The sequence below is a fragment of the Monodon monoceros genome, unplaced genomic scaffold, assembly GCF_005190385.1.
Source record: "Monodon monoceros isolate NGI ecotype Baffin Bay Population unplaced genomic scaffold, NGI_Narwhal_1 Super_Scaffold_10, whole genome shotgun sequence".
Lineage (NCBI taxonomy): Eukaryota > Metazoa > Chordata > Mammalia > Artiodactyla > Monodontidae > Monodon > Monodon monoceros.
The window spans coordinates 16786047-17038365 of NW_021703766.1; the positions used below are offsets into that span (position 1 = coordinate 16786047).

General features: G+C 42.9%; 4 protein-coding genes and 1 pseudogene across 7 annotated transcripts; 4 read left to right on the forward strand and 1 right to left on the reverse strand.

Moving 5' to 3' along the window:
* The first annotated feature begins 43322 nt into the window (after positions 1–43322).
* On the forward strand, positions 43323–52310 carry PSMD7 (proteasome 26S subunit, non-ATPase 7). Its single transcript, XM_029202279.1, has 7 exons — positions 43323–43519; positions 45632–45723; positions 46614–46706; positions 47406–47503; positions 48076–48156; positions 50115–50206; positions 51360–52310. Exons 1-7 carry the CDS (start codon positions 43446–43448, stop codon positions 51796–51798), a joined length of 969 nt encoding a protein of 322 aa, XP_029058112.1. The 5' UTR covers positions 43323–43445; the 3' UTR covers positions 51799–52310.
* A 9819-nt stretch (positions 52311–62129) lies between these two features.
* On the reverse strand, positions 62130–220015 carry WWP2 (WW domain containing E3 ubiquitin protein ligase 2). 4 transcript variants are annotated; one of them, XM_029241211.1, is made up of 25 exons: positions 219946–220015; positions 214102–214138; positions 185010–185094; positions 177568–177715; positions 177105–177226; positions 148738–148875; positions 146818–146914; positions 123355–123476; positions 111176–111386; positions 96114–96203; positions 83486–83660; positions 77127–77181; positions 73522–73603; positions 72792–72920; positions 72031–72106; positions 71677–71748; positions 71359–71447; positions 69314–69473; positions 67928–68061; positions 67517–67657; positions 66701–66821; positions 66259–66363; positions 64736–64832; positions 64452–64524; positions 63152–63966 (listed from the first exon to the last, which is right to left on the reverse strand). In XM_029241211.1, exons 3-25 carry the CDS (start codon positions 185077–185079, stop codon positions 63867–63869), a joined length of 2607 nt encoding a protein of 868 aa, XP_029097044.1. In that variant the 5' UTR covers positions 185080–185094; positions 214102–214138; positions 219946–220015; the 3' UTR covers positions 63152–63866. The 4 variants fall into 4 exon arrangements, with proteins under 4 accessions (XP_029097039.1, XP_029097044.1, XP_029097052.1 ...); XM_029241206.1 differs by lacking the exons at positions 214102–214138; positions 219946–220015 and adding an exon at positions 206690–206797 and having other exon boundaries at positions 62130–63966; XM_029241219.1 differs by lacking the exons at positions 214102–214138; positions 219946–220015 and adding an exon at positions 202614–202717.
* Positions 183380–183488, forward strand: LOC114890059 (annotated as a pseudogene).
* Positions 211757–224535, forward strand: NOB1 (NIN1 (RPN12) binding protein 1 homolog). The gene is made up of 9 exons (XM_029241234.1): positions 211757–211923; positions 212045–212177; positions 214029–214159; positions 216572–216643; positions 216856–216984; positions 217079–217279; positions 217885–217982; positions 220151–220295; positions 223029–224535. The coding sequence occupies exons 1-9, from the start codon at positions 211861–211863 to the stop codon at positions 223296–223298; spliced, it is 1242 nt and encodes a 413-aa protein (XP_029097067.1). The 5' UTR covers positions 211757–211860; the 3' UTR covers positions 223299–224535.
* A 17349-nt stretch (positions 224536–241884) lies between these two features.
* NQO1 (NAD(P)H quinone dehydrogenase 1) lies at positions 241885–245549 on the forward strand. Its single transcript, XM_029241254.1, is given in 3 exon segments — positions 241885–242008; positions 242119–242249; positions 245244–245549. Coding segments are annotated over 3 exon segments (546 nt in total). The 5' UTR covers positions 241885–241899.
* The last annotated feature ends 6770 nt before the right edge of the window (positions 245550–252319 follow it).

Sequence of the window (252319 nt, forward strand, 5' to 3'; positions counted from 1 at the left end):
TGTAATCTCTAGGCATGCACTCTTCATGACAAACCCTAATACAACAAAATAACTTGTATTGCTCACATTTACTACAATAGAAATTGATCTTTAATATTATTTGCTTGTCAAATCTGGAGAGACAGGTCACTGTTGAACAAAAACAAGGGTAATAGTTTTATAAATTTTGCCTGTCGCATGACGGGAATCAGCAAAATATTATTCGAAATTGAGTCCTTTTAGAGCTTTAACCTAAAGAGCCCGTCCTAATGATGCCCCTGGTGGCAGGTAACACTTAATTTTCTTCTGTGTCACTGAAAAATTAGATGTAAAACTCAGGTAAGACATTACTATTTCACACCCAGAGGCTAAACAGTTCAAAATGAATATTCATAAAGTCCTAGTCTAAATGAAATCTCATGTGAGTATATATTTTAAATGCTTGAATATTTTACATAGTTCAGTTCAGAGACTGAGCATCTCATAGAGGAAAGAAAGAATTCTGTTAACTCTCAGGCTATTAATTGCAGGCCTGAACACACAACTATGGCAAAGTGCATTTCACACACTCTCTCTCTCTCACACACACACACACACACACACACACACACACACACACACCATAGTGCTACAGCCTCCTTCCAAAAGTCTAAACCTGGCTCTCTTTCTCCTTGGTTGCCTCTTAATGGTGATGAAAGTAAGTGTTAATGATCACTAGGAACAAATATATATATATATATATATATCAGTTCCTCCCTGAGGCTGAAGATGCCTGACTATGTCCGTGTCCTCTGCTAGGCTCCAGAGTGACTTGGGAAGAGGGTGGGAAGGAAAGGTGGAAAGGAAATGTAGGCAGGACAATTCTCGTGTGGTTGGATTCACTTTACTGTACCCCTCACCCCCCATGACTGTACAGGGCTCGCGGTCACTTCCCTAACTTATCCTCCCCTGCAACAGCATTGCTCTTGGTCTCTGGTGGTACGTTTTCTTAAGGAAAAGGTAAACAAAAGGTATTGCTCAAAGAACTCTGAGTTCTTTTAAAAGAGCTTCTGGAACAAAGACTGAAATTATGTAGACATAAGGCAGTTGTGGATATGGAGAGGGGATGTAGAAGTAACAAGGGCAGAACTAAAGAGATAGAGTATAAAAGTAAAAATTAATAATGAACAGTCTGGCTAAACAACCACTGAGCTAGCTAGGGGCCCATGATAATAGCCAATAAATGCCTTAATGGTGTAAACACAAGAGGAAAATTTTTAGTCTGATATCAAGCCATTAAGTAATAGAATGAAACTTAATCAATGTAAAATGTAGGCCTAGGGTAAACTTCCCAACACTTCTAGGATTTTTTAGAATAGTCTTTATGGAATGATCCTGCCTTGAGTCTCATATTCAGACTGTATGACTAGGTAAATAGACATACCATGTGGAGATTCCTCCAACGTCTAATACCTGAGATGCGTGTTTCCTCCATTCTCACATCTGGGAAATAAATAGTCAATGCATACCTGCTCCTCCATTAATGTTCCTACCCCTCAGTTAACTCAACCATATAAAATATTCTGTGTCACCATACATACACATTTCTAGGGAAATAAATTTCAGCAATTTGAGTGTCAAAGCAGAGCAAAAACAGGTCAAAGCAGAGGGGCAGAGCAAACATGCCTCCTCTCAGGAGATCTCCTTGAGTCCTGACTTCTGTCTGTTCCTGACAACTCTGATGTACCTGTGGTACACCACACAAGGAGCAGACAGCCTTGTTCTGTTACCATATAAAGACCTAGACCAAGAAGAATGAGGTAACCTAAAAACAGAGGAAAGCAGATCAAAGCACAGGGCTAAGATATAAGAGCAGACCTTCAATCATTCAATGAACATTTCCTATGTATCTACTACAGGCCAAACTCCAGAGATGCAAAAGTGAGTCTTTACCCATATCAAGTTAACATATAATGTGATTACACTAAAGATCCAGAACACAAGACTAGGAGGAGGGTATGGCAGACAAAAAAGTGCTAAGCAAATATATAAAACTGGTATTTCAGTTTAAATAATTGATTTTAAAATAACAATTTAGAACTAAAATCCAAGATAATCTTAACATAGAAAGCGATGGGTTGGGAAAAAGTGAGCAATCTGTTGATTCTCATTTTATTTATGAGTAATAAATATGGGATAATTTGAGGCAAAGAAAAATATAAATTTAAATGTGATCATTTAAAAACAACTGTAGTACAGCAGAAACTAACAACATTGTAAATCAACTGTGCTCTAATAAAAATTTAATAAAATAAAAATTAAAACCACTATGTAAAGTATACGTAATTCCCAAAACATAAAAAATGGAATAGGAAAAGTAGAGGGAAAAAGTAATAAATTCCACAAAGGAAAAGGGAAAAATGAAATAAGAAAGCATAGTAAACTGGAAAAAAATATAAGATGGCAGGCATAGGACTAAAAGTGTCTATAATTTGATACATATAAGTAAGTTAAATGCCAGTTTTAAAGGACAGAAACTCTCAAGCCAGGTTAAAAAATCCAGCTACATACTATGTAAATGAGACATACCTAAAATAAATTTTCATGGGTAGGGTAGGAACAAAAGAATGAAAAAAAGATATTCCAAGTAACAGTGGCTTAAACATAGAAATGTATTTCTTCCTCACATTATTCTGCCTGCCACAGGGCCTTTTCACCAGTCTTTAGCTCTGCCTTGCCTGGTTTTCCCCCAGATCTTGGTCCAACAGCACCTTCTTGTCATTCATGGCTTAGATAAAATGTGATGCTATGTGCACCCAGATAGGTCTTTTTGACCACTAATCTGAAAGTATACTATCATCTCCATTTTATTTTCTTCATAATTTTAATTTCTTGATTATATTAAATCTTATTCCACTGTAACATAAGCTCCATGTGAGCAGGGATCTTTACTGTTTTCCATTCTCTTTGTGGGGAGGAAGGGAGGTTCTCAATAAGCCAGTTCTTGGTTTCATTGTTTCTGTTTTTCTCTTTTCTATTCAATGACTTCTGCTAGTTCCTTTCCTGTGCTTGCTTTTGGTTTCTCTCTTCTCCTAGCTTCTAAGGTGGAAGGCAGAAGTTTCTTAAGGTAAGGTCATTGGATTGTGACTTTTCCTCTTTCCTAATATAGGCACTTAGTGCCATAAATTTCCTCTAGCACTGCTTCGGCTGTAGTAACAAATTGTGTGATTTTGTGCTTTCATTTTCATTCAGTTAAAAATACTTTCTAAATTCCCTTTGATTTTTTCTTTGACGCATGGCTTACTTAGAACTATCTTGTTTTATGTCCAAACATTTGGGGGTTATCCATATTTTTCTTGGTTATTGATTTCTAAATTCATTACATTGAAGTCAAAGAGCATAGTTTGTATAATTTAAATCCTTTTAACTTTTTATTAAAAGTCTTTGAGTTTGTTACAATACTGCTTCTGTTTTATGTTTTGGTTATTTGGCCCCAGGCATGTGGGATCTTAGCTCCCTACCAGGGATCAAACCCATACCTCCTGCATTGGAAGGCAAAGTCTTAACCACTGGACCACCAGGGAAGTCCCCAATCCTTTTAAATTTATTGTGACTTGTTTTATAGATCATAATATGGTCTATCTTGGCAAATACTTCATATATACCTGACAATAAAGTTTATTTTGCTGTTGTTGGGTGGAATGTTCTACAAATGTAAATTAGGTAAATTTGGTTGATAATGTTACTCAAGTCTTCTATGTCCTTCCTGACTTTTTTGTCTCAGTGTTCTATCAATGATTGAGACAAGTGATGAAATCTCAAACTGTGATTGTCAATTTGTCTATTTCTTTTGCACTTCTATCAGTTTTTGCTTAATGTACCTTGAAGGTCTGTTATTAGGTCCATAAACATCTAGGATTGTTATATCCTCTTGATACACTGACCCCTTTATCACTATTTATAAAATTACTTTTTATCCCTCGTAATCTTTTCTCAAAAGTCTACTTACCAGGCTTCCCTGGTGGCGCAGTGGTTGAGAGTCTGCCTGCCGATGCAGGGGACACCGGTTCGTGCCCCGGTCTGGGAAGATCCCACATGCCGCGGAGCGGCTGGGCCCGTGCGCCACGGCTGCTGAGCCTGCGCGTCCAGAGCCTGTGCTCCGCAACGGGAGAGGCCACAACAGTGAGAGGCCCGCATAACGCAAAAAAAAAAGTCTACTTACCATGCTGACCAGGAGAAAGATAACACACATTATCAATATCAGGAATGAGAGGTGACATCACTACAGACCCCACAGATAGGAAAAGGATAATAAAAAATATCAACAGCTTCATACAAAAAAAATACAAAAATAAAAAACAACACTTTATGCCAATAAATTCAACAACCTAAATGAATGGAAAGATTCCTTGAAAGACACAAACTACCAAAGCTCACTTAGGAAGATGTCTATTAAAGATAATGAAAATTTTTTGATTTTGTAGTTAAACTCTTTCCCACAAAGAACACTCCAGGCCCAGATAGTTTCACTGGTGAATTATACCAAACACTTATGAAAGAATTACTATGAAGGCTACGCAAATTCTAGAAATTTGAAGAGGGTTCCTTCCCAACACATTTTATGAAGCCAGCATTACCGTGATACCAAAAAGATCAAGGACATTATAAGAAAACTGCAAACAAACATCCTTCATAAACATAGTTGCAAAAATTCTAAGGTTTTAACATATAATATCTAACAATACACAAAATGTGTAACACAGCATGACCAAGTGAGTTTTACCTCAAGAATGCAAGGTTGGGTTAATATTCAAATATCAAGCAATGTATTCACCATGTTAACAAACTAAGAAAGACAGACCTGTGATCATTTCAGTATTTGGAGAGAAAGCGTCTGACAAAATTTAACCTCTGTTCCTGATAAAATCTCTCAATGCACTAGGAATAGAATTTTCCCAACCTGACAAAGGATATCTATGTAAACTTATATGGAGAGCACAGTTAACAGTAAAAGACTAATGAATACTTTCTCCTTATGATTAGGAACAAGGCAAAGATATCCACCCTCACCACTTCTATTCAACAGTACACTGTTGGGTTTTAGCCAGTGAATAAATAAAACAAAAGGCATCCAGATTGTAAAATATAAATGAAACTGTATTTAGAGACAACACTGTCATCTAAGTAGGAAATCCTACAGATTCTATTTTTCTAAAAAGCAACTAGAATAAATGTGTTAACATGGTTACAGAATACAAGATCAATATATAAAAATCAGTAGTATTTCTACATACTAGGAAGGGGGAAAAGTGGAAAATAAATTTAAAGAACCATTATCAATTACATCAAAGAGTAAGAAACACATAGGTATAAATTTTAACAAAAATGTCTATACAGCAGTCTGTATACAACAGAACATTGGGAGAAAAATTTAAGAAGGCATAATAAGTGAAATGATATAACAAATGAAATACTCAATATTGTTAAGGTGTTAGTTCTCCCCAAATTGATCTATAGATTCAGCACAATCCCAATCAAAATTCCAGCAGACATTTTGTAGAAATAATACAGTGAAATATAGTAATGAACCTCCCTAGTGCCCAGATCATGGTGATGGAATACCATTTCCTACCAAAAGAAAATAGGGCTTCTTGGTGAAATAACTGACTCTAGGTCTTTGGCAGGAAACGAATAAAATGAGCCTGAATGTTTTGTTATCCCACATAGCAGGAAAGCTAACAAAGTCTACCAGGGTCATGCCAAAAAGATTCAGTTGCCAATTTAAAGAGCCTCCCACTGACGAAACCTGGGGTAACTTAAGCTTCAATAACGTTGGAGCTTATCAAGTATGTTTCAATCCATGAGTCCAAGACAAAATAATTTTTTAAAGAAATTAATTGGCCACCTTTAGAGAATAGTTAGAAACTAATTCATAATCTTAAAAATGGGTAAATAACAGAAATGAGTCAAGCATTTATCCTACCTTTCTTATTTGAACCAAACAAACGAAGGGTAGTGTCTCTTTAAACAGAGGAGGGGCCACTTCCCTGGTGGCGTAGTGGTTAAGAATCCACCCGCCAATGCAGGAGACACAGATTCAAGGCCTGGTACAGAAGGGTCCCACATGCCGCAAAGCAACTAAGCCCGTGCGCCACAACTACTGAGCCTGCGCTCTAGAGCTTGTGAGCCACAATTACTGTGCCCGCATACCACAACTACTGAAGCCCGCACACCTAGAGCCTGTGCTCTGCAACAAAAGAAGCCACCGCAATGAGAAGCCCGCGCGCCGCAACGAAGAGAAGCCACCACTCGCTGTAACTAGAGAAAAGCCCGCAGGCAGCAACAAAGACCCAACGCCGACGAAAATAAATTTTTAAAAAATAAAATAAAATAAAGGAGGGGCAGTATCTCTTTCAAATGTATACCCAATTAATTAACAATCTACTTTGAGAAAACAGAATTGAAAGAGAAATATTAAATGCAAAACCAAGGGCAAATTAAGTTGAAATATGACTAAAACAATGGAAGATTTCAAGGAAGCAGTGCATTTCACTAACAGTGTGGTGGGTTTCCAAAATATAAGAATCAGCTTTAGAGAAAAGAAGCATCTGAGACTGCTAGAAAAATATGAAAGGAAAGTCACAAGGGCTATGAAATAACATGTCAAATATAGGATATGTACTCCTATTGGGTAGTCTAATCTCTCTTAAATTAGAGGTCAAGTCACCCTCTCATAGAAACCTTAAATTATTTGCAGTGAGTATAGAAAAAAAGCAGAGGGAAGAGGCCAGGGCTTATTGTATACTACTGCTGACTCCATGCTATGGAATTAGGAGACAAAGTGTTGGTGTCTGTGTGTTTGCAGAAGGGAGTGGAGAATGGACAGAAGAAAGCCTGAAAAACTGCAAATGGTCAAGTACCTGTAATAGACCAAAGGTACTGGAAAGGGCACTCTTGCCATAGATAATCACAGAATTCTACCAAATAGCCTGGATGAAACCAAGACACTAGGATGGTTGGAGATGCCAGTAAGGGGCAGAGAAGAGCAAGACTGGTACGTAAGATTGGCTGTGAGAGAAATGGTAAGAAAACGGATACCATGTTTTTGTTCAACAACATTCACCAAGAGCCCACAAACTGCTTAATCCGGTAGAGAAGTTTCTTAGAACAAGGAGGGCCAGGTGTCATTGTGATGGTCTGGGACTACAGTGGGGTTAAACTGAAGACCTTGAAAAGGGACCAGGAAGTTACATGACATTAGCAAGGGATTTTGATGTTAAAGGGATGCACAGGGATATAGGAAAATAATTGATATTGGCTTGTTTTTGTATTCTTCATTCCTCAAAGCTCAAAGAGAGATGTGGCCATATTGTCAACTGTATTAAATTTGTATCTGTATTACCGACAATGCAGTAGCTTGCTATTTTGATCTAAAGCTGGGGAAGATGAGGGTTATTAGTGTATAGTTTTACTACTGTTACATTTCAATATTACATTTAAAAAAACACTTAAATAGACATTCCATCTTACGATTCAGATCTTTCATAAAAGAAAAGCCCACTACACCCACAAATGTGCCTACTAGAATACATCATGTCATGAGAAAAACACATTAGACAGTATGTGAGTGTTTTATTAATCATCCGATAAGGGGATTTTTTTGAAAATGCAATGACAGAGGTTGTAGTCACTTTCCTTTGAACGTGTGCTGACTTCTGCTGTCTGTTGTTCTCATTTGTCAAGTTTCTTAATGTTCCTCTTAATACAGTGTCTTTAGTTCTCCCAAAGGAATATCAGCAATTTCTGGGAGCAAGAGGAAAACTTTCTGTCAATTCTGCATAATGACCGAAACAGGGTGACTGAATCACTTAATTGAAGCTCTAAGGCTCGTAATGTGATGCATATTATGCCCTGTTTACCGTGAAAAGAAAACAGTGGATGGGCATTCACATAGGCAGTAAGAACAGAGAACCAAGTCTTGTCTTTGCTTTATTTCTCTGAAGGTCACACAATCCACAAGGAATCCCCGCCTCAACTCTTTAATAGCCAAAGGGTGATAGGTGGGAAAAAAAGGGAGGGAAAAAAGACAAGATGTAAATGAAACAGAAGCACATAAAAGCCTTGCATATAGATTTTTATAATCCCGTAATTTTCATTAGCTCACAAAATTTCCACTAATCCTGTCCTCACCTGTTGGCATCAGAGCAAAGCTGCAGCTGTGGAATGTGCAACTGCCGTTATGGGATGTAACTGCAGTTATGCTGATGCATTAGTCAGATTTTCAAATGTAGCTAACTTTGAGTCTATCCCGAAAGCTTTCAGTTCCCAAATCTATTGGCATGTACTTATTTGATTAACTGGTATAAGAAACATCCCAATGCCATCTAACGGTAGTGGGTGATCACAGCTTCAATCACTTATACACCTAAACAGTCACTTTGCTCTTCGTCTTATGAAGGCATTACTGTGTCACTTGGAAGATGCTGAAGCTAAGTCTGCTGACTCTGGATGCCACAACTCTCAACTGATAAAGCTTCAACTCATTTTTTTAAATTTATTTATTTATACTTTGGCTGCGTTGGGTCTTCGCTGCTGCGCACGGGCTTTCTCTAGTTGCAGTGAGCGGGGGCTACTCTTCGTTGCAGTGCGTGGGCTTCTCATTGCGGTGGCTCCTCTTGTTGCGGAGCACAGGCTCTAGGTGCACGGGCTTCAGTAGTTGTGGTGCACGGGCTCAGTTGCTCCGCGGCATGTGGGATGTTCCTGGACCAGGGCTTGAACCCGCGTCCCCTGCTTTGGCAGGTGGATCCTTAACCACTGTGCCACCAGGGAAGTCCCCTCAACTCATTATTCAATCTAATCTGAGAAGAATCAAGCTAAGAGTGGCAAAAGAAACTCAGAGGGTGTATTTAAGGATACAGTAGAAATCCTATTATCTGATTCAGAGTTGACAGTTGACATGCTAACTTTTAAAATTTTAATGGTTAAAGGAAGAAAAATAATTTTTAAAAGAATTCATATATTAAACATTTTACCTCAAAATGTAAATACATATTCATTCAATAAATCTAGTATTAATTTGTTAGAGGATGGCATACTATTTTCATATCTAGTTCCTCCATATCTAGTCCTCTACCATATTGCTGACTGTTGTCAATTCAAGCTGTGCTTCAGTATACTGTAAAGGGGCATTTTTTTGGTTACAACATGAGTAATGTTTGCCTCTTGATTTGTTTTTATCTTTTTCTTCATATTCAGCTCCATCTTTTCTTCTTTTGGCATGTGTGATTTCTACATCCTTCAGTTTCATTTTCCTATAAATTGTCACCCTCAACCCTGTTATACACCATCCTAAAAGTCACTAGAACCCTTGATTTGAGATCAGCAAACTAATAAACCATGTCCTTTACTTTCTTCTTGTACATTTAGATTTTCTGTAGTGGTTGTCAAGTTCAGGCCAGTTTTCTCCAAGATGCAGTATATGCTGAACTGGAAACTATTCTACTCCAATAATATAAATAGTATCTATCATGTTGATAACTCTCAATAATTCTGCACTACCTACATTTTTATCTATCTTCAACTGTTTCCAAAATAAAAGTCAAAAACTTTCACTTGTATTATTCTATAAACATTTCAGAATTCCTTAACCTATCACTGACTAGATCAAAGAGGTTATATCTGCTGGGGAAAACATGGCATTTACATCCCCTACACAGTCCTTAAAATTGGGATATAAAGGAGAGATAGCTAAAAGAATACAGCCCTTTTAGTATTTCAGTTTTCTTTAGAAAATGTACTATTTCACAAAAAACAAGTTCTTTGTAGAGTTCATCCATGCCATGTTTTGTGAGCTATAGTAAACCAGTAAAGGCAAACAATTCATACATTTAAGTGCTCTAGGATTTTTGGCTTGGTCAATAACCTCAAGTGGCAATTTTTAGGCTCCAGATGGAAGGCTGCAGGCCAGTGCTGTGATGTTTCTTGGGATCTTCATGATGTGCACTCTACTTTTCATGTAATTGTTTTTATAAGCAGTATCTTACACTTTGGGTCTGTTTATATTATAAAAATATTCACCAATAAAATATTTTGATAAATGATTCACTAACCTGTAGACTATATTCAACAGGCTGTTCAATGGATAATTTCTCCCTTCGATTGCCCAATATGCAGCATCTTTATTTTCTTCCACCTATTTGTTGTAAAATATTTGCTACCAAACTTTTGATATAAAACCAAGACTTTTCTTTCAGTATAAATCCACCAACTGGACTATCACACTATTTTTCTTGCATGAGCTGCAACTAAGGTACTGTCTATGATCTCCAGTTCATTTAAAGTACAGCAAGGATGTAAAGCAATCTAAGAACAGAACACTTCTGGATTTGTGATATTTTCCAACACTAAACATCTAATCTGACAGCATTTCTAACAGCATGCCTTTGAGTTTTTCTAAAGTATTTAATGTTATTTTCACAGAAACAACTCTTTACTTAACACTCATTCATCAGTTTACATAACATTTAACCATAGTGCATAGGTATAATATCAAGTAAAATTGGCATAAACATGCTTGAGAACAGACTTGACTCCTTCTAAGTATATAACTCAAATTAATAGCACAAAAGTGCCTAAGAGGGCTTCCCCGGTGGTGCAGTGGTTGAGAGTCCGCCTGCCGATGCAGGGGACACGGGTTCGTGCCCCGGTCCGGGAGGATCCCACATGCCGCAGAGTGGCTGGGCCCGTGAGCCATGGCCGCTGAGCCTGCACGTCCGGAGCCTGTGCTCCGCAACGGGAGAGGCCACAATAGTGAGAGGCCGGCGTACCACAAAAAAAAAAAAAAAAGGTAAAATAAAAAAGATGCCTAAGAAAGAAGCTTATTGGCTGCAAACACTATGTAGCGAGCACTACTCAACATGCCTTATGGAGGAAATAATTACATTGGGACCAATTTTTAATACCTTACTCACTCTTGGTAAAACTGTGTTTCCAAAAATACGATGCTATTCTAGAACAGTCATGTGTTGGCACCCCGATATGACTTTTTGGGGCCTAAGTTCCAATTTGGGAGTCACAGAATTTGGGGCCTGAGGTACAGTATCCAGGAGAACCCTGAAATAAAAACTCCTGGAGCTGAGCCAAGAGCAAATTTTCAAAAGAAATGGAGTAGGTCAAACATGTGATGTTACAGTACTTGGAATACAAGCCCACAAACCAAACCATTTTGGAAATGATGCCAGAGTTGAAATTACAACTTAAGGGAGATCCATGCTTTAGGATGAGATGTTTCAAGAGGAGAAATAAACTATGCAACACTGATAGCTAAATGAGGTAGTCTAAAAAGCTCCCATGTAAAGTTATAAACCACATTTCTTCAGAAATTAGGTACCAGTGAGGAAGTGGGAAAAAGAAATGGGAGACAGTCATCCTGCTCAGATTACTTCAAGGTTTCTGCATTGCAATAAATTCGCATTACACAGCTGCAGTATATGCTAGGCCCTCTTTAGTACTTCACGTGGACCACCCTGTTTAACCCTTATAATTACCTTACTAAGTGGGTTTTCCAGGTGAGAAACTAGCAGTTGCCCAGGTGCACAAAGTTAGCAACAGGCTAGGATGGGTACTTGAGTGCAAAGGTCATGATCTTCCACTCTGCTATCCTGCCCCTCAATGACACTCCAACTTGCTCAAAACTTACTTCCAGCATCACCAAGGAAATCTCAAATCACCACTGACTAACAAAAAAAAAAAAAAATTCAAACCTATTTGCACACGTAATCACTTTCAATTGTTTCCAGCTTTGGAGACTTCTGAAACCTCCTTAATGAGATGTAACTTTGGGTGGCCAATGGTGAGCACCAAAAGAAAAAGCCACAAAAACATGCGAATTAAAACAATTTTGTGTTCCCAAACACTTATATACGAAATTAAACAAAAGAAACACATAACAGATGGAATCCTTACCAACATTAATCATAGCCTCTCTACTATTTTACGGAGGTTTGAATTCATATTTATTCTAACTAATTTTCTCACCTTTTCAGGCAGCAGTAATCACTGTTATCACCTTATGCTACCACTTATGCATCTGTGAAATTTCTAGAAAGATTTATTACTTCTCTTTCTGGGTCAATTAATAGAATAGTTTGTAATACTTATAAAACATTTTAAAAGACAAAAGCTGAATTTAAATATCAGAGAAAAGACAAAGGAAAGGGTAGCTTTACCAACACTTTTCCTACAGCATGCTTTTAAATGAGAATAGACCATGAAAACACCACACTTCACATATCAAACCAAAATTGTTACCAAGCAGTTAACCTTTTTTTCTTTAAGGCTAAATTCAGAGAAGTCATTTCCATGTTATCAAGAAAAGTTGACATGGAGAATTCTTAAGCTTAAAAATCCATGGAGGCTAATTCTACTGTATACAGAGTCAAAAAAAAGTTTATAGCTATGTGATGGCGTCTTAGGGCTCCCCCAAAATCAGATCCTAAGATAAAGTTTTAGGTAGTCAATTTGAGAAGTGGTCCCAGAAAGCACTAGTAAGGAAGTGGGGAAAAGAAAAAAGAAAAGCCATATAAGGGTGCGTCGCTTAGCAGCTTACCTGACAAACACCGGGAGCGCAGTGCCGCTGGGACCATCTGAGACTCTCCGAGACTCTCCGGAACAGGCCTCAGAACCTACACACCTGAGGTCTGGGAGGTGGGGTATTTATCTACCAACTCCCGGCCCTCATTGGCTGAGGGTTGAGCACAGAACCACCTCCACCCTTATAGGCTGCACCTGTGCCCAGCCCAGACACTGCAGAGCCAGAGAAAGCCCTCAGGCAGGAGATATTAAGATGAAAAGCTTGGCATACCGAGGACTGACCTCAGCTGCAGGCAAACATAGGTGGGCTGATAGAATATGTGTGGGAGCATCAACAACGCCTGACACAGCTGGTAATGAGTAGTTTTTCTTGAGCTTCCTCATCTTGAGTGTGGAATTTTACACTGTTCATCACAGACCCAACTGTTCACAAATACTGGCTTACCTAAATCAGAATCTTTGCCGACAGAACAGACTAGAGACTCTGAGTAACTCTCCCACTGCAAATGACTAAAAATGCTGGGTATAATAATTTCAAATAAAACTCAAATGCTGAGCTGGGCTAATAATAAGGACACCCCTGACGACAAAAGAAAAGTGGAAGCTGAAATCCAGAAATATAAGCAAGTGCCAAGGGCAGCTTTGGTCCCACCAAACCCTGGTGACATTGACCACCTGCTCTGACTGCAATACAGTGGTGTGTGAGGGACAGAAGACTAGGACTTGGGCCTTCCCAAGAAGAAGAGACTAATAGAAGACACCCACCTCCGTCCCATAAAATTAGAACACCAAAGAGCCACTCTCCAAGAAAAGGTGCCTAGAAATAAATGCACCATGTAGAAGAAAAATGGAACTGTCTTGATCTTGGTGCTGGGAGTATCTATTCAATATTTTTAAATAAACAGAACCAATTACTTAACTAATTAATTAAACCCTAGGAGGCCACATAACATTTGTTGAGAATATTTAAATAAAATGTTCTACTTTAATTTTAGAAATCTTAATGAGGTCCATTTAGAGTTGTTCACTGTCTAAAATTTATAGGGACAACCAAGAAGTTAAAATATTTTAGAGTGCAATTTTCGGAATGTATGCTTCAGGATATGAAAGTCTCCATTTTCCATCTTAGAAAATGATCACTCAGTCTACCACTAAATGACATAGACCCATGCAGAGCCACTCCCTCAGACTCGATCTTGAGTTCCTCGCTGTTGCACCTACATGTCCCTCACTCACCATGCAGACCTCTTTATAGGACTGCTTGAGCATCCTTGCACATGGTAGCTGATTTTATCCCAAACGAGTGTTCTAAGAGAGCCCTGATAACTTTTACAGTCTAGTCTGAGAAGTTACAAACTATCACTCTGCTTTATTCTATTCATTAAATGAGAGTCACTAAGTCCAGCCCATACTAGAGGAACAGGGACACTAGTTCACCTCCTGAAGAGAGGAATATCAAAGAATCGGTGGGCAATTCTTCAGAGACCAGCGCTTTAGATTCTTGTAGCTCTTTCTTCTAATATCTACATCTGTATTTTAATTAATATGCTTATCATTCATTTACTTTCTATTATGGAAAATGAGGATTTTTACCACTATCCACCCAGCCACTTACCCCACCACACACACACACACACACACACACACAATTCCTCCTACCTCTTCTTCCCAACACAGCTGTATCAGTTTTTAGTCAAATCAATAATCAGTGTTTAAATTAACATGATCACGTAAATATTGTTTACAACTGAGCCGCATGATATAATTGATTTCATTTCTTTTCTAATACAACTTACTGTTTTACCTACAGGTAATTATTTTTTTTAGTTGCTTAATATTCTATGGACCCATCACAAACTTATACCCAGCTTTTTGAAAACACTCTTAATCTCCTCTCAATGTGTTGAAACAAGTCAGGTAATATATCAATTGGATTTGTTTTAATTGGAGCTGGATTTTAGTCCTTTCTCTACCATTAGTTGTACAATCTTTCACAAAAGATGAAGAAACCTTTCGTCCCTCTGTTTCTTCATCCATCAAATAAAGGCAGAGGTTAAAAAAGCAACCCTTCTTGATGCAAAGACTTCATGTAAGAATCAATTGAGAGGCCAATATCATTTAGAAAAGAAAATATATTTGAATTCTAAAATTCTGAACTTTCTTATTCTGAGATATGTCTAAAACAATTGGCTTTTTTTCCCCACTAGGATTCAATACAGACAAGTAGAGCTGACAGAAGGATGAACGATATAATGCCAATCAGATGGTTTTGCCCAAGGTAATTCAGGATGAGCTCAAGGGACTTTCTTGACTAGTGAAGCTCATTAACATTAATAGCAGCTGCAAGTTCACATCCAAATGGGAATGTGCCTCACAGGGCAACAATACACTAATCTACTGTATGGGCTACTCTGTCATACTCTCAATATTCTAGAGGTGAGACAAACTGAAAAAGCATTAAATGTATAAACATCACTTGCTGGTTAACTGAATTTCATTTCCGTATTGCCAACCTCTTTTATATGGGAGGGGCAATTTTTAATGTAAAATCTCCATTAAGTCTTACTCTTTACAGGAGTTTACATGGTACAAGAGGTATTTTAGGTATTTTTATAAAAAATATTTCCTCTGGAAAATAAATCCTAAAAAGTAATTTTGTTTTATCCCAAGAAGAAAACAGTCATTCTACATTTCTGTAAAATATAATTCATCATTATTAAATTACCAGATTACATGCACAATTAAACTTATTTATTAAACAGGACATATGCCAACAACTTTACAATAATCCTCTAAACCATAATAGCAGATTTTCAACTTTAATAACAACATCATGCAGCTAATACCCAAAGGACTAATTTTAAAAGTAAGGGCATTTAGTAATTGAAACTGCAATTATACAATTAAGCACTTGAGTAATTTAAACATGAACATAAGTGTCCTGGCTGTGCTGCTCTTGGCTTTAAGTCAAATTTACTAGTGGGGTTAGACTTTATCACTCTAATTATTTCTGCTTGTATCAGATCTTGGTAAATAGAAATTGAGAATTATTTGAAGTATTTTTTCATTCCTGTCTTTTCTGCTTCAAAAATATATTACCGCAAAAAAAAAAAAAAACATTACTATACTCTTCTTCTAATTAAAGCTTCACAAAGATAATCAAGAATAAGCCCCACGATACTTATCAAGACTCCACAGAAATTCAAAAAGAGATATTTTAGGGCTTCCCTGGTGGCGCAGTGGTTGAGAGTCCGCCTGCCGATGCAGGGGACACGTGTTCGTGCCGGTCCGGGAAGATCCCACATGCCGCGCAGCGGCTGGGCCCGTGAGCCATGGACGCTGAGCCTGCGCGTCTGGAGCCTGTGCTCCGCAACGGGAGAGGCCACAACAGTGAGAGGCCCGGGTATTGCAAAAAAAAAAAAAAAAAAAAAAAAAAAAAAGAGCTATTTTATTTGTATACCTATTCCCAGAAAGAGACTTGAAAGAAGTTTGAATATGAAAAGAAAGTTATCTAGTGAGTATATTTGCCTTGCAAGTGTTTCTAAATCATCACCTCACCATTTCCACCCATTCTTTGCATTTTCTCCACCAAACATGAAACCCCATGTTAGTCTCATTGTCTTACCCTTAGGAAAACTCTAAAATAAAATAGGCTTTCCCTTGACAATGAACATGGCAGAACAGCTTCTAACTTGGTAGAAATCATCTCTTTAATTTTCACTGTATAATTAATACTTCTGACATTATATGATTACAGTAGGATTAAGAAACTTTACTTCTTAAGTGAACCATAAAAATCATCAAATTTTAAAAAATAGAAGAGAAAACAAGAAACAGTGTGAATATCCCAAAACAAGGCATACGCTTTAAAACGGGAAGAGGCAGGCAGACTGCCTCTGATCAACAGAGGGCACAGAGATAATGTAAGTCAGGCACCAAGGAAAGATGGCTCCACCATCAAGACCTCACTAACCATCACCAAGTACAGAGGCATGGAATGGGGGGAAAGGACATTTCAAGTTCAAGGAATTGCACAAGTAAAGGTACAGGGATAAACGAGCTGATAACTTCTAGGATATATGGCTGAGGTCTAGGGCCCAATAGGAGTAGCTATAATAGGTGAAGCTAAACAAGCAGGCATAGTTTAGATCACAAAGAACCTTGGATTCCAGGCTAAGGCACTGGGATTTTACCCTGAAAGCAATGGGGAGTCACTGTGGGTTTTTTTTAAACAGAAAATACACATGATCAGACTTGCATTTTAGAAAGATCCCTCTGGCAGCAGGGTGAACATTCAATTAAGGCAGACTAGAATAAAAGAAAGGACACTTGTTAGAATAGTGCAGACAGCACCTGACCATATTACAACAGTCCAGAACAGCATTTTTGCTGTATTACAGAAGTCCAGTGCAGCACTCTGTTACAGTAGTCTAGGCTGCAAAAAGTGAGAACCTGAACCAATACAGCAGCAGTTGAAAAAGAGAAGGGACCAGACCTCAAGATATTTAGGAACTAGATACTTTGTTCATGGTGTTCAATTGGATGTGGCAGATGAGGGCAGGAAAGAATCTAGTTTCTGATTTATGAGATTCCAGAAGAAGTGTCCCTCCTCTGGCCTTGTGATGCTGACCCCATCACCATATGCCTGCCCAGGGCCTTGCCCATCAATTACCCCATTTCATTCCTATGGCTCTTTTGCCACAACCTGTAAGATACTCAAGCCTCTCCCATGCCAAGAAGCAAAGATGTATTAGATATCTACTCTATGTCAGTCGATCCCCAAGTTAGCTGGAGGAGTTAAGGAAAGATGGTTTTTTTCCTTAACTTTCCCTAATCTTCAAGTAAATAGGTTATCCCAACCCCACCAATCCATCTTCAGTGTTGATCAAATAAATCAGTCTCTTTCAGAAAAAAAAAAAAAAAAAAGCCTTTTTGTTTAGAAGTAGCAATACCAGACACCTGTATAAATATCCTATCTGGCAAAAGATATGGCTAATGGAAGATGACGTGTTAGTGATCTTCTGGGGCCATGACATGATGCTGCAGATCATTGTCAAAGGTGCTTATTCCAGGAAAGCCAAGGAGTCAACTCATCCGAACAGGCTGGATATATCATGCAATAGTCCCATTGTGTGCTCAGGTCTCAGTTCTTCATTTCATTCATTCAGCACATATTTCTTATGGGCTTATCACATGACAGATGCTATCCTAGGCTCTGGGTAAATAATAGTGAGCAAAATATACACAATTCCTGCCACCATGTTTAGTTTCCACACCAACACTTAAAATTCTGGCATCATAAGCAAAGCCTGCTTCCCACAGGGGCCTCTATTTTCCACTGCATCTTCCATCTAATATCTAATCTTCTCCTAAGATCCACTCATTTAAAAAGGGACTTTAATAGTAACATGCATGTTTTTTAAATGGGTTGATGCTGTACATGCTGTTGTATAATCTATTTATCAGCCATAAAGATAAATTTATATTAAGCTTAACATATCAAAGTTCAGAAAGAAGAAGAGACTGATTCTCAGTGGTTCAAAGCTTAGTAACCCTGGGAACTGAGTCTTCCAGTCCAGTCAACTTTGACTATCACCAGGCAGAACAGATGGGAAGATGGACAAGTAGAGCTCAGATTCTGAAATAACACATATTGGCATTAGGAAATCAGGCACAGAGAGCAGAGAACAGAGGAAAATGATATGAGACAGTATGAACTACAAAAGACTGAATTTACACAAAGGATTTGTACCAATGAAAACATGAAACAGCTGCCACTGCTCAAGATCAGAATCATTCTAAGGGTGGAGACAAGTCAGGGCCTTCAAGTAAATAGGAGTCCTTACCGGCAATAAGAAGGGAAAAAAAGAAAGAAAAAGTCCTTTACCAAATTATGTCCTTGGACAGTCATGAGCAATCTTTTTTAGGCTAAGATAATTTAAGAGACATCAAAAGGGTTGAGGTTTGCTTTTTTTTTTAATACAAAATATTTATTGTATTTAGTCCTGTGGAGGAGTAAATCACAAATTCTTAAAATACAGATTACTTACTTTATTGAACAGAAGAACGTCGAGAAAAATGACTGTGCTTTTTAGCCACTAAATTCTAGCATTTGTGCACATTTGAGAGGTAGAGACACAGAGGCAGTTTTCTAATCTTGCATTTTGCAGTGAGATCGAGGGCCATATGGTAGAGCCAAGGAGGCCTCCAGCAGCCCTGAGGCTGTGGGTTGCCTCATCATCGCCCCAGCTAATATACTAGGCAGTTTACACACAATATCTCATTTAATCCTACGATGATGCTAAATATTGGACCAACATGCCACTGGGTAAGTATGTGACAAAAGATAGAATATCTAGCAGTTCTATTTGCAGTCTGTAAACATGTAATTCCTCTTCCACATAGATGAATCATGAGCTTATTTTAAATATCCCTGGTCTACCCTGACCAGCAAATGAGCAACACCTGGTAAAATTAACGCAAAAACACAGAGTAACAGGATGTTACATCAAAAAAAGAAAAAAAATTTCCTTTGCCCATATAAGCACCTTCAAAGATTTCAGTCTAAATGAAAGAGAAGAATTGTCCAACCAAGGGGGACTACAAGCCACTCAAATTTATTACCAAGGAAAATTGGAGAATCACTTTCAGAGGCACATTAAGAAACTAAAGTCTTCTACGATAGCCTTTCAAAAAAAATCCCTTCTAGGATTAACATACTGCAACATTTTCTATGTTGCAACACTAAAGAAATTAATATCTAAAGGCTTGATCCTAGCTGTATTTAGAGGGGAGCCCAGAGAGTTAATTTATTTTAAGAACCCAGAACAAGATCCACACAATTCAACATTCACTTCTTCATTCAAAGGTCACTAAAATGCATATGTCAGATATCTGCTGATTTCTTTTAACAATGCTGAATCTTAAACCCAATAATTCTAAATGTAGCTCTAATATAATCTATAAATGACCTTACTAAGTCTTTCTACATCCCATAAAAGTATTTTAATTGTATCATTTTATTTAAGTTCCCAACTTGCTGTGATGTATTAGCATATTAAAATTAACTCAGCAAGCTGTAATCATTTCACTTTCTGAACCAACTTACCAGGACAAATTTGATAAAATTATAGTAGCCCCTTGTGGTGGTAGCTTCATACCCTGCTAGAATGTTTTGGAATATTATATTTTTTAAAATCTTCTTCAACTAAGATCAGTGGATAACTAATTAACCTTTTCTAAATTCTAATAAAATCTTGGGAAAATGAAAGGGGCTATCACTAGATTGTGACAACAGATGAGACAGTGTGGCATTTCATCATAAAAGTAAGACTATTTGGAGCCATGCATATTATTTTTAACAGAAGGAAAACACTTATAAGAAATATTTTCTGGCTTCCCTGGTGGCACAGTGGTTAAGAATCCGCCTGCCAATGCAGGGGACACAGGTTCGTGCCCTGGTCCAGGAAGATCCGACTATGCCATGGAGCAACTAAGCCCGTGCGCCACAACTACTGAGCCTGTGCTCTAGAGCCCGCAAGCCACAACTACTGAACCCACGTGCTACAACTACTGAAGCCCGTGTGCCTAGAGCCCGTGCTCCGCAACAAGAGACGCCACTGCAATGAGAAGCCCGCGCACCGCAATGAAGAGTAGCCCCTGCTCGCCACAACTAGAGAAAGCCCACGCGCAGCAACAAAGACCCAAGGCAGCCAAAAATAGTAAAATAAATAAATTTTTTAAAAAAAGAAATATTTTCTATGGACTGATTCATACAGCCAAATTAAAGCACACAATTCTGTAATTACTCACAGGATTTTAGTTTGCCTTGCAAATGAATTTAAATAACTGAAGGAGGGGAAATGATGTTTTTGAATGGTAAGGCAATATAAATTCTTCACAAATCAGGAAGGAAGAAGAAAGTTGGTAAAATTTAAATACAAAGATTTTTTTTCTCTCACAATTCACCTAACTCTCCTCTATCAGATCCAAATTAACTGTATATTATTGTCATTACTTTTACTGACATTTATAATATTATTTAGCAAAATGAGTAAGACTTTTTTGGCACATACTTTGATACAAAGATTTTCCTAGTGTTATTTTATTTTTCCTATCTTTATTTGCTTTCCTAGCCCCTGCTTCAAAAACTCCTCTACTTCCATCTCCTGATTTCCTCACTAATTGATTTTCATCTTACTCTAAAATGGGCTTTTGGCAATAAGGCAAGGAATCATGGACTGAATGAATCAATGAGAGACAGAGAGAAGACTATCCACAATATTTTGGCAAGCCCTAGAACAATTCCACTTAGGTTAAAGGATCTTATAAGAGATTCTGTGATCTCACTGGAAGAAACAGAAAAAGATCTTACCAACAAGTTAATATATTTAGATCCACTGTCAATGAAATGGCAATTTCATATTCATAGAATGTCCAAGTACCTTACTAAGGAACTAGAGAATAAACCAGTAAGTTTTTCAAAGTAGTCCCCCTTTTACATTCAGAAGTGAAGCAGTTTATCTCTGGTTCAAGTCAGTAAGCAATTCTAACTGATTTACAGTGAAAATATCAAGAAGCTTTGTTTCAACTTAGTTCAAGTTCAGGTTCAATAAAATAACAGTTCTAGTTCAATTCTGGGAATGTGGAAATATATTTACTAGTTTCTAATTCACATTCCATTGGCTTTCTGATTATGATTTAAAATAAAGAAGATTGAATTGTACTCATTTAGGTTTTCAGGCAACATTTTAAGCCCTTACTGTTTCAGGGACTGTCATGGATGTTGGAATACAAAAATGAATAGAGCAAAATTCCTGCCTTAAAGAATATCATGGTCTAGCTACGAAACAGTTAAGTGAACACATGTAGTGATATGGAGAAAACTGTACTATCACAAGAGCTACAATAAGAATTTCTTAAAAGGGGACATCACCTTGGTTTAAAAAATGTCTTGATGGGCCCCTAAGGGTATGCATCCACTAAAGCGCATCCTAAAATAATAAAAAATGGTCACTAAACTTCCTTCTACGGTCAGCGGGTCCTGTTTTCCCTCTTCCGGGTTGAGTACCACTGCACTTGGAGGACTAAATGGAGCAAGCTAAATTGTTCTGCATAACACAGAACAGCAACTGAGAGTCCCAAGGCTATAGACAGATGTGCAAGGGAGAAGACACAACTGGCCCAGGGCCATAACACACAACTCCAGGGAGCACCACATACATCATTTTCTATCCAAATGGCATTGTACTAGCCAGCAGCCCTGCAAAAGCCAGAGGGACTGGGCAGTGCTGGGCAGTTAAAGAATCCCTAATGACCAAGAAGAAATTTGAGGCAAGAGTAGAAATGTCTAGAAGGGATTTCTGTAGTTATTTGCCTTGGAGTAAGACGTAAATCCTTCTTCTACCTCCCCTCCAAAAGCATCTTTTCCCTTAAGACTTTTATACAAGTGAATTTGAATTTTTACTATTGGTTTTTGTTTCTCTGTAGTAGCTCACGTTTTGTTGTGGCGATGGCCACTTTAGTTTGTGAGCCCAAAGCAGCACTGAACTTCACATCCTCATGGACCCAGGGCATACACTGATCATGATGATGCTGGACCCAGAGGACAGGAGAAAAGTTGATATCTGAGCTACACAGTTATAATTTAAAAAGTAATAAAAGCTAAAACAAAGGTGCTGTAAGAGAATAGAAAAAGAAGTACCTGCTTTGCCTCAGGGAAACAGAAGCATCACAGAGAAAGTGGCTTTTGAACTGAGTCTTGAAGGATGAACAGCAGTTATCCAGGAAAAGAAAAATGGGGAAAGGCATTCAGCAGACAACAATGTGAACAGAGAGGGGGCATTTAGAGATAGCCAAGAAACCAAGGCTGGAGGAGAAGGCATTCCTGTTCCATTCCATGCCATTGGTAGGCTTGTTCTGAAAGATTGTCAGTGAAACCTGTTAGTTACACACAATTTACATGTTTGTGAGAACAGATGTCCCCATGTACCTACTACCCCTTCTTTGTACTTCCTTTAACAAAACTTCTTGAAAAAAAACTTGCTATTGCTCTATAGTGGATTATATATTTTTGTCCTCAGTGTTTCCTTCCCTCCCCATTCATCCCACAGTTCCCTTAATATTATAGTCCCCCATCCCATTGACTTTGGGCTTGGTCATGAAACCTGTTTTAAACAATGGAATGTGGACAGAAGGGTCGGTGTGCCAGTTCCAAGCTAAGGCATTAAGAGGTATCTTGTGCTTCTGCCCCACTTAGCCACAGGTCCCAAAATAAGGAGACACACTGATGTGGGCTGAATTGGGTCCCCCACCCACCAAATTCATATATTGAAGTCCTAACCCACAGTATCTCAAAATGTGACTATATTTGGAGATAGGGTTTTTAAAGAGGTGATTAAATTAAAATGAGATGGTTAGAGTGGGCCCTAATCCAATCTGACTGATGTCCTCATAAGAAGAGGAAATTTGACACACAAAAAGATACACAAAGGAAACAAAGGACACAGTGAGGACATAGTGAGATGCTGAAAACTGCAAGCCAAGGAAAAGGGCCTTGAAAGAAACCAAATTTGCTGACACCTTGATCTTGGATTCCTAGCCTCCAGAACTCTAAGAAAATTAATTTCGGTTGTTTAGGCCACCCTGTATGTGGTATTTTGTTATGGTAGCCGTAACAAATTAATACACACATGGAACTGACCTAACCCGTTCCTGTAGCCTGAAGCAGAGCCAAACCACAGATCCATGAGCAAGAAATAGCGCTTATGGATGTAAACCACTGACATTTTGGGGTTGCTTGTTACGCATTACTATTGCGGCAAAAGCTGACCAACACACTTTCATTTCTCAATTCACAGCTGTTTACCTTCTAAATATACCATGAAGTTGCTATTGCTAAAGAACATCATGTGTGTTGGTTTGAAACAATTAATAAAAGAAATAAACCAAAGTAGAAAACATCAACAAACTAAATGCTAACAGAGACAGCTTCTTAGTCTTTATTTATTCTGATTTTTCTTCTACTTGTCCTTGGAGACCATTTGGTATAGTCAATAAGACTGTAAGATCTAATCACTTATATGTGGAATCTAAATAATGATAGTAATGAACTTATTTACAAACAGAAAGACTCACAGACATAGAAAACAAATTTATTGTTACCAAAGGGGAAAGGGGTGGGGAGGGATAAATTAGGAGTTTGGGATTAGCAGATACCAACCACTATATGTAAAATAGATAAACAACAAGGTCCTACTGTATAGCACAGGGAATTATATTCAATATCTTATAATAAACTAAAATGGAAAAGAATCTGAAAAAAGAATATATAACTGAATCACTTTGCTTCACAGCAGAACTAACACAACATGGTAAATCAACTATACTTCCATTTTAAAAAATCCAAACAAAAGGGGAAAATATTAAAAGGAAAAAAAAAGTGTAAGATCTAGAATCAGATTACCTAGATTCAAATTCCTCTGGCTTTATCAATTACTAGCTTTACAGCCTTGGGCAAATGACTTAATTTCTCTGTATCTCTGTAAAGTGAGAATACAATAATATCTACTTAAGAGTTGTTGAGAGATTAGATGAATGAATAAAAGAACTTGGAGCAATGTCCAACACATAGTATGTTTTCAATCATGTTCACTATTAGTATCACTTGACTGACTACACTGACTCCTGGCCCATGTTTCTCTGTCACCTTCTACCCCACTCCAAAATCTCCACCATCCCCAAAACCTCTTTCAGAGATCTGTCCCAAGCCTCTTCTCTTTTCAGTCTGAACATTATCCCAAGATGATCTTGTCCATTCCCATGGCTTCTGCTATATTTACTCAAATCTATACCTTTATTCTAGACCTCTTTCTGAACTCCAAATCCACACTTTCTACTGCCTACTAGACATCTTCATGCTCTACCTCAGAGACTGCTGGTGAAGCCCTACGTCAGCTGGAGATGACCATCAGAGAGACTATGATCTCCCTAGAGAAAAATGAGACAGAATGGCATCCAAGTAAATATACTTAGGTTTCCTATAGCCTCATAAAAATAATGAAAACCCAGGGCTTCCCTGGTGGTGCAGTGGTTGGGAGTCCGCCTGCCGATGCAGGGGACACAGGTTCATGCCCCGGTCCGGGAAGATCCCACATGCCGCGGAGCAGCTGGGCCCGTGAGCCATGGCTGCTGAGCCTGCGCGTCCAGAACCTGTGCTCCGCAGCGGGAGAGGCCACAACAGTGAGAGGTCCGCGTACCACACAAAACAAACAAACAAACAAACAAAAAAAAACCAAAGGCATGCTAAAGTCACAAGAGGTAATAATAATATTTATCAAGATCCTTTCTACACATGTTCTTTTCTAAATGTTTTATACATATTAATTCATGTACTCTTCATAGTAACTCTAGGTGGTAGGTAGGATTATTAGCCCTATTAGATAAATAAGGAAACCAAGGCAAAAGAAGCTTATAAAACTTGTGTCATATAGCTGGAAATGGTGTTATTTTAAACCAAGCAAGCAGTCAGATTCTAGATTCTACCATCTTTTTTTTTGTTTGTTTTTTGCAGTACACCGTGGTACACGGGTAAGCCCGTGTACCACAACTACTGAGACTGCGCTCTAGAGCCCGCAAGCCACAACTACTGAGCCCATGTGCCACAACTACTGAAGCCTGCATGCCTAGAACCCATGCTCCACAACAAGAGAAGCCACCACAATGAGAAGCCCACGCACCACAACAAAGAGTAGCCCCCACTCGCCACAACTAGAGAAAGTCCGTGCGCAGCAACGAAGACCCAACGCAGCCAAAAATAAATAAAATAAATGTTTAAAACATTAAAATTTAAAAAAAAAGATCATGTCCTTGCCTTCAAGAAACACCACACATAACCCTCAAGAGAAGGCTGTAAATGGGACATCCAAGGTAAAGGCAATAGGCTGAACAAATCTTTTCCTGAACAGAAGCAATGCCCTTGCTTGCCAAAATTGCCTCTCAGGCAACTTCACCAGTCCCACATGTGACCTGACCCCGAATAAAGATCTCTTTCTACACTCCCTTGCACAAGTAATGATAAAAATGTTGTGCCCGTCAACCAGCACATTTAATTCAGCAGCAGCATTTAAATCTGCCTCTCATTTTCCTACCACTTTCCTAAAATTCCAGAGGACGGGGTTATTGTTAAACAGCAGCAAGCATTATCTCACAGCAGTGCACATTAATAACAATCCAGTGTGGTGTCATGGAAGCCTGTGGGCTCTTAGCTGAATTTATTTGAAAAATAAAGTTTGTTTTTTTTTTCCCCAAAGATCTTTACTTAAGTCAGCATGGAACTCTTGTAAAGATAACTACCAGTAAGTCACAACTACCCAAGGAGCAGTCTTGTTACTTTTTTAATTCACTGCTCACCATGACAACATAATAAACACACCTTTAGAGGCCCATACATGCCCAACTACTGAAAATGTCACAGCTCCTCCTTCATGGTCCTCCCAGGCATAAACTTCAACTGATTTTTTGATTCTTTGAAATTCTAGTAAAACACCAATTTTCAACTGCAAGCTACTACAAATAATTCTGTGATAAATTAGCAACACAAGCCTTATTTCACAATCCACTAATAACTACTAAGCTCTTTTTCTATTTAAAAAAAATAGCAAACCATCAAGTCAATATGGTTTTGACATCTGTTTTTTCAATTTTTGTTTAGAGTTCTCTTAGATGTTCCTGTATCCTTTCATAAATGACTAATAGGAAAGATACAAGACTAATAGGAAACACAACTTTATGTAACTTCGTTGACGGTTGGTTTCAGTTAACAGCTGGTCTTTAAACCACCCAACATAAAAGCATACATTTTAGGGGAAAAAATTTGACCCCAAAACTGCTTCATAAAATAAAGTATTTCATTTTTCAAAGCTTTAGGATTATCTGAGAGGCTATAGTACTAAAAAGTCCCTTGAGTTGGGTTTTTTTTTTAAGAAAGTTAAAAGTTTCCACCTTTAAATATCAGAGACTAGAGATTTTACAATACAATAAGTGTCAGACGTAAAATACAATTCCCTTCAAAGCCATATATAAAAAAAGTAAGCCTCTGTAAAAAGTTTTTCCTTCCAACATTGAAGTGTGGACCTAAAATCACAGCAAACAATTATGACAATCTTTCTGCAGTGGTGCCCAGACATCCAAATTAGCCAAAGCTTCAAGCTTCCATATGCTCAGGTTGGTAACAATGCTGTCTCTGCTACCCAACAGCTGCTCCTTTTTGGTTAAGGAAATACTATAAGAAGCACACCGTGAAGCATAGTGTTCCATTTCCCACCATCCTCTGGACAGATGCGGTCCCTTCCCAAGTACGCAGAGTATAACATAAAGCACATAAAAGATATGACTTCTTTATTCAAATGACTGCTTTTTTCTCCTTCTCTCTCCCATCTTCTATAGCAGTGAATTTGTTTTGGGGGTGGGGAGTAAGGGGCAGATAACTTTACTCCGAGAAATGTCAGGTGGTTTCAAGAGGAATGTCTAATGATCAGTATCTCTCAGAAAATAAAAAACCATCTCTCACTGGAAGCTTCTCATTGGGCTCATCTCTATGAAGCCTGCCAGACCCCCATATACCAGGGGTGGTTTGCTTTCTCTCCAACAGGGATAATGGGCTTTTCAGCACTTCTGCCAAATTACTGACAGAAGGACCTATTTCCCCTTCCTATGAAAAGAAACTGACAGCGACAGAAGCTAGAGAATAACTTTAACCACTAAATTATACATTGCAAAGAATGGATGGATGAATGAAATTCCCACATAATTCTGTTCCAAATTCCTTCCCAGCTAAAAGTTTTTAAGAATGACCAATAAGTCACAAAAGCACCTGGCCTGAAATTTGTTTCCTGAATTTTTCATGTCTTCTGCCTTATTACTGTCTTTTGAACACACTATTTTTCATTAATACACCAATAAGAGCATAGTTAGTGACTGTATAATTGGGAAATGCCAGGAGATTTTACTTGAGTGTTCTTGTCTTTTTCTGGGACTACATTAACTACATAACTTGCTCCATTAGGAATAGCATTCACAATTTAACATTTGTGCTCATTTTCCCAAAGGTATAAACACTACCACTGTCTCTGGTTCCAAATCACTGAACTTTTTCTCAGTAATCTTTGTGCCCAGTACATCGTCATGCACAGGCAAGCGCTTAATAAATACTATTGGATGATGGATGTACTCAATTATAGAATATTCCAAAATGCTCCATTTTGTAAGCTTCCCAAAGAGCAAAACTGTTGTAGCCTTTATGTGCACCTTAGCTCAAAGTCTGAAGAATTCATTTCAAAACCCACAAATGTATAATCAATGCTCAGAGACAGCTTAAAAGTGTCTCTGTATCACACCTACCTGCCTAAAACACAAAATCTAAATCAAATACAAAGGGAACTGAAAAACTGTGTACTGGAACTGATTTCGTTTTCAGTATCAAAATTCACATGAGGCATTCTTTAATACAATGAGAAATTTGCAATTCAAAATCCAAATTTTTATGCTCTTTACTAAACAAACAAACCCCACATTATTTAACATTCCCATCAACTCCCTTCTGAAACCAAAGAAAGCGCCCGCACACACACACAAAAAGCATTGTTCAGGGGCTTCCCTGGTGGCGCAGTGGTTGAGAGTCCGCCTGCCGATGCAGGGGACGCGGGTTCGTGCCCCGGTCCGGGAAGATCCCACATGCCGCGGAGCGGCTGGGCCCGTGAGCCATGGCGGCTGAGCCTGCGCATCCGGAGCCTGTGCTCAGCAGCGGGAGAAGCCATAGCAGTGAGAGGCCTGCGAACCGCAAAAAAAAAAAAAAAAAAAAAAGCATTGTTCAAAGAAAACTGGGAATTAATACTACAAATATGTTGGAAGCTAACTATTGTGTGTTGAAGGCAAACACATAGCACTTTTCACAGCCAGGTGTTCCAGGTGTATCGTCAATGTTTTCATGTTAACAGTTTGTCATAAAGTGTGGCTGAGGTGGTGCCAAGTTGCCACCAGAGAAGCCTGGCGTGCCCAACTTTAGAGAAAAGGGAACAGAGAATGTGTCTTGGTTATAGAACAAAAGAATTCGTTTTATCACTTGCCTTTACCGCTGGAGAAAATGGCTCCTGGTGTGCTGAATTCCATGATAAATGTGCCCCCTCTAGTTCTTTATTGCCTCTGTAAATCACAGGACTGACAGCAGTTAATAAGAAAAGCTTTTGAGTGGTTTTGAAGTTTTGCTTTGTACAAATAAAGTCTCATATTAAAGACTTTGCTAGTCCTCAAGGTGCAGAAAAAGCAGCATGCGTGGAACTTCCATACTTTTAACTGTTTGTCTTTTTTTTTAATTTTCAAAACAAAAAAAATGAAAACATTTCAGACATTCACATTGGAAAAATAAAAGCAGATTTTAGTTTAAATGGCTTTGTATACTCACTGAGTTGCCATTGCTATTGAAATTACAACCTCTTCTAGTTTTCATAAGCTGGATATTCAGATAAATACCAGAAAAGATATGTGGTAGAAAGAAGGTTGTTACAGTAGATTTATTATCACATTTTTTACCATAATTGCATGTTTTACCTCTTTTAGCCAAAGCAAATTTTGGTTCAGTGTCAAGAAAGAGAATGTTAAATTCCACTGAACCGATCACCTGCCAGTTCAATCATAGGTCCTGGGATCCTGAAATTCTGAAATCGTTTCAGAATATAACTGACGTTAAAAGGAATAACAAAGCTACTTCACTGAGTAGGCTTTTTCTCAAGGAGTTTAAAATATTTTGCCACAACAGCCTTACAAAGTCCTAAAGGGCAGACTTTATTATTTGTACTTTCTTGCTGAGGAAGCTGAGGCACAAAAAAACGAGAAATGCCTTTTCCTGATTATTGTTAAGTTCTCCATAGAGCCAAAAATAAGGACCAACTAGAGTTGGTACTGTTCTCATAAGACCTCACTTATTTTACGGCACACAAAATAAGAATTTTGAATGCATTTTCCTCTGACAATATCTCTACAGCAAAGAAGGGTTAGTAATCCATTTAAATTGGCTGAATATCTATCCGAACCAGAAACTGGACAGTTTACAATGTGGGGTTCAACTTCTCTTTGCCGCAAGCCACAAGGGCAAATAAAAATGTCTTTCAAATTATCTACTTGTGGCAGCTTGCAGTTTGGTGGGCATACAATTAAAGAGGCTAAACAATAGCTAATGTCGATGTAGGTTTTTAGAACATGCTGATTAAGTATACATTTCACAGCAAGTGTATATCCAGGACCTGGCTTTACCATTAGGATTTCATTAAGTGACATTTTACTGAAACAAATTAGAACAAATGTTCCGGAAATTTTGTTTCTTTTCTATGGTTTGCTCTACCTAGTCTAACTCTGGCCAATTCTCTCCAAAGTAAATTTTCTTAATCCATTGTCCCAAGTGAATAAGAATGAACAAGATTCCAAACTCTTCCAGGGCCCTCTGTTGAGATTTCCAAACTGCACAGGTCACCCCGGGAGTCATCTGGGGCAGTCGGCACAGCAGAACTTAGATAGCTCATACTTGATCATCAGAATACTGGAGGCAAAAGAAAGATGTGTGGTTACCTTAAAGAGATTATTCCATGAGACTCAGAACTCCATGTGTGCTATGAACTCCTGTGAAACACTGAAGCACTTCTCTGGAAGGAAAACCCAGGTTCCATCTGGATTATCAGGATAAATTTCCTTGAATCTCCAATTAAGTTGACCAGAAACCTGGCCCAGATCTCTGGAGATAAAAGAGTCATGTCAAGGAACTCAGGTTGTCCAAATATCATATAGGTGTAGTCGAGTGAAAGTATCCAAGAGAGCATTCCTGTAGATTTATAGCACGCCTGACATTTAAGAAACTGATAAGATAGAACGGGTACTAAGATCCACGGGTATTAACCAGATTTCCCAGGGTTTAGAACAATAAGGGCCATGCCAGGCTGTTTCAGAAGGCAACAGACCATAGTCCAAAGGACCAGAGACTCCGGTGTTGGACAGAACTGGCTACAAATTTAAGCTTATCCACTTTCTAGTTTTGTGACTTTGCAAATAACCTAACGTGTCTGAGTCCCTCTAAATCTATGTCATAGCTATGACTGGTGTATGGTTAGGTTTATAAAGCATTTGCAGAATGCCCCACAGAGAAAGTACCCAGTAAAACACTAATTAATTTATTCAACAAATATATGCCAGGAAGAGCTCTTTCCATATGTTATTTCACTTAATCCCCACAACAACTGTATTATTAGCCCTTAAGTAAAAGAGGTAGTCAGGGAGTCATTTAAAAAGAGACCCCAATCCAGAAGGGTCAACCTCAGTAGAAAGAGGCTGGAGATGGACCCTGGAATGCAGTCAAGAGGCATGTGAGCTGCCCTCTGCCGTTCCCATAGGGGGCACCCAGGAGAGTGTCTCCAGAGTCAGAGCATCTGCCAAGCCCAGAGAACACCACCAGTAGATCAGGACAGGATTGCCAAGGAAGCTTTTCCTGTACTTACCCCACCTCTTCACTCTTCTCAGCCCTTCCCTGGGGTTGGGATAGGTGGGGAGGAGAAGCTCCAAAACAGAAACAGAGAAGTCAACCCATCCCCACCTCCTATTGTGGGCTTTTCAACCTAATCCATCACCAAGCTGGGCAAGAAGAGTGGCTTGAACTGTAATAAAGTTCAGAATGTTACACTGGACTAGTCATTTTTATTACTAAAAGTAGACTGTTATTATTACTAGAGACAATCAGAATATATTTTCTTAAATCTAAGAGTGGCTGGAAAAGCTAAGGGATGAGTCTGAGATTTCATCCAGGTGTAGGCGAAGAACTGGCCCACAGAGTGGGTCAGAGAGGGAGGGGAATAAGACTGTTTGTATCCTAGAGTTCTACTTTCCAACATACCATTGCTTTAATATAAAATATATTCACCTAAAAGTTCTGTAAAACTAGAAAATGAAAACGGAGGAATAAGAGCATGGCCGTCAGCCAAATTAAAAACTTATTCTGAAAATACTTGATGCTAAATTTAAAGATGAGTATTCCATGCTGACATGGAAGTTTACATGCATGAAAATTCTGAGTGAGTCTCCATAGCCAAGTATGTGGCTCTACCATATTGCACTGAGATTCGTTTAGTCATTCAATCTGGATATACTGAGCAAGAGAAGAAAGGTTTATGAAGCTCAAACTGAAGCAGACACTATAATTTGAATAAATCAGACTATGCCCTCTTTCAAATTATACTGACAGTCATTTAGGTTATCCAGGACTCCCCCTTCCTTTCCACAAAAAAAAAAAAAAAAATTGCTTTCCATAGAATCTGAATTCAGTAGACAAATATCAACACATTCCTTCATTTTATCTTTCATGGACCTAACCAAAGATAAAAATAAGGGGGTTGTGGGCCCTAAGGTTTTTGTGTACTTTGCAACTATGTATAAGAATATTAAATAATTTGAAGTATTGGTAGAGCAGAAGGGAGCAGTTGGGGAGGAATACACCGGGCCTTCAGAAATATTGGTAATATTCTAACACCTCAGTTGAAAAGTGAACACATTTTATTTATTTCATTGTTCTTCATACATCACACACACATAATGGTATATCAAGCATTTCAAATTTTTCAAAAGCTTTTGTATTATGGAAACAGTAAAATGATCAGTGGTTGCCAGGGGTTAGAAGGGAGAGAGGGATGATTAGGCAGAGCACAGAGGATTTTTAGGGCAGTGAAAGCATTCTGTATGATACTATAATGGTGGATACATGTAATTATACATTTGTCAAAACCCACAAAATGTACACCAAGAGTGAGCACTAACGTAAACTACAGACTCTGAGTGATAACAACACGTCAGTGCAGGTTCTTCAACTGTAACAAATGTACCACTCTGACGTAGGACGTTGGCTGTGGGGGAGGCTGTGTACCTATAGGGTCAGGGGGCATATGGGAACTCTCTATACTTCCTGCTTAATTTTGCTGTGAAACTAAAACTGATCCAAAAAATAAAACTTATTTTTTTAAAAACGTTTGTATTGCTAGTCCCTCTACTTCTGAATGCTCATCTCTAACTGTTCAAAATCTATTTTAAGTGACACTTCCATAATGCCCTCCCTGATACTTCCTCTTGCCACAGAGGAACCTATTACTCTTCTCTATGCTGCCACAGCTCCTGAACCTTTATTCCATCCCTTCCATGGGACATGCACTGCACGTGTTCATCTACCACCCTTCCTTAACTGAGGAAAAGGAAGGCAGCATCTTGGTGTTCTTTATATTTCAAACAACTACAAGAGTGTTTTGCATATAATACATACTCAATATACCTTAAATTATTTCATATTATAACATATGTATATGCTACATAAATTAATATAGAATAATCAATAATGTTACAACCGAATATGATTTTTAGCCTCAAAGAGATTAATTCTACAAAGATGCCCCCAACATCCCTGATATATTTGAAATGACACCTATCAGCATTTTAACTAGTTTCCTTTCCTTGCTGGTGAATAATTGCCACAACTATAGATACGAGCTCATTTGAAGGAATGCAAAGAGCTCTCCCTAAGATCATTTAATAGACCTATGCATAATTATCAATTTCCTCTTGAAGCTAACATTTGCTAAAAGAAAAGGAAAGATGCTATTAATGATCAGAACTCTTGACTTTCTGGACCTATTCCATTTAATGGGGAAAACTCAGTTCTCTGTTCTTGGGTTTCTGCCAGGTGGTCTTTTACAGGGAATCATTCTAAACTTCTAATCACAGTTCAACAACCATCTGCCAAATCATATACAGGTATTGATATTTGCCACTCTACAGTTAAACTACATCACATGTCAATGCAATCAACTCATTAGCAGACTTGTATCAAGCTTCAGTGCTCACTACCCACTTCTGCACCTCTTTGATTAAGCAGTTTATGGACCATAGTCCCTGCCTGTCTGCCAGCTGATCAGCTCAGTAATACTGCTAATATAAAATCAAATCAGCAGAAGAAGAAAGCGGTAAAAACCCCTGTGAGCACTCTGGTTCCCTCTTATGCAGAATATCAATATACTATAATCTAGCAAGCAAAGCAAATGAAATTTAAAAATTGCTTAGAGAATCATTTTCACCAAAAGTCACAAGAGGTCATTAAAAAGCACTGTAATTGCCCCTGTATTATACTTTGCTATCATTCTTCCATCTTCCTTGTTACCTGAGATTTTAAATCTCTCTTGCTGACGTAAAAACCATAAGCAAACCTCAAGTGTGACTGTCACATGCAGAATCTGAGTGTTAGAGGTCAATGTGACTTACTGGTATGCTGGCCCACTGCTCCAAATTTTATATCTCTTCTGTTCCTCAGTTATTGCCTGACATGATTTAACAACTGTAATTCCTTATTTAACGATGTCAAAGGTTTTTAGGAAATTGACTGTATTTCACCAACGATATATTTCTTCTTGATTACAGAGTGGTTAAAATGATTTTAAACCAAGACAGCAAAATAAAGCAGTAATAAAATCAATAAAAGGTGCTTAAAACATTCCTTCTATTAGGTAATGGCATTTAAAATATCCGTAGCTTGTAATGGCACTTAGGATATGCCCAAAAATCAATGAGCTAAATTACTTATTGAACTAGTTAATTTGAACATTGAGTTTTTTATGTATATTGATAAAATGGGCTATAGAATACTCCTGGCAAGTAGCAGTACCACGTTCATGGTCAGATGTCTCCCTCTGCTGGAAAAACAAATTAAGCAATTTCCTCCAGTTACAGAACAAAAAGATAAAAAATTAAAAGATGTAACCTCAAAAAGTCCACAACAGACCTCTGAATCTTAAAAGACTCCAGAAACTCATGAGAATACAAAATCATTAAGGGTTAAAAAGCACATGCACCTTTTTAAAACTTTGTCATTAACCTGGAACATGGTACTTTATAGTCAATATCAAACAGCAGATGAGAACCAAAATTTAATTGTTTCAAAACTCCCTTTCTAATTTCCTAACCATTATCCTAGGGTTTTTGGTATCTTAGAATAAGATTCTAAAAGCCTTGAATCCTTTCTCTTTGATGTCAGAAGGAAAAGGGTTTGAATTTTAAAAGAGAAAGTATAAATCTGTGCTCAAGGAAAAGTCCACATTCTTTGCAGTTTAATTTGATCAAAATCAAGTTTGAACTATCTTTGCAAATGAAGGGTTTTGAGAACTCAAAGTATGAATCCACTAAACAGCTTCACATTCCTCTCGCTGTGTGGGGTGGTATGAGAGTTTCCAATACTATTATTACCATTATTTTTTTTTTCAAAAATCTACTATTTAAAATGCTAAGTACTTTACTGAAAAGACTCTTCACTGCTTTTCAATTTCTCCCCCTGCCAGTTCAGCCCTAAGCAGGTGTTAGACTTCTGAAGAGCCTGCCTCAGGACTTTTAACTCGAACTACAAAGAGGAGCTTCAGAAATTACGATAAAAGGTGTTAAGAGAGAAATGAAGGTGAAGAGGTTATCTGACACTAACCTAAAATTGTACATAGTACCTTTTGAAAAATTATAGCTACCCAGAATATACCATTTGGTTTTGAATGGTTTTATCAATAACAGTCCATGTATTTTTTTCACTCACATTTGAACACATTTCATTTATATTCGAAACAATGGGTATATTTAAAATTACATGCATTATCAGGAATTTTTAATCAGAGAGTTTTGCTCAGTCTATATGAGTTTGGTTTGGTTTTGTGTTGTTTTGGTTTTGCATATAGGGAGACTAAAATAGAAAACTACAGAGAATACTATGATTTTTTACATGCTGAAAGATCACTAACTAAACAGGAAACTACAGAGAATATTGTTATTTTTTTGCATGCTGAAAGATCACTGACCAACATACTATGGATATACTGTGTAACACGTTACCCAAGTTACACAATACAGTTAACAAGTGTATGACTCTTGCTAGGTGCAGATGCTAATAAGATGACTAAGCTATGGTCCTGTCCTCCACATATACCCTAGTACTAAAGAGACACATGTCAAATGAAGCATTACTATTCAGCACGATGAGCAGTACAATAGTAATAAGCACTAGGTGCTGTGGGGACCCAGAGGTCAGAGGAACTAACACTGCCTGGGGAAGGTAAGGAAAACTCCAACAGAAGAGATGACCTACTGAGTGTGATCCTTGAGAAAGACCCAGCAATTCTGGTGTTTAAGCGGTCAAGGGCAATTCAGAAAGCAGAAATGGGATAGGCACAGAGAAAAGCAAATTCCTTTGGAAACAGATTAAATGGTTTCAGGCTGGTCTAACAGAGGATGAGAGCAATAGGGGATGAGGCTCTGAGTGGTTGGCTGAAGCCACGCTACGAAGAGTCTTGGATACCTTCCTAAAGTTCAGATTTTATCTTGTAGGCACTGGAAAGGTTCTGAAGGATTTTAAGGAAGTTACATCAGCACTTCGCATTGGGGGAAAAAAAACAACACCAGCATTTTGAAAGATGGCTTGAAGGTTCTGGCTGGAGGAGGGAAGAGGCACCTGCAGCAACAAACTGCAGAAATTTGGAAAACTTGAGAGAATGTCAGTGATAATGAAGCATTACCACAAACCCAGGTTAACGCCTACTTCTTTTCTGACTTCCAGGTCTAAAAAAAGAAACTTCCATGTTATATGAACAACGTACTGATTTTTTTTAAAGACTTGTGCCCTTTCCTGTTCTTGCAGAAAGCAAAAAATTGACAAACATTGCTCTATTATTAAAACACAAAGTATAGCAACTTCAAATTGATTCAACTTGCCTTAAATTTCTCAATAGTCTTTCTAGTTGCATTAAAACTTCAACTGAAGTATGTGTGCAGATGCCCCAAACTGAAAGGTAAATACAAAACTAAAACTAGTTGCTCCATTTGAGATTAGGATAATGGTTGATTTTTTTTTCTTCCAACAGTAGATATTTAACAATAACGTATTGCCCCGGCTTTTCAAATTTAAAAAAAGGCTGCTTTGATTTACCATCTTGAAGAAAATAAGGAAAGGAAAAATATCTCTGTCCTTAAAAAGATGAAAAGCTTCATCTGTCTTCAAACCTTATACTTGTTTTGATACATTCATAAATCTGCATCTAAAAGTCCAGTTAAAAAAAAAATGTTTAATTTTACACCGTCATCAGGAATGGCTCTGTATAGCACAGGGAACACTGCTCAATATTCTGTTATAACCTAAATGGGTAAAGAATTTGAAAAAGAATAGATACATGTATATGTATAACTGAATCACTTTGTTGTACATCTGAAACTAATACAACACTGTTAATCAACTGTGCTCCGAGATAAAAATGTTTAAAAAGAGCATAAGAAAAGAATCAGAATAGAAACAAAAGACAAAAATGGCCTTCAAGTGCTTCCCTGGTGGTGCAGCGCTTAAGAACCCACCTACCAATGCAGGAGACATGGGTTCGAGCCCTGGTCCGGGAAGATCCCACATGCCACAGAGCAACTAAGCCCGCGCGCCACAACTACTAAGCCTGTGCTCTAGAGCCCGCAAGCCGCAACTACTGAGCCCGTATGCCACAACTACTGAAGCCCGCGCATCTAGAGCTGATGCTCCGCAACAAGAGAAGCCACTGCAATGAGAAGCCCGTGCACCGCAACGAAGAGTAGCCCCCGCTCGCCACAACTAGAGAAAAGCCCGCACGCAGCAACAAAGACCCAATGCAGCCAAAAATAAACAGACAAATTTTTTTAAATGGCCTTCAAGACATTTTAAAATGTTAAATAGATGACACTAGTTGTTTGCTTCTTTATATTTAATGAGTTCTTTTTAATAAAGCTGAAAGTGTGTGTAATTGAAAGAAGAGATAAATTCAAAATAAAGGTCTTTAAAAAAATAAATAAATAAATAAAGGTCTTTGAGGCTCAATCCAAAGTAGCTCCCAAGGCTGAATCTGGCCTCCTGGGTTTTCTTTTATAGTCAACTGTTACAAGTGTTCCTATACCAACCTTAAAGTGTCCTGTTTTAATCGCAGCAGCCACTAACACTGTTCCTGAAAGAAAATTAACTCTTCAGATGGGAGATTTCCTACGGTCTGCACACCGCAGTCTCTCTGGGCTTCATCCAAGACAGGTGAACTGTGCTCCATTGTGGCCTCCTTACAGGCTTTCAAAGCACAATGGAGAATGGTTTTCTAACATATTTGTACCGCATAAGGGTTCCTGTGGAGAGTTCTATTTCCTGGATATAAACTAGAAATTGCTGTAATTTTTTTAGTTCTTTTTAATTTGCAATTAAATGAAATATGACAACAACAAGAGGAATAGCAATCATGCAGGTATCCAGGGCCAACACATAAGGCTCATCACTTGTGTAAAGCATAAAACAAGGAAAATCTCTTTAAACGAATCCAATCTTTCTGCAACAATTAGCCTTTTGAAAAATCAAACTGATCACCAATACATTTTAAAAGAGGAATTTTAAAAAATGTATTTCCATAAACTAAATATACCTGAGGCAAAAGAAGGATAAAGAAACACTCGGCAAATGCAAAAGATGAATTTCAACTCTTGTTCTGCTGGATTACTTAAAATATAAACACCAGTTAAGAAAAAAAAAATTTTTTTTTTTTTTTTTGGCCACGCCATGCAACTTATGATATCCTAGTTCCCCAACCAGGGATTGAACCCAGGCCCTTGGCAGTGAAAGCTCAGAGTCCTAACCACTGGACCACCAGAGAATTCCCAAGAAAAAATTCTTATAGCCTTTTATAATATATAATAATGATAATGACCCTACACTCTAATGATAACCATGTCTAATATATGCTGAGTTCTTACTATGTTCCAAGAACTATGCTAAGCTCTCTATATCACAAGATAGACTTATTTTTGCCTGCTAAGCATTCATTCCCCCCTTCCAATTACAACATCCCCTTTTTCCTTCCCCACTCATGTGGTCATGGTGAGCTGATCCATCACAGTTGCACCATCTCCAAACTGATCCTAAACTGGACATTTAGAAAACTCTATTCCCTTGGGCACAGCAGTCAGTTCAGAGTGGCTCCCAGTCCCAGCAAGGCCAATCAAATTTCGTAAATAAAGGTTTGGAGTTCAAAACCTCCCTTCCTTTAAATATTTAAAGCTGTGACTATCTGTAGCCATCAAAATATTTCCCCGCCACTAGTAGGAAATCTATCTGGAAATGGAACCAAAACACTGAAGGATGCTGAAAGGTGGAGAGAGAAACATCAGTAAGCCCCCTGGAACACGCAGGGCCCTTGAACTTGCTGTTACATGAGATAATGAATTTCCCTTCACTTCAGCTGGTTAGAGTAGGGTTCCACTACCAGCAATTAAGAACCGTCTGGCTTGGGCTTCCCTGGTGGCGCAGTGGTTGAGAGTCCGCCTGCCGATGCAGGGGACACGGGTGCGTGCCCCGGTGCGGAAAGATCCCACATGCCGCGGAGCGGCTGGGCCCGTGAGCCATGGCCGCTGAGCCTGCGCGTCCGGAGCCTGTGCTCCGCAACAGGAGAGGCCACAGCAGTGAGAGGACAGCGTACAGGAAAAATAAAAAAATAAGAATCGTCTGGCTTGTGCACACACCTACAGCTAGCCCATGCAGTCACATGGGTCTACACCAACAGCCAGGGTCCCCTCAGCTGCTTACATGTCTGCAGTTAGCCCCAGCCCCTGCTGCTGGCCCTGTCCCTCACCACTGCATATGTGTCTGCGGCAGGCCCCGCCCCCACACAGGCACCTGCAGCTGGTCCCTACAGCCAAGCACGAATACACTGCCAGATCTGGTCACAACTGCTAACCTCCACTGGTAGCAGCTGGACCTGGAGGCTCCACTGAAGACCTCAACAGCCCTTGCAGCTACTGCAGACCCCGCACAGCTCTCACCAAGGATCATGCAATTGTTGGTGTGGTGGACCCCAGCCGCCTGAGCCAACAAGACACACACCCTTGGACCCAGAGGCTCTACTCACCCTCATACTTAGCACCCCACACCACTAGACCCAGGACCATAGCACACTCCAGACTGCCTTCACTCACAGGTGAAGGTTTTTCCTTTCTGAAGTCAGTCCAGAAAGTCTGGAAGAGGTGACTGCTTCTTCAAAGGTAGAGACATCTATACAAGGCTATAGGGAACACGAGGAGTCAGGGCAACAAGACACCACCAAAGAAAATGGTAAACTTCCAGCACCCACAAGGATGTCTGGACCCCAGCAATGAATACAGCTTAGACTAAAGGTGGTATATCTTCCTTTTTTTTTTTTTCCATATCTAGCAAGATGATCAACAGAGGCTGCAGAGTTCAAAGTATTGCTGCCATGCATGCAGGACCATGATTCCATGTTCTGGACCTAAGAAAAATAAGAACTCTTTCAAGATACTAGGGTCTGTGGGGGGCTATCTCCCTAAATTGAAAGACAAAGGTGGATTAGAGAGATATGAACAAGATGGTGGCATAGGAATTTCTAGCACACATCCTCTCCCAAAACATCAGTTGGAACAACTATCCACATGCAAAAATACCTTCACTAGAGGTAAGACTTTCAGGTAAGGGATTACAGTACCTAATCCAATTTTAAAATGAGCAGAGGACCTGAACAGAGATTTTTTTTAGACATACAAATGACTAACAGGTACATGAAAAGATGCTCAACACCACTAATCATCAGGGAAATGCAAATCAAAACCATAATGAAATATCACCTTATACCTGTTAGAATGGCTATTATCAAAAAGACAGGAGATAAGAAGTGTTGGTGAGAATGTGGAGAAAAGGGAACACTTGTGCACTCTTGGTGGGAATGTAAATTGATATAGCCACTATGGAAAAGAGTACGAAAGTTCCTAAAAGAACTAAAAATAGAACTACCATATGATCCAGCAACCCCACTTCTGGGTATGTATCCAAAGGAAATGAAATCACTATCTCAGAGAGATGTCTGAATCCCTGTGTTCACTGTAGCATTATTCACAATGGCCAAGACATGGACACAACCTATGTGTCTGTTGATGCATGAATCAATAAAGAAAATGTGGCATATATATATATTACTCAGCCATAAAAAGGAAGGAAATCCTTCCATTTTGTGACAAAATTGATGGATCTTGAGGGTATTATGGTAAGTGAAATGACAGATAGAAAGACAAATACTGTATGATCTCACTTACATGTGGAAATGAAAAATGCAGAATGCACAGAAATAGAGAGTAGAATAGTTGTTGCCAGAGGCTGGGAGTCAGGGAAATGGGAGTTGTTGGTCAAAGAGTACAAACTTCCAATAATAAGATGGAAAGCTAAGGTACAGTATGGTGACTATAGTTAACAATACTGTATTATATATTTGAAAGTTGCTCTTAAATGTTCTCACCACAAAAAGAAAATGGTAATTACGTGGGGTGATGGAAGCGTTAACTAACCTTATTGTGGTAATCATTTTGCAATACATACGTGTATCAAATCATCACGTTGCACACCTTAAACTTACACGTTATATGTCAATTACATCTCAATAAATTTGGGAAAAGGAGAATTTAACATTAAAAAAGAAAGACAGGGGCTTCCCTGGTGGTGCAGTGGTTAAGAATCCACCTGCCAATGCAGGGAACACGGGTTCGAGCCCTAGTCCGGGACGATCCCACATGCCGCAGAGCAACTAAGCCTGTGCACCACAACTACTGAGCCTGCACTCTAGAGCCTGCGAGCCACTACTACTGAGCCCACGCACCACAACTACTGAAGCCTGTGCGCCTAGAGCCCATGCTCCGCCACAAGAGAAACCAAAGCAATGAGAAGCCCGAGCACTGCAACAAAGAGTAGCCCCTGCTCACCACAACTAAAGAAAGCCCACACGCAGCAACAAAGACCCAACACGCCAAAAATAAATTAATTTTTTTAAAAAAAGACATGGGGTAAGGGATTAAGAGGCACAAACTATTATGATAAAATAAGCTACAAGGATATATTGTACAACACGGGGAATATAGCCAATATTTTATATTAACTATAAATGGAGTATAACCTTTAAAAATTGTGAATCACTATATTGTACACCTGTAACTTATATAATATTGTACATCAACTATACCTCAATAAAAAATAAATAAAAATTTTTAAATTACATTTCTTTCTTTAAAAAAAAAAACAAAGGAAAATAAAATGTATTATCCTTATGCTCTCATCAGATCCTCTTAAAGTCCAGAATTAAATGAACAAAAGAAAGTAGATTTCTTATATCTCCTTCTGCATTCCTCTGAATGAATTTAGCCCCTAATAGTGGCTACGAAATTAGTTACGATTTCAAGTCAGTTCCATTAAAAAAGAAAAAGAAAAAATAGGACAACATGAAAAATACCTTCCTTATGATTTCAAGTTGTCTTCTTTATCCTCTAAATATTTTAGTCCAAAAACATGCTTCCTTTAGACTCCAATTATTATGCCTTACCTGACACATAAGAAAAATCAAAATCAATCTTTGATCTTAAAAATTAGGGGGGAAAACCCTTCCAAGGTCTTTTCATAACAGTTACATGTCTACACTTTGTTGAATAGCATCACGTAAGAAATGAAACAAGAACATCTACTTTGAACCAGGCACTAAACACCAGCAAGCATGCTTTAACACATCACACAATGGGGCTGACTTACATTTCCTTAATTTAAAAGTTTTATCGTCGTAAGTAGCAGCAATCATCTCATAGTCAAATCAAAAACATTAAAAGAATGAGGAAGATGCAAAACAGTGTTCCCCAAAGTAGGAAGAGTTTATGAAATGAAAGTGAGGGGTAGCGCCCAGAAAGGGTATCAAAAGCTCCCTAATTATACTGGAAGGAGGCTAAGGTTCAGAGCAAAAGTCTCCTTGTCATTCTTCAGAGAGTTCAGATCCTCTGAAGGTGTTTAAAAACAGGATAAACAATAAATAATTCACGCTGCTGAAGTATTGTTTTTGTTTACAGAAATGGCAACTTAAAGTCAGATAGATAACTAAACTTGCATGGATTTTAAGTCATTTGCCTTCTTCCACAAATAAGCTCAAGTCCTCTTTTCCTACATTTCCCCTTTTAGTCTTCTTTCTTCTCTTTCCCAGCTAACTATGAAAACATATTTCCTTATTGCTTTCCATCTTTTCGCCAATCTTTTCGTAAGGTTTTATTTTAAAACCAATCTGAATGACCTAACTCTAGGCACAAACTGCATTCTTCTAACCCTTGTTAAATGGTAAGTAATATAAAGACAGGTGGGAAAATATAGACAGGTTGATTATTTGCTAAGTGTCCATGGTAAAGATTAAGGGGAAATTCCCAGACAATAAAATGATGAGATAAATTACCAAACCTACTTTAAGGGAATGCCCTAATGCTAGAGATTTAAAGTTAGTTCCTCTAAGAAATTCTGGAAGATTTTGACTAGAAGCGAAAGTGAACATTTTCTGAATGGTGGAAATATTACTTATTACTATTTACATTTTTCTTAGCATCTTCTCCAGTCTTCAGATGGGAGGGAGGGGGAGGTGAGCTAGTAAGGCACTGAGGCGAAAAGCCGCAGCGGGTGACAGTACAGGCCAAACACCAGGAGGTCAACCTTTATCAGTCTCCAGTGTCCTGTTAGCTTTCATGACCTGGGAAACTCGCAGCCAGTCACCCGAGGCGGGTCCCGCCTTCCCCGGCACTTCCCCTCCTCAAGGTGGCGGCGGGAGCGACAATCCGAGCGCGACGCGCGCGGCACTCTGGGACCGGAAGAAGGAGCCGCGCGGCGGCGGCCCAACCGGAAGAGGAGGAGCCGGGCCTGGAGGATCCCCGAGAATCGTTGTTGCTCTGGCCGTCGGTGTTTGCGGGTCGCGGGGAGCAGGGCCTGGCGGGCGGGGTGTGTCGCGATGCCGGAGCTGGCGGTGCAGAAGGTGGTGGTCCACCCCCTGGTGCTGCTCAGTGTGGTGGATCATTTCAATCGGTGAGCGGGCGGCACGGGGCGTCCTACCGGGGCCGGTGGCGCCGCCGCTGCTGAGTCACGGCGCGCTGGGGATGGCGCGGCGGCCGCGGGGGCGCAGATGCACGGGGGTTGGCCTTGGGTCACCGAGGGGCCCAGAGCAGCTCCGTTCACGAAGCCCCAAGTCACCCGGCATCGTCTACCCCTCCGTCCAGCCGGCACTCCATGAACTGGGCTTCTCGTTCCTTTTACCCAGTCCGTACGATGCCAGAGTATGGGGGGCAGGCTTCACTTGGCCCTGATCCCCAGGCCTCGTGCCCATCTGTCACCTCTTCCGCCCCTTTTCGCCTGAAAGACTCGGTGTCTGGTAGGAAAGCCCTTCAGACTCGCACTTTTTGCTTCTGAAGGCCGTCACCGAAATTTTGTACTCAGCGCTCCGAAGGACTCCCTGGAAGAACTGTGGTTTTAATATAACTTGTGAAAGTTTCCAAGTGGAACTGTGGTTTGACGATAGCTTAAAACGTAGATGTTTTAAGTTTTGATAAGTTTTTCTTTTAAAAATGAGACCGGTTGGAGATGTTGGCATTAATGAATAAGAAAACATCCCACAGATGTTTCTTCCGCCTTCGCTTGCTTGTTTTTGAGCTGTTCGTCCAGCTGGACCTGTTACACGTGTTCATAAATTTTACAAGATAATTAATTGCCTTGGAAAGTTGTAAGACCCAGTTGGGAGCATCTGCTGTAAAGTCATAGTTGCTAAGTGCCCATCCTCTTGCAACTTGCTTTGTACAACTCCCAGTTCAACCAGAGCCAAAACCAAACTCAAGACTCCTGTGAGGTTTAGGGTTCCCAGTTCAGTTCCATTGCTTTGTAGCACCCTTAGCCTAACAGGATATGCGAGCTTTCCCACTGTACAATGATTAGTATTTTTCTCCCGTAGGATACTAGAGGTACTAAGAGGGCAAGCATCTTTTCAGTTCTGTTCAGTAAATTCAGCAAACACTTGTTAAGGGCATAGTGAAGGCAGACACTGCAAGCTGCTGTGTCAGGCAATTGCAGGGTTTTTTAAAACGCAAATGGATTTTTGTAGATCAAAAGAAAAGCCCATGAGTGTGGAAGTTTCCTTTGAACTTAGATTTCCCAAAAAATTAGAACCACCAGAATACAGAATCCTTAACTTTGTTTGGTCCAAACCCTAAATATAGTAAGCATTTATAAATTTGCCAAACCATATGTTTGGATAAATACAGTTAAATCAGTATGAAACCAGCAACTGTTATGGAATTGTAGTTCATTTCACAGTGACTTTTGTCTTTGCTTTGAACATAGAATTGTATTGTTTCTGTATGTTACGATTGTTAGTGGTTAAAGGAGAATTCTACATGATGACCAATGAAATGAGATATAAGTGAAACACTTGCAGTTCCTTAGGACAAAAATCATTGAGGAGGTTTGATATGGAAATAAATATTCTGAAGTAGTCTTTCTGGTTCATTGAGCCCTCCTCCCAGTATGATTAGTCACCGGCTCACTTCCAGCTTCTGCATAATTAAGCCATTCAGAGACCACAAATGGCACACACATGCTTCTGGGTCAGAATCATTTTCTGAGCCCCTAAATGGTACAAAGAATTAAAACATCTATTGGGGCTTGTTGACATAGATGTTCCAGAGAAGAGTTGGCAAGCTGGACCATAAAACTGGTTCAACTTTAGCATCTTTATCCCTGAAAAGATTTGAGGACAGAGAAGATGGGGAAAATTTAAAAGAGAAAGGTAAGCTGCAGAGGAAAAATTAAAATTAAATGTGATTTCAAACACCAGTCAAATAACATTTAAAACCTTAAGATCTGGGGAGTTTTCATTTTCTCCGTTTTAAATTTCTATAAAGTTTGAGTTTTTTTCCAAGCATGTCTTTCTTTGCAGTCAGCAGTGAAACTGCCAGTGTCCAAAGTTCACGAATTACCCATTATATTTATTAGAATTATTAAGGACTAACCCATTATATTTGTTTAGTGGGATTAGTTCCCAGATAAGCTAAATTGTATCTGTACCACTGATATTTCCTGTTGGATATCTTATTGATGGTCCATTTCTGTCTGTGCCCATCCAGACTGACCTTCTGTTTTCTCATTCAGAATAGGCAAGGTTGGAAACCAGAAGCGTGTTGTTGGTGTGCTTTTGGGGTCGTGGCAAAAGAAAGTTCTCGATGTATCCAACAGTTTTGCAGGTAAAAGAAAAATTTGTCAAATATACCTCAGTTTTTAAAAAAATAAATAGGCAAATTTTACATTTTCTGAGTATGGTTAAAATGTCAGTTAACTTTTAAAAAGAAAGAAACTCTCGTGGTCTCCATTTTTTATTATAACCAAGCAATTCTATTTCAGAATTGTTTAAGTATAGAAAAGGGAGGCTAAAGGCTACATACTGAGCTGGATAGTAAATATTTAAAACTTGCAGGCCATACAGTCTCCATTGCAACTGCTCAGCTCTGCTAATGTAGCAGGAAAGCAACTATAGACAGTATATAGACAAACTAATAGCTATATTGCAGTAAAACTATTAAAATAGGCAGCGGGTGTAGTTTGTCAACCCGTGTACTAAACTATTAACCATGGTTATGGGTAGGCAAGGGGGAGATAAAGACCTTATCTTTTACACTGTTTAATAAATCTTTATAAGAATGTATCCACATATTTTATGATTGAAGCAACAGTAATAAAGAACAACAAAATAATTCCTGGCATGGCTGCTAGACTAGCAGTCACTAACTCCAGTGTCTAAAAGGATCAGGCAGTAATGTAATTTGCCAGACGGGAATATTAGGAAGTGATGGAGCTTTTAGCAAACTGAAGAATGTGTCCTTTTCAAAGCAGGTGGCTTCTGTCTGGCTCTAGCCAGTTGTTGCTGGTCTTCCAGTTTTTCCAGAGAACCTGGAGGTCTGGATTTATATGTGAAATCTTCCAGTTTTTACTAAAAGCAACTCAAAAATAATTTTCGTACTGGGTTGGACAAACCAAAGACATGGATCAGATCTGGCCTAGGGGTCTACAGTTGTGATATGTGCCCTTAGAGTTCTGTCTAGCACCCTAAACTGTTTTTTGGTTTTTTTCTCTCTAGTCCCTTTTGATGAAGACGACAAAGATGATTCTGTCTGGTTTTTAGACCACGATTATTTGGAAAACATGTATGGAATGTTTAAGAAGGTCAATGGTAGGTGGCATTGTGGTGCGCGCGCGTGCGTGCGTGTGTGTGTGTGTGTAGGTATATGTGTGCCCATAATGCCTTTTCTAAATATTCACTTTTCTTTGTTTAATGTCAAAGGCCCTTTCACTTAGCTAGACTGAAGTAAGACTAGTGGTAGTAGAGGAATGAGGTAGAATAAATGAGAAACTAGAATAGCAATTTAAGGCCAGCTAGACCACCTAGGCTTCAGGGGAGAGAGCTAGCCCTCTACAGCAGAAAAGCAAAGAATGGTCAAATAAAATCCACCTGCCCCTAGAGCTTTAGTATCACCAGGGTAAATATCTCTGTTACATGTGTCACTTTCATTTTATTTCATTTCAGCAACCACATTGCTTTGGAAATGCTTATTCCCACAGCACTCACAGTTGTAATCTATGTGACATGAACTTGAATTTGTTTATATATTGCCTTGGAATTGTTTTCTAGTTGTTTCATGTATGACTGGTCTAAACTAGTCTGAGATACGTATATCTCTAGATTTCCCCTGCTGTTTATTTTCTGAGAATCCTGTTTTTTGAGTTTTAGATTTCATAGGTATGTCAAGGTTTAGATGTCTGGAATTTCTGTAAAAGCTAGAGAACATAACTACTGGAGTTCTTACCCTTTTTGAAGGAAATATATAGATCTTTATGTAACAATTCAAAGCCACTAATTTTTCCTTCCCAGCCAGAGAAAGAATAGTTGGGTGGTACCACACAGGCCCTAAACTACACAAGAATGACATCGCCATCAATGAACTCATGAAAAGATACTGCCCTAACTCAGTAAGTGTACTCCATCTTTAAAACTCTTGACTCATATTCGTTGCCAGCTAACTCAAGAAAAAGAAAGCATCCTAGGAAGGATTTGGATAATGAATCATTTCACCACTTTTTCTCTATAAGCTTGTGTTAATTTGCAGTGTTTTGTGTAGTATACGGTAACCCAGTGTATTTAGTAAATTAAACATCTGGTCAGTGCTAGGTATGTAAGTTATCTTCCTTAATCCTCTCAGTAACTGTATGAGATTGTTATCCTCTTTACAGTGAGAAAACTGAGGTTCAGAATGGTTAGTAAGGTCTTCTAAGTGTGGGGCTGGGATTAAAATGCCGGCTGTCTTGACTCTAATCTTCTTCTGCTTGATAACTTCACTGTACTACCTCTCAGCTTGTTAATGGATGGGGGTGAAGAGCAGGGCAAATAAGATAATTTGAAATGTAAAGTTATTTTTTTTCTGAAAATTCTGGCTTATATCTGGTTGAATGAATGAAAAAGCTTCGGTAATCATCAGAATGGCCGCAGTTATTCCTTACGTGCTCAGTATGAGGTGATTTGCTATGATTTGTTTTTCTGCCAGGTATTGGTCATCATTGACGTAAAACCAAAGGACTTGGGACTGCCCACAGAAGCATATATTTCGGTGGAAGAAGTTCATGATGTAAGTCATCTTGCTGTGAGCCTAGGAGATTAGATTTGCTACTTTTAGGGCCATTGGGTTTTTTTTTTTTTTTCCATTTTCAAGTCAACAAATACTTTATAACAAAGAAAAGGTTATTGGTTTCTGTCAGTAGTTTGATATTATGTTTTTTTCCCCCAAATTTGAGTCACCAAATTTCAGAAATAGAGAGGACCATAGAAATCTAAAGTCCCCTTTTACAAATGAAATTGAGACCAAAGTAGTCAAATGATTGCCCAGAGATGTTCTCAGCAAAGTAAATGCGGAGCCTGGTGAGCTTGGTCTTAATCTAATGCAGTTTCCACTGTTGGCCCACCTATATAGTGACTATATTATCTAGTCTATAGCCAATCCCTATAGACTAGATCCTCGGTTTTCAAATAGAGTAAGTCAGAGCTGCCAGGAGCTAGATGGCAAAACCCATCTGTATGATTTGACACCTGTATAGTCAGCTCCATGGCATTCAGTACCAGCTATGTTGTCTGTTAGCTTGTTTCTTGGGTATGGACATGAAGAGCTGCCAGAATAGCTTTTCTCTATTTCCAAGAAAATTGAACTCAAATTCTAGGGTAGGATTTGATGTGAAATTGTATATGAGTTTTGTTTTGAGCGTAAAATATTTGCACTTAGGGTGTGCAAAGAGCTCAGTCTTAAATTTCCAAAGTTGAACGGACAGACTAAAGGCTGTCTTTCTTCCTTATGGTTATCCATATATTCAGTTTTAAAATCTGGAAAAGGCTTTGTTAAGTTAGTTCCCTGCAGATGTTCCTTGCACTGAGCTCTATGCTCCTGTTTCTCTTTGCCTTGCTACCAGAGAGCTTAGATCCAAATTTATTGCCTAGTTGCAGTAAGACTTTCATCCCTGGTCTTGATACAGTTGTTATAAGTTAAATTTTACCCTGCCTCTTTCAAAAAGGAATTAGAGGCTGCTTATACATACGCATGCACATGCACGCACGCACTCGCACACACACACACCAGTGAAACAAGATCTTTTAAAAGAGGATGGAGGGGATGTAAGGGTCCTGTAATAAGATGAAGCCAGGGAAAATCAGTACATGAAAAGACATGCCACGAAGTCCTGCACAAGTGTTGAAGGCTCTGACCATCCTAGCATACAAAGCCAAGAGGAAGATGCCGTTTGCAGGATTCACACTGTCCTGGGTAAAATAACAACAGCTAATGTTTATACCACTTAGTGTAAGTGAAGTGACTTTCCCAAGATCTCACTGCTCCCTTATCACACATGGCAGAGCCAGGCTTTGAATCTAAGCAGCCTGGCTAGAGTCTGCACTCACTGCTGTGCTGTCGTGCCTCACACACATTTTACAGCCTTTACAGGAGATGTACAGCCTCTTCTGGCACTAGATCTGATAAAAGTTTCTCCTGAGTCCCATCAAGAAATCACTAAGTGATACAGCAAACCACATCCACTAATGGGTTCCTTGACTAATTCAGGTCACCAGAAAATCAGTTGTTCTAACCACGTTGCTTTGGTGCTCTATTTGACCCAAGGGACAACAGATGGTTAAAAACTGTATCTTCTGACATGAGCTTGCCTCAAGTACAGGTGTTCTGAATATTGCCTATTTTAGAATGAATGCTTATAAGTCCTTAAAATTTAGCCGAATCAAGACTTCCCTGATGTTCATCTCTACTGCAGGCTTGAGAGAATATCAAGATTTTCCTTAGAAATAAACTAATGATGATTCCCCACCACATCTCGTCCCTGAGCAGGACCACTGTGACTTCAGCTTAGAAGTCCCAGTGCTTTGAAAGCTTTCAAAGCAAACTTTACCCACCCTTGCCATGAAAAAGCCAGTAATGACACCCATGAAAGTGATTTGGCTTAAAGCAGAAGAATCAGGGCATGAAAAGGAACATGTGCCAGTTTGTTCATTTGTTTGTAAGTAAATAACTAGTTAATTCTCCTCTCCCAGGATGGAACTCCAACCTCAAAAACATTTGAGCACGTGACCAGTGAAATTGGAGCAGAGGAAGCTGAGGAAGTCGGAGTTGAACACTTGTTACGGTGAGACTTTAGGACAGCATCAGAATCGGCAGCAGCCCAAGAAGCTGCTCAGTGTAAAGAAGAGATCTGTATCAGGAATAGGGAGACCTGGGTTCTAGCCCTGGGTCATCTCTAAAGTGTCCCGAGTTATGATTTATGAGTTTGTGGACAGCACACCTTGTCTGGAAGCTGTAATGCTGGCTGTGACGGGAACAGATGTGTGAATTATTCAAAAGCAAACGTGTGCTCTTTCAGTGTACCTCCTTTTCAATGACTGTAGCTAGCCAGTTTTCTGCAGAGAATCTGCATCTTGGACTGGGATGGATGGATGGATGGATGGATGGATGGATGGATGGATTTAAATTTATATTTTATTTATTTTTGGCTGCATTGGGTCTTCATTGCTGCACGTGGGCTTTCTCTCATTGCGGCGAGCAGGGACTACTGTTCGTTGCCGTGCGTGGTCTTCTCACTGCCGTGGCTTCTCTTATTGCGAAGCACAGGCTCTAGGCACATGGGCTTCAGTAGTTGTGGCACACAGACTCAGTAGTTGTGCCTCGCGGGCTCTAGAATGCAGGCTCAGTAGTGGCACACGGGCTTAGTTGCTCTGCAGCATGTGGGATCTTCCTGGGCCAGGGCTCGAACCCACATCCCCTGCATTGGCAGGTGGATTCTTAACCACTGTGCCACCAGGGAAGCCCTGGGGTTTTATTTTTAAATCCTCGGCTTACATAACCCTGACTTACTTGAAATGGTCATAGATTTTTTTCAAACAATAAGATTCCTTCCAGTTCAAAAAGTTACTGCTGACTGATTTAAAAGCTTCTCCCTACATCATATAGATGCAGGTGGAGAAAATGCCACCCTTTTTAGGAACAGGGAACTTGAAGTAGAGAGGGTGTTTATTTTGTTTTTTTAATGAAAATGATTTCATTTTAGCTCTCCCTTTTCTTTTGAAAAATGCCTTGTGATGAGAAAGATAAAACATATTCCTCCAAATGAAAACAAGATTAAGGCAGTTTTACTCAAATCTTTATAAAATGGGGAAGTAACATTTTTCCTTTGGAAAACTTGCCCCTCCTCACAAACTTAGTATTTCCTTAGAATGTGAAAATCTGCGTGATAGTACAGGACACTGATGTATTTTCCTGCCCTTTCTTGTGGGTTCCTACAGAGACATCAAAGACACTACAGTGGGCACTCTTTCCCAGCGGATCACAAACCAGGTCCATGGTTTGAAGGGACTCAATTCCAAGCTTCTGGATATCAGGAGCTACCTGGAGAAAGTGGCCACAGGCAAGCTGCCCATCAACCATCAGATCATCTACCAGCTGCAGGACGTCTTCAACCTGCTGCCAGATGTCAGCCTGCAGGAGTTTGTCAAGGCCTTTTACCTGAAGACCAATGACCAGATGGTGGTGGTGTATTTGGCCTCGCTGATCCGTTCCGTGGTCGCCTTGCACAACCTCATCAACAACAAGATCGCCAACCGGGATGCAGAGAAGAAAGAAGGGCAGGAAAAAGAAGACAGCAAAAAGGATAGAAAAGATGACAAAGAGAAAGATAAGGAAAAGAGTGATGTGAAGAAAGAAGAGAAAAAGGAGAAAAAATAAAACATGTAGCTTTTTAATTTGTAAATTAAAATCTTACAAACTAACTCATTGTGCCGCCAGAGGGTTCTTTTCACCGTAAGTGCAAAAGCTGTACTGATGAGAGCTCTCTGGATGGAGGGACTAATCTGTACCTGAACTGCAGCTTAGGCTGCTCTGAGTTGGGAATGTGATAGCTCAGGCTTCAGACTGTGTGAGAAAAGTGAAGAGACACAAACGTAACATTTTTGGTACTCTTCCTGCTTTTATCTATAAGACCAGGAGTTGAATTTTCCCCATCTCAAGAGACTCTTGGGGTCTGTTTCTGGCAGTCTGCAAAATTGCAGAATGGAATGCACGAATTCCATAAGTATTCTGCCTCAGAACACCTTGAGGTCTGCCCCTCTGGACTCTGTTGAGAATACCACCCCACGGGACTTCTTGGACCCGTAGCTCTGGCATTCTCGGGGCTTGGGATCCATCTCAAGATATTGTTTACCTTCGAAGACACAATTAAATGGCTTGGTTTTTAAGTCTGTGTTCTGGTCGTTTTTGACTCTGGGTGTGGTGATCCGTTGTTTTCAGAAGCAACCAAGACAGTCTTTAATTGAAGCTGCCTTAAAGAATTATTTTAGACTGAATCTTTTATGAAAGCACCTCATTCCTTTAAAGACATACAGCTGTAGGGAGGAGAGCTCTCAACTGAGCCCAGAATACCTGTGTCCTAGCTAATGCCTCAGATTCCTCATCTGTGAAGTCCCTAGAACAGTTTTTTATAAGAGACACATTCACTTACTATTGCAGTAGGTCTAAGTACATCAGGCCACAAGGTTAGTGGGGATGGAACAAAGTCTCCCCAAAGTAAGTGTTCAAGATACTTAATCATTTGACTTACAGCTGTCACTTGGATATTAATTTCCTATCTTGAGCGATTAGAACCTCCCTAAGAGTTCTCTAATGCACCATATGGACTGTCAATGTTCAGATATTTAAGAATATAATAGCACTAGAACTAAGTCAGTGGAATCTCATAAACCACTTCATAATGTTATAATGCCTTAAAGTTACTGGAAGCATCCATTTTTAATCCACAGACCTGCCTGCCAAAGAACTAGTTGAAATTTGGGGGCTGATGTAGAGCTAGCTTTTATCCTACATAGATAGGAGCACCCACATCAGTGGTCTCTTCAAGGTTCATTAAGATTCTGAGAAAAAAAATAGTAAAGGGAAAAAAACTAGAGAACCAAGTTTTGTCTACTGCAGCAATCAAAAGTCAGATGGTTGTTACATCTAACCGAATAAAAAATACGAAATACATAGTTCAAAGCTTGAGATGCATGAGATGCATTTAAAATGACAAGAGTGTGTTGAAGTTTTTCAGATTTGGTTGCCATGTTTAGAACAGACAGAAAGGGAAACTTTCTCCACGGTGGCCAGGAAAGAGCTGGGATGCAATGATTCTGAGGCTAGGCAGGGGGAAGGAGGAGAATGTCATCCCAAAGAGTGGGTCCTTTATGTAGGATCGGGGGCAACTTGAGACCACACAGGATCATATCCACCTTTAGTAGTATGATCTTCACTTAAAAAGCTTTCCCAGGGTCTAACAGGACAATGCCACAGGCTTTTAAGTTTGTCACCGTTTGATAAATTATAATGTTTATTGAGCATATGAGAACATGGGAATACCCAGGCCTTGTTATATTTAATAGTTTGAGCCACATGTGGCAAAATTGACTTCTACCTTCCTAACAGGCTCTTCAGTTCCTACCTGTAACAAAATTCATCTGTAGCCTTTAGCGTCACGTAGGCTCATTTTCTAAGGCAAAATTGCTGCCATCCTATATAAGGGGGGCGAGCTTTGTAAGAATATTGATGAAGTCTTGCTTATACAAATAGCAGCTGACTTGACTGCAAAACCCATGGCCCTCACCTAAAATAAAGCCATGTGTCTGGATAGCTCAGCAGTCTCAAGATGAGATTTCTAAACTACTTCTGTTGTTTTTGAACACACTGAAAAAGTATCCTAGAAAAAGTCTGATCCCAATTGTGGACCTCATATCCAGAGTTATGACATTCCCTTCCTTCCATTTTCAAAACATTCCACGATGGCTTAGGGAGTTCAGGCTGCTCCTGCTACACACATTACAGAGAGGAGGGCATTTATTCCTTACTAGTTTTCTGTCTGATAACTAACATCTGAAATATCCCTAAACTTAGAGGTCAGTTATCCTTAGTGAAAAGATGGATACTATCAGGGTGGAACAGCAGCTTTGGGCCCACGAATTAGTTAAATGTTCTTTCATTTTACTCAGATCATCAATCACTAAAGGGACAAACAGAAGTAATCATCATTGAAGGACTACCATATTACTTCTCCAATGTGCCAGATGCAAAGTAAACCTTTCCAGCGGGAATTAGCAACCCCAGAATCTCACTCCCATTTCTGGAGGACCCTCCAGCTGTGAGAACTTAGCCGTGCACAATTACCTTCACTTCAAATAAAAGAACTTATTAACACAGGTCCTCATAAAAGAATGAAAGATCCTATTCACTTGGAAGTTATGAACAGGCCTTTTCTTCTACCATTTTCCCACGAAAAGATCTATGAAGCAGAAATAAGACCTGAGAATGAATTTGCGGTTGCTAACCAAACTACTCCATCTGCCCCCGACACAGGAAATAGGAAGGATATGGGACGTGTTGGGAAAGTAGAGAAGCATCTGAGTTATGTGACCCACAAGAGAATATCTCTACAGCTTCCCTAAACAAATTCATTCCAAATTATTATACATAATATAGGCAAGTGCTGATTTCCGTATCTGTGCCTTTCAACTCTCTGCATTTATCTATTTTGCCTGGAAGCAGCACTGAGTTCATATCCTTTAAAAAAAAAAACAGAAAAAAAACAAAACTAATGGCTATTCCCATTGGGGGAATAGTTATAAAAATGACTCTGGAAGCAGGGAAATGGAAGTAGGGAAAGAAAATAGAGGAAAAGAAAGGAAGAGGAAACTGCGTTAGTTAGTGTGTTTCCAAGTCCTATGTCAAGAGAAATCTTTCTGAGCATTCCTCTTTGGAGCCAATCTGTTCTTCAACACTAGATGGCACCATTGACTAATCTCATCTTGGCAAGAGAATCATTTGATTGCCAGTTCAACATGGAATTGGGAACCATCCCCAGAGTTGCTTCCCACCACTTCTGCTTTTGGCTGCAACCATCCCGGCTAGACTTTGAGGGAATCTGGAGAGCATATGGGTGCAAAAAAATTGGGTCAAGTTGCCACACCTTCACCCCTACTGTACTCTACTATACACTACTGCTTGGGCAATAAATATACAAGGTTTTTCTCTGCCCTTCTGATAGTTCATGCTTTGATTTTCCTCACTCCTGATATCTTTAAGGGCCATATCCAGTGGAGTGATGGTAAATGTGTAACAACCAGGTCTCTAAAAAAGAGGAGAAAGGATGTTGATTTGTGGCCGTTGCCAATTTCCCTGGTGTAAATACTCCCACCATGGCTGATTTCAAAACCAACATGAATTGGGAAAAGATGCATATTAGCACAGCATTACATACTATTACCTAAATATGGATACAAGAGCTAAAAATAACCTCAAGAACACAGATGATAGTAAACCATAGTAAAATGATTAAGCTATGATGCATAGTGAGTATTTATTACCCTTTTCAGATATCATTTATTTCATTGTAAATTTATACAATTTGCCTACTGCATGAGAATCTCTGGTAATCTGTGTTTTTAAGAAATAGGTGGCCTCTGCACATATGGAAGTTAGAGAACCTTTATTCTGATGTAGATAAACCTACCAACTTTTTGCCTTATCGTTAGCACTTTGTGGATCATATTTAAGAAGTCTTTTCCCAGCTCAAGATCTCTTCTCATACATATATGTCTATTACACTCCACAAAGTGTCTTCCTTCTCTGCAACTTAGCACCAGTGTCTACCTCTCTCTATATGCTACAGCTAGTATCTGATCAATGATAACATAATTTGGCTAAACTTTTAACCAAAATAACTAACTAACATCCTCAGTTCATCTATTATCCCCTCCTTCCTCATTTTCAACCCTGGCTTTATCCCTGCCTCTTACCCCACAGCAGATAAAGACTCCAGTACTGTATCACACACTTGAAAGTTGCTAAGAGAGTAGCTCTTAAATGTTCTCACCACATCCCAGACTTAAATGGTCTCAACAACAAAGTGCTAACTATGTGAGGTGACGGATGCATCAACTAACCTTATTGTGGTAATCATTTTGCAATATATACATGAATCAAGTCACCACATTATACACCTTAAACTAACACGTTCTATCAATTGTATCTCAATAAAGCTAGGAAAAAAAATACTTATCCAGGGGTTTCCTGTAGCCCATGGCAGACAGCCGATGCCTCAAGGATCTGTGCCCCTGTTCAAGAGTAGGGACGGGGGACTTCCCTGGCGGTCCAGTGGTTAAGACTCTGCACTTCAAATGCAGGGGGTGCAGGTTTGATCCCTGGTCGGGTAACTAAGATCCCACAGGCTGCACGGTACGGCCAAAAGGTAAAAAATAAAATTAAAAAATATTTTTTAAAAAAGAGTAGGGACAGGATAAAAGTTTAATGCATATGCTACTTCTCCCCCACCCCATAATACCCCATATTTTAACCAATGTGAACCAATCACAAGAGTTGGCAAACAACCACGACTATAAAAACCGAAAGTTCAAGGATGAAATTAATTCCCTCCCAGAAGGAAAGGACACTTCTATACCCACAACTCACCAGGGCCCAGATGCTCACGAGGGAGGCACCACTGAGGTGGGAGATGTGCCCCTTGAACCAACCCCCATGGAGGTCCCACGGTTGCAAAGGCCGTCCTTCAGGTGCATTCACTGCTGCAACGGCACCATCTATCCCACTGCTCACCCTGTGATTGTACAGAAAATTGACTCAAAATTGTCCTTGAGAGACTGGACATGACTCTTGCCAACTGGGTTTGGCTGGAAGCCCAGATAAGAATGAATAACAACCCAAGGCAGAGCGCCACAGTCGCAGGCTGGGCCAAACCCAAGGCCTCTGAGGCCATCAGTACTACCCGGGAAGTGATGTCAGGCCATGGGCTGGGGGCGGGGATTGAAATGACTCCCACTTCCCAGTATTTTCTTTCCCCAAGAAAAGGAAGAAGAGTGATACTGGTACTTTTCTGCCTATATTCCTGGTTAGTGTGATTTTTTGAACTACAGGTAATCTCCATGCCATGGCTCTTTCATTATTAAAAATCATGGCCACATTCAGGACCTGGGACTTGGAAGAAATGCTAATCCAAGGACATTTAATCTGACCTAGGATAGTGTATTAGTTATCTATTGCTGCATAACAAATTACCATAAACTTTAGTAGCTAAAAACAATACATATTAGTATCTCACAGTTTCTCTGGGTCAGGAGCCCAGGCAGGGCCTAGCTGGGTCCTCTGCTCAGTGATGCTCACAGAAGACCATCAAGGTGTTGGCTGGGCTGCTGCCATCTCAAGGTTCTAAGAGCGTGTAGTTGCTGGCAGGATTCAGTTCCTCACGGGCTGTTGGGCTGAGGGCCTCAGCTCCTCACTGGCTGTTGACACAAAGGGGCCCTCAGTCCCTTGCCATGTGGGCCTCCCCACCATGGCGGCCTGCTTCATCGAAGTACACAAGCCAAGAAGGCAGTGGAGAGTCAGCTAGCAAGAAGTAGATCCAAATCCTTTGTAAATTAATCGCAGGAAGAGAGAGCCCGTCACCTTTACCATATTCTATTGGTTAGAAGCAAGTCTCTAGACCACTCCCACTCAAGGGGAGGGGATTATACCACAAGGGTGTGCATACCAGGAGGGGGTCATGGGGGGCCACCTAAGAAGCCTGCCTCCTACAGATAAAAACAAGAATTCACCAGGGTAATCCACAATCTACTACAGTGGGTTTTTCATTTTTAATTTCAGTGCCTAATGAGAACCTTAGAATAAAGATAATGTTAATAGAAAATATAGAAGTAAAACATTCCTCGTTTATATGCAGGACTACCTATTGCTCCCAGTGGCTTTAGGGATAACAAACCAAAACAAAACAAAATCCCTAGAGTTAGGAACCAAGTCAGTGCTCCTAAGAAGTGAGGTGCAAAATCGTGGCTGATTAGCAAAAACCAGCTCTGACATGTATTTATCCTTTCTCCCTCCCAAGACCCCACTAAAATGAGAGTGAATGAATGTAAAAGATTTCCCATTTTACCCTTGCCATTTGGCCCAAGTTAAGAGGTAGCATCTGTGAGGTGGACAAGGGAATTCGACACATTTCTGGAAGGAGGAAAGCAGGAGCAGCGGCCGGGCAGCAGGAGCCCCAGCTTCAAATTCATGTGGAAGGAGCTTAGCCAAAAGGGTTCTGAGCGGGGAAAGGCTCAGGCCTAAGACCAGAGTTAGTGCCATGGGGGTAAACACGACAGCTTAGTCGGAAGTCTATATGATGAAACAGCCAAGCCCGCTTTGGTACCTCTCTGCACAGCTGCAAGCTGCCCACAGGCAGACCTATAGAAAGGAAAGGAAGCTAACTGAGACAGATAGCAGATGAAGCATCTCCTCTCCCTCTCCAGCCTCACTAAAACAACAGTGAAGAAAGCTTTGTGAAAGTCTTAATCCACAAAGGCAAAGAGAACATAAGAGGATACAGCAGTGGACAAGGTTGTTTAACAAAGTGTTCAAAGGTGGAGTGTAACCAACCAAGGAGAAGTCTTAACCTAAGACACTGCAGAGGGAGATGCAGACAGAAAATGAGCGAGTCCTCACAGAGACTCAGTACGTAAGGGCAACAGGAAGGCAGGAGGGGAGCAGAAACTGGGGTAGGTAAAAGTTTCTACACAGAAGGGTGGGATACAGGTCCCCATGAAGCCCCATACAGCTTGGCTACCTCCCCTCTGCCAGCTGCAGAAGACCAGGGGGCAAGTGGAGCCCCAGGCTCAGGGACCCAAATCAGAGCAGAGGGCCAGGGGGAGAGAAAAGGTCAGGTCAGTGGCCAGGACTCTGAGAGCCCCGGCTCCTTCCTGCTCCTTGTTCCCAGGAAGCCTACAGGCAGGTTACCTGGCTCAGGTATAGTCTCCCACTCAGGTGGGGAGCAGAGGACTCATCTCTGGAGAAACTGATCACCCCAGAGAAAAGACCCCTGCACAGTGATATTTAGGGCCCCATGTAAAAGCCCACTTGCCACCTAATACCCTTACAGCAGAGACTAGCAGGCAAGAGACCACTCATGAATGTCTTTCTCTGAAATGGGGAGCCAAAAATTTTGAGTAAGGAGTTATTCTTTTCCTCCTTCTCCATCTGCACTCGCTTTTTCCTGTCTAATGGTTTTGCAGCTGCCACATCCTGTCCTGCTGACCATCCATTCCAGAGTCTGGTCTTTGAATGGCAGTTTGGGGCCCTGGCCTGGGGGGGACATAGGAATGTCACAGATCCAGGCCAGAACCAGTGGGATGGTTTGGCTTAATGAGTTTGCCTACTTGGGCCTCCATCTTTCTCAAAGCCACAGCCAGGTACACAACTGGTGCCCATCTCCACTGAACCCTCAGCCACCACTGCCAGGCTCCAGGTGCAGCCGACCCACAGTTCGATCTTGCCCAATGTTCTGCATTTTTGTTTTATTTATAACCCATGGGCTTATTTATCTTGTTTTTGAACCAGCCTTTTTTTCTGTCTTTTTATATTTTGTGTTCCCTTTTTATATTATACTTTTGGAGCCGAGAAGCTGATCAAGTCATGAGTTCATGGTACCATCCTGAGGGAACCCCACATTTTGGTTTCTAGTACTATTTTACACCAAAAAGAACCAGGGCTCCTAGTGGAGTAGTTGATTCTGTGTTTGGGCAAGAGAACTAGTGTTGGGACTAGATGTCATGGAGACCATCAAGTATATCTGGAGAGGTGACAAGAGAGTCGAGTTGAAGGGGCCAAAACTGTGACAAGCAGCAAAAAGAAAACAATGATCATTGTCACTGGGACCAGCTGAGTTGGAGTGAGGCCCTGAGTCCATGATGACATTCAGAAGGTACAAAAAACAGAAAATGTGCCAAAGACAAGTCACGTGCTCCGATCTGAGTCAGCCGATTGGTGCTTGACTCGTGCAGCATGGACCACAGGAAAGTGACCTTGAAAGTGACTATGAAACTTAAACCAACCTCAGAATCAGAGCGACGTGGAGAAAAGGGTATTTAAAACTAGACTCATGGGGGAGAGTGTAGGGAAATGAGCAGAGGTAATAACTTTGGGCACTGACTCAATTTTTTTCCCCAAGATGAGGCTGGGGCCTTGTTGTTGCCAAGTTCAGCTGAAGATCAAGAAGTGCCTGCTATTTGTAAGCATTCCTCTGAATGGAAGCACATAGATCTTTAGCCTAAGTTTTTCTAGAAGGATAATGTGAGCCCCAATATAGAAGGGCAATATACCAGATCCAGTGAGGTCCCAACTTACATAAAGTCTTGAGCCCCACTGGGGACCTTGGGTGACAAAGGGAGTCATATCTGCTCTTCAGTTCCAAAATAATTTGTAGCTTTGGCTAATTTTATCAGGAACTTACTACAGCGTGTAGAGGTAGGGCGGCTTCCTCCTTGTCTAATTTAACTTGAAACACTTAAGAGTAAGAAAAAAAAAATGAGGATATAGTAAAATCAAGGATCAGTAATTAGAATCCCTAGGGTGAAAGAGCTGTATGAGGGAGAAATAGTTGTACTACGTTATACCATTTTGTTCTGGAGTAAACAGCATTTAGATCATCATAGTGATATAAACATTTTTCTTGCTTTTCAGTTTTTTGAATAAACCTTTAGAAAAGTACAGACTTCATTATGGTTACAAAATAGAACATAAATGTTTTTTTAAAAAAAAAAACAAACACTATGATCATGTAAAAGCAAAAGGGCAGATGCCCAGAGTTAGGAGATGGAAAAGTGTAAAAAGAGCCGGAAGAACAGACAGGAAGCTCATAGATCCAGTTCGCAGAGTGGGGAGGCAAGGGGTCCTGTCCAATGCTAAGGCTGGTAAAACAAGAACCTTCTTGAAGGGCAATTGAGTAGAATCTGTTGGGATTTTAAAGTCTATCTGGAGGGATCCGAAAGAAACCAGCAACAACAGTCGCCTCTAGAAGGTGATCAGAATGCCTGAGGAACAAAAGAGGGGGGCTTTCACTGTGGACCCTTCCTGTCTTGGACTTCTAAACCGTTTTTACAACTTTGAAATAAAAATAAAGGTGCACAGTCAACCGTCCAACTCCAGGACTGCCCCCTCCCAGAAGAGCAGCATCGGTGCACAAGACCTGACCAAGAGCCTCCACCAGCAAACTGTTGGACACAAATACAATGCCCGTTAGGACAAAGATGGTTGTGTTACAGGACAACCATGACATGGGCTATCACACACTAAAGAATTCACTGGACCTATGTTGACGAACACGGAAAGGTGTCCTTATTAATATCTCATTTAATGAGATGAGTTGCTCAATATGTGTAAGATCTCATTTTTAGTACATTTTAAAATTATATGTACATATGATTTATACACACAAAAATAGTCTGGAAGGACAGCAAACTGAACAGCAGTTACTTCTGGGGATAAGAGTGGGGAGAACAATTTCGACTAGAGATGTCTTATTGGAATTTATTATGAGACGTCTGTATAACGTGTGGACTTTAGTCGATAATTTCCTCAAAGTATAGCTTTGGTGCTGGGGGTAGTGAGTTCAGCTGATGAACTCCAGGGAGGAGATGCTCTGCCACCTCTGCCTCCCTCGGGAAGAAGCCCGGTGAGAGCAAGGCCTGATCCACAACCAAGTCATTTCCATGTCAAAATCATCAAGACTGCACTGATGGGTCCTATCTGGACCTTCAGGTGTTCAAAAAAGTGGGCGGCAAGCCCTTGTCTGACCATGATGAGCTCAAGATCAGGGGGTCCCTCTATGATCACGGAACTCAAGAAACCCCAGGAAATGTTTCTCGAATGAATGATTGCCCATAACACTGTCCCCAGGAGCCGGTTCCTGAAGCCTGTCCAACCTGCAGGCTCAGCTGTTGGTGCTCTGGCTCCACAGCAACTGCTCAAAGAAACCCAGGCCAAAAGGGTGCTGTGAGGCAACTGACCGAGGGCTGAAGCCTGTGATCCCCGGACGAGGACTCAGCCACCCACCAGAAGTGTGGCTGTCTTGGTTAATGACACACACAATTCTCAAAACCAGCAAGGTCATGGAATGTCCGCCCCTGTCTGGACCTAGAGGGTCTGTGAGGCCTAGAGGCCTTTTGTCTGGAGGACAATAATTTTGGACACATCCATGCCAACACCACCCACAGCTGCTGATTGTTTATTGCACAAGAAACTGGCAATACCAAGGCAAGGGGGTGGGCATTACAAAACAATCTGATGACCAACTCAGAGCTACCAAAGGGCATTCCGTACAGACACCTCAGTTATATACACGTATGTACACACCCACACCCACATGACAACACTCTGCACACGCATGAGCCTGAGGCTCCCAAACCCCGCAAGGCAGCTTGCACCCCAACCCCCAACATGGTGAGACACCGCAGGGAAGCACTGCCAACGATTCGAGGGAAGAAGAAAGGTTGGGCTGCAGTGAGCTGAGCCACCCGAATCAGCACACACAACAGAGCCAACATAGGCCAGGGGGAAGGAAGAGGACCTGGGAGCACGAGACTGTCCTCAGAAGACCACGTAGCCAGTATGAGGGCCTGCATGGGGGCCCAGCAACAATCACCACTCCAGCATCCCAGAGGAGAGTATTCGCCTGGAAGATCTCAACACACAGCGGGATGCCCACAGCAGAGGCTGGCAGGAGCTCCAGCAATCAAGTCAGACAATGGGCAGCAGCTCAGGGCCCTTCTGCTGGCTTCCAAGAGCATCGTTTCCTCTGTGCAGGTAAAGCTGCACTTCTAGGCAGAGTGAACACACTCTACAGTAGCTGGGGTGCACTTCATTCTCAACCCGGACGCATGTGCCGCCTGGAGGTCCGGGGGCTTGGCAGGTCAGCCCCACGTGCCCCGTCACCCCATCTAGCAAAGGGAGTTGTCTACTGGAGGCGGAGAGGCCGGGGTGCCACTCAGGACAACAACCCCCTTCCCTCTCTGTCAAGGGTTGGGGACAAGGCTGCTGGGAAGCTGAGCCGCCGGGTCAGGCCTGCCTGAGCTCGTAGAACTGCTAAGCAGGTTCCTAAGGGGAGCAGCTGTTTGGGAAATTCTTGGACCAACAGTGCTGGGTCCCTCAGGGTCCCAGCCATGCCTGGCACACCAGCTCCTTGACAGGAAGTAGTGACAGCAGCATACCAACAACAGAACACAAAGCAGCCCTACACACAAAATGTTTCAAGTGTATGTAAATGGGAAAAGAAAGTCTGAGGGGGTTTGCCGTTTCCATCCGCAACACCCAAGCAGCTGGTACGACCCTTTATCTGCTGGAAAGAACCAACTGGCCAGCAATGAGTGGAGGGAGGGGCCATGCTGCTCAGCCTCTGCAGCTGGAGACGGCTAGCGAGGGACGAGCGGTGACCTTGATCTGGAGCTCCGCTCCCTCAGACCTTCATTTATACAGATCACTGGAAAAGTTCTATACAAAACAGAACCTCTTTTACTGACAAAGACCATGGGCTTTGTTAGCCCAGAACACCTACCCCAAGTGGTCGGTCTCCTTCTCACCTAACCAGCCCATGAGGCCTAGGGTTGCGGCATGGCGCGCCCCACCTTGCACACTCACACACACCTAGGATTGGTCTCAGGGGAGAAGGAGGGTGAGCTCTACAGACAGGGTCAGCCCTCCAGACTTTGCAATGGTTGATGGGGCCAAGAGTGACATGGGGGCTTTATTCCAGACTGCCACCAGCGGGTAGGAGGGTGGGGTGGGCAGGGCCTCTTGACGTCAGGCTCTTCTGCCACCAGCCTGATGACAGTGTGGTCCTGTGCAGGGCCGCCATCCGCAGGGGCCTCCTGGGCTGTGCGGCCAGCAGCTTCTCGGGCAGGCAGGACTCTGGACTACATATGTGCTGGGGGTGTGGGAAGGGGCAGCCTGAGTTACTCCTGTCCAAAGCCCTCGGTCTCCTCGACAGCATACAGCAGCTTCTCCTTCAGCTGTTCGTAGCTCTTGTATGGTGGCAGATCCAGCCGGTTGAAACTGTTGAGAAAGGAGAGCAGGGCAGTCAGCACAGGGAGGTCAGAGCTCTAACAGCCACAGGGTGGGGTCAAAAGAGTTCTCAGACTGTGGCTCGACCACAATGCCAGCCAGCCAGACGCCAGAACAGGGTCCCTGAAGGCTGTGCTGTGTCCCTGGACCATGAAGGGGTCAGAGGAGGCAGGGCTGCAAGGGAGATGGGGAACCACAGGCAGGGGGGACTCAGGACAGCAGCTCTTTGCTGACTGGAATAGCAGTGTTTCAGTATTTCATATCTGGTACGGCCGTCAGGGCACATAACTGCTGTCACAACTCCCAAAAGATCAGAGGCCCAGGCCCAGGCCCAGGAGCCCCTTCTCCCCAAACCCCAGAACTACACACAAGTTGCCCGGGTCAAGGCCCTGAAGCCACCTTGCCCACAGGGCTGCCCTCAGTGGCTCATCGGGTCTCAGGTTCTGGTCACCTCCCACCAAAACCAGCACACTTACCAGGTGTGGCTTCTGGGCAGCCAGGTTTCCTTGCCAACCTTGTCAATGCAAAACTTCTGTGGTCCATTGCTACCTGTTACCCAAAGAAAAACACATTGTACATAACAGGATGGTCCCTTCCTAAGGCAGGACCCTCCGACTCCACCACAGATGGTTCAGCCCCCTTCCCCTGACTTGCTTCCAGCAAGACACTAGGTCCTGCTCCCGCTTTGAGCTGTCCTCCCCCCGCTTTGAGCTGTCCTCCCCTCCACCCAAGGGTACGAGCAGGGCAAGTGAAGACATACCAATGAGTTCGGTGAATCCCCCAACAGGCAGGCGGCAGGTCCCAGTGACAAACTGCAGCAGCCGGATTCTCTTCTCATTGTCCATCTCCTTCACCACCTGGAACCCCGCAAGCCAAGGCAGAGTCAGGGCCCCCATGGCCCAGCACTTTGCCCTGACCTGTAACTCTCCAGTCAGCCAGGGCCCCTCTTTAGGGCTGAGAACATGGAGCCCAGGCTGGGTAGGAAGGTGACAGCCAGTACCTGGGAAACCCCAAAGCTGCTCTAAGAGGCTGTGCTTATAGACCGTTCCCACCAATCTATGTGACATCTCTTGGTCTCAGGGACACCCCAGGCCAGGTAGTCTCCTTTCCATTCAAGTTCCACTTCTAAAAACACACTAAGGGTCTTCCCTGGTGGCTCAGTGGTTAAGAATCCGCCTGCCAATGCAGGGGACACGGGTGCGAGCCCTGGTCTGGGAGGATGCCACATGCCATGGAGCAGCTAAGCCCGTGTGCCACAACTACTGAGTCCACACACCGTAACTCTGAAGCCCACACGCCTAGAGCCCGTGCTCCACAACAAGAGAAGCCCGCACACCACAACAAAGAGTAGCCCCCGCTCACTGCAACTAGAGAAAAGTCTGCGCGCAGCAACAAAGACCCAACGCAGCCAAAAAATAATTCATTAATGTTTAAAAATGCTAAGGATGAGACTGACTGCTTAATAGGTATGAGGTTTGTTTCTTTTTTTTTTTTTGGTTGCACTGCATGGCTTGTGGGATCTTAGTTCCCCTACCAAGGACTGAACCAGAGCCCTCATCTGGGCCCTCGGCAGTGAGAGCTCAGAGTCCTAACCACTGGACTGCCAGGGAATTCCCTGTATGAGGTTTCTTTTTAAGGGAGATGAAACGTGCTGGAATTCGATAGTGGTGATGGTTCCACAATGTTGTCAAAAGCCACTGTAAAAGCCACTGAACTGTATACCTTAAAATGCTTAAATTAACATGGTGAAGTTTTATGGTATGTGAATTTTACCTCCATAGAAAACCTATATACGCTCATTCTTTTTTATGTATGCTATACTTCAAAAGGACAACAACGACAAGACCCACTCATGTAAAGGAATCGATTCACTGTATCCAGGACATCAAGCGCTTTCAGTTTCCCTGGAGCAAGCCCAGGCTTTCCCACCCCACCTGGCTGGAAGGAGACCACGTGACCCACGAGAGCTCTCCCTCCTGCCTAAACCGCCCCCCGTCCACACACACACACACACACCAGCATTGGGAGCTGGCCCACCGCTGACACCTCCTGTCAAATGCAGTGGCCACGACCCAGCTGCAACAGCTCCTTTTGTCCCAAGGTTGGGTTTTTCATCTCCTTTTGCAAGTTGGGGGAGGTTAGGAGAGTGTCAAAGACGAGGGAGGTGATAACACAAGCGTCCTCAAGCTTGGGGTCGAATCAGGTCTCGCTTTCTGTGGGGACGGCTCAAACATCCCTGCCCAGACCCTCACCCTGACTGCAGGGACCAGACCCAGTACCCACCTGCCAGAACCACTGGATCTGCTTGCTGTTCTTGGTATAGTGCCGGTAGATAGTGTTCTTCTGCCAGTCGCTCATGTCTATCTCCTGCATGCCGCACAGCATCAGCTGTGGTGGAGAGAGGGTGTCAGGCACCCGGCGCCAGCCCTTTCCCCATGGTGCGCCGTGCCTCGTCCACTCCCTGGCAGATGAAAGCATCCCACACATCTTCAACTATTTCTGCGGGCAGTTTTAATAGTATGGGTAACACGTGGACCCCCTGCCGACAAGGGCCCAGGTGCGGGCAGGTGCGAGACCCAAGTCAACGTTATTCGCCCGCTGCCACCGTCCTGGGAGAGCGCAGGGTTTTACTGGTGAGTCGCTGTGGGTGCGCAGGCGAGGCTATCAAAGGGCAGGACAGCCCCAGGGGCAAGGGGTTCAGGGTCCCAACAACCTCAGCCCTCACCTCCAGCTCTTTCTCGTCAAAGTAGCGCAACCACTCCAGGGGGGCCACCTCGTTGAAGCCATCCAGGAAGGCCTTGGTCTGCTCTTCCACGCCTCGGGTGAAACGCCAGTCAGTCAGCAGCCTGAAACCAAGACCGGCCGTCGGAGGAGCCCGAGATGCACTGCCTAGGAGGCCACCGCCAGGGCCTGCCAGGGGGCTGCTATCGGCAGCTGAGAGTTGACCTCGGGCAGGCGGGACTCCCAGGCTGCGGCCGGCCCCAAGAGCACGGCCTTTAAAACCTCAGAGTAACCGGGCGACACTTGAATCTTTGAAATCCCCCCCTTCTGCTCCTCTCACCACTGCTGACTGAACCTCAGATGAGTGGAGGTTAAAAGACGAGACCAAGGGGCCTGAAGAAATGGGCACATTCATGCACAATCTCACGTGCGAGAGTGGGTTTAAGCGGGCAGGACACAGACACCCTGTGAGTTAGGAGGAAGAAGGGGGATGCGCCGAAGCTTTATGCCTCTTCAAAGAAATTCAGCCTTGCAGTCTTGAAGTCTACCACTCGGGAACAAAGGGCACCCGGGAGCTGGCACAGAGGGCCTCGGGCTCTGGCTGCCCCGGCTCTGCTCAGCACGTGACTGGCCATGGCAGCCATCTGAGGTCAGGGCAAAGTGAGACGTCCTTTCCATCCCTGGTGATCCAGGGGCCACGCGTGGGGGCCTGGCTGAAGAGGATGCCCCGGGATAAGAGCGGGAGACCCTTTCTCTGCAGCCAGCTGTGTCTCTGCTCCCCTTTCTCCAGGCCCCTGGCTTCCCAACGCTTGAAACTCACATGATGTACTCTTCCTTGTTCTCCTCTGTCACTCGGATGCTCTCACCACCTTCCTTCAGCTCATGGGTTGTCACCTTGCCCAGGATCTCCATGTCCTGGATGAAGTACAGCTCTAGGCCGCACTCTTCCAGATTGTTCTCTCTGGGGGCACGAGAGACCAAGAGGGAAGATGTCTGTCTTAGAAGGGTCTTCCCTCCCTCCTGCTGCGTCACTCACTTTTAGTGCCTGTGGGACGCGAGGACTCACAGGTGGCCTAGAACCCAGAAAGGCTGTCACGGGACATCTCCCTGATGCAAGGAGAGAATTCCAGAGCTGCCCTGCAGGGGGACCTAGAAGCTGTGCATCCACCCGCACTACGACCCACCCTGAGACTCCCTCTTCTCCCAGCACAGGGCGATGGAGGGGACCCACTTGATCCAGATGATAGATTTGTAGAATTCGGGGTCGATGGATTCCAGGTCTTTCAGGGTTGGTCTCTTGTTTAGCATCCGCTTGTAGAAAGGGAGGGTGAAGCCTGTATCGATGAACTTTCCATGGTACAGAGCCTGAGGAAGGAAGAGACATGGCAGAGAGATCTGGTTTTCCTAGGATGCCCCATATCACCTACTGCCCAGCTACTGCAACCTGCCCTCCTGAGCATCCGGCTGCCCCAGGGGCCTGAAGGGAAAGTCTGCAGCACTTTTGGTCCCGCCTGCAGACTTCGGAGATGAGCAGACCTGGCCGCTCATGAACCCACCTCCGGCCCACTGCCTGCCTGCCGGCTCCCTGCTCTAGCAGAGATCTGCCCCCAGGCGTACAGAGACGACTCATTCAGCACAGCTCCAGGTGGTGGCCCTGACTCACTGCTGCTCTGAGCTGGGAAGCGGAGGCAGCCAAAAATAATGCAGACGCGGCTGCTGGCGGGCCAGTGGTGAGTAATAGTCTAGGGTTTTACTGGTCTGTCCTGTCCGAGGCAGGGCCAGGCGGGTCTCTAGACCGGGGAAGAATGTGCCCACTTCCTGAGCCCAGCACCTTGGCCAAGAACTTCCAGACAAAGGGAAGGGACATATTTAGTCATGGGCTCTTGGGTCCTCCTGAGAGGGAAGCGGGGCAGACACTCACTCGGGAAGTCAGGGGAAGAAGTGAAGGAAAGCTAGCAGTGAAACCTCTCAAACTACCAAATGTGGCAGCGGGACCGTGGCCCTAATGGGCTCCCATCTCCATCCTGGTTCCTGATGTTCATGAGACACTCAACAGGACACTCAACAATATTCACACTGTACTCCTATTTCTACATAAATACAAATACCTAACTCCCCGTTCCCTACTTTGCCCTCCTCCTGACAGATGCCTCCTACATCTTGCACCAACCGGTCTACTAGGGTTCTATTCTCAGCTAGTGTAGATTCCAAATCCCCTTCCAGAAGGCCTGAGTCTCAGTCGGACATTCCCAAACGGTGCCACCCAGCTTGTGGCAACACCCAGAGACAGGCAGCAGGTGGGCTGTGTCCGTCATGCCCCAGCCCCAACGGGGCAAGTGCTGAACGTTAAGTGAAGACTTTGATCCAGGGACCCTGGGCTTTCGCTTGACAAATCCTACACAAATCAACACGAAAACCTTCTCAGCGCCCTGGGGTGGCCACTGAGAGAGCTCTGAACTATTTCCAGGACTCTCTCGCTAGCTTTTTGCATCTTTAGTGAGTAGTTCTGTAAAAGGACGAGGGTGGGGCTCAGAGAGGGGGGCGCCAGGCTGCAGTGGCTGCTGGTGGTGTACAGGGTCACCACCCTCCCTGGAGGGCTCGCGGCAGCGAATCTTACCATGGCAATGAATCTGCCAATAAAGCGGAAGTAGGTGAGGTGGTCGGGGTTGATGGAGGAGGCGGGGTTGATCTGCAGGCAGTAATTGTTCTTCCCGGCGTATTCAAATAAACAGTACATGGGGTTGAGCACCTCGTGGGACAGGAGGAAAAACCACTCTCTGTGAGAAAAGAGAGAGAAAAACGGAACTAATGGATCCTTCCCTGCACACCTGTTCTGGAGGTGCGACTCTCCTGTGCTGTCCTGTTTCGCCTAGTCTGGAGACATGCGTCCTGGGGAGACAGCCCCACTGGGATCAGCACCTGGGCTAACCTCTGTGAACAGCTGGTCAGTGAACGGGGCAGGGTCAGACCTAGTGTGAACCAGAACAACTGCACTTGATGATGATGCTCAGGAAAACCTGCGTGCCTGCATGTTGGCTCCAGGTGCTGCATTCCAGGACTTTCCATCTGTTATCCAGAGCGCCTAATGGCAAAAGAGCTCCTTGCACCCTGAGCCACTATGCACAGTTGTGTAGGCTGTGCACTGCACGACAACACGATGTTATAGTATCATAGATTTGTACATTTATCACAACAATTTTCCTGCAAATAGCAGTCGAGCTGCCTTTTTTCTGATAAAGCCAGTATATCTCGGCCATATTCCAACACAGAAGTGTCTTGACAAAGGGCATCTTTTTCTAAATCTTGCTAAAGGTGCTATATGAACAGCAGCCACGCTGCTTCCACCCTACCTGAGTAGGCAGCATAATGTGAATACAAGGTAATACGTTCCTAACTCCTTCTGCATGAAAACTCTGTAACCAATGCAGTGTCTACATTTCACTCCCCCCAGCTACCACGCAGGTATCTCACTGTCCTTGCACTTTGCCATCCCCTCACCCCAGACCCCATCAACCACACCCTTCCCCATATGTCCACACATTCATCTGAACCAATGCCCACGCCTTCGCATCTCTTTGCTCCCTAGGTACAAGCCTCAAGCCAGAATTCAGAGTCCTTTGGGGCTTGAGCTAAACCAGCAGGGGGACGTCCCAAGGGGGCCAGTCCCTGGTTGCTGGGCTGTTTGTGGCCAGGCAGACGAGGAGTCCTTCGATGCAGAGGGTGCCCCGGTATCCTGTCCGTGGTTCTACCCTGTGGTAGAACAGCATGACGTAACCTACCATAGGGTAAAACCACTGGCAGGACACAGAGAGACAGACACACACGGGGCGGGAGCCACACCACCAAGCAGAGCCTAGAGAGGAGGTCACCACGGTCACCACGGAAAAAAGAGCAATCGATCCGTGGGTGCCAACACAGAGGGCAACACCACCAGCACACAGAGGACCAGAAGCAAGTTAACCCAACACCAAGTGAGAAGACGTCCCCACACCATGAGAGGTCAGCAAGCTGAGCAGTCACCGCAGGCCAAGATGCTCCTTCTCTCTGCCGGGGCCCTTGTGCCCCATCGTCCAAGGCAACATTTTGCCAGAGTCTGTTAACTTTTGTAGGTGGGCTGGGGTAAGGGCAAGACAATGCTTTGAGCTCTTTTTAGGGTTATATCAGCTATTTTAATTTATTGACCCTGTGCACATGACACGCAGCTGAGTACTGATCAATGCCCTTTGGATTGTGACACAGCTTATACACGCCAGGTATACACCAAGACAGCCGACTTAACATGCCCCGGCTGCCTCAAGACGAAGTGAAGCCCAGGGTCGATTCTACTGGACAACCACTTAACACTGATATTTAGCTACTGACACTGGTGTAGCCGGAAATAATGACAGGTTGGTTGGTAAAGAGCCATTGTCCCGAGCCCCTCCCCCAGAAGGCCCCTAGCCTTCCCATGACCCAAAAACTAAAGGATTAATACCTAGCCCAGCAGGGGACCCCCAGACCCAGCTCCAGCGTCCCTTCGGACTGGCCACACCCCTGCCCACTCCTGAAGATGCAGGAGGGATCTGGCAACACTCTGAGCAAGAAGCAGACAGCTTTCTGGGCGTGGGCCCTGTAGCCTGGGGAAGCGGGGTGCAGCGCAGCCTTCCGGGGCTCCCAGCTCACCTGGCAATGCCTCCATAGTCCAGGCCCTCCTCGCCGCGCATGATGATGTAGAGCCGGCGGCGCAGGTCGTAGGGCTTCATGTTCATGATCTGGGGAGACAGAAGATCGTGGCCAGCCTGCCACTCTCCCTTCCATGGCAGGCTGGGGGGTGGGGGACAGGGGACTCCCAGGCCTGCTCTTCGGCAGATACCAGTCACCAAGGCCCACGCCTTGAGAACTCTACCATGTGGGCTTAACGGGCTACACGATAGAAGACAGGGTAGCGGGAGGGGACCTCCTGCCTGCCCCTGGTCTTAGACACGGTGGTTATTCTCTAACCTGTTGGAAAGAATCCTCAAAAAGTGTCTGCCTGGAAACGCTGATCTTCACATGGCTGGGGAGAGCATTTGACTGATAAGAAAAGGAAAAAACAAACCTCAAATTGGGGTCTTGGTGGTAACTATTCAGTCTGGTCACCTGTCTGTCTGAACAGGCTTCCCCATCCCCCTGGGCTTGGGGAGAGAACTTGGCTGGCTTCCTAGAGATAACGTCACAAAACTGCTTGAGGTGAGGCAAGTGACCTGCTCCCACCTAAGACACAGGCATTCCAACGCCTGCTGCTGGGCTAGAAAACTGTGCTGAAATAACTCTACAACCCCAATCTCCAGGGGAGGTCCCAGTACCAGAACTCACATGGCAGAGGAAACGGAACTGGTGATACTTCCACCGAAAACTTCGGTCATAGGCACCAGGGGAACCTTGCTTCGTCCTGGGAAGAGCAAAGATGTTCTGGAATCCATGTGATTTCTCAAAAATTAGCAACGCATCCTGTTAGTCCTAAGGAAAGCTGATGCTATGTTAATTTAAAGACGAGTTAAGTAAGGTGTAAAAGAAAGAAAGTGACTGCCATTAAGACCTTCTGAAGATTTGAAGATTAAAAAGAAAAACTAGAAATAAAGCCAGAGGGACTTCCCTCGTGGCGCAGTGGTTAAGAATCCGCCTGCCATGGCAGGGGACACGGGTTTGAGCTCTGGTCCAGGAAGATCCCACATGCCACAGAGCAACTAAGCCCGTGCGCCACAACTACTGAGCCTGCACTCCAGAGCCTGCAAGCCACAACTACTGAGCCCACGTGCCACAACTACTGAAGCCTGTGCACCTAGAGCCCGTGCTCCACAACAGAGTAGCCCCCGCTCGCCGCAACTAGAGAAAGCCCGCGTGCAGCAATGACGACCCAACGCAGCCATAAGTAAATTAATTAATTAATTAAAAAAAAAAGAAAGCCAGACCTCTTGCTTTTAGAGAAAGACCACCAGTGTTATTCTGAGTAAATAGAGTAGCCCCTTCCCTCCACATCCCCACTAGTGTGACATCAAAACTGGCCACTAGAGGGCAGTAAGAGCAGCTATACCAGGCCTGTGCTAAGAGTGATGTCACCTGTGCAAAGTCCTTACCCAGACTCAAACCCTGGGCGAGGATCCTTAAAGGTGGTGGTGCGGGTATTGTGGTCCACGAAGTAACGCACCCCCTCGCTGGTGTACTTCATCTCCCACCCTGGGGGCAGAGCTGGTTCCTGGATCATCCTGGAAACATGGGAAGAGAGGGGTTAAGGGCTGGCCTCACCTTCTGGGCCTCCATGCTAAGGAGGCTGGGGTCCCTGAAGTGCTGCTTTCTCTCTGTTTTTACCCAGGCCCTGCACAGCCCTTGAGGGTGGGCCTTGAGGAAATGTGCTTGGCAATACCCAAGTCCTGAGGATGGTTCTGCAGCAGAGAGAGGTCATCTACTGTCCTACTGTGGCAAAGAACCAGCCCTGGGTGGATGGCCGTGGCCTGAGTGGGCACCAGCAATCCCAAGGCACCCAGTACTCCATCCCAGACTAGCTTCTGGGGGGTGGGGAGTTGACAGTGTTGGGGCAGGGCTCTCAAGCCTTCTGAAATCACATGATCGGCATCCTGCACAATTGGCACAGAGACCAGCAGCACCTGCCAGCCAGGCCACTCTGTAACCATGAGGAAGGCCAACTTAAGGTGCCACTTTCAAGCTCTCACTGGGCCAACATCATATCATGAGGGTCTCAGGGCACCTGTGTGTGGCCGAAGTTCCCAGAACATCGGCAGTGGAGGACAAATGCAGTCCAAGGCCACCGGGCCAGAACTGGAGACCCCTCCCGGCCTGAGTCCTTACCCCTGGGTCCGAGGGTCCTCCCACTGGGTAGTGCGTGTGTTATGGTTCACGTAATACACCCGTCCGTTGTCCTGTCTCTTCTCTGTCAGGGGAGGAAGGAAAAGCGGACTCTCAGATTGAGACGTCTTGAGCCTATGTCCTCTCCCCTCTGGCTCCCACCTCCTGGGTGCTGGGTCTGAATTTCTACCCCTGTTCCTAACCTGTTAGAGAAGTTTAACCAGCGTGAGCCTGGTTCACTCACATCTGTCACTGGCAAAAAGGACAAAGAGAATCTTTCCCTACTGGGGAGTAGGGGAGGGATATACACATTTTCAACTCCAGATCAAACACCATCTTTGGTTGGTTGATTTGCTGGAGGCAAGGGGGCAGTGTGGCAACACGGAGGGGAGAACATGGAGAGGGGGCAGTCCAGCTGAAACCAGAGGCATAATTGCATCCAGCTGTGTGCAAAGTGGAGGCACAGTCCAGCCTCCCCAGGATCCTGGCCCCCACCCCAGTCCATCACGGCTGCTCTCTGGTTCTGCAGCCCCTCCATCCACTGGATGCAGCCGACCCAGGTGCCCCTGTCCCACAGGCAGGGTCACTGTGGGGTGGCTGCATTTTCCTTCATCCCTCTCTGATCAGCGCTCTGCACCACAGGGCCTATGTACCCCCCTGCTTAAAGGCAAAGTTTTGTTCTCAAACTCCTACATCACAGCAAAACCTCTATGTTGCACACATGCCAAGAGACCCCTGGGGTTGTGGGCACTTACAGTGCCATCCTGGTCTTATACCTAAGTGTGTGCTTCGAGATGGGGCCGTGTTTGGGGAGCTCAGACATACTTTCTATTCTCTGGACAACACTGATCCTCTTGCCCTTTTACTGGTGTACTAACAATGGCGCTGAGTTGTTTGAGGGAGAAACTCTGGGCTCCAGGGGCAAATTCAACTCCAGCTGGTGATTCTGGTCTTTAAGAGGGATTGAAAGGGGTGCCCATCAGCTCCAGGTGGATGGCAGGCAAGACTGGAGCAAGACTCCGAAACCAAGAGCGTCACCTTTCCCAGCTTAAAGTTCCTGGGCTTTCAAACCTGTTTCTGTCCTGAAAACAAGCAATGCTCATGGCCCTCCCTCTTTTACGATGACAGGGAGAAATTAAAGAAATAAAAATCATCAGTTCCAGAAGCTACAGGGAAACCAAAAGCTGAAATAGATGCAGAACTAGGGAGCCCAGCCCCCTCCCCTTGAGTAGCAGGCTGCAATGTTCACAGTATCAACCCATGGTCCTGGTCTCTGTCTGACTTACCTGGTATCTACTACTTGATGGAAATTTCAAAAACAAGAGACTTGAAAGAAAGAAAAGAAGGTGACTGGGATTGCTACAGAGCTACCATCACCTCAGAACAGCCTGTGGGACCGTCCCACAGAAGACCGGCTTCCCGACAGGGTTCTGAGGGGAAGAAGGAGCTGCTCCCAGCCCGGAAGCTCCTGCTTTGAACTAGATCCTCCCGCGTGTTCTCTCCCAAGGGCCAAAGCCGAGGCGGGTGGATCTGTCCAGCCGGGACGTGCCCTTGTTGCTGCGTGGAGGCCTTTCATGGCCCACTGGAACCACCTTGCTGCATGCAAGGTCGTAGTCTGGGAGCTGGGAAAGTCCTTAGGTGACATCTAGCTTGACCCCATTTAGGAAGAAATGGACTCGGGAGCATTCAGTCACATGCCCAGGGTCAGAGCAGCTGAGACGATGTGGATCTTAAACCTCAGATGCTCTGACCCCTGGGTCGGTGCTCAGGGAAAATGTGGGATCTCTCCTAGAGGAGCAGAAAGGGACCCAGGACTGAGCACAGGAGACTTGGCAGCAGGGTTGCACTAAATGCAACTCTCCTTTGGTTTTGCTATACTTTCTATTCAATCTTAACTCCCCCAGGGGAGATGACCCTGCCACAGCCCTGGGGAAGCTAACACAAAGCCCAAAGGATTTGATCAGGAAGGTTCCCTGGCCCTCGGCCAGATGTTCTTTTCCTCTCAGTTTCGCATCATTACAGTCTTGTGTGTTCTCCTGATCATTTGTAAACAGCACTGACTCCGACCATGGCTCCTATTCCCATCTCAAATATTTCACACCTGGCTTCTAGGAGATGTTTTTGAGACCCTATAAACTGCTCTTACTTGGTGACCACCGTTTAGCAGAACTGGTACAGAAATAAACCACTTGACTCTACAGATCCAGGAACAATTCTGGGTCCCCTGCTCTAGTTCACAGGGTCTGCCAGATAGCCTTACAGATTCTTATTTCATCGGATGAGTCTTCCCCTGCCCAGCCAGGGATCCTATGTTTGACCCTCTCACATTTGACTTGCTGTCAATCTCTGAGACAACAGTGAACAGTGACCTTTCATCGGTTCAGGGAGCCGGGTGGATCAGCTGTGTGCCTAAGGGATTACCCCGCTGAAAAGTCAAGAACTGTGTGGAGGTCTCGCTATCTGAGTTTTTCCTCTAGGAGGGCTAGGAGGCCTTTCCAAGTGCCCTGGCACGCAGTGGTAATCGACTAACTGATACCCTGCAGGGCCATAGGGGTTGATGCAACCCTGCAAATTACTACCAGGGAGTAGTTGTGTCTGTATGGAGAGATGTAGAGGATCCAGTTCAAAAGCTGCGTTTTTCCAGGTGATGCTTTTCCTATCATTGTCAGCTTCTTCGTCTTTGTTGGGGAGCACACCCCGGCCTTTTTTAATACTATCTGTGAACACCATCAAACCAGCATTCGTTGTCTTCTGCTGGCCTAACAAACAAACTAAACCTGACCCACAACAATTCCTGCAAAAACGGCCCTCTTCAGCTCCCAGGGACTCCTGTCGTACATGCTGAACAAAACCTTGACCCAGCTCAGAGCTGCAGAATGCGCTGGGTCCTGCCATCTCTCACGACCCCTTTGTGCTTGGCCACTCCTTCCCAGAATAGCCATAAGGCACACCGTCTCACCAAGTCATGGCTGTGCATCCCTCTAACTCATTATTGGCAAATCACACCAAGGACTTGGAGTTCTCCAGTGACAAGGAGAATCCAGTACGACATCATAAACTAGCAACAGTGCACTTCCATAACATCACCAGCCCTCACTCAACTCTCTTATCTGTTTCCCTCTGGCCCCTTTCACAGCCGTTATCATAAATAAAAAGGCGGCTGAAGTCAAAATCAGGCTGAAGTCCTCCAACATCTCAGCTGCAAAGAAAGGTCTGGTAAGGTGTCTAAGCAGACAGCCACGGACCTGAAACAAATGTATCTGGGAATCAGCCAGTGTCAAAATGCCTTCATCAAATAGGATGGATTCTTGAGGAGACACCTTGAAAGTCAGCACCACAACCCAACAGTCCCAAGGCTGCTGGGGGATTTCTCTCACAGGGTCACCCCCCTGCAGCTGCGGCAGGTGAGTGCTATAGGGGTGCAGGGGAACTCAGTTACTTTCCCACCTTCCAGCTCCATCACCTGCAACTTCTCCAGCTGGGTATCCCCAGAGGGTGTGCTGGAGAGAATAGAAACAGGGAACCGAGGCAGGGAAGTGAGAAGATGTGCAGGGAAAGAGGACAGAGCACAACAAAGCATCAGCACAGAAGGAGAATTCAGTACTTACCCCAGCCAGGAGGGAGGGGGCCCAGTGGGTCATGGTCAGTGGAAGCACTCGAAGACTAAACACAAGAAACACAGCAGAACACAGGAGTTAAAAAAAAAAAAAAAAAGGCCACTGCTTAAAAATAAATCAATCGGTAAAAATAAAAATGCCAAGGACTGGTTTCCACATTTTAGCACTTTGCAGAGTATACGGTGGGGACTTAGGTGGCATCTGCTCCTCTCGAAAGTCTTCAAAGAAGAAGAAAAACCAAAAATGAACCCTGCACGCTGAGGGCCCAGACGGGTTGTGGAGAGGGTGGAGTGAGGGGGAGGGAGAGGTGTGCAGAGGAAGGTGGGCCAGAACGCCCCCAGGCCAGGCCAGGAGCCCGGAGCGGGGCTGCCCGGCAAAGCGCGGCCGGCCGGTGCATCAGCCGCTCGGCTACTGCTCAAGGCGGCCAAGGCGGCTGAAATCACCACCACCTCCAACTTTCTCCAAGAACCACACACGGGAGGGGAAAAAATATCGCAGGCCTTTCCAATGAAATCATTCCCACAAACCCTGCCCACGCCCAGAGCTTCCTGGCTGGGGGCTGGGCCCTCCTCCCTCCTGGGCGCGGGGAGAGGGAGCAGCGGTGTGCGGCAGACTGAGGGCCATTCAGGCCCCGGGCCCCTCACCTCCCCCAGGAATGTTTTGCTTCCCTTCACAAAGCACCTTTCTTCTCCTCCGGCCTGAACCTGAAGTTGTTCAGTGTTCTGTGTGCGTCTGTCTGGGGAGGTGGGGCTGGGGGCGAGATGATGAGAGAGACAGAGAGAGAGAGAGAGACAAAGACAGAGAGACAGAGACAGAGAGAGAGACAGAGAGAGACAGAGAGACAGAGACAGAGACAGAGGCAGAGAGAGACAGAGACAGACAGAGACAGACAGACAGAGACAGACAGACAGAGACAGAGGCAGAGAGAGACAGAGACAGAGAGACAGAGAGACAGAGACAGAGACAGAGAGACAGAGACAGAGAGGGAGAGAGAGAAGGGGAGACAGGAGAAAGAAGGGGGAGCTGACTCCGGGCCTTCAGGGTCACTGTTTACATTAGAACCTCCACCCCCAGCCTCACTCTGCTGCGGGGTCCCTGGGGCAGGGCTGCAGTGGCCCAAGAGTTCTCACAGCCTGCGGGGAACAGGGGTGCTGTCAAAGACTCTTCACACTGAAATAAAACAAGTATTGTTCCCCGCTGGCTTGCTTTCTCTCTCTCCTTTTTTTTCCTTTCTTTCTTTTTTTTTTTTTTTGTGCCAAAGCATTTTTATTTCACTTACTAAAATTTAATTGTTACATGAGGGGGATCAAGTTCTCAATGCAGACTTCGGGCTGCCTGGCGGGCCCCGTCTGGGGGCGGTGGAGCCACACACACGGGCAGGAGGATGAATGGAGCTCAGTCTCGGCTTGAGAAAACATTGGTAGAACTCAACTGCCAACGAACCCCCTTCCACGGCCCTCCCTCCACCCCCCGCTGAAAGGACAGAGGAACTTTCTTTCTGAGGTGGCAGATACAAGTGACTCTTCCAAAGCAAGTTCCAACAAAGACATTTCAGTCTTGAAACCACAGGTTCCTTGATGGGACGGAGCCCCCTTCCAGCAGAGGGCCTCCTAACCAGGCAGAGCGAAACTGCTCGAAGGTGCGGGAAGCCGGGCTGTCCTGGATTTAGGGCATGTTGCCCTGAGCCTCGAGGGTGTGCTTACGACCGACCCCCACCACTGTTCCGATTTGTCTGAGGGCTGCTGAAAGAAAACTTCCCCAATTCACGGTGGTTATAATGGTATGTGTGTGGAGGAGAGGCGAGGTGAGGGGAGTTGGCATGTCATAAAACCCAAGCTCCTCCACCTTTTTCATAGTTAATACATAACAAGAACAGTGGGTACAAAAAACACGCGGCAACAGAAGGGAAGGAACTACCTTGTGAAACATGCACGCGCTTCAGACAATGAAGCCAAGTAGGAGGCGGCGGGTGACGTTGAGCTGGACCAGTGTCCTCGCAAAAGGGAAGGGCTACAGAAAAGGTCATTCTAAGAAATTAAAAGCAGCAGCATTTGGTGCAATTGTTTTGGCTGATTCAGGCCTTTTTTCTCCCCCACCAGAGTAAGTGGATGATCTGCAAAGCATTCAGCAGCGCTGCTGGGAAATTAGCTCCCAACTGGTACCAACAGGGCTTCAGCGGGCTTACAGTTGTCTCTTGCCTGACTCTACAAATCAACACACCAAAAGGTCTTTTTTCTGACAGGCTTCGTGACCTGCACTGAACTAGAAACAAAAAATGTTTAACGGCCCCTTTCTTAATCTTTGCCTTTTTTTTTTTTAATGTCAGAAATTAAATGTTCACACAGTGTTGGCTCTCTTTCATGAAGGTGGTTTTTTGAAAAATGTCTTTGGTATCCTCTTATTCTCAACCCTAGAGGCGGAGAGAAGAGGAGGCGGACAGGAAGGGTGAGAGACCAGAGACTGATAAACACGAGCAACACGTGAAATGGGTCAGTGGAAGCTGACGCTCATAATCATTTTACCTCTTACAGTTAAAGCAAAGCACTTGAGTATTTTGGATATTTCTTCCCTAATGTATATAGTACAACTTGAAAAATGTTTAAAGGAAGTGAACAGAAGCCAAGAAGACACAAAAAATTCAAAGCTATATATCCTGGCCAGAAAACCAAAACCCAAAAACCCCACATCTCCAGTGAGCCAACCAACTGCCCTTTCTCTCCTGCCACACCTTCCCCTGAAATGAGAGATCCCAAGTGTTACCTGGAGCATGGCTGGAAAAGCACAGAGAAAGGGGTATGGCGGGGGAGGAGACTGCGGTCAGAGAAGAGATCCTGGGATGTGCAGGTGACTCTAAGAGACAAGACAGTTTCCTCTATTATTAAGAAGAGAAAGGAATGCTGTTGAATAATTTTCCTGGTAACCGTCCCCGGGCTGGAAGAACTGGGGTGCAGGCCATGAGCCAGAGGGCTCACGTGAGTTCAAGTCCCTTAGGGACTAAAAGCATTTAGTTCCAGTAATATTTTAAGATACAAACTCAGAAATAAAGAATGTCTAGCAAACACAGCCGAGGGCAAGACAAGCTCTGGGAAGGGCAAAGAGGTTACAGTGTGGAAGGCAGGCTCCTTTTTTGTTGTTGTTTTTAAGGATGCACCCACTGGGCACAGAACAAAACCCAGGTGCTTGAGAATTTGATCCAAGGGGCTCTTTGCAGAGCAAGAAACAAGTTGTCTGTTCCTGGATAAAGCACTTTGGCGTCCATACATTAGGAGCCGCAGGATGATTTGCTTCAGTCTTGCCAACACTGGCTACACCTTTGATTATCAGGGGAGGATCAGGCAGGAGTGGCGGAGGAGTCGCCACAGAAACAGTAGTAGGCTGCAAGCAGAGTCCCGTCGCAATTACAAGAGGCACACGACTGGGCTGGGCATGCTCGGTGGACCGCAGCAGGACCACAAAACAGAGGGCAAATGGAAGCTGCAGCGGCCAAGCGCAAGTATGTGCACGATAATCACGAGTAACAACGGCACACTGGGGCGTCAGGAGAGGGAAACTTGTCAGAGATAAGGGGATGATAACAGCGAGGCCCCCCCCCCCCCCGAAAAAGGTATGCACTGAGGCAGGAAGGAATGCAGGAGACTGCCATCTGGGATTCCCTTGATTTCCCGTATTGAACTGTATTTCGTGTTCTCTGCAGGCAGCAAAGAAAAACAAGGCCTGGTTTCAGTCCAGCAGCAGCAGCAGGAGGGGGAGGGGAAGCCAATGGTATGGTATCAGCTCTTAAGTCTTCCGAGTCAAACCCTGGGCCAAGGCCAAACCCCAAAATAACTCTATGAAAGCGACTCTTCTTACTTGTAACCAGGACATGGCACCATAGCAAACAAGAGGGGTAAACCAAACCCAGAGGGGAGGGGAATCAACAGAGAGACATTGAAAGCTGACCCAAAAAAGATTCCTACCACGTTTTTCAATATGGGTCTTGTTTCAGCAACAAAAGGGAACCAGCACCTCCATCCAGAACCCTCCTGGATCCCCAGCCAAGCTGAGAAAACCATGTTAGAGGACTCAGAAAGAACATTTTCTTTTAAGTGCTGAATTTTTACTTTTAGGGGACACTCCAAGTCAAAGTTCTACCTCTACAGGCCTGAAATCATGTTGCTAAAATGAGAGAGGCAGGAGAGAGAAATGAAGGCTCCAAAAGACCGAGCAGACGTGAGCTCCAGAATCTTCCCTTTCACACACCAAACATCTGGGTCAACTGACAGAACCACAGTGCATGGGAGGGTAGGGAAAAAAAGAGTCCTTCAATGGAGTTTTCTTTTTTAATTTAAGAAGTCGGGTAAGCAGGGAGACAAAACCATGTGAGACTCCTAAAACACGTCCTTGCCTCTAAGTCAAAGGACAAAGATGCCCAGACCTTTCCAGTTTTGCAGCCAAGAAAATGGCAGGGAAAGTCTTTGGGGCCCAGCTCAAAAGAAATAATTTCTGAAATGCAGAGAAGGAACAGATTCCATCCAATTTTGAAACATGCCAGAACCGGATGCCCGGCATGTATGAAGGGGGCTGTGGAGTGGGAGGCCATATACCCAGCAGTGCTGCACCAGGTAGACCACTGGGCACGGGTTGTAGCCAGGCATCATAGCTGACCTTGGAGGCAACTCAATGTGACAAACACCAGACTTTCTGCTCATCCATACTAAGGAAACACTATATGATGAGCAATCAGCCCCCACAGACAGAAGAAGGAACAAGCCAGCCAAGGCCAATGCCACCATGCCTTCTGGGTGATGGGGTAGCTCCTGCTTTGGGCGAGCAGAGAAAGAGCTGGAAATGATGGCAAAACTGATGGTGAATGTTATTAACTGGAATTACAGGTTTTCTGAGCATTTAGAAATGGGTTGTGGGGTTAAAGTTCATTTCAAATAGAAACAATGTGAGTTAAACGTGGTGATGTCCTAGACCAGCTCAAAAAGTTTCCAACTTCCGATATACCACACCTTGTGCAGGTTCCACTGCAGGGGGAACAAAGCTTCATGTTCAAGGGGCTCTGAGAAAATGTAATCAGAGTTCCCACTTGGGAATCCCACTTCTCTCTGCCAAAGAAGCTGTGTGGCTGGGCTCCCCACCAAGCACCAGGCTGCTGGTAGGGGCTCTAATGAGACAGAGACCCAGGAAGGAAGGTTCCTAAAGGGACCCAGTATGGGAGACCATTAGACAGTTAATTTGGGACCACAACACTCTGACTTCTGGACTAGAAGGTTTAAATGTTATTCTGTAGGTAATGACCACAGAAGGTTTTGAGCCAGTGATTAATAATGTAGAGCAAAGCCCCATTCCTTAAATCTTCCACAGTGATTTTTTTTTAAAGTGACAAAACGGGGAATTCCCTGGTGGTCCAGTGGTTAGGACTCCGAGCTTCCACTGCAGGGGACCCAGGTTTGATCCCTGGTTCGGAAACTAAGATCCCACAGCTGCATGGCACGGCCAAAAAGTTAAAAAGAAAAAAAAAAAGTGACAAAATGACAGTGATATTTGAAGACTGCTCTGCTAGAAACAGGCAGGACAGATTGGAGGAGAGAGAATGACAGCAAAGAGACAATTCCAAGGCTGCCTTAATCATTCAGGTGGGAGGGACAGAGAAAAATCAGGAATCAGATAGAAGGAGGCTGATCTGGACCGGTGGTCAATACACTTTTTCTGTAAAGGGCCACAAAAATATTTTAGGCTTTATGGGCCACCTGGTCTTTGTTGTGGCTACTCAACTCTGCCATTGTAGCATGAAAGCAGCCACAGTCAATACCCACACTATGGGATGTGCTTGTGTTCCGATAAAACTTTATTTACAAAACTAGCTGTGGGCCCGTTTGGCCCAAAGGCCATAGTTTGCCCACCCCAAATCCAGACGAACTTTAAGGTCCCTCCATCCTTCAGAACCTGTCAGATAATAAACATCTAAAGAAAACCAGTAGCAGCAATAGAAAGGGAAGGATTTGGGTGACTGCTTTGATTTGAAAAGGCAAGGTATGGAAGAGGTCACAGCAATCTTCAGGTCTCAAGTCTGGGTAAATGGACTTGGATGGAGGGACCAGAAGAGAAATCCAGTCCTGGAAGAAAGATGGGGGAATTCAGTTTCAGATACACGTACTGAGTCCATAAACACAGAAGGTGGACATTGAGTCACTAAGTTAGAAACACTGGAGTTTGAGGAATTTCACTGTGATGAGTAAAATCTCCAGTGTCAGAGCACTGACATTTCTAGCCACCATTTTCCCTGCTCACCAAACAGGTCGACGGAGAATGTGCGTGGCCGCTGGGAGGCTCCCCTCCCTCGTGGCTGTCCCCCGGCCGCTCACCTGGTAGAGGAATCTTTGGCTGAAGTGCTGCATGGCGCCCTGGAGCTGGTTGCGCTGGGACTGCCACTGCTCATAGCTCCGCACGTACTCGGCCGTGGGGCGCTGCCAGGTGGTGGTCCGAGTGTTGTGGTCCACGTAGTAGAACCTGCCTCGGGGGTCTGTGCGTTTCTCCCAGCTGCAAACATCAAGCTCAGAATGAACACAGTGACCGCCTCACCCCTCCGCTCACATGCTAGAGAAATCTCAGGATGGCTGGCAAGGGGGAGGGTGAGGAAGGGTCTGGTGTGGGGTCTGGCACAGGAGTTCGGCTCCTCCGGGAAGGCACAGCCAGGTGAGCTCCAGTCACGGAAGCTTCTAGGGCTTAGATGCTCCTAGCAGACATCTGTGGTTGCCCCCACCAGCAACCCATCCCTCTTTACCAGCAGCTCCTGATTTCCATGTCAGAGATCCAAGTGGCTCTGGGGCACCTGACTGTACTCCCAACCCTGGAGTTGAAGTGTTGACTGGACCAGGAGTGGGCAAGTGACCTATGCTGAGCCCATCAGGATGAATCTCATGGCTTTTGCTAGTTATGGTGGGAAGACTATAGTCTCTCTTCTTTGCCAGATATGACTGAGAAAGTATGCAGTCCTGGGACTGGCTGACATCTTGGATCCAAGCACAATATGAAGTTGACCCAGTAGATGGCAGAGCAGAAAAATGGGGAAAAAAAGCCAGTCTCTTGGGGTTACTGATGAGCCACTGGATCATGGTTCACTTGAAACCAGGATCTACATCTAGAATTTTTAGTTACATGAGGCAGTGAATTCTCTTCATTATTCAAGCCAATTTGGATCCCAATTTTTGTTCCTTGAAACTGAAATTATCCTGATATAAGGTGCCAGTGAAAATACGTTGCATGACCACGAGAAGAAGAGTTGGTGCAAATGACAGCAGGACTCTCCACATTATCTTTTGTTGAGGAAGCAATCTTTCCAGAATTGGCCCTAAAATGTCCATGGGCAAGGCAGGGCTAGAGCAGAGAGTAAAAATCCTCAGCTGTGCTTGGTAGGTGTAACTTGATTTCCACATACACATGGAAGAAGTGATCAAAAGAAAGTAAGAAAGGGAACTCTGCAGGGTGATAGAAATATTTTACATTTTGATGGAGTGTGAGTTACATAAGTGTATGCATTTGTCAAAGCTCAGTGAACTGTATAACTAAGATCTGTTTATCTCACTGTGTGTAAATTACATTTCAATTTTCAAAAATGAATTTGAATCTAATTAAGCCTCCATATCTAACGACCAGTTTACCAGGAAAGATAAGGAATAAAGGAACATGTAACACAACACCAGGAGTCACAATCAGCCACATCCAGAATGTGAGAAATTCTACAAGACAGATGCCCAGGATCTTCAACAAATAAACAGCCAGAAAAAAACAAGAAAGGGTGGCTGAACTTATAGATTAAGAGAGACTTATGAGATCAGCCAAAAGCAATGTGTTGATCTTGAGTTTGGATCTGATTCAAACAAATCAAGTGTGAAAACATTTTTAAGACAATTGGGGAAAACGCAACACAGACTGCGTATGACATAAGTAAGGAAATATTGTTAATAGTGTTGGGTGGGATAATGGTATTTTGGTTATGTTTAGAACAAAACACTCATCTGTTAGAGGTGTATGTGATGTATTTATGGATCCAAGGATATGATGACTGGGATTTGCTTTACAATTCATTGGTCCCCTCCCCTGAAAAGTGGGAAGATCAGATAAAACAAAATATTAACTGTTAGAACCAGGCAATGGTTACAAGGGATTCATTGCTATTCTCTCAAATTTGCTGTATGCCTGAATTTTCCATTATAAATTTGAAAGGAGAAGGGGGAGAAAAGGAGTTTTAAAAAAATAAGAGAGAGATACCACTGAAGAAAACGGGGTTAACCCAATGCAAAAGGAACCCAAAATGGATTACACTGTATGATTCCAAAGTGTTGGAGGGTCTTTGTTCCCTAACTACCTTGTCATATCATCTCTGAATTCTGATCTTATCCACATGACTATGGCGCTTTGGTCTGATACTTTCCTCAGCTTTCAGGGTTAGCCTCCTAGCTGACTTTTGTTGCCACCTCTTCAACAATTCTTTCAAACTCAAAGCCTCCCTAAAAATGGCTTCTCCTCAAGTAGTTCCCAGTCCCTGTTCACAGACTGCGTCTGAATTCCGCTTGCTGGACTGCCTTGCCGTCCTGACCTGCTGTCACTTTGGATTCCACTAAACGCCATCCCTCTCGCCCCAAACCTGAGCCTTTTCCCGTCCTCCCTGCATCAGTCCTCCTCCCAGGGATAAAACAACACCATCATTCCCGACTCTTCCTTTCCTACAGATGTCAGTAAGCCACTCAGCCCGAGGGCTTCTTTTTATTTCGTCTCCCTGCCCTGGACTTTCCATTTCTACGTCCAACTGTCTCTGAACTAATCTCCTTATCCAATCCAGCCAATAAACCGCCATCAGGGTAACCCCAGCAGACTGACTCCTTATGTCAGGCTCAAGTCAAAACCTTGAATCAGTATTCAAGGCTCACAATAATCTGGAACCTTCCCACCTTTCTCATAAATTCTCCCAACCAGTGATTTTTATTTATTTTTATTTGTTAGCAAAGGAATCATATATCTATGGTTTGAAGCACAAACAGTACTACAGGAGATACAATGAAAAGCAGTCTCCCGCCCTCCTTCTCCCCACTGCTGATTTCTGCTCCCCAGAGGCAACAACTACTTTCAGCTCTTGACTGCTTCTTCTATTGACAGTCGTACTTCTAAATAAATGCTTACTCCATAATTTCTTGAGTTCTGCCAAATTAGATATGACTTATGGACTTTCCACTAGCAAAGCTGAGGATTTAGTTCTTGTACTCCACCCCCCAACACACACAATGCTCTCTCCTCCCCCATCCTCCCAATCTAGAAAACCATCATTAACTCAATATTCAGAGTTTGGATTATGACTTTGTAGAATACTATACATACATTTGCTTACTTGTACACTTTTTTTCTTTTTCTCTAGAGTTAAGAACTGCGTGTTTTATTCTGCTTGGTTTTCAAGGACCTATCACAAATTCACCCCCAGATTCTGACAGGGCTGGTGGCCTCCCAGGATTACTTAACTCTGGGCCTCATTTCTCCAGGCACCCTTTGTCCAGTGTGGACAGCTGTCCTCCAGGCCTGCCTGCTCTACATTCCTGCCCTGAGTCATCTTCCCTCACCCTCCTCTTGGCCCCTAAATGGAGTCTCCTGTGTCCTGCATCTCAGGGCTTCTTTCTCTGTTTCCTCTTGTCTGGTAGAAGAAATCATCTAGGAGTTTCTGAGAAAGGATGCACCAAAGTTAATTTTTTGAAACCCTGCATGTCCAAAGATACCTTTATATCAACCCTCACACCTGAGTGTTAAAAGGTCTAAAAGTTGATTTCTGGATTCACTCAGCTGTTTCACTAGAAGATCCCCAAATATCACAATCTATAGTTTTCTTCCCTTAGACTGGTCACTTTCCCCAGCAAAAAAAACCTTCCAGTCTTTACCCTGGAGACAGCATCCTCACTTAATCCTTTTTTCCTGAGTTCATCTCTGCCTTCGGCTATGGCTGTGTTCTCCACACTGGTTCTACTCTCCCAGGAACTTCTTACGCTAGCAGTACTCACGTGCGTGTATGTGAACATGTGTGTGTGTGCATGTCTGTGTGTGCACACATACACATGGCAGAGGGTTGGGAGCGATGGGTGACAACTAGAAATCTATCTGCTCCCTGCACAAATTTTAAACTTCCAAGTTTTTTGTCTCATTACACATACACATACACATTCACACACACACCCCATATGTTTCTGATTGCTGAGGATTTCCAGGGCTCCATGGTGCAAATTGGCTGCCTTCCGGGTGGAAACCCCACACCGGAAGCTTGGGTTTCAGCTTTCGCAACTCTGCCATTTATCCATCAGCAACTAAACTCTGATTACAATCTCCCATATGCTTTTTCTCCTCTCCCATTCCTTTATCATTATACATTTTTATAACCTTTATTGCTATTTTAGTGGGTTTTCAGGAAGGAATGGAAATAAACACATGTTCGATCCATATGTTTAACTAGAAGTCCTCTGCACTGGTGAATTTCAAACTTCTAAGCAGCATAATCACACCCTTGGTTGCAGGTAAAATCTTACGCAGAATCACAATCTACAAAAACAGAGCAGTGGTTGGAGGCCAGGTCAGCCCTTTCATGTTGTTTGGTTCCAGGGGGCATCTGCACCAAACCCAGGGGCCTTGCTGTACACACTTGGAGCATCTTTGTTTCACACAAACCCTCCACTCCAGCAAAACTGCTCCATGCATCATTCCCTAAACACAGCTTCTACATTCACACTGTTCTCCCAACCTGGATCACCTTCCTCTTCTCACTGAAGTCCACCCCTCAGCCTTTCCTAAAGACCAAGTCTAAGCCCCCTGTGAGGCCTCCCCAATACCATGCTCTATGGTGATCACTCTCCCTGCTCACCTCAAGTTTGAGAGCCACCTAAGAATGACTAAACAGCAAATTACTGCATTCATCCTTAACTACCAGGTCCAATACTTTTTTCTCCTGGATAAAACGACTGGTCTTCATACAAGTGTCCCATGGATGGGACAGGAGGGGATGGCCATGATAAACTGAATCCTTTGGTTCAATCTTGCTCCTGGATGTCTACGCCTGCTGATATAATGGCTCCATCTATAGTTTCAAGGTTGCTTTCACCGTGGTAATACTTCCCCAGGGCCGAACTTCTCCCATTAATTAGCAATGAAAGCTTGAGCATTCTGTTCTCTCTGGGTTCCCTATTACATAGCAGAACTAAGTGCCAGGGGCTTTAAGGTCTGGGCCTAAAACTCAGGAAGAACTCGTAGGCTATAGGGGGTGCAGAGCTGAGCTATCTCACAATAAAACATTAAAACTATCCTGAAAATAAGAAAGCTGGGTCTAGTATTCCACCTCAATATTTAAAGAAGAGTAAATCCTCAGCCATTCTTAGAAGATACCATTAAATATCTTCATTTAGATTCCATTCAAACGTTCACCAGGTCAAGGTCTAAATAACTTATAGACCAGAGAGGTTAAGAGGCAAGCAACCAGCACACTTACAGAGTTACCACCACTTTAAAATATATGTGTCATAGGGAGATTGGTTCAAGATGGTGGAGCAGAAGAACGTGCGCTCACTCCCTCTTGCGAGAGCACTGGAATCACAACTAACTGCTGAACAATCATCGACAGAAAGACACTGGTAATCACCAAAAAAGATACCCCACATCCAAAGACAAAGGAGAAGCCACAGTGAGATAGTAGGAGGGGCGCAATCACAATAAAATCAAGTCCCATAACTGCTGGGTGGGTGACTCACAGACTGGAGAACAATTATACCACAGAAGTCCACCCACTGGAGTGAAGGTTCTGAGCGCAACGTCAGGCTTCCCAACCTGGGGGTCTGGCAACAGGAGGAATTCCTAGAGAATCAGACTTTGAAGGCTAGTGGGATTTGACTGCAGGACTTTGACAGGACTGGGGGAAACAGAGACTCCACTTTTGGAGGGCACACACAAAGTAGTGTGCGCATCGGGACCCAGGGGAAGGAGCAGTGACCCCATAGGAGACTGAACCAGACCTACCTGCTGGTGTTGGAGGGTCTCCTGCAGAGGCGGGGGGTGGCTGTGGCTCACCGTGGGGACGGGGACACTGGCAGCAGTTCTGGGAAGTACTCCTTGGAGTGAGCCCTCCCAGAGTCCGCCATTAGCCCCACCAAAGAGCCTGTAGATTCCAGTACTGGGTCGCCTCAGGCCAAACAACCAACAGGGAGGGAACTCAGCCCCACCCATCAGCAGATAAGCGGACTAAAGTTTTACTGAGCTCTGCCCACCAGAGCAACACCCAGCTCTACCCACCACCAGTCCCGCCCATCAAGAAGCTTGCACAAGCCTCTTAGACAGCCTCATCCACCAGAGGGCAGACAGCAGAAGCAAGAAGAACTACAATTCTGCAGGCTGTGGAAGGAAAACCACATTCACAGAAATAGAGACAAAATGAAAAGGCAGAGGACTATATACCAGATGAAGGAACAAGATAAAACCCCAGAAAAACAATTAAATGAAGTGCAGATAGGCAACCTTCCAGAAAAAGAATTCAGAATAATGATAGTGAAGATGATCCAGGACCTTGGAAAAAGAATGGAGGCAAAGATCGAGAAGATGCAAGAAATGTTTAACAAAGACCTAGAAGAATTAAAGAACAAACACCTAGAAGAATTAAAGAACAAACAAACAGAGATGAACAATACAATAACTGAAATGAAAACTATACTAGAAGGAATCAATAGCAGAATAACTGAGGCAGAAGAACAGACAAGTCACCTGGAAGACAGAATGGTGGAATTCACTGCCGTGGAACAGAATAAAGAAAAAAGAATGAAAAGAAATGAAGACAGCCTAAGATAACCTCTGGGACAACATTAAACACACCAACATTCACATTATAGGGGTCCCAGAAGGAGAAGAGAGAGAGAAAGGACCCGAGAAAATATTTGAAGAGATTACAGTCAAAAACTTCCCTAACATGGGAAAAGAAATACCCATCCAAGTCCAGGAAGCGCAAAGATTCCCAGGCAGGATAAACCCAAGGAGAAACACACCAAGACACATAGTAATCAAACTAACAAAAATTAAAGACAAGAAAAAAGTACTGAAAGCAACAAGGTAAAAATGACAAATAACATACAAGGGAACTCCCATAAGGTTAACAGCTGATCTCTCAGCAGAAACTCTACAAGCCAGAAGGGAGTGGCACGATACATTTAAAGTGATGAATGTGAAGAACCTGCAGCCAAGATTACTCTACCCAGTAAGGATCTCATTCAGATTCGATGGAGAAATCAAAAGCTTTACAGACAAGCAAAAGCTAAGAGAATTCAGCACCACCAACCCAGCTCTACAACAAATGCTAAAGGAACTTCTCTAAGTGGGAAACACAAGAGAAGAAAAGAATCTACAAACACAAACCCATAACAGTTAAGAAAATGGTAAGAGGAAGATACGTATCAATAATTACCTTAAATATGAATGGATTAAGTGCTCCAACCAAAAGACACAGGCTCGCTGGATGGATACAAATACAAGACCCATATATATGCTGTCTACAAGAGACCCACTTAAGACCTAGGGACACATACAGACTGAAAGTGAGGGAATGGAAAAAGATATTCCATGCAAATGGAAATCAAAAGAAAGCTGGAGTACCAATACTCATATCAGATAAAATAGACTTTAAAATAAAGAATGTTACAAGAGACAAGGAAGGACACTACGTAATGATCAAGGGACCAATTCAAGAAGAAGATATAACAATTATAATTATATATGCACCCAACATAGGAGCACCTCAATACATAAGGCAACTACTAACAGCTATAAAAGAGGAAATCAGCAGCAACACAATAATAGTGGGGGACTTTAACACCTCACTTACACCAATGGACAGATCATCCAGACAGAAAATTAATAAGGAAACACAAGCTTTAAATTACACAATAGACCAGATAGATTTAATTGATATTTATAGGACATTCCATCCAAAAACAGCAGATTACACTTTCTTCTCAAGTGCACACAGAACATTCTCCAGGAGACATCACATCTTGGGTCACAAATCAAGCCTCAGTAAGTTTAAGAAAACTGAAATCATATCAACCATCTTTTCCGACCACAATGCTCGCTATGAGATTAGAAATCAATTACAGGGAAAACAACGTAAAAAACACAAACACATGGAGGGTAAACAATACATTACTAAATAACCAAGAGATCACTGAAGAAATGAAAGAGGAAATCAAAAATACCTAGAGACAAATTACAACAAAAACACAACGATCCAAAACCTATGGGATGCAGCAAAAGCAGTTCTAAGAGGGAAGTTTATAGTAATACGAGCCTACCTCAAGAAACAAGAAAAATCTCAAATAAACAATCTAAACTTACACCTAAAGGAACTAGAGAAAGAAGAACAAACAAAACCCAAAATTAGTAGAAGGAAAGAAATGATAAAGATCAGAGCAGAAATAAATGAAATAGAAACAAAGAAGACAACAGCAAAGATCAATAAAACTAAAAGCTGGTTCTTTGAGAAGATAAACAAAATTGATAAACCATTAGCCAGACTTATCAAGAAAAAGAGGGAGAGGACTCAAATCAATAAAATTAAAAATGAAAAAGGAGAAGTTACAACAGACACCGCAGAAATATAAAGCATCCTAAGAGACTACTACAAGCAACTCTATGCCAATAAAATGGACAACCTGGAAGAAATGGACAAATTCTTAGAAGAGTATAAGCTTCCAAGACTGAACCAGGAAGAAATAGAAAATATGAACAGACCAATCACAAGTAATGAAATTGAAACTGTGATTAAAAATCTTCCAACAAACAAAAGTCCAGGACCAGATGGCTTCACAGGTGAATTCTACCAAACATTTAGAGAAGAGCTAACACCCATCCTCCTCAAACTCTTCCAAAAAATTGCAGAGGAAGGAACAATCCCAAACTCATTATATAAGGCCATCATCACCCTGATACCAAAACCAGACAAAGATATTACAAAAAAAGAAAATTACAGGCCAATATCACTGATGAATATAGATGCAAAAGTCCTCAACAAAATACTAGCAAACAGAATCCAACAGCACATTAAAAGAACCATACACCATGATCAAGTGGGATTTATCCCACGGATGCAAGGATTCTTCAATGTATGCAAATCAATCAATGTGATACACCGTATTAACAAATTGTAGCAGAAAAACCATATGATCATCTCAATAGATACAGAAAAAGCTTCTGACAAAATTCAACACCCATGTGTGATAAAAACTCTCCAGAAAGTGGGCATAGAGGGAAACTACCTCAACATAATAAAGGCCATATATGACAAACCCACAGCAAACATCATTCCCAATGGTGAAAAACTGAAAGCATTTCCTCTAAGTTCAGGAACAAGATAAGGATGCCCACTCTCGCCACTATTATTCAACATAGTTTTGGAAGTCCTAGCCATGGCAATCAGAGAAGAAAAAGAAATAAAAGGAATACAAACTGGAAAAGAAGAGGTAAAACTGTCACTGTTTGCAGATGGATTTGGATTGGAAGAATCAATACTGTGAAAATGACTATACTACCCAAAGCAATCTACAGATTCATTGCAATCCCTTTCAAATTACCAGTGGCTATTTTTATAGAACTAGAACAAAAAATCTTAAAATTTGTATGGAGACACAAAAGACCCCGAATTGCCAAAGCAGTCTTGAGGGAAAAAAACGGAGCTGGAGGAACCAGATGCCCTGACTTCAGACTATACTACAAAGCTACAGTAATCAAGACAATACTGTACTGGCACAAAAACAGAAATACAGATCAATGGAATAGGACAGAAAACCCAGAGATAAACCCACGCACCTATAGTCAACTAAACTATGACAAAGGAGGCAAGGATATACAATGGAGAAAAGACAGTCTCTTCAATAAGTGGTGCTAGGAAAACTGGAGAGCTACATGTAAACGAATGAAATTAGAATACTCCCTAACACCATACACAAAAATAAACTCAAAATGGATTAGAGACCTAAATGTAAGACCAGACACTATAAAACTCTTAGAGGAAAACATAGGAAGAACAAACACCCTTTGACATAAATCACAGCACGATCTTTTTTGATCCACCTCCTAGAGTAATGGAAATAAAAATAAAAAATTAACAAATGGGACCTAGTGAAATTTAAAAGCTTTTTCAAAGCAAAGGAAACTACAAACAAGATGAAAAGACAACCCTCAGAATGGGAGAAAATATTTGTAAATGAATCAACGGACAAAGGATTAATCTCCAAAATATGTAAACAGCTCATGCAGCTCAATATTAAAAAAACAAACAACCCAATCAAAAAATGCACAGAAGACCTAAGCAGACATTTCTCCAAAGAAGACATACAGATGCCCATAAGCACAGGAAAAGATGCTCAACATCACTAATCATTAGAGAAATGCAAATCAAAACTACAATGAGGTATCACCTCACACCAGTTAGAATGGGCATCATCAGAAAGTTTACAAACAACAAATGCTGGAGAGGGTGTGGAGAAAAGGGAACCCTCTTGCACTGTTGGTGGGAATGTAAATTGATACAGCCACTATGGAGAACAGTATGGAGGTTCCTTAAAAAACTAAAAATAGAATTACCATATGAGCCTGCAGTCCCACTCCTGGGCATATACCCAGAGAAAACCATAATTCAAAAAGACACATGCACCCCAATGTTCATTGCAGCACTATTTACAATAGCCAGGTCATGGAAGCAACCTAAATGCCCATCGACAGACGAAAGGATCAAGAAGATGTGGTACATATATACAATGGAATATTACTCAACCATAAAAAGGAACGAAACTGGGTAATTTGTAGCAATGTGGACGGATCTAGAGACTGTCATACAGAGTGAAGTAAGTCAGAAAGAGAAAAACAAATATCGCATATTAATGCATATATGTGGAACCTAGAAAAATGGTACAGATGAACCAGTTTGCAGGGCAGAAATAGAGACACAGATGTAGAGAACAAACGTATGGACACCAAGGGGGGAAAGTGGCGGGGGGGTGGTGGTGGTGGTGCTTGTGGTGGTGTGATGAACTGGGAGATTGGGATTGACATATACACACTAATATGTATAAAATGGATAACTAATAAGAACCTGCTGTATAAAAAATATATAAAATAAAATTCAAAAGTTCAAAACAAAAAAGACAGACAAAAAAATATATACATGCTATAAATTCACAACATACAAGTGTGCAATGTGCCCTGTTAAAAGTTGATGATTAATTTGTGAGACAACTGGAGAAATCTGACTACTCACTGGGTTTGATGGTGGTAGGTAAATACTGTTAATAATATAGTGTTTTTACTTTTAATAAGAGAACACTTTTTAGAAATATATACTGAAATTTGGATAAAATGATACGATGTCTGGGATCTGCTTCAAAATGATCTAGAACAGGGGTGGGGGAGGGGTGAGTGAGGATTACACAGCAGGAGGTGGTAAATGTTTTCTACCAAGAGCCGAAAAGTAAATATTTCAGTCTTTGCAGGCTTTACAGTCTGTATCACAATTACTCAACTCAGCCAATGAGCACAAAAGCAGCCATGGACAATAAGTAAACAAATGAGAGGGGCTGTGTTCCAATAAAACTTTATTTACAAAACAGGTGGCAGGCTGGATTTTGTCCACAAGCCCACAGTTTGCCAACCGCTGGTATAGATGAAACAAGAGTGGCCATGAGTTGATAATTATTGAACCTAGGTGTTGAGTGTGTGGGTATTCTTTGTCCCACATATTTGAAAAATTCAATATGAAAATTTCTATAATTTCCATAATAAAATGTTTTAATTTTTTTCTAAGAAGTCGATGTTTATCTTTGGTAAGTTCCCTGGACTTAAAGTAAAAGGAGAAACAGAGTGAGAACTAAGGATGGCGGATTATGAGTGTGATTTCCAGAACGGTAAGGAAGAAAAGGAAAACACAAAAGCATTCTACTGGAAAACTGAAACTAAAAGCAGCCCATCCGTGGAAACTTGTAGGACTGGAAAGTGAGGTGATATTTGCCTGGCACACGCCTGACAGGTGAACAAAACAGCACGGGGGTTCTCCCGATACGCCCACCTCTGACATCCTCTCCCTCCGCAAGCTTCGAAGGGGGAAGTCAGCATTCATGTTCTATGTAGGAGCCCTTCATGGCTGCTTTACTGGGAAGTGATTCTTTCCTGAGAGCAGAATGCATTCCCTTTCGAAAGCTCTCAGGACTGGGAGACACATGTGGAAAGAACTTTCTGTCCCTGGCAGACAGGGAACCAAACCCCTTCTCCTTGAACTTGGACACTCTTCCCTCACTTGGAAGCCTCACTCATCCTCTGGTTTTGGAGAACTTAGCTGCGTTCTCGCAAAGCCCGCTGAACGAGAAGCACACTGTCTCCAGGGGCTGGTTGGACACAGGGCGCTATGAAATGCATCAACACCCTCTCTATCTTGGCTTCCTTGTGCTCTTTTTTCCCCCAGAGATGCTCTAAATGTTCCTAGTCTGTCCTAGGAAATGAAAGCAGAATTAAAGTGAGTAGGAACGGCAATCAAGGGACCCAGGATAAATGTCCCTGGACTTTGCTACCTCTGCAGAAAGAAACTGAAAATCGGGCCCTACAGGATATTTCTGTAGGTGAAATGAGTGAGGCCAGTGAGACACCAAGGGCCCCGGAGGCCTCCCCAACCCTCCTTCCTCCAGAACCCAATATCCATGGGGGCTCTGAATACCACTTAAGAAAGCCCATGGCCAATACAACACATGTAGGAAGAAGGGAAAGTAGAAAGAGAGAGCAGAGAATGTAGAAGGGGATGACTGTAGGAGGAGGGGAAAATAAAGAGAGAAAGGAGGAAAGTGGGGGAAAATAAAGAGATGGCCATGGCAGTGAGTGGTGGAGAAGCTGATGGGGGACTCTTGGTGCCAGTTCTAGAGCCTCGGGTCTTACTGGTTCAAGCCTTACCCTGGAGGAAGAGGCCGCTCCCAGGTGGTGGTCTTGGTATTGTGGTCAACATAATAGACACGCCCGTTGGGGAGCTCTCGCTGCTCCCATCTGCAAAATAAAGTCAAGGGAGGCATGAGACACACCGGTGAAAGGCATATGCCCTTGCTCAAAGGAGTCATTCACTACTATTAGGCTAATGTGAGAGGTAACATCAAGGTCGACATGCAAGACCAACCCGCTGGTCAGACAAGCTCCACGTTGTCACTGATGGTGGCACCCACGTCTGCTTCTTGAAAAAACTATAACAGTTCCCCTTTATGGATTCAAAGTACTAGATAACCCACAGATCACGCTAAATTCCCTAAACAACCCATATGAATCTACATTGCCATGGATTTTTGTGAATCACTGTCTCTTGGCCATTTTGGGATCAAAGAGCCCTTTAGGAATGTGATGAAAGCTTCCAAAATGCACTCACCAACAAAAATGTGTGTGCAATTTCTGGGATTCCCGGACCTCTCCTAAAGCTCACCCATGGACCCTCAAGCGCTTGTAGCCTACTACCTTTTAAAGTCACAAATTATATGACTATCCCTGTTCTCCTAGAATCATATATATTCATGATCACATTTCTTTTTAAAATACAGGATTCATTTACAGAGGATCTTTAAAAGAGATCTGGATGAATCAAGAAACATAGCATACTGCTATTTATTGGCTGCTCTACCCCTCAGTCTGTGTGTGGGTTACTATGAGATCAGGGTGCTGAGGGTGGCTCATCTGTGCTAATGGCAGAACAACAAGGTAGCAGATGAACCAAAGAGTTAAGACAAAGACAAAATCACTACAAAATACAGCCAAGGACCACCCGTCCCCACACTCGTGTTATTCCCACATTCAATGCAATCTGACAATAACTCCACTTCCCTAGAATACAGTAACCTACATATACGGGATGCAAAGATTTATGTTTATAAAATGATTACCATTTTATGAAGGATGTTAATGGTCCCGTTAGCCTTTATGTTTTACATTGATTTTATTTACTTCTACTTTTGGGTACTGCCTAGGGGAAGGTGACCTCTGCCAGGAAGCTAGTACAGTCCTACTGAAATACTTGTTTTAAAAACACAAATCTATGCCAATGTGATTGATACATAAGGGAACATACTATGAATTTTGGGTTTGCTTTGCATGAATCGGCCTTCAAAACACACTAGTTGAACACAGAAGACTTCCCCCAGCTAAACCCAGTCGTGTAGAAATACACAAAACCCATACTTATCTGCCGGCGACCTCACTTTACTGCATGTTACACACCATACTCACCCACATCTGGTGTTACATCTCCCATCTGATTTCAGAAAACCCTCTTTGTACCACTTCATGACAACACTCACAAGCTCCAACCCTTCCAACACCTGCTTCCACAAGCAGACTTCAGGTCTTCTCATGGAAATGTGCCATATGTATTGTAGTGTTATGATCTCAACCATTTAACATGTGTAAAGCCATGCTACCATCGTTATTAGGTTCCTATTTGTGTCACTGACAAATTTTTGACTGTTACACCCCTAATCCATTTTTCCCCATAAGCCCTGTGGTTTTTACTGCATGATTTGGCATAGCGTGGTGGTTTCTAGGAACACATATGTTATAGCAGAGTTGACTGTACACTGAAATAAATGTCCTAACTTCTGTTACTAAGCCTGGTGTGCCTACTCAAATAGACATCAGCTTTATTCGATACCATTTCTCATGTCTGATCAGCGGACTGCATTGATAAGCCCCTCTGAGGTTAATTCAGATACAGGTATACGCAAGGTTTCTAAGGCAAAGATGGGAAGGGGGTAACCATCACCCACTGAATGTCCACAGTGAGCTGCAGGCTCATCTTTACTTGATTCAGTCCTGCCTTCATCCTTTACGGTGGCACATGCCATCACCATCGAGGGAACTGAGGCTAAGAGAGGCTAAGTAACTCTTACATGGCATTTAAACTCATCTCTCTGGGACTTCCCTTGTGGTCCAGTGGTTAAGACTTCACCTTCCAATGCAGGGGGTGCAGGTTTGATCCCTGCTCGGGGAACTAAGATCCCATGTGCCTCGTGGCCAAAAAACCAAAACATAAAACAGAAGCAATATTGTAACAAATTCAATAAAGACTTTAAAAATGGTCCACATTGGGACTTCCCTCGTGGTCCAGTGGCTGAGACTCCATGCTCCCAATGCAGGGGGCCAGGTTCGATCCCTGGTCAGGGAACTAGGTCCCACACGCCACAACTAAGAGTTCACATGCCTCAACTAAAGAGCCCACATGCTGCAACTAAGACCCGGCGCAGCCAAATAAATAAATATTTTTAAAGTTATTTTTCTTTAATGGTCCACATCAGAAAAATCTAAACAAACAAACAAACTCAGCTCTGACTCTCTAGCCCATGAGTTTTACCATGTCACTCTGAAAGGAAGAAAGGAGGAAAAGGAAGGGCAATTGGAACTTATAAGGAACCCACAACCCAGCAGACAAGGTGCCAGGTGCCTTTCCAAAGCCCACCTCAACGTGAACAGCTTTCCCTAGCACACGAGTCTGGGTAGGGGGACCTATAGGATCAAGACGACTGGGGAGAAATTATAGTAAGTCCACCTAGTTAAATTCTAGGCTCCATTTTAATCACAACCCTCTGCTCAGATACAATCTATGGGAAGAGGCTGCACATTTTGCACCACTGGGAGGCTTAGCCTGGGAGCAGCGAGGTCTGGTAGTTCCAGACTCCCTCCTTCCAAAAGGGATCAACTACTGTGTTGAGGACCCGAGTGCTATAAACACCATTAAAATGAGCTCGAGAACATTTTCTCTCCTGGGTATTCCCGCTCAAGGTTCTGGTTGAAGCAGATACTGGTGACTTGGCCCAGGTGCCCTGGGTTTCTCCCACTGCAAAAGGAAGATTCTTGCACTTCAGTCAGTATTTTATTGAAAGGGCAGAATCTTCTGACAAAACTGACCAGGTGAAAATAAACACAGGGTAAAGTTAAAGCTCTTCTCCCTCTCGATGCCCTTCTGAATTAAAGACAAAAGAGTAACAGATATTGCCAGCTCAAAAGACTGGTAGGGATCTGGTGGGGACCCTTCAGCAAAAAAGGCTAACATACTGTGATTTCACACCAGCTCTCTAAATTCCTCCTGTCTGCTGGGTAATCAAGGAGCAAATCCGATACCCTCTTTATTCATCTGAATTTGGAAATAAGGAAAGCCTTGAGAAAGATACTTGGCTTAAGGGTAAGTAGTGAAATATGGAAGCTCCTCAGGCAAGGGTAGCAAGCCACTCTTTCATAACATTTGCTCCTAATAAAGACTTAAGGAGCTGAGAATTCCTCAGCATTTCCTAAGAAATTAGCTCTATCCTTCCTGTCCTTGGCAATTTTGTGGCACAAAAGCACCAATAAAACAACTTTGCTCATTTTGCAGTCACTATTTGGAAAACTGACCATAATTGGTGGGTGGGGCTGCCCCTTGAATGAAGACAAAATATGTGTTGTTGCAGTTGGAGAGAAAAGGTGCTAAAACACATTTTTTTCTTTATTCCAACAATTCTTTTGTTACAACTTTCATCTTATTAGTGGTCTCGACTTCTGGCTTCTTTTCTATTTCATTTGAGGCAAGGAGAAAACTTCGGTTTTATTATACTTTGGCTAATAGTTTCATTTGAAGATGGAATAATTCTTAAAATTCCATGAATTAAATGCCTTGAATTGACACAGTGGTCTTCCTGCACTGCCAGAAAGGAAATCGGTGTGAAGTCCTCTTTGCTTATATTCAAGAGTTATGACGGCTCCTCCCAAGCCTTGACAAGACCCGTCTATCCTGTCTTTGATCCCAGCTGATCCTAGAAATGAAAGGCTCTCTTTTGGGCACTGTTATTGTCCAGCGAATCTCAGTGTCCTTCTATGAACCCTCTCAATTGGCTTAGCTAGAAAAATAGTTACCAAGAGGAGCAAGACCTTTCTTCCATTACCTTTCTTTTGATATCTACATTCTTCCTTTTAAAATTGGACTCCTGCTCGGATTCAATGTCCATGTGGGTCCTCCCTGATCCGTGACCTGGCCTAACTGCTTTCCTTAGAGAACTCTCAACTCCTCCCTACCTGCACGGCTCCTCAGAATTCATACAAATCCCTCCCCTCCATTTGTGTAGCAGAGTCGGTTGATTCTATCGTCAATCAAACAAGCCCCCGGATTCTCATTTCTCCGCTGTAACTGCTGACCCATATAGACTGAGCCTTCCGACTGTCTTGGTTTGGTCTCCCCATGCCAAGAAAGTGATACTGGAAGTGACCTTTCATCGGCACATCCCTGGCAGGGGTTAGGTTTCTGAACCTTATAAGCATCTTCTTCATGCTGAGATTAAAAGGCTTTTCAATCAAACTACCCATGGGTCTCGATACTGCATCCTGGTCACATGGGTCATATCCTCTCCCACTGAATAGCTTTCTTTGATGCTCTCAGAAACAGTGTTCAAAGCACCAAGCTTGATTCACGTCCCTTCCCAACACATTGCTCCTTGGCTTTCGATGTATAGCCTTTAGTTGGACCATGGACTACACAGGGTCTTTCTATTTTGAAAGTACTTAAAAAATAGTCTCCAATTTCAATTAATCTCTGTACTTTTTTTTTAACCTAAATTCCCTTTGCTCCTATGGATTTTAACTGTCCTTTATTCAGTTTGTAATAGGGAAGAGCAAATCTGACTCCATATTAGATCAGTTTCTTTTACTTTAACCTTAGTGCTCTGCTGCCTGTGCTTAGTCATGCTGGCTCTGCACCTTTTGTAAAAGAATGTTGCCTATAGCCTGAAATATACAGGATAGCCCATTCTCAAGACTCTGACCTTTAAGAGTCCATTCATTTAGAGAGAAAAAAAAGTTGCAGAACAGAGAGTAACATTTGTCTTGTTGGAGGTTTACAGGAACATTGAGACTTGACCTACAGGAACACGGTGACTTGACCTAGCTGCATGAACAAAGGATTCCAACACCAAGAAGTCTGAGACAACTAACCATGCCCCTCCCTCACCTTGCCTTTAAAAGTGCTTTGCTGAAACCCTTCGAGGAGTTCAGGGTTTGCTGGGCACAAGCCACCCATCTCCTTGCATGGCCCTGCAATAAACCTTTCTCTGCTCCAAACTCCAATGTTTCGGTATTGTTTGACCTCACTGTCCACTGGGCACACGAACTTGCATTTGTTAACAAGTTGTGTATCTTCCATGCCCATGCCCCCATCCCCCCCACCATCATTGTTAAAAAGGTAAAGGATGAAAATCTCAATAGGATGGCATCCAATCATTTCTCTCCTATGTTATCTGAAAGGAAATTGTCTGGTCACTTAACAGTGACCACACATTTTTTTTTTTCTTGAGTGCACCATGCAGCTTATGGGACCCCGACCAGGGCCCTCAGCAGTGAAAGGACGGAGTCCTAACCACTGGACTGCCAGGGAATTCCCTGAACCACATTTTCTTGTGGAAGGTTTCCTAAAAGGTCTTCAGGAAATCAATTCTCAGTTACTTGCCGTTACAGTGTATATTCAACCATCCTGATCAACACAATTCTCGGTCAGATTCCCCTAAGTTTGGACAGAATCACAGTTTCACCAAGAGTCGGATTAAATTGGGAAGGAATTTAAAGCTGGATAATCCGAGGATTTCAGGTTAGTATCAGAGATGCTATCATCACACTCACAAATTCTTAGTAAGAACATTATTAATTTGTATTATTTATAATTTGTTAATAAATTTTATTAACAAAAGCACTGGGCATTAGTAAAGCTGACTCTCACTCAACATTCACTCTCTCTATCAGAAAACAAAGTCATGCCAGAACACTTATGCACCAATAAAGAAAAGATGCCTTGCTGGTTACCTGGACAAAAACTAAACTTCAGAAAAATACACTGAAAGTATTCAGGTATTCTTAAAGCTGCCTATGTAGAAGTTCAACTCCCCTCAGGCAAATATAGGGAATTCATATTTTCTTACTTAGCGCTCTTATAATAAATTTTAACTCTGAACCAAATCCTATTCCCCAAACTCTGGCCACTTCCTGGGTGAATGGTAAGATTTATTTCCCCTGTAGGGACATTGTCAGACTGTTTTATGAGTCAAAAATCTGTGTGCAGTGGAACACATCTCCTACTCACTGTTTTCATTGCTTCAGTAGGTCCTCTGTAAACTGGGTAGGAAGTGTGTTAAACTCAGACCTTCCCCCAAGAACCCTTCTTGAAATACTGAGCTTTCCTTTAAATCCAAGCACACTAAACCCCTTTTTAAAACTATCAACAACCAGCACTTTATGCCCCTTAATCACAGGGGGGCACAGTAGTAGCTACTGAGGACTCTGAATTAAGGTCTGTTTTTCATCTCTTTCTTCTTCACCCATCCCATTTTCTTTGCCTTGGAAAAGTCCCCAAAGCTCTTCGATGGAAGATGGCAACTGCTTTCAGGACTTCCCTGGTGGCCCAGTGGTAAAGAATCCGCCTTCCAATTCAGGGGACGCGGGTACGATCCCTGGTCAGGGAACTAAGATCCCACATGCCGTAGGGCAACTAAGCCTGTGCGCCACAACTATTGAGCTCGCACGCCTCAATGAGAGAGCCCGCACGCCACAAACTACAGAGCCCATGCACCCTGGAGCCTGCGCGCCACAACTCGAGAGAGAAAACACACACGCCACAACTAGAGAGAAGCCTGAGCAATGCAACGAGGAGACCGCGCCCCACAATGAAAGATCCTGAGTGCCACAACTAAGACCCAACACAGGCAAAATAATAATAATAAAAAAAAAGATATGCTCTCACAGACAGGCAAGACAATTCCTAGAGACGGTGTCTATTAAAAAAATTTTTTTTAACATTATTGCAAATTTTAAAAACTGTGCAGATAAGTTTGGCAATGCAGGGAAATAGCCACTCTTAAAACATAGTGAGGGACTTCCCTGGTGGTCCAGTGGCTAAGACTCCGAGCTCCCAATGCAGGGGGCCCAGGTTCGATCCCTGGTCAGGGAACTAGATCCCACATGCCACAACTAAAGATCCTGCACACCGCAACTAAAGATCCCACATGCTGCAACTAAGACCTGACGCAGCCAAATAAATAAATATTTTTTAAAAATAGTGGGAGCAAAAATGGGTATACTCTTTCCTAAGGGTAATTTGGCAACTCAGTCAAAAACCCTTCCTACATGAATACCCTTTAATTCAGCAACTCTGTTTCCAGGACATATCCTAAGGAAATAATTATGTGTCAAAAGATTTAGCTTTAAGTGCATCCGTCACAGTATGTTGCAGCATGTTACAGAAAAACTGGAAACAACCTAAATGATCCAAAGTGGAGAATTAGTAAAATAAATTATGTTCATTCTATAATGGGTATTCCATCATTTAAAATATCATTGTGGATAATATAGATTTGTACAGATGTTTACAATATATTGGGTAACAAAAATAAGTGAAAAAATAACATGCATAAGATAATCAAAATTTTGTTTAAAAATTATAAAAATATACTATTTTTCATTAAATCTAAAATGCCACCAATTGTAAGATTTTTTACGTACCACCAAGAAAGAAAAAAATGCTGCCAATTAAACTATGACACTCCAATGTTTGTAAATCACATCTTGATTTTTTTGTTTTTTGTTTTTTGCAGTATGCGGGCCTTTCACTGTTGTGGCCTCTCCCGCTGCAGAGCACAGGCTCCAGACGCACAGGCTCAGCGGCCACGGCTCACGGGCCTAGCCGCTCCGCGGCATGTGGGATCTTCCCAGACCGGGACACGAAACCGTGTCCCCTGCATCGGCAGGCAGACTCTCAACCACTGTGCCACCAGGGAAGCCTACACATCTTGATTTTAAAGAAGTTAAATGTGAAATAACATGCGTATCAGAATCTACAAAACATGGGGGCAGGGGGATCACGTATGCGTGTAAAATTTTTACAACATCAGAGTAAGGAAGTATTTCAGAAAGGCACGTGAAAAAGATGAACAGATTTGGCTATCTAAAACTTTGAACTCCTGTACAATAAAAAGCAACATTAAAAAGTAAAAAGAGGGCTTCCCTGGTGGCGCAGTGGTTGAGAGTCCGCCTGCCGATGCAGGGGACGCGGGTTCATGCCCCGGTCTGGGAAGATCCCACATGCCGCGGAGCGGCTGGGCCCCTGAGCCATGGCCGCTAAGCCTGCGCGTCTGGAGCCTGTGCTCCGCAACGGGAGAGGCCACAACAGTGAGAGGCCCACATACCGCAAAAAAAAAATAGTGAAAAGACAAGACACAGACTGGGAGAAAATATTTGCAATGCACATAATTGAGAGGGGATTAGTATCCAGCATATATTAAGAAATCCTGCAGATTAAAAAGACAGATAGCACACAGAAAAATGGATAAAAATATATGAATAGACAATTCACAAGAAAGGAAACTCAAGAACCAAATTAAAATAACATGTATGAAGAGGTTTTCAAATTAAAACCAGCAAAAGATACCCTTTCACACCCATTAGACTGGCCAACATGAAAAAAAATCTGACAGTTCTAAGTTTTAGCCGGAACGCTATGCATGCTCATGGGAGCATGAACTGGTGAGCTGACTCAAAAAGCAATCTGAGGGCTTCCCTGATGGCGCAGTGGTTGAGAGTCCGCCTGCCCATGCGGGGGACACGGGTCTGTGCCCCGGTCCGGGAGGATCCCACTTGCCGCGGAGCGGCTGGGCCCATTGGCCATGGCCGCTGGGCCTGCGCGTCCGGAGCCTGTGCTCTGCAACGGGAGAGGCCACAACAGTGAGAGGCCCGCGTACCGCAAAAAAAAAAAAAAAAGCAATCTGATAGTGTCTACTAAAACTGAAGACCTTCATCTTCCTACAAAGAAGAAACCCTAGTTCTAGTACTTGCACTAAAGAAACAAACATGCACGCAAAAAGGCATACACAGAAAAAACTTCATTGTAGCATTGTTTATAAAGGCAAAGATGTAATTATAGCATAAATAAACACAAATATAAAATGTTATTTTTTATATTTTACATTTATGATATAGAATATACACAATAAATATAAATAAATTTTAATTATAACATAAATAAAATTTTACCTATTCATACAACAGAAGACCATATAGCAGTTTAAATGAATGTACCAAGTTCCATGTATCTCTGTATATAGGGAATGGGACTGGGGAGGGGTTCACAGGGACTTTCAACTTTATTGACAGTCTTCATCAAGAGCTTAAAAAACAGGGGGGAGGTTTATAGCAAATGCAGCATAATGCTAAAGTCTGATACGGCTCGGTAGGGGAGCCCACAGGTATTTCTTATATTACTTTCTATTCTTATCTGCATGCTTAAAATATTTTACAATTAAAAAATAAAATTTAAAAGCACATACCCTAAGACTGTCAAAAAATTTTGGTAGATGTGTGTTGATGTGTACATGTCTGTGTATGTGGTCTTGGGCAAACTGCTTAAGGTTTCCTCATTTGCAAAATAAGGGTGAAAGTAGCAACTACACAGAGTGCCGTGAAGACCGAAATAACCCATGTATGAAACCTAGCACTCCCCAGCACTCTGGAAACATTTAACACATGTTAACTCTCACCAATGATCAGGCAAAAAAATACACAAGGTGCATGAAAAGCACCAGTGGTTAAATCTAGGTGGGTGTGTGTTTGTTATTGCTGTTGTTCTACTTCTTTCTTCTATTTTTGTTTCTAAGTTCCCCCCCCAAAAAAAAACTGTAAAAAATGGTAAGAGCTATTGAGAATGAAAACACTTATCCAGTCATTCAACAAACACTTCTCACTCCAGCTCCCTAGGAGCCAAGTACTATGCTAGGTGCTGGGAATACAAAAACCCAATAATCCCAACTCCTGAGGAGCTCTCAAGAAAGTGTAGTAAAAAATGAAAATTCCTGGGCTTCCCTGGTGGCGCAGTGGTTGAGAGTCCGCCTGCCGATGCAGGGGACACGGGTTCGTGCCCCGGTCCGGGAAGATCCCACATGCCGCGGAGCGGCTGGGCCCGTGAGCCATGGCCGCTGAGCATTCGCGTCCGGAGCCTGTGCTCCGCAACGGGAGAGGCCACAACAGTGAGAGGCCCGCGTACAGCAAAAAAAAAAAAAAAAAAAAAAAAGAAAGAAAATTCCTAATTACACATGAATACATACATATAGCAGGGCGAGAACTTCTCATGGGCCAGTCCCAACAACAGTAGAATCTTTGGAAACAAGGCTTTCGTCCTGAGATGAGGAGGAGCGAGCCAGGAACATGTACTATCTGCCATTAACTAAGCATGTAATAATCCCTGCAGAGTCAAGAACTAAACCATACTACTTAGCAAAAAGGCACAGATTCTCCAGTATAATCCTTTAATCCTTTGCTACTGAAGTATGGTCCATGGCTCAAACTGTTACTATTCAGCAACCAGAAAAGTACAGAAGCTTCTAGATGTTTAGAAACTTTTGTACCAATTTGACATTGCCACAACATCCAAATATGTGATCTGTAGATCTGCCTCACTGAACAGAACAGAGGACAAAAGTAAAGGTTCATAAGAGATTGAAAAAAAAAATTAAAACAGAACAAACAAAACCAGAAGGAAAAAAAAAAACAAGGACTAGTTCTTCACAGACAGTTTCAGAAGCACTGCTTTAAAACTCCTTGGGTAAGGATCTTTGGTTAGCGCCAAAATTGAGTTTGGAATGAAATTCAGTGGCAGCAGCTGGTTTATAACTTAGCAGAAAAGCTGCAAATTCCAACGTCTCTTAAAGTGTCTCTACAAAGAAAACATCAAAGAACTCTTACCAGGTTGTCATCCTTGATAGTGTGTCAAGGACCACCTGGAGAGAGGACCTCTGGGTCTCCATTACTGGGCCTGGGGGTAGGGGAAGATGGCAAATCAAACAGATCCAGAAAACACCCTCCTCAATTATTTCTACTCCGAGGCAGGAAACGGCCAGGGCAGCCAATGGCTGCAAGAGGAGAGGGATGGTGTGAAGTGGCAGTGCTGAGGTAAGTCGGCAGAGTCCAAACACAACGGCCTCCCTTATGTAAGAAACCACAGCACAGCGCGGGCTGCCAGGGTGAAATAATGTGCCTCTGTGTGAGAGGGCCTGGGCGAGCTGCAGAGCCTGGGACGCACTTGGAGTTTATCTAAGCCATGTACACACGGTCTGTTAATGAGCATTTGGTCCCCAAAGTGGGCTCCCTGCTGATAAAAACCAGATGCAGGGCCAGCTGATCAAAGTGGCCTCCCTCCGCACTGCCCACTGCCCGGACCACTATCTCACCATGTCTCCCGAGCCTTCCTGGCAGGCACCCCCTCCTTTAATGGACATTTGCCAGCTGAAAACACCGTGCCCTTCCAACTAGCTCCTTTCGTGCTAATTAAATTAAAAGGTAGGGAAAGCAGGAGGGTTTGGAGACAGGGAGAGAGAGGAAAGAGATAAAGGGTGTTCTATTTGGATTTATGTGGCCCAGTTTTCGGTGGCCTTCGGTCACTAAAACACACAGACGGACGTGACATCTTTATGTCCAGTCTCATCTGCTGCAAGTTTTAGAAAGGCAATGCAGCAACTGGAAAAATAAGCCCTTGGGATCCCCAGATGAACTGTGCCCGATCCCTCTGTAAAGGAGGTTGAAAAGGTAAGGTTAGAAAGAGACAAAGTCAGCTGGATGCCATGAAAAAGCAGTCTAGCATGGCTCAGAAATGCCTTAGCAAAGGGGAGACAAGGTTCACAGTGTCTCCCAGGGCATGAGGACCCCTAGTGAGCAGGGAAGAGCATCCTGACCCTGTGAGAGATTCATACTTGAACCCAAAGCCAGACAACCTAGCCTAGTTAGTAACCCCTTAGGGTCTTGTTCTTGGGAAGAAAATGCAGTATTCCTGTCATAGTTCCTCTTTATTTGAAGCATCAAAGAAGCAGAAAACATTCATCCAGGTGGAGGAAAAAAAAAAAAAGATGGCATTTAAATCGATTCATTAATTCACTACAAGTATGTCTTGGGGGCCGACTTTGTGCCAGGCTTCTTGCCATCTTGGCGTTTACAGCCCAGCAGGGCAGAGAGACGCAAAACATGCAATTACACGTGTGAGAAGTTATAGTACACAGGGTGGTCTGACCTTGTCTACCGGGGATAGAGGAAGGATTCCCAGAGGAAGTGCTGATTAATCTGAGACTTGAAGATGGATAGAAAGTAATGGACAAAATGGTGAGGAAGGTTTCAGAAAGGGTAACCGGCATGGCAGAGGGTCCCAATTCCAGAGAAAGGGTGGTACATCTGTCAAACTAAAATAAGTTACAGCTACAGCTTAGAGAGCAAAGCAAAGAATGTCTTCCATGGAAGCCTTCAGGGGTAGATGAGGTCCTACACTGCAGGGCTTTTTAGGTCTTATTAAGATTTGAGAATTTATCCCTAAAGACAATAGGAAGCCATTGCAGCATTCTAAGTGGTGAAATGTCATGCTCGGAGTTTTATTTTAAAAGGTTAAAAGTGGTCCCCTGACTTCTGAATGCAAGATACCAGAAATAACAAATGTCGTATATTAATGCATATACGTGGAATCTAGAAAATGGTACCGATGCACCTATTTGCAAAGCAGAAATAGAGACACAGATGTAGAGAACAAACATATGGATACCAAGGGGGGAAAGGCGGGGGTGGGGTGAACTGGGAGATTGGGATTGACATATACACACTACTATGTATAAAATAGGTAACTAATGAGAACCTGCTGTATAGCACAGAGACCTCTACTCAACGCTCTGTGGTGACCTAAATGGGAAGGAAAGCCAAAAAAGAGGGGATATATGTATGCATATAGCTGATTCATTTTGCTGTACTGCAGAAACTAACACAACACTGTAAAGCATCTATACCCCAATTTAAAAAAGTTTTTTTAATAATTTCAGAAAAGTAAAAAAAAAAAGATACCAGGAAAAGAGGAATAACTCATCTTGTCTGAATCTCCTAAACTTGTAAATAAGCTAGGGCGGGGACGGTAGGTCTGTGAATTGGAAAGCTCACAGTGGAAAGTGCGCCCTTTCTGGCTTGCTGTCACAGAGCCGAGAACTGAAAGCCTGCCATCCTCACTGCCACACACTCAGCAGTGCCGTTGGCAATCTCCAGGCCCTGAGACAGCCCACAAAGTACCGGAGCTTCCAGTGGCCACCTGGAAGTCCATCTGGGCTGGAAAACTGGGTCTCGGTACCCTTCTCTGGACCATGATACATGTTCAAGTGGGGAGTGGCCTCCCCAGACCCACACACAGGGCCTCATCCCATTCTAAACGCTCCACGGAGAAGATGCTGTTCAAACTGTACTCAGGAAAAGCGTTTCAGCCTCTGGTTGGGCGGGGGTGGGGGGCAGGAGAACAGGCTTCTCAATCGCCAGACTCAGAATAAAGGGTGTTTTCAAGGCCTGGAGTTTTCCAGCTGCCTGGAAACAGGAAGAGCCCAATCCAGGAGAACAGTAACCCTCACACACGCCCTACATAAAGACGCGTTGAGCCATTAGCCCTAATTGCCTGTGACTGACACCGGGAGTGAAGCCCGCCCTCCAGGCATTTGCTCAGCGCAAAGCAAACAAACAGCTCCTGGAGCACCCTGGCAGCCATTTTCTCTCCTTTCTGCCAAAATGATTCTGCCCTGCTCCCCCCAAATTATATACAGATTTCAAATTATAAACCAAACAAAGGTCTTTCAAGTATTCCTTACCACGTACTAAAGAGAAAAAAAAAAAAAAGAACGCCTCTGTAGGGAGGAGTTACACACAAGCAATTGCTTATGAATCTTTTCACAAAATCAAAAACTTCACAGAAGACTTTTTGGAGCCACCTCTCAATACCCCCAATTCTCTCCGGGTTTGAGGTATTAAAAACTATTTGCAATACTTTTCACGTGTTCATTGTGTTTTATTAAGAAATATAAGTTAAGTTGTGTGCCAAATGCTGGGGATCACAAATGCCTTCGGATTTAGGATTTTTTGCTTAAACAACTGGGTTTTCTAAAGTGGTTTAAGAACAATACAGAATGTTATACATCAAGCAAGAGACCATCCATCCTTCCCTTTTCCTTTGTGAATCACCCCACACCACCACCACCGGCCAGACCATGGTGACTGTGGTGATATGGACATTGGTTTTCTCAGTACCAACTGATAACCAGGATGGGCATTGGGACCACAACAGGACTGGCCCTGAAAGTGATCAGCAGTCCTTAGATAAGACTCTGTTTCCCAGTTCAGAACTGTTCTGTTCCTTTATGCTTCCTTCATACCCACTTAAAAAATATCATTCACCAGGTAAAACACCCACCATTGGGTGAGGACTTCATATACAACTGTCTTATTTGAGTCCCTTAACTTCCTGGGGAGATAGATATGCATGATTATTACCTCCACCTTACCGAGATGGTAAGTCACGCAGGCAAAGTCATAAAGGGTTGAGTGGGGAGTTAAACCCAGATCTACTTGATTCCCAGGTCCATGCTTTTATTAATCTCCACTTGCTTTTGGCCTGCTGGGGCCGTCTTCTTGTCATTCAAGGCCTTCAGCATCAGATTTAATTCTGAACTAAAAGGTGGCTCCAAGAAAACCAGGAACCCGCGCTAACGTCAGCCCCGGCCATGGGAATAACGTACAGTAATATTCAGAGCCTGAAGTCCTCCATGGGCCATTGAGATAAAACGCAAGGGAGAAAAGCTGTTTTCTAGGCAGGATCCAGGCAAATCCAGTGATGCTGGAGGGCAAAATGAGCTCCTTGTTCCATAAAAGCCACATTCTTTGAGTCAAGCTGTGCATCTCAAGTCACGGTATAAGGTACCATTGATTCTGCCCTAGATGATTTAGATCCTCTTCAAGATTTATGCAGAACGAGCAGTTCTCCCACACCTCCCTTGTTCCTGTGCATGGCAGCCTCCCCAGAGACTACTAGCCACCAGGTAATAAATAACCACGTCGTTTCTACCCTGGTGAAGGAGCCTCAGTTGTTTTTTATTTCAGGGGGTGGGGAGGGAGGTGCTGCTGTGGGACAGAAGGCTACTCACCCAGCAGGCAGAGCATCAGGGGCCTGGGCAGCCACTGGGAGCTGCTGGGTACCCGAAGTGCTGGGCTCCTCTCCTTCCTCCGGCGTGGCCGTGGCAGGGAATGTCGCGGTGGCGGGGTTGGGGACCGCACTCGATGCCGCAGCAGGCGGGGACACCACAGCAACAGCGGAGGGTCCTTCGGGGTCAGTGGCTGCAGTGGGTTCGTCATTCACTGAAAATACAGGAACCGTAGTTTAGAGATCAACTCAGCGTGTGTTCACATTCACCAGGTTTCTCACTTAACATGGTAACACAGTACCTACAAGGTGACTGTACATGTTACCTGGTGACGGCAAAAAGTTTTACAGAACATAACTTTGGAAAGGACAGCAAGTCAGTGAGGGCCTGCCGGAAGAACAGTGGGAGATGGAGCTGAAATAAATAGATTATTAAATATTACCTCTTTTATATAACTTCACTAAATTTTTCTAACATGCCATGGTTACGTTTACAGCGATAAAAGAGTAGCAGAAAAATAATGTACCAGCACTAATGTACCAGCACTAACCAATGTTAGTGCTACAAGGAGCAAGGCCAAAGCCAAGTTCATAGGGTTGTATACTTTTCTTTGTCACTTGTCTGCTAGGCACAAATAGCACCTTCCTTCAAAAAGATCCATACACACTAAGAGGTAGAAAACTTCCAATAATGTGCTTGTTCTTTTAAAGACTCATGCTCAAAGTGGGGGGCAAGGATTAACACCCTAGATGGAAAAGATGGGGCTGTGAGAGAAGGGACTTGTCTCCAAGGTAACAATAGACAAAGAGACAGAAGTGAAATAAGCTGATTCCTGAGTCTCCTCATTTTTCCATTCCTTTCATGATCACTCATGTTCACAAGGATCCCAAGGCACTGCAATATCCTCTCACTCAGAAAGGGATCAAATGCGGTTTCAAAGAATTAAAATTCTTTGAATACGGATAAGCCATAAACAGAGAATTTTCTACATATGTGATTGCATATGTGTACATTTACACTAGAATTTCGTAGGAAAACCCCTTGGTTTAGCCTCATCTTCCTAATACAGAAACTCTTTTTGCAGTTCCCCTAACAAATGGCTATCCAGATTGAACATTTCTTCTGACAAACACCTTGCTACAGAGCCATTCCACTGTTGAACAGATGTAGCTGCCAGAAAGATTTTTCTTATGTTAAGCTGAATTCCACTAGATGGTTTCAGTCCCCACACCCCAAGCAATACAAAATAAGTATCCGGCCATCCTGTTTCTCATTCACCCTCTCTATTCCAGTAAAAGGCCTACTATTTCTTTAATGTCTCTAGGTTATTACTCTCTTCTTATGATCTGGCTGCCCTCTTGTAGATATTTTCTTCTATTGCCTCCCATTTCTAAATAATGGTATCATGAACTGAACATAATAAACAAGATACCATCAGACCAGCAGAGTCAGATTTCCAATATAAATGATATTAGTTATATTTATAGAACACCAGTTATATTTATAGAACACCAGAATGCCAGCCAAAGTACACATCATTGCTTTTTGGATTATCTCATTTAAGCCTCATACACAAGCCCATTTTACAGTTGAGGAAACTGAAGCTCGAAGAGGTTAAATAACCTGCCAAGGTCACAGGGCACCTAATTCACACCCCTGCTGTCTGCCTCCAGAGCCTGAACCCTCATTCACTACACTCTACTTCTCCCTCTCTGCGCATCCTCTAATGCAGCCCGGGATTATAATAACTCAGAAGCAACCACATGAGCCTGTCGGCTGACGTGAGACTGGTGGTCAGCTGAAACTAAAATTTCTTCACATGAGATGATGCCAAGCTTGATCTTAACAAACAGCAAGGAGCCTAGGAACTACCTACGATTAATTTAAATAATCTGCTTTCTCTTCAGCATATAAAATATTGTCTGGCACACAGACTAAATTAGTTGTTTAATAAATGACTATATTTTATGCAACTGATGTTTCCTCAACATAAATGCAAGAATTTTTATTTATATTCCTAGTCTATCTCGGCTGAGTTAGTAAAACACAACAGATGTCAATTATTTTTATGCAAATCTATAAATTTTACTCAATTCCAATGAAAAAACCATCATGACATTTATGAGAACTAAATAAATTCATTCTAAAATTTATAAGTAAAACTAAACACAGAAGAATAGCCATAAAAATTCTAGAGACAAAGAGTCTTGTGTGCATGCGGTGGGGGATAGGGGAGGAGATAGTTTTCTAAGGTATTAATTAACCCATATTATAAAGCTACAACAACTAAAACAATGTGGCACTGATATATGAATAGGTAGATGTCGATTAAATAAACAAGATAGTTCAGAAACAGAATTAAATACACATTGGAATTAAGGAATTTAGTATATGACAAAGGTGACATCTTAAATTCCTGAAGAAAGGACAGACTATTCAGTAAAAGGTACTGTGACAAGTGGGTAGAGTACTGGACAAAAACTGAGATATATTCCTACCTCACTCCTTACATCAAAATAAATTCCAGAGAGATCAGAGACTTTGACATAAAAAATGAAATCACAGAGGAACCAAAGAAAATGGAGAACAGTTTTATAATCTCAAAGTGGAAAAGACAAAATCTAAAAGTCATAAAGTATTGATGAATTCAACTACATTAAATTTTTTTTTAATCTAAATGGCAAAAAACCGCCATAAGCAAAATTAAAATCAAAAGAAAAACAACAAACTGGGAAAGATTATTATCAATTCATATTACAAACCAGTTGCTAATTCCTTTGATATGAAAAAAAGCCTCTACAAAACAGTAAGAAAGGGACTTCCCTGGTGGCGCAGTGCTTAAGAACCCACCTACCAATGCAGGAGACACGGGTTCGAGCCCTGGTCCAGGAAGATCCCACATGCCATGGAGCAACTGAGCCTGTGCGCCACAACTACTGAGCCTGTGCTCTACAGCCCAACAGCCACAACTACTGAGCCCACGTGTCACAACTACTGAAGCCCACGCGCCTAGAGCCCGTGCTCCACAATAAGAGAAGCCACTGCAATGAGAAGCCCACGCACAGAGACGAAGAGTAGCCCCCCCCTCGCCGCAGCTAGAGAAAGCCCACACAGCAATGAAAACCAAATGCAGCCAAAAATTAATTAATTAATTTAAAAAAAACAGTAAGAAAAAGACCAAAAATATGCAGACACTTCACAGTTAAGGAAATACAAATTACCCCTAAACATACGAAAAGATGCTCAACCTCAATTATGAGACCAAAAAATGCAATTTAAGGCTATAATGAAATGCCATTTTTTAACCTATCACACTAGCAAGAGTGAAAAATATTCAACCACACTGATAAGAATGTAAGAAAAACTGGATTTTCACATACTGCTGGTAAGAGGAGAAACTGCTAGAACCTCTGTGGAGTGCAGTTGCGCAATACCAAAAATTTAAATACAATAATTGGGAGGTGGGGGGAAGCTTGGGTGGTTACAAAGAGAGGTCGGGGGGCCTACAGGTGAAATTAAAATGGCCATGAGTCAATAACAGTCAAAGCTGGGTGATGGGTTCATTGTAATATTCCTTTTTACTTTTGTACATATTCAATGTCCGTGGCATAGATGGAGTGTGTACTCCCATCAGGAGAGGCACATAACGTCTGGTCGTTTCTCTTTTGCAATGTTAGCAGCCATTGATGATTATTGCCTAAATCCACTAACTGGTAAAGAACCGAAAAATAGTAATATTCTAATTCTATCACGCCTCTAAAGAGAAATTTCCCCTATCAACTATCTGGTTACCTTGAGGTTCAGTTTGTAAAGAAAAGGCAAGAGAATTGCTTGAGTCTTTTCTTTCATTTACCAGTTTTCAGAAGAATGAGTTAATACTCTCATGTTCTCCAAAAACAAACAGTGAAATTTTGCTCTGTTTAAAAATCATTATGAGTTCTTGGATTTAAATATATTTAAAGCATTTCAATCTTTTGTGATTATTGTTCTTATTGAAACTAATATTGTCCCCATCTTTGGCTGGGGTTAGCAGAAGAGGGAAGGGCCAAAGATCTTCAAGTTGCCTTCAAGTTCTTTGGAAAAAATTCTAAGATAATTAATAAATGGGAAAGTGCAGAACAGCATATATATTGTGCTACCATTTGTGTGTGTATGTTCAAAGAATATGCTTGTATATTCAAAGAATATCTTGGAAAGAATCATACGAAACACAACAGTGACTGCCTCTGGGGAGGGAAGGGGAAGCTGGAAGACCAGAATAGGAAGGAGACCTTCTTTACACTGTTTAAGCTTTTATACCATTAAAGTGTTGACAACATATATGTACTGCCTATTAAAAAATTTTTTATGAAATTTTCAACCAGGAAAAGAACAAAACCAGAGCCCTGTAGCATGCCAGTGGAAAAGACGGCCTAGTCAATACTATTTGGACCTGACCGTTCATGCCGCTGCAAATCTAGTTAGAAGGGTTCCCACCAGGACTGCATCTGTCCACAGAGCTTCCCAAGAGCCTTTGATTCACCAGAGTAGTTCATCTGTTTAAGAGCTTTGTGGTTTGTCGAGTTTAGATTTGGAAACTGAATGTGAAAGCCAGATATCCTAGCATTGAAACTTTATGTGTCCATGCTTAAACTCTCTGCTCTCAAAGACTCTGTATGTGTGTGCGTACGGGCATACCTCAGAGATATTGCAGGTTTGGTTCCAGACCACCACAGTAAAGCAAATATCGCAATAAAGCAAGTTTTTTGGTTTTCTGGTGCGTATAAGTTTTGTTTACACTATATTGCAGTCTATTAAGTGTACAATAATAGCATGATATCTTAAAATACAGTGTATACTTTATTGCTAAAATGCTAACCGTCATCTGAGTGAGTTGTAATCTTTTTGCTGGTGGAGGGTTTGAGATATTGCAAGAACTGGGGAATTCTCTGGTGGTCCAGTGGTAAGGACTCCGCACTTTCACTGCCGAGGGCCCAGGGTCAATCCCTGATCAGGGAACTAAGGTCCCACAAGCCACACGGCATGGCCAGAAAAAAAGAAACATTGCAAGAGTTACCAAAATATGACACAGAGACACGAAGTGAGCAAATGCTATTGGAAAAATGGTGCCAGCAGATTTGCTTGATGCAGGGTCGCCACAAACCTCCAATTTGTAAAAAAAAAAAAAAAAAAAAAAAGAAGAAGAAAAAATGTAATATCTGAGAAGCACAATAAAGTAAAAAGAGATAAAACAAAGGTATGCCTGTATATACACACATGTTCTTAGAACATAAGGGCTTGAAACCTCAGAAGTAAATCCAAACCATAGCAGCTTACAGTCAGAAGAAACCAAAGTTCAGATAATTCAGTTACTGCGTCATGGTCACCCTGGGAAAAAAGTGACAGAGTGCCACATTTGAGCCATGAGTTCAAGTAGAGAGAAAAACTGGATTGACAAAGACGAGGAGTTACAATTTCATCATGCCTTAGAAAATTGCTGTATTTTACATTTAAGCTCTATTCAGTATAGCCAGTGTTCTCTATTAATCATAATTATTTGATGTACACAACTTATCTCCCCCAAAAGACAGCATCCTTCTTGAGAATGAGGGCAAATTTGTTTTCCTTCATTTTTTGCTACTTCCATTCTCTACCTACTACATTCTTGTCTCCACCCCTTTGCTCACTTCAGCCCTCCTTCCTTAGAGGCTCTCCCCACCACTTCAGCCCAGACGATCCCTTTGCAGAGCCCACAGCACCTGTGGCCTTGGCTACTCAACCTCGCAGCCCCTGTGACATCTGCTGTGTTGGTACTTGGCTGACTGGGGCTTTTCAGCTTCTTTCCCTGAAACAGACTATAGGGCAGAGGCCTTATTTCATACTTCTTCACACTGTCATAGCGCTTAGCAAAATGGCATTCGACAAATATTGATTGAATAAATACTTGTTTAATAGGCCTAATAATCTAGCAAAAGATATCTGAAATAAAACCGCCTCACATTTGGATAACACTATCACTTGCAAAGCAGGTTCTTTTTAAATTTTTTAAATTTTGGAATAGTTTTAAATTTATAGAAAAATTACAAAGATAGTACAAAGATAGCATGCCCTTCATCCATGCCCTTCATCCATGCTATTACTACCTTGCTGAACTATGGCACATTTGTCAAAACTAAAAAAATAACATTAGTATATTACTGTTAATTAAATTCTAGAATTTTTTTGGATTTCACCAGCTTTTCCACTAATGTCCTTTTACTATTCCAAGATCCAATCAAGGATCCCATGCTGCTTTTCACAAGTTCATTCTCATTAGCTCACTTATCCTCCTAATAACCCCATGAGGAAGGTAGTATTACTCCCATTTTACTGAAGGTAAAACTGAGGTTCCCAGAGGTACCACTCAGAGAGGTGCCCAGCAAGTAGCAGAACCAGCACTCAAAACCAGAAGACTATTAAACAAAAAGAATGGAAGGAGGTGGGAGGAGGAGAAATGAAGATGGCTTAGATGGCTTTCCTGTGTGGGAAAGAAAAGCTGGGTACCAAGATGAGAGGGTAAATGGGATAAGGGAGTAAAATGGCTGATTTCTACAATTGTGGGTATTTCACAAGGTTCCCTCTGTGATGTTGGTTAAACATTCTAACTTTCTGAATCAGATATTCACTCAGGACTAAGACATACTCTAGTCACGGTTGGCCAAAAAAAAGATCAGGAATTGGAAATTCTTTTTCTTAATCCTAGACAGGCTGCCAGCTCACTGTGTGTTCCAAGATCTTTAGGTGTGTGTGTGGTGTAGCACAGACTCTCACTGGACACACAGGTCTTTTCAGCCCCCTCACTCGGGCATGGAGAAGGCGACTGCCAACAATGGAAGCTTTTTAAACTGAAGATCAGCTCGTAACTTATGATACACGGTAAAGCAGTCGGTATCTCTCACCCGTGAAACCCAAGCAATGACTTCCAATGCAATCGATCAACTCAGCTCTTCGAGGGAGCGGACCAAAATTAGAAAAATATTTCATAATTAGTATGACACAGGGTGGGTGAGGATTATATTTTTAAAAGCAATTAAATTAGATGGAAAAAAGAAGAAAAACTTAAAAATGGATAAAGCCATACCATGTCACCTGATGGGAAAGTTCAATCTTTCCTTGCTCAATATGTAGATTCATACAGTTTCCACTTACATTCCACCACGCTTCTAAGCATTCAAAGTCTGAAATTTGTTTTGAAAATGTATAAACTATCAAAAAATATCATGGAGAAAAAGCAATAAGGTAGGATTAACCCTTCCAGACATTAGAAAAACATCCTATAACATGTCTATAATCAAAATCACGCAAGACTGGCTCAAAACCAGAAATAAATGGGATAAGTAAAGAGTCCGGAAATGAATACTCACTGCATATAAGAATACAGTAAGTGATAAACACTGAGTAAAACCACAGAAAGAAAAAAAGTAATTAATGTTTACAGGATAACAGGACCCTGCTATAGAGAAAAATTAGTTGAAACCCAACTTTCATTATATTTATGAATGTATAGATACAGATAAACCAGTATAATTTCCAGTGGGATATTTTTAACATGAAAAAAAAGTAAAACAGAAAATATTTATTCCATCTAGAGACAAGAGAATCTTTTCACTACTGAAGCAAAAGTTAAAATTATAAATATTAAAAAAATGCTCAGGCACAATTTTTTTTAAGTTTTTAACTCCTTTGCTACAAAAACCATAGAAAATGAGACAAAAGGCAAAACAATGATATAGGGGGAAAACTTATAATCATACAAATAACAGATAAAACTTGTACCTAGATACTTCACACCCATTAGGACAGCTAGTATGGGAAAAACAAAACAAAACAAAACAAAAAAACCAGAAAAAAACAAGTGTTGGCAAGGATATTAAAAAGTTGGAATGCTCATTCACTGCTGGTGGGAAAAGACAGTACAGCTGTTCTGGAAAACAGTTCGAGGGTTCCTCAAACGCTAAACATAGAATTACCCTATGACCCATCAACTCTACTCCAAGGTATACAGCCAAAAGAATTGAAAGAACACACTCAAACAGATACTTGGACACCCATGTTCACAGCAGCATTCACAATAGCCAAGGAGTGGACACAACCCAAATGTCTATCAACAGATGAATGGATAATTTAAACATGGTAAAAACATACAAAAGAATATTATTCAGCCTGAAAAAGGAATGAAACCCTGACCCATGCTACAACGTGGATGAATCTTGAAAACATTATGCTAAGTGAAATAAGCCAGGGACAAAAGATACCTAGAATAAGCAAATTCATACAGACATAAAGCAGAACGAAGGTTACCAGGGGCTGGGGCTGGGGGGTAGGAGGAAGGGAGAATGTTTTTGTGTAAAAGGTACAGAGTTTCAGTTTGGGATGATGAAAAGGTTCTGGAAATGGATAGTGGTAAAGTTGCACGACCCTGTGAATGTACTCAATGCTACTGAATCATACACTTAAAAATGGTTTATATGGTAAATTTTATGTTATGCGCATTTTACCACAATTTTATTAAAAACCTGTACTTAGACGATATAAATCTCTAAAATAAATATCTATAACTCCATGAGACAAATAACTGAACACCATGAAAAAAGTCGCTTAAGAGAAAAGCAACCGATAATTGTAGAAATGCAATGAGGTTAAACGATGAGGTGGCACCCAATACCTGTTAGCAAAATGACAAACCAGTATTTACAAGGTCAAGGGAAAAATAAACCTCATATGCCATGAGGAAAATTTTACAGTGCCTTGGGATGTATGATTATTTCAAACCTTTTGGAAGGCACTCTGGTAACACACTTTAGATTTTAAAAATTTGCATCCTTTGACTCAAGAACTCCATTCTGGAAGAAACAAAGTTGTATGCAAAGAATGTTTACATCAGGATTTTGTTTTACAAAAGGGAAATACACAAGGACTGCAAAATGGTTATATGGGTTATGGCATATTAACTGTGAAATAGTATAAGGCCACTAAAAAAAGGTAAACAAGAAGACCACTGATACATGAACACGTATAACAAAAATAATGAAATGGAAAAAAGAATATCTATTCACGCTGCATAATTATAACCATATGAAATTATTCTTAAAGACAAAAGCTAACTGAGAGCTTACTATGTCCCAGGCACTGTGCTAGACATGCTACATGTTTTATATAATTTATTCCTTATAACAACGCTATGAGATATATAATCTTGTCCTAATTTTATTAATGAGAAAACTAAGGCTCAACTAGTCCCTGGGTCTTACACACGTGCTATACACCGGGGGCAAAATCTGACTGCAGTCAATGTGACTCCCCACCTTACATGCATGGAAATCACATTTAAGGGAGGAATGAGTGAGAGATGTAATTTTTTTTGGGGGGTGGCGGGTAAAGTTTTCAAGAAAAAATTAGAAAGTAAATCATTGCACACAAGTCTCAATAAAGTGCTATACCATTAGCCTAGTCCTTGATTCCACCACTTCTAAAATTCAGAGATATAATATTTATACAGACAGACCGCCATTCATTTTCTTTTTATAAAAACGGATACTTTACAGTTGTGATGTGAAAAAAACACCTGGAAGTCAGCTCCGTCTTTGCCCCAAATGTCTTTTTCATGCATAGCTGCAGAGCACAGCCAAAAAGGCTTGCTAAATAAATCTTGTATGTCTCTGGAAACGTTTCCTGGAAGCACGGCTCTCTACCACCACCATTTTGGAACTGGTCCTAGCAGTTCGAACAGCGGTATATGGAGATGTCCATATACCTGTATGTCCATACAGGGATGGAGATGTCCTCAATCAGCGCCTCAACCCCCTTCTAGTTTTACGCTACCAAAGAGGGGCGCTTCTGTCTGCTCCCCAAAGGAAAGGTGAGATCTTTCTGTACCCCTTGGATAGACATTAAAAAGGCTACAAAGCCCAGGCTGGCTGTGAGCCAAATGTGAACCGTCATCAGAGCAGAAAGGAAACAAGATAGGGGCCAAGGCCTGTATTTTAACAGGCAGAAATCCCTAACATTCAATGACTGTCCTTCACAGACATGTTTGGGAACAGTTTGGGCATTCAGACACAGCACCATAAGACATCTCCAAGGCAGTTTGGGGTTACAGATATTTGGCTTTTGGAAGACGTGGCTGGCACATGCCTCATCTGCTGAAATACATAATGTTCCTGGAGATAAGGACAATACACAAAGGTACCTAAAAAGAGTAGGGAAAACACAGACCTGTTTAAATGTCCAAGGAGAGTTACTCAAAGACCATCACCACAGAAAGGCAATTTACCCACAGGTGTTTTTTGGGGGGGTTTTTTTGGGGGGGGGGGTTTGGGGGGTTTTTGGCTGTGCCACACAGCATGTGGGATCTTAGTTCCCCAGCCCGGGATCGAAGCTGCGCCCCCTGCATTGGAGGCATGCAGTCCCAACCACAGGACAACCCGGGAAGTCCTACCCATAGTTTTTGTAAGACAAGCAGAGATGGCTGGGGGAGACCAGCATCACAACGATGCAGGCCCCTGGAGGAACAAAGTGGCTGGTATCACGCCTGTGGCATCCAGGAAACAACTGGTTCCAAAGCCAGTTCCCCTTGCCCGTTTGTGAACACCGGCCCTCATCTATGAGTGGCTTTTTTATTTCATCACGCCACATGGCTTGTGGGATCTTAGTTCCCGGACCAGGGGTTTAACCTGGGCCCTGGCAGTGAAAGAGCCAAGTCCTAACCACTGGACCACCAGGGAATTCCCACAAGTGACTTATTTGCTTAAGAGAAACATGTTTACTGGTGCTCGCGGAGCTGCATACAGTATTCTGTAACGCAGTCCACGGCCCCCACCTCGCTGTCCCCACCACACAAATGGGAAGCCAGGCCACCCCTGGCTTCTGTAACTGGCAGTTCCAGCACTTGCACACTGTGGTTGGCAAAGGAGCATCAGGCAGGCTGAGACAGCTACCACTTATGCCCCTCACCTCCAGCTCACCCTCGTCCTCAAGCCTCGGGGCGAGCTCACTAACTCAATTCCTGCAGGCCCCAAACTCCAGGGAGAAAGTCAGGCCACTGCACACACAGTGAGCCTTGCGGGACACAGGCCACTCCACCCTGCAGTCTGCCGCAGACGACAATATAGCCGAGCACCCTGAGCTATCAAAGGGGCTCTGCAGCCCTCATGCAGTGCTGCAAGAGAACTAAAAGTCATTAGAAAGTAACCCCAATCGACTTCTCCTGCTCAATAAGTTTGTCACACAAAGGGCAGGAACAGTACCATGGTAACGCTTATGTGAAGAAGCTGTGCTGCTCTGAACTTCCCGTCCTTCCTGCCACACCTCTGCTATCACGAGCATCTACAAAATTATTTCAGTGTCTCTTACTGATTTAAACGCCTGCATTTCCCCCACCTACAGCTTACCAAAGCAAACACCCGTGTCCCTTCCCAACTGCCCCAAATTAAGACAAATTACCAAATGACCAGCAGTCACAAAAGATATGACAATCTTCAAGATGTTTAGGAAAAAAACCTTTTTTTGGTCCCTTCCCCTTTTTAATTCAACACTGTCTGGATGAGACAGAAGGAAAACACGACAAAAATGGATTTGTTCTGAAATAGGTCCTTCTCTTCCCACTTATGGGGAAGCAGGATCAAGTGCAGAGAGGTTCCATGTGGATGTGGAAGCGCTATCTGCTCTCAAATGGACCAAATACTCTCAGTGGAACAGCCACAGGAGGCCCCCCAGTGGCAGCTGGGCTTTGCTCCTGGTCCGGCATCCCAACCTGCTCAACAGTGCTGCCATCTTCTCTAAGCCAGCTCTTCACAACAATACTTAGTCTTCTTTCTCCCTAGTCTGATTAGTCCCTTAAATTAAGGAAATGAAAAAACGTGTCATGTGTAAGATATCGCCCCCCTCGCAAAGAAATCCGATGTTGATAAGAAATGAATTTAAATATCAATACTTTTCATTTCTGTACAAAGGAAGATCTCAGACGAGCACAGTCATGTGGAGAATAACCTTGGCTGTACACACGATGCCAGAGAGAAAAGAAGACGGGTCATGGAAAGACTGATGGATTCAAATTCCATCTTAGTGTGGGAGTCTTCTCTCGCCCACCCTGCATCCCGACTCCATGTGAGAACAAGTTAGAGGCCATGCTTTAGTCTGGGCTGGTGCTCTGCACTGTCACTCACCTGTGCCATTGGCCGAGCCACTGTGGCTTGGGTTCTTGAGGGGCTGATGCTGCCGGCTGCTAGCACCGGGGCTCTGCTCACCAGTTGCTGTTCTGGCTGAACCACCTGAATGTCTGTGTGTCCTGGGGGTTCAAAATATAAAGCAGACAGATATAAGTCACTGTGAAAAAGACAGAGGTGTGCCCCACCTAAGTCACTGTATTCCCTCTCTTGCTATTTATGGGAAATAAGCCCCGTAATCGTCCTTCTGGTCTTTGACTCGACAGAAGCTGGCCCTGAATGGAGAGACCCATGTAAGCTTCCTTCTTGGTAAAAGCACAGAAGGCAACTTTCGGTAAACTTTTCCATTTGAAGTAAACAAATCCAGAGTGAATTTCCCCCACATCTGAAATAACTGGCAAAATATCCCGTGACCATCACATTATTTTTATTGGGCTTGGATGTAAGAAATAAACAAGAATCACTGCACAGGCTACAGATGACTTGTTTCTCCCATTGGCCAAAAAAGAGCCCAAAACTTATCCAAATCCATATTCTCTATGGCTAGAAACATGCTTGCCTTGGGAATAAAAGTCAAGGGGCATTAGACAACTTCAACCAATGTGTATGTTGACATGTTTTATCTAGGAAAGGTGATTCAACATCCATGCAAGTAAATGAGGAACAAATGCAGAGAGGGATCTGTACCGCAAGGAAAATGGTGGAATACAGCAGCAGAGGCTCGATCTAACATCTTCGGAGGACACAAGGCAACAGGCAGTACACGTTCTCACGGTCCTGTGGTAGCTTGATTTTGTTCACTTGATGGAAATGTCTAAGCTTCCCTGCCTTTCTCAGTTTTGTCAAAGGAGATTATTCTACTTCCTACTCGTTATATACTACTTTTCAACAGTGAGATGATTTAAGTACTACCCAGTGAAGAAAAGACCACCCCTCTCCAGGCAGAGAAACAGAGATCCAGAGAACAATTTACAACCACGGGACTCGGGGCAGTGACAATACCACCAACAATAAACGTGAAAACAATGGCTATGGAAGAATTTAATATTCATTGAGCTGGAATATTATGTTCCAGGCACCTGTGGCGTACTGTGCACTTTGCATATATTATCTCATTTAACCTGGCAACGCTAGAGGTGGCTCACTATTATTATGCTCATTTTACAGGTGAAAACAGACACCGAGAAAGTGAGCAATGGAGCAAAGACTCGAATCCAGGTGCTCTAAGGTCAAGAGCCCACGCTCTCTGGTTGGAGGCTGGGGGTGGGAAGCCTGGACTTAAGCTGAATCCCTTCCAGGTTATTCACTGGTCATTTGGTCAATGGCGAGACGAAGACCTCTGATAGAAAGCTCCCAGAAATAGTCACAAATGTAGAAAATAAACTTATAGTTACCAGGCGATAAGCAGGGGAAGGGATAAATTGGAAGACTGGGATTGACACATACACACTACTATATATAAAATAGATAACTAATAAGGACCTACTGTATAATAGCACAGGGAACTCAACTCAATACCCTGTAATGGCCTATATGGGAAAAGAATCTAAAAAAGAGTGGATAGGGACTTCCCTCGTGGTCCAGTGGTTAAGACTTCACCTTCCAATGCAGGGGGTGCGGGTTCGATCCCTGGTCAGGGAGCTAAGATCCCACACGCCTCGGGACCAAAAAACCAAAACATAAAACAGAAACAATATTGTAAGAAATTCAATAAAGACTTTTAAAATGGTCCACATCAAAAATCTTAAAAAAATAAAAAAGAGTGCATATATGTATAACAGATTCACTTTGCTGTACACCTGAAACTAACACAACTTTGTAAATCAACTATACCCCAATAAAAAATTTTTTAAAAATAAACAACAACAATAAGAAAGAAAGAAAGAAAAAAGAAAGAAAGAATGAAAGAAAAAAAGAAAGGAAGGAAGAAAGGAAGGAAGAAAGAAAGCTCCCCCGACTGGGAGGCTCCATACCCACCAGAACATCTCTGCTGGTGAGACATTCTGGTCCAGTATGTTGGGACAAACTTACAGCACAACAAACTCAGAGATTCCTAGAGGAATAAGAAGTGCCTCCACTGACTACCTTCTCCAACAAGATGAGTATAAACCAAAATGTTAACAGTGATTATCTTTGGACGTTGGGAATATGGATGCCTTTAGTGTTTCCTTTTGTGCCTTTTCTGGGTTTTTCTGATTTTCTTCATTAAGCATGTCTACTTTTGAGCAAGGAAGAAACACAATTATTTAAAAAGAAAAAAAAAAGTTTTTTCTTGGGGCCAAAACTACAAAAAAGAAAAAAAAAGAAGAAAAAGAAACATAGCAAACCCTGGAGTCCTTTGTACCTAAGGCTGCGTGGCACTTAAAAATGGATGGAGAGAGTACGACTGAGCTGTGGAAATAAAGATTTAATTTGGACTCTCTTTTTCCGTCTTATTTTTCCCTGAGCTAATTTCATAAATCAAAGCTGTCAATCACACCTCAGTCAAGAAAAATATCTCAGAGTCCCCACTCCATGGGAAGGAATATTAACATTGAGCATTTCACCATAAGTCCTCTTCGAAAGCAGAATGAGTGCAGACTGTTCCAAAGGGAAAGATGGTCATTAGCCACTGGTGAATGTGCGTATATGTGTTGAGGGCAGAGAGCTTGAGAGAGATCAAATTGGTTAATAGAAGGTTTATTTCAGACAAGAATCCCCTTAAAAGGACAAAGGAAGGGCTTCCCTGCTGGCGCAGTGGTTAAGAATCCGCCTGCCAAGGCAGGGAACACAGGTTCGAGCCTTGGTCCGGGAAGATCCCACATGCCGCGGAGCAACTAAGCCCATGCGCCACAGCTACTGAGCCTGCGCTCTACAGCCTGCAAGCCACAAATACTGAGCCCGCATGACATAACTACTGAAGCCCGCGTGCCTAGAGCCCATGCTCCGCAACAAGAGAAGCCACTGCAATGAGAAGCCCGTGCACCGCAGCAAAGAGTAGGCCCCGCTCGCTGCAACTAGAGAAAGCCCGCACGCAGCAACAAAGACCCAGTGCAGCCAAAAATAAATAAATTAATTAAAAAAAAAAAAAAAGGACAAAAGAAAAAAAGCCTCTGTGATTTTGTACTCACAGCCCACAGCAGAGGGCTCACCCCTCTGGGCGCAGCAGGCCACAGGGCAGGGGGTCGGGGGGCAGCATAGAAAATGCAACACTCATTGTGTCGCACGCACAGGCTCTGACAGGCCTGTGATTCCTTCTAAGTCCTGGGCTCCTTGTCCCTCTGCAGAGCAGCTGGGCGTGACAACAGGGTGGGTCCCATTACTCTCCTAGCCCCTCCCTCCCTTCCCCAAAGGGGCGTGTGGTCAGAGTTGAGAGAGAATACTTTCAGAAATGTTCAACCACTAATGACAGCAGCACACCCTGAATGACAGGCTGGTGCAGAGCCGGGATTAGCCTGTAAGCCAGGGGCAGCTGGGACCACTTTGTGTGAATTGCCACCTCCCTGCCCGTGGCCCACGGCCACCCAGCTACCCACCCACCCCATACACACACACACACACACACACACACACACACACACAAACACCCTTCCCCCAGATTCTTCTCTTGCCCTAAATCTGGACCTTCCACTGTTCCCCTCTTGAATTACCTTTAAAATAAGACTCTTAGAAGGGAGAGAAGGCCTCAATGTTTGAGGACAATCTTCTCTTCAGCAGTTTTCTCTCTGGGAGGTCACTCAACCCTTAAAAGATGGGACTGTGTTGTGATTAAAAGCTGGCCCAAAAGCTGAAACCACACACCATAAGCCAAAATAGTACCAGGACACAAGCGGGGTGATGGGGTGGAGATGAGCTGGGCCCCACCACAGGCAGCCTGGCTTCGGCTCTGCCAATGACTTCAACCTTGGCCTGATCCCTACACCACCTTGGGGGTGGGAGGGAGGAGGTATGCAGCCCCTGGGGCAGTCAGAAGAAGGCAGAACGGCAAAATTCCACGAATGGTTTTAAGTCACCTAGTTACAGAGATTCAGCTCTCACTACACCACGTGCCTCTCAAAATGCTGGTGTGAAGTTACCTAAGTTCCTCCCTCAGATCAGAAACTAAGACCCCCCTAAGGAATGCCAGTCAAGGTCAGGGCCCTGGGATTCTCTCTCCACTCTGCAGAAAGAGAACTGATGCAGGTGAGGTCCCCAGGAGAGGGCTCGTGGCTGTCCCTTGCCATTCAAGCTTTGACATTCATAGCACTGGCCTCAGTCCTCAGCTGACCCTGAGAGCCACAGCCTCCAATGTTGTGGGACACCCTGCATTGCTCTGCATGAAGGCCAGAGAATTGCATTCAATCATTATCTTCTGAGCACTAGGCCCTGTTCTAGGGCTAGCAACAAAACAGAAAGAGTCGCTGATCTCAAGGAGCTTACATCTTAGTGGAAATGCAGTGATTTGTACTTCTGCTCAGAAAAATTTGCATCACACCCTACAATGCCAGTGTGTGAGAGAGCCACTTGTCTAGTGAGTGAGCCTGCCTGATAACTTGGCATTGTCACCCAGTGCATCTTTGTTGATCATCACATATGTAATAGTTTATGTGGGGTAATTAAACAAAACAAAACTTTGTTTAAATAAAAAAGCCAGCCCTAGCATCAGTAATGCAAATGAAAACAAAATGAAGAGTCAAAAAAAGTGATGGCTCACAGACACGAAAACAAAAATTTTTGCTAAATTAAAAAATGAAATTCTAAATTTGGTGGTCACTCAGAATTTGGGATTGATAAATCTATCATATCCTTTATGAGGAAATGGATTTAAAAAGTAGTCGGTGGCTTCATCAAAATTTAAAACTCCTGCTCTTCCAAAGACACTATCAAGAAAATGAAAAGACAGTCCCTAGACTGGGAAAAATCATTTGCAAGATACCTATCTGATAAAGGATTTATTTCTAGAAAAAAAACCTCTCAAAACTCAATAATAAAAAGAATAAACCAATAAAAATAATCAAAAGATTTTAAAAGAGAAGATCTACAAACAGCAAATAAGCACATGAAAGATGCTCAACATCATTAGTCATTAGGGAAATACAAATTAAAACGACAATGAGGTACCATCACACAACTGGTAGAATGGACAAAGTAAAAACAAAACAAAACAAACCTAAAAAAATCACACACAAAAAAACAAAACAAAAAAACCTGCCAGTAACAGTACTGGTGAGAACACAAAGCACCTGGGACTCTCAAACACTGCTGGAGGGAACACAACGTGGCACCGTCGCTTTGGAAAAGAGTTTGGCAGTTTCTTATAAAGTTAAACATGCACTTAGCATACGAACCAACAATCCTATGCCTAGGTATTTACGCAAGAGAAATGAAAACGTTTACACGAAACCTGTAGGCAAATTATAGTGACTTTATTCATAATTTCCAAAAACATAAACAACCCAAACTGGTGAATGAACAGACAGACTGTGGTACATCCACACAGTGAAATACTACTCAGTAAATAAAGGGATTGAACTACTGATGATGCAACACATAGATGAATCACAAATGCATTATGCTAAGTGGAAGACAGACACAAAAGGCTACAGAGTATATCCATCCATTTTTATGACATTTAGGAAGAGGTAAAACTGTAGGGAAACGAAGCAATTAGTATCTGCCAATAGCTGGACAAAGAAGTAGGGGCTGACTATAAAGGGGCATGAGGGAACTTCTGGGGGGGATGAAACTTTCAATATCTTGATTATGGTAGTGGTTACCAGACGCTATACTTTTATCAAACTGTACATTGCATAGGGGGCGTTTTATTGTATACCTCCGTAAACCTATCTTCATAATTTTAAAAAGCAATTTGTGTGTTTCAATCACTGCAAAAACAGCTCATCATGGGCTTCCCTGGTGGCGCAGTGGTTGAGAGTCCGCCTGCCAATGCAGGGGACACGGGTTCATGCCCCGGTCCAGGAAGATCCCACATGCCACAGGGTGGCTGGGCCCGTGAGCCATGGCCAATGAGCCTGCGTGTCCAGAGCCTGTGCTCCGCAATGGGAGAGGCCACAACAGTGAGAGGCCCGCGTACCGCCAAAAAAAAAAACAAAAAAAAACAAAAAAACCCCAGCTCATCACGTGAGAAAAAATTAAACTTTTAAAAGGCAGGTAACTTGGGACTTCCCTGGTGGTCCAGTGGTTAAGAATCCACCTTCCAATGCAGGGGACAAGGGTCCGATCCCTGGTCGGGGAACTAAGATCCCACATGCCGTGGGGCAACTAAGCCTGTGCGCCACAACTAGAGAGCCCATGCGCCGCAACTACTGAGCCCGCACGCTCTGGAGCCCACGCACCACAACTAGAGAGAAACCCATATGAGGCAATGAAGAGCCTGTGCACCACAATGAAAGATCCCGCATGCCGCAGCTAAGACCCGATGCAGCCATAAATAAATAAATAAATAAAATTTTTTAAAGGCATGTAACTTATGGTATGAGGATAGCCCCCTCCCTAAAATAAAACACCCAGAAAACAAGAACCTTGATGGGAATGTGATTCAGGCAATACTCAGGACTCTACAAACACTCTGTATTAATAAATATAGGGATTCTTCAAAGCCTGGGGATACATCTCTCCCAAATGTCAAGAATTCGTGGCTGGGCTTCCCTGGTGGCGCAGTGGTTGACAATCCGCCTGCCGATGCAGGGGACACGGGTTCGTGCCCCGGTCCAGGAAGATCCCACATGCCGCGGAGTGGTTGGGCCCGTGAGCCATGGCCGCTGAGCCTGCGCGTCCGGAGCCTGTGCTCCGCCAACGGGAGAGGCCACAACAGTGAGAGGCCCGCGTATCACAAAAAAAGAATTCATGGCTGACCGGATACCGGGTGCCAAGCATACTTTTCTATCTTGGTAAAAGAGGCCCAGGATACTAAAGGGAGGTTCTTTGACCTCAGAATTCAGGCCCATTAGCTCAGCAAAAGAGAAGTTTCAGGGTAGAACTACTGATAGTGGGGTTTTCCTCCATTTAAATTAAAAAAAAAAAACCACCAAAAAACAGATACACAAGTTAAAAATTGCCTAATAATCTTTTTTTTCTACATCTTTATTAGAGTATAATTGCTTTACAATGGTGTGTTAGTTTCTGCTTTATAACAAAGTGAATCAGTTATACATATACATATGTTCCCATAGCCTAATAATCTTAAAACTCTTCTCACACTCCAACCCAGGGAATCGATTTTTGCCTGGATGACTAGAACCAAGAGGGCGGCTCCTCCTCCAAGTCCTCTTAACTGGGCATTGTCTTTTAATAGCAGCATGGAAACAAAACTGAGTGAGGCTGGGCTGGTTTCCAGTAAAAGAACCAGAAAAAGAAAAAAGAAAAAAACAAAAAAAAAACACCAGCCACTTAAAATAGAAGCATGGAGGGAAAAAATGGGAAGTGGTGATGGGAAAAGAAACGTTTTCCACCATTCAGAGAGGCGTCACTAAGCAAACCTGCTCCCACCTACAGCCGCCTCAATTCTTCCTTCTCATTCAAATGTGGAGGGGGGGCGGGGGGAGGGGGATAAAAAGGAGAGGTGAAAAGGGAAAGGCACAATTAGAGTTAAAAATGGGGCCATCCGAGTCATTCCAAGGGTAATTTATGGCTCCATTCCACACCCTACCTCTAGCTGCCAGCCTCAGAAACGACAGGAAAGGTAAAAATAAAACTGCTGCAAGTCCATTCTACGTGACAGAAAGACAAGTGATTTACTTTTGCCCAACCTGGAATATAGAGACCTTCTCAATGGTGGCAGCTTCCTGAGACTAAAAAAAATCATTTTAAGAGAGAAAATACAATAAATTTTGACTCACCTCATCTCATCCCAGGTTGCATGTTGGGCTTCACTAAAAAGAACGCTCAAACACCCTCCCAAACTTGACCGAGAGATGAAGTCCAGGGGAAGCGGTCACTGTCTCGTTCCACCCCACCCCGCTCGGGGCAGGAGGGGATGATCTGAGGTTCCTTGAACACAGAGAGCAGCCCCTGACTTATTTGTCCCATGTCCTGAGATGGTACAAGGGCATGGGATGCTCTAGCAGCTCAGGAGATGAGCGTGGTGGACCATCTGCCTCCACTGACACGCAGGAGGAAGCTGCACAGGGCTGACCCTGAATACAGAGCTCCAGCTTCTGCTACAGGTGGGCCAGAAAAGTATCTCCACCTTCTTCCTCCCGGCATCACATCTTGTTTGAACCTGGCCCAGCCCAGAGTGTCCCTGTGCTACAGCCCCAGACCTGAAAGAGCCACAGGGGACCCTGCGGTACCAGGGATGACAGTACACGGGGCGTTATTTCTAAGTGTTCTGACAACGAATCGCAAAGTCAGGGATTCAGCAGGAGGGAGGTAAGCTCCTAAAAGAATATGTTCAACGGACATTCCTCCAAACCTCCTTCTAAACTCCTCCCAAGGAAAATTCAGAGCCTTTGCAGATCTACTCGCCTGGCATCCTCTTCTCTGGACTCTTCACCCAGTTGGCTTCTCATCCAAATCTTAGTCTAAATGTCCCTCACCTCCCAGCCTGCACTAAATTCCCTTGAATTGTTTTCATACAGCATTCTAAACTTTTCCTTTATGGCACTTCCATTTGTGATTATATGTTTATCTGTTTAATGTCTGACTTCAACAAGGCCCATGAGGGTAGGACCTTGTCTGTTTTGTGTACCTTTGTATAACCAGCACCTAGAATGCGCTTGGCCCCAGAGTAGGCATATAAAAACATTTGCTGAATGAATAAAAGAACCAAGCTCTCAAGCACAAAAGCACTCTTGGGCCTGTAATCTCTAATACTTCCCATGTTCATGGCAACCAGTCCTCACCTCCCCATCTCCCTCCACCCTTTTAAAGAATGGAATCCGTGCTGAGAGATGGAATCCACAATCTACCAGGTATTGAGAAGTGTCAGAGCTAGTGTCTTCCAGAAAGGTTAGCCCTGAACATCATGTAAAAACATTCTCTAGGGCTTCCCTGGTGGCGCAGTGGTTGAGAGTCCGCCTGCCGATACAGGGGACACGGGTTCGTGCCCCGGTTCGGGAGGATCCCACACGCGGCAGAGTGGCTGGGCTCGTGAGCCATGGCTGCTGGGCCTGCACGTCCGGAGCCTGTGCTCCGCAACGGGAGAGGCCACAACAGTGAGAGGCCCGCGTACCGCAAAAAAAAAAAAAACATTCTCTAGCATCAGGGTCTACAGATAAAAATCATTTCATTAGACTCATTACTAAAATTGCAAGACAATCTTCAAATCCAACCAAATTTTATTTTTCATGGTCTTTTTTGTTCTAGCTATAATTTTCAAGCGCTCTCCAACAGGTGAAGAGTAGGCAAGTGATTAAATATGGGATTTAAGAAAGATACCCTCTGTGGTCGGCAGAATTTCTAAAATGCCCCTCCTCCCAAAGACACCCCACCCTAATGCCTAAAACTAGGGAATACGATGATATATCACACCCTTGATTATGTTATTATATGGCACATGATATTACCATAGTAATATATGATAATATTATGATATTATATGGCACAGCTGACCTTAAGAAAGGGACATGAGGGAATTCCCTGGTAGTCCAGTGGTTAGGACTCGGCACTTTCACTGCTGGGGCCCAGGTTCAATCTCCGGTCGGGATTGCCATGCCATGTGGCCAAATAAAAAAAAATAAATGTATTTAAAAAAAAGAAAAAAGGGACATCATCCAGATGGGTCCAATCTAATAACATAATCTCCTAAAAGCAGAAGACTTTCTCCAGCAGTTGTCAAAAGTGGAGGGCAGAAGAGAAAATCAGAGAGATTCAAAGCACGAGGGAAATCTGACACACCCTTGCCAGCCTGATGATGAGTGGGGTGGAGGGGGTACATATAAGACGAAATGTGGATGGCCTTAATAAGGAGCTGAGTAAGGACCCAACTGAGAGCCAGCAAGGAAATGGGAACTCAGTCCTACAATGACTCAGTCAATGACTCGAATCAGCTTTGAAGCAAATTCTTCCTTTCCTTAGTTTCCAGACAAGCATGCAGCCCTGCTGACACCTTGATTTTGGCCTTGTGAGACCCTAAGGAGACCAGTCAGACAGCTATGGTGTCCACATCTTCTGACCTACAGAACTGTGAGCTCACAAATGATGCTGTTTTAAGCCCTAAATTCGTGGTGATTTGTTACACGGCAGTTGAAAACTAATAGATCCTCTCAGCACAAATAAATGTCAGTTTCCACAGAAGAAGATACTAATTTTCAAATATACGGCTAGGTAATTCTTGCTGAGCACCCCACCTCAATCTGTTAGAAGGCCTTATACAGAGATGGAGATGCCCTATGGAATCAGTGCTCATCTCATAGGGACACAATTCCATGATCCGCATGTCCTTTATGAGACACGCATTCCTCACATTCAACCATCACTTGGGGATTTGAACAGCTATATATATGTGGGACATTACTGTTCTCAGAGAGTGAGTAAGTAACTCTCTTTCCTGGTAGAGTTCAGGCACATGGACTTCACACATTCTTTTTCCAAGTAAGACGTATTTATGTGTCAACTTATCTCTGATTCCAATGTTAACCTTAAAAGTTGCAAGGATTTGAGAAGAACAGTCCATGAAAAGGGTTCAAAGTGGAAATATCAATCATGAAGAAAAAAACAGGAGGAACAGGAGGGACAGAGCAGGCAGTGGGAACCCACCACGTTCTTGGTGGTCCGGCTAAGCCTTGGAAAGTACAAGGCCGTCCTGATAAAAAGTCTCCCCTGTAACCTGTGCCCCTGAAACCCCCACTTCTCAGGGAGTCAGGGTGCCAAGGAATGTAAACCAGTAGGAAGGCCCACCCCAAAGTCCTGGCAAGTGAGAAGCAGGAACACAAGACTCTTTCAACTCAACAAGGATTTATTGAGCTGCTGCTACGTGCAGCAAAGCACTATTCTAGGCCCTGGTAGGGACACAAAGATGCATAAGGTCCAGATGAGTTTGGCTGAGAACTCAGCACCACTCCCCCTGTACCCCTCCCCACGTCCAAAAAAAGGAGTGCTATAGATGGAAGAGGAAAAACTAACTCCTCAGGAGTCCCCAGTTCACCATTCTTTTCTAAGTGCAAAGCAAAATTGTATGATGTGATTTAAAATAAAGCTTTTAGCTTACCTTTTTTAAGGTAAATTTTTTAAGGTAAGATTTTAAAGAAAAAGAACCATGTCCTCATCTCCCCTTCTCCTTCACAAAATAACAATTATTCATACCATCTCCTATTCTAGACTTTCGCTAATCTCATGTTAAAAAGTGTTGTTGTTTTCTCATTTTAAAGGTGTACCTTCAAAGGCCATTTATAAGCACACAAAATAGACCCAACACGTAGATGTGCCATAAAAGCCCAAGTAAAGTCCAAGTCCAAACAGAAAATCTTCAGACAGGGAGCCTGGGTAGAAATTCTTGTTCTCTTTACACTGTTAGGTGCAGAATTTCACACTCCATTATCAAATAATCAGTGAGCCAAAGACACCTTCAACTCATCAAGACAAAGAAAAGGCAGGCCAAACACGGGCTTAAAGTGCAAAGTTAGCTTAGCAAAGGGAAACAACGAAGGCAGGACAGATAGCAATTAAAAGGCAAGAAGATAAAAAGATAGCATCTTTGGAGAAAACTCCAAAGATCTCGAGAATCACAAGAAACATAAATGGACTAACCGTGAGAGCTTAAAGATAAAAAGTATCATGTTGGTTTGGGTTTTTTTTTCAACCTTTTTTTTAATTTAAATATAGTTGTCATATAAATTACATTAGTTTCAGGTATACGACATAGTGGTTCAACATTTATATACATTCCGAATTGATCACCACAATGTCTAGTTACCATCTGTTACCATACAAAGTGATTACAATATTACTGACTACATTCCCTACATCGTACATACGTCACCATGATTTATTTATTTTATAACTGGAAGTCTGCACCTCTTAATCCTCTTCACGTATTTCTCCCAACCTCCCACGCACCTCATACTATTTGTTAAAAATCCCATTAAATGCTGTTGCAAGCAACACCATCTAATATATGAGCATCCAAAAGGCTGAAACTAAATGTGTGGGGAAAAATATGCTGAGAAAACACAAAACAAAGGTCAGCTGGGGAAGCTATGTTAATGTCAAACCAAACAGATTTTTTTTTTTTTTGCGGTATGCGGGCCTCTCACTGTTGTGGCCCCTCCCGTTGCGGAGCACAGGCTCCGGACGCGCAGGCCCAGAGGCCATGGCTCATGGGCCCAGCCGCTCCGCGGCATGTGGGATCTTCCTGGACCGGGGCACGAACCCGCGTCCCCTGCATCGGCAGGCAGACTCTCAACCACTGCGCCACCAGGGAAGTCCCCCAAACAGATTTTTTAAATGATTTTTAAAATTCAGGCATATTTATTAATACATACAGTCAAATTCACCCTTTTTAAGGGTGCAGTTCAGTGAGTTTTAACAAACGCATACAATCATGTTACCACCACCACAGTCAAGACATAAAACATTTCCATCGCCCCCCAAAACTTCTTGGTGCCCTTGGCAGTCAATCCTCCCCTCAATTCCCAACAACTGCTGACTGATTTCTGTCCCAATAATTGTGCCTTTTCCAGTATGTTATGTAAATGGAGTCACATAGAATGTAGCTTTTTGTGTCTGGCTTCTTGCACTTAGCATAATGCTTTTGAGAATCACCCATGTTGTTGTAGGGTGTTCCTTTTTATTGCTCAGAACAAATAAATTTTAAGAGAAAAAACTCCAGAAAAAGAGAAGATCGTGAGATAAGGATAAAAGGTTCAATTCGCCCACAAGACGTACTTCAAATTTGCATTGTGGACAAAATAACCTTGAAATACATAACGCAGAAATTCATGGGAATTCCCTGGTGACACAGTGGTTAAGAATCAGCCTGCCAATGCAGAGGACACAGGTTCGAGCCCTGGTCTGGGAAGACTCCACATGCCGCGGAGCAACTAAACCCGTGCGCCACAACTACTGAAGCCCGTGTGCCCAGAGCCCCACAAAAGAGAAGCCACCACAATAAGAAGCCTGCGCACCGCAGCAAAGAGTAGTCCCTGCTCACTGCAACTAGCCAAAGCCCGTGCCCAGCAATGAAGACCCAACGCAGCCATAAATAAATAAATACATTTATTTTTTAAAAAAGGAAAGAAATTCATGGATATAATCTGGCCCTACCTGTTACTGCTGTCACCTCCTATTTTCCCTTCACTCCCTCCACTCCAGCCAGACTGGCCTCCTTCAACTCCAAAGGCACGCTCCCAGCTCAGTTCCTTTGCAAGAGCCATTGCTCTGCCCAACATTCTTCCCTGAGATAGCCTCATGGATAAATCTCTCACCTTCTTCAAATCTTTGCTTATAGGTCACCTTCTTAATGATACCTCTCTTTTTGTTTGTGTTTTGCGGTATGTGGACCTCTCACTGCTGTGGCCTCTCCCGTTGCGGAGCACAGGCTCTGGACGCGCAAGCTCAGCGGCCATGGCTCACGGACGTAGCCGCTCCGCGGCATGTGGGATCTTCCCGGACCGGGGCACGAACCCCTGTCCCCTGTATTGGCAGGCGGACTCTCAACCACTGCGCCACCAGGGAAGCCCTAATGATACCTCTCTTGACTGCATTATATAATTGTGCATCCTGCTATTGTGTAATACATTTATATATATATTTTTTCACGTGGATCAATTTTGTTTTTTAAATAATGAAGATCAATAAAACCAGAAAAAAGAGGAACACTCTGGGATTCCACACTACTACAGATGCCAAGGCAGGCAACTTTTCCAGAAAGGATGAGTCCACAAGGTGAAACTTGCAGACAAGTCAGCTGGCCTTTTGTGGCTGTAATTTTGGCAGAATGATAGAGGCGGATGCTAGAATGAAGCGAACTAATACACAAATAGAGATAAGGACGGGAGACCCATAGAATATTAAGACTAATATCTTCACTATATTTTCAGTAAGTTATGGGTACATAACAACTTCAGGAACCCCTGTGGCATGTAGAGCGTAAAGCAATAGAAATTCCGTGCTTCAGTTCTGTGACTATTTTTACCTAACGCAAAATGAAAAAGCTAAATATAAAATTGTTCCAGTGTTTGAAAGGAGTCGTTCTATTTAGGTTATGGAGCATGCCATCATAAAGACAGTCACTAAACCAAACCCCAAATCTCCACTTCCACAGACCTTGGCACTTTCAAAAGGAGCCATCCAGTGCCAACAGAATCCTAAAGGAAAAGTCTAACCTCACCTCACCAAACCACAACCGCAAACACCATGGCTTCAGCAACCCTTTCCCCCACCATCCACATCTGTCCAAAGCATTTGCAGTCAGTTCTATTCCAATCTTTGATCATCCCATACCCAAACTGCTCAAGCTCCCATGACCAAAAAATCCTTTCTCTGAGATGCATACTCTTTTTATTGGTTTCTCTCTAAACTCTTTCCCTTTCAATCACAATTTTCTGGGACTGAGAAGTGCTAAAATCCAGACACAGATCTAGTTAAAATACAATAGAAATTTCACCCCGTCCCCTAAATCGTGGAGACACTTATATTGGCCCCATTGTTCACTGTCAGGAATACACTTTGATTTGCTCTGTATCTCCTAAGTTTGTTTTGCTCTGCATTCCTCCTCCTATGGATACGCTTTTAGAGGAATGACTCCGTCCCAGTTCCACAGAGCCTGCTAAGCACCAATCACAACCGTCATGGGGGATGCTACCTTAAAGTGACAGCTTCATAAGCTGCTCCCCTCCTGCATTTCTTATTTCCATGAACGGCGTCTCAATCCAAGAGCCTGGGAGTCCTCTATATGCCTCCTCATCCTCCACCCTGTCTCGCTAGTGAGTCACCTAGTCCTGCTCAATGATTACACCTCCTATAGGTCTTTCTCCTTTTTCCTCCCTAATCTACCACCACCCACAGCTAGTCATCCACTCCTATCTCACCAGTTCCCACAGCAGTCCTCTTATTGGTCCCTGAGTCTAGCCTCAACCTCCACTGTGTCAGACATTCCTACCTTCTTCTATTCCACATGTGTCCCTTGTCCTGTCCCCTCACTGCATGGGCTAGAAAACTCTCAGACTACCATGCCCCTAGGTTCTGGAAGTGATTTAGGTTGCACCAATGAGACGCTCTTGCAGGAGATTTGGAAAGCAGAAGAAAGGGAGAGACCACTCTTCTGGTGGTGGTGATGGCTGTCAGTAGTTCCAGCAGTCTCCCTGCTTCACTGCCTGGACACCACTTCATGCACATGCAGTGGCTGGAGGGGCAGAAGTTTCCTGACATCTGTCTGGATTGCCACCACAGTACTATGACCTTGAAACCAAGGATGGGGAGGGCCTCATTTCTCCTCCAGCCCACCCAGTGACTTTTATAAATACCTAATTCCCCATATTAAATCCCTTTCTGCTCAAAATACCTAGAGTGGTTTCTGTTTCCTGCAATGAACCCTAACTGATACAACTTCAAATTCATCCAGCAGATACTTACCTGAATAATTTACCACAGAAATAACACAACATGCCCTTGCTCAGAACTCAGTGGTTTCCTATCTCCAAAGAATAAAATCTGAAGTCCTCAGCAAAGCATAACCCTTTGTGAACTGGTCTCACCTTCTTACCATCTCCCACAGCAGGATCAGCATTCTGTAAAGGGCCAGACAGTGAATATCTTAGCCTTTGCAGACCATATGGTCTCTGTCACACCTATTTAACTCTGCCATTGTAGCGTGAAAGTACCCATAGATAATATGTAAATGAATGAGTATAGCTGTATTCAAATAAAATTTTATTTACAAAAAGAGGTGGTCAAGAGAATAAGAAGACAAGACATAGACTGGAAGAAAATATTTGCAAAAGACATATCTGATAAAGGACTGTTATCAGAACTCTTAAAACGCAACAATAAAGAAAGGAAAAACCTGATTTAAAAAATGGGCAAAAGACCTGAACAGACACCTCACCAAAGAAGATATACAGCTGGCAAATAAGTATTTGAAAACCTGCTCTACCGCGTACATCATCAGGTAAATGCAAATGAGATACCACTACATGCCTATTAGAATGGCCAAAATCTGGAACACTGACAGCACCAAATGCTGGTGAGGATGCAGAGCAACAGGAATTCTCATTCATTGCTGGTAGGGATTTAAAATGGTACAGCCATTTTGGAAGACAGCTTGGTAATTTCTTACAAAACTAAATATACTCTTACACTCTTACCATACAACCTAGCAATTGCTCTCCTTGATATTACCCTAAGGAGTTGAAAACACATCCACAGACAAACCTGCACAGGGATGTTTACAGCAGCTTTATTCATAACTGTCAAAACTCAGAAGCAACCAAGATTTCCTGTAGGTGAACGAATAAACCATGGTACATCCAGATAATGGAATTTTATTCAGTGCTAAAAAACAAATGAGCTATCAAGCCATGAAAAGACATGGAGGAACCTCAAATGCACATTACTAAGTGAAAGGAGACAATCTGAGCTACAAACTTTATGATTCCAATTATATGACATTCTAGAAAAAGGCAAAACTATGTAGACAGTAAAAGGATCAGTAGTTGCCAGGAATTAATAGGGAGGAAGGTATGAATAGGCAAAACACAGGAGATTTTTAGAGCCCCGAAAGTATTCTGTGTAATACTATAATGGTGCATGCAAGTCACTATACATTTGTCAAAACTCACAAAGTGTACAACAGCAAGAATGAACCCTAATATAAACTATGGACGTTGGGGGGTAAAGTCCCTCATTATCATTTGGGATAATGATGTGTCAATGTAGGTTCAGCGATTGTAACAAAATGTACCACTCTAGTGTGGGATGCTGATAGCAGAGGAGGCTGTGTGTAAGTGGGGCAGGGGGTATATGGGAAATCTCTGTACCTCATACTCAGTTTTGCTATGAACCTAACACTGCTCTAAACAAACAAACAGGTGGCAGCCTGGATGTGACCTGCAAACAATGGTTTGCTTCAGCTATCATCCTGAATATCTATGTGTCCACGTTACCAAATGACTAATATGTCCTCGAATATGCCAAGTTCTCTTTTTCCCCATTGCATTTTCCCACGCTGCTCCCTCAGCCTGAGTGACTTCCCTTACCCCCACTTCAATGGTCTGCAAACTCCTTAAAAGTACAGCTCAAATGTGTGAGGTTTTCCCCTAAACCCCGCCAGGTGGATTTAGGTAAACTTTCCACTGCCTTCACTCACCATCACTATGGGGTCCATTGCACTAAACTAGAATTCTCACCTGTGACTCTGTCTCCTACTGGGTGCCAGTCCTCGATGTCAGGGGCCGTGGCTTTTCTTTTTTTTTTTCGGCTTTTCATCTTTTTATCACCACAACCTAGCTCACAGCCTGGCACTCATGCCTGTGGAACAAATATTGCCTCCAATCGCAGATACTTCGGATACTTGCCTTACTTTCTGGCACATACCACACCTCTCTGGGCTCAGAAGAGATGCCCAGTAAAGACCAATGAAATAAATGGATCTGAATAAATAAACGTACAATAGGGAATTCCCTGGCGGTCCAGTGGTTAGGACTCTGTGCTTCCACTGCCAGGGCCTGGTCGGGGAACTAAGATCCCACAAGCCCCGCAGCATGGCCAAAAGAAAACAAAAAAAATGTACAATAATGTATAATGCATAATTTTAATTAGTGCAGAATTAATAAATAATAATTGATTAATAAATTAATAATTAATTAATTAATATATAAATTAATGTGTAGTTAATCTCCAGGATAACTTTTCAATGTCTGCCTTTGAGAACGCAGTGGGGCTCCTGTCCACAGTCTCAATCCTATTCCTTATACACCACCTGCTCAGAAGAGAGCCCTGAAAGCTCCTTGTGTGCAGGGACCAGATCTTAGTTATCAATGAACAAGTAAATGAAGTACACGTATTCCTTTTCTTACTCCTTTCTCATCCCCAGTAATCGTAGTGAGGCTAGAGCTAGATTTTAAGTAAAAGCTATTGGATGGGAGGCCTGAACTGTAAAGATGCTGGGTTCAGTGTCATGCTGACAGGGTGACATCGCCACATGACTACAGTTCCAAATCAATTAGCCTTTAGTCATCTCAGTGGAAGGACAGGTGACAGTAGCCAACAATGACAGAGTGCCCGAAGGCTCAGTTCCTATCCACCCCTCATTACCCCATTAGTTTTGCTTCCCAGGACTCCCAGCAGTGTTCCCAGCAGTCTCAGGCCCCGTTAAGTTTATTTTTCTTTCCTTTCTGGGCTAGGCTGTCTGCAGACACAGCTGATGAGCTATTTAGAGCTCACCAGAGACCTTGCGCCTTTCTATGCTGCCGAGATTACAGCTCTTTTACATCTCCAGAGGTCACTGATGCCAAGGCAAGGGAGTCAATAAATCGGATATGTTTTCATCAAAGCAGGATAAAAAGGGAGAGAGGAAAGGAGGCTGGATGAAAACTTATTACAGGAGGGTCTGAACTTTCACATGTAAAAGAATCGTGTGGGAGTTTGTTAAAATCTAGATTCCAACCAACACTGCCCAGTAGTGACAGTTGATGGAGGATGGAGGCCTGCAGCCCTTCACACCAAACACATGCACACACTCACGCACATTCACATATACTCTTACAATAAATATGTACATAATACACAATAAAGAAAAATTATTTAAGCCCCTATGTCTAGATTCTTAACCAAGATCCCTTTCACAGTTTTCAGACCTATTAATGAAAAACTTTAGGAACCTAAAAGCAAATTCAATGCATTCTTCCATTTGTTGGTACCATTTCCCTGTATGACGATGGAAAATCTACGGGGATTCTAGATGGAGGAGCTAGTTACTCAAGTCAGAAGAAATCTTAAGGCTATGCTTGGAGCAACAGCAGTGCTCACGGGCAGTCCTATGGTTTCACCCATTAGGTGACATCACCTTAACTCCCTGGTTTCATGTAATAGCTGAGGAGTGGGGAAAAAATCACAAGTGATGAAGAATCGGCAAACCACAGAGGGACTCCAACGCCCTGGTTTTTCTAACCTAGCGGTAGCTCTGAAGAAAGCTGCCGGTACCAGAGTGGATCCCCTTGCTGGGTTCTTTCCCCCTCCACGTCCACCACAGCACTAGCTCCTCTAGTTCACTAGTTAGCACCCTCACGTGTTAGCCCCTAAGACACTGTACTGAACCTTTGGACAGTGGACAAGTCTCTCTGCAAACCCACGCCCCCCCCTCGCCTCGGTCTCTCCCTCTCCACATGCTCCTCTCTCCTCTTTCTGAGCTTCCCGTGATGCTCGCCATTTCATATACATCGTGTACGCCACGAAGACTGTGCGCTCACTGTGGAGAGCAGACACCATGTTTCTGGCAGGCCTCGTGCAAGGCGATGTGTGCACGACACCGGGCACACATGAGAACTGCAAAGCCTGAATTGACTTAGGCACGGTTCCCAAGCTGGCCCTCATTCCAGCAAAATAAAATAAACACTGGGGGATTATTAAAGGGTGTGGTAGGCCCTCCCCGTGCCAACTAGCACACACTCTCCCAGGGGGCTCCATAACACACTGGAATAAGGAACGCTGGCTGAGGACACGGGGCAGGACGGCACACTCACAGACAGAGCCCTGGGTACACCACGTAATGGTCCCTGCTCCAAACACCAAAGGGCCTCCTGGGCCCCCAAGATTACTGCTGTTCTGACACATGATCTGGCAGTGACCAGCTTTCATCTGGAACCCTTTCCCAAGGCCCAAACTAAATTCTCCCACCTGAGATTTCTAAGTAACAGGAGCACAGCCAACAAGGCCAACGTGAAGCTTCGCCTTAGAATCACTGGCTCCACTGCTATAAAGATAAACTGTGCAGAAGAGAAATGAGTGGTCATTATCGAGCCTGGAGAATCCCTAAGTTCTGAAATCTGTCTACCTCGATGGCACGCAACAATTTCTCCAACCTAGCACCATCACTCTACAGTTTACCTAGGTTGGTGGATGACAGTCTTTGTATTATGAAGAATACAGTGTAAACCAAAGAATATATTAAATATATAGTCAATTGAAAAAAGAATAATAAAATGAACACCCAGGGCCAAGAAATAGCATCCCCCATACCCAGAAGCTTTCACTGTGCTTTTTCCTCATTAAACCCACCAGTGACAACCATCCTCCTGAATTCAGGGTTAATTAGCATTCCCTTCCAATTTTTATAGTTTTACCACCTATGAAGGTATCCATAAAAAATACATGGTTTCAGTTTACATTTTTGAACTTCACATAAATGACATCATACTATATATTTTTTCTGTGATCTGCTGCTCTTGTTCAACATTATGTTTCTGAAATTCTACCACAGTGATGCAACTATCTTTCCTCCATTTTTGTTATGGAACGGCATTTCATTGTAGGACTAAACAACGATGTACAATGTTAACTCTTTCTTTACTCAGCCAGACCCACCGACTGGATACTAACATGGTCTGTCTGCTAATAAATTTATGCCATCGGTGGCGATCCCGTGCTGGCTTCCACGTGGCAGCTCAGATGGCAAAACAACTAGAGATGTTTCACCTGATGATCCCTAAATAGTGAGAAAGATCCCAGTAAGAGACGGAGCTTTGAGGCCTTGTTTAGCAAGCACGTGGTAGCTTTGCTGGATGAGCTTGGGTAGATGAACCTTTAAGATAAAACTCTTACACGGTTCCAGTTCTATGGCTGTATAAAGCAGGGGAAGGAGAGGAAAAGGCTGCTTTCACATTGTAATCTTCACCTTCACGGGCACATCAGAGCACCTTTGATCATGGAGAACAGCACCCAAGTCCAAGAAAAACCTACCATTCAGACGGCGAAAGCTAAATATTTAGTCTGGGAGGCGGCAAGCAGAAGCCCGTCATTCTCTCTGCCACAGGAAACCAAGGACAGCGGAGGACTGTCCCTGAATCCTGAACGTTAGATTCACCACCCTCCTAACTACAGTCTCCTGGACAGGAATGCTTCAGTAATGCCGTGCTTCCCAGGTTTGGGTGTGGGGATGTGGGGCGCAAGACAGTCTCCAGATGCAATTCCTGGCCACCTTCACTGAGCGCTCCCAGTGTGCAAGGCCCTCAGACTGACAGAACTCATCTCAGTTAATCCCTACAATGACCCTGTGAGGCAGGCGATGTCCCCATTTCATGCCTGAAAAAACTGAGCGGCTGAGCATTTCAGTGACTTGTCCAATATTGTATAGCAAGTAAATGACAGGCCAGGATTCAATCTACATCTGATTCCAGAGCCTCACACTCATCCAGCAGACTACTCTGTGTGCACGGTGACCTTCGTAAATGCGGCAGCAGTGGGGAAAGGGGGCTCCTAAGGATGCAGAAGAGACTGCCTTGGGGCCATACATCCAAAAGTGTTTGCTGCTGAATGGCAGTAGGTTCCATGCGAACACACAATAAATACTTAGATGGAAGAGGCCTGTGAAAATTCAGAGGCCATGCATGGAAAATGCTGCAGTAGCTGGGCAGGCGGAGGAGGACTCCCACACGGCTTCAGCTACCTAGAAGGCAATTTGCCCACTAACAATTAACTAGCATTGAACGTCCGCCATGTGTTATGGGCAAAAATGCACCCGATTTTCTGTTGAAGTCTGCCTGCTGCTGTAACACTCAAGAATCCTCAACACATCAGCAAAGAAGGGCTATCCAGACATGTAAATTTCAAGGTCTATCAACTAGAGAACTTCAGAGAGCAACAAATAGGTCAAGAACTTAAGTCCAAATGTTAAGAGCTGAACACTGCCCTCCAGCCCCAAATTAAGTGACATCAGTTGTGTTTGACACCAATTTTCCAAGTCAGCTAAAAGACCAAGATGGTAGTTACTAGCACCAGAGCCAAGAAGGCATCATTCTCAGAGTGAATGTCTGAGGTGTTCCTCTCCACCAGCTACTCACCACTGAAGAGATTTTCTTTTCTCTAGCTCTGGGCGCCAATCATGCCTTTGTTGATATAAGATTTGCCAGTTATATCGTTGGTCCTTACCCTGTGAGAGTCAACTACTTATCTCAACCTTCAAATCACTCTTCTCTGTGACTCGCTAGATGACTAGTCTTCATGGTATGAGGTAATTAAGACCTTTGCAGAGGCTTGGAGAAAAGATGACAGGCAAATAGCACCTCTGCTTCTAATGATGCTATAGACAAAAGATCCAAACATCCAACCCTCTCTTGTTCCTGACACCTGGCAAGCATCAAGACCTCACAAACCCTCAAAACAACCAAATCCAGAGAGGCTGAAGGCTGTCCTCAGAGGGATCTTTCCAGATGTTGTGGGTATTGGCTAAAATATGCTTTGTTTTTAAAGCATTATTCCCCCACCGCCCGGGATTGGTTTGGGAGGATTTTTACCAGTTATTCACCTACTCTCTGCAGATACAAACTACATTCCATATGATTCTTTTCCTTAAAATTTCCTTAAAATGTCTGGGGATTTTGTACATTGTAATAAACAATACAACAGGTTCCCGGGACTTCCCTGGTGGTGCATTGGTTAAGAATCTGCCTGCCAATGCAGGGGACACGGGTTCGAGCCCTGGTCCGGGAAGATCCCACGTGCCGCGGAGCAACTAAGCCCGTGTGCCACAACTACTGAGCCTGCGCTCTAGAGCCTGCGAGCCACAACTACTGAGTCCGTGTGCCACAACTACTGAAGCCCGCACACTAGAGACCATGCTCGGCAACAAGAGAAGCCACCGCAATGAGAAGCCTGCGCACCTCAACGAAGAGTAGCCCCCGCTCGCCACAACTGGAGAAAGCCCATGCACACAGCAACGAAGACCCAACGCAGCCAAAAATAAATAAATAAATAAATAAATTTATTTATTTAAAAAAGCAGGTTCCCAACCTCCTCCCCATCTCTCAAATACACTTAAAACTATTCCTCTGCCTGGGAATTCAGTGACCGTGGAGAGGAGTTTGCACCATTAACACAGGTATAAGATGGGAATGTCGGTAAATAAAATTAAGTCATTTGGGATGTATATAACAAGTATAATACAGGTCAGACTCTGTGTGCAGGAGGTCTTAACCAACACTCCAAAGGGAATCATGGATCACCCCCCGCAAATAGAAATGTACAGACAGAAAATTTCACATACAAGGAACCACTGCTCTAAGTGTTCCTATGTGCATCCTGAAAGGATAACTGTGGCTACTGTACCTGATGCATAAAAAGCAGTCAAGCTCTGTTCAACAGTTCCGCTCAGCCAAATAACCAACTGAGTCAGTCCCAAGCTTTGTCAAGGCACCCTTGACCCTTCCGAGAATCCTGAGTTTTGTATTCCTCTCTGGGCCATCTTAACATACTTATAAGTCAGTTATAAGCTCTCTGGAAATTTCCAACAGTTTCTAACATAAATTGTTCCTCGCCGCTTCCCAACATGTTTTCAAGAGCTCTAAGCAACTTCCAGGCTCCTCCTCATTCACAAGGAGGGAGGTGTCTTACCGGGATCTCCCACCAAAGCAGTTTGTGCTGGGGGGCTGGTGCCGGTTCTCTGGAGTGACAGCCGTCCCGCTGGATTCTCTCGAAGGCGGCTGTGAACCTGGAAAAGGGAACAATCACACAAAAAAAAGGCAGAAACGTTGAGAAGCTCACACCTCTGTTTGAGATGTGGGTACAGGAACAGCGCTAAGTGCATGTTTTAAAGTTACCCACCCCAGGGGGACACCAACGGTCCAGCAACCTGCAGCCTCCAGCATGACAAGGACAGGGGCGGCTGGGTGAGGTCTGATCAGGGCTGCGGAACAGAGGGGCTCAAACCTGGGAAACAGCTCTTCCCAAGCCCTTCAAGAATGTCTAAGGCACTTACAAGCGTGTTGCCTTATATGTTAAATGAACCACACCCCGTGAGACAGAGGATAGATGCTGGCCATGCAAAGTGGAGGCAAGGAATTGGGGCATCTCTCCACATCGCAGCAACCAGAGAGCTTTTAAAAAGCCAAATCAGATTCGATCTAAATCAAATCATGATACTCTCCTGATTAAAAACCCCTCAACAGCTTTCTACTTCTTAGGTTGAGGTTCACAATCCTTACCAAGGTCTTCGAGGCTGTGTGACCTGACTGATCTCACCTCCCAGCACCTCTTTCTCGCTCCCCACGATCCAGCTGCCCTGGCTGCCTCTGTACCCGCTGCAGGCCACGTTCGCTCCCACCTCAGAGCCTCTGCATGTGAGACCCCTCCACCTCTTACTCAGCTGCCCCTACACCCCACACCCCCCGCCTTGGCCTGTCCAAACTCCTTGTACTCCAGCAGGACTCAGTTTCCTCAGGGAAACCTTCCCTGGCCCCCCAATTTAGATGAGATTCCCCCTCAAGTAAAGGAACCTCATACCACCCAGTACTCTTCCTTCATAGATTTGTTCACAGTTACAGTTATATAATTATTTCTGTGTTTACTCATTTGATATCTAACATCCTCTGCCCCTGCCAAGTAGATCACAAGCTCTAGGGAGTAGAGACCATGTGAATTTTGCCCCTGATGTCTGGCTAGCACCTGGTCCGAGAGCTAGTACATACCAGGTGCTCAGCTGTGGATGTATGTGCTGAATGAGTGAATGATGCAGGTTTTTCTAGATGTACCAGAAGTACCCCAAGCACCACGGAGGTCAGTTGAGGGAGGATTCTCAGAAGTCAAGGCCCATCCAATCACTGAGATTCCACTCAAATGCCCTTCAGATAGAATTCAAACCCCACCCCTTGAAGCTACAGAAAGCCTGCTTGGGGCCTGGAAGGTGCCATAGTTACATCACGCTTAACAAGAAAAATTATGGAGAAAGCCAACCGGTTTTGGACCTCAGACTTCATGAAGTAATTTCCTGCTAGATCCAAAAGTGACTAATTTCAAACTAGATGAAAAGAAACAAACCGCCAACATTCAGGACAGAGCAGGAGACACTCCAATTTCCCTGCTTCTTGCCTGTATTCAGCTAGTGTGAATCTCTGAGACACACAGTTCCCCTTTTCCAACCAAGACCATCTCATAAAAGACACTCTCAAGCTCTCCAGGAAGTTTAACTGGATTGGGAAGAAGAAAAATGGGCCCAAGTAACATTTAATAAAGATGTTTTATTTTACAAAGTCCATGTGGGCTGAAAACATGTTTTTCTCTGCTCTAGAACCAAAACAACAACACGCTTACAAAGGCTTGGTATTTATTTTGGTCCTAAAGCAGTTAAGGGACTTGCCCAGGACCCCTAAGCCTCAGTTAAAAAAAAAAAAAAAAAAAAAGGAGAGTCAGGGCTGGCTGTGCAGTACCCAAACCCAGGTATCTGGTAGAGAACCAAGATCTGGGCACCTCCTCTGCCCCGCCCTGCCCCGCCCTGTCCCATCCCGGCACAGCCCTGGGGAGCAGGGCGGCACTCACCATCCGTCACGGCGCTGCCATTAGGCACGCTTCCCAGATCAACAGCCGGCCCGTCCAGGAAAATTGTCAGCTCACCACCCGAGACAACACCGCCTTTGTTCTCTGTCTGCAGGTTCAGGGTCAGCTGTGTGTTCTCCACTGTTGGACACAAAAAGCAACATGGATGGACAAAAGCAAATGCACACTGAGTTCAGATTCTGTAAGTTATAAGCTCCCACTTCACCGACTCTGGCTTTCCTGGCAACTTTTTTCTACATCTTCAAACTTGTCTCGTGGCACAGAAAAAGGAACGGGAAGGAATATGCCTAACTGTCACCACGGTATCAGGCTGGTGGGGAAGGCTGTGCTCATTTTTTTCTGAACATTTTATATCATTAGGTTCACTAGGTAATTTCTACTTTATTTATTTGTTTGCTTATACCTGCAGGACCATAAGAAAAGAGTAAGAGATACTGACAGCATACAGAGGAAGAAAGCAGTTACAAATAGCATCCCCCCCACCCATAGGAAGAGGGGTGGCAAAAAGAATCGAAACAGGTCAGGAGACCCTAAAGAAACGTTATCAGGAGTCATCTCTAGATAAAGGATTTCAGGGACTTATTATTTGGGCTAAAAAGTGTTTTTTAATTTTCAATCCGGAAAATGTTTCACTTTGAACTAAGGCGGAAAAAAGTTTAAAACGACAAAAGTTCAGTAAAAGCAAGTCAGCCCCATCGTTACACGGTCCTGGGTAAGTCCCACAGGGAGAGACTAGTCAACACCTGGCTCCATCAGTGAGGTGAGAAGGCAGCTCAGAGTCACCCAGCCCCTGGAACACTAGGCAAATTCAGCCCTGTGGGCGAACAAGAAACAGAACTAACTGGCACGAGGCAGAAGCACCAAACCCTAGGCAGGCTGGAAACTGCTGCACACACACCCCTGACCCCACCCACCAAGCCTGGCCGCACCGAATGGCCTCCATCCAGTTACTGCTGAGGACCCAGAGCCTCCAGTTCAGAGCCGTTCAATAATTACCAAGAAAGAGCAGCGTTTATGAGGATTTCCAAAGAGTATGCAGCCCTTCCATGCCACCCCACATCTTACAAAGCCAGACCAGGAAAGTGCCACATATTCCAACCTCCTTCCCCACCCACAGTATCCATCAAACCGCCACTTCATTTTCTCTCTTTGTTGCTACTGTATTATTATAAGCTGGTTTTCTAGAACAAGGCAGGGTATGTATAAATAACTACCTCCATGAGCATTTCCTAGAGACAACCTCCCCTCACCAAAACAGTCTACCCTGCATCTCTCCAAGAAACAGACACAGCCCTTTAAGAACCTAGCAAAAAAAAAAAAAAAAACAGTCTCGATCAATTCAAGGGTCTACTATAATAAGGTAGAAACCAGTTTTCCCTCATGTTTTCAAGCTCTTGAAGCACCTCTCCCTCCCCTTAACCTTTCTTCCCTGTGATGGATCTCTCCAAATCCTTTTGAGTCTGTTTTCAGTCAGTTTTACTAAGGGGCTTGGTGAGTTCCAAATATTTCTATAAAAGAACACTTGCAACCTGAAAACTAGCTCCTTCAAAAGTCCAAGAGAGGGAAAGAACTGAGGCCTTTCAACCAGCACCACATGCCCGCCGTGCAGATGAGCCACCTTGGAGATGGATCCTCCAGCCCTGGTCTAGCTCTCAGATGATTGCGGCCCAGCCAATGTATCGAGTGCAACCTCGTGGAAGATCCCAGGCCAGACTGCCCAGCTAAGCCGCTCCCAAAACCTGACTCACCGAAACTATGAGGTAATAAATGTTTATTTATTTATTTTTCTAAAGTCAAGGAGCACCTCCCTACTCTATCATACTGAGATCCAGGGTATAAGTCCCTAGCAGACAGCAAAGCACAGAGGTCGAGGGCGGGTACCAGTCAGACAGACTGCATTCAAATCTCAGTTCTATCTAGTACTATGCGGTACTACACAAATTACTTAACTTGAGCACTGGTCTCTCTACCTTGCAAAACAGGAGCAGTAAGAACACATTGTTCAGGGAACACATGTAATGAATTAAACAGCACCTGGTAAGTTCCCAATAAACTGTCATTTTTATTATCTCCCTGTTGACTCTCCTGTTTTTAGGCTGAAAAGTCCTGATTTCTCTCAATCTAATTTTTTCATTGTATACTTGCTCTTCTCCTGACCTTTCCAAGCCTTTTTCAGCTTTCGACAACAAACTCCAAGGTCAGCAAAAATCTTCCAAGATCACCCACATACCTATCACAAGGACGTATGGTCCTCTCATCTTGTATCTAGGACACTTCCTAAAGATGTCCGGTACACCACTCTCAGGAACATGCCGGGATGAGAATTCTAGAAGGGCTCCTTAATTCCCTCCTTGATATCTCAAAGGCCATCACTTTACAAATGGAGTGTGGGTACCTTTCCCCTCCTTTCTGGAAGAATGATAATGTTCAACAGGAAGCTGGAAGAGCCCAAGGCCTCTTGCTGCTAATTTCAACCTCCTAACAGCCACCCTGCCATGGTCCTCTGACAAAGCCAGGGGCAGAGCCCACATTTTCCTCTCCACGGTCTCAACTCAAAGCTCCAACTCAGCTCTTCTGTCTGGTTTACCTGCTCATCATGTCCAGCAGTCATTATATACATATAGGCTTGGAAGTTACCTTGCAACTCTTAGAGACACATCTGACCTTCAAAAAGAGCCAGTGACAGGGGAGGTTTTTTTATTTTTTCTTTAAACTAAGCTTTTGAGAACAAAATGCTCTACTGTTCTATTTACTTAAAAGAGAAACAGTTCAGAGAGACCTCTAAGCATCACTTCAATCATAACCAAGTGATCGAAGTGAGCATCACTCAGAGCAAGACAACTCAACACCCACATGTTTCCTGACATGATACAGGATGAAGTACACAACATCACTTTTTTTTTTTTTTTTTTTTGCGGTACGCGGGCCTCTCACTGCTATGGCCTCTCCCGTTGCGGAGCACAGGCTCCGGACGCGCAGGCTCAGCGGCCATGGCTCACGGGCCCAGCCGCTCCGCGGCATGTGGGATCCTCCTGGACCGGGGCACGAACCCGTGTCCCCTGCATCGGCAGGCGGGCTCTCAACCACTGTGCCACCAGGGAAACCCACAACATCACTTTTAAAGTCTTCTTTCAAAAGCATTTAACCTGAATCCAATCAAGCCTCGAAACCTCTTTCCCAGCTTACATGAAATAAGGGGATAGAGGAATAAATTCAGTGATACCACGAGGAAGCAATCAGACCAGCCCAGAATATGGGACATCCATACGGTAACCATCCCAGACTCCTCGAAAAGTCAATGTCATTAAATAAATTTAAAAGGGGAGCGGGGGCAGGCAGGAAGAAGACTCTTTTAGATTTAAAGGAACATAAGTACCAAATGCCTTGCATAAATTTTGACAAAACCTTGGTTTGAAAAATACATTCTTGGGACGATTGGAGAAATTTGCATCCAGACTGGATATTGAATGATGTCTGAAATTACTGTTGATTTTCTTAGGTTCACTAATGGTACTGTGGCTGTATTTAGGAATGGCCTCATTCTCGGGAGATCCAAGAGTATATTATGATGATGTCTGCACTTATTCTCAAACTGTTTTGTAGGAAAATAGGCTGAAGTTTTCAGGAGTGACGTGTCACGATGTCTGCAGTTTACCTTCAAATGGTTCAGGGAAAAAAACACACACACACCCACAGGCTCACACATACAGGTAAAACAAATGCAGCAAAATCTTAAGAAGTGTTGGTTCCCGGTGAAGGGCATTTGGGCATTCATTGTGTTATTCTTTCAACTCTTTTGTATGTTGGAAAATTGCATGATAAAACATTGGGAAAGGGTTGTGGTTTTTTTTTAATTGGCACAGCTATTAAAGAATTAAACCTCTGACAATAGAACACTGTCATTCTCTTAAAAAACAAAAACAAAAAGAACACACCTGAGCCAGGGGAGCACTACAATGCATAATGGGACTAAAGAAACCATTAGCTAATTGAGTGACAGACTTGAGCATACAGGGGAGGCTGAAAGGAGTAAGTGTGGCTGGAGAACATACACTGGAATCTGAGCTATAAATAGCAGCATTAGCCACCTCTCCTCTGGGGCCCTCAGGTTTCACTGCGGCAATGCCATCAACTCTACAAAGGGCCTTTCTCTTGCACCAGGTCTTCCCCCACCTTTTCAGGCACTGCTCAAAAATCAAGAAACTGATGAAAACATGGGTGTAGTAAGTCAAGTTCCAGAACTAGAACCAGATTGAGCGTAGGAGGCTCACCAGCCACCGTCCACCTCATCCGGCCCTGCTCCATCTGTAATCATGCAGTCCACACGTGTGCAGCGAGCACAAACTCTTCTGGTCGGTGAGATTCAACAGGCACAGAACAGACAAAAAGCTGTGCCCCAGGGGGCTTATATTCTAGTTGGGGCAAACAGACACTAGGCAATGTTTTTTGTTTTTAAAGTAAATTGCACAATCTGTTAGTGGCAAATGCAGTAGAAAAAAAAATGAAAGGAGGGGAAGGGATGAAGAGTGCTAGAGGTGGGAGGAGGGTCTGGGGTGGCGAGAAAGTCTCGCCAGGAAAGTGACAATGGAGCAAAGACTTCGAGAAGGATGAGGCAGGGGAGCCACGTAAGTATCTGGAGGAAGGATATTCTAGGCAGAGAGAGAATAAGACACAGAGGCCCCAGATGGGGGCACGCCTGGCAGATCTGAGGAATGGCGGGGAGGTCAGTGTGGCTGGAGTGGATGGGGAAAGAGAGGAGCAGGAGATGAGGGTGGTAGGAAACTGGAAGCTCACAAGGAAGGCCTTGGAGCACTGGCATGGTCGCTGGCGTTTACTCGGCGGGAGATTGGGAGCCACTGGAGGCTCGTGAGCAAGGAAGGGACGTGACTTCTGTTGCAGCGCAGTCACTCCAGCTGCAGGAGGAGCAAGAGATGAAGCAGACAAGACCGGGGAGGAAGTCACTGCAATACTCCAGGCAGGAGTAGCTGGTAGCTTGGGCCAGGCGATGGCAGTGTCTTCTGGGAGCAGGGTAGCAGAAGGGAGACTCGCCCTTTTCCCCCTTTCCAGCACGTGTTAGGAAAGCCCCATGGCTCCCCACCGAGCACACTAGTCGGTCCCCACAGGCCCATCAGGCCCTTGGAATCAAAGCTTTGGGCAAATCATAGGCAGGGGCTGCAAAAAGCACAAACGTAGAGCATGGCTGGGGGAAGTCAGATTCAATTACGACCAAGTGGAACATATACAATGAAAATATTTCGACGGCAAGAGACTTTAGTTCCTCCGAAAAAGCCAAAGTCATGAGCTCATGCTAACTTCAGCAAATGTCCTTCTTCTCTTCTAAGTACCCACTGGTTACCAATACCTTGTAAAGCTACTTTATGGAGGTCAACATACAGCGGTAGGGCTGGAGATTAGAAGCTAGGGGGAAAGAATTAGGAAAATCCTCAAGGACTGTGCCAGGAGATCCCTTTAAAAGCTGGCACACCAGAAGAGACAAGAAGACATAGCGTGCTTCCTGGTGGAAACACACACCACCTCATTAAAAAGAAAAAAATAAGAACCTGGATCAGATCAAGTCACTAGATCTAGATCTCAACAGGTATGAGATTACAAGAAACACAGAGGGACAGAGGAACATGTTAAAACACATTTCAGGGACACAAACAGCAAAACCCAATATGTGGGAAGCTACAGGACAAACTGTCCAGTTTCTTCAACAATGAGCTGTAAGGGATAAAAAGAAGGAGAACATATTGGTTAAAAGAGAAAGAAGAAATTCCCTGGCAGTCCACTGGTTAGGACTCCGAGCTTTCACTGCCAAGGGCCCGGGTTCCATCCCTGGTTGCGGGGCAAGGGAGAGGGACTTAAGAGACTTATCAATCCTGTTTGGATCCTGATTCAAACAAACCAATGGTGGGGGGAAAATAATGTTGAAGACAGCTGGGGAAACGTTAAAAACTCTCTGAATATTTGATGAGATTAAATAATTACCATTAAGCTTCTCAGGTATGAAGCTGGTATCATGGTTATGGTTTTTAAGAGCCCTTATCTTTAAGAGATCCATACTGAAATATTTGTAAATGAAACATGTCTGAGATTTATGTGAAAATAACCCCGTGGAGGGTGGGGTGGGAATGGCCACCTGTAGCCCGCTGTGGATCTGAGTGATGGGCACATAGGGGTTCATGGACTATTCTTTCTACTTTTGTGTATTTTGACATTTTCCATAATAGCTTTTCTTTTTCAAGCCAGCCTACCTAAAGAACAAACAGTGACTGTAAACTAAAAAACTTACACAAACTCAATGTTACATACACATTTTGACACATGAAAAGGTAGAAAATATACAATCAAGCTGCTTAGGGAGTAGCTCTGATGGTTATTTTCCCTTACTTCAAAGCCTCAGATTTGCAAGTGGCTTCAGGTTAATAATTTCCTATTGGGAAGAGTTGTTACGTGCAACAAGGATGAGTAATATTTTTCTAAGACTTACTTTTTCCCTTTCCTGACATGGGCTTTTTAATATGCTGTTTGCATATGGTACCAATAAGTATAGATAAATAGGGCATGGAAGTTGCCTTCCTCATTCCGACAGAAGAAAAAAACTACATAAACCAGAACTGCCAAACTGTGTCCCTTTAGTGCAATTCAGTTAAGACCAGAAGCCCTGCCTGGGCAGTTTCACTGCAGTGTATGAAGGAACTTTCTGCTTTAGAATCTTCTATCATCACTGCCCTTCCCTGCTCTCACACCACCAAAATGTATGTGCATGTATACGCTTATATCATTTAAGAGAAAAAATATTTTCTTCCTAACTCAGAATACAAATGTAAGGATTTACCTGGAAATTTGAGAAAAACAAAACAGGACACAAAGTAGGATATTTTTAAGGGAGACCAAGTACTCTCTGGCCAAGAGTCTCAGAAGCCCGAGGAAGATGTGATTGATTTGGCCTTAACAGAGCTGTTCAGTGGAACAAACAAACCTCCTTCTTCCGGCCTCCTTCTGCCCTCAATCCCATAGGCCCATCAAAAGAAAGTGAAAATAAACAGGGCATTCATTAACAGGTCAGTGTTCATTCTACACGTAGCTGTGAAACACTGGTGCACAGAGGAACGGAACCAGAGGAAATTCCAGAAGGGCAGAGAGTAAACAGTCTCCTTTCCCTTCCCTGGCTCCCCGTTAACTCAGACACACACAGACTGGAGGCTACCCCAGGTTTAAAGAGAACACTGTTTCACATTCCCTTCGCAGTAAAGAAAGCCAGAGGCTTCCAGGATTTACTGTTACGATGTCTCTTTGGCTTCCAACCTTAGCCAGAGCCTAACAAGAGAAAGCCTCTTCTACCAAGCTAGCAGCACGTTGTAGACACTGGAATTCTTGTTAGGGTACCAAGGTTGACTCTGCTTCACCCACCTTCCCTCGGCCCCCATCACTCAAGCCTTGGCAGAGTCTTCCCAGAACACATGGTGTAAGGAAGCGTCTACCTTGGCCTTGAAGCTCCTTCTGTAGGCTACTGCTTGGAATGTATCCTTAATTATCTCCAAATTAAAGTCTTGGCTGGGGCTTCCCTGGTGGTGCAGTGGTTAAGAATCCGCCTGCCAATGCAGGGGACACGGGTTCAAGCTCTGGTCCGGGAAGATCCCACATGCCGCGGAGCAACTAAGCCCATGCACCACAACTACTGACTCTGCGCTCTAGAGCCCGTGCGCCACAACTACTGAAGCCCACGCACCTAGAGCCCGTGCTCCGCAACAAGAGAAGCCACCGCAATGAGAAGCCGCACACCACAATGAAGAGTAGCCCCCACTCGCCACAACAAGAGAAAGCCCGCACGCACCAACAAAGACCCAACGCAGCCATAAATAAATAAATAAATAAAAGTTTAAAGTCTTGGTTGACTGACGGTTGCATCAACTCCTCTAAAAATGAAAAGAGCTTCATTTTACAAAGCCAGTTTTTAAACTTTTATTTTTCTCCTCTTTTTCTTGTGCATTCATTCAAGAAGCATTTTCTGGGCATCCTTTATGTGCCTGACACTGTGCTAGAAGCTGGGTTATAATGAAGAAAGAAAGTGGACATAGTCTCTGCTTTTAGGAATCTCACAAGTCAGTGGGAGAAACAGAAGTGACTAAATAATGTCACAAAGAAATGTAAAGTTGCAACTGTGAAACAGATTTCATGCAAGAGACCTTATGGTCCCATCAGTGCTGGATATTTGGCCTGGTCAGGGCATCAGGAAAAGTTTCCTGAGGAACTGACAGCTCAACTGTGATCTGAAGTTTCAGGCAAAGAGCTAGCACGTTGCGGGGTGAAGCAGGTTGGGGAAGAAGACCAGTCAGAGAGGCAGGAGCAAAGTCAGAAAGGAGTCCTGAGAAGGCAGGAAAGGGTGGGCTCCAAAGCATGGATGGAGAGTCTGCCCTTCACATGGGAGGAAGAGGGACGGCTCGCCTCCAACCACAAGAATGATGGAGGAGAGGTTAGGCACATGCATCCTCATTTAGGTACATGACAGATTCGTCAGTCATGATTGTCCTTATTTCTCTTGATTCAGGGTCACAGTGTTCTACAGTCCAAACCCCTGAAGCTACACATGCTTTTCTTTACTTACAAAAAAATAAAAAATAAAAAAAATGGGGCTTCCCTGGTGGCGCAGTGGTTGAGAGTCCGCCTGCCGATGCAGGGGACGCGGGCTCGTGTCCCGGTCTGGGAAGATCCCACATGCCGCGGAGTGGCTGGGCCCGTGAGCCATGGCCGCTGAGGCTGCGCGTCCGGAGCCTGTTCTCCGCAACGGGAGAGGCCACAACAGTGAGAGGTCCGCGTACCGCAAAAAAAAAAAAAAAAAAAAAAAAAAAAGCACTGACATAGACACTTCAGAACTGGCTATTCATCTGAGTCATCTATCTAATAAGGTACATTATAGACAAAGAGTCCCTCTTGAATCAACTGAGGGTCCCCTTCATGTAGGAAACAAAAAAAAGCCTCATGTGTCTTGGTGAATCTCACTGTTTGTAAAGCTATAGCCTATTTTTAAAGTGATTTAGAGGAAATAAATACAGATCTGGGAAAGTTGCATTTTTAGGATAAACTGTCAGTTCACATTAATTACTGTGGCCTTGTCATTAGAGCTCCTCTATCCCAAGGCGGGGGTGGTCCTCATCACCCATTAATTCGGAGGATTCCTAGACTAGTCCCATCTGAGCAGCTCATCCATTCTCTGCGCCCTCAGGGAACCTCGGTGACTATACCACCTCTCCCCGTTGCACAGAATTGAGGACGTGTCTGTAAACACAGCAGAGAAAGGGTTTCAATGAACAAGCCTCCTTTTCAACGGTCTCGGAATAGTGAAATCCAGGAGCCCAGCTAGAAGAGCACTTTCATGGTTAAGGTTCTGCTTTTAAACAAATCAGCAAAGCGGAGGAATTGGATGAAGGTAGCCAAAAAGTACAAACTTCCAGTTGTAAGATAAATAAGGACCAAGGATGTGATGGACAGCGTGGTGACTACAGTTAACACTGCTGTATGATCTATTGGAAAGATGCAAAGACAGGAAATCCTAAAAGTTCTCATCACAAGGAAAAAACCCACTTTTTCCCTTTATTCTTTTTGTATCTACCTGAGATGATAAGGGTTAACTAAACTTATTGTGGTAATCACTTCACAATAAAAAAAATTCCCGCTTTTGAAAAATTACAAATCTCAAATGAGTGAAATATTATGCCACAATTAAGATTTGGATGGGGCTTCCCTCGTGGCACAGTGGTTGAGAATCTGCCTGCTAATGCAGGGGACACGGGTACGAGCCCTGGTCTGGGAGGATCCCACGTGCCGCGGAGCAACTAGGCCCGTGAGCCACAACTACTGAGCCTGCATGTGTGGAGCCTGTGCTCCGCAACAAGAGAAGCCGCCATAGTGAGAGGCCCGCGCAGCGCGATGAAGAGTGGCCCCCGCTTGCCACAACTAGAGAAAGCCCTCGCACAGAAATGAAGACCCAACACAGCAAAAATAAATTAATTAATTAATAAACTCCTACCCCCAACATCTTAAAAAAAAAAAAAAAGATTTGGATTAATGATTATGAAGAGTGAACAACATGGAAAATCATTTACACTACAATGTTAATTTAAAAAAAAACAAGAACATGAAGTTATAAAAAGCACCCCATGATTAAAACCCTGTAAAAATAAGTATGTAAAGGGGCAAAGAAATAAATGAAGCAGAGAAAAACAATAAGTTGTGTTTGAAGAGTCAGATTATGAAATAACGGTTTCACTTTTTAAATTTCCATTATCTGCACAGTGCATATGTATTTTTTCTCAATTTCCAATATCAGTTACACACGTATACCGAAGTGTTTACAAATGAAATGACATGATGCCTAAGATTTGCTTTCAAATACATCCCCAAAAAGTGGGGGCTAGAGATGAAAGACAACTGGACACGTGCTCCTCACTGTTCAAAGTGGGTAATGGATACAGGATGACTCAGTCATTATATGATTCTCTCTACTTTTATTTATCTTTGAAACTTTCCATAATAAAAAGTTTAAAATTTTCCCCATTTATGCTATATAATATTTGCCCCACAATAAATAACATTAACTTACAATTTTTTAAACATGCTTATTATTAAAAATTCAAGCAGAAATTCAAAATATGAAAAAAAGAAAAAGAAATTCAAAATATGATGTAAGCACACACATTCCAAACCCTTTCCCCATGACATAGGTCACTGTCGTCAACTTTGTATGAAGTCACCAGACTTGCAAACACCAGCACAAAAACTCACGTATAAACTACACACGCAAAAGTGAATTCACCCTAGGCCCACAAGTTGTGCCCCTTGACTTGTAAAGTATCCTAAGAATCTTTAAAAATATATACAGAAGCAATCTATCTGTTGAGGAGGGTTTTAGGATTGAGGGAGCAGCACGTTCAAAGGGAATTCAGCCTTTACCACAAAGTCCCCGGCCCCAAAAGAATGAATTCACGTAATACACGTGTAAATAAACATTAATCAGTTAATTAGGAGTGGGAGGGAGGGAAGACACAGACATCATATTCTGAGAACTGTGTGCCTTGCTATCCTGTACATAATAAACAGCATCCCCCAGGCCGGGCCTGACGCTAAGGTGAAAATCTCCGCTCTGTACCTGACCGTAGCACTGACCGCACCACGCGTGTAACTGTGGCACCCTCACTCTGATCCAGGATCGCTTTCCCTCCCAACTCACCACTCTCCTACAAGAGTAAGTCTCCTGCTCTAAGAAAAATGCTCCTAGAATCCCAGAAGACTGAAGGAAAAGAGGAAATCAGGCACTCCGATGAGCTAAACAAGGTCTGATCTTCGTATGACCCCAGCAGCCGCGGTGTCTCCCCTGAAGAACCTGGGAGACTGGATGGGTAGGCAGGCGGGAGCCACTCTCAGGGAACTGGCACAAGGAAGAGGCCCCGTCATCAGATGCAATGTTTCAGGGTTGGTTTTTTTTCTGGCAAGCGGAAGGAAACTGCTCATATCCAGGCAACAGTCTCATTTTCCTATCTCCAGACTGAGATGTGCTGGGCGTGTAAATGACACACCAGATCTCATGTGTTAAAACGATAACATTTGGTATATATTGGACTAAAGAAAATAGATCATTAAAATGAATTTCCCCCCTGTTTATTTCTGTTTTTACTTTCTCTAATGTGGCTACTAGAAAACTTTAAATTGTGTCTGTGGTTCACATCACATTTCTACTGGACAGCGCTGCTTGGGCACCTCCTTCCTGCTGTTTTTGGTCATAATCTCGAGCAGCTGTCTGCCAAGGCCCGGCCAGCCCCGGGGGCCTTCTCTGTGTAACTTGACTGAACTAAGCTTTTTCCTGCCTCCAAGCTTCCTTCAGCCTGGATTGTTTTTCTCCTTGTTGGCCTGGACAATCGCTTGTCATCCTTCTGCAGTTCTGGTGTCACTTCCTCGGGCAAGCCTTCCTTGACACTCCCTGACCCCAGTCTAGGTTAAGTCCTGAATGATATACTCCCAGAGCACCCTGCACTTTCCTCCATCGTATCTGTCACAACTGGAACAGTCTGCACCAGTTATTTGTCCAACATCTATCCGCTTTCCTCTCTAGATCCTAAATTCCGAGACTGTCTGCCTTAGTTCACTGCTGCGTCTCCGGCATCTAGCCCACTGCTCAAAGAGATTTACTGTGCAAATGCTGGTAAATAAACTTCACACCCACCCCCGACTCCGCCGCAGGCCCCTCTCACAACCCTAAGAAAATGCCCGATAGAAAAGAAGGAAATTTCCGGTTATACAAAATCCTGATCCAACACTGACAAATTCACAAGTCTAAAAAGAAAAAAAAAAAAAAAAGAAGAAGAAAAGAGAGAGAAAGAAAGAAAAGAGGGGAAAACTGTCTGACCAGATACTATGGATTAAAATGCAAAAGTTTTCAATATACCATTAGAAAAAGGGGGACGACCTCAGCCAGCGTTCGTGTTTTGAGGGGTGGCATCACTCTTTGTTCAAACAGGCATTCCCACGAGGCTGACGGCCCTCCAAAGCCAGTAAGTTTACAGAACACTCTGGAGGCGGCCTTAAACCCCAGGCCACACTGAGGCAGCCACGTACAGGGGATGGCTTTCCTGACAGAAAGCTTTTCTTCTTTTTTCAAGTGAGGTTTCACAAGGCAGCCTCTCAGCCGGTGACACAGAGAGCAGGTCTGTTTTACCCTGCGTTGCAGGGGCCTGTGTGTTTACTTACGAGACTCCTGGCTAAAAGGACCTTTTCTTTCGACCAGCTCTCCACTGACACCAAAGCCGCGAGCTGGGCCCAGCTGTAACTTTGAGAAGCTGGGGGTCTGGGGTCGGGGGAGGGGGTGGCTTTTGGCTTCTTCAGAAATTCCTTGAGGTTCTGGCTTGGCCGTATCTGCCTGAGGTGCACAATGATGGAAAGCAACACACAGGGAGCTTTTCAGAGACTATTAAAGATGGTTTTAAATCCCAATGCCTGGCATCTGATGCCCATCAAGGAGAGTAGTCACTGATACAACTGCAACTGGATGGAGGTAAAATGAAACAAAGCCTTGCATTTGGAGGCTGGGGACGGGTTCTGCCTGATACCTCCCCAGAGAGGGCACCCAGCACTTCCCTGGTCCTACCTCTGCCTCAGCGGTCAGCCACGACACTGGCCACAAAAACCACAGTCACATAAAAAGATGTTCATCCTCACTAATCTAATTAAATATGTATATTATATATATACTAATATTATATTATTACATTACATTGTATAATATCATATTATGTTATGGTATATATTATATTATATTATATTATTAGTATCTTCTTTGTGTTCTGGGCACAGGAGTGAGGGGATGTACAAGAGTTGACAAAAACCAAACAGTGCCTGCCCCCATGGAGCTCACATTCTAGTTGTAGAGGCCAATAAGTCAGATAAATAAACAAAATATATATATACTATATGGGGATACTGCTAAAAAGAAAATAAAGCAAGGAAAGGAATAGGGAATGTTGTGTAGGGAGGAACTGAAATTAAGGTGGTTTGGTCAGGGCCACATGTATGATTCCATTTGTATAAAGTGTCCAGAAAAGGCAAATCTACAGAGACAGGAAGCAGCGCAGTGGTTGCCAGGGGCTGGGCTGGGAACAGGAACTAATGGGAACCAGAGCTAAGTGAGCAGGAGGGATCTTACTGAGGTGGTGGGAAAGTTCACGGTAATGTTGCACACCTTGGTAAAATTTAAAAAAAAAAATCACTGAATTGATCAGGGAAGCCCTCACTGAGGTGACATCTGAGTGGGCTGGAAGGGGGTGAGGGAGAAAGGCAGGAGGACACACAAGGAAGAAATATTTTGGGAAGAAGGTCAGGGCGGTGCAAAGGCCCTGAGACAAGAGCAGCAGTGGGCTGGAGGAAGAGCACAAAGGCCTGTGGGCAGGAGGCGGTTTGGTGAGGGTGGAATGATTGAGATGGGGTAACAGAGAGGTGACAGAAAGATCAGGGAAGGCTTTTTAGGCCGTTTGGGAAGGACTTCAGTTTTTACTTTTAGTGAGAAAGGCAACCACTGGAGGAGGGATGTGATTCGACTTATGGGTTGGATCATTCTGGCTGATGGGCTCAAAAATGAAGTGTAGGGAGCAAAGGGAGATGATGCCGGGAGACCAGTTAGGAGGCCTTTGCCTCCTGAGTCGAGAAGTGGTGGTGAGGTGGATATGGGTGACGGCAGCTGTCAGGGTGAGAAACAGTCAGTTCCTCGAAGGTAATGAGGGCAGGACATGTTGATGGACCGGGTGTGGGTTGTAATAGAAAGAATGGCGTCAAGGAGGACACCCAGGTTTTCAGCCTGAGCAACACCAAATCTCCATCTCCGTTGCCTGAGATGGAAAGCTGATCGCTCAGCTTTTAACATGTTAATTCGAGGATGCTGATTAGACATCTAGAAACACGGTCTCAGGTTGCCCGCAGAAAGGTCCAGGGTGCAAGTCATAGGTGAACGGACCAAATTTAAAGCCATGAGGCTGGATGAGATCGTGAAAGGAAGAGGTATAAATTAACAAGTGGATGCAGGACTAAGCCAACTTGGGGTATCCCAAGGCTTCTGGACCAGCGAGGAGAAAACCAGCAAAGGAGACTGGAAAAGAGTGACTGGAAATATAGAACACCAGCCGGGCGTGGTGTCCTGAAAACCAAGTGAAAAGAGTAGGTCAAGGAGGAGGGATGGATTCCTTGTTTCCAGTCTGCAAGGCAAGTGAGTTGGAAGTGAGAACTGACCCTGGATGGAGTCACACGGAGGTGACCGGAGACCTGGTACAGCATTTGCAGCAAGGCAGCAAGGACAAAAGTTTACCCAGGAGTTCCTCAAGAAGGAAAGGGAGAGGAGAAAAGAAAAGAGATGCAAATTAAAATAACAAAGAGAAATCACTGTCACAGCCGAACAGACTGGCAGAGGTTAAAAGATTGGTAATGCCCAGCGCCACTGGGGGAAGGGAAACAAGTACACGTGCACACACACACGGTGGGTTGTGTAAACGGGTCCAGTCTTTGCAGCAGACCGAGGCCACAGATATCACAGAACTTGCAGCGTGCCTGCCTTTTGACCCAGCAATGCATGCCTAGGAATTTACTACCCTAAGGGAAAAAAAGGACAGGAGAACAAAGATACCATTACAAGAATTTACTGAAAAGTCTTGCTTGTAGTAGTAAAGAGGCAGAAATGGCCAACAATAAAAGATCTGTTAAACTACGGTGCATTCATACCAAAAAAATGCTGTTGTAGCCATTAAAAGGATCTAGTTTCATTGAGGTAGAAAAACTGGGTGGAAAAAAAGCAAGTTATAAAGCAATATGTAGAGTGAGTTCCCAATTTGGGGAAAAAGTCAGACACTCACACCTATATACATATATATTTTATATATATATATATATATGGTTGACATACCCCCAAAAAGCTGAGTGGATATATAACAAAGTATTAACCGGGTTAGCTCTGAATAAAAAAATTTCCATGTACCTTCTCAATTTTGCTGTGAACCCTAAAATTGCTCTAAAAAATTGTCTTTAAAAAATGCAAACAGGGGCTTCCCTGGTGGTGCAGTGGTTGAGAGTCCGCCTGCCGATCCAGGGGACACAGGTTCGTGTCCCGGTCTGGGAAGATCCCACATGCCGCGGAGCGACTGGGCCCGTGAGCCATGGCCGCTGAGCCTGCGCATCCAGAGCCTGTGCTCCGCAACAGGAGACGCCACACAGTGAGAGGCCCGCGTACCGCAAAGAAAAAAAAAAAAAAATGCAAACATTCAATGGAGTTCATAATAACGGAACAAGATTTGCTAGCTTTGTGGGGGGAAAAAAAAGAATTTCCAGTGATTTTTTAACCTTCTCCTTCTTTGGAAGGCAGTATATGCAGAGGTTGCAGGCAAAGGCTCTGAGACCAAAAAGGCCTGGGTTAAATCCCAACTCTGCCACCACCTACTATGTGATCTTGGGCAAGTTACATAAAATCTGCCTATTTCCTCATTAAAGGGGATGGCAGTACAACCTACATTATAGGTATGCAGGAGGATTAAATGGAAAGAATAGATATAGACATAGATAGACAGATAGAGATCAAGAATTCAGAACAATGCCTGATACATACTTAGCACTCACAATTTTCTTTGTCTTTTTTTTCAATAAGCATAAAACAACAATAATAATCAGAAAAATAACAGTAACATTTTCAGTTTTAGGAGCATACGTTGCTTTTATTATCAGAAAAAATATTAATAGTCAGCCTCCCCCGCCACATATCCACATGCTCCATATTCTCAGATACAGCCAAGTGTGGATCAAAAATATTCAGGAAAAAAAAAATTCCAGAAAATTCCCAAAAGCAAACTTTGAACTTGCTGTGCTCCAGCAACTATTTACAAAGCACTTACATTGTATTGGGTATTACAGATAATCTAGAGATAATTTAAAGTATACGGGGGTATGTACATAGGTAATATGCAAATACTATGCTATTTTATATAAGGGACTTGAGCATCTGCGGATTGTGGTATGGGGGGTGGGGGGGCACATCCCAGAGATACAATTATACTATTTTCAATTTGGGGAGCAAGAGAGAATTTCTCGGAAATCTTCTGTGAGTATTCCATGAGGCTGAAATAACTAGGTCTTAGTGGTTTACCAGGTTCATAAAAGTAACTACTTGGCGATGCAGAACTGGTTTGGCCATTCTCCCATCAGGCCTAATCAAGGCACTGGAGTTTGTAGCTATGCCCTAAATAATAGCTCCCTACCAGCTTACAGGACTGTCACATCCTTCCTTTCACTTTTGTCTCTTGCCCGCCTCCTCCTCATCTGAAGAAATAGTGAATAATTTCTCAAACTTAAATTTAAAATTGTTTTTAACTTAGGAGCAATTTTTAAAAAGTTTCTCTCTTCTCCCTCTGACTCAGGTTCCAAGGATCAGTGGTTTATTTCTCTTTCAGTTGAAAAACTGGAAAAACAGTGTGGTGCTTACTTTAAAATAAATGCATGCACTGTCTGTCAGGCCTGCCTCCTTGAGATGCATGGCCCACCCACCAGAACACTCCATCCTCATGGAAGAGGGAGGAAGGTGGTGCAGCCCTCGTGACTGGCCTATCTGTTCTTGGAACATAAAGTGCAGTTACAACCCTCTGCTTATAAGATTTTTAAATAAATAGGGAGCTGTTTGCTTTTTCTCCCTCTCTCATTTTTTTTTTTTTTAAATCTGGGAGACACACATGGGGAAAGAAAACAGACACGCATAGAAAACGAAGAGCATAAGCAAAAAGCTTTTCGAAGGTACTTCATTTTTCACAGTGGTCTGGGGACAGCAATTCTCTAACCACCTCCTGTGCATATAGAAATGAGTAAAGATGTAGATGATGGTGAGAGCCAGGGTTCTCGTGGGGAAAGGAGGAAAGTTAGGAAGAACTCTGTGAGGTTGAATTAGAATTGGAGATTTCAGCATAAACTCATCACCTTGAATATATAGACACAGAATAGATATTGATGCGTGTGTGTGTGTATACATAAAGTCTTTCAGGAAAAATGAAGGCTCAAGAGCCAAGAAAGTTTTGAAGAAAAAGAGCAGTGAGGGGATTTCCTTGGTGGTCCAGGGGTAAAGAATCTACCTTCCAATGCAGGGGACACAGGTTCAATCCCTGATCGGGGAACTAAGATCCCACATTCCGCGGGGCAACTAAGCCTGCACGCCAGAATTCGTGCGCCTCAACAAGAGAGCCCACGTGCCACAAACTACAGAGCCCACACGTTCTGGACCCCCGCGCGCCACAACTAGAGAGAAGCCCGAGTGTGGCAACGAAGAGACAGTGCGCCACAACGAAAGATCTTGTATGCCTCAATGAAGATCCCGCATGCTGCAACTAAGACCCAACGCAGCCAAAAAAATAAAAATTAAAAAAAAAAAAGCAGTGAGAAGAGGTATGTCCAAACTGATACTGGCACTCCCTCCAGTGAAAACAGTGACACCATAAAATCCATAAGGAAAAAATACAACTAGATCCTTGGCCTACACCATACACCAGAAAAACCTCCAGATTGATTAAAGGGTTAAACGTTTAAAAACTAAATAAAGAAAACCAGCACAAGTGTTAGTGTAAGGAAGGTATCTAACTGTATTTTTTCCCAAGTGGTAACTCAGTGGTTCTAAGACTTGAACCGGCATCAGAATGCCCTGGAGCATTTGTTAAAACACACATTGCTGGGCCCTATCTCCAGGTTTTCTGATTCTGTAGGACTGGGAGAGGGCCTGAGAATTTATGTTTCTAATATGTTTCCAAGTGACGCCTATGCTGCTGATCTGGACACCACACTTTGAAAACCACTGGGTTAACCAATGGTCCCAATTTGTTCACCTTTCTTTACTGATTTTAAATGCCACCTTTATCACATAGTAAATTCTATCTATGTTGGATGATGTTTGGAAAAAAATATATGATGGGGACATGTCAAAAGGATACAGGAGGGTTCCCTGGTGACGCAGCGGTTGGGAGTCCACCTGCCGATGCAGGGGACGCGGGTTCGTGCCCCGGTCCGGGAGGATCCCACATGCTGCGGAGCGGCTGGGCCCATGAGCCATGGCCACTGGGCCTGTGCATCCGGAGCCTGTGCTCCGTGGTGGAAGAGGCTGCAGCGGTGAGAGGCCCACGTATACCAAAAAAAAAAAAAAAAAAAGGATACAGGAGCAAGCTTGAAGAGGCGCCCACTGGCCAAACCAGGGATACTTTGAGCATCAAAATAATGGCAGTAATAAATTATAACCCATGCATAAAATAAGAATCCATGAGTTGAGACTGATAATACATACCTACATAAAGGAAAAAGAAAAGCTCTTCCTTGCAGCAGTATGCCAACTAATAAATGTAGAAGGAATGACTAAATTGGAAAAAAAATTTTGCGACCATCAGAATATTAACTGATTCAGACTAAAATCATTAATGAATGCAAATACTAGTAGGTGAAGGTGTGATGAGAAACAGATACTTACATAGTCTCAAAGTATGGCATCTCCCCATAAAAAACTTCTTAGCTATAAAGAGAAAATAGTCATTTTACAGTGGAGAGCCTGGCAGACACAACCCTAACCCAATGGTCAAAGTTCACATCATCAATAATGAAACAAGCTGAGTTGTGTGGCCCCTGATCTGACACACTGAGAAGGACGCAACATCGCTTCTGGAATGCTCCTGCCAAAAATGTGTAGTACTCTGAATCTAAACTGAGGAGATTCTACAAAAAGACAGCCTGAACTCTTTAACAATGACAGTGTCATCAAAGACAAAAATAGGCTGAGGAACTGACCCCAGATTTAAGGACAACCAAATGTAATGCACAATCTTGCATGGGATCCTGGAAATCACCTGAAGTGCATTTTTGCAACAATTAGAAAATACGAATTATATAACAATACTGTAAAAATGTTAGATTTCTTGATTAGGTTCATTTATAGTGGTTAGGCAAGAAAATATCCTTCTTAGGAAATACACATTTAAATATTCAGGGACAAAGATGTATAAGATTTATAATTTAAAATGATTCAGCAAATCACCATACATGCATATACAGACGATGTTAAGGCAAATGCATCAAAATATCACCACATGGATGAAGAGTATAGGGGAGTTTTTTGTCCTAGCCTTGTAACTTGTCTCTGAATTTGAAATTATTTTAAAATAAAGAAGTTTGGAATTTTTTTTTTTTTAATCTACTTCAAGCCATATTTCCCTCCTTGAAAGCAGGACAATCTGGTAGTGCCAAGGTCTGCAGTGTTGATGAGTCCAACTACCAGAGAGGAGAGCTACAAGAGAAAAGTGGGTCTCAGCTCCTATCTGCTACCAAGCTAGAAAGAAATGAAGATCGTCCAGTGGGCGGGTACGGATGAAACATATGCTGGTGGCTACTGGGGGATGGGGATTATGTTTGAAAATTCCCCTAATAAAAAGGTTTTTTTAAAAATCGGTATTCGGGGCTTCCCTGGTGGTGCAGTGGTTGGGAGTCCGCCTGCCGATCCAGGGGATGAAGATTCGTGCCCCGGTCCGGGAAGATCTCACATGCCGCGGAGCGGCTGGGCCCGTGAGCCATGGCCGCTGAGCCTGCACGTCCGGAGCCTGCGCTCCTCAGCGGGAGACGCCACAACGGTGAGAGGCCCGCGTACCGCAAAAAAAAAAAAAAAATCAGTATTCAGGGTACTTCCCTGGTGGCCCAGTGGCTAAGACTCCGTGCTCCCAATGGACAGGGCTGGGGTTCGATCCCTGGTCAGGGAACTAGATCCCACCTGCCGCAACTAAGAGTTCGCACACTGCAACTAAAGATTTTTCAGGCAGCAACGAAGATCCCACATGCTGCAACTAAGACCCGGCGCAGACAAATAAATAAATAAATAAATTTTAAATTGGTATTCATTCAATTTTTTAAAAAATAAATTATCATTTTTCTTTTTTTATTTTCTTAAAGCATTGGTTCTTGCTTCGGGGACTTAACATTTTTTTTAAGATTTTTTAATTTTTATTTTATTGTATTTATTTATTCTTTATTTTTTGGCTGCATTGGGTCTTAGGTGCGGTACACAGGATCTTCACTGCGGCATGCAGGATTTTTTGTTGCAGCTCGCGGGCTTGTCTCTAGTTGTGGCATGTGGGTTTTCTCTCTCTAGTTGTGGTGCATGGCCTCTGTAGTTTGCAGCATGCAGGCCCTCTAGTTGTGGCGTGCAGGCTCAGTAGTTGTGGCGCGTGGGCTTAGTTGCCCCACAGCATGTGGGATCTTAGTTCCCCGATCAGAGATCAAACCCCTGTTCCCTGCATTGGAAGGCAGATCCTTTACCACTGGACCACCAGGGAAGTCCCCAAAAAATAAATTTAAAAAAAAGCAATAGTCAAACTCAAAAGCTGGCTTCCACACAGAGATGACTAGAACCATCCTTAAGAGCCAAACCAGGACTTTTGGTCAAGTCCTCTGTGCAGCCACTGCCAGGTCAATGTCCCTGCAGAGTCAGCCAAGGCTGACCATTACGTAACTGCTGGACTTGAGTAAAACCCTCCACTGCAGCATCCCTCGGCCAGGGGAGGCAGGAAACATCAGCTGGGTCTCCCAGTCAACCTCCAAGTCCACCCAGGGGAAAACAAGGGAGCAAATGAAAGAATGAATTATGTCCCATGGAGCAGAAAAACACCAGGTGGGGTAACCGCTACCCATCACTCCCTTTCCCAGGAAAAGTGGTTTCAGGAAGACCCGGCCACAATGAGAGGAGTCACCTCACCTACTGTAACCCACTACCCTACGAAACCATATTCATACCTAGACACCACTCTGGAAACATTTCCCGTCCAGCAGCTCCCCAAGGAGAGCAGGCTCCAAGGCTGTGGTGCTGAAAAATGTCCCATGTTAATAATGGCCTCCCCACTCCACACCTGCAAAGCTTTTGCATTTGTCCAGTCTTAGAATTCTCTCTTGGAACAACCTCAGGGCTGCCTCCCATTTAGGCAAGGAGGTCCCATATCAGGAAACTGGGTCTCTGCTGTCCATCTCTGGGATTTGTACCTCCCAATCTTTGGGAAGGAAAGTATCAGAGGAGACAGAATAATAACTACCATTACTACTACTACTACTACTATAGTACGAACATGTGTCACATACTGTTGTTAGCTCACTTAATCTCAAAACAATATTTTACAGACAAGGAAACAGAAGCATTGAGAAGTTAAGTGTCTGATGTACAAAGCTGGTGGAATCAGGATTCAAACCCCGGGAGTCTGACTCCAGAGTCCACATGTTCTTAACCACTTCTCTACATGACAGATTTGCAATCATCAGAAACAGCCTTGCTCTATACAGAGGGCTTTAGGAAACACAGCCAGAATATTATCTATATTGTCATCCTAGATTTGTTTTTCTAAGAAAAAGCAGCCCACTGCCCAAATTTTCCATCAGATTTGGATCTGATGTGCCTCACTACTAAACCCAGCCACACACTCAAAGTGCTAAGGCTGGCGTCAGCAAGAGCAGTAGAAGCTGCAGCCACTGCCACAAGCAACACAGCCCCTGGGAGCCATAGGAAACATCCTCCTGAATCACGCTGGGCTCAAAGAGAAAATCACAAGAGCAATTACAAAAAAGGAGCAGAACACAGCAAAATGTAGGGGATGGCAAATTGGTTCTCCACCAGACAGTCTCTACTAAAGCTAAACATATATCCACCCTATGAAACAAGTCCTCAAGATAGATATAGATAGATAGACACATAGATAGATTTAACAGAAGTGTATGTCTGTGTCTTCCAAAATACTTGTATAAGAATGTTCACAGCAGCTTTGCTCATGATGGCTAAAAACTGGAACTAACCCAAACGTCTACCAACAGGAGATGAGACAAATAAATTGTGGTATATTCATACAATAGGATACCATACCCCAGTAAAAAAAAAACCAACTCTCATTACATGCAAAAGCACAGATGAATTGATTTCACTGATACAAAATTCAAGAATAGGCAAAACTAATCAATAGTGATCAACAGTGATAAAATTCAGAATAGCTGTTATCTCAGGGCAGGGCAAGCAAGGGACATGGGGAAATTTCTGGGGTTCTGGGAATGTTCTATCTCTTGATCTGAGTGGTGATTACACAGATGTGAACACATGTAAATATTCATTGAGCTGTCTCACTTAAGATTTGTGCACTTTTCTTTAACAGAAAAAATTTTGAATACCAAGTGGGGTAAAAATCAAAGACAAATTTAAAGCAAGAATGTTTTTATTATTAAATAAGACAGGACAAAAATAAATGCACTAAGCTTTCAACTCAAAAAGCTATAAATGACTGACTATTGAATAAATAAAGCAAAAAGATGAAAAAGGTTAACAAAGTTAAAAATAGAAATTAACATTAGAAAACATGGTATAATTGATAAATAAGTCCAAGTAGTTGTCCTGTAAAAAATAAATTAAAAGCCAAAATTTAAAACAAAAATGTTTATGCAAGTCAAGGAAAAAAAAAATGGGGAAAAAACACACAAATACCAACATTTTTAAGTGAGAAAAATTAGAAACATTTTTAAAAATGAGAATGCTATCTCAAATCTTTATATTAATAACTTGAATATCTCATGAAACAGTTTTCTCAGAATATATGAATTAACAAAATTGACACAAGATAAATCAGAAAAGCTGAACAAACCAATCATTATGGGGAAAGAACTGAAAAAGTCATCAAAGAATTATTTCAGAGAAAGCTGCCAGACCTAGTTGGTTTTATGGGTGAGCTCTTTCCTGCATTCATGGAACAGATAATTCCCATGTTATAGAGTCTATTCCCGAAGTTGGAAAGCACTTCAATTTACTTTATAAAATTAGCCTAGCCTTGATTCCAAAGATGACAAAAATAGTACAAAACTACAAACAAATGTCACTTATGAATTAGATGGAAAACCCCCAAATAAAATACGAACATTTAATTCTAAAAAAATTTTCAAGGAATAATCTACCATGAGCAATTAGGTATATTCTAGAAATTCTAAGGTTGTTACTACAAGGAAATTAATATAATACATTGAAAGCAGAAACATATAATTATCCCAATGGTTGCTTAAAAGCTATTTGCTGCATGCTGCAACTAAAAGATCTCGCGTGCCACAACGAAGACCCGACGCAGCCAAATAAATAAATACTTTTTAAAAGATAAAATAAAAACTATTTGCTCAAAAGTCAACCCTTATCCTGATTTTTTTAAAAAGACAACAATGATTAGTAAACCAAGAAGACACGTTACCAACTAATACCCAACCTGACACCTAAAGAAGTCACTATAAGCTTAGTTATTAGGGGAGAATGCCCACTCCATCACCACTAAAACAGGAAGTTGTATACAAAGCAACTAACAAAGAAAAAGAAGTAAAATTATCTCCTAAGACGATCAAAATTTTCGATCTTAGAAACCACATAAACGTCTACCAAGAAAATCCAAAAGAAACTGTTGAAAACCTATACTAAGAATTCAGCAAGTGACTGATTATATAAAAGAAAATACAGAAACTAATAGTCATATACCAACAACACTAAGTTAGAAGACATAAGAGAAAAAGATCCCACTGAAAATAATATCAAACCTTCTTTAAAAACTAAAAGAATCTATCTGAAGATAACTTCAAAATGATTTGAGTGAATTTAGAGACATTCCATGTTCCTGGTATGAAAATTCTCCATAAAGAAACTTTACATATGATAGATTCCAACAAAAATCTCAAGGGATTGGGGGTAGGAGAATAGGAAGAGGGGAGAACCTGACAAAATAATGTAAAATTCATGTGATGATGTCATCCATGCAAAGAAAAGAGGCAGGAAGATTTTGAAAAGAAGAGAAACTTGAACTGTCAGATATTAAAAACATAACATAATGTTATACTAGCTAAGGCAGAGTGATTTGAAAAGGCTGATAAAAAACAGCAATGAATGGAAAGTCCCAAACAGGCCCAAATATACATATGTTTTTAATATATGCTTAAGGTAGCAACTCAGATCACTGGGGATATAGATAGGTTATTTAATAAGTAGTGCTAAAGTAATCAGTTAACTATTCAGGAAAAATTAAATTAGATCCCTACTCACACTGTACACAAAGATAAATTCATTTGGATGAAGAATTAAATTAAAAAAATAAAATCACAATGAACTAGGGGAAAATAGAGATGATCATTTACCTGATCTCAGAATAAAGGAAAGCCTTCCAAAACATAAAAGAAAAGGCTGAAAATATAAAAGGTAACAGACTTGACTACAGAAAGTTTAAAACATCTGTATGGAAAAAAGAAAAAAAAAAAGCCTGAAAAATTAAAATGCAAATGAAAAACTGGGAAAACACAAATTACAAGACAAAGAATAACAGCCTTAACATATAAAGAGCTCTCTCAAAACCAAAAGAGAAAAATGCACATTTCAGTAAAAAAATGAGCAAAGGACATTAATAAGGCAATAAACACACTTTAAAAACATTCAGGGCTTCCCTGGTGGCACAGTGGTTGAGAGTCCGCCTGCCGATGCAGGGGACGCGAGTTCGTGCCCCGATCTGGGAAGATCCCACATGCCGTGGAGCGGCTGGGCCCGTGAGCCATGGCCGCTGAGCCTGAGCGTCCGGAGCCTGTGCTCCTCAACGGGAGAGGCCACAACAGTGAGAGGCCCGCGTACCAGAAAAAAAAAAAAAAATTCAGTCTCCTTGAGTAAATTACAGCTTTAAAAAAGGTGGAGTGGAGGTGGGGGGACTTCAAAGACATAACCACCAAATGCAATGAGGGGACATTGCCCAAATCCAGGTTGGGGCAAACCAACTGTAAAACAACACTTTGAGATAGATGGTGAAATCGAATATGAACTGGGTATTAGGTGATAATGAGGAATTCGTGTAAATATTGCCAGGTGTGATAATGGTACAGTAATTATGTAAAAAAAGTCCTTTTTTAATGAGATGCATGCTGAAGAATCTAGGATAAAAGGTTGAAACACCTGTAATTTACTTTAAATACTGCAACCAAAAAGAAATAGATGAAGCAAATCTGGCAAAATGTTAATTATAAAATAGGCTAAAAAAAAAAATATATATATATATATATATATTTTTTTTTTTTTACAAATAAATCCAATAAATGTTAAAGTGCAATAGAAACCAGCCATCTCAGCTACTGCTGATGGAAGGATAAATGGGTAGAACTTTTCTGGAGGGTAATCTGGCAATGTGTCCAAAACCTTGAAAAATGTTTAAATCCAGCAAGTCTATGTTCAATAATTTAATACACATTTTTAACAATTGGTACAAAGATTTGTAAACTTATAAGTTTATCAAAATAGCATTATTTGTGACTGTGAAATACTGAAAACTACCCAAATGTTCAACCTTAAATTTTCACACAGCCATCTGATAAGACTACTACCAGACAGTCATCAAAAACTGACTTTTGAGGAACAATTAAATATTTTACGGTACAACAGCTACGGAAAACAGTATGGCGGTTCCTCAAAAAATTAAAATAGAATTACCATGTGATGCAGCTATTCTACTTCTGAATATATATCCAAAAGAACTGAAAGCAGGGACTTGAAGAGATATTTGGACACCCATGTTCACAACAGCACTGTTCACTACAGGCAAAAAGTAGAAGCAACCCAAATGTCCTTGGATGGATGAATGGATCAACAAAATGCGGCATACAATGCAATATTATTCAGCATAAAAAAGGTGATTCTGGGGACTTCCCTGGTGGCGCAATGGTTAAGAATCCGCCTGCCAATGCAGGGGACACAGGTTTGAGCCCTGGTCCGGGAAGATCCCACATGCCGCAGAGCAACTAAGCCCGTGCGCCACAACTACTGAGCCTGCACTCTAGAACCCACGAGCCACAACTACTGAGCTGTCCAGCGGTTAGGACTCTGTGCTTTCCCTGCCGAGGGCCCGGGTTCAATCCCTGGTCAGGTAACTAAGATCCCACAAGCCATGCAGTGTGGCCAAAATAAAATAAAATAAAATTTTAAAAGAAAGAAAAAAAAAGGTGATTCTGATACGTACCACGTGAAAGAGGCTTAAGGACATTATGCTGAGTGAAAGAAGCCAGACACAAAAGGGTAAATACTGTATGATGCCACTCATATGCAGTACCTAGAGTAAGCAGATTCATAGGGACAGAGAGTTGAATGGTGTGGGTTGAGAGAAGGGAGGGAGTTACTGTTTAATGGGTACAGAGTTTGCGTTTAGCAAGATGAAAAAGTCCTGGAGACGGATGGAGATGATGGCTGCAGAATCCTGTCAATGTACTTAATGCCACTGAACTGTACATTTAAAAATGGTTAAGACGGTAAGTTTTACGTTATGTGTTTTTTTAAATCACAATTAAAAATAAAGATATAGTAATACATTTTAAAGAGAAGAATGCATGTTGCAAAATAATAAGTTCATGTATGATCTCAATTTTGTTTCACTGATGTCTTAAATATTAATACACTGCACACAGGGAAAAAAAGCTCAGAAAGGCATATATCAAAATGTTAACAATAATTATCTCTAGGTACTGTGCTTCCAGGAGAATTTTATCTTCTTTGTGTGTCTGTGTGCTTTTGTGTGATTCCCAATTTTTCAACAATTACTTTTGTAATTGAAAGCAAAAATATGCCAACTGGACAAATGAAAAAGGAGAGAAAAGGACACTCATGTCGCTTGCTGATCCTAATGTGAGAATGCCCACAAGTCTATTTCCAAATGACATAGTAAATATAATCCTCCTTGAGAATCAAATTATAAAAGGCAGGCTAGCATTTGGGAAAATAAAGACTGACTCAGAAGACAGAGCAGCGGGGTGTTCCCTGCAGAATTAGAATAGAGGCAGATCCTCATTTCAGACGATTCCCGAGTCCAGAGTGGGTTCACCACATCAGTGTGTGCCCAGCAGAAAGAAAAAGACCGGGGGAGCCTCACACCCCACTCAAGAGGCCCATCAGAAAGGACAGGCTCAGAAAGGAAAGACTCTTGAATCAAGCAGCACTCTCCCTGGGACTCGGGGCTCCCCACCCACACATCTCTCTTAAACTAAATCTACGTTCAGAAAATATTTGCTAGACAGCACATATCAAGAAAAGAAGGAGCCTTTCTTTCTGTGGCATTCCCTCGCCACATCTGGTACTGCTCTGAATAGAGGCTTTATGAGGGAGGATCCAGATACCTCAGCCATGGGTTACTCCACTGACCACAAACAGCAATAAACAGACGTGAGGATTTAGATTTCCGTGCAGCCGAGGCATGCTGAATAATCATGATAGAGCTTCCACTGCATTCCAACAACCAGGAAATGTTTATCGAGCGCCTTCTAAGCACAGGGCACCATTTGTAACACCATTCCACGCAGACAGGCAGGCACACATGTACACACCCACCCACAGACGAAGCTCCTTTGTTGTGTTTGAGGGATCAGACTAGGAAAGTAATGATTTAGGTTGGAGGCATTTGACAGTTTGATTTTACACATCACACATCAGGATCAGGAAAAGAGGGGCAGAGGGAAAGTATGCATCCCTGAGGAAGGATCAAGGGGGAGACATCAGTGCATCCCACCACTAGGGGCCCTGGACCAAGGGGCTGAGTTCCGCAATAGAGGCAGAGAGTAGCTCTCAGCCTTCCTAGAACTCCACGGACAACATCCACCGGGAGTACAGTAACTGCAGCCTCTGGTCCTGGAGGAAACTGCATCACCAGGTTTATCCACCATGTGAGAGACATCCACACCTTCACATTCTTTTCCCCACCCCCACAAATGAATGACGTCAGGTACCCCTTCTTTGTACATACTTTTGCCCCCATTGTTCTTCAGGACATTGGAGAGGTTGACAGAGGCGGTGCCTAGCAGTTCATTTCTCAAGGTGTGGCAGCTCCAGACCTTCAAATCTAAATGACTCTGGGCCGTGACATTCCTGGAAAACAAATACTTGATTCATCATATCCAAGCAGATCAGTCACTCCTGTAACTTAGAAGAAAACAGAGAAACTACACTGCTGACATCTTGAAGGTGGCGGGAACCCCAAAGAAGAAGACACTCACATATACCCTTTCCCCCCCAGAGCTGACCCTGTAACCATCTAGCTAACAATGAACACTCTGTGACCTCGATGATGTAGAAACACCTGAAGAGAAGGTGCCTCAGGTACCAAAGGCAGAAGGACTAGAGGCTGCTACAGGAAACCTGGATCTCCCACAACCCCTTCCTCTATTCTCCTGGGGGGCTGCATTCGGAGAGAAGGGGTTTTCTCTTACAAAATGATGATCTCGTTCCAGAGAAGCTCGGAGCTCCCAATTCGCTTCCCAGTCTTCTTGGTCTCACTGGGGAGTCCATCCACTGCCACTTCCACAAACGAGTTAATTCGAGGTTGACGACTATGCACCTTGGGCTTTGCTGACACCACTGGACAGGAAAGACAGAAGAAGTCAAGGATGAGTCAGAGGGCTCCCAGCTGCCCCCCTGTGGCAGATGTTCTCCCTCTTATTTTGTTGTTTCTTTTAAAAAAATTTTGTCTTTTCCTCATTCTAAAAAGACTTCTTTTTTAATGTGAGGGTATAAAAAGAGCATAAGAAAAGAAGCATAAGAGAAAAAATCACTCCTAACCCGAAAACACTGGGATAATTATCATTAAGATGTTGGTAAATACAGACTTTCTAGACTTTCATCTTTTATGTCTCCAATTCTTTAAAAATTCCTCTCCCCCCAAAATCCATTTTAAAAAGCTGCAACATAAGCCCATTACAAGCATACACCATAATTTAGGCAACTATTCTTTCACTGTTGAATAGATTGCTTCCAACTTTTGGCTCGGGGAAAATAACCACAAATGTATATAGTATCTGCATGCAATTCTGAGTATTCTTCCAAAGGATATGAACATTTTTTAAAGTTCTTAAAACTGCTCAGTTCCTTTCTAAACCCATGTAGACACCTATCAGCACTATAGGAATATATCCATTTCACCAAACACTGCATAGCACTGAGTACTATGTTTTTTTCACCCTTTGCAAATCATGTAGGTAAAAAAAAAAATAGTATAAAGATAATAGCTAAGAGTTAATGAGCACTTATTACAGATCCTGTGCTATGCACACATTATCTAACCGAATCCTTACAATGAGGCAGGAAATACATCATCATTCCATTTCACCCAGGAGGAAACAAGCTTGGGGAAGCTAGGTCATTGCCCCAGGCTACACATCCAGGGAGCTTCGAACCACAATGTGCACCCGGCAGCCTGACTCCACACCATGCTATATACCATTTCCAGACTTTGCTTATTTGTTCTAATGCTTTTCTTCAATTACTAGCCAGATTGAACAGTTTTTCCATGTACTTGTTAACCACCTGCATTTCCTTTTCTGTTCATTTCCTTCATGTGGCAGCATTTCTGATGCTTACACGGCACCAGCAAGCGAGGGGCTCAGCACCAACTAAGCAAGCGTACGCCCAGGGCTGGATGCTAGACAAGCTCCTTTTGTAGCATTTATCAGCCATAGTGGAAACTCCAGATCACTAGGACAAAACCCATCTGGATGCTTTCTATCCTATGCCCCAAATCAGAGCATATAACTGACGTTCCTTACCCATGATGACAAGACTGCCTGAACCTGAGTTCCCTTCAAGAGTTAGCAAACCTCTCCCTCCTAGACCCTTCTGAGGGATGACAGTCCTATAAGGGTCCACAACTTGGCAAAGGGCAAAGCCACCTCTGATTGTTTTTTAGCAATATGTGTCTTCTCCAGGACCAAAAGAACACTAGAGAGAAAGTCAAGGAACAACAGCAACAAAAGCTGTCGTGAAGATTAAGAAGCAACAAGGGTTGGTACTAGGAAAAGAGGTCGTAGAGCTGGGAAATGTGGCCCAGAGTGGGAAAATGAAAATACTACACACATAGACCAAGGTTAACTGAGGCCACCTGGTGGTATGAGCGCAGATCTGCAGGCAGACCCTTAAATGTAAAAATATAGATAAAAAATAGGAACTAGTTATATAGAGTCCTACCATTTTGAGCTAGACAGTTTCTTTGAAATCAACAAGTTCAAACCCTTTATTTAATAGTTGGGCAAACTAAGATCCAGGGAAGTGAGACATATCCAAAATCACGGAGCTAGTCAAAGGCAGTGCTAAGCCTGGAACCAAGCCTCTCAGCTCCCGGGCTGATTCTTTGAACCCTTCCATCAAGTTTCCCTTTTGGTCCTTGTTTTTTTAGTATCTACTTTAAAAAAAAATTTTATTGATATAATTTCAGACATTTAGAAAAGTTGCAAGACTAATACAAAGAATTCTTATAAACCCTTCACCGGGGACTTCCCTGGTGGTCCAGTGGTAGAGAATCCCCCTTCCAACTCAGGGGACGTGGGTTCAATCCCTGGTTGAGGAAGTAAGATCCCACAAGCTATGGGGCAACTAAGCCCTTGCGCCACAACTACTGAGCCCACGCATCTCAATTAGAGACAGAAAACCCGCATGACACGACTAGAGAGAAGCCCACGTGCCACAACAAAAGATCTCACATGCCACAAAGAAGACCCAACGCAGCCAAATAAATAAATTAATTAATTAAATAATTTGATTAAAAAAACCCTTCACCCAAAGTCACCAAATATTAACTTTCTACGCTACTTGCTTTATTACTCTCTCTTTTTCTCTCCCTAAATACATCAGTGTGTCTTTTCTAAGAACTAAGACATTTTCTAACGTTACCATAGTATAATTATCAACACTGGGAAATTCAACATTCTTTAATACTATTATCTAAGGTACAGACCTTATTCAAATTTTGCCAGTTACCCTATCAATGTCCATTATAGCAAAAGAGAAAAGATTTTTTTCTAGTCCTGGACTCAATCTAAGATCACATGGTGCAGTTAGTAGTTTTTTGTGAAGTTTCCAATTTACATAAAAATTGAAAGAATAGAATAAATAATTGCACATTATTTACTAACTGCTATCATTTTGCCACATATGCTTTTCTGTCTCTCTCTCAGCGTCTATCATCAATATTACCCAGAGAACTTCCGCAATAATAAAAATGTTCTACACCAGCGCTGTCCAATACATTGCCATGAGATACATGTGGCTATAAAGCACTTGAAATATGGCTAGTGAGACTGAGGACTGGAGCTTTAAATTTTATTTAATTTTAATGTAAATAGTTCTATGTGGCTATACTTGCTACCCTATTGGATAGCACAGGACCCAGATATATATACAACATCTGTATTTTTAAAAAAAGTTAGTTGGAGATATCATGACAGATCGGCCCTGACTACTTTCAGAATGCAATTCCAAACAATAAGGGCATTCTTCCACCTACCACACCACCATTATTATACCTAAAAAAAAAATGTATAGTCACTCCTTCCATCATTTGATACCCATTCCATATTCAAAGTTTCCCAGTTGTTCCCAACTTTTTTTTTAAATATTTATTTGGTTGTGCCAGGATTTAGTTGCGGCCCTCCAGCTCTGTAGTTGTGGCACGCGGGCTTCTTAGTTGTGGCATGCCAACTCTTAACTGTGGCATGCATGTGGGATCTAGTTCCCTGACCAGGGATCGAATCCATGCCCTCTGCATTGGGAGCACAGAGTCATAACCACTGCGCCACCAGGGAAGTCCCCCAAACATATTTTTATAGCTGTTTTTCTCCCAACCCAGGATCCAATCAAGATGAACAAACTGTACATGTGGGATCTTCCCGGACCGGGCACGAACCCGCGTCCCTTGCATCGGCAGGCGGACTCTCAACCACTGCGCCACCAGGGAAGCCCCATGACAATGATTTTTAAAGACTTCCTTCCACCAGCTGTCTTACAGAATGCTAAATCCCGCATTTTTCTGATTGTTTCCTCATGGTTAGATTTACAGTGAACATTTTTGTCAAGAATACTAACTACACAGGTTAGGTTGTATACTTCTTACTGTACACACCAGGCCATCCTCCTATTGGGGATACTAATTTTGATCCCATGGTTAATGTGGGGTTTGCCAGGTCACTCCACTGTAAAGATACATTTTCCCCGCAGTAATTTATAATTAATAAGTGGGGTGATATTTTCAATGTTTCTTGTTCTTAAAAGACAAGCCAGGGCTTCCCTGGTGGCGCAGTGGTTGAGAGTCCGCCTGCCGATGCAGGGGACACGGGTTCGTGCCCCGATCTGGGAAGATCCCACATGCCGCAGAGCGGCTGGGCCCGTGAGCCATGGCCGCTGAGCCTGCGTGTCCGGAGCCTGTGCTCCGCAACGAGAGAGGCCACAACAGTGAGAGGCCCGCGTACTGCAAAAAAAAAAAAAAAAAAAAAAGACAAGCCAAAATAAAGGTCTCAAGTTTATCTAGAAAGTTTACTATTTGATAAAATATAAATGTCAGTTTCTTATACATGGAGTCACATCTTCACATAGGATTTAGCTTTTAAAGTCAACAAATAAGGCAAAAAATCACATATTTCCAAAATTATACCCCTGAAAAGCTCTTAGGAAGGCAACAGAATAAAGTGTGGCATATTATCCTTCTATAGGTTCCAAACAGCCAGTTTTTTGCTTTGTTGTGCTGTGTTTTCAGTGTTCCTTCAGTTAAATATCAGATAAAATAGTTGGCTTACGTTTGAGGACCTTAGTGTATTTAAAAAGTGTATTGTAAAACTCTAGGACTGGAGGACAAGGATAAATTGGGAGATTGGGATTGACATATACACACTATTACTATATATAAAATAGATAACCAGGGCTCCCCTGGTGGCGCAGTGGTTAAGAATCCGCCTGCCAATGCAGGGGACACGGGTTCGAATCCTGGTCAAGGAAGATCCCACATGCCACAGAGCAACTAAGCCCGTGCGCCACAACTATTGAGCCTGCGCTCTAGAGCCAGAGAACCACAAGTACTGAGCCCACGTGCCACAACTACTGAAGCCCTCGCGCCTAGAGCCCATGCTCCGCAACAAGAGAAGCCACTGCAATGAGAAGCCCGTGCACCACAACGAAGAGTAGCCGCCGTTCGCCGCAACTAGAGAAAGGCCCGCGTGCAGCAACAAAGACCCAATGCAGCCAAAAAAATAAATAAATAAAATTAATTAATTAAAAAAATAAATACAATAGATAACTAATAAGGACCTACTGTATATAACACAGGGAACTCTACTCAATACTCCTTAGTGACCTATATGGGAAAAGAATCTTAAAAAGAGGGGATATGTGCATATGCATAACTGATTCACTTTACCATACACCTGAAACTAACACAACACTGTAAATCAACTACACTCCAATAAAAATTTTTAAAGATAAAAAATAAAAAAATAAATCTCTAGGACTGCACTATGAGAGGCACAGGGAACTGAGGCAGAGAGAGGGGACAGCATAGCAACAGCTCCCAAATTACACCAGAGGCTCTATCCACAAAATGCACAGGAGGAAGAACCACCCACACTGTTTAAATGGTTGCTTCTCTCCTCTTTCTCCCCCACCATTTTCCTGGATAGTATTATCAACTCCCTATAGCTTAAGTGCATATATAACGAGGTGCACCTGTATTATCAAGTTAGCTCTCTCCACACTAGTGAGAAAATACACATCAGGGAAAGGCAAGAGAGAAACCTTTAGAAGTCAGAGCCTGTTCCTGAATAACACGGTCCCAAAACAGGGACCTCAGGATATCACCAGTTTCCATGGGCAGGCTTCTGTTCTGACCTAGCCCTGCTAATTATTAGCTAGGCAGTAAAGGCTGTAGTCTCAAGTTCAAAACCCTACCAGTTCACTCTAATCCTTCTCCCTTCTCAAAAGGGCTGGAACAGCCATGAGACACCAAGAAAAGTAATTAAAATGTATGAAGACTATAAAAAAAATCAATAACTCAATAAGAAACAGCCAAAGAATAGACACAGGCAACCCACAGAAAAGGAAATACAGATTTACTTAAACATATGATAAGACACTAAACATCACTTATCATTTAATGAGAAGTAAAACTATGCTGAGAACACAATTTTTTTTTTTAACCAACCAGACTGGCAAAGATTAAAAAAAAAAAAAAAATCTGACAACATATCATGTTGGTAAAAGCGTGGGGACTACAGCCGTACCACCCTGAATGCCCCTGAACTCGGAAGCTAAGCAGGGTTGGGCCTGGGTAGTACTTGGACGGGAGACCGCTTGGCAATACCAGGTGCTGTAGGCTTAAAAAAAAAAAAAAAAAAAAAGATGATGTGGGGAAAGGAGCACTCATTGATAACAACAGTTTCCCTCCAGGCGAGGGAACTGGGGAGCTGCAGGAACGGAAACAATTGTAAACTATGTGAGTGCGTGAAATAAATGAATAACATTTCCATTTTTCAAACAATAATTTAAAAATTTGGACCAAAGATACAATTTTGCCTCCCAATGATCACGTTGAGAGGCCTGAGCCCAGATACTGAATGCCACTCCTCTCTCCCCGAGCATCTTGTGGTCCCGTGACTCCTCCTCCTAAAGCTACTGGAGCAGCAGGCTTTCATCCGTGTGATATTTACTGAGGCCGCACTATGTGTCAGGCACTGTTCTAGGCTTTGGGGCATCAACAGTAAGCAAAACAGACAAAAACCCCTGTTCTCGTGGGGCTTACATTCTACGGAAAGAGAGAGTGAATAAATGAAAGAGATTCCAATAGGTCAAACATTAAATAGTGACAGGGGCTGATAAGAAAAAGATAAGGTGATGAAGGGGAGAGACATGAGGGAATCAGGGTAGGGAGCCTTTAGATGGGGGAATCAGGGAAGGCCTCGTTGAAGAGAGTGACTACGGGGTAAAAATCTGCAGAAAGTAAGGAAGCAGACCAGGTAGATAACTCAGCCAAAAGAGCATTTCATTCAGCGGGAACAGCAAGTGCAAAGGCCCAGGGGTGGGAGTGTACCTGGTAGAGGCAATGAATAGCACGGGAGGTCCATGTGGACCTGTGCATCTAGCCAAAGAGGAGTAAATGTGGAACAGGAAATGAGAAATGGAAGGGGTCATATCATGTGGGATCTTCAGCTTGTATGCGGAGTGAGATAGACAGTCCTTGATGTGTTTGAGCAGAGAAGTGACAAGAGCTGGCTTACACTGTAACAAGATCACTGGCTGCTGTGCGATAAACAGAATGAAGCAGGGCAAAGGGCAGAAGTAGGAAGCCAGGTTAGGAGGCTACCGCCTTAATCTGGGGCAGAGATGATGCCAGCTGGTGGGTCAGCAGGGGTGGTGAGAAGTGGCTGAACACATTTTGAATGTAGACAAAACCAGATTTGCTGAATACAGGATATTGAGGAAAAAAAAAAAAATCAGGTCAGTTCCAGGCATGTCACATTTTAGACGTTTACTAAGCCTTCAAGTGGAGATGCCAAGTGAGCTATTGGATATACAAACCTGGAGTTCAGAGACAAGGCCAGGCTGGAGATACAAATGTGGCAGTGATCCTACTATTTGGTAGCATGTAAAGTGATAAGGTTCGGATGAGCTCACCAAGGGAATGAGCGTAGATAGAAAAGAGCCCTGGAGAAGGAAGGATTCGCCATTTTATATAATTCTTTCCAAAAGTTCTTTTCTTCCCCCTCCTCTTCAAAAACTCCAGCTATAATATGAATAAGAATGAATAGTTATGCTCGTAACTAAAGTGTGGTATAATTCCACCTCTTTCCCAAAGATGGGGCTGGACCTGAAATGACAAACTTCATACAGTGCCACTCACCCTTCAGAATAAGCTGAGACTTCTCAAAAGGCAGGGCCACCCCTGCCCGGCTGGAGCTGGCAGATGCCATGTCATCACCAGGAAACTGAAAGACAAACAAAGCAGCAGGTTTAGAGGATATCTGATAAGAGACTGAGGAACTGAACCCAATTTTAATATCTAAGTCTAAAGAGATAGAAGCAAGAAAATATAAACATCCAGGACTTCTCTAGTGGTGCAGTGGTTAGGAATCCACCTGCCAATGCAGGGGACACGGGTTGAAGCCCTGGTCCGGGAAGATCCCACATGCCACGGAGCAACTAATAAGCCCGTGTGCCACAACTACTGAGCCCGCATGCCACAACTACTGAAGCCCACACGCCTAGAGCCCGTGCTCCTCAACAAGAGAAGCCACCACGATGAGAAGTACATGCACAGCAACAAAGAGTAGCCCCCTTCACTGCAACTAGAAAAAGCCCACGCGCAGCAACAAAGACCCAACACAGCCATAAATAAATAAATAAATAAATAAAATTTATTTTAAAAAAAAGAAAATATAAACATCTAAGCAACTGCAGCCACGCTGCTTCAGGCAGAGTGGTGTCTGTCTCGTAATGACTACTGAATCTGGGTAGGACTTGGATGGGCTAAGAAGGACACAGCACTGCTATATCAACCTCTTAAGGATGGAGAGCCTAAAATAATATCTCCAAAAAGAAAGTCACAGTTCAATTTTTTAAAAAGTAGAGACCTTCCCGGCAGTCCAGTGGTTAAGACTCTGAACTTCCACTGGAGAGGGCACGGGTTCAATTCCTGGTCGGGGAACTAAGATCCCAAATGCCTCACGGTGTGGCCAAAAAATAAATAAATAAAAATTTTAAACATTAAAAAAAATTATAAAGTAATATTAAACCAATCTTTTAAATGGACAGAAGATTTTAATAAAAGTTTCTCCAAGAAGATATACCAGTAAATGTGTTTATTGGCCAAGGAAAAGACAGACCAGGATTCAATCTACATCTTCTGATTCCAAAGCCCAACATTCATCCAGTCGACTACTCTGCTATCACCTGGATGTGCACATGGACCTGGCCAACAAAGCACATGAAATAATTTTTGATGGACCTCATTAGCCATAAGGCATCCCCGTCACTCCATCTTGGCTAGAAGCAGAAGTCTATCTTGCATTTTGAGTGGATCTTTTACTCATACATAATTGTGTAACATCGTCATTTGTCATTTGGAAAATATTTGGTTCACTGAGTTCTATAGATATTCCAAATGTTGACCCATTTCATTATACCCGATCCAAAATATCACATTTGTGAATGTCACCACTGATCTCATCAGACAAGTTTTTGAGTATTGGGAAGCTGCCAAGCTCTTTGTGGTAGATGGAAGTGTTCCAAATTTCTAATTTTCACTTAAAAACTCATATTCTATCATTGGCAACAAGCACTGTCAGTTGTTTTCCTTGAAGTGACAGGCTAACTTCATTCATCTTCAGAAAAATGTCTGCCAAACACTCAAATCTATTAACGTTAGGTTATCTGTTGATTTTTTTTTAAGTAAAAATGGTATTTCATGAAAAAAGCAACTATGTAATACAGCTTTTAATTCAGTCATACAAGTGCTTTTTCTCAGCACAACAATTATACTTCAGTATGCAGGAGAACCTCAGGTCCTCTTTGCGCATTGACAATACTGAGCTTCTGATACTCGCCCTCAATCCTGTTCCACATCTCAGTTAATGACAACTCCCTCCATCCAGTGGCTCAGGCCAAAATTCTGGGGCTCATTCGTGCTTCCCCTTTCCCTCTCACACCCCACATTCAACCCATCAATAAATCCTATTGATTCTACCTTTAAAATATTTCCAAGCTCAAACATTTCTCTCCATCTGCACTGTCACTGCCTTGCTCCAAACACCATCATCTCTTAGCTGGGTTATTGTTTTTCCTGCTTCTGCTCTCTGCCCCCTTCAATCGAATTTCTACGTTCAGCAAGAGTCCTGTCTTTTAATATGTAATCAGATCATATCACTGTGCTATTCAAAAGCTGGAAGCTATCCAGCGGCTTCCCGTCTACCTCAAAGTCCTTGTAATGACCTTAGAGGGACAGCGTGATACACTACCACACACCTCTCTGACCTGGCCTCCCATTTCTTTCCCCTCTCCCTACCTTCCCCATGGGCCTCCTCGCTGTTGCTTGAACATGCCAGCCACGTTCCCCCATCAGACTTCTACCCCTCTGTCTAGAATTCTCTTTTCCCAACTGTCCACATATACAGCTTATTCCTTCACTGCCTTCAGGCATTAACTCAAATGGTGCTTTCTTAAGGGGCCTTCCCTGGCCACCCTGTCAACCTCACCTCTCCACACACACTGTACCCATCCTTCCCTAGTTTACATTTCTGCCTTAGCATTTATCACTGACACGGTTCATAGTGTATTGATTTCTTGTGTATACTGTCTCCCTCCTCTAGAAGGTAAGCTCCATGAGGGCTGAGATGTGTGTCCCCCTCTTAGCCCTGTAGCCTACTACTTGGAATAGTGCCTGGCTCCTAGTAAGAACTCCATATTTATTGAATGAATGAAGAGGTGCATCAACTTTCTGAAATTCAAAAGGATAATGTTTTGACTCCCTTGAAGTTTTTTTGGTAAAGCAATAAACATATCAACTCTTTTACCCATCAGATTAGAAAGAGATCAGAAGTCTGACAATAGTGTTGCTGAGAAGCCTCACAGGCTTCTGGAAGCAGTGCAAGTTAGACGGTACCTGGCAACATCCGATAGAGTTAAAGATGCATATATTGTAGTTCCCAGGATTCCACTCCTAGATATTTGCCAGGGGAAAATCTTCCAACAAATGCAGAAGCAACCGTGTTCAAAATGTTCATCATGGCAATGTTTATAACAGCAAAAATTTATAAATAACCTAAATGTCCATCAATGAGGGAATGCATAAATTGTGAAATAGTTATAAAATGGGATGCTATATAGTTCTTGAAATGTATGAATTCAACTTATATGTACAAACCCCAAACTATAATACTAGAACTAAAAAAAAAAAAAAAAAAAGGAAGTGATAGCTTAAGTGTAGGGCAATGCCATTGGTATACACTTGAACTTTCACAAAACAATTGTATCTACTGTTGTGGACACACATAAATGGTATGAAAGTATAGAAGCATGGATGGGAAGGAACCACACCAAGTTCAGGACAGAAGTTACCTCTGGGGTAGCGGAAGAGGGAGCAGGGGAACTGGAGTGAACAGAGAGACCAAGGGAACTTCGACTGTATCTGCAACATTTCATGTTTTAAAGGAAGAAGTTCTGAAGCAAATATGGCAAAATGCTACTATTCATTAAATCCAGATGGTGGTTTTTATGACTGTTTGTTATCTTATTCTCTGAACCACTTCATATGTTTGATCTTTTTCATAATTTAACAATAATTTTAAAGGGGATAAAAAGATGATATCTTGAGTAATGAAGGAAAGATTAATGATTGTAAATTAAGCCTCGGGGCTTTTAGTAACAGATTAAAGCACTAAAAGCTGGAAATCCATTATTTATAGACTTTAAAAAGAAAACAATTTAAAAATGTTTACATCTACTGGGACTCATTCTAAGGGTAGAAGCAACTTGACTAAGGGTAGTTTTTAAACTAGCTTGTTCTCCCTGAGCTTTAGCTGTTTTTAGCCTTTGCTCTGAACTAGAGAGAATTCTGGAGAATGAAACGCAAAGCCCTCGCATGGCCTGTTACATGGGAGAAAGACCAAACCTTTCAATCTATACTTCGTGGCTCCAAAACAAAACCAATCAGATAAATTCCAGAGGCGGCTCAGAACAAAACCAACAGGGAAAGTAGTAGAAATAGAGTAGATAAGACTACCATGTTTTCTTCCTCCCATGTCTTTCATAATTACAGGCCACTGTTTACTAACAATAGCCCATGTTATTTATGCACGGCTTTGTCTCCAGATCCATTGGCAAGATACCACCCTGACACTACAAGGTAGGTATCTTTTCTTTTCTTTTTTCTAAATAAATTTATTTATATTATTTATTTATTTTTTTGGCTGTGTTGGGTCTTCCTTGTTCCGCACCAGCTTTCTCTAGTTGCGGCGAGCGGGGGCTACTCTTTCATTGCGGTGCGCGGGCTTCTCATTGTAGTGTCTTCTCTTGTTGCAGAGCACGGGCTCTAGGTGCATGGGCTTCAGTAATTGTGGCCCGTGGGCTCAGTAGTTGTGGCGCACGGGCTTAGCTGTTCCACAGCATGTGGCATCTTCCCAGACCAGGGCTCGAACCCGTGTCCCCTGCATTGGCAGGCAAATTCTTAACCACTGCACCACCAGGGAAGTCTGGCAGGCGGATTCTTAACCACTATGCCACCAGGGAAGCCCCAAGGTAGGTATCTTGAATTGAACCTTTGCAATCCATGTATAAAGACAAATAACCATTACTGTTGAAGGGAAAGTACCCCAAAGTACCTACAATTTCTGTCTCAGGGCCCCATATTGGACAGGGTTTCCAATGGGCATGAGGTCCAAACTCCTACTAGCCACTTTAGGAAGCTTATGAAACCTGAGACCCAGATTTTACTCTACACCTGTCTCAGCAACACAAATAGATGACTCTGTACATGCACTCAAGTAATTTTTTCCCCTGCTAATAGTGATGAGAAGTGTTTGCATTCAAATCACTTCCAAAAAAACTGAGTTAGCATAAGCCTGGGGCAGGCAGGGGGAGGAGGGAGAACATGTTTAAAACATCACCAAAGGTTATAGATGCTCAATGAATTTCATTATTCAAGGAAGTCATGGATTTATCAGGAGAAAAAGGGGGAAGCCAGAACTAAGTGTGGTAGATCTACCCAAATTTCTTGAAAAAAAAAAAAAAAACATTATCCTCTGAAGTTAACCTCTATGTAAATCTCGACAAGCACTTTTTAAAATAAAATATAAAATAACAGAGTAGAAAATATTAAAGTACACCATACAAAAAGGAAAGTATTATTTCATAAAAAGTTTGTTCAGATAAATGTACATTTACATCTTCATGTATATTGGGTCATGATATAAAATATGTATATGTCTTACTAAAGATTGTAGTCAAAACCTCTTGAGAACAACTGCTCTACAACAATCCTATCTTACTTAGGGTTTTGGATTAGAGAGACACAAACACTAAGCAAATAGACAAACACTAGATTGGGGACTAACTAGTCACTCAGAGAAATGCCATCAGTTTATTATTATCATTTTAGGTCTGAGAAATTTTCCCACATCTATGTAAAACAGTATTTATTCAATCATTCAATACGTACTGAGCATTTATTCTGTACCTATACTGTTTTTGGTGCTAATGATACATCAATGAATAAAACATTAAAAAAAAATTCCTACCCTGTAAGATTCTCCTGGTAAAGAGCCAAGAATGATCCTGGCTCTGGCAGGGGGATGGGAAAAGTAACCATTGTGCTGTATGCCCAGAGTGTTCTCTAACAGCAGCCTTCACTCCAGGAAAAGGACTCTACCAGGACTTATCCCAACTTCGGGGGAGGAAATTTCCCTGAGGCCCCCTCTAGACTTCTTATCGCACTGAGAAAGGAAAACAGTTCATAAACACTTGTAAAGGTCACAGCCCAGGGACAGAGACCCACTAAAAGACTGAGATTTAATCATAAAATTATAAAATGCTTTCCCTCACCCACACTCTGCCACCATATCGAGGGTCCAATAAAATAACAGTGGATTACAGCTGAAAGAGCTAAAAGGTGTATACTCTATTTAAGAAAGGGTTCTTAGGGAAGACCAGAGATTACAGGGGAGACAAAAACAAGGATACTAGCATAATTTGAGGCCTCTGGTACCTACAATTACATCAATCATTAAACACAAGCCAACTCCTAGCCAGATTACACAAAACTCCCAACTAGATAAAGGCCTATTCACCTCAGTTCCTATTACCTAATACATCCTGCCTGGCTTTCAGTTAGAAATTATAAGTTATGCTAAAACGTAAGAAAAAATAGTGTGAAGAGACAAAGCAAGCATCAGAATTAGACTCAGATATGACAGATTTTGGAATTATCAGACAGGGAATTTTAAATAACTATGATTAATATGTTAAGTGCTCTAATGGAAAAAGTAGACAACATATAAAAACAGATGGGTAATGTAAGCAGAGACATGGAAACTCTAAGAAAGAATCAAAAGAAAATGCAGAACATGGTAACAAAAATGAAGAATGCCTTGATGGGCCCATGAGTAGACTGGATGTGGCTGAGGAAAGAATCAGTAAGCTTGAAAATATATTAACAGAAACGTCCCAAACTAAAATGCAAAGAGAAAAAAAGAATTAAAAAAAAAAAGAAAATACAGAACTGCCAAGAACTGTGGGACAATTTCAAAAGGTACAAAATACATGACTGGAATATCAGAAGAGAGAACAGAGCAAAAGAAATATCTGAAGTAATATGGTCAACAATTTCCCAAAATTAACGACATAACACCAAATAATAGATCCAGGAAGCTCACAGAACATCAAGCAGGATGAATACAAAAATCAAAAAATAAACTTAAAAAAGAAGCAAGGAGAGAGTGCAGTGAAATATTTAAAGTGTTAAAAGAAAAAACCCGGGACTTCCCTGGTGGTCCAGCGGTAAAGACTCCGCGCTCCCAATGCAGGAGGCCTGGGTTCGATCCCTGGTCAGGAAACTAGATCCCGCATGCACACTGCAGCTAAAGATCCTACGTGCCACAACCAAAGATCCCGCACGCCGCAACGAAGATCCCGAGTGCCGCAACTAAGACCTGGTGCAGCCAAATAAATAAATAAATATTTTTTAAAAGAAAAAAGAAAAAACCCACCAACCCAGAATTTTGTATCCAATGAAGTTACCCTTTAAAAGTGAAGGAGAAAAAAATACTTTCTCAAACAAAAACCTGCCCTGCACGAAATGTTGAAAAGAAGTTCCTCAGAAAGAAGGAAAATGATATAGGTCAGAAACTTCTACCTACACAAAGAAAAGAGCATGGCAGAAGGAATAAATGAAGCTCCAACCACTGGCTTCTTTATACAGTAAAAGACTAATGCTTAGGGGAAGGGCATATGTGGGAAGTGGGTGCCAAATAGGGAACAGACAAGAGAACTAGAGAGGTGACGAGAGGTATGGGGAAACACCATGCAGTGAAAGAACACAGGAATTTGGGAGGGGGTTGGAAGTAGAAATGTTGAACATTGTGGACAGGGCAAGTCTCACTGAGAAGGTGACTTCTGAGCAAAGATCTGACGCAGGAGAAGGAGGGAACTGAGGATATCTGTGTTAGAACATTCCAGGCAGATAAAAGGGCAAGAGCTAAAGCTCTTGAGATGGTTGCATGTCTTGAAAGTGTAAGGAACGAAAGGGGGCCAGCGCGGCTGGAGGGCAGTGAAAGAGGAGGAGGAAGATAGTGATAAGAGATGCACCTGGAGAATTCCCTGGCAGTCCAGAGGTTAGGACCCTGTGCTTTCACTGCAGGGGGCATGGCTTGGATCCCACAAGCCACATGGTGCAGCCAAAAATTTTAAAAATTAAGAAAAAAAAAAGATGCAACTGAATTTATCCTGTTAGGTAAAATCATCCTTAATGAACTATGAAATGCCTTGGAGCAGTGGTCCTCAATTCTTTCTACACATTTGAATACCTGAAGAGCAATAAAAACAAAACGAAACAAAAAAAAGCCCCACTGACAACCAAACCCTAACCTCAGAGATTCTCATTGGATTGGTCTGGAGTGGGCCGGGGACAGCTGTGTTATTTAAAAGCTACCCAAACGATTCCAAAGTGAAGCTGTGGCGAGAACCACTGGATCAGTGTTACTGAATCAGCTGAGGCTTCAACTAATTTGAGTGCACTGAAAGTAGGACTTTACCTCTATCAGAAGGCTCAAGGTTAAACTAAAATTATGTCCCAAAATTGCAAATGAAAAAGTGGGGGGAACTTCCTGGTGGTCCAGTGGTTAAGAATCCACCTTCCAATGCACTGGATGTGGCTTCAATCCCTGGTCGGGGAACTGAGATCCCACATGCCGCAGGGCAAATGAGCCCACGTGCCACAACTACTGAGTCCTTGAGCCGCAACTACAGAGCCCACATGCTCTGGAGCCCACACGCCACAACTACAGAGCCCGCATGCCACAACTACTGAGCCCACACGCCACAACTAGAGAGGCTGCATGCCACAATTACTGAGCCCGCGCACTCTGGAGCCCGCATACCACAACTAGAGAGAGGCCCGCGTGCCGCAAATGAAGAGCTGGCACGCTGCAACAAAAGATCCCGCTTGCCGCAACTAAGACCCGACGCAGCCAAAAAAAAAGAAAAAGAAAAAGTGGGGTGATATGTAACTCTGGGAACAGACTACAGTGGAGGAGCTGTTCCAGGAGTGGTTCCAAGGAGACTAAGTATTGCACCACCTTCCTTGATGCCAACTTTTCCCACAGAGAGTCTTCCAGGGGCTCTCAATGAACATGACAGATTAAACACCTATATTTATCTCTGCTCCCTTCTCAAACCCCATCAAAATGTCAGGAAAGAAACACAAAGAACATAAACTCACTAAAAAAGAATGGAAAAGGAAACAACAGAGATGGCAGCAACATTTTGGAAAGTGGCAAGTGAGTCAAAACTGAAATCTAACTGCCTGCGATGGGGGAGGTGGGGTTAAAAACAGGAGGGCTGGTAAAAACCTGCATGGAAAAGAGTCTCAGACTCCAGTCCCCACCCACCTCAGCTAGGCACTCACCCCTCCCTAATCCCAAACAGAGAGTTAAACTTTAATCTCTGGATAGGTTAAATCAGACCTGAGAACTTAAGGCATGGTTGAGAGTAGGGATAAGGCACCATATTGATCCAGGGAGATAAGAGAAAGTCTATATCATGAACTATGAGAGGTTTCCCCATCCCCACTTACCTTCCCTCATTTGGGTCCTAGCACGCTTAAGCATACACAACTGTGGAGAGGCTCACAGAAAACGTGTACTCCTTAACGGTCACTCCGACCCCCAAGAAGTGTACACAGTACACTTCTGTGTACTGTGTATTTGACACACAGCCAAATATCAAAAGAAAGAGGAAAAAAAAGAACTCATTGGATAAGCTGATCCTCAAATTCATAAGGAAATGCAAAAGACCCAGAATAGCCAAAATATCTTGAAGAAGAAAGTCGGAGGCTTCACACTTGCTACTCTCAAAATTTACTACAAAGCCACAGTAATCAAGACCGTGTGGTACCGGTATAAGGAAAGACATACAGAGCAATGGTATAGAACTAAGAGTCCAGATACAAACCTGTTGCAGGAAGGGGGACCCCTTCCAGGGCCCGAGAGAGGGCTCTTGTCTCACACTCGGAAATGAATTGTCCAAGGAGACACAAGTGCTGACAAAGCAAGAGACTTTATTGGGAAAGGGCGCCCGGGTGCACAGCAGCAGGGTAAGGGAACCCAGTAGAACTGCTCTGCCACATGGTTCACAGTCTCAGGTTTTATGGTGATGGGGTTAGTGTCCAGGCTATCTCTGGCCAATCACTCTGACTCGGGGTCCTTCCTAGTGGCACACACATCGCTCAGCCAAGATGGATTTCAGTGAAAAGGAAGAATCCTTCTCACTAGAATCCAGAAGGGAGGTTGATAGGACATATGGACTGGAGTCTCCTCTCTCCTTTTGACAGGTTGCTGGTAGCTTGTTAGTTTTGTGTTTCTTACCAGGACCTCCTATTGTAAGATAACTCAGGCAAGTGGTTACTACTGTGCCTGGCCAGGGTGGGCAGTTTCAGTCAGCGGTTCCCTTAACAATCCCACACTGATGTTCAAGTGATTTTAGACACAAGTGCAAGATACAGTAAGTCCCCTACATACAAACGAATTCTGTTCCGAGAGCACGTTTGTAAGTCCAATTTGTTCATAAGTCCAACAAAGTTAGCCTAGGTACCAAACTAACACAATCAGCTACATAGTACTGTACTGTAATAGGTTTATAATACTTTTCACAAAAATAATACATAAAAAACAAACAGACACAAAAAATAAAGAAAACATTTTTAATCTTACAGTACAGTAATCTTACAGACAGACACGTGAACTAACTTACATGACTGGACATGCAAACGCACGTTTGCATCTTTGAAAGTTCGCAACTTGAAGGTTCGTATGTAGGGGACTTACTGTAATTCAATGGGAAAAGAACAATAGTCTTTTCAACACATGGTGCTGGGGCAACTGGATATGCATGTGTAAAGGAAGGAAGTTGGACCCCTCCCTCAAACCTTAGACAAAAATGAACTCAAAATGGATCAAAGACCAAAATATAGGAGCAACTATAGAAGAAACTATTGGTGTAAATCTTCATGACTTTACCTTTTTTTTATTTTATTGAAATATAATTAATTCCATGACTTTATATTAAGAGATGGTTTCTTAGATATGATAGGAGAAACACAAACAATGGAAGAAAAACTAGATAAATTCAACTTCATCAAAAATTTAAAATGGGGCTTCCCTGGTGGCGCAGTGGTTGAGAGTCCGCCTGCCGATGCAGGGGACACGGGTTCGTGCCCCAGTCCGGGAAGTTCCCACATGCCGCAGAGCGGCTAGGCCCGTGAGCCATCGCCGCTGAGCCCGCGTGTTCGGAGCCTGTGCTCCGCAACGGGAGAGGCCACAACAGTGAGAGGCCCGCGTACCACAAAAAAAAAAAAAAAAAAAAAAGGGCAAAAGATTTAAGGAGACATTTCTCCAAAGAAGATATACAAATAAACAATAAGCACATGAAAAAATGCTCAAACACCATTAATCACTAGAGAAATGGAAATTAAAACCACAATGAGATGCCACTTCACACAAACCAAAATGGCCAAAATCAAAAAGCATACAATAATAAGCACAAGCGAGAACTTGGACAAATTGAAATCCTCATACACTGCAGGCAAGAAATGAAAAATGGTGAGCAGCTTTGGAACAGTTTGTTCAAAAAGTTAAACACAGAATTACCATTAAGACCCAGCCATTCCATTTTTAGGTATACCCCCAAACGAACTGAAATGTGTCCACACAAAAATTTGTACACAAATGTTCATAGCAGGATTATTTGTAGTAGTTAAAAAGTGGAAACAACCCAAACGTTTATCAACTGATAAATGGATAAACAAAATGTAGTATATCCATAAAGTGGTATATTATTTGGCCATAAAAAGGAATGAAGTACTGTTTCATGCTGCAATATGGATGAACCTTGAAAACATTATGCTAAGTGAAAGAAGCCAGAACAAAAGACCCGATTATCATATTTCATTTATATGAACTATCTAGAATAGGTAAACCCACATAAACAGTAAGTAGATTAGTGGTTGTCCAGGGCAGAGGGTTGGGGGTCGGAGCGACCGTTAAGGAGTACACGTTTTCTTTTGGGTGATGAAAATATTCTGGAATTGGATAGTGGTGATGGTTGCACAACTTTGTAATAAATACTAAAATCCACTGAACTGAACATTTCAAACTGGTGAATTTTAAGGTATGTGAATTATATTTCAATTTTTTTAACTCATAGTTAAATGTAACCGTGGTCAGAGAAAACCTCAAAACAATTCAGATAAGAGAAAATGTTGCATCCATGAAACAAAAACAGAATGTAATTTTAAAGGAAGAAAGGAAGGTAGAGAGGGAAGTTGGTTGGTTGGTTGATTCAGAGAATAAGAAAATGCTCTTGGAAAGGACAGATCTCATAGCAGAAACGAAGTTGATAAAGTGAGGACATATTCTAAGAAATAGAACCAAAAGAAAAAGAAGATGGTAGATAGGAGAGAAAAGATTTTTTTTTTAATTCTTCCTTTTTGTTTTCTTTCCTTTTTTTTTTTTTTTTGGCCATGCAGCTTGCAGGATCTTAGTTCCCCGACCAGGGATCAAACCTGGGCCCACAGCATTGGAAGCTCGGAGTCCTAACCATTGGACCACCAGGGAATTCCCAACACTTTTTTAAAATAGTAGATTCATTTAAAATGTCCAATGTCTGACTTAGTCCAGAAATAGAAGAAAGACAGCAAAGAAATGTTACAGATTTTTCTTAAGCTGAAGGATATACATTTCTATACAGAAAGAATCTGAGTGCCCAGAACAATGAATGAAAAACAAAAACAAAAAAACACACTAAGACAAAACGTCATGAAAGTTCAGAACACGAGAACAAAGAGTATACACGCTTCCAGCCACATTTACAAAGAACAGGAATCAGAATGGCATCAGACTTCACAGTACTACTGGATGCTAGAAGACAATGCAATGCTTCACATTTCAGATAAAATTATTTCCAATTATTAAATAAAATGATTAATCCCAATTTATAATTAAAATTATTTCCAATCCAGAATTCCATAACCATCAGTCAAGCATGACAGGAAAACAATGATATTTTCAGCTTTGTAACGTGTCAAAAAAATTGCTTCCAAAGCTCATTTTCTTAGGAAGCTACTGAAAGATACGCTCTAGGGGAGTAAATGAGAAAGTTGGAGGACAGTGTGTATTCACATGGGAGAGGCAAAAGGAATTCCCAGATTAACGCTGAAGAGAAATCCCAAGGCATTACTGTCCATTAGCCTAGAGAGCAACCAGTCCAGATGAGAGAGTTCATAAGATATGTCATCTTTAGATGAAAGAAAAAAACTGACAAAATAGATTAGATGAGGCATCTGATTGCACTGAAAGAAGTATTATTTTAGCTCTGTCAGAATGTTTGGGGCTGAGGTAGTGATAGGTACACAGAAAATTATGCAAATGAAAAAATCAGGAAATAAACAACTCTAGTAAAAACAAAAGCTATTATGAGAAAGGAAATGTAATCCTAATACACAGTGTGGCTCAGCTGTGAATAATATTTATAATCAAAATAGCATGAACAATTTAATCAAAACTTGTGATATGGCTGTAATCAGAAGGTGGGGGTAGAAGAGTACATTTGTGGAGACTGGCCAGAAAGAGAGCTCAGCATCCATCCTCAGTGGTTAAAAGGCAACAGATAAAACTGACAAGCTAAGAAATGATGGTGTACGGATGCCATTTAGAGAAGCAGAAGTCTATACCAGAAAAGAGCTCAAAGAGTTAAAAAGCAATAGATAAGGGCTTCCCTGGTGGCGCAGTGGTTGAGAGTCCACCTGCCGATGCAGGGGACACGGGTTCGTGCCCCGGACCGGGAAGATCCCACATACCGCAGAGCGGCTGGGCCCGTGAGCCATGGCTGCTGAGCCTGCGCACCAGGAGCCTGTGCTCCACAATGGGAGAGGCCACAACAGTGAGAGACCCGCGTACCACAAAAAAAAAAAAAAAAGCAATAGATAAAACTGACAAGCTACACTATTTACAATAGCCAAGACATGGAAGCAGCCTAAATGTCCATCAACAGATGAATGGATAAAGAAGATGTGGTACATATACACAATGGAATGTTACTCAGCCATAAAAAAAACAACAACGAAATAATGCCATTTGCAGCAACATGGATGGACCTAGAGATTATCATACTAAATGAAGTAAGTGAAAGAGAAAGACGAATATCACATGATATCACTTACATATGGAATCTTTTAAAATGATATAAATGAACTTATTTACAAAACAGAAACAGACTCACAGAGATGGAAAACAAACATGGTTACCAAAGGGGAAAGGGCGACGGCGGGAAGGGATTAAATTAGGAGTTTGGGATTAGCAGATATAAACTACTATATACAAAATAGATAAACAACAAGGTCCTACTGTATAGCACAGAGAACTATATTCAGTATCTTGTAATAAACTATAATGGAATATATATATGTGTGTATATATATATCACTGAATCACTTTGCTGTACACCAGAAACTAATAGAACATTGTAAATCAACTATACTTCAATTAAAAAAAAACTGACAAGCTAAGAAATGATGGTATAAGGATGCCATTTAGAGATGCAGAAGTCTATACCAGAAAAGAGCTCAATAAGTTAAAACTGATTGACTCTGCAGAACAAGAACCAAGAACAAAAGGGAGTGAAACAAGGAAGTGCTGTTGCGTTATGAGCCGTGTAATGCTATTGGACTTTCTAAACTAAGTGCATGTGTTATTTGGGGCATATATAAAATTTAAATTCAAGAAAGGAAAAAGGGTCTCTTCAAATCAGGTCATAGGATGATGTCCTTACTTAATTTTTAAAAGAGCACCCAGTCTACATTTAATTAGTGTAGTGGGTTGAACTGCGGTCCCCAAAAGATATGCCTAGGTGCTTACCCTCTTGGAACCTGTAAATGTGACCTTATTTGGAAATAGATGTAATTACGTTAAAGCTCTCAAGATGAGACCATCCTTTAGGGTGGGCCCAGTGTCCTTATAGGAGACAGAAGAGAGAAGACACAGACACAGGGAAGAAGGCCATGAAGACATGGACTGAAGAAATTCCCTGGGTGTCCAGAGGTTAGGACTCGGCACTTTCACTGCCATGGCCCGGGTTCAATCACTGGTCAGGGAACTAAGATCCCGCAAGCTGTGCGGCCAAAAAAAAAAAAAGACTGAGTCTGAGATTTGAGTCTCACAACCTCAAACCCACAAATGCCTAGAGCCACTACGAGAGGCAAACCAGGATTTCTCCCCCAGTGCGCAGAAGGATCTCAGTTCTGCTGACACAGTTGACACTTTGATTTCGGACCTCTGGCCTCCAGAACTATACAGGAACAAATTTCAGTTGTTTTAAACCACCAAGGTTGTGATAATTTGTTACACACAGGAGGAAATGGAAATTAACACGATTAAGGACAAAGGCTTTTAGAAGATGTGGATTTCATGACAGCAAGCTGAAACTGAAAAGCCTCTTCCAACAACACATCCTTGGGGCACTAGATTTCCATATCCACCTGGACCCAGGCCCGGCTGTAACCTCCCTTAAAAAATAACCCGTGGTGGTGGTCTGGGGGGTAAGACTCCACGCTCCCAATGCAGGTGGCCTGGGTTCGATCCTTGGTCAGGGAACTAGATCCCCCATGCATGCTACAACTAAAAGATCCTGTGTGCCGCAACTATAGACCCAGTGCAGTCAAAATAAACAAACAAATATTTTTTAAAAAAAACAATAATATTCCATTTGTAAGGACAGACCACATTTTGTTCATCGATTCATCAGTCAATGGACAACTCAACATTTGTCTTATTAGAAAGGGTTTTCCTTTTTTTTTTTTTTGCGGTACACGGGCCTCTCACTGTTGTGGCCTCTCCCATTGCGGAGCACAGGCTCCGGACGCACAGGCTCAGCGGCCATGGCTCACGGGCCCAGCCGCTCCGCGGCATGTGGGATCTTCCCGGACCGGGGCACGAACCCGTGTCCTCTGCATTGGCAGGTGGACTCTCAACCACTGTGCCACCAGGGAAGCCCCCCCCTTTTTTGGGGGTGGGGGGTTGATTCTTTTTTGTTGTCGTTGGCTGAGCCACGCGGCTCGCAGGATCTTAGTTCCCTGACCAGGGACTGAACCCAGGCCACCACGGTGAAAGTGCCGAGTCCTAACCACTGGACCTCTAGGGAGTTTCCAGGATGGGTTGATTCTTGAAGCCAGGGGACTATAACAGTCAAGGGCACCTTCGGCAAGAGGGCAGCCAGCCTTCTGACTGTACCTCTTCCAGACCCCTTTGATTCACCCCATCCAGTCCTGAGCCACGGTCAGTCTTTCAACAGATGCTCATAGATCCCACTCTGTGCAAGGCCCTGGAAATACAAAGCAGAATGCCACGGGGCCCCTGCCCTCTGGGAGTTCAGATATCTTACTCTAAGAGTCCCCCATTAAATAAATCCTCGAAGAGCTTCTGGCAGGAGAAAGCAAACACATGTCAGATTTAGCAAGTGACAGTTCTTGCAATATCTGAAGGACCTGATTATTCTTATCACCCAACTTCGGCAAGAACCTTTCAGACCAGTAAATCTTTTGGAAACAAATAGGTTTCACCAGTCACTAGCCGTTGAGTGGCACTGGACAAGTTACTTCTCATCCTCTCTAAATTTCAGTTTCCTCATCTGTGACATGAACCTAATGATAGCACTACCTTATAAGATTATCGTAGGGAATAAATGAGTTCAGGTAAAGCAGCCAGCAAATACTAAGTGCTCTTCAAGTAGTACTACAAGCTAAACTTGTTCTTCTTGATGTTGAAATTCCAGGCTCTGAGATTCCTGAAATTCTTGACCCAGCTTTGAGTCAAGAAATCACTGAACACTGATCTTGAGACGAAAGAACCTGTGTAGCAGATGAGGCAGGGAAGAGCAAAAATGACTCAACAGCACTAAGAGTTTATTTTTAATAAGGCCACTGTGGAAACAGGCAGTGCTTCTTACTTATAAGTACAGATCCGCCCTGTATCCACTTCTTGAAAGATGCGGATGAGAAGGGTCTGTTCAAAAGATTCTTCCTTCCCTCCATCCTCTCATGCTTTTCCAAGGCTAATGCTTCTTTCTCCGCCTCTTTCCTCTGTTCAGCATTGAGTTACCTTCCATTCCCCGAAGGCCCATATTGAAAAACAATCAAACAGAACTGAACTTGGCCAAATGCCATCTGTACAAAGACCAAGCACATGAGAAGAGAGGGAGGGAGGGACATGGGAAGTCACAGCATTGGAAGCACAGTGGAATTATAAGCTAGTAATAAAAGAGACTGGGGAGTTCTCTGGTGGCCTAGAGGTTAGGATTCTAGGCTTTCACTGGCATGGCCCAAGTTCAATCCCTGGCTGGGGAAGTGAGGTCCCGCAAACCACACGGCACAGCCAGAAAAAAAAGAAAAGGGAGAGAGAGACTGGAAAGCAGTTCTAAGGACAAAACAGGAAGCAAAAGGCATGGGTGACACAGAGAGAAAGAGGACCTGCCCAAGGTCAGGGCTGCCAAGTCTTGATATTCAGTATATTCCTAGAAATGGTGATTAACACTTGACTGAAAGCACTGAATGTTTGTTTTCAAGCTGCTGGTGGTGAGGCAGGAACAGGGGACTACAACCTTCTCAAAAAGATTCAGTTGGGGGCTTCCCTGGTGGCGCAGTGGTTGAGAGTCCACCTGCCGATGCAGGGGACACGGGTTCGTGCCCCGGTCCGGGAAGATCCCACATGCCGCGAAGCGGCTGGGCCCATGAGCCATGGCCGCTGAGCCTGCGCGTCCGGAGCCTGTGCTCCGCAGCGGGAGAGGCCACAACGGTGAGAGGCCCGTGTACCACAAAAAAAAAAAAAAAGATTCAGTTGGCTCTTTTTAAGAGAAACAAGAGCTTCCCTTTTGTCCCTACCTCTCAGAAATTCCAGAGTCTATAATAGTCTGAAGCAACCCAAAGTCACTCACTGACTTGATTCCAGTGGAAGGTGATGTTCATGCATCCACTACTGCATATCTTACTGACAGAAGCATCAGATCTGGGCTCAGAAGACTAAGGTTCAAATGCCAGCTCCTCCATCTGTTAGCTATGTGACCTCATGCGCAGGTCACTTCACCACAGTGAGGTTGTTTGTTTTAAATCTATAAAACAGCAGGATGCCTGGCAACAACATACATTCAATAATGTTAGGTAGAACCAATATTTTAAACATTAAAAAGCCATTACCCATCCTTCCAAGCTGTCTCTTTCCCATCCTTCTTGGAGGTCTCTAAATTGGTTGCCAACCCAGAAAGCCTGACGAATTCCAGAAACTGGGACTTATATTGATTTCAGCGGCACTACAAAGATGCACGCTTGGAAGAGTAGCCTCCTTAGGAAGAAAAGAGACCCATTAGCTTATGGTTTTCAAAACAGTCTTTAAATGAAAAGTGAAAAGGAGAGAAAACAAAGTTCCCCAAGATATAATGCAATGCTTTGCTATACTTAAAATACCTACTAGTATAATAGTATAAACTGAGATTTTTGTCTCAAAATTGAACTTCTAGCACTCCTCTTGGCTATGTATCCACACTACGCCCTAAGTGACCTCCCTCAGTCTCTTAGCTCTAAATATCATCTTCGTGCTAACTGCTTCCACATGTACATCCCCAGCCCAGCCCGGCTCCAGACTTCCCTATCTAACTGCCCATGACACCTTCACTTGTTTTTCTACTGGGCACTTTACAATCAGTGTGAAAGAAATTCAGCCCCCAATTCAGTCTTCCCATTTCAGTTAATGGCAATTCCATTCTTCCAGGTGTTCACGCCAAAGATTGCAGCGTTGCCGTGACTCCTTTCTTTCTCTCAAATCCCACCTCCATACACCCTGTTGGCTGTACTTCAAAATATACCCAGGGCCCGACCGCTGCTGGCCACCTCCATCACTACCACCCAGGCCATCCTTCACCTGGATCACGGCAGAAGCCTCTAAACTTGTCTCCCTGCTTCTACTCCTCACTCCTCTTTGCTTTCTCCACAAGGCAACCAGAGTAAGCCTGTTAGAAGGCAGGATGAAACATGTCCACTCCACTGCTCAAAACCCTCCAATGGCCCAACTCATTCTGAGGGAAAATCAACATCCCCACGAGAGCCTGCAAGGCCCCCACAACCTGCCCATCTCTCCCTTACCCCCAACGCCTCTCTGACCTCATCCTCTCCATCCCCCCTTCACCACCCCCTCCAGCCACACCGGCCTCCAGGCAGGTCCACTAGCCTGCCAGGGGTGGCCCTTCCTTCGGGCTTTTGAGCTTGCTCTTTCCTCTGCCTGGACCACTGTGTCCCCATTTAGCCACATGGCTCATTTTCTCACCTCCTTCAGATCTTTGCTCAACTGTCACCTTCTCAGGAAGACTTTCTAAGAACCCCCTTCAAAACCGCAATGCCAGCCAATAACCCACATCCTGCCTCCCTACTTTATTACAATGTAATGTGCATTTTTCTTGGTTATTTTGTTTATTGTGCCTTTCCCCACTAAAATTTAAGATCCACGAGGGCAGGGGTTTTTGCCTTCCTTGTATACTATAGTCCTGGTGCTCATAATAGCACTGTCCAATATAATTTTTAATTTTCTAGGAAACATTTTAAAAACTAAATAGGGAACTTCCCTGGTGGTGCAGTGGTTAAGAATCCGCCTGCCGATGCAGGGGACACTGCTTCAAGCCGTGGTCCGGGAAGATCCCACATGCCGCGGAGCAACTAAGCCCATGCGCCACAACTACTGAACCTGCGCTCTACAGCCTGTGAGCCACAACTACTGAGCCCACGTGCCCCAGCTACTGAAGCCCGCGCGCCTAGAGCTCATGCTCCGCAACAAGAGAAGCCACCGCAATGAGAAGCCCGCGCACCGCAATGAAAAGTAGCCCGCACTCGTTGCAACTAGAGAAAGTCCACACGCAGCAACAAAGACCCAACGTGGCCTAAAATAAATAAATAAATAAATTTAAAAAAGGTAAAGCAAAAAAAAAAAAAAAATAGGTACAGCTTTAAAAAAATTTTTTTATTAAAAAAATAAATAAAAACTACAGAGGAAATTTCAATTCTATTGTATTTAACCCAATAAACTTTAAATGTTATGATTTATAGCATATATTTATATTTATCATTTATTATGATATTTTAAAAAATCAATGAGATAGTTTACCTCTTTTTTTTTTTCATATTAAGTCTTCAAAAATCTGGTGTGTATTTTATACTCATAGCCTACCCCCAGTGTTCAACACTGGAAAGTGACCACCATACTGGACAATGCAACTCTAGAACAATGCCTGGTACAGAGTAGGTACTTATAAATATTCATTGAATGAAAAAAATGTTTTCCCAGGAAGAGGCAGCTATGATATAGCACAGGATTTTCTAAACTTCAGTTACACTCCATATTCACAATTTTTGCTGTAACCTGTACTATTTTTCCCTTAAAATGTCATACTTTGTCCACTTGAAAAAATATTTTAAAATAAAACTTTATGTTGCCTCTATAAATGGAAAAGAATGGGTCTAAGGATAAAATGCCGGGGCGTGAGTCCCTACTCAGTCACTCACTACTTCCAGACTCTAAAGCAAGGACTTCACTAAGCCTCAGTTTCTTCATCTGCAGAATAGGGACAATTCCAACCTTCACAGGATCATGGTGAAGATTAAATGAGATGCTGTCATAAGCTCTTTACAATTGGGAAAGTAGTCATTAAATAAAGGAGACTGAGAAGCCAACCCAAGCCTTTTCCTCATGCCTGTCATTTTCACATGGACCAATAACAGAAAATGGCAAGCTTGTCTGACAAGAGAAGAGCTAGGACTCAGGTTCAAATCTCTTGTCCTCCACTTACAGGTCTGTGACCTTTAGAAATTCATTTATTCACGAAACACCAAGTGCCCACAACATGACAGGCACTAGGCTAGGAGCCAAATAAGTCAAATAAGATATGAACCCTGCCCTTGAGGAATTTGCAGTCTAGCAGGGAGAAAGAGACCAGCAGACAAGAAAAAGCAAACAACTGTCAAAAAATCAAGTCATCTCTCTTAGGTCTGTTTGTTCACTGTGAAATGGGAATAACACTTTCCCAATCTAACTCACAGAGCTGCCACAAAAATCAATTTTTAAATGTTTGTCAAGTACTCCAAAAACCATTATACATTAGCAAAGTACTTTTCTTTTTCCTACTTGTAACCCAAAACAACTCCGGCTCCTGCAAACGTCCAGTTTGAACATTCACTCCAATTGTACCACATCTGTGAAATTCATTCCACTTTTGCAAATGTTAGTAAACATAAGGAAAAAGAGGATAAACAGCTTTAGCACAGATATTTAACCTCAAAATTATGATCCAGGTCACAGTTCTAAGGAACAAAACACAGACCTCTCAGTCAGCTACCTAGTTACAGTTTGTCAAGATAAGCAGTCACATGGTAAAGGAAACTGAATAATTTAAACTGAAGAAAGAGGAAAACTCATGAAGCAGGGAAGGTAGACAGTGTCCAAGGTTACAGCAGTCTCTGCATTGGTGAGGTAATGCTGGGATTAGGTCGTGCTCAACGTGGTAGGCTAAAAGCCATTTTATGGCCAGAGCAAAGTGCCCACACTCTTTTTCTTAAGCCTAGAAGTTGATCTGATCTGAGAAAATCTCAAAGAAAGATGATCCCAAGGGCTAGGTTCCCAAGAAGTGGAAACCCTGCCCAAGCAGGAGTAAGTGGGTGTGACGAAAGCAAGATGATCAAGATTCTGTGATCCTCCCTGAAGTTTAAAAACTGAATGGGACCAAAATCAAAGTCTCGGGTACCAATCATTTACAAAGAGGAAGGAAAGAAAAGACTCTCAGGAGCAGTTCAGGCTGCATCTTCATACTGATTTCTCCTTCTTTCCCCCCATGTCACTCGCCCAATTTCAGGCGACCCATTCCAACTCAGTCCCAAGTCGCCCCTTCCCCTTGCTCCGATCCCTGCACAAAGGTCACTCCTCTTCATCCCTGGCACCTAAGATGCTTTCCCCTTCCGGGAGGACTTGCTGGCCGCCGCACCCATGACTGCCTTCGCGCCCACCTGTGAGCAGCCCCCGCGCACGACCCGCGGCAAGCCCACCCCTCTCGGGCGGGAACCGGGACACCCCTCCTCGGAGGCCGGAACCGCCGCGCCAGGCCCCTCCCACAGGAAGCCACCGCCCCCCAGCGCCCTGGCCGCGCCTCCCCCGGCCCACCCCGCGCCGCCCGCCACTCCCGGACTTCCCCGCGCCCCCGCCCGCCCGCCGCGCCCCCAGAGCCGGTGCTCGCTACCTGCTGCGGCCACAGAAGCGGCGCCCAACTCCTCTCCCACTTCCGCCTTCCACCGCCCGCACTCGGGCCAGGTCACGTGACCACGCGCGGTCACCTGACCCGGAAAAGGCTGGCCGAACCGCAGGTGTGTGCAACCTAGGCCAGGCCTGAGAACCTCTCGCCAGAAGGCCTTCTTATCCTCTGTAGGTTTAAAAGTGAGAGGGTTTTCCACTCGCTAGATGGTCTCCGAGCAATCAAATAAATTGAGGGCTCGCTGAGTTCCAGGCGCTTCATATACTCCTCCCATCAACCCCGAGGGCGGGCCTGTCTTAGCCCCATTTTACAAGTGAGAGGAGGTGTTCAATCAAGTCAGCAGATATTTATTGAACTCAGGGTTACCATATAAAATACAGGACGCCCGGTTAAATTTGAATTTTAGATAAACAACCATTACTACGTAGGTGTGCCCCAAATATTGCCTGGTACAGTACATGTTTATACTAAAAAACTACTTGTTGTTGATACTCATATTTAATTAGGCATCTTGTGTTTTAATTTGCTATGTCTGACGACCCAAAGCCTACTATGTGCCAGGCACGGTTCTAGGCTCTAGAAACACAAAAGTAGCTTTTGTGGAGCGTCCGTTCTTGTGACATGAAACAAAGGCAGAAAGGCTCCAAAACTCTTGCTGGGGGTCCATAAAGTGCCCCACCACACCAGACTAACCCCCATTTCCTTAGTATACAGAGTAGACAGACCTTTATGAACTAGAAAAAAAACATTTTAAATCAGTATTCTTTACTGATGGTTGAGAACTTCAGCTTTGACAAGTTGAATGAAGGCTGAATTTTTCACTTTTAATCACCATTAACTAAAATTAATACTAATCACCTAATTAGCTCTAAGCACTGTGCACTAATTATTCTGTTATTTTTGGTTCTTCCAGTTTGGATGGATCTTGTTATGCGTACAAATGAAACTGGTTGAGCATTTAGTCTCTATTTTGCCATTGCAAATCCATCCAGGAGATGGCCTTTCAAGGAGCTACAGCTCTCTCTTAACACCTTAATTCCTATCTAAAAAACTATTAAAATTTCTCTAGTAACATTGATGAGAGTTGTACTAATTCTCTTTTAGGGGAATTAGGGAAGGCCTCTTTGATTTGGTGGCATTTGAGTAGGTGTTGACCAAAAGGAAAAAAGGGACTAGGCAAGGCAGGCTCTCACTGTGCATTAAGGAAGTAAAAGCTAAATATATACCTGGACCTATAAAGGCCCTAGGTGATACCTCCCACCCCTCCCCTTTGTTTCATTTCATCTCCAACTACTCTTTCACTCAGTACCCTGCTTCAGCCACTCTGGCCTGAGGGCCTTTGGACTGGCTTTTCCCTCTTCCTAGAAAGCTCCTTCCCCAGGTAGTCAGTTGGCTCACCCCCTCATCTCTTTCAGATGTTTTCTTAACTGTCCCTTTCAGTGAAGCCTTTCCTGATCACCCTATTTAAAATTGCAACTCATCTCTTCCTTCCCCTCCTACCAGCCCTTTCCTGCTTTATTTTTTCTCTCCATATTTCCTCAGCTTAGCACTATCTGACTTTCATATGAATATGTGTGTATGTGTGTGTGTGTGTGTGTGTGCGTGTGTATATATATATATATATGTATATGTATATATACATATATATATATATATATGTTTCCCACTACAAAAATTATGAAGACAGGAGCTATAACTCAGCTCTCAAAGCAGTGCCTGGCCCATAGGAGGCCTCTTTAAACAACCTTTGAATGCATAGACTTCATCAACATTTATTGAGCACTGAACTCATTGCTGAAGGTCCTACAATATAAGAGATTTTTTTAAGACATAAAAAATCTGAAATATGTCATCATAAAAGTGCCCTGCAAAAGTTAAAAAGTAAATTGAAATGTTCATTTAAGGAGAAAGACCCCTGATTTCCAACCTACTTAAAGAAGACACACAATTAACTACAATGCAAAGCAGAAGTAAAAACTGCTTATTGAGTGATAGAATCAAACTGTCTTAAGTATGGTGAGAAAGAAGGGTTCATATCCGTCCTTGGAGAAAAATCTGATTTGGGTAATGAGGACCAGTTTACAAAGGAAACAATCGAGCTGCTTCTTGGAGACCAAGTATGCAGGGATTGGCCAGCAGAATTTTCAGGCAGAAGAGAAAACAAGGGCAAAGGCAGAGACAAGAAAGTCCAGGACACTCCCAGGAAAGTTCAGAGGAATTCTAGGGATACTTACTGATTTCATGTAGTTTTTCTCTCCCCTACTCCACTGTTTCAAGTTTTTATCTCCCCTACCCCACTGTTAACCATATAGTTTCATAGCTTGTACATTTTCCAGTCCTGGAAGTGAAGTCAGCTCTTCACTGGCACACAAGACGTTTCTTTCATAAAGGGCCTCACATGTAAAAGTTGTCATTACCTCCAGATAAGTTATACATGGAGTTCTAAATATGTTTAAAAGTGATAATTTGTTAAGGTAAACTGTTTCAAGTGACCATAATTTCATAATAATGTTTGAGATTTCTTCACTTTTTAAAAAACAAGGAGCTTCAAAAAATTGAAGTGTTTCAGGGTTCACTTCACTTCTGAGAGAACCTGTCCCCAGACACCCTGTGCTACCACAGGCACTACCCTCAACTCCCTGAACACTCCCTTTGGACTTTCATACCTCAATGCTTTTGCCCTACTCATCCTTCAAGATTTGGCTCCAAGGTCATAAGCTCGAAGGTGCCCCTAGACACTACACAAAATATCACTTTGTTCATAACTGTTATATCACCCAAATTGTGGTGGTATAAATTAGCTCTCAGTACTTATTTGTTCACTAAGTAAGAGTCCTTCTAAGCCTTCAGTGGACTTGAAGACTAGCAAGCGTTACAGGGAAACAGAAAAGGGATTAAACTATTACAAAAAATGACAAAATGTCAAGAAACCTTTTATATTAACAAGTATTTTTAATATTTACTAGAAAGTGAATGGCTCAGAGCCTGATCTTTCTTTCCCTGGCTATTCCCCTAAATCAGTGGTTCTCAAGTGTGGCCCCAGGTCAGCAGCACCAGCATCATCTGGAACTTATTAAAAATGCAGATTCTCCCGCCCTGCCCAGACCTACTGAATCAGAAACTGAGGATGAACCCCAGCTATCTAGTTTTCCAAGCTCTCCAGGTGATCCTAATTCACAGTCAAGTTTGACAACACTGATCTAGATCATTCTTCTTCACCCTAGTGTCTACAGAATTATTGCCAACTTCAACAAACCTCTTTTATTGTGGAGTCTAGTTTCTATATACTCCCTCCCTTTTTAGGCAACAGGAGCAATTGAGGAAGAACTTAGAGATACGAATATTAGCGTTGAGTGGATTATATTTTCTAGGCATGAAATAAAAACTTGATTAGAGTAAGGTGAATGAATGGAGAGGAGACCCAGGCACCTCAAAACAATTCAGACGTGACATCAATAAAGTTTAGCAAGAGTGGTATGGGTTGAGAGAGGGAATAAACATGACTCAGAGATTCTTACCTTGAGTGCCTTTTTTGGTAATGCCATTCGGAAAAATAGGAACTCAACCAGTGAAGAAAGTTTAAGCGGGGGCAGGAGAGAAAACTACCTTAGTTTTAACCTTCCTCCTGAGTGAAGATGCCAAAAATTTCAGAAAGATGTGGCCAATGGCTAGGCTAGGGAATAAACAGGGATTGGACCCGTAGATTCCAAAGGCATTCCTATAATGCGATAATTGTGATAAGCCTTGGGGATAGATAGTATTGGTGAAGGAGAAAACTTAAGATACAGAGGCCAAGACAGTTCTGTGGTGGGTGCCCCGTGAGCAAGGCAGAAGAGCTGACAGTGAAGGAGTGTGAGAGATCATCAGAGACACAGCGGGACCAGGATAGTGATGAAACACCAAAGTGAGGCAAGGAGACAGTCCAGAAAGAGGAAATGGTCAGCATTGTAAAATTCTGCAGAGAAACTGAAAGTATAGAGAAATAAGAACAAAAAAATTGATATGATAGGGAATTCTCTGGCGGTCTAGGCACTTAGGATTCGGCCCTTTCACTGCTGGGGCCGGGTATCGATCCCTGGTTGGGGAACTAAGATCCCACAAAAGAGAAAAAAAAAAAATTGAGACATCTGGGGAAGGAAAAGGGATTTGGGCACCTATTAAAAGACCCCCGAGGGCAGTGAACAATTTTTGGAAGTACGATGGATAAAGTATAACCAAGAGGTGGGCTTCCCTGGTGGCGCAGTGGTTGAGAGTCCGCCTGCCAATGTAGGGGACACGGGTTCGTGCCCCGGTCCGGGAAGATCCCACATGCCGCGGAGCGGCTAGGCCCGTGAGCCATGGCCGCTGAGCCTGCGCGTCCGGAGCCTGTGCTCCACAACGGTAGAGGCCACAACAGTGAGAGGCGCGCGTACAGGAAAAAAAAAAAAAAAATGATAACCAAGGGGTAAAAACTGGAGTGAAGAATTGACAAAGAAAGTTTAGAATAACTCAACACCTCTGAAGATGGATGACTGAAAACTCAAGTCATCATTCAGCCAAAATTCGCCAGCATGAATTTCTAATAGACCAGATCTCATAATTATGGAATCTCAGCAAGGAATTATGAGCCTTGCTTATGTAAGTGGCGTAAGAGATCCTGGACCCAAGTTGCTCAAAATGAAGCGGGGGTAAGTAAGCAAGCAGCGGTCGGTATGGCACAGTAGTAAGAAAGCGGCTCTGAGTCGGTTTGTTTCAGTGTTAATCTCGATACCTCACTAACTACCCATGTTAGTTGGGCCTAGTTTTCTTGAGCAGCTACCCCTTACCCGTAAAATAGTACCTATTTCATAGGGTTGTTGTGATCTTTAAATTAGGGCATCTGTATTGATTGACTGTTAACAATGAAACTAATACAGACTATTTGCATTTAAGCGTAAAGAAGGCGCTAAGGAGCAGACGCCAAAGCGAATTTCCTCGGGTGGACCCCCGCCCCTCCCAAGGTTTGACCCCGCCCACACCTCCCAGGCAGAGCTGGCGGCCTCACCGCGCATGCGCTCGTAGAGCCCTGAGCCGGAAGATGCTGCCGCGGCCGCTCTTCCCGGCTCCCAGAGGCCCAGGTTGGGACAGAGGGGCGGGTGCAACCTGCATGCGCATGCACGCTCCGGCCTCCATGGACCAAGATGGCGCCGGTGGAGCACGTTGTAGCCGATGCAGGGGCTTTCCTGCAGGACGCGGCTCTGCAGGTACAGGGAGCTCTGGCGGAGAGGAGCGGGGTCTGGGCTGGTGGCCCCTAAAGGAGCTTGGGAAATCGGGCAGCGCGCTGCGTGGTGCGGGCGGGTGTGAGTTGGGCCGGTCTCCCCTCAGGACATCGGGAAGAACATCTACACCATTCGGGATGTGGTCAGCGAGATTCGGGATAAGGCCACGCGCAGGCGGCTCGCAGTCCTGCCCTACGAGCTACGTTTCAGGGAGCCCTTCCCGGAATACGTGCGGCTGGGTGAGTGTCTCTGCCCGGTGTTACTGGCAAAGCTGGTTCCCGGGTTGCTGACTGAACCTGCTCTGGTTCTAGTCGGAGTCTGGATGCTTTATCAGAGTTGATTTAGAAACTGCACGGTCGGGCAGAAATAGAGACACAGATGGAGAGAACAAACGTATGGACACCAAGGGGGGAAAGTGGCAGGGGGTGGTGGTGATGGTGGTGGTGGGATGAATTGGGAGATTGGGATTGACATGTATACACTAATATGTATAAAATGGATAACTAATAAGAACCTGCTGTATAAAAAAATAAATAAAATTCAGAAATTCAAAAAATAAGTAAATAAAAGAAACTCCACGGTCTAGGAGACCGTGGTGGGAGAGAGGAGTTCTGGGTCATGAGTCAGCCAGGCCTTGCCAGTTACTAGTTATGTGCCCTTGGGAATATCACTCAGACGCTCTAGGCCTCGGTTGCCTCCATCTGTAAAATGGGATTAACAGTACCTACCCGAGGGGTTGCTGGGAGCATTAAATGAGGAATAATGTCACTCAGCAGTGTCCAGCGCTTTGTAAGTATTCAGTAAATTCGTCTGGATTAAAAATAGAAGATGGGAGGGAGCTGCAAGAGGGAGGAGATATGGGGATATATGTATATGTATAGCTGATTCACTTTGTTATACAGCAAAAACTAACCATTGTAAAGCAATTATACTCCAATAAAGATGTTAAAAAGATTAAGAAAAAATAGAAGAACCCAGATCTCTTACTCTCGCCCATTTCTTTTCAGTAGATAAGAGTGATGACTGTTTTGGATATGGAGGCCAGCCTCAAGTCAGAAAAAGGGATGGCTTTTAGGCCTTACATTAGTCCTGAAAGAAAACTAAACAACTCTCACTTGGCTTAGGAGTCAGCGTTGTTCTCTTGTAGGGATCAAGGCGATGATCCTGCCCAGGAAAGGACTTAGGTGGTTGGAAGTGTTTTAGGGTTTAAAGGCCTGATAATGGAGATGTTGTTACCTACACTATTTGTGACTTCTTTAGCTTTCTCCAGCATCCTAGCTGTGTGATCTTTGACAAGTTACTTAATCTTTTTGAGGAAATACTAACAGTATTTACTTCATAAGATTGGGCTGAAACATTCCCCCCCTGGGCATATATCCAGACAAAACTATAGTAATTCAAAAAGATACATGCACTCCTATATTCATAGCAGCACTGTTCACAACAGCCAAGACATGGAAACAACCTAAATGTCCATTGATGATGAACAGATAAAGAAGATATGGTACATGTATACAATGGAATACTACTCAGCCACAAAAAAGAACGAAATAATGCCATTTGCAGCAACATGGATGTAACTAGAGATTATCATACTAAGTGAAGTCAGAAAGAGAAAGACAAATAACCATATGATATCTTATATGTGGAATCTAAAATATGACGCAAATGAACCTTTCTGAAATAGAAACAGAATCACAGACATAGAGAACAGACTTGTGGTTGCCAAGGGGAAGGGGGTTGGGGGAGGTTGGGGTGAGCAGATGTAAGCTTTTATATATAAAATGGATAAACAACAAGGTGCTACTGTATAGCACAGACAGCTATATTCAATATCCAATGATAACCATAATGGAAAAGAATATTTTAAAAAGGAATGTATGTATATGTATAACTGAATTACTTTGCTGTGCAGCAGTAATTAACAACATTGTAAATCAACTATACTTCAGTTTAAAAAAAAAAAAAGATTTGGGGCTTCCGTTTTTCTTGGGATACTGATCCTAAGTTCTTTTCATACTTTCATTATGGTTATCCAAGGTCATATAGCTCTTTGCTTTTAACTGAAGTTGGGAATCTCTTGTTTACAGTGACTGAGTTTTCAAAGAAAACTGGAGACTATCCCAGCCTCTCTGCCACAGATATCCAAGTACTGGCACTTACCTACCAGCTGGAAGCAGAGTTTGTTGGGGTGTCTCACCTAAAACAAGAACCAGAAAAGGTAAATAAGAAAGATTGTTGGTTTTATCTGTTTTAACTTTTTTTTTTTTTTTTTTTTTTGCGGTACGTGGGCCTCTCACTGTTGTGGCCTCTCCTGTTGCGGAGCACAGGCTCCGGACGCGCAGGCTCAGCGGCCATGCTCACGGGCCCAGCCGCTCCGCGGCATGTGGGATCTTCCTGGACTGGGGCACAAACCCGTGTCCCCTGCATCGGCAGACGGACTCCCAACCACTGCGCCACCAGGGAAGCCCTGTTTTAACTTTTTTATTATGAGAACTATCAGATGTACAGAAGTAGAGGGAATAGTATAATGGACCCAGTGTCCCCATCATCCTGCCTCCACAGTTGTCAACTCATGATCTGTTTTCATCTTTACCCAACCCCAGCCCTGAATATTTTGAACTCAGACAGCCTAACATTTCACTGATAGATATTTCTTGGTGTGTCTCTAAAGATAAGGTATGTCTCTAAAAAAAATAACCACAAAACCAATATTACACCTACACAAAATTAATAGTAATTCCCTGATATCATCAAATATCCAATCTGTGTTCACATTTCTCAATTATTTTATAAAATTTTTTTAATAGTTTACTTGTTTGGATCAGGATCCAGATAAGGTTCATACGTTACAATTAGCAAACATGTCTCAGTCTTGACCTGTAGGTTCTTGGTAACGTTGGTTAAATTTAAAAATGCAGGGACTTCCCTGCTGGCACAGTGGTTAAGACTCCACACTCCCAGTGCAGGGCGTCCAGGTTCAGTCCCTGCTCAGGGAACTAGATCCCCATGCTGCAACTAAGAATTTGCATGCCACAACTAAGGAGCCCGCCTGTCGCAACTAAGACCTGGTGCAACCAAATAGATAAACTAAATTAAAATAATAAAATGCAGAAAGAGTAAAAATATTCTCTTTTTTTTTGGCTGTGTTGGGTCTTTGTTGCTGCGGGCAGGGTTTCTCTAGTTGTGGCGAGCGGGGGCTGCTCTTCATTGCGGTGTACGGGCTCTAGGTGCGCAGGCCTCAGTAGTTGTGGCTCACGGGCTCTAGAGCACAGGCTCAGTAGTTGTGGTGCACGGGCTTAGTTGCTCCATGGCATGTGGGATCTTTCTGGACCAGGGCTTGAACCTGTGTCTCCTGCATTGGCAGGCAGATTCTTAACCACTGCGCCGTCAGGGAAGCCCCTCTCACTAGTTTTTTAAAAATAGAATTCTTTTCCAGAAGCAAGCAAGAAAGAACACTTTAAATGATTACCATTTTTTTCAACTCTTGCTACCTTCAAAATTCTGGGTTCCTGTTGTGCTTTTAGGGACTTGTCCAGCTTGGCTAAGTTTAAGAGACTAATGGTTTTGTGCCTGGACCCCATTACCTGTTTCTAGGCCAGAGGATTTTGAAAGATAGATTATTAACCTTATACTGTAATAAGTAATTTCAAGTAGTGTTTGCAAAGAATTACTTGATCTCCACTGTCTAAGGTCATCAAAACTGTAGTGGGCTCATGATTCTATTCTAGTCAGAACTGCCTTCACTTGTTTTCAACCAAGTGTAGAGTCCTCCAATCCAAGAAGTCTAAAAGTGATGCCTAAAATATAGACATCTGTGTGTCACCAGAATGTTTTGGGGCGATGGGAGTGAAGGGAATAGTTTCATATAAACTCTGACTTTGTGGCTCAGCTGGGTTTCTGCTTTGGCATCTGTCAATTTGAGATTCCTAAAAATTGCCCTTTCCTGCAGTCTTTTGGGCAGGAATTAGCTGTTTTGTATCAGAAGCTTTAAAACAGCCTATCTTTTGACCCAGCAATTCCACTCTTAGGCATTTATCCTAAGGATATAACCAAAGATACTTCCAAGTTTTACACATAATGATGTTCATTAAACCTTTATGTCTAGGGACAAAAAAGAAATGTCCTAAAGTGGTTATTTGGTAGTAGTGGAATCCCTGAATAATTCTTTACGGGCTTCCCTGGTGGCTCAGTGGTTAAAAATCCGCCTGCCAATGCAGGGGACACGGGTTCAGCCCTGGTCTGGGAAGATCCCACATGCCGCAGAGCTACTGAGCCCATGCACCACAACTACTGAGCCTGCGCTCTAGAGCCCATGCTCCGCAACAAGAGAAACCACTGCAGTGAGAAGCCCGCGCACCGCAATGAAGAGTAGCCCCTGCTCACCGCAACTAGAGAAAAGGCCACACGCAGCAACAAAGACCCAACGCAGCCAAAAATAAATTTATTTTTTAAAAAAATTCTTTACATATATTTTTATGTTTCCCACTTTTTAAAAAACATTGAATATCTTTTATTTCAATAACCAGGGGGAAGTATTTTGTTTTCTGTTTTTTAAATTACTCTTCCATGTTGAATTTTCAACCTGCATTTCTTTGCTTAGAGCTGTCACTTTTTTCTTTTCTTTTTAAAGGTTAAAGTGAGTTCATCAATTCAGCACCCAGAAACTCCTCTACACATTTCTGGTTTCCATCTGCCCTCAAAGGTAATTTCTTAGACAGGCCAGCCAGGCTCTTCATGCTCTTTTCTGTTACATGTCAGATCTCCACAAATTGTCTGTTTAGAGGGAACCAAATTTACCTAGACAGATAGCATAGTTTGTCCATCCTTGTCTGATCTGGCTTGTATATCGTATATCATTTCATTTATAACCCTCTCAATTTTCAGGTTTTAAAATTATTTTTCTTTTAACCTCAGCCTAAACCCGCACGAGGAACAGTAGAACGTGGACACCCAGTCGGTGAGCCTGAGGACCTAGAATTCAGTTCCTTTGTGTTCTGGAGAAATCCTTTGCCTAATATTGATCATGAACTTCAGGAGCTGCTGGTAAGGCCCTGCTTTATGATCTCCTGATGACAACAGACTAGCGCCTCCCAGCTGCTCCTTTGGGCGAGAAGTTTGAATTCTGTTAACGTTTCAGATTGACAAAGGTGAGGCTATTCCAAGTGAGGAAGAGAACGAAGAGAATGGATTTGAAGAAAGGAAGGACCAAGACAGTGATGATGACGGGGGTGGGTGGATAACCCCCAGCAACATCAAGCAGGTCCAGCAGGAGATGAAGCAGTGTGCCATCCCGAAGGATGTGCGGGTCGGCTGTGTGACTACAGACTTCGCCATGCAGGTGGGTGGAATGGGCATCGGCTGGCCCTGGGCTTGGTGTCATACCTGTTACAGGCAGTGGTCCTTTGGAGGTTTGGGGGTGTGTACAGGGCTGTTGTGTAATGCTTCTTTTCCTGGCTCTAGAAACTTTGCCTGTGCTCTTTGGTAATTTTTAGTTTTGCTTGGAGGTTAGGGAATCATAGTATACCTGCAGAATGTATGTGGTATATTAAATTTCTGATGTTCAGTATTCATGATCTGTTGCTGCTTTTCTTTCAGTGTGTGTAACGTCCTGTGCTCAGTTAAGTATTTGGAGACTGTAGAGGTTTTGAGTCCAGAAATGAGTATATTTGCTCTCACACAATAAATGTCTCTGTTAAGAGAGATTGCTAAAGGAGGCCTTGGCGAAATGATGATCTCGGTCAATGGCACCTGAGAGAAGAAAAATCTGGGTCCTTGTCCTAGTTTACATGTCTTGAGAGGTATCCTAAGCTTGCTTTTCTTCAGTAGAAGCCCTTTATGAGCCAAACCAGGGTTTGGGAAGTTCTTTTAACTGTGATTATGCAGATATTAAACAATTCTTGGTTTTGCTATGAGTTCAGTTTCCCTTTAACTTGTTGGTTGCAGAATGTCCTGCTCCAGATGGGGCTGCATGTGCTGGCCGTGAACGGCATGCTGATCCGCGAGGCCCGGAGCTACATCTTGCGCTGCCACGGCTGTTTCAAGTATGTAGCCAATAACCTGGGCTCAGTGCCCCTCTGTTGAACACTCCTCTGTTCCTAAACCTTCTAGAGACTTCTTGAAGGAGAACCTTGCCTTGTGTACAGGCATTCCCTCCACCTTGTCATTCCTACTCAGGCCAGGTTCTGCCCCCACCAGGGCACTGAAAGCCCTGGGACAGAGGTGGCCAGTGACCTCCCACCTGACAAAGCCAGGGCGGGTGTTTTTTGTCCTTACCTTTGTGTATAGGATTAAGGGTGTGGGTTCTGGAGCAAAGAGCCCTAGTCATTTAGCAGTAAGTGCCAAAATGTTTATGGATGGGATAACGTCTGGGACTTGCTTTGAAATAAAACAGAAGTGGGAGGAATGGGTGAGGGTAGAGATGAAGCTGGGTGATGGGTCCATGAGGGTTCATTGTGCTCTTTGGTTTACTTCATGTTTGAAATTTTCTGTTTAAAAAAAAAAGTGGACTCTGGATCCAGACTATGTGGGTGGGTTCCAATCCAGATTCTGTCTCCTAGTAGCTGTGTGACTTTGCAGAAGTTGGTCAGCTTCTCTGTACCTCAGATGATTCTTATGTAAAATTAGAAAGGTGGTTGTGAGGAACTAGGGAGATCGTCACATAAAAGAGTGCTTGTCTGGCGCATAGGAAGTGCTCCGTTGACGTGAACTGTTTAGTTCATTGACCATGCACTCCTCCCCATTTCTTTTCTGCCTCATGAATTGGTTTTTCTCGTGGTGAGGGCTGGTGTTGTGTGGAGAGGCCCCCGGATCCGAGATCTGGTTGGAATGGAAGAGACTATACTGCAGCCCTGCTGTTGAGTGAAGCGTGGCCCTGGGAACTTGGTGGCTTCCAGCCTTTCCACAGATTCAGTCTAGACATGGTAGCCATCATGTCAGGTATCTGGTGGAGCCCCTTACTGTGGAGGCCTGTGTGCACTGCTTTCCAAAGCAGTAAGGTGTCTCTCCCTGTGTCCCCAGTGCTGTTCCACTGACGGTGGAGTAGCCTGGATGAAGCCCTCCCCGACGTGGCTCGGGGCCCATCTCTGTTACCGTCCTCTGCAGGTCTGCTGGGGAGCCACTCCTCAAAACTGCCTCTGCATTCTTTGAATCTTTAGTGTTTAAACGTGCCAGGCTCATGTCGGTAAAGCTTTTTGCTTCATGAAATCTCATTTCCCCCATTGTCCTTTGTTACAAAAGCTCTAAGTTCCTCAAATTAACATTCGTTCTTAGAAACACTTGGAAATGTTCTCCATTCTTGTTAGATTAACCCCAGTGACTGAGTGGTTTCTTGCACAAAATAATTATTTCCTAGCCCGTGTTGCTTAGTTCACTCGCAGAGACTTCAGGAAAGGGCTTGGCTTCTCCGGCAGTTTCACGCAGCTCTTGTGTCCTTACCACTGGGAACTGAGGGAGAATTCCTCAAGGACAGACACCAGGGCTCCTGCTTGGTCCCTGACAACAGCAGCTTTGCCTGTTCAGGGTCCATTGTTGGGCCTTGAGCGGGTGGGAGAGAGGCAAGGCCTGTGGGTCTGCCTCAGCACCCACACCCATTTAATCATAGCAGCTTTGATAGTGTGTCCTGTTGGTTAGTAAATTCTCAGCACCTCCAGAGCCACCTCCTGGCTTAATGCCTAGGCTGATACTTGGGCACAAGGTATTCAGAAATAGTTGAGTAATGTAATAATATGACCCTTGAGAAAGTATGGTGGTGGTAAGAGCACTGACTCTGGAGCCAGATTCCCTGGGCTTATACCTGCCACTTACTAGCTCTGTGACCTTGAGCAAGCTACCTTACCTTGCCTTCGTTTCCCCATCCGTAAAATGGAGATATATTAACTTCATAGGGTTATTTTGACATTAAACTTGTGGAATAATGCCTAACAAAATTCAGTAAGAGTTCATTATTACTGTAACAACATCCTGCTCAGTTTTCTTACTTACTAACTTGCTCCTTATGTCATTTACCTTTGCTGTGGGAGCCGTGCAGCAGCAGTGTGCTTATATCAGCAGCATGAGGGCAGGTGGCCTTGGTCTGGGATGTGTGCGGTGCAGTCCAGCCTGTCCCCATTTCTTGTGTCTCCTCCTCTGAGGCCCGAGACTCACCTTGCGCTCTGGGGATGGGGTTTGCTGCCTCTGGCTCCAGTGTGATGCATCTCCTTTGTTTCTGCAGGACAACATCTGACATGAGCAGAGTGTTCTGTGCACAGTGTGGAAACAAGACACTGAAGAAGGTGTCTGTGACCGTCAGCGACGATGGAACCCTGCGCATGCACTTTTCCCGCAACCCTAAGGTGCTGAATCCTCGGGGCCTCCGGGTGAGTGGCGCATCTCCCGCTCCCCTAACAGCAGGGCCCAGGTCGGGGAAGCGAGACCTTTTAGCACCAGGATCGAAATGATCAGAGAGGACAAACAGACCCTCCTGGTTTCTAAAGATAGTTATTGAAAGCCTGTGATCCAGGGACCAAGGCAGGTGGGGAGAGCTCACAACTCAACCTCCCTGTGAGGTTTTTGAGGAGTTTGCAGTCTAAGGAGAAATAACCAGTAATTCCACACGGTAAAAAGCAAGGGCCAAATATATGTGGGGTCAAAGAGGGATGGTTTGCAGGACGGTGGAGGATGGATTTGTGTGGGAATTTGAGGATGGGTAGAATGTCTAGAAGCTTCAAGAACCACAAGGGAAGGTTGTGTAAATACTCAGCACAAGAGAGTCCTGGGCTGGATACACAGCGGGGTGGATTTGTTTTGAGGAATCAGGAGAGAAGGGTTGACAGGCAGGCAAGTATGAGTGTGGCTGACCTGGCTCTGAGTTCTCCAGGTATGGTGCATGCCACTAACGTTAGAAAGGTTGTTTTTTTTTTTTAACTTTCTATTTTGAAATAATTTTTTTTAATGGTATCTCGTAGTTTTTTTTTTTAAAAAGTTGCCAAAAATAGTACAAATAATTCCCATTTAGCTTTCACTTAGATTTCCCAATTTAATCATTCACTATATTTGCTTTATCATTATATTTTTTCTTTTCCCCTAAACCATCTGAGAGTAAATTATGCATGACGCCCTTTTGCACCTAGATACTTCAGTGTGTGTTTCCTGAAACAAGGACTTCGTCTTAGATACCCACAATACAATTACCAAAACCACGAAGTTAACATTACTTCAATACTATCTAATCTATGGACCATATTCAGACTTTTTTTTTTTTTTTTTTGAGTTTATTAATTTATTTATTTTGCTGTGTTGGGTCTTCGTTTCTGTGCGAGGGCTTTCTCTAGTTGTGGCAAGCGGGGGCCACTCTTCATCACGCTGCGCGGGCCTCTCACTATCATGGCCTCTCTTGTTGCGGAGCACAGGCTCCAGACGCACAGGCTCAGTAGTTGTGGCTCATGGGCCTAGTTGCTCCACGGCATGTGGGATCTTCCCAGACCAGGGCTCGAACCTGTGTCCCCTGCATTAGCAGGCAGACTCTCAACCACTGTGCCACCAGGGAAGCTCCAGACTTTTTTTTTTTTTCTGGCTGTGCCACGTGGGATGTGGGATCTTAGTTCCCCAACTAAGGATCGAACCCACGCCCCCTGCATTGGAAGTGCAGAGTCTTAACCACTGGACGGCCAGGGGAGTCCTTAGACCATATTCAAACTTCGCCACAGATTTCTTTTACAGCAAGAGAAGGGGGTTTGTTTGGGGTCCAGGATCCAGTCTAGGATCACATGTTGCATTTCACTGTTGCATTTCATTGTCCTGTCTCCTTAGTCTCTTTTAAACTGAAGTAGTTTCTCAGGTCTGCTGTCTTTCATGACCTTGACAGTTTTGAACAGTTTTGAAGAGTACAAAGCAGTTACTTTGTAGACTCTCCCTTACCTTGGGTTTGTCTGGTGTTTCCAACTGGTTAGATTCAGGCTGTGTCCAATTTGCTGCTGATAATAACTTTGATCACTTAGTTGGAGGTTTCTTGTGTAACCACAATATAATTAACAAAACCAAGATTACCAAATTTCCTGTAAGGTTATTATCCGTGATTAATAAGTAACTTAGAGAAAGATAGTCTGATACTGTGTGAATACTGTTTCTCATCAAACTTTTACTGGTTAAAGTCATCTGAATCAGTTTTTACAATGAAGGTTGCCAAATGGTGATTTTCTAATTGCATCATTTCTTCTCCATATTTATTACTTGCCATTCTGCTGTAAAGAGGAACTTTCCCATATATCATTTATATGAGTGTGGTCGCATGTATTTTTATTGTAGTCTGTAGGCTGTGATCCATTGCTATCCTTATTTATTTTGATACTCAAACTGTTCATGGAGCCCCTTCAGGATGGCTTCTGTGTCTTTTTGATGTGCCCCAGTTATTCTTTGAACAATTTTACTTTCTGGCACAGCAAGCTGTTCCGACTCTTATACCTCCCTGCCTGTGCCCTGGAATCAGCCATTTCTCTAAGGAGCTCTTAAGTTTTTAGAAGCAAAGATCTGGGCACTGGACAGTGGGTATGCTTATTGTCCTAGGGTGGCATTAATTCCAGGTCCACAGTGGACAAAGATGGGAAATATTATATATAAATACACATATTAATACTTTTTCTCTTACCTGTATTAAAAATTGAATTTATAACTTCAGATTCAGTTCAACACCACAGAGTTCATTCTAGCCCTCCCTCTAATATCCATAACACCCTTCATAACACCATTTTCCATAATTATAATTTTGTTCAACTGGAGTGTGTGTGTGTGTGGTTATTTCAGAAGTGCTAACCTACACCATTATGAAAATGGTACCTGCCTACTAGGGTTCTGTGTTTTAGTGTAATTCTTTCTGTCTTTTGTTGAGGGAATGTAGTCACAATACCGTGTTGCTTTTCATCTGTGAGGTGAGAGTAGGCTCAGGTGGGAAGATGCATGTCATGTACTCAGTGCACAGTAGGCAGTGACGATAGACTCCGTTGGTGTCGTCTGCCCGCGTGCAGAGTTGTCAGGTAAGCTTTACGTAACAGGATCTGATGTGCATAAATACGAATCCCCGTCCTCCTAATGGCCTTTCCTCGTCTTATTTGCAGTATTCACTCCCCACTCCCAAAGGGGGCAAGTACGCCATCAACCCCCACCTGACCGAGGACCAGCGCTTCCCTCAGCTGCGACTTTCCCGAAAGGCCAGGCAGAAAACTGACGTGTTTGCCCCTGACTACATAGCTGGGGTGTCTCCCTTTGCAGAGAATGATATCTCCAGCCGGTCAGCTACCTTGCAGGTCCGAGACAGCACCTTGGGAGCCGGCAGGAGACGGTTAAATCCCAATGCTTCCAGAAAGAAGTTTGTGAAGAAAAGGTGAAGCGTGAGCTCCACAGGCAAGCTGGACTGATGCTGTGACTGCCCAGGAGACCCATGTCTCAGGTCCCCAGCTGTGCCAACTCCACAACCACTTGGACACAGAAGAGGCCTGGCTTCCATAGTGCTGCCCCAGGACTCACTGTGGTGCCTCGGGTTGGGTTTGTGGTGGAACCTGCCATCCCTTGGCCTGTGTGTATCCAGGAGGTTTATGTGAACATTGTGACCTGACCTACTTGGACATGGACAGCTGCAAGAGCAAAGGATTGCAGCACCAAGAAGTTTGCAACAACCAGCCACACCCCTTCCCTCTTTAGTATAAAAGAAGCCTGAATTCTGACTCAGGTAAGATGGTTCTTTGGGACAGGAGTCCACCATCTTCTTGGTCTGCTGGCTTTCCGAATAAAGTTGCTGTTCCTTGCCCCAACAACGTGTCTCTTGATTTATTGGCCTGTCATGCAGTGAGCAGTAGGAGCTTGGACTCAGTAACTCCTTCTACCTATAAAAGTCCTTTATTTTGTACAGCTCCTTGGAGCTCCTTTCTTTGTGCTAGATGGGATGCTGCCTGATTCATGAATCATTAAATAAAGCCAATAAGAGCTTTAAAATTTACCCAGTTGATTTTTGTATTTTAAGTTTTGGTAGTAGTGGTGGGATCTGAAGACTCCTGATGACTTCATAGACAACAAGAAATACACGTGTTGATATCCACAAATGCTTTGAGTTCTTTTTTTTTTTTTTGGCCAGGCTGTGCAGTATGTGGGATCTTAGTTCCCTGACCAGGGATTGAACTTGTGCCCCCTGCAGTGGAAGTGCAGAGTCTTAATCACTGGACCGCCAGGGAAGTCCCTGAGTTCTCTTTCTTTGTCACTGTTTCTGAGGGCCGTGGGTAAGTTCCTCTTGATATGAACTCCACTCTCTACATTGAGCTTCTGGTCTAATTGGCTTTCCAGTCCAGGATTCATGGGTTGGTCTAGACTGACAGGAGTCTCTAACAGAGCACCAGTCCTTAGCCCTTGGTTAGTCTGTGGTCCCAGGACACAGCTTAATGGGTCAGTTTGAGCTGACACCTGGAACCCAAGTCCCCAGCTCTGTTAGTCTGAGGGCTCAGTTAGTCCCCCACCCCTTTTTTCTTTAAATTTATTTATTTTTAGCTGTGTTGGATCTTCATTGCTGCGTGCGGGCTTTCTCTAGTTGTGGCAAGCAGGGGCTACTCTTCATTGCAGTGCGCAGGCTTCTCATTGCGGCAGCTTCTCTTGTCGCAGAGCACAGGCTCCAGGTGCACGGACTTGAGTAGTTGTGGCTCATGGGCTTTAGAGCACAGGCTCAGTAGTTGTGGCGCATGGGCTTAGTTGCTCCGCGGCGTGTGGGATCTTCCTGGACCAGGGCTCGAAACCCGTGTCCCCTGCATTGGCAGGTGGATTCTTAACCATTGCGCCACCAGGGAAGCCCATTAGTCCCCTTTTGTTGGGTTCTGCTGGTTTGGTCTGTAGTTCCACTTTGGGAACCATTTGTGATGAGCACCTAAGGCCTTCTCTTGGCCAGTCCACAGTGCCATCTCCTTGGTTACTGCAGTGTCCACAGTTCCGTTTCCTTGGTTACTGTTGGTTTCTGTTAATGTGCATATGGGGTAAAGGAATAATAGATCTATTGTTAATGGGCATCTTGAAGCCAAAACCACAAAATTGGTGGGCACAGGTTGAGCACTTAAAAGCTGATAGAATGCGCGCCATCTAATTGTAAGAATCCTGTGTTAAGATAAATTGGTCATGGAATGGGATAGGTCAACACTAGGTCACCTGCCACCTCAAGAAAATTTCCATACAATGAGGTATATTGTAAAACACCACAAAATCCCCAGACCCGTGGCACATCCCTCTTAGGTATTAATTTGGCTCCAAGAGACCCAACGCTTAACTAAAGAAATGAGATCTTCACGTTTCAAAGAATTGAGCATGCACCACCTGGCACAACTGCTTGTTTTATGTTTAAGAACTGTGGTCCCAGAAGCTGTAGATATCTACTAAAATGGCAAAATCTTACTAAGGCAATTTAGAGTTGCAATGGCCATTATGGGCAATGTTCTAATTACACAAGTTTGTTCACTTTACGAAGTGCACTTGAAAGAATGGAACACTTATTTTAAGTGGTATGCAGAAGGCTCGGAAAGGCTTTAAGATTCCAAAATAACTTCACTGAAAGAGTCATTGCAAAAGGCTAATGAAAAATTAAAGGTGCAGTAGGTACTTAAAACAAAAGACTTTAAGACGGAGGTAGCTTCTACTACTCCTCTCTATCCTCCTTTCCCTGAGTACTCAGTCTATTAGTCCTCTATCTGAAGTGCCTTTCCACTCTGAATAAACTATAAAACTGTAACAAAAGTCGACCAAGTTAGTGGCCTCACAGCTGCAACCAGTTCTAAGACCAGAAACCTGAAACACCTGGGACTCCCTCACTGCGCCCTCCTAGGGGTCCATCAACAAAACACTGGCCCAGAATTGGTGTCTCATTTGCAATCAACCAGGACACTAGAAAAAAGGTTTTTGTCAAATCATTCTACAGCAAAGTGAATGGCCCCCGTATCCACCCTTGAAGGAGGCCCCCAAGAGGGTGCCTCCCGTGTGGATGGGACTCCAAGGGATTTTCTGGTAAACTCTACCAGTTATTCCCTTAAATATCCAAGGGGAAACTAAAAATTGGTGAAAAACCTTGCCAAATTCTGGTAGATACCTGGGCTACATTCTCTAATTTAAGCCCCACCTGCCCTGGAGCCTGCAGATGGGATCCTGGGAAAACTGACAGAAGTTGGCAAAAGATGAGAATTCTTACAAGAGCCAACTCTCCTGGATCTCTAGTGCCCAGTCAAGAGAGGAAGGTAAAAGTCCACATTGTCCCTTCCTTTCCAAATTTAGACTCTCATGAATTTGGTTTTGAGGTACCCAGTGGTTACTGATCTTTCTCTCTCAGGGACAGCTATTGCCTTCTCATTTGTCTTGTTTTGTCCTGTGAACTTGGCTTGGCTTTCTGTCTGGTTGTCAGTCCTTGCATAAGCAGGAAACTCAACCATCAGGTTGGGCGCCCCAAAATATGACTGGGCAGAAATGTGGGTTTCCACCTGTTTTCAGCTAGACATGGCCAGACAGATGTGGGTTGCACTCCATTTGCAGTGAGGACCGACTATTGGCAACTCTCAAGAGAATTGTCTTTATTTGGGCTGTCTTTGGGAAGGTTCTGGATCTTGGGGAATGGAGGGAGGAGTACCCTTTGCACTCTCTTTGGAGACTCCTCTTGTATCCAAGTGGTTGTTTAATACTGACAGGAATATTTACTCTCTGTGCTGGCTGAAACCTGACAAAATATTTGAAAGGATTGTTTGTTTGTTTTTTAAGCAGCGCTATGGTCAGAATTGGCCAAAACAGAAGCTGATATTCAGAGCCTGATAGGAATTTTGTGAGTGTTTTTTTTTTTTTAAGGCCTTTTCCCCTAAGCTAAATGAAACTATGTACCCAGGGGGAAAGAAAAACATCCCAAACAGCTCTAAATCTAGAACATAGGAATCTAGGAACCTTTTGATTTCCATCTTAGTTGAAGAGCTTCTCCTTGCTATGAAGAAGCAAATTAAAGATAATGTAGTTGGACGGGTGGATCCAAACAAGTTGCAACCCAATTTTTCCAGGAATTAAAAACAACTGTCCTTGTGTTGAAGATTGGGTCTTTACAAGAACTGAAATGCAGCTCTAGAAGCAATTCAAAGCCCACCTTTCCTTTCTACCAATTCCCAAACCTCCCCTATCCATCTTAAAAGACTTGTAGATATTGTAAAGCATCTGGACTTAGGGAACAAAAGTCTTTCTTGGTGAAACTTACATTCTTTCTCTGTGCCTTTTGAGATGGAAATGTTCTACCTAGTTCCCTCTAGGAACCAAGGTAATTCTTATCAGAAGGGGGAAAAAGGTTATTTGAAAACTAGGCCCATGAAAAATCTTAAAAATCTTCACCACAAGTATTACTGAAAAGCTTTAGTTATCTAAGTAGGACACCTTAATTTATTCCATCTGCCAGAAATACAATTTGGATCCAACTGTTCTATTTTAAACTAGTAAATTTTGCATTATTGTACCTGTCCCATAGCTAAAATTATACAATGAAACCTATAAGATCCTATTTGCATCTGTATGTTTATGTATGTCTATATGTTATAAATGTGTAATTTTTTTCTACCTCCAGATGGTATTTGTAAAGAGTTCTATTCAAGTTCATGTGGTCTAGGATAATCTTTGGTAAATAAAAGCTAGTTTGTTTGTGGTTTAATTAAAACAGGCATGCCTTTAGAGTTGTCAGCATTAAATATAATACTTTTATTCTACCTAGGTTTATTAGAAGTCAAATAAGTTCACGTTATCTCTGTTACAGAATTTGTCAGCAAGAAAAAGAATGTAACATGATGGTTAGCTGTTTAATGTCTCATGAAATTTTCTTGAGTAATCTAAACATAATTTTTAAGAAAAAGTAAATAGAGGTAAGATAATTTAAAAATCCTCAAAAAACTAAAAATAGAGTTGCCATATGATCCAGCAATCCCACTCCTGGGCATATATCCAGACAAAACTATAATTTGAAAAGATACATGCACCCCTATGTTCATAGAAGCATTATTTACAATAGCCAAAACGTGGAAGCAACCTAAATGTCCATCAACAGATGAATGGATAAACAATAAACAAGATGTGGTGTGTATGTGTGTATGTATATATATATATATACATACACACACACACACATATATACATATACATACACACACACACACAGTGGAATATTACTCCGCCATAAAAAAGCATGAAATAATGCCATTTGCAAGCAACATGGATGGACCTAGAGATTATCATACTAAGTGAAGTAAGTCAGAAAGAGAAAGACAAATACCATATGATGTCACTTATATGTGGAATCTAAGATACAACACAAATGAAGATATCTACGAAACAGAAACAGACCCACAGATACAGAGACAGACTTGTGGTTGCCAAGGGGAAAGGGGCATGGGGGAGGGAAGGATTGGAAGTTTGAGATTAGTAGCTGCAAACTATTATATATAGGATGGATAAACGACAAGGTCCTACTGTATAGCACAGGGAACTATATTCAATATCCTGTGATAAACCATAACAGAAAAATATGAAAAAGAATACATATATGTAAAACTGAATCACTTTGTTATACTGCAGAAATTGACACATTATAAATCAATATACTTCAATACAATTTTTAAAAATGTATAACTGACCTTTTCAACAATAATTATGCTTCACAGTATGTCAACTTAAAAATAGTTTCCAGGGGGCTTCCCTGGTGGCACAGTGGTTGAGAGTCCACCTGCTGATGCAGGGGACACGGGTTCGTGCCCCGGTCTGGGAAGATCCCACATGCCGCGGAGCAGCTGGGCCCGTGAGCCATGGCCGCTGAGCCTGCGCGTCCCGAGCCTGTGCTCCGCAACGGGAGACGCCGCAGCAGTGAGAGGCTCGCGTACCGAAAAAAAAAAAAAAAAAAGTTTCCAGGAATTCCCTGGCAATCCAGTGGTTAGGACTCTGCGCTTTCACTGCCAAGGGCCCAGGTTGATTCCCTGGTTGGGGAACTAAGATCCCACAAGCTGCGCGGCGCAGACAAAAAAAAAAAAAAAAGTTTCCAAACTCTTTTTGGTACTTGAAACCTTAAAGTTATGCTGAGATAAGTTAAGTGATGGATATTCATTAAATATCTAGGTCATTTCCAAACAAGATAAAATACTGAAACATTAATTACTGGTGTATCCACTTTTGGTTTCCTTTTACAGAGAAACTAAAAATATTTGGGTCTATCAGTAAATATCTTGTGTGCCACATAGAAACATTTACTATGAGAAAGAATATACTTCTAGAAATTATAAAATGTATTCATAAATTTGCCAATCCATGGAATGCTAGTGTAACAGACAGTCCACAGTTGCTTACTTCTTAGTTTCAGGAGGAATAAAAGATTCTACGGGTTAAAATTTCTAATCAATATATGTAATTAAAATGACTTACTACAGCCATTATGAAAAACACTATGGTGGTTCTTCAAAAAGTTAAAAATTGAACAACCATATGAAACAGCAATCCCACTTCTAGGTACACATTCAAAGGAATTCAAATTAGTATCTCAAGAGGATATCTGCACAATGATGTTCATTGAAGAATTAATTACAATAACCAAGATATGGAAACAGCCTAAGTGTCTGTCAACAGATGAAAGGATAAAGAAGATATAGTAAATATATACAATGGAGTATTATTCAGCCATGAGAAAGAAAGAAATACTGCCATTTGCGACAACATGGATGGACCTTAAAGGTATTATGCTAAGTGAGATAAGCCAGACATAGAAGAACAAATACTGTATTATGTCACTTATATGTGGAATATCGAAAAACTGAACTTGTAAAAACAAGGGCTAGGGGGTGAGGGAATTGGAGAGATGTTGTTGAAGAGTACAAACTTACAACCAGGAGATAAGTTCTGGAGATGTAATGCATAGCATAATGATTATAGTCAACTCTACTGTATTATAAGTTTCAGTTACTAAGAGACTAAATCTTCACTGTTCTCAATACAAAAAGGAAATGATAAATATGTGACATTATAAAGGTGTTAGCTAATGCTACTGAATAATATTGCAATACATAAATGTACCAAAGCAACACACTGTATACCTTAAACTTACACAATGTCAATTACATCTCAATTTTTGAAATTTTTATTTCTATTTTTATTTTTTCATTTTTTGGCTGTGCCACATGGCATGCGGGATCTTAGTTCCCCAACCAGGGCTCGAACCTGCTCCCCCTGCAGTGGAAGTGCCAGAGTCTTAACCACTGGACCACCAGGGAAGTCCCTCAATTTTTAAAAACTACTTAGAAAAATTAACAGTTAAAGGCAACAACTGTATGAAAAGTAGATAAGGAAAGTAAAATGATTCATTGTTCCAGAATGAGAAAAAGGAAAAAAAATAAACAGGACAAGATCTGAATGGACATAAAGTTATGAGGTTTATAAAAAAGGAATCCTGGGAAAGGAACTTTATGTGTAGTCAAGCTGGCTAAGATTGGAATGAATTTAAGTTTTTTTTAAAAAGTTTTAATATCAACAGTACACTGGTGCAAAATTAGAATTTAGTTTTCTCTCTGTTAAAAAGAAAAAAGTTTTATTGGACTTTTGGTCTGCTTTTGAAAGATTGTGGAAGTTTCCTTAAGTTTTAAGTAATCTGCCCAGAGAGCAAAGATTTTGTGTCTTATCAAAATAATTTACTGTGCATGTTTTCTTAAGTAATCAAAAACCTGATAAAGACAACACTGTCTTCTCAAAAGAGCTAAGTTTTGTTTACACTTAGGTGAATTTCTGTATTTGCCTTTAACATCATCTATTGTCATTTTGGTTAAATAGATAATTCAGTATTATTTCATAATGATCTGTGATCCTATTTAATCAAATGTTCAAACCTTTTGACATTTTCCCCAAATGATTCTAAAGAGAACCACAGAAGACCCAGAATTGCCAAAGCAATCCTGAGGAAAAAAAACAAAGCTGGAGGCATAACCCTCCCAGACTTCAGACAATACTACAAACCTACAGTAATCAAAAGAGCATGGTACTGGCACAAAAAACAGACATATGTATCAATGGAACAGAACAGAGAAACCCACACACCTAAGGTCAATTAATCTCTGACAAGGGAAGCAAGAATATTCAATAGAGAAAAGATAGTCTCTTCAGCGAGTGGTGTTGGGAAAGCTGAACAGCTGCATTTAAATCACTGAAGTTAAAACACTCCCTCGCACCATACACAAAAATAAACCCAAAATGGCTTAAAGACAAATATAAGACAGGACACCATAAAACTTCTAGAAGAGAACATAGGCAAAACATTCTCTGACATAAATCGTAGCACTGTTTTCTTAGGTCATCTCCCAAGGCAATAGAAATAAAAGCAAAAATAAACAAATGGGACCTAATCAAACTTATGAGCTTTTGCACAGGAAAGGAAATCATAAACAAGATGAAAAGGTAACCTATGGACTGGGAGAAAATATTTGCAAAAGACGTGACTGACAAGGGATTAATTTCCAAAATATACAAACAGCTCATACAACTCAATACAAAAAAACCCCAAACAACCCAATCAAAAAACGGACAGAAGACCTAAGTAGACATTTCTCCAAAGAAGACATACGATGACCAACAGGCACATGAAAAGATGCTCAACACAGCTATCAGAGAAATGCAAGTCAAAACTACAATGAGGTATTACCTCACACCAGTCAGAATGTCCATTATCAAAATATCTACAGGGGACCTCCTTGGTGGTCCAGTGTGTAAAACTCCACGTTTCCACTGCAGGGGGTGTGGGTTCGATCCCTGGTTGGGGAACTAAGATCCCATCTGCCATGCAGTGCTGCCAAAAAATATATATATATGTATATGTGTGTGTATATATATATATGCACGTGCACACACACACACACAAATAATAAATGCTGGAGAGGGTATGGAGAAAAGGGAAACCTACATTGTTGATGGGGATGTAAATTGGTGTAGCCACTATGGAAAACAGTACTGAGGTTCCTTAAAAAACTAAAAATAGAGTTGCCATATGATCTAGCAATCCCACTCCTGGGCATATATCCAGAGAAAACTCTAATTTGAAAATATACATGCACCCCAATGTTCATAGCAGCAATATTCACAACAGCCAAGACATGGAAGCAACATAAATGTCCACTGACAAGATTAATGGATAAAGAAGATGTGATATATATATATATATATATATAAAATACACACAATGGAATATTACTCAGCCACAAAAAAGAATGAAATAATGCCATTTGCAGCAATACAGATGCAACTAGAGATTATCATACTAAGTGAAGTCAGAAAGAGAAAGACAAATACCATATGATACCACTTATATGTGGAATCTAAAATATGACACAAATGAACCTCTCTACGAAGCAGAAACAGAGTTACCACAGGAGAACAGACTTGTGGTTGCCAAGGGGGACAGGCGTGGGAGAGGGATGGATTAGGAGTTCGGGATTAGTAGATGCAAACTATTACATATAGAATGGACGGACGAGCTCCTACTGTATAGCACAGGGAATTATATTCAATGTCCTGGGATAAACCATAATGGAAAAGAATATAAAAAAGAATGTATATATATGGGTAACTGTACTTTACTGTACAGCAGAAATTAGCACAACATTGTAAATCAACTATACTTCAGTAAAAAAAAAAACAAAAAACAACATTTCTTTCCATTCTACCTTCCCTCTCTGTCCTTTTCTCAAATTTTTTTTTTGGTTGCACTGTGCAGAATGTGGGATCTTAGTTCTCTGGCCAGGGATTGAACCCATGCCCCCCTCAGTGGAAGCACTGAGTCTTAACCACTGGACTGCCAGGGAAGTCCCTCCTTTTCCCAGTTCTTACACCATGAAGGTCTTTATGATTCTTTTGCCTTGCTCTGGCCTGGAAAGACAATGCCACTATTCACATATCTCAGGCCATTGCAAAGGGGGATAATCAAACCTCCAAATGACTGTTAGACTTGCCATGCTGCTGGGGATCCTATAGTTCTACCCATCACAAACTTCCCCCTAATTTTTTTTTTAATTAATGGATTTATTTTTGGCTGCATTGGGTCTTTATTGCTGTGTGTGGGCTTTCTCAAGATGAGGTGAGCGGGGGCTACTCTTCACTGAGGTGCATGGACTTCTCATTGCGGGGGCTTCTTTTTGTTGTTGATGTTGTTGTTGCAGAGCACGGACCCTAGGCGCACGGGCTTCAGTAGTTGCAGCACGTGGGCTCAGTAGTTGTGGCTTGCGGGCTCTAGAGCACAGGGTCAGTAGTTCTGGTGCACGGGTTTAGTTGCTCCACGGCATGTGGGATCTTCCCAGACCAGGGATCGAACCTGTGTCCCCGGAATTGACAGGCGGATTCTTAACCACTGCGCCACCAGGGAAGTCCCCTCCCTGACTTCTAATGCCTCAGTTTCTCTGGAACAAACTTAGCTCCCTCTCTATTGTGTCAGACTCCCTAGCCCTGGGGTCCATTTCCCTGACTCTGGTTAACAACCCCGAACCTGGGGAAACTTGCATCCAGGCTTCATACAAAGACACAAGATAAGGGTAACCAGAATAAAACTGCCTGTGCAGTCTACAGACCTTAAATTTTCCTGGTTGTCACCTTTCCAGTCTCAAGTCATAGAGTCATACAAAGATTACTAGGAAGCATCATGATTCAAACTTTGCTTCCGTTGGTAGATCCCTACTGCCCAGGCTAAGAGTAAGTACAAATGAGGCTATGATCAAGGATCTCTCCTTAACTCTTGAAGATATCACAGAATCTGCTGCTAAAGCAATATCTGCCCAACAAAACTCGCTAGACTCTCTGGTCAAAGTTGTTCTTGATAATAGGAGAGTCCCTGACTATCTTTTGCTGAGCAGGGAGGTAATTGCGCTGTAGCCCATACCACTTGCTACACTTGGACTGACACTTCTGGGAAAGTTGAGACTCAGTCACATAAGACCATTGGATAAGCCAGTTGACTTTAAAAAGTGACTCCTTCTGGACTTCCTTGGTGGTCCAGTGGTTAAGAATCCACCTTCCAATGCAGGGGATGTGGGTTCGAGCCCTGGTCAGGGAACTAAGATCCCATGTGCCGCAGGGCAACTAAGCCTGCACGCCACAACTAGAAAAGCCTGCACGCCGCAATTAAGACCCAACGCAAAGGGTGAGCTGTGACAGGGCGAGAGAGAGTCATGGACATATACACACTAACAAACGTAAGGTAGCTAGCTAGCGGGAAGCAGCCGCATGGCACAGGGATATCGGCTCGGTGCTTTGTGACCGCCTGGAGGGGTGGGATATGGAGGGTGGGAGGGAGGGAGACGCAAGAGGGAAGAGATATGGGAACATATATATATGTATAACTGATTCACTTTGTTATAAAGCAGAAACTAACACACCATTGTAAAGCAATTATACCCCAATAAAGACGTTAAAAAAAAAAAAAGACCCAACGCAGCCATAAATAAATAGGTAGATAAATATTTTTTTAAAAGTAACTCCTTCAACAGGGTCTTTGACGTACATGATTCTGATTGGTTTGGGTCTTGGGGACCGTGGCTCTCAAATGCACTCCAGACACTCCTGATTATAAAAATCATAGTTGTCTCCAGGTGTACTGTATTTTCTCAGAAGTTGTTTTTTTTTAAATTTATTTTTGGCTTCTTTTGGGTCTTTGTTGCTGCACGTGGGCTTTTCTCTGGTTGCTACTCTTCATTGTGGTGTGCAGGCTTCTCATTGCAGTGGTTTCTCTTGTTGGGAGCATGGGCTCTAGGCGCACGGGCTTCAGTAGTTGTGGTGCATGGGCTTCAGTAGTTGTGGTGCATGGGCTTCAGTAGTTGAGCCTCACGGGCTCTAGAGCGCAGGCTCAGTAGTTGTGGCACACGGGCTTAGTTGCTCCACGGCATGTGGGATCTTCCCGGACCAGGGATAGAACCCGTGTCTCCTGCATTGGCAGGTGGATTCTTAACCACGGCGCCATCAGGGAAGCCCTCAAAAGTTTTAAATGCATATTTGCAACTGCTAACCACCAAGCTAATGATTTCCCTAAGACTAGAATCTCAGAACAGGATCAAAGAGAAAGACCGACTTAAAGAAAGTGAACACGATACAGCATTGTCAACTGTGAATAAATACCACACAGAGACTCAGCAAAAACTTTGAGAATTCCAGAGTTTAGTTTGGAGTAGCACTAAAGCCTGAACAATTCTTTTATTTTTTAAATCACATCTCTCAGGCTGAGAGTCTGATCAAAACGAGGCATTGTTTAAAACAAGACAACAGGGACTTCCCATTTCTGGGGGCCTAGAGTGGAAGCATCTGGGAGCAGCTGTTTCCCTCTAGGTTATTCCTTCTTCAGCTGCTGGAGGGCACCAATACCTCTCCTGAAATACTAGGGCGAAAACTATTTCCTGATTTTCTAATTCTACAGAATGTTCTGTATTTATGTGTAACTTAGACAAAAAAGGGGGGGGGAGCTAGTGAGGGAAAATGGGAAGATGTAGATCTTGTATAACTAGTATTAGCCTACCCAGTTAACCAAATCTCGAGGTGAACTGAATCATCCAGAGAACTTGTTTGCAAGTAACAGATGCATCCAACTGGCAGCACATTCCTTGAGGAATTCAGTGAGCCCAGAGGGTAGAAGCAGAATGCATGAAACTATTTGAGAGTCTGCCCTTATTATATTTCCAATAGGTTTGCCTTGATTGCTTATTCTTCCTGCCAAAACGATCATGCGGGTAAGATGTTTATTACTGCTAAAGAGATCTAGACATGCTTTACATTGACATGATGAACCACAATCCCTTTCCTTCTGTGCCAGCTTTATCTTTTTTGTCATTAAGTTCTATGTTGGTCATCAATGAAACTGCAGGTTGACAGTACAGTTTGATCTGAGAGGTTAGTAAAAACTCTTGGTTTCAGATTGGCCTGAGTATGAAGCCAGAGAATTGTAGGAATGTCAGAGCAATAGATGGGGACAGAGGTCAGTCCCCGAGAGACAGGATGATCTGGCCACCAGAATGTACTCTCCACAAAGATTTGTGTCTCTTTTGTACACTGATATATTCCAAATGCCTAAAGCAGTGCCTGGTGTGTAGTAGGTGCTCAATAAACCATGGTGGAGAGGCTGAGAGGATGGGTCAGTGAGAATATTAGCATTTCAAGGCAGGGAAAGAAGGTTGGCTAGTGTGGATGTGGGGTGGAAATAGAAAATGTAGGATGGTGAAGAAGGCACAAGGGCTTTCAGGACATAAAGAAGTGACAATGGATTGGGGGCATATTACTTAGGGCCTGAGATCTGAAAGGGAACCGGTGCAGGGAGAGAGAAGCACTAACAAGATGTGCTTAGCTATGTTAGATGGTCACTTCTGTCGATGTGCAGGATAAGAAAAACTGAATGATAAACTAGAGGTACTGGTAATAATCCCATTTGTCTTTCAAGACAGCTCAGATGGCAGCTCCTTCTGAAGGCCTTTGCTGAGGGGTCAGCCCTGAAGTGAACAGTTTTCCTCTATTAGTTATTAGTGTATGTGTCTTACACCTTTCTTAGGGTAAATTTCAAGAAAGTCAAGCCTGTCCTGTAGCTAGTTAAATGGCAGGAAGGGAAACTGAACCCTCCAAGTCCAAAAAAACTCAGATTTGGCTGTGAAAAATGACTTGCAAACAAGCAACTCGGGCTTATGCTTTGGTAGTAAATCTCTTTCTTTACCCTTATCTCTGGCAAATACACATGACCTTTCTGTTAATTGAAAATGAATGCTCTGTTAATTGCCTATTCATAGCCTTTGACCATTTTTCTACTGGGTTGTTTTTAAGAATCTATATATTCCAGATACTGAACTTTGTTGGTTATATTTCTTGCAAATATATTCTTCCTGTTTGTATCTCGTCTTTTTTCTTATTTTTGAAGGTAACTGTCATGCCTATACTGTATACAGTTAGTAGATGGTAAGCTCTTTGAAAGCAAGGGATAGATGTCCTGATTTTCTCATTTTCTAGGAAGCGCCTTTATCTTTCACTGCTTACAAAATGCTTGTTAGGGCTTCCCTGGCAGCGCAGTAGTTAAGAATCAGCCTGCCAATGCAGGGGACACGGGTTCGAGCCCTGGTCCGGGAAGATCCCACATGCCGTGGAGCAACTAAGCCCGTGCACTGCAGCTACTGAGCCTGTGTGCCTAAAGCCCGTGCTCCGCAACAAGAGAAGCCACCGCAATGCACCATAACGAAGAGTAGCCCCCCACTCGCTGCAACTAGAGAAAGCTTGCACACAGCAACGAAGACTCAATGCAGCCAAAAATAAATAATTTTTAAAAACTGCTTGTTAATGTTGATAAGTGAAAAAAATATATATTTTGGGCTTCCCTGGTGGCGCAGTGGTTGGCAGTCCGCCTGCCGATGCAGGGGACGCGGGTTCGTGCCCTGGTCTGGGGGGATCCCGCGTGCCGCGGAACGGCTGGGTCCGTGAGCCATGGCCGCTGGGCCTGTGCGTCCAGAGCCTGTGCTCCGCAGCGGGAGAGGCCACAGCAGTGAGAGGCCCGCGTACCACACACACACACAAAATATATATATATATATACATATATATATTTTTAAAAATATGTAGGTAAGGAGTAAGCCAAGAGAATAAAAACTGACAAAGCAGTATTTAGTAAACACTGATGTGACTAATGCAAAGATAAATCACAAAGAAAATGCATATCAGAGATTAATATACTCACATCGCTCTCAGTAGCGTTCAGTCCATGAGTTGATAAGAAAGGGGGGTGGGAATTTGTTGAGGCAGGCTCAGGAATTCCTTTCCATTTTCCCAGGCAGCGTCAGAAGCAGATATATCACTTCTGTAGCATTTAAATCCTCATCAAATTTATATTCCACCAAATCTGAGTTTATGGAGTCTGAAACGCCAGGACCAAGCTTGGAAATGCTCTATTTTGGCAAGCGCCAAAAGCTTGCCTGAAGCTTACACGTGGCTGAAGCTTACACGTGGCTGAATTTAAGCCAGTAGGCGCTGCCTACACCAGGTGTGGTTAATACTGAAAGCAGGGCAAGAACTGAAGCTTCACACATCCCTTTCTAGTTAATTTTCTTGAAACAATAGCGAAAAAAGTTGCAGGTGCATTCTTTCCCAGCTCCACCCACAGTCGCTGCTGTTCAGAGTTCTTAAGGTATGAAATTGTGGCACCAATTTTTGGGAGAACGGTGGTGGTAAACTTCCTTTCTCTAGTACTCCTCCCCACATCCTATACGTTGTTGCATAGATTTATCTATGTCTATATATTTTTAAATTATTCCAGCTTCACCACTTAGTATGCACATTTGGGTAACTGCTTAAGGTTTCTGTGCTTGTTTTCCCATCCATAATATGAGGATACTAATTCTGTTTACCTCATAGGGTTGCTGTGACAACTGAAAAAGAATACAAAGCACTTAGAACAGTGCCTAGCACGTAGTTAGCACCCTTTACATGCTGTTATTGCAAAAGTAAAGCAGGTTCGTTCTAACAACTTTATTAACACAAAGGAGGTCCAAGAAAAAGTTCACCTTTCCCCTCTGCCTCTACCCTCTTGCCATCTCTTACTTACCTAAGGAAACTAGTAACGGTTTCATGTGATCATTCCACATCTTTTTTTCCCCTCATACCAATATACTACAAATCTACCTATACATATGGAGTTAATAAAAGTGGATTCACATTCACTCATTTTATCATTTAACGATATATCCTGGATATCTTTCAGGGTGACTATGTGTAGCTAACTCATTCTTGTTAAGAGCAAATATTCTGTAGTATGTGTGTATCGTAATATATTCAAATGTGCTCCAGAAATAGATAATCGGGGTTATATCTAATTTTTGCCAATGACTAGAATGGTTCAGTACACATCCTTGCTCTTCCATCCTGATGCTTTCAGTCTGTAGGACAGATTCCCCAAAGTTGAACAACTAGATCAAAGATTTATGTGACTTTAAAATGTTTAAAGATTCAGCCTGATTACCTTCCCCAAAGGCTGAGTCAACTCATATTCCCACCAGCAACGTGCCAGTTTTCCTGAAATCTTTTTTTTTTAATTTACCTCACCCTTCCCCGCCTCCTCCATCATCTTTTTTTTTTTTAATTAATTAATTAATTTATTTATTTTTTGGCTGTGTTGGGTCTTCGTTTCTGTGCGAGGGCTTTCTCTAGTTGCAGCGAGCGGAGGCCACTCTTCATCGCGATGCGCGGGCCTCTCACTGTCGTGGCCTCTCTTGTTGCGGAGCACAGGCTCCAGATGCGCAGGCTCAGTAGTTGTGGCTCACGGGCCTAGTTGCTCCGCGGCATGTGGGATCCTCCCAGACCAAGGCTCGAACCCGTGTCCCCTGCAGTGGCAGACAGATCCTCAACCACTGTGCCACCAGGGAAGCCCTTCCTGAAATCTTAAATTGCCCTTGATGTTATTTGTCTTAAATTGTTTTGCCAACTGATCGGTAAATAATGTCTCATTTTATTTTTATTTTATTTATTTTTTTGCTACACCACGTCGCGTGTGGGATCTTAGTTCCCTGAGCAGAGATCAAACCCGTGCCCACTGCAGTGGAAGTGTGGAGTCTTAACCACTGGACCAGCAGGGAAGTCCCATGATGCCTTATTTTAATTTGCTTTTCCTTGCAGGCCTGACAGGGCACGTTCTCATTTGTTTATTGTTGTTTGCAATTTCCTTCCCTGAATCATATCCTTGACTTTTTCTTCTATTGCATTGTGTTCTCCTAATTATTTGTAGGCATTCTTTAGGATGTTAACTCTTTGTGATGAGTTCTGGATATCTTCTCCTGATTGTCTTTTGCTTCTGTTTATGGGACCTTTTGTTAAATACAAATTTTTGATGTTTATGTGGCTTTATCTCTCAGGCTTTTCCTTCATGGTTTCTGAATCTCTAGTCTTTCTTAAAAGGTAGCCTCTGTCCAGAGGTTATACAAATTCTCCCTTTCATCCCATACTATTCTTTTTTTTTTTTAAAGGTTTTTAAAATAACATTTATGGGGCTTCCCTGGTGGCGCAGTGGTTGAGAGTCCGCCTGCCGATGCAGGGGACACGGGTTCGTGCCCCGGTCCGGGAGGATCCCACATGCCGCGAAGCGGCTGGGCCTGTGAGCCATGGCCGCTGAGCCTGCGCGTCCGGAGCCTGTGCTCTGCAATGGGAGAGGCCACAACAGTAAGAGGCCCGCGTACCACAAAAAAAAAAACCCAAAACAAAACAAACAAAAAATAACATTTATGTCTTAAAAGTTAACATGTGCATAACAGGAAACCAAAAATCATTAGAAGCAAAAAACAAAGTTATCCATAATCACAAATAGTTTACTGTTTGATGTGTCCTTCTAGGTCTTGTTTATGTAGGTAGCTACACAACTAAGCATCCATTTTTATGTAAATAAGACCATACACGAATATCTACCATTTCAAAGTCCCAAAGCTATGAGTATTTTCACAACCAAGAATACACTATACCAACTCAGTCTGGAAGGGAAAAATGTAATCCTGCCTTTCTTGGCGACAAAAATTTCATAAAAGACAAAAATGGCAACAGGCCTCTAGATAAAGATATTGGCAAGAGTTATGATTAAAATACTGCAATCCCTTAATGTTCAATTAAAAATGAGACATAGAGCAACAGAGTGCACAAAGCATCCTATACTATTCTTTTTTTTTTTGGTGGGTTTTTTTTTTGAATTTTATTTTTTTATACAGCAGGTTCTTATTAGTCATCAATTTTATACACATCAGTGTATACGTGTCAATCCCAATCGCCCAATTCATCACACCACCACCACCACCCCCCACCGCTTTCCCCCCTTGATGTCCATACGTTTGTTCTCTACATCTGTGTTTCAATTTCTGCCCTGCAAACTGGTTCATCTGTACCATTTTTCTAGGTTCCACATATATGCGTTAATATACGATATTTGTTTTTCTCTTTCTGACTTACTTGACTCTGTATGACAGTCTCTAGATCCATCCACGTCTCAACAAATGACCCAATTTTGTTCCTTTTTATGGCTGAGTAATATTCCATTGTATATATGTACCACATCTTCTTTATCCATTCATCTGTCGATGGGCATTTAGATTGCTCCCATGTCCTGGCTATTGTAAATAATGCTACTATGAACATTGGGGTGCATGTGTTTTTTTGAATTATGGTTTCCTCAGGGATATATGCCCAGTAGTGGGATTGCTGGGTCATATGGTAATTCTATTTTTAGTTTTTTAAGGAACCTCCATACTGTTCTCCATAGTGGCTGTATCAATTTACATTCCCACCAACAGTGCAAGAGGGTTCCCTATCCCATACTATTCTAATAGTTTTATTTTTTAAAATGTAGATCTTTAATCTGCCAGCAAATTGTTGCTGTATGTGGTGTGTTAGTGGGATAGTTAAAACCCAAAACTTTAATACAATAGACACACTGAAAAGCGCACAAGTTCTAAGTGAATTTTCACAAACGGAACACACACTTGTGTAATCTGCACCCAGATCGAGAAATAGAATACGGCCAGCACCCCAAAAGCCCATTTGTCTCCTTCTAGTCACTATCCCCTGATGGAGGGTAACTGCTATACTGACTTCTAACACCTTACATTAGTTTTCTAAGGGGATAATTTTATTTTCATGCAGATGGCTGCTTAAGTATGCCAACACCATTTATTAAATTAGCCACTGTTTTCCCAGTGATTTAAAATGCCTCCTTTGATTGTTGGTACTTATAAGGAGAAAATATATTTTTTGATGCAGTGGATGGACTGTATAACCCAAGGTCTAACAAAGTCACGTCTTCCATTATGGCTCCCAGCCGGGCTCACCTGTAGCCAGAGCTTTGCTGGTTGGTGACTGATTTTCTCCATGTTCCTTGCGTGTGTCTAAATAGTTAGAAAAGCACTGATCCTACTGGCCCACTCAGAGAGGACATCCTTCAACTATGCCATGAAGGAGGCCGCCGTAGAGGCTTTGAAGAGGAAAGGATGGGAGGTCACTGTGTCAGACCTGTATGCCATGAACTTCAATCCCGTCATCTCCAGAAACAACATCACAGGTGGGAGCAGCTCTCCCCTTTAATTAGGTCTTTGTGGAACTTCTCGCCTGTGGGTTCTCTGGCCCCACGTTGGCCCCTCTGGCGACAGCCTCTCTTTTTCCTCTCTGCAGGTAAACTGGAGGACCCCGGGAACTCTCAGTATCCTGCCGAGTCTGTTCTAGCTTATAAAGAAGGCTGTCTGAGCCCAGATAGTGTGGCGGAACAAAAGAAGCTGCAAGCCACAGACCTTGTGATTTTTCAGGTGTGGTTAAGACATCAAAAGGGGTGTTGGGACACTTGCGTTCTTTTTGTCCTAGACCTGGCACCTAATTAGCTATGTAATCTTAGGAAAGTAACAGCCACTTGACCGCATTCTCTGTAGAGAAGGGTGATTACTTCAAAGGCGCAGTGTTACACAGATTTACAGATGTCGTGAATCTGGCTGTATTACTCTTTGAAAATATGACTGTGATGGCAGAGATGACATTTGAGCCTTGAGCTTTTTTTCCCTAGTATGTTTAATCTTTTTCTTCAGTTAGTTATTTCTTGTGGAATCACTCAAGTTTGCAATTCTCCCCCGCCCCCATCTCCATAAGCATCCTGAAAATAGTTTGTGGAGCTGCTATCTGGAGGATTTGGACTCCATAGAAAGTTCATTAATCCCTCTGAAGGGTCACTGAAAACGAGATACCTGAATTGGGCAGAGAATGATATTCATGTCCCCGTGGATACCCTGCAGAGAGTACATGGAGCCACTGCCACCAGTGGAGATGGAAAGCATTGCCTTCTTATTCTGTAAAAGAAAAGTCATTACCTTCCACATCTCCTTGGTGACAGGAAGTTAATGAAACAGCCCCAGGGGAAAGAACACAAAGGTCCCCCCTCCCATCTGTTGTTTATGTTACTTCATACATTGGCTCCTCTGAGCCTCATAGTATTGACTCTGCAGAAGTACCAGCCTGGAAGATGGTACACAGAGGGGCAGGCCCAGGATTCCATACTCCTGGATGTGGCAAATCAGGTGAAGGTTGTCATGGTAACACAAAAGCAGTGCTGACTGCTGGTGCCTAGGTGGAGTTATTTGTTGTTTTTTATCTATCTCCGCACACTGCTAGGCATGTATCTAGGCTTGTAATCCAGGAGCTCTAAAAATGTTTCTTGTATAGTTTTGGGTGTCTGCAAAATGAAGACAGACTGACTTTTTTATTATGGACAATTTCAAACACACATAAAGAAGAGAAAATAGTATAGTGATGCATCCACCACCCAGCTTCAACTCTCAGTATCCCCTCACTCCTGTTTTTTCCTGGAGTATTTTAAAGAAAATCCTGAACATCATGTCAAAATATCTATGAAAATATCTATTAAAAATTTTGGGAGAGACATGCATCTCTCCCTAAGGGACCTGGAGCCTGATTTTGGTATCTAATTGTGCTCAAAACTCTGCCTCAGGACAGAATCTACCTAGAATCCAGGTGTTAGAAAAAGCAGAACCATCAACCTACCCGGAAAGGTCCCTTGTCATACACGGCAGCATACGAGTAAGCAAACTCCCCTATGAGCACTCACTCAAACCAGCCTTTCAGGATGGCAGGGACTCCAAACCACTGCAGGGGGAACTGTGGGGCAGAGGACAAAGAGGTCAGATGGGGAACACCCCCAAAATAGAAGACTTAGGGTGCTTAGCTGCTACCCATGATGTCACCGAGGGGCGAACTTTCTTCAGGACCTGTCATCCCTTCTGGAGGAGTTAGCACATTCAAGAAAAGAAAATTTTAAAGAAAAGAAAATTATTGTCCTTGGTCAGTCAACTTGACACTCCTGTTTCTGCCTAAAAATACAAATATTGGGTGGGTGTGAAGAAACACATGCAATAAGATTTGCTTCTATGAAATCACGTTTGGCAGCCAAGTCTGAACAGCAAGGATTGCAGGCAAAGTTGGCTTCAGTGTGTGTTGCCTAAATCAATATTTTCCCAAAAGCTTGCTTTTGTGGGTGTGGTTTCAAAAATATGAAACCTGTACCTTGTGCTCACGGATTTAAAATCCTATCATTTAGAATAAACAGAACCACTCACATATGCAAACAAATGATCTGTGTGACTTAAGTTCATCAGGGAATTGCCATGAGAAAGACCTATTGGGCCTCTTGTCCTGGTAAAAGCTAAGCAAGGACATACCAGTATTTCTTCTTCTTGACTCACTTAAAGGCAGTAACAACAGGAACATGCCCAGAGGTTAAAAAACAAAACTAGGACAGAGAAAGAATTTTTAAGACTTGATAGGTCTCTCTTTGAAGGGTGGTTGACCTACAGGAAAGGGGATAAGGAAGTAGAGTTTTAGGACACGACTGAGAATGAGACCTGTTTCTCACCCTGAATCTGCCAGTAATTTGCCTCATCAGTAAAAAGAGGGGCTTGAGGTATCTCTAGTAGCTTCTCACATTCTCACACTTATCATGCTCCAATTGTGAGGGGCCAGATCTGCAGCTTTTAGGATAAATGTGCAGGTTGTTTAGGCAAGTAGATTTGGTCCCTTGTGAATGTTCTACAGTCAGGGCTGAAAAAGAATTGGTTGGTTTGCCAGGTATTAAAAGTTTACTCTCTCAAGTTGTTCTTGGAGGGACTTCCCTGGTGGTGCATTGGTTAAGACTCCGCGCTCCCAATGCAGGGGGCCTGGGTTCGATCTCTGGTCGGGGAACTAGATCCCACACGCATGCCGCAACTAAGGGTGTGCATGCCGCAACTAAGGAGCCCGCCTGCTGCAACTAAGACCCAGCGAAACCAAATAAATAAATAAATATTTTTTAAAAAGGGGCCACCTATAGGATTAGGGAATTAATATTAACATTGGAGAATAAATGGTAAGAATAATTTATTAAGACTTGTCTAGTAATGTGGGGAGGCAGAGAAATGCACATGTGCATGCCTTGGCAAGGGTCAGTTGCCAAGAAGCTGAAACTCACCCTTAGGTAATAGAACTTTGGGCACTTTTGGCAGAGAATGCCAGGCTGGCACAGTTTCAAAGTTTTCTTTATTCAAAGAAGAGCACAGCTGAATAGGCTAAAATAGGTAACAACTAGGTACAGAAAGCACAAGGTGAGAGGGTGGAGCTATGAACTAATTTTCCAGGGTGCCTCAGGCCTCCACATCAGAGTGACCTGTTGGGAAACCCAGATTAACTTTTGTTGTTTGTATATGGTACAAGGTCTGTGGGGTTTGATCTGTAACTCACCTCTGTGCTTTGTGTATCCCCAGAGTGGCACTCTGCATTTCTGTGGCTTCCAAGTCTTGGAACCTCAACTGACATATAGCATTGGGCACACTCCCGAGGATGTCCGAATTCAGATCCTGGAAGGATGGAAGAAACGCCTGGAGAATATTTGGGATGAGATGCCACTGTATTTTGCTCCAAGTAGCCTCTTTGACCTAAACTTCTAGGCAGGATTCTTAATGAACAAGGAGGTACAGGATCAACAGAAAAATAAGAAATTTGGCCTTTCAGTGGGCCATCACTCGGGCAAGTCCATACCGACGGACAACCAGATCAAAGCCAGAAAATAAGATTCACAAGACTTGATTTCCTTCTAAAATATAGCCAAATCTAGACTTCTTTCTTGGGGTTCCTTGACTTGCTTTAGTTTTTAAGATTTGTGTTTTTCTTTTGCCACAAGGAATGGATAGAACAGACTATATTCATATATTTTTGTATAGTTTTGTTAAACATAACCGATTCTGTTTTTTCTTTTTTAATTATTAATTTATTTATTTATGGCTGCGTTGGGTCTTCATTGCTGCATGTGGGCTTTCTCTAGTTGCAGCGAGTGGGGGCTATTCTTCGTTGCGGTGCACGGGCTTCTCATGTAGTGGCTTCTCTTGTGCAGCACAGGCCCTAGGCGCATGGGCTTCAGTAGTTGTGGCACATGGGCTCAGTAGTTGTGGCACGTGGGCTCTAGAGCACAGGCTTAGTAGTGGCACACGGGCTTAGTTGCTCCGCAGCACGTGGGATCTTCCCGGACCAAGGCTTGAACCCACGTCCCCTGCATTGGCAGGCGGATTCTTAGCCAGTATGCCACCAGGGAAGTCCCAAATGTAACCAACTGCTATCATGGCAAAATCTGATTAGGCTCAAAAGGCCTCTCAGGCTTAGGACGTAAAGCCGGAGAGAAGGGTGTAGAAAGATCCCAGACAGTATTCTTTAAGGTCCTCTACACAATTTAATTCCTCTCTTTAGAGATACATTTTTAGGAATAAATCTGGCTAGAGAGCATCCAACTCCTCAATGATCTATTTTTCTTTTAATTACCTCTCTGTGGTTTATGGCAGAAGGGAATTGCTCAGAGAAAGAAATGACGAAATCTGTCTGACCTAAGGGACTTGTTTAGTAATTACTACTCTCTGCTTGTTTGTGAGATATATTGGCTTTAATTACTACACAATGACTATTATGCCTAATACGAGTGTCATTCTCCTTCAGCTTTTGTTGTTTCTATACAGTGCACACAGACACCTTGAAATGAAAAGCTAAAAAAAACCTCTTTACTTCAATCTTCTAATTTAATGTCTGCAAATAAACCAACACCTCTAAACACTACATATGCTACAATGAATGAATTCACGAAAGGAAACAGTACTCCCAGTATCTAAAAACAGCTTGCCACAAACAGTACTTTATTTCAGATCCATGTAACTAACCTTCTGGAAGTTTTTCCTGTATCATTGATAAACTGATGACTTGCCTTTTAAGGATGTGTTTTGGTTTCATGAATTTAGGGACAAAATTGTGAGCCTAGAGTTTCATTAACTTTGGTGAACAATTTTGGCGTAACATTCTAACTTCGTATTTAAATGATTGAGGTGCACCTCTACTCGCTGTTGGTATAACCTAAGTAGAAAATGATGAAAGAACGCCCTCTTGTGGTGCATAGAAAGAAAACATGAGAAAATGATGCAAAGCAAGGTTGCATGAAACTGGCAACAGCCTCTTACCTGCCAAGGAAATGATGGCGTCAGGATGGAGAACCTCATGTGCCAGATGCCAGCAGGCACTGGGTATTCTTTCCACAATATCCACAATGGCAGATGGCTGGGTGCTTCAGTTTGAAAACATATGAAAACATTTACTGTTGCCTTCATCTTCACTGCAGTTTTATGTAAATTTCTAAAAGTTCCAAATGAAATAAATAAAATCCATTTCTACAAAACAGACCCACACTCACTGGTTTCAGAGAAGCTAGTGACAGAGGCATTCAGGCAAAAGTGGAATCTACTGGGCAAGAAGCAATCAGAGGATTCAGTGATAAATTGTGGCCAGAAGCCTATATGGTGACTTGGCTTGAGAGCTTGCCCAATAGGGCTGCTTCATTCTGAATGGCAAGGGAACCTACTAAGATTCTCTCAGGGAATTTAAAGGACATTTAAGGAGATCCAGGAAAGAGAGTGGTATAGAAATCAAGAAAAACACAGAATGCAATAAACAAATGCCAAGGAGCAATATTTATTCTGATTTCCCTGATTTATTCTGATTTATCTAATCAATGGGCCAGGCATTCTTCTAGAGGCACTGGGAATACAGCAGACAAAAAACCTAGCCTCATGAAGTTTGCATTTTAGTAAAGAATGAGAGAAGAACAAATGTCAGTCAGGTGGTGATAAATGCTAGGAAGGAAGAGCAGGGTAAGAGGGTTAGAGATGGGATACGAGTTTTATACAGGGTGATCAAGAAAGATCTCTCCTATAAGGTTATATTTGGGCAAAGCCCTGATAAAGTGAGAGAATGATACATGTAGGTCCCTGAAGGAAGAGCATGCCAGGAGTGATGTGAGTGCAAACCCACGAGGCAGCAGCATGATCAGTATGCTTTAGGGAGAGCAAGGAAGTTAGTGTGACTAAAGCACAGAAAGCAAGAGAGGGATAGGTCAGACACAAAGCTGGAATCAGACCACAAAGGGCATTACAAGCATTGTGAAATGTAGAGATAGGAAGTCACTAGAGGGTTTTGAGCAGAGGTGTAACATATGACTTACATTTAAATCTGGCTGGTATGTGAAGAATCAAGTATAAGGGGCAATGATAGAAGCAGGGAGAACTGCTAGGAAGCTGTTATGACAATCTAGGCAACAAATGCTTTGGATCAAAGTGACAGCAATAGATGTATTGAGAAGTGGTTGGATTCTGGAAGTATTTCAAAGGACAGAGTAACAGGATTTGATGATGGATTGGATCAAGGTCAAAAAACAAACCAACCAACCCTCAAAGGTATTTTGGCTTAAACAATTAGAAGAATGGAAATTCCATTTGCTTAGATGGGGAAGAATCTGGAAAGAGTATTGGCGGCAGAAGTTGGGAGTGGGAAGGGGAGAATCAAAATTTCACTTCAGACATGTTATTTCTGAGATGCCTGTTAAGACTGTCAAGTAGATAGTTCGATAATAGGAACCTGGAGTTAAAGAAGTTATGGCTGGAGATATACATTTGGAAATTTTCAACACATAGTCTATAAAGCAATCTGACTGGATGAGCACACCTAAAAATTGAGTTATGATAGAGAAGAGATCTGATGATTGACTTCTAGGGTTCTCCAATGTTAGGAGGTCAAGAAGACGAGAATGGAAAAGGCCAGTGAAGCAGGAGAGATGAGTGCGGTGTCCTGAAAGCCAAGTGAAGAAAGTGTTTCAAAGCGTGTCATATACTGTTGATAAACTGAGTGAAACAGCCCTCAGAATTGACTTTTGGGTGGCCATTGGTGATGCTGATGAGCTATTTCAGTAGAGCAGGGTGATAAAACCTGATTGGAATGGGTTCAAGAGGATGAATAAGAGAAAGTGGAAATAGTATGTATGGGGGATGTGGGGATGTGTGGTCAAAGAAAATTGTTTGATATTTTTAAGAGATGAGGGACATTACAGAAAATTTATATACCAGTGGGTATGACTCAGAGAGAAAGGTTTTGATGCTGGAGAAAGAGGACAATTATATATGTATATGTATAATTGAATCACTTTGAATCACTTTGCTGTACACCTGAAACTAACATAACATAAAATCAACTATAATCCAATATAAAATAAAAATTAAATTAAAAATTAAAAAAAGAAGGAGGACAATTAAAGGAACAGGAGCATGTATTTGAAAAAGCAAAAGGATATGGATCCAGTGCACCAGAGGCAGAAGAGCAAAGTAGCAACAGGACTGGTACACTTATTAGGCACTTAGCTCCTGTGTGCCAGGAACTAAGTAGTTTTACACTGATTAATTTACTTAATCCTTTTTTTTTTTTTTTTTTGCGGTACGCGGGCCTCTCACTGTTGTGGCCTCTCCAGTTGCGGAGCACAGGCTCCGGACGCGCAGGCTCAGCGGCCATGGCTCACGGGCCTAGTCTCTCCGCGGCATGTGGGATCTTCCCGGACCAGGGCACGAACCCGTGTCCCCTGCATCGGCAGGCGGACCCCCAACCACCGCGCCACCAGGGAAGCCTTAATTTACTTAATTCTTATAACAACCCTAAGAGGATCATTCATTTTTCTTTCCACTTTATAAATAAAGAAATTGAGGAATGGAGAGGTTAAACAGTAGGTATAGGAGCCAGAACTTCACCCAAGCAGGCAAACTCAAGAGCCTATGCTTTTGGACTTCCCCGGCGGCACAGTGGTTAAGAATCTGCCTGCCAATGCAGGGGACACGGGTTTGAGCCCTGGTCCAGGAAGATCCCACATGCCTAGGAACAACTAAGGCCGTGTGCCACAACTACTGGGCCTGAGCTCTAGAGCCCGCAAGCCGCAACTATTGAGCCCATACGCCCTAGAGCCCGCGTGCCTAGAGCCGATGCTCTGCAACAAGAGAAGCCACCACAATGAGAAGCCTGCGCACCACAACGAAGAGTAGCCCCCGCTCACCGCAACTAGAGAAAGCCCACGCGCAGCAACGAAGACCTAACGCAGCCAAAAGTAAATAAATAAGTAAATAAATTTATTTAAAAAAAAAAAGAGCCTATGCTTTAAATACTATGCAGGCAGGGACAATGACAACATGAAATAGAGCACAAGACTAGTAATCAATTGTCTTCCTGAGAGAAAGACCATTAAGTGTTGCTGTCGAGAAACTATAGCTGCTTTTATACTTCTAGAGTCCCTCTGTGTCCTGAGCAGGGATAAATGGTGTTCGGTTCTTTTACAGGCCTAATTATATGGCTGCTGAGAATTGTCTGCTCCTCACAAGATAATAGAGCAGGACTCTTACCAGCTTGGAGTAAAGCAGGACAGCTATCTCCCTTGTTCTGCACACTGTAACTTAAATTATGTAACCCAGGATTGCATCAGCCTTTCCGGCAGCCACTCACATGCAGTCCCATTTTCGGATCAGTCTTTTGCCCACATACGCTGTTTTTTGGACCCCAGTACTTTTGATATTTATACTTATTTAAATTCATTTGGTTATTACTCCTTTCCACTGCTGCTGCAGTCAATAATGCCAAAAGACAACTTTTAAACATATTTAGAACAATAGCAGCATTGTTGTCACTTTAGACTCCTAAAGTGACAACTCATTTAGATATAAACATTTGGATGTGTTAAAAAATTCAGTCACTTTCACAGAATCAACAGACACTATCTATATTTGATAAGAAGGTATAAGCATACTGTTTAAAGCAGTGCTTCTGAAGCTTCAGTTATTTATTTATATATCACATACATGATATTCATGTATCACCTGTATTAGTATTTATTATTTGTCTTTGACTCACATTTCCCCATAGTCTAGTAAGTAGACACATTATGTATTTTTCTAATGTACATCCAAACCTTATATATGTATATATATATATATATATATATATGTTTAAAGATAATGTTTACCCATGTATCACCTGAAATCATTTTGGGTACCACTAGTGATATATGTACCACATTCTGATATATATATATGGAAATAACTTACAGAAAAATAAAAAGAGATTGCCTCTGGATGTGGGACTGAGGCCTGGAGAGATGTGGTTTTCATCAAAAGTACCTCCATAATACAAGATTTGTCACCATATGTATATATTGTTTTACTAAACATGAAACATTTAAACTAAGTAAAACAAACAAAAATTCTATTACACTAAGTCACTTGGTACACTTCCTGGTACAATGTAACTATTCAAAAATATTTCTATATTTCATACCTTTTCCTACTGATTTTTTAAGTTCAATCACATACTCATGTCGCTCAAAACTGACATTCACGGATATGACTTCATTCATAAAATCTGAGGAAAAAAGACAGTTAACTACTACAAAATGAAAACTTTCAATGTTTTATTTTTGACTGCAGCTGTTTACAGAAATATAGTTGCAAGTATACAAATGTTCCAATAGAAGCAAAATATCTTTTTAATATTTAACAAGTTATCACAGATAGCTAAAAACATAGATGCAAATGAAATTCCCTCAGAGAATAAACTGAAAATATCTGGTGTCAGTGCTCTGAAATCCCAACTAAGAAAGCCATATACACAAAAATGTAACCCTTACTTACATCATTGCAGGACAATGGAAGAAGGCAGTTCAGTGGTTGATCAGTGTGCTCAAGCAAATAAAATTAAATTAAAAAATTAAATGGCAGAATGGTAGCTAAACCACTTGAGAACACGTTAATAACATAACTGTAGTATATTCATTAAAAGACTAAGTAAAAGAAATGAATGGAACAGTAAAAATTGTCAAAAAAAAGTAATAAATACTTGGAGCTTATCAATTCAATGTAAGGGAACAAGGTGAGCAGATACATTCATTAGATCAAAGGAAATTAGCTCAATATCATTGGAATCAGTTTGTCGCTATGAAAGTCATAAACACTTCCATGCAGGACAGTTCTTTATTGGACAGTCTGATTCCAAAGCCACTCTCAAACATCTGAGATGTGTGTGTGTGTGTGTGCTGTCCTGAGGTTCATTAGCTAAAATAATAATAATAATAATACAAACTATTTCAAATCAGGCAAGTTACTTTTGGAAAAAAAACAGAACAAAACAGGGTGATACGGTTAAACACAGAGCCTTTAAAGGAAATATTACAAGTTGGAGTTGAACAGAACTGTGGTATGGTATAATGCTTTGGATATACAAATACAGTATGCAATAAAGCGGGGAAGAGGGGAAGGGGAACAAGAAAGGAGGAATGTAGCTAGAGCATCTCCCAACAGCCTGCCTATGTATTTCCAGCACCAAAGTTTGCAGAGTAAGCCACTTGTATTTCCACTGCTAGTTTTAAGCAAAGACAGCAGTGGTGATTTTCATAAAGTGAGTGTACAATTATTTTCATTTTGAAATGTTTACTTTTCTTACATGAGTT

Coding starts and splice junctions, on each gene's coding strand:
- PSMD7 (XM_029202279.1), top strand. CDS start 43,446: ATGCCGGAGCTGGCGGTGCAGAAGGTGGTGGTCCACCCCCTGGTGCTG. Junction 46,707..47,405: donor AATGTTTAAGAAGGTCAATG/GTAGGTGGCATT, acceptor TTTCCTTCCCAG/CCAGAGAAAGAATAGTTGGG. Junction 48,157..50,114: donor CGGTGGAAGAAGTTCATGAT/GTAAGTCATCTT, acceptor CTCCTCTCCCAG/GATGGAACTCCAACCTCAAA.
- WWP2 (XM_029241206.1), bottom strand. CDS start 185,079: ATGGCATCTGCCAGCTCCAGCCGGGCAGGGGTGGCCCTGCCTTTTGAG. Junction 123,477..146,817: donor TGCTTTGGTGGGAGATCCCG/GTAAGACACCTC, acceptor TTGAACCCCCAG/GACACACAGACATTCAGGTG. Junction 64,833..66,258: donor AGATCCAGTGGTTCTGGCAG/GTGGGTACTGGG, acceptor GCGGGGTTCCAG/GTGGTGAAGGAGATGGACAA.
- NOB1 (XM_029241234.1), top strand. CDS start 211,861: ATGGCGCCGGTGGAGCACGTTGTAGCCGATGCAGGGGCTTTCCTGCAG. Junction 214,160..216,571: donor TAAAACAAGAACCAGAAAAG/GTAAATAAGAAA, acceptor TTCTTTTTAAAG/GTTAAAGTGAGTTCATCAAT. Junction 216,985..217,078: donor ATGAACTTCAGGAGCTGCTG/GTAAGGCCCTGC, acceptor TTAACGTTTCAG/ATTGACAAAGGTGAGGCTAT.